Here is a 288358-nt window from a genome sequence, read left to right on the forward strand (position 1 = left end):
TTTACTTTAGGAAACATACTATTCATTGAAAAAGCACCAGTGATCTTTTTCAGCCACCCTCTTTCATTCTCTAGAAGTTCATTAAGTGAATATGAACTCAATAAGTTGCTCAATCATTTTATTAGAGTATTTCTGTTAGTAGATGGACCAGAACCACATCACTATATCCTCAAGGGAGATAATGTGATTTTGTCTTTGCCTATCTCTTTCATTAAAAGTTCACTTCTCACTTCTGTACAAATGATCTGGCTGACCTGAGAAATTGAGACATACTCTGAGCACATTCTCCTTCACTGAGCAATTTAAAGAGCTGAATTTTTATGTTTGAAAAGTCAAACAAGTGTCATTAGAGAGTATACAGATTCTATTACTTTCTATTTCCATTCACTACACTGGTACCTCTGGTTAACCCACACAAATTTTCCCTGTTTTCTGAGCAGCCACCTATGACAGCTATGCATAGAAGTGAGACCATCAGTTAGGCTATTGCTTCTAAATCAAAAGGTGCTCATCCACTAAGGGAGGAAGAAAGATCTTGACAAATCAAGACTCCACTGCCTGCAAATATCCAGTGGTTTCTAGCTGCAAATAGACATTGCTTCTCCTGCTTCTCCCTGTTCCCTGTTTAGCAACTCTGCAAAGTTCCAGGGAGGCTGGTTCAGAAGGTGGGGAGGGAATCTACATCCTAGAGGAAATGAGCTCTCCATTGGCAAGACCTGCTTGAAACCACCCTGCTTTTCTGGTGCAGATTAAAATGCCAGTTCACACAGAGAGAGGGAAGGGAACAGGGTATTGCTGTTAGTATTTGTTACATCATAAAAAGCAAAGAACTGATCAAAGTTCAATGACGCTGATGAAGCAGAAACAGGAAAAGTTTTCACTAAATAAATAGCACAATGTTATTTGTATAGTAAAAAAGGGTAACATATCCCATGTAACTCTAAATATATTTCTCTGAATTAATAAAATATTGGACTATGATTTCATGTAAAAGTCAAGATAAAACACATGTAGACCAAAAATCTAAACTAAAAGTCATGGTCCAGAAAGTCAGAAATGAAAATAAATATTCTGTTTCCAAGGGTCCTCAACACGAAAGTTGAGAAAACTTAAAGAGCCATGTGGAAAATTTTTGCCTGCTTGGAAACCCATGTTTTCAACTTTCTATGCATGGAAATGATCAGAAATACATGAAAGCTGTATATTTTTTTTACTGTAAACTGAGAAAAAAGCCTCTATTTTTTGAACTTTTTTTCACACCCTGTTTTTCAGACTTACTTATTAATGTTTTGCTTAATTCCAGGGTAGAATGTACCTACTTTGGCATGGTGTAAGATAAGAGCATGTTCAGGTTTATCACAAAAACCACATTTGCAATACATGCAGCTGCACACTACAGACTGTGTGAAAAGGACACAGCTTTGCCAAGCAGAGCTCTTGCTGCTTCCAACAGGCTCTGTGAAATCCTACTGCCTCCAACTCAGCCACTGGGTCTGGCAGGCTGTTCTTACAAAATAGCCCAGCACCAGGTGATTTGGAGAATTTAGGCCCCAACTGGTTTTTGTGCTCTTTATATTAAAGATCTTCTCCTGTGGCAGTTTCCTGTACAAAGAAATTTGTAAACATAATGTTAACTCAGGTACAGCTTTTTAAATTTTTAAATTATTTTTCATTTTCAAATGGTCTGTCCATGTATTTAGGAAATAGTGTGTTTCACTTATGCAGATGAAACAATAGATAGGGAAAATATTTTCTTTTTTTTATTTTTAGTTACAAATCAAGCATTTGAAACATGAAATTTCATATGTAGGTCTGTAAACTTTGATGGATTCTTGTTTAAAGGGTCTGTATTTTGTCTTCTTACTGTTTAAATGCTTTACAATTTCTTTGAATGTCTAGCTTAAGTTGAATAAATATTTAAAATAAATATAAGTAATTCTCACCCAGAGAGAGAGAGAGAGTCTCCAATTTTGGAGAGGGAATTCAGTAGCAAATCAAAAGCATTATAATAAATTAAAAAGTTTGATGAGTTTTACTCTGGCATTTATTTGCTTTTATTTTTTACTCTGTATTTGTCAGTTAGTGGTTTGGTTTTCTATGGAATTGAATTTAAAGGAAGAAACACAAGTCCTGTGCTGTATTAAATGGTCTCTTCCCCTTAGTTATTCTATCATTCTATGTGGTTTTATTGTAATTATTATTTTGAAATATCTACACAATTTTAAATCTTGTAACAATCCCATAATAAGGGTCAAAATTTAATATAAAAATGGGTCAAAGTCATGATTTGTAAAGAACTGCAAGTATGAAGGAGTGGGAAGCTGGCATACAGCATGTTGGTTTATAGAAGATGCTGGGAGAAAAAGGGCTGACACAATTTTATGTCAACACGTTTGATGTCTTGGGCATTCTGGATATAACTGAGTGCAAATAAAATAAGAATAAAACCCCTTCTATCTACTGATATTTCAGCAGTTGAGGTTGGTGTCTATGATATCAGTTCACGCTCAGGTGTGCCATAAAATATATTCTGTCAAACAGTTGAGAAAGGAGAGGAAGGAAGGAGAGAAAAATGACCTTTTCAGGTTGTTCAGACTAGCAGGGGAAGCCAGTGAAGCAGAACCATGTCACACTGACTTGTTGGACTCTGTCACAATTTGTCACTCTGTTCTAGTGCAAACTTCATCCATTTTGTAACACTGTAGAACCAGAAATCTTTGCAACAGAAAAAGTATTTTAGATAAAGAGAACTGAGAGGTGCAACTTACAGAGATTTCTCCTGTAACCATTTTTTTAAAGGAAAGGCAACATTCCTCCTTACTGAATGGGATGTTAGGTTTACACCTCTAGCAAAAACAACACATTGTAATTTTATGGTTCACTTACAGTGCTCCTGCACTTTTTTATGCTTTTACACGGTATGAGCATGGTCTCTACTTGATAATTAATAACATCTGTCTCCCTCACATGACAAATGATGTTTCCTAAATGGAAGTTTTTTCATTTCTACAAGTTTCGCATGAGTCTTTTAGGAAAAGTTTTCAAATCCTTCGTTTTGTGAAATTTTTAAAAGTTTCAAACATGTAGGAGAGCAGGTTATCTTAGCCTTTGAATCTGAAAGAACGTGGTTTATTTAAAATTCAACCTGCTTCTCTTGCTGCTTCTTAAGCAGGGAATATATGAATAAGAAGAATTAGTCTTACAGTATGATGTGTAAAGTATTTTGAAGTATAAAATGTATGCATTTTTATAAGATGATTGACTGTCCCAAAGGTGTTTGTATTCCAGACTCGATATGTTTTGACTCCATAAATATTCAAAGAAATATATTTGCTGAATACTTTTGACATGTAAAGTAACATCTCCTTCTTTATTACAGGGAATCTCAGACACAAAGAAATTAAATGACCTTAACAAACACCACAAAAGCAGAGACAGGAATTGAATCTGTATCTCCTGAATGTTAATTATTTGGTTTCATTTGCAGAATTAATCCTTTAATGTGTTGCTGTTCAGTATCATTCATTTGACATTGGTGCAGTTTTTTTGGCTCCAAGTAGAGCAGGTTTAGAAAGCAGCAAGAAGCTGTGTATTCATTTCAGCAATTGTGAAAGGAAGCAGCTGGCTTGCTATTATTCAAGTAAATTCCATTTTTCTGGACCTTGAAACTTACTTTTTTCACCAGACAATGAAATACCAAAATAGATGTCCATGAACCGTGATGCTGTGTCTGGCTGCTCTTGGGAAGAAATGGGCTTGCAAGTAGGAACCACATTTTCTGTTGAACAACACAACACATACAGTCAGTATTTTTGGGAGACTTAATACATTCTTCATAAAGATAAGCAGCCCAGGTAGATTTTATCTCAGCTAAATTTAGCTGCTCAAATAAGTTCAGCCAAGCAGAAGTTCTATAGAGTATCTTAGAGTTTGCTGCAGACTATGAAGTAGAAATAAGAAGCCACACAAAAAAGAGGTACCTGCATGGAGAAAAGAGGTAAAAAAATGAAAAGGACAAATAGATCTAAGACATACTTGGTTTTGTATGTGTCAGTTCGATTCAAGAGGTAGTTATTTTAAAAACTTGCTTCCCTAGAGAAAAAGACTGCTAAGCAATTTTATGTATCCTCTAAGAATTCTGTAACTGTTATTCTGTCTATCTCTGTTTACATGTGTTCTTTTCTTCCTTGGATGCAAATTTTGGCTGTTGTGTAAAACCTGTTAACCCTTTTTCTGTCAGGTTAGAAAATTAGATCATCCAACAGTATTAGTGTTTGTACAATTTTCCCAGGTTTCTGTATGGAGTAAGTGGGGTTTTGTAGTAGTGACCACAGTAAAATTTAAAAACAGCTTTTGTTGTTGCCAGTAAAATTTTAGCAAAAAGAAGTTTTTTATCTCACAATCTCAATCGCCAAACATTCAAAATCATAAGCTTGTTCTCCAATACAAAAATAAACTTTACAAATAAAATCCTTTTTCCAATTTTTGCTTTTAAATTTTATAATTATTTAACTGTAGAAATTACCTATACGAAGAACATTACAGAAAAGAAAGAAATTGATGGGTGAGGTCTGAGGGAGACTGAAATGTATGCCTAAAACAACTTGTGGATCACAAAAGGCAAATAATTATTAATTAGTTTGAACATTGTACATTTTATTTTTACCATATTTTTATGAAGCAGGAATTTAATCCAAAATGCCCAGAGAGATTTGGAATCCCATTTTGCTATCTGGTGATATTAAAAATATTACCTTTAATAGACAGAACTCAGACACCAAATGTTATGTGTTATTTATAAGGTGGAAAGAAGGGAGGAATTCCAACCCTCAAAAAGTTGCATTTTCAGGCAATTTGGTCAATGGTCAGCATTCCAAATGTTGCTATGAGCCTTTACAGTCAACTAAAGATGAGGAAATTTAAATGAGCTCTTGCTATCAAGGGGTCAACTAAATGGGTAAGGCTGTGAAAACCCCACAGGGATGAATGGCAGCCCAAGTTAAGGAGGAGATCCAAACTAAAACCAGTTTTCAAAACTGTTACTGATTTTTTTTTTTAATTTTTTCCAGATGTTTGCATTCTCTGTCTTCCAAGTACTGTGGAGTGAATTTACAAATTTATGGAGAATATAATTCTAAAATTAGTACTTTGTACAGAATATAATTTCTGATTCAAATTCACAACTTTCAGAGCACCAGCAGTTTTAGGGATTTGTTCCAGGCCAAATCCTGTCCAGAGCATTAGCAGCTACAGCAGGCTGATTTCTAGTTTTATTGACCAGTGGTTGGTGTGACATGTTTGGGCTGAGTCCCTTTTTCAGTGACATTTAATACCTTAAAATGAACATGTCATCTTGTCATAGCTTCAGTGAAAAAAGGACAAATATAGGTTTGATTGCAGAGAATTGTGGGGTTTGTGTGGAGAAGGTTGATGGTGTTTGGTTTTTTCTTTCATCAATACTGTTGTACACTTCAGCACCAAAATACATGCTGTCCCTTTCCCTCTCTCTCTGTGTGCTGTTGCTTCTAAAATTAAATGCAGGTACACAAAAGCCCAAGAGAACTGATCACTTCTTCCACTGCTGTGGCCATGGAGGCAAACTGAAGGGCTCCATAGACATGAACCACCTGTGTCCATCCTCTCATTGGGACCTTAACACCCCGACAGTCTCCGTTCTTCTTAGCTCCTTTGAAACCTCCTCTTGCAGTTTTACCTTTCATTCAGGATGTTTTCACATCCTGTCCTAAAAACACAGTACCTGAAATAACATTTCTCAATTTCCAGCTTCATTGCTCTGTGTTGGCTCCACTTTGACACATAGCTTGCAGATTGTTTTTGGCACCAAGGTGCTCTCTTTTTTTTTTTTTATTTATCCATAGGAATGTAGAACATTTTCTAGTGAATTCTATATTTATTTGTTTCTTTCAAACAGGGCACTCCCTTTCATAACTATTTATTTCCCACCAAAAAAACCAAAACAAAGACATGAAAAAAAAAAACAAACCAGAAAAGGTGATCATGGTGAATTATTTCTCAGTGAAAGATATTTTTTAGATCATGGGGTTTGGGAGTCCAGGTTGTGGGTCTTCTACAGAAATTAAAAGAAAATAATCATAAGATCCTAAGACATTAAAATCTGGGAGAAAATACTCATGGAAACATTTACCCTAGGAGAAATTCCTGAGAATATTTCTGGAAAGAACCAGTTCAATGACACAAGCTTAGAATTAAGACTTTCCAAAAATTAAGTGCCAGTGAAAGACATCTGTGAGTATGCAATTTTATTTTTAGGGAGATAATTTAAAGATATTTTAAAAACAGGATATTAGCTGTGGAAAATTACTGGCCCTTGAACTGAAATAAATAAAATATGACCTCCAGTACCAAATAATTCCTCCCATCTTACAGCTATTCAAACATAGAAGTCAATTGGTCATTTATTGGGTGTTCAGCCCACAGAGAAATAAGCTCCCAGCTATGGCTGATCAAGATTTATGTGTTTATAAATATATAATTTTGGTTGGCAGGCTTTCTTGATCAAGCACACCCCTTTTTTAGAAGAAAATGGCACATTTCCATAAAAGTGACAAGTAAGAGTAATCTTTCTCAGACCGGCTTCCATTTTGCTGAGTGTTTTAATCTGAGGGTCTGAACATGGGAACTGCGTGCCAGATCTGGGGAGGTCCTGTGAACAGTGCTGTGTGAATAATTGTACTTCAGTACTTGAAAAGTGAAAATGGGGTTTGCCTACTTTAAAAATGAAAATTAAGTTTCAAGTTGAAAAGAATGCTAAACTCTTTTTCTCCACAAAAAAAACCCCAAAAAAAAAAAAAAAAAAAAAAGTTTTTGTGGAATGAAATAATAGATCTATAGTGAACCTCAGAAGAAAGGTCCAAGCAGCTCTGTGTTAGATAATCCTCTTGTTTGATGTGGGAATGCAAAAATACTGGACCACAGATCAATATTATGCACTGGTATATTAAAGCAAATTAACAAAGGGGAGTTCATATGTATGCATTTAAGTATAACGTAGACATAGTTTACAGTTGGACCTCTCAAAATTGGATATTCAATCACTGATGGATTAGGATTGGTAAAATACACAGTCTTGCTTTAACAGTTTTATGAGCCTAATCACTTCCTAGCTTTTTTCAATGAAAAGAGTTGTATCTGAAATCATTCCATGAATTCAATATGAATTTGCCAGCAGTAGGGAGACAGCAGTCACTGGGATCAGTTTTTATAACATTAACAAGCCCTGACATCTAGGACATCTATATGAATTTCAGGAGCTTAATTTTGGAATAGCTGTAATTTGATACCATGGACAGGTGCCCAGCAACATCAGGAGCATGTTGGGTACAGTATTCAAATATATCTCCCAGTTTGGTTTCATCCCAAAGGGATCCACTTTGTATCTTCTCCCACTTCTGTGCAATTTAAACCAAGGTGTTCTGCATGAATCAGAAAATTCACTCCAAAGTCATAGTCTGGATCAGAGCAAAAGGGTTCATGGGGACTGAGTCTGCTATCCTGTTTCTCCTCAGGTAAAGTGTTAGTGCAGTCAAAACAGTATAAATTCCACAGGTTATACTGCTTAGTTCCTTTCCTTTGATAACAATTTTTTTTATTATTTGTAACCATCACTTTAAGACAGGTGAATCTTCCCAAACTTGAGCATGCTTTGACCTTGAGACCAGAGACTACCTGGAGTAAGTGTTGATTAGTCACTAACTCACCTGATGACATAAAATCACAGAAACCTTATTTTGTTTTATAAAATAGCCAAACTAGTGAACTGTAACACAGCCCTCAAGTTATCATTAGACAGTTTGCAACTAGTAAAACAGAGGATGATAATCACACCTCAGGACCTCAGGATTCTAGGGAAACCTTGGCCCACACTTTCTGTAAGTGGATGTGACCATTCTGCTCTATGGTATGTTATCCTTAAGCTGTATGGACACAGGTTCTTGTAGCCAAAAAACATCCCCCAGTTCCTTTAGCACTGGAGACATAATTCTCAATCCCACTTCCACCCCTGGCCTTCCTTTGCTTGCCCTCACACCTCTGGAACTGGTTCTGCCCAATCAACACCTTTGTTTTTCATCTTGGAACTTTTCTTTTACTGTACACTTGCGAAATTTGGATCTTTATCTGGAATCAGTTTCATAGAAATGATCATCTGTTTTGGGGAAATTTCCAAAGCAGGATAAACAGGTCTAAAACTAAGAAATATGTTGGTCTTTTCTAATGCCAGGAACAAATTTTTTGTGTTTCATTTCCCATTTTTCTGTTACTAAAAAATATCCAAGATTTTGAAGGCCTACCCAGCAAATCACTGAACATGAACTTAAGGCACATGAATGCCACTCTTAAAATCAGTGGAACTGTTTATTGTCAGAAGGGTAAATCTGTTGCCTTGGATTATTGGAACAGAAGAAATGTATTTTATTTATACTGTTTTCATTTTTTCACAATAATGCTGCAACTAACTTGATACAACCCCAAAAATTCTGTTTTGTGAATTTAAGGCATAAAATAGTGTTTTTTGAATGAATGTTAATAGCATATTCACACTTCTAATCAACAGTAATAATTTCAGGATATTTGGTGTTCTTTGCTGTCCCTATTAATAGAAATTGAATCAAGTCATTTTACACAACCAGAGAATGAGGCCATCCTGTTTCTGACCTTTCTGATGATGCAAACATTTGGCTCTGAATCCATAGGAAAATTTAACTGAAGGAATAAGAGCTACACAGAATGCAGTGATACACAGGAACCAAAATGAGAGGGTTTCACATTTTACAGAGCACTTCCATATTCCAGATGATTCAACAAATAATATTTTGATTATTGTTATTTTTAAGACTTTATCAGAGCAACTACTATGGTGGTTATGCTGAGCATCAAGTAGCACAGCAACACCAGACTGTACAACTTGCTGTATTGTAAATCAGGGATTCCCCCAGGCAGCCATAATTTCTCTGTCCTTCTAGTTTTGCCCACTTTAATTTTTCTATTTTAAGGACTAAACATGTGCTTTGTGTTAGAGTAGGGAAGTCACAGCAGACTAAACTACAGTCTATGGTGACTTTGAGTTTTAGGTCATGCCTTTCTTTGGTCTTGGAGGAAGATGGTCACATATAAAAACAAATTATGATTCAGAGAATCCCTACAGAGACATTAACCAGAGAAATGTGGTTTTCACTGTGCCTTCACCCAATGTACTATGTCCCTGTAAAAATAGTCTTGTACTGGTCTAATTAATTGGCTCTCTAATCCTTGCCTTGCCCACTACATACAAAGTGGTTTTGTACATTCAAAAGAGACATGGTCCTGAGCCACAACATTCATAAGATCACGGCATCCAGGGATGGAAAACAACTAATACATCATCCAGCACACCTCCCAGCAGGGCAGGGTAGCCTAGTTAAAAATGCCTCAAATAACATAGCTGTGACCACATCCCGAGGCAGCCAGTCCTCTGCCTCATTCATCCTGCTGCTGGGAAGCTGCCCTTGATTTCCTTGGTAGCTTGTTTCACAGCCTCTAAGTTGGAATTCAGCTCTGCTATGGAAAGGGAGCAAACCTCCCTTGCCTGAGGACAGCCTTTCACATCCACACAATTGCTCACCTCCTGTTTATGCTTCTATCTCATTAGTGTTCCTTTGAATTGGGGAAATTTGTTTAGATGAAATTTCTGTATCAGCCAACAGAGCCTCAGGATTAGATTTTTGATGTTTTCCTCATATCTTGCAATACTATTGCACTTTCACAGCTCAGCTATAGCACTGGATTTCTGAGTATTTGTTCCAATGACTGAAACCATAGGTTTTGCTTCTGTAAAATGTAATATGATTATGAAGAGGGCATGATCTCAGTAGATGAGGGCAATACTATTACAGCCTTAATAATGATATAAATGAACCTTAACAGGCAGACAACACATTTCCCTGAGATAAACAATTCACTTATCTAGTTGTAAAATAGACTGAAACTTCTTTTTCACTTCCTCAAGGCTGTAATTTAAAAGATTTACTTAATGCTGTTTGATACCCTGTCCAGAGACTTGAAAGCTGAAGTTGTTGGCTCTTCAATAAAGAAAATTTATTAAAGCCTTTGGTTTTGGTTTTTTATCCCCCCCTTTTTTTTCCCCCCTCTTTTTCTTTAAGTGAATGTGTGGTTGAAATAAATATCTGTCTAGACAGATGTCAAAAGCGAAATCCAATGATAAAGACTTTCATCATGGTAATAATAATAATAAAGCAGATGAAAAAAAAAGTTGTGGTGTAAAGAACACCCAAGTTCTGAATGTAGAGCCAGATCATTTTGTTTCAGCTGTCACAGCAAAGGGCAGTCAGTCAGTCAGTCAGTCAGTCAGTCAGTCAGTCAGTCAGAGCAGAAGTTCCCTTACCCAGAGCGTGGGTGCAGGGAGGGTGTGTGAATAAACTAGAGTGGTTAGAAACACAGCAATGGATTTTGTGGTTTTCTCCTTTGTAAAGCTCTTATCTGGTTAATTCTGGGATTTCTGAAGACCTCAAGGGAAACAGATTTTTCAGTTTCAGAACCACACTGGGAGTTCTTTTCTTGGAGAGGTTTTGTACAGTCTGAAAGGTTCGAGAACTCCTTCCCAAAGCTCCCCATGGGTGCAGTGGGATCAGACACTGCTCACCAGGCACTGCTGCAGAACACTGGGGATTTGTGTGCTTCAGTACCATCCCAGCACCTGGGGGTTAGCTGCCTGACAGCTGTACAGGGATTCAAAGCAGGATATATACCTGGGAACATCTTTAAGCCACGGGGAGAATTAATGCTTTAACCGCTGTGACACAGAAGCGTATCTGCCAAGCTTCTTTGTGTGCTGAAGCTGAATACAGACAGCTCACTTCCAAGCATACCCTCTGTTAAAAGCCAAAAGAATTTCTTTAGATTTAATTCTTCTTTCCCTCAGGTTTTGGACCCACGTTGCTGTCACAAGAAATCTAATACACTCCTGAAAGCAGATTATGTCCCACTGCTGCAAATGCCACAGCATATAGCAGCTCTCTGGGTTTGGGATCTGTCATGGCAGATGTCTCCCACTACTAGGAGTAAAAATGCAAATTAAGTGCAGCCCAGAACTTGTGTCCAGAACAGATGACATCATCACCTTGCTCAAATAGGAAAGTAGAATCTTTTAGTGGGCAATAAAACTGGTATTGATTTTTAAATATTCTGCATCAAAATGTATTTGTAGCACTAAAACCTGCAACTGATTTGTAGTAAAGATGGTTAATTTTTCAACAGATGCTTTTCATTTCACCTTAAGATGATAATTGCACTAAATGATGGTCACAGGCTTCAGACAGAAAATTTGTAGGTTATAATTTTGCACCTCCGATCATAAAAAGAAAGATATTGTCTCCAACTGTCTCCAGCAATGGCCAAATCACTTATTCCTTTGCACAGAAATTAATAGCTAGGAACTGAGGCCACTAAATGGCACCTTTAGGCCATTAAAAATCATCCTTTCTTTGCTGGTGATTTGTTTGTTGTTTTTTCTCCTTTTCAAATAATGAAGCACCAAGAAGAAATCAACTGAAAGCAAAATCATGTAAAGGGAGAACTAAATCCTATTTACATTGATAATTTGGGTTTAAAAAGGGCATCATTAATCTTTAATAAAATATATCCCTTACTTTGAGTTAATAGGAAATATCTGACAGATATAACTACTTTATATTAGACTTTTGGACATTACATATTTATTTCCTGCTCAGTGATCAGGATAGAAAATATTTCAGGCCATATTTCATCTTTAACAAACAGCTAACTGTTTAATTTATATTTTTTCTTTTGAGAGACTTCAGTAATTATTTGGTAGCAAAAATGTCATCAAAAATGCATTCCACTAGAGAAATCAGTAATTTGATTTTCATCCATAACTAACCATACAGATTGCTGTGACCCATGTACTAATTGTAAGTCAGGCACATGGAGTTGATTTCAGGAATAAGATACATTGATATGCCTGGCTTTTAGTCCAAGCTATGAAGAAATCTGTTAAGAGGCCTGAATTTGAAGAAAGAAAAATTTATTCCTGTTTTATATAAGTTAGCCAAAATACCCAATCTATGTCCCAAGGAGTATTGACATTCACCTGTGATTACACATAGAAACAATGTTACTGCAAACAATAGTGTTCCAAGGACAATCTGATTCTATATTTACCTGCCAAAACCCTGTCCTTCTGGAGTTGAGAAATGCAATTTAATTGAGACTCTTTTGCTTCTTCCAGAGCATTAATTTATCATGCAATTATGTGGCTGTTTTGAAGTACAGGTTCATGTTCAGTCAATCTCTTTTACCTAACTAATATTGTCTAAATTTTATCTTGGATCAAAGAGAATGCACTGTGTATAAAACAAGAGAAATAACACTTCCCTATCCTGGGGACATCTCATACAAACACTTCTAGTTTCACACAGGGTTACGTTCCAACTCCTGAGGACAAAAACAAAGACTCAAAATACTTCTAGTCTGAAAATTCCACAGAGGACCAAGTCTTATTATTATTTACTGTTATTTCCTTGTTACAAGGAAGATCTGGCAGCATTCTTCTGCTATCAGTTAGCAGATCCTCCTGAGGGTCAGTGGTCACTGGGGTCATTGAAGTGGTGGCTCTGCTCCTTTTACCTTGAGAGAGATTCCACAAGATGTTATTGAGTGATTGCTCACCTTTAGGATCAGCTTTTTTTGCATTTTTGTCGTGTCTTGCCAGCACTCTTAACAAATGTGTCCATGGAGTTTTTAGGGGTTTGCTGGGAGTCAGGATGCTGCAGTACCTGACACAGTTTGGTGCAACCCTCTCTCCCAGGACAGCTCACATGAGGGAGTCAGTGGCCAGTTTGTAACAGAGGCTGGAGTAGACATGAATTCCCCCCTCAAAGGCAGAGATAAGGAAGAGGTAACAGCTACATGATGTATTATAGATCTTTGCTTCAAATCCTACATCTGTGTAAGAATTTTGTATGACAGAATTTAAAAGTCAATGTGTCAATGTGAACTGCAATGCCCAGTGGACAAAGTGCCATAAAAAGATTTACAGATGAAGAACTGTAAAATGAGTTGTTATCTAAGCCTGTTAAAGCTTTTTGTATTAAATAAATGGAGATATCATTACCTGTGTGCTACATCTACTGCAGGTACTGTATTAATGCCAACACAGGTACCATTAGCTTTGGTGAAGGGCACACAGCTCCTTTTGGGGTTGCTCACCTTCCTTAGATCTGCAGTCACAGTCAGACAAAGATAGAAAAAGAGAGAATTCCTGCTTTGGTTCAGTGTACTGTCATCAGAAGAAAGAAGCAGTTTTGTAAATTTTAAACCTAGTTTCTAGTTATGGTTATGGCAAATGTTGGACCACCCCAGCTTTAAATTTTCTAAACATTTCATTTTGCTTTATGGTTATAATGCAATCTCTTACTAGTACTAGTAGCTGCAGATCTACTTATTTATGTCGTGCTCCTGTGTTTACATTTCACTCTATCAGTTAAACTTAAACCAGTTCACACAATATGTCAGAAATATTTTGTGTTAGAGTTCTTAGATTTACAGGCTCAACAGTTTCATTACAATTGCTCTGGATCTGCAGCAGCTGTAGCAAATCAAACTATGGTTCACAGACTTCACATAGCAACTCACAATTAATTTGTAGTTCTTTTAATGGACTCTTTTACTGTACAGAAAGACTGCATATGTACACAGCAACCTTTTTTTCCCCCTTTTAAAAAAACTCATCATCTTCCTCTTCAGGATAGTGTAATTATAGACATTCTACACTGGCAATCAAATATAGGGCTTGCATTTGAATTTTCAAATACTCTTTACTTACAGGCATGCTTGCAGGCATTTTTTTTAACTTATCTGCCAGCATTTACTTAAATGGTAATTATACTATGGAAACAAACTCAGGTTTGACAGAGATCTGTTGCATTTGTCTAATTAAACAGAAAATAAGGAGTAAACCCACCTTGTTTACTCTTCAGAGACCCTTGTACTGTACTACATGAGGGCTCCACAGCCTTGGGGCTTTGTGTTTGCACTGATCTAAGACTGAATCCTAATATTTGAACATCTGTGTTGCCATCCTTCTATCTATTTAAAACTGTAGAGGAAAAAGTCTAACCCCTTGGGGCAAGACTGTGTACCTATTAAATTGAAAAGATGCTGAGGTATAGAGCTTGACTGCCTTGCCTGAGGCCACACATTTCTCTTGGGTTGAAATTGTGTGTACCTTTCCACCACTTGCTTTGCCACAAATCTTGTTGTGTGAGGGCTTGCAATCCTCACACAGCAATTTGTGAATTATAAAGGGAGGATTCACCCTGTGAGAACACAAACTTGGGGGGAAAAAAAATCCATCTTCTGCATGTACCTGTATGTGAATTTTCCTTTTCTATTGTTAGGTTACTTGGAGTGCAGGCATCTTTCCCCATGCCCAGCAGCTATTTCCAGATTTCTTGCTGACAGCCAAAGCCTGAACACTGAGCAGCAGCTCCAGCTTCTGCCTCCCTGCCTTTGCCCCAGCCCTTCCCTTGCAGGCAGGGAGGGAGCCTGAGGCACCCACGCAGCCCACCCTGCTTGAGAATCAGATTTCAGACAAAAAAGCTTTGTCCTTGGGCACAAATATGAAAATCAGCTTGTTTGGGTATTTCTGACTCCTCTGGAGCTCCAGCCCTGGGTCACATTGTGTTTGTAGAGAGCCAAGGAGTTGTGTAATGGCTGGGATATGTGGGGTTAGAAATGCAAGTGAGTGCATGCAAGCTCAGGTTGGTGGGGGAATTGCCCTTATTTGTATGCACGTATTTGAATAGACCTGCTGCACCCTACACCTTATCTAAACACAAAACAAGGCCCAGAGCTTCTAGCAGCTCCCCTGTGCTCCCTCCCCCAGCTCCCTTTCCCCTGCTGGAAAATGAAAACAGAACTTTAATGTTGAGGAAATTATTTTGAATTTGCCACACTAATCTTTTTGGTGCCATCTCAGAATAACCAAAGTATCCCTATTCAGCCTGTTCAGCATCTCAGATGCCAGCTGAAGCCCAGGAAAAGTAATAAATATTACCACCTAGCAGCTTAGAGAGGAGTTCTAGAAAGAGACAAGATTTGAAATATTGCACTAATATTTGCTTTACTCACTGAATATGGTTTTAGCTTTCATAGTGTGAGCTCACCATTGGATTTTTGTGTACTTTTTGAAAGTACATATCATAAATAAAAAAAGGACTAAATTTTCCACAAGATCTTTCAAAGAAAAAAAAAATCCATTTGGACTATCTCAGAATCAGAAGTGACAGAGAATGAAGTCTTATGATGACAGAGAATGAATCATTGAGAAATGTCCTAATTGTATGTTTGTGGGGTGGTTTTGGTTTGTTTTTTTTCTTTAGGAAAAATGCAAGTATTTCAGTAAGAACTCACAGTATCCCAACCAAAGGGGAGTCTTCACTATCCTTAAGAGGCACCAGCTCATGCTGCTTTACAGCAGCCCTCAATGGCCAAAGGCAGAACACCTGAATGCCTCAGTGGCACAGAAAGGTGCCAGTAATGACAATCCCATCAGGTGGATCCAAACTCATCCCTGCTGAGCTCTGTGCTTGCAGGCAGAGCCTGCATTGCCTTCTCCACTGACAATATCTCAAGAACCATGCTGAGCTGCTCCCAGACAGCTGGCACATCAGCATAAAATCCACTGCAACCTGCAATTGTGTGCAAGAATTGGAGCAAATAGCTGTGTGATTTAGCTGGTGCTCCCGAGGTTCAACTGCTGCTGGCACAGCTTCCAGCTGATTCAAAGCAAGCCCAGGGATGTGTACATGACCTGCTCCTGAGAACTAACAGGTAGACATGACCTGCTCCCTGCTCCTGATTATACAGCAGCCTCCAGGAGTCCTTGGGCATTCTGAGGATTTACTTCTGTCCTTTCTCCACAGCTGCATTTTATTTTCTCTGTCCTAGTAGTTCATATATTTTATTCTTCTTGAACAGATCTGTCCTCTCCCATCCATGTATCCTGCTATTACATTTATTAGCATTTCATTATATTATTGTTCTGGGTTCTTTTCAGTTTGCTGGCATACAGACATGTCTTATTAAATCTTTCTCTCCAGATATTATTATCTCTGGTTGACTACCAATTTTTTCTTGAGTGCATTATTGTCAAATGCATATATTAGTTTTCATTTTCCTGTCTTTGTGATTCTTTTACTGTAAAAAACAATGAGAATTATAAAGACTTAACATGACTTTAATGCTTCCTCCTATTAAAATAGTGCAATTGTTAATGTCTAAAATGCACCTTGCATAATCCTAAATGATTATATGCATGAGATCTTAATTACAGAGAACTTTATTCCCTAATTAATGTATTCCAGACATCTGTAGTTTTGATGTATAAAAACCTAGTTATTGCCATGGATATATTTTAAGTCACACATGCAAAAAAGAGATGAAGTTTTCTGGTACTTGTTAGCAGTGTAAGAGGTAGCTGCTTGGCACTTTTAAATCTGATGCTGTTCATCATCACAGTGCTTTGATCAGGCTTTTATATGTTTTAAATACTGCCCAATCCTACAGGCATCTATTCAGAGAAATAATTTTATGACATATATAGATGCCCTCAGGTTCCAGACTCAGAGACATCTAAAATGTAAGAAGGAGAAGCTACTGTGCAAAGCACATAAAAGGGGGAAAAATGTAAAAAGCAGATCTTTTTCTTTAAAGTGAGGAAGTGTATACAGCTAGACTCTTTTTACCCTGATCCACTTAGGAGCATGCTGTTTAACGACACTAAGTGATAATGTACTTAAATGGTTAATGCAAGGGTTGATCCTCCTCTAAAACTGAGCTGGGAACAAAAGCTGAAATGACTTTTTGAAGGGGAGGGACAGGAGGAATTCTGACCCATCTCCTGGCGTTTTACAACGTGAAACCACAAAGCAATTGAGGAATCAGTGCACGGCACGTGGATTAAAAGGCTTCCTAGAAGCAGCCAGGACTGTGCATTGCCTAAACCCTCCCTGAACTTTCCCAGTGAATACAGCAGCCTGACAGCCCGGCTTCCCGCTGGGTGGATCCTGCAACTCCAGGAGGGAATGGCACTTCTTGTTTTTAATTAGCAAAGGTGAAAGGTGAATTAAAACTAGCTGTTTGGCAAGTCAGAGCAAGGGGCTGACTTCTGAGGAGCACCAAGGAGGAGGGTGCTTTCTCCTTTTTTCCGTGTTTTTTTTTTTTTTTTTTTTTCCCTCCCACCCTCCTTCTCTGAATGAATTGCCTTGCAGGAGGGACTGAAAATACAGCTTCTTCCTGAATCCACTGGCAGAGTTACTAAAGACAGCTCAAGACACAACACTGCAGAGTAACGCCTTGGAATGTCCTTGCACTTTATAAACAATTGTCCTAGGGAGGGAATATTTTTACATGACATTTGCACAGCTTGACAAATGGCTAGCTGAGGCTGTGTGCTGCTCTGATGAACGCTGAATTTCCCACAGAGGCACCCCCCAAACTGACCAAAGAGAGAGATCTAACTGCACTGGCAAAGTGGAAGTTGGAGCCTTAAAAACACCCCAGCAAAACAGCAAACAAACAGCAGCACTTCAGTGAAGAGAGCAAGAAATTTCTCTTGGGCAGGATGGCATCTGCTCAGGACCTTCTAATCCTGGCACTGTATGGCTTGTTACTCGAGCCACCGGCTGGATGTCACGCAGCAGATACGAGGCAGCCGAGGTTACGTCTGTCACATAAAGGTAGGTCAGTGTGTCAGGTTTTTAAAGACTTTCTACTCTGCAAGTTCATTGCCTGCACTGAATGTATTGCATCAGGATTAAATTATGGTCCTTTGATAGACTAAAATGGTCCTGGTCAAAAATCTTGTGAATTGTTTCCTTGTGCTAAACTGCACCCTGGATTAAGTTTGCTGAATTCTGGAAGACTTAAGGTACTTGCAGTGATGATTTTAGACTACTGAAATGTTCTTCTACCTGAAAGTGTGTTAGATTTGCACGTCATTCTCTCTTACTCTCCATGCTGTAAGAAGGCTGTCAGGTCTCTTATTAAGAGGGAAAGAAATGGAGAAGATAACCTGAAATTATTGCTGAATAAATGTGCATCATGTAACCCTTGAACAATTAAATGTCTGCTTTGCTTTTAGAATTCTATCTGTCTACAAATATAGCTAAGGCAAAAGGACTGAATTCCTGTGCAACCATATGATTCATTTTCTAAACTAGCAAGTGTCATCACACTATAATTAAAATGAGTACCTGCCAGTGTAAGTCTGCTTGCTGTTCAACTGAGTTACCCAAAGGAAAAATGTTATTTTTTCTGACATATTTATGTTGAATACTTGGAACTTTTATTTTTGCTTAAAATTATTTAAGTCCCAGCTACCTGAATGCTGAACCATTCTTCCTTATCTCCCTCAGTGTCTCTGTTCTGGATTGCATGTGATTTAAACTCTTCCCTGTGATTTGGGTTTAATCCTGTGTATATATAAAATACCTGTGCACAGCCATGGTATTTCAGTTCTCTGTAGATTTGTACATTGTATACTTAGACACGTATGAGAGATGGTCATTGTAATCAGAGAAAGAAATGTAATTGTGCAAGATAAAGTGATGATTGACCAATCAGTAGTGTTTGGACATTACCTCTCTGGTACAGATTAAAGCAAAATGCTTTTTTTGCTGACATGGGTGGGAATGAGCAAATTTCAATTACTCAAGAACATTTCAGTGGTTATGCAAGTAATAACTAAGCTGCATCAGTGTGAAGTGCATTAGAATACCTATTTTAAGAATGGTTAAGTTTTAAGAATTATCAACATCTAGAGATCCATGTGTATACAGCTTTACTCCTAACAAGGTTTAATTGTGTTTTATATAGCAAGCTGAATTACCAATTATAAGGAAGGGAGAAGCTGAATAGGATAATTGGTCTGAAAGTCTTGCTAGGAAGCTATAAGAAATGGGGCTTGCTTTTATAGGGCTATGAAATGTTTTAGAGAAAGAAGTATTTTTCATGGAAATCTGTCCTGTAAGTAAACAATTAATTGCTCTGAATCAAATAAATTATCTGACCCCTTTTAACATATAAACCACTTTTCTTTTAGCCAATGGTTCAGAGTACAGTAGGAATGAGTGCCAAATGCTGATTGTATAATCCTTTCACATCTCTTACTGTTGAAAATGTGCATTTGAATATTGATTTATTTCTAGATGTAACTGCTAGGGCTCTAATTGTTACTGACATTTGTTTGCTTCTGATGGGGTAAGTGGGATGAGAAAAGCACAGTAAATGAGACAAGTAGACCAAGTGTTATGTTGGTTCAGGACTTTGGCTTAGCTGAAAATTTTGGCAAGCTCCCCACTATGGTGCTGTGACTATTAACTGCTTCTCTGCTCACTTGTAGTAGTAATTGCTTTCCTATGGTTGGAACTAGTGTACATTTCACTGCATACTACTTCTCTTTTCAGCAGTGAGCCAGCAATTTGGCCATAACACATCATAACTCTGATATCTTCAAAGAGATCTTAAAGCATCCATTTCCCACAGAGGGCCAAACCTTACCTGCCTGATGGCAGATCCCTCAGATCCAACAACACAGAAAGATCTGTCCTCATAAATTCCCTACCATAGTCACACACATCACCATGTTCTATTTCACCTTGTACAATACCCTATCACATTTTTCTCCCTTAGGAAATGGGGCTGATTTTACAGGCAGCTTTGCAGTCAGGGAGTGCCTGGCCACATATGCCCAGCCAAGGGTTGGAAGTGGCATACCTGCCTGCCACCCTGGGAACAGCCACTGCACCTCCCAGCCAGAAGAATGTAGCGACCAAGCACGAAGACAATGAGCAAATGTCACTGCTGTCCTCACTAATCAAACAGGAGCAGCAGGAGGGACCCTGATCTGAATTGCATTTGCTCCAGAGAAAGGCTGCTGTGGGTACCAGAGAGCTTGGGGAAGTCACAAAGAGGTGGTTGTGCACCCTCTGTATGAAGGTGCCACAGCCTGTCCTGTGAGTTGCTGCTGTGGCACAGAGGATGAAGCCTGAATGTGTAAATTTTCAGTGTGGAGTAGCTGCAGCCTCAGATAAAAAATTCCCTGGAAAGACCCTGCAGCATGGAAGTCAGCAGGCCTGCTGACTGCCTCCCTTTGGAACTGCAGATGTTGGTGGCTGATTGGGATTCAGGCCCTTGCAAGATAGGTCAGTGCTGACTGGAATGTTAAGAGCTTCTATGACTAGTAAGATGAGGTTATGGACATCAGATTTTTTTTTGTTGTTGTTATGGAAGAATATTTAAAACCAGTCCATTTTAAAGTCTTGTTTCCATTCAGTCAAGAGAATGCTTGCACGAATTAGAGTGTCCTTTGATTGTTAACAATTCACAAATTATCTCTTTAAATCACTTCAAAGTGGTGCTCAGTGAAAGTGAGTTAGTGGCCTGACAGTGAAGGGGAACCTTTTGCTCTCACAGCAAACCAGACCTTCACCTGCAGTGCACACATGTCTCCAAACCCACAGCAACAAGATCAGGTCCTAACCCTTGCAGAGGGGTCTCCTGATGGATAGGAATACCACAATCCCCCTGCCAATTAAGGGATATGTTGTGCAACCCCTGTTTGACTCCATGGCCATTTACTCTGCTTCAGTGGGAGTTAATGAAAGTCTTGCATTCATGAACTCCTGCTAAACCTGTCAAGTCAATGCAAACTGTAATGGTGATTTTTGCTGAGGCAGGTGATGGTCTTAACTCACAGTAAGATCAAATGTGAATTTTGCTATTTCTTTATCAGATGTGACTTGATCCTATAACCACCTAGCAGTCACTTTATGGTTCTAACTTCATTTTTAGTAAGTTGAGATTGGTTTATATCCAGAACTTAAAGGTGTTTTCCTTAAACCATCATCTTGCATCCATTAGGAAATTTATACTGCAATCAGTACCCCTTGTAGCATTAGTGTAATGATTGCACTAAAGGTCAGTGTTTGAAGATAACCAGCCAAGACCTGTGTACTCCAATAGCTTCACGTTGATTTGTAGAGATAACATGTGTTATAGCTTGTTAATATTGCAGAGGAATAAATTTCTGCATTATTAACTTATAGGTTGACAACTTCATTTAAAAATCATTAGCTCATTTTACATACAGTACAGACTCTGGCTAATGAGGTGTTAATGGCAGCCAAGCTTCAGCCCCTATTCTTTATAGGCTGCTGGTTAAATTCTTTCCCAGTATCCCACAGTTTGAGTTCTCGCAATGGGAAATATACAATTAAGGTGAAATCAGCACACACTGTGTGTTAAAAAGAAACTATTTACATTACAGATTGAAATGGATTGGGTTTCCAGAGGACAGGAGGGATATATTTTTATAAGCCTAACAGAGCTACACTGGAAGCATGTGGGCCTGAAAGGCACATGAAGGACATAATTGTCTAATTCAAGCATTATGCATGGTTTTATTTGTATTTCTAATTGGTTTGGTGTGGATTTTTTTCCTAGTTCATAATCATGGTAAAGAACAAAGGTAATACAGTATGAAAATGAGATGTTGAGCCTTTAGAGTGGTCTGTACAGTTCTGTTGCAGTGATGGGGTCTGGTGCAGTTACGTGCAGGAATTTGCACATCTTGAGGCATCTGTGTTCTGTTTTACCCACTACTTTCTCTTGAGTGGCTTGAGGGGTCTTGGCATTACCTGACCTCAGGTTGTGTAGCTATGCACTGGACACTGCTCTTGTCTGGAAAAAGTGTGGTTAAGAAGCAGCTGTACCTGCCTTACCCTTTGAAATATGTCTTTTTTACCTGTTGTTGGAACAGCTTGCGACTTTCTACAGTAGAGTCAAGCTGCAGCAGGCAGAAGGAGCAGACTGAACTTAGAAGGAAATCATCTGGGTTAAAAAAATGTTTCCTCCAAGCACAAATATTTCAAATAGTAACATACTAATAAGGGAGAACGAAATGTTGCAGACAAAAACTGATACTCTCCATGTTCATAGTCAGATTATATTATGTAAAATGTGTAATATAAAACATTTAATGTAAAAGAACTTAGTTTTTTTAGGGATGACTAGTCATTCTGAAGGGCTGCTGAGGTCTGTTACAGCAGAAAAAATGTTTCATTGCCATTTGCAGGAACTGCAGTTTCAGCACACCTACTTTAGCTTTCCTGATATTTGCAATTTAGAATCTATTTTAATTAAGACTAAGAGTTTCACCATGTTTATCCATATCTTACTCTGCTTTCTAGCTAGAGGGCAGTAAAATTTACTCAGGGGCTAACAACTACATTGAGTAACAAAAATGTAGGGCATATTTAGACTGTCATTTCCAAATTCTAAAGTAAGCAAATATGTTTAATCAAAGTATAGTATTTTAAATTAGTAATCACCTGGCCACGTAAATCATGGCTAATTAATGACTAGCCACATAACCCAAAGCTGAATCATGACTGGTTCAATTTCATACATGAAAATGTTTTCTATTTCTCACAGCTTTCACTGGTTTTGAATGACTAGGAAAGAACAGTTTTCCTACCAAAGCAAATTCAAATTCAATAAAGATGTTAATTCATGCTTGATACAAATCACCTTGACCTTGTACCAAGATAAGGAACTGTCTTGTGGTCTTTGTTTATATATAGTCCAGAGAGGTCTATGTACAAAGAAAGTAGAGGATATTATATATGTATTCACACACACACATATATACACATAAATATATATATATATATATATATATCTGTAAAATATGTGTGTGTGTATATAACAGATTGAAGTTTTTGTATTTCTTACATTGAATTAAAGAGCAGTAAAATTCCAGGGGTTTAGAAACTAATGATTTATTTAATGGCTCCACACATAAATGTGCTTGGGTATAAGGGCTGATAACCAGAATTAGGAGTGTTTGGAAAAAACATGTGACAAGTAATATTTTATAATTCTTGAGGCCACAGAGAACTCAATGTCAGCTTAGAAATATCTTAGGCAAAGATGCACAAGCATCTCTAGGCTACTTAAGAGGCAGAGAGGAGAGCTTTTGCACCTCCCACTGGATAGGCAACTGATTGTCCACCAACATTTAGGACAAGATTTAGGTTTATTATCTATCTATATCACAAAGGGTGACTGCTAGGAAGTTCTGGAGTGCTTACAAGTAATCCTAGAGTGCCTTGCTCACTGAGACAGGAATTTTTTTGGCAGAGAATTTATGCTAGTTCCTTTCATAACTGCATTTTGTTGACAAAGGCTGCTGTAAGTAGTGCTGTAGCAGAGCTCTGAGGTGATAAGTGCCACGCCAGGGATGCAAGGAGCAGACGGTTTGCAGCCTAACATCAATCACTTTCCTCTTCCTGCTTTAAAGAACTAAGCACTATCTGAAGGTGCAAGACCAGAATATCCTGCATGTTGCTGCTTCTCTGCAGCTAACTCCCTGCTTTCAAAGCGATAACACCATCTGCTATTTTAAACTCTTCATCAGATATCGTACTCATCATTATTTCACTGAAAGCAGGCGTTACATTTTGCTTAAATGAAGAGAGGATTAATGTTATTTACATGATTTACAGGATGGTGTGCAAGGGTGAGCATCTGTGTCAGGCCTTTTGAAAAACTTTTGATCAATAAATATACTGAAAGTGTGCAATGAAAATTTATATATTATTAAAACTCTTGCCCGGGTTTTCTTCTTGTAGCCAGGCAAATGTGATGAAGTTATAGCATGCAGACAGTGTAATTACAAAAATCACCATTTCTTGTAGAAATTCATAGCCTGTAGGGATAACGATAACAATCTTTGTTTTACAGGGGAAAAAAAGCCCTCTTGAGTATACTATTTAAAATGTTTTGTGTTGGTTAGTTAATGTTTGGCATTTATTTAAATCAGTTAAGGATTCAGAATTAAACATGAAAGAGCATGTTGAAAAAGAATGAAAATATTGTATTATAAAAATATGTAGTACTTTAGCCATAATTTCTAACTCCTCTTAAGAAAGGACTTAAATAATTTTGAAGAAACAATATTTGAGAAGTTTTAAAAATAAACTCCATCTTTAAATTGGTGAAAAATTTAAAGTGTCATCACCAAGATTCAGTTTGAAGAACTGAATCTACTGAGCCTACTGTATATATTAAAACAAAGGAAACCATTATGATTCTCTCAGAACACAACTTTAAAACCAATATATTTATCTCACATTGACAAATTCCATTTTTCCCTTGATCTTTGTTCTTCTGATCACCCTCAAGGCTACAAATTCTTAGTTTGGAAGAGAGATTTCTTCTTGTTAAGGATTTTAATTGAAAGCTGACTTCAATGTGCTTTTCCTCTAAGCATTTTTTTCTTTGTTTAAGCTATAAATTGATATGCTTTCACTCATGCTGCATCCCCTTGGCAAACTGTTTTATAGCAGTCTAAAGACTATTTTTTTCCCTTTTCAAAACAATGTAAAGCAGGAATGTACCATCATAGATACCATCATATATTCAGTTTTTTCTTATCCTGTGATGATTTTCATGCTTAGAAAAATCACCCAAGCAAAAGTATTTCAAGATAAATTTTATTTGGTGTTTTTTGGTGGTTTTTTTTTTTTTTTCCATTTTTTAAGACACAATGTTACAAACAAAAGGAGTGGTTTCTCTGGTTTGTCTCAGGGGTTCTTTGTGCATTTTGATGCTAGACCTCTTCAAAGGATTTTTAAATTGCAGCACATTACAATCAAGCCTCCAAATGCACTGTTTAGCTGCCCTGCTCTTGGTGAATGTATAATCTTAGTGACAAATCTTTGTTCCTCTTCTAGTCTACTCATTCTTATTTTACCTGAAATTTAGGGAACCTTCAGAATGTAATGGCATGTCAAAGGTTCCTTTTACAGTTTTTGTGCAAGTATGTACAGGAGGTCTGCAACCACAGAGTTGTCTAAGGGATGCCTGCCAAACATCTTGGCCCTGGCATGACACCCAGCCTGTGTGTGCAGCCAATAGCTGCAAAACTTGATTCATTCATGTAGCTGCAAAATAATTTTTGATGAAATAAAAGTTGAATCTCATCTTTAAATTACTTTTTATTAGTCTCAGGTGAAAGCAGAGAATTGGCAGTTGTTTATGCCATGTCTTTCTACCTTGTCTCGTTCGAGTACCTGGTGTGCTTTATTGCCTCTTCTGTCCATCAGAGTCTGCTCAACTCCTATTAAAAGTCAACAAGAGTCCTCCAGTTACATGTAATGATCTGAGATTTGTTGCTGAATGCAGTGTTGTGTTTCAGACTGAAACTTCATTTGCCCTGTGGAAGTGCCAACCCTCTCCCTGTAAACTCCACCAGAGCAGCACCAATTCTGTGTACCAGGAAGCAGCAATACTCCATCGTGCTGTCTTTGCTTTCCCATGGGGAAGCACAGAGCCATAGCACTCTCTGTACCTCACCTGCCTGCTACTGATTGGCTCTTGGTACTCAGCCCTCCAGTATCAAGGAAGGGATTCTAAACTGGTTTTGTCAACTTCTGCACATTACAAAGTCAATGTGAAAGAAATCTTCTAATGGTCAAATGGCAAAGCTTGGTTTTGCATATACATGTAACATTCCAAAATTGTATTACCATTCTTGGTTGAATTTTCATATCAGAAGTTCCTAATTGTGAAAGAAACTTTCTAGTCAAGGAAGACTATATGAGAAACATGAGACTTGTCTGCTTTGTGGGATCTATTGCAATATAGTTCAAAGGATCTTTATGAATATTTAATGTGAAAATACAGAAAAAAATTAAAGGCCGAAAATTTCATTAATGAAAAATAAAAAAAAAACAACAGCCTAAACTCAACCAAAAAATGTCTAGTAGCCAAAAATGGGAGAAAGACAAAAATATCACTGACAGCTTCTCCTGTTTCTTTGGCCTGAGCAAAAGATGTTCATTATTTATAAGAATTTGATGACAGGCAATATACAGTTCTCTTCAGACTGTGATTTGGCAGGAATAGATAGGAAAAAAGTTTGTTTATGGTCCTTGTGAAATCATGTTGCTAGCATTTTTACTACATCAGTAATGAAGAATTTCAGGTTTTAGGAGATTTGCTTGTTCAGCATTTGCAGTTTATCTTCTCTACTTTTTTAAAAATCCCCAAAAATATATTTATATACAAACATAAATTCTCAACCCATGCTAGTCTCCTTTAACATGATTATGGGTCTTTTTTTTTTTTTTTCCCCCAAAAAATCATTCTCTAAACCAAGGGACTAGTGCTTGGAAGACAGGCATTCAGTGAAAGAAGATTTAACTCCTCTTCACATCCTTAATGTATCTGTTCTCTACTTCTGTGTTTATTTTCATCTAAAGGATTCCTGACTTCATACTGTGAAGCAATTGAAGCTTCTGTGGGGAGTCAAACAATGGGGTTTTTACTGTTGCTAAGTTTGCTTTATAAGCTCTTTCTTAAAACACATTTGTTTAATAGGCCTAGTAAAGTGGTGAATGCAGCTGTAAATACATCTTTTATTTGTTGATGTGCAATAAACATCACAAGGATTTTGGTCTTTTCTTATTCTGATCTTCCTCACACTGGTGAAAGGAAATGGTACAAAATAAATGAAAAGTGCCTTAAACTGATTGCAGAAAACAACAGACCCCACATACCTAAGGGTTACTACCTTGTTTCTCTTTTAACAGATGGTTTCTCCCAGCAGTGTTACTAAAACATAATAATAGCAAAATAATAGGTTTCTTGATGGGAGGGAACTATTCCAGATAGCACTATTCACTGGGGTCATCACTAAAGGTCATTTTTCATCCAGAAAGCTAAAGGTTAGCAAGTGTTGCCCAATTCCACGAGCTCCTGCAATTCTTTATTTATGATTAAGCTAAGTGCTCTCCTGTGGGTGTGTGGTAAAAGCCAAAAGTAAAGGAAAATAAGCCCATTCCATTATATATTAAATATTTCATCTTGGTTGATTGAGAATGGTATGATGCAAAGCTTGAAAGTATGTGCTGTCTGGGAGCCCAGAAAGACATAAGCTGTCTTTGAGAGATCTTGTTCTTATTAATGTTGTTGCTGAGAAAATGTCGTGTCTTTACGTGCCCGTGTTTACACGCAGTAAGTCATTATTCTCTCTTCTCTGCTTATCTTAGGCATGGCCATGTCCTCCTGCATATTTTCAGGTTACACAAGCATCTGGGATAGCAGTCATTTCTAAACACACTGCTGAGAAGGTGCTAAAGTATTCAGCAGGTTCAGCACTTATTATAGCTCATAACCAGGCTGTAAACAGTCTCAAGCACTTTACTGATTCCATAGTATTCCTTGTTGAGTGACTGCAGCTTCTGTGGTTTAACACTCAAGCTCTGCAGTGGGTTATTTCATTTCTAGAAGAATTGAGTTTTCGTAAATAAAATGCTTCACATTTAGAAGTCAAAGTTACAGTAAAGAGTGTTTCTCCAACAATGTCTCTGAATGCAGTATACTGTGCTTAAATTCTGCTGCTAAATATATGAAACCTTTATTACAAAAACAGAACACTTAATACAAAAATTGAGCAGAGAGCTTATTTCACTAATTACAATAGCAAACCTCCCATAAACTTTTGTGACTACAAAGCTGACAGGGTATTCCTGGTTCCTGATCTTACTCTCTGAAAGAAGTGATCCATTCTGTCATTGTGTTTCACCTGGAGGTGTATTTCTATCTCTATTGAATTTAGAGAAAGAATAGTGGTCAGCTTAAACCAGAGTCCTTTCATTTCAATAAAAGGAAGTAAGATGAATTTGGGAAGAATGTCTGATAGGTCTAGCATGTTACACCTGCAAGGGTAAAACCCTTTGTCTCAGAATGACTTAGTGCAGAGTTTACAAGCTGCACTACTATTGCCTTGATAAACTAGAAGTGAAGATATTATTCCTAAGTAGATCTGATTGATCTAATAATGGCCTGGAAGAAGAGGATGGAGGTGTAGTCATTTGAGGAGTGTAAGCTGCTCCCAGAGCTGCTGGACACAATTGCCTCTGGTCCACAGTAATGACTGATGTGCTCTGCACCTGCTTCCATGCACAATATGCTGATTTAGATTAAGCATGACATGCTTAGGTTAAGCAGCTTTCAGAACAGTTTAAACTAAGTTGTTGTACTTTTGTATGAAATAAGTGAGCCACTCACAGCTGTCTGCCAGAGCTCAGCTACTCCTTCCCAAAGAAGCAGTAAAAAACTGCTGGAGGTTAGATACAAACTAAATTATTTCCACTGCACACAAAGTGGCCTTTAAGACTGCATGCTAAAGCTTTGGTTCTATAAGTATTTGGCCTTATGTGTGCACTTTTAATTATACAAATTGCTTCTTTGATTGGAAGTTAAGTTGGGGTTTCTTTGCAAGATCAAAATCTATGGCATGGATTCTTTGAGGCCGTCCCTGTAGTGTGATCCATTAAGATCAATGACAAAAGTTGTTCAATTTTGCCCATACCCCAGGCATTACAAAGCAACTTTAAACTTTGAAAAATCTGATTTATGTGTAAAATTTCACTTTCTATTTTATTTTCCAGTTAAACACTTATGGAAAATCTTGAGAATTACAACTTACTGCCCTCCTCTGTCATAAGGAAAATGGTATTTCCAGAAGATGCTTCTTTGAGGCTTTTATGGAGCACTGTAATATGTGTGGGTACATGTCATTTAGAATTGTGGAAGAAATTTTATAAGTGCTGTATGTGGTCTCTGTAATTTTCTTGACATGGAACAAGCCCTTGCTTTCTTAGAAAATGTAACATATTACTTCATACTGTCAGGCTAATGGATTTTTTTGCTTTTCTGTGGTTTCACATTTACTACTTTAATGTGTAATAGTACTAAAATCCTTGAGCTGTAAAATTAGATGTCTTGGCTGTTGAAAACTCCTTGTACTTTTAATTTAAGAGTAAAACAAAGCAAAAAAAGTACAGCATGGAGATTTGAAAATAGTAATAACTAGTGTTTGTACATTCTTGTGAAACAGTTCCTGAAGTGTGCTGTGAATTTGATAGCAGCATAGAAATGCTTTACCTTGGGATTGTTGAAATATAACAGAGATATTGACATTTCCTGATATCTGACACCAGTGCCTGGGAGAGATGCAGGACCCATGGGGAAAATCTGAGAGTTAAACTTGTCGTGTCTTAGCATGTTTTAGATTTTAAATGTTCTATACTATAAATTAAAGTGCAGAAAGTAGGTTTCTAACCTATGATGAAAAGGTGCTCCAGAGATTTCTGAATTACTCATACATTATATGCAGGACTGTAGCCTGGCTTCAGCCTTGTTGGAGTGGTTTGGCCTCTGCATTCAGCTTTTCACAGCATGGTGATAAGTTTCTATAGGTGTTGATTTCTGTGAGAATTTTGTCTCCGTGGTTTTGCTTTGTAAGTGTTTGGTCCTTCAGTCTTCAAGGTCTGCTTTTGCCAGGCATTTCAATTTAATGGCAGAGGTTAGCTGTTACAGCATCCACCTGAGCACCATAATTATGGTTGCAAACACATCACAGTAGCACAGGGAGAGAACATGTTTCTGTTGGCATCTCGAGTCCTGCAGTTGGTTTCACAGGAATTGTAACAATGCTGATACTGCTTACTCACTACAGAATTGTTTACAGACATTTAAAAATGCATTTGAGAGCACTAGAATCTGGAGGTAGATCCTGAGAGCAGGTTCCATAATTGGATTTTAAAGCCTTGCTGATCTTAATGCTGTTGATTGGACAAGACTTGCTTTTAACCCATCAGGTCCTAACCTAAACATATACTGACTTTTAATCCTTAGAAAGACCTCACACCTGCTGAAAATGTAGAAGATTAACCCAAATAAAGACCTCACAACTGATGGTTGGTTTCTATCTTGGATGGTGAAATCCAGAGATCTGATATGGTGGTTATAGAAGTTATAGTATCTATGAAACTTGTCTTTAAACCAAATATTTTTATAATTAAACTATTTATTGTTTGGAAGCCAAAGCCTTTTATTTCACTGAGAGGTTTTTTTGTTGGGTTTATTTGATCACCAATAGTGTCTGATCACCAATTAGATTTGAGAAATCTGGATTCCTTTGAAATTTTATGGAAAACTTTCAGCAAGCTCCTGGGATGTAGTTAAGTCTTGCTAAACCTCATAATTTGCTTTCCAGTAGAAATATACAACCTACATGGAGACTAAAGCTTCTTTCCAAGTACCTATTGTTTTATCTCAAGAGAATGAAATACCTTTGAGTAGTGTGACACTGGCAATAAGGCAGATGAACATGCCTCAATAGCAGGCTATCATTAAAGAAGATAAACTTGGAAATGAAAGATGTATTCTATACTCCCATGTCCTTATATCACATGTTCCTTGGGGTTTTTTTTCCTGTTCTTTCCTCTACTGAAGTAGTCTGAGATGTTATTTTCTTTATCACTAGCTTTTTTAATATCTTCACTTTTTATTAAACCACTTAATTCTTCCAAAGTCAAACTCACTTTTCCTCATCTCTAATGTTTTCCTGCTGCAGATAGAAGGGCTATAGCAACTGTATCTCTCTCATGGAACCTTCCACAGTATTTCTTCAACTCTTTTGATTCATTAAACACTTATTTGGTTTTCTAGGTGGGCCAGAACCAACAGAGGTATGATTGTTTCTGCATGGACTTCTGGACCAGTTAGTTTGCATGTGCTAATTGACAGTTAATTGGCCTGCTAATTGTATTAGTTGTCTAATGATTTTGTTCTCCTTTTTTAAGGAACTAATGGAGTATTTCTATTTCTTAGCTGCTGACTTTGAGGAAACTTGGAAAAACTTGATGTTTTTTAGACTGCCCATACTGTTCACTCTTTTCCCACAGAATTTAAAATTGGTCAGTGGGATCTCATGTGTTATAGGGAACAAGGATTTTGTCACCAATTGGCAGAGTGCTCCAGAACACCTGATTTTCTAAAGAAACTAGATCACAAGGCAATCAAATAATTTTTACTGTGATAAATTGTTCCTATCTTTTGGTCCTTCCAAACTAATAATTCTGTAGAGAAGTCAGATAACTACTGACATTTCAATGGCAACATAATTATCTTTTCCAATAGTTCCTATGGAAATTTCAGTCTCCTGTGTTGCAGGTAGCTGTTCCTATGAAATCTACATGATAGCTAGTCATGATTTAGCCTAGTGGTATTTTCTTATTTAATGAATTAAAGGCACTAAATCTGTATTCTTAAGGATTAGGAGAATTAAAATTAATAAAAACATGGGGATTTTTTTTGAAGTTTTTTGGCAGTGACTTGAAGAGAGTGGAATAAATGAGTACTTGTAAGCTATTTTCTGTGCTGCTACTTGCTTTCAAATGGGTTAGAATTACTATCCTAGTCCTTTCCTCTAGGATTTTGACATGCTTTTATTCCCAGGAGAGTGTTGGTGATGTTCATACATGTGGAGATTTCTGGAGTAAGAATATTAAAGCCAAGGAATGATGAAAGTGTCCCAGATCAATATAATGCTAAAGGAAAAGAACATTTGGAAAAAAAGGCCACATAAATTCTAAATGACTGAAAGATGAGAGTCCTCACTAGATAAACATTTGCACTGGATGTTTAGAGAAAACCATATAACTGAGGTAGTGAGATGGGCCTTCATCTGCCCTAAATCAAACCCACTATATCAGTACTGGCAATCTTTTCCCAAATGATTTGCTAACATGAAAATTTCAAGAAAAGGAGGATCAGGCTGGCAGTTGAAAAGTGCATTAAATAAGCAAGCTAAAACCTACAATCTGTGGGTATCTGAGCACATTCTACTTTAGGAGTAATAACAAAAAAAGCATTCTGTATTTACTTTGTATTATCTTAGATGGTGTCATTCTCAGCTCAGACTGATAAACTAGTAATAAATTGTTATATGCTTTGCTAACAAGCAGGGTTTTTTTACCTGTAATCTCTAAAGTTTTTAAGTGAAGCATTTTATTTAAAGTGTTTTGAGGTACTAAGTTAGATAAATTAACCTTTTTCCTTGCATTGATTGTGCTGTAAATGCATTCCAAAAATTGTAGTGTGCTGATGAAACCAAATTTTTCCTTAAGCTGCTGCCATTTGTTCTTTTGTAATGTTTATCTAGATACTGTTAATTAATTTCAATTTTACAGATAGTTTAGGAATGCTAAAAGGAGCCTTGTCCCATCTCAGTTGTCAGAAACAGTAGCAATGTTTTGAAAAAGTAAATGGCTGTTGTCTTTCAGTTTTAGACTCCACAATGATGCTTAGTTTTGGTCACAGATAAGGATTTAATACAGAAATTTCATATGAACTGGTCTAGTGATGACTGCCATTTTTATAAATTGAGATACAACATTTTTCTTTGAAGTCCCAGGTTTTGAAATTAGAGGTTCTTAAGAATAAGTCATAGTTTTTGAAAATTATAGTGTTCAGCATTGCATAAAATTCTTGGAAACAATATTTTTTCAATGTTTCAAATATTGAAAAAAATGCAAAGTAAATTGAAAGAGTTTTGCATTTATTTCTAGAAATATTACATGCTTTTTTGGAAAATCTCATCTGCCATTATAAGAGATCCCAAGTTGGCAAAATTCTTTTTATTTTTTGGATGAATGTGAGTTAGTACTACAAAACTTAATACAATATCAATGACTTTAAATGATGCTCTTTCTCTAGGAAAGAGGTTTATCATCATTACTTGAAACAAGTATGTCTTGAAAAATTATTTTATTAAATTATTATGATGAAGAACAAAGCAAATGTTCAGTTGCTCATTTATTCTAAAGTTGCATTGGTGGCATGGATCCTTCTGTAGAGAACTTCCCTGGTTTGGGGTTTGTCTACAGATTCTTCAGATTTGATGTTAACTTTGCAATTCACACATGCAGGGCTCAAGAACAGTTTCCAGTGGTTTACCAAATCATATGGCATCTAAATGCACATTTCCAGCCTGCTGAAAATATAAATTAAACTAACTTCACAGCATTGTTGGTCATTTGAGGCTAAAATTTCTTGATTCAGAGGCATTCATGCTAAATTGTTACCTCATCATAACTTGGTCAAGTATCAAATACCCCTCAGTTCATGTTCATGACTGATTCTCTTCTATTGGCCTCAATGGAATATTTGTTTCTTTTGAAAAAGTTTTTGCTTAATGCAAAAAAAGAGTCCAAGACTCTTTTTACTCTGCTGGTGGAGTTTTTAAAATTCATTTTCCTGTTTCTTAAAGGTCCAGAAATAGTTATGATTAGTATCATGTGTTTATGTAGCTTCCAGCTAGTAATACAAGGATTTAAGTTAACTATATATTATATGGGTCCAGTTATTTTTTGGTATAACTTTCATTTCTGTTTTGGTTTCAACTCTCTTCTGAAATGTCATATCTTAGGTTATTTTTTTTAAATATGTTATTTTATATTATTGCTGCTCTAAGAGAACTAAATTTAATTCTGGTTTGATCACTTTTACTTAATATCTGAAGTATTATTTTTTTTCTATTTTTGATTAAAACTTCCTTTTTATATGTTCCAAAACAAGCCATTCCAAGAAGGAATCATTCAACATGCAAAATAGAATTTCCTTTGATGTTTTCTTTATTATGCCAGATAATTAACAAAAAAGATGTCCAAGATATGTTTTAATATCTCATTTTCTTTTCTGTATCATCACTAATCTTAGCCAAGACCATGCCTTTAGCATTCTCTCCAGTGGAAATAGTAGTAGAAGTATCTTTATAGCTCTGTTTGTGTACATTAATTTAAGATATAAATGTGCTTCTCATATTTTAGAATACACATAATTTATTTCAACAATTACATTAGATATAGGTTCTTTTTTGTATACCCTGGAAGTGTTTCCACCCATTCTTTGGGGTGTATTCCTCTTTCTCAATTTTGGGAGCTCTGGATGAAGAAATGCTTAAAGATTTTTACAAAAAGAGGAGTTTCTTTATTGTTTGGGTTTTTTGGGTTTTTTTTGAAGCTGAAAAAACTACTGAAAATGCAGAAAGCAACAGTTAAATTTTCATCTCAAGGTATAGGATTTAGTTGTGCCAGGGGAGGTTTATGTTGGATATTAGGAAAAGGTTCCACACGGAAAGGGTTGTCAAGCATTGAATCAGGCTGCCTAGAGAAGTGCATAGATGGAGTCTTTAGATTTAGTGGTGGGTTGGCAGTGCTGGGTTTGTGGTTGGACTCAAGGATCTCAGGGGCCTTTTCCAACATAAATGTTTCTATGATTCTATGTTTTGTGATGTTTGAAAAGACACGGGCCCACCATTTCTTTCAACTCTGTCAATCTGGTCCTAATCCCATTCAGAAAATAATGTATCTTCTGTAGGAGAGAATGGATTTTATTTGTCTCTTGATAGACAATTGGGATGCAGAATTTAAGGTTGCTTTTCTCCTTTTTTTTTTTCTTTTTTTTCTTTTTTCTAAGAAGTCCTGGAGAATAGCAGAAACTAGAGGCAGATTTCAAGTTCTTCTTGCTATAAAATGGTCAGATACCTGTTTATTATATTCTTTTTCTATCTTTCTATTAAATACAAAACCCAGAATTAAACTGACATCTAGGTTTGGTATAAAAATAAATATTCCTTTATTCCCAGTTTTCTCATTCTCCTTTCTGGTGCTTACACTATAACTTTTATTTAATAAGGTCCTGCTAAGGTAATGACTGGCAATGGGCTTTAACTGCCTTGCTTTGACACTTTTTCATTTATAACTTTTTCTGTGGTGCTCAGGTTGTTATAGGAAGTTGGAAACTGTATTCTGAACTGTGTTCTGTAGCCTGTACTGATGTCTGGAAAACGGTAACTCCTGGTAGTCCTTCTAAACCACACACATGTTTTAAGGTTACTTTTGGTTTTGTGGAGCAGGATTTTAATAAGAATTGACAATGGCAATGAGAACAGAGACATCAAATTGTCATTCAACTGCAGAAGACATCAAAAACTCTGACTGGTGTGCGTTTCAGAGCAGCAGCAGTTGTAATGCTCTTAACCTAAGGAGAAAACTCTACAAATTTTCTGGAAAATTGTCTATTATTTAAAACATTTAATCTGAGAGTACAACATGTTTGCTGGCAGTGGAACTGTGTGTGTAACTTTTGGCTTCCAAAGCTGTCAACCTTTTTCAGAGATGCGCTTTACTTTTTTATTTGCTCCTTTAGATTTCCACTGCAACTTGGAAAAAGTCTAAATAATTTTAGTAGCAATAAGTTCTGTGTTAACTCTGAGACATGGACAACCAATGACAGAATTCATAGTTGAAATGATTCAACTTTTGATCCAAGAAAAATGTCTCAATCTGCAATAAATTCTTGGGTAAAATGTATATGACTAAGTTACTAGACTATATTTCTGATGTACTGTTCCAGCTATCCAGAGTTTAATAACAGATGAAACTTTCTTCTATTCTTGGATAATCTGGAAAAAGAGGGACATAACTATACAGAACAACAGATCATTCATGACTTCTGAATAAGTGGTGTGTTTTTGTTTTTCTAAGCTGAGCATTTCTAAATTGAATATCCTTTTGTGTTTGTTGTCTGTGTTACAAACATAGATTCCCTTGGTTAAAGATTTTTAATGATGACTGATGATATAAGAATATGTGGAATTTGTTCTGAGTTGTTAAAATCAGTGCATAATGAATTCAGAAATATCTAATGAATAATTTATGGTATTCTATGTAATTTTAAGTTTAACTTGTCTCCCAGATGTTGATCAATAGTTCTAGAAAAATATTCTATAGAAAAAGGGGAACAGAAAGGGCAAGACCTTCCTATTTAAATATACATCCCAATTGTCCTAATTATTGTAGGCATTAAGGCCAATCTTGAACAAGATTTTAGCCATATATCACATGAGGAAGCTCAAGTTCAGCATATCCTCAGAATGTGCGTTTGGGACTTCTGTGAACATATCCTCTGACGTTTTTAGTGCTTCAGGTCGCTGAGTCTCTTGTGATTTTTTCCACATTTTGAGGCAGCTTTGGGTTTGGAAGCTGAATTAGTTTTGTTTTCACTGCATCCTAACTGCAAAATCAGGGCAGAACTAGTTCACATACCACAGCCCAAACTGGGCTTTCCACTTCATTTACAGTTCTCCTAAGCTTAGCCCAAGGTTTCTTGTGTGAATGAGAACCTGGGAAAAGCCCACATTAACACTAGTGAAGAAGCATAAAGTGTGATCCTTTCAAATGTTCCCTCTTTCTTTCTGTTCACAATTAATTATCTTGGAGGTGTTAGAAACATGCTGGTGAATTTGTATTGTTTGGGAACTTGAGCTGATTTTAGACCGTGGTGGTTACTAATAATATTTGTGTAAAATATTCCATTTTAATTCATTAAGTAATTTTCCAGATTTATATGCACCCACACCCTGTTTTTTGGTTGTTTATGATTCTTCAGTACATTTGAACTGCTGCTGCTGTAGTGATTTGCTCTTAGTACTATTGCTGGACTTAAAAGGGTTATTCTGTGAGCACCCTCTGAAAAATTTCAGGGGGGCAGGATGAAAGGAAAAGGAGAAAATTATTTCATCATGTTTCTTCTCCATCCCCCTAAAAAAAACCCCACAAACCAGGGCAAACACCTCTAAAAAAACCACAGGAGTTGGCTTCAGGATGGTACAGATTAATGTGCTGAAATTGGGTAAGTAAGGAAGTGACACACTTCCTCTGGCATGATTTTATAATATTGCCTCACCAGGCCTGCCCTTACTGCCATCACCCACATGCTACAGCCAGAATGATGGTGGGCATATTATTCACAGGTTGTTGTGAGAATCTGGAGTGTTCTTATTATTTACAGGTCAAGTCAACACAGTAGAAAGTCAGAGAGCAGAAACTAAAGGTTCAGTCAAAGTTGATAATCTGCCTACTCTGACCTGTTTATGGTGTATTTTTAAATGCTGTCCTATGTTGCAGTTACAGACATATATCCACTGAAGAAATGGGTGATCTTCCTGTTCCTTAAGATCTTCAATCAGTGGAACAGCTGGGGTATTTTCCTCATCAGGACACTCTTAATCTAACTGAAATACTAATTGTCATGCTGTGAGATCACAATCCTACATCTGAGGTGGAGATGTAACACCTGAGCTACCTGCAGAAAAGATCTTATGTCTGAAAACCTGTTGCTTTTTCCAAATGTTTTGGCATCTGTTTTCCTTACCTACATTTTGGAAAAATCACAACCAGACTACATGAATAAAATGTACGAAGTGACTGGCTTATTTTAAAACCAGTTGTTAGCAAAGATTCACATAAGCCATATTCCAAAATGATAACTTTGTTGAAATGAAAACCAAAACAAAGAACAGCAGTGTTCTAGGATATTAAATATTTAGATAGTTTATCTAAATATCTCTGCTATTTCCCTCATGCCTTGTTTTTATCCCTGTATTTATAACTAGGATCAGAAATGGAAATGTAACTATATTCTTAAGGAAGATACAGAATTACAAAAAATCCCTCGGATATGATTTTCTTTGTATGTTCATTCTATTCTTAATAAGGGCAGGAACTCCGAATTTCTAACATTTCTAGTTCTGTACTTAGTGCTAGTTGTGTGGCAATACAGTTTGGGTAAGCAGCTTTAGGAGAAATTCTCTATTTGGAGCTGCTGGAATGGAATCTAATGCAGCCTTTCCACATCTATAGTTGGTGATCTCAGGCTGACTTACATAAGCACATTGAAAACAGATTTGAACTGAGGAATTATGTTGCATTAATTTGTATTATGGTTTACACCCATAACAACTTTAAATGCCAAGTTCTCACTGGGCATGATTAATACAAGTTTTCAAAATTTATTTTGAATAAATAAATTTTTTTAAGCTGCCTCACATTTGTAAAGGAAATATGGGTTTCTCTTTACTTGAATATTCCATCCTGAGCTGGAAGGGCCCCATAAGGATCATTAAGTACAACTCCTGGCCCTGCACAGGACACCTCCAGAATCACACTCTGTGCCTGAGACCATTGTCCAAACACTTCTTGAACTCTTCCAGGCTTGGTGATGTGACCATTTCTCTGGGGACGCTCTTCCAATATCCAGCCACCCTCTGGGGGAAAAGCAGTTTTTTGGATATCTAACCTAAACCTCCCTTGACTCATTTCCATGTCATTTCCTTGGCTTCTGTCACTGGGCACCAGAGAAGAGATCAGTGTCTTCCCCTACACTTCCCCCGTGAGGAAGCTGCAGGTCAGTGTGAAATCTCCCTTCAGTTTCCTCCAGGATGAACAAGAGACTCCAACCACTCCTTGTGCAGCTTTCCCTCTTGGACCTATCACCACCCTTATAGCCCTCCCTTTAATAGCTTTATATCCTCACCTTGTGGGGCCCAAAACTGCACACAGGCTTGAGGAGAGGCTGCACCAATGCAGAGCAGAGCAGCACAATGCCCTCCCTCAGCTGAGCCTGATACCCCAGGAAAAGGCTGGGTCCTCCTGGCTGCCAGGGCACTGCTGATCCATGGCCAACTTGCCATGTTCTAATTATTATTAGTAGTAGTGTTTAAAACAATTTCAATAGCTGAAGGAATTTTTCAGTCTGATCCCAGATGGATGGAAGGTAGATGAAAAAGATTGTGTGTGTTTATGTATCTGTGTTTTCTCTCCTTGTGAATGCATAGAGCTCAGACTATGGAAAATAACAATGAACAGCGACAGCGTAGATTGCATGAACTTTTTACATACAGTCTTGAAAAAGCTATACACTTGCTCAAATGAAAATACCCATTTTGTTGTAAGTTAATACTTCTTTTTCAAAGGAATAATAAGGATAAATATAAGATACTGTTGTAGAAACCATTCTCACTTTTCACATTATGTGAATATCTTCATAGATACAGTCTACATATATATATTTCACAGATCCTGAGTTCCTTGTTATTTAGTATTTGACTCTTGCAATGTTTTGGATTTAAATAATTAAATATATTGAATTATGTTTTCTGTTGTATATTGTGTTGTGAAATTTGTTATTTTGCTACTTATAAAGCATGATAGCTGTTTTCCTGATCTTCTAAGTAGCTTTATAAATTGCTTACTGATTTTAGGACTATATTGAGAGATGTAAAACTCTCCTATAGGTAATACTTATATAGCTAAATACAGTATTTCAGTACCATATCCCAGTGTTCATAAAAGGTTTCTTTGTCATTTGAATACCTCTTGAAGTTCTAAAGACAGATCTCCTTATCCTGTGGGACTGTCTGAAAAACAGATGAACGTTTACAATATGGATGTTAGCATTTCTTGGCTGAGTAACTTTTCTACTGGCCATTAACTATTTTGCCCTGCCATCAGTAATTTCAGACTTTAAAAAGATGCTGGAGGCCACTCTGTAACTTTAGCAACAATTCTGTCTTCAAGACCTCAGTTTTGAATAGCCTGCAGTACACTAAAATCTTGTACTCACTACAAATAATTGAGAAGCAGCTATCCCTGGTGCTTCAGCTTGCTAGAGAGTAGATCCATGGAGTATAGGCAGTTTCCTGGACAATTAATTAAGGAAAAGATAGAGTTTTCTACTTCACTATGGATCAGTTAGACTGTTTATCATTCTTACAGATCCAAAAAGCCACATCTGTCCACATCTTGTATAACATTTTTTTTCACCCTATATATTTCAATAACATATGCCTTTCACCAGCAGGAATTCTTGTTATTCACCTTCAGTGGTCAGTAGCTGAACATATTCAGAGAGAACATAATGTTTACAGTTAAAAAAGGCTATTCAGTTCACTTTTCTCTTTCTCAGGCTACTCAGTTTGTTATAGATGAATTATTACAACAGTAATTTGAATTCCTGCAGTCTCCAGCACAGTCATCCAAAAGTAGGATCGTCAGAGCAGAAAACATCAATATTTAGAGTTTGTGTTGATGACTGCAAAACCTGGTTTGCAGAAGCAGTTGTTTCAATAAGAGTATGTCATGTCTCAACTTGCACACCTTGAAGTGATTGATTGTGAACAGATGTTTGAGCAAGTGAGAAATAATAATGCCTGAGCAAATTTTGTCCACACCTGGCCATTTCTGTACTGTTTCTGAAGAGAAATCTGAAGAGACTGAAGCAAATTTTATTAAATATTGGTACAAACAGAGTTTCACAACTTCTGTGTGATAAATCAATGTAAAGTTCACAGCAGAAGAGGAGGAATTAGGCCTGATGATGACAATGATGATAGTTTCATTCCTTAATGAATGCTATTATGTAAAATGGGTCTAGTCTACACCTGGCATTTCAATCATCATACTTCAAACATCTTTTTTTCCGGAGTGACTACACACATATTCATGAAGCAAATATTTCAACAGCAGCAAAATTTTCTCCTCTATGAAAGAGTAGCTTTTCATCTTGAGATACTGAATAATCCAGGAATTAAGTTTTCATTGTTTTATATGCGACACGTGCATAAGTTTCTACTTACACTTTCTCTGCTTATGCCAAATACTGGTTTCCCAGTATCCAGTTTAAATAGATTCAGACTCACTTTCTTTGTTACTCAGTGCAAACCAGATTGTATTCAAATTCTAAATCCATTGCAGTTTACATTGTAACTCAGTGTAAATTGATGTATGACCCAAAACTTCACTGCTCTTCACAAGTGCAGGTCCAGTTTATCTTCAGCTTTCTTAGGCTTGTGTAGAAGTGCTGGGTCAGCCCAGATGTGTAGTGGTGGATGAGAATTAAGTGGAAGTGGTAAGCATACAGGGCTGCTGCTCTGGATTAGCTAAATAAATTCAAATGAGATTTTGCAGGAGCCAGTAGAGCCTTTGCTCTGTCTGGGATGTGGTGTATCACCAGTAACAACCTCTCCTAATGTCTGGGATCTGCTTGAGGTATCCAAACTATCTTGTACCAAAGCAATTAGCACACCTGGCTTTTTAGTTTAGTGTTGTGCTTGTAATTTCCACTCAATCTTTGGCCCTTCTCATTAATCTAACAGGGAATGAGTATCACAAATCCAACTTGGTATGATTATTTTCTACATTTACTGTAAATCAGTGCATTGAACCTCCTGGCCTGTGTGTGCCTGGCTGTGTTGTCTTTTGAGCAGATATCAGGGTGGTTAGTTCAGGTGGCCTTTAGTAAAGACCCACAGCAGTGTCCCCCCATGTCATCCTGCCCCTTAATTCTTACCCATAAACTCCACTGGTTCTTCATCCCTCCCCATGGCAGAACTCAATACATTCCAGTTACTCTTCACATAAAGAGCCTAAAGAGATTATAGTTAGTTTCTGTTGGCTGATATGAGGACATCATCCTGTCTTTGGCCTCTCATTATGTATATTTGTTTAAATAATATTATAACATGTATTTTATATATTTATTTTTAAAATAAATATGAAGGTTTCTCAAAAGACAGATATGTATAAATACCAATATTTATCTAGCAACGCCTATAATATGGCATTTCCTGTGAGAATATCTCTGGTACAAGAAAGGGTCTTTTCATATGTCTGACTTTTGAAATAGTGCTGCCTGTACTCTGCACACAGGGCAGGATAGATCTTTATAATGTTCTCTTCTATCCTTCAAATTTCTGGGACGTTTCTTATTTGGCATAATTCAGTCCAGCCCTCTTGAATGCAAAGGCTTTTACAAGCTTAATACAATTTTACTGTCAATAGACTCCTAATTTATAAAGGCAGCTCTGATACTCTTTCATCATTTATGTTCAGTTTTGATCTGATGCACTTTTTTTTTTATTGGACTTTAGGCAAGCATATGAAATATATCATTTTATCTGCTACTGCATGCCTGAATTTAAAAAGAAAGAAAAAAAAATTAAGAAGTTTTATCCTGTTTAACCACAGCATATTTTTTCCATCCTCAGGGAAAAAAGAAAGTAATTCTGGTAAAAAGGATACCCTGTTATGTATAGAATAATGTTTTCTCTGACTTTAATGGATTTCACTGTTTTAGAAAGCATTGGAAATGGAAAAAATTACACACTGACAACAAAAATCACAGCACATTGGTTTTATTAAAAACAAAAAGCCTTTAGAAAAGAAACCAGAGAGAAGCATGGATTGAGCAGTATTCCTTTCTTTAAATGAAAGATATTTCCACAATATATTTTCTTTAGAAACCTATGTAAGTATGCCCAATTAAGATACTTAGAGATATTTAATAATGAACAATTAGTTTTAAATTCAGAAAAGTAACTATCATTTGAATAGTTTGATTAGATGTAGGAATAATGCAGACGTTCAGTTTTCCTGAAGCATCAGTGTGACTTGATATTTGATGTTACAACTGAAGAACTTTCTGTGATCCATCCCATTATGCTTTAATATTTTTAGCACCATTCCCAATTATGCCCTTAATTATAGTATCACATAAACAGAGGCATAATTGCAAATGCAGTGTTTAATTTGCCATGTCTGGAATATCACAGAATTTTAACTAGCAATTCCACTCAATCCATTTATATTACATTTATAATCCACTGATAGCTCTGTTAGAGGGGTCATCCCTACTGATCTAAAGCTTCATAAAAAGTAAATGATAATGTGAATTGATTTTACAATTATTTATGGAAAGCATTTTTTTTTTCTATGGAAGCACCTGAGAAGTGGAATTCTTTGTGGAAATTTTTTACTTAATGAAAAATAATATTTTTCACAAAACAACTAGAGGAACTTGTTTCTTTTAGGCAAATGTAACCTGAAAAAACCATAAACTTTTCTTTAGCTCTGCCATTTTAGTTTTGGTTCAACACTAACCTTGTCCTTCTGTTGGTGACTTGCACTTTTTAAGAAGTCTCTGAATGCTCAGATTAGTGTTGGGCTCAAGTAAATGATAACAAAATATAATATAACCATAAATGAGTGACTGTGTCTGTAAATGATAACTAAATACAATATAACTATAAATCACTTTTATATATGGACTATATAAAAATCTATGTGTGACTTTTTCACTGAAGGGTTCACATTAGCTGACATTTTCAATTAAGGTTATGGGATTTCAGTGACCAAGTCCTAATATAACCCACTTTAAACCCTTTGAAAATTCTATTATTAACTATTGAATTCTCCTAATGAGGTATTTCTGAAAGTACCCATGTACCTCTCAAATGACAGACAATGTCCACTTTGACAGACTCTTGTCTTTGAGGAGAACAACAGGTGATTTTTTGGTGATACTCCTTAACTCTTCAAATAAAGTTGTGTAATTTTTTATGAAGTATAATTCTAATTTCGTGCTACATGTGAGCTGTTTAACAACATTTTTAATTATCTCCTTTTGAGGAAAGTATAAAAAATATTATTGTAAAAAAGTATGAATTCCTAAAAGGCAGCTATAAACATTGCTGCACTTATATATGATGATATATTCCAGCACAGCTTCTATTTAGCATTCTTCCTAAAGTGCTTTGTTTATTAAATTATATATATGTTTTGTATCAAATATTCATAAACATACCAATTTCAAGCACAACACAATGCTTTTCCAATATTACTTTAACTAAAACATTCTGGAATATCAAGTTATTAATATTTTTGAAGATATTATTGCCTTTATCTAGTATGAGTGTGAGTGAGATTACAGTGACATTTGTGTAAATCTGTAGGAAGATTCGCTTGTTTCCAGGGAGCACAGTTTGCCTTTTGTCTGAAAATATCTGTAGTATTGAACTCAGTTTTGGTTGCATTTCCTTATACTGCCCCTTCTTACTGGAAAAATAAGCATTAGAGAAATTTACTACTATTCTGGCATCCTCCATAGGATTTAATGAGATATCTCTAGTTTTTCTGATCTTATAATCTAGGGAAACCTAGCTTTATAATGTTATTCTTATGAGAATTAAACTGAGTTTTTATATGCAAAGGTCAAATTCCTTACTCATATTGGTTTAATAATTCTGCAAAACAGTTGAGTTGTCCGCAGCACATACTACTGCAGAGACACGAGTGCTATGTAAGATGATTTTATAGAGGTAAAAGTGGGTTTAAAATCTAGTTTCTGAATTTGTAATTACACAGCACAGAAGGCCAAACACAATCACATGTATGGGTGTCTGAAATTTCTTGGAGACAGCCATTTGACATCACCCACATTGACTTTTGAGTCATTCATTTTTTGCATAATACCATGTTCTTTCTTTGCCTTCATAATCAGATCTGAAAGTTACTGTTTCTGTTTGACAGAAATAACAGTTAGGAACATGGAAATTGAAGAATGGAATAAGGCTTGGCTACTAATAAAAATGTCTCAAGTTCTATTGCTTGTATCTGAAAGAAACAACCTATTAAAATAGCAACATGAGAGAAAAAAAAGATTTTTTAAAAGACTATTTACTGTGGTTAAATGGAATGAATGCTTGAATGGAAATACATTTCATATGAAAAGTGAATATATAAAATGAAAGTGTAAAATTATACCTAAGTGGCCTTATTCAAGCAAGAGAAAGATTTGAAAATTTGATGTTGTCAAAATGACAGGAGTGCTTATGGTCAGAAGTAAAATCCAATATTTCATAGCACTATACTGTGGTCATTATTTGAGTGACACTGGAGATTAAATTGATTTAAATTTTACTTTGCTATTATAAGTGGTAATTCCTGCATCAATTATTTGTATTAAGACTTTGCTTTTCCCTTGGAGATCTTAGAGCCCTGCAGAAGATGTACAGTGCTCTTTAAAGATATGGTTCTCATTAAAAAAGCCATCTGCCTGATTTACTAGTTTGGAAATCCAACATGTGTCTGCTGAAATTATTTATATAATTTTTAGTGCCCTCTTCAAGGCAGAGGTCAAGCAACAGCATGGTTGTGCTTGTGAAAAGTCAGTCAGTTTAAGCTACCCATGCTGGTGCCACATCTCAGATATTGTGAGCCTCTGACTTCTGCAGACAAGTGACAAGAACTTGAAAATCTTCTATCTCAGTCCCTTTCCCTTCCTAGCTAAACAACTTTGAGGCCCATGAAATTTTTCCCCCATATTGCCTCAACTCCATGGATCTCCCCAAGCTCCATGACTTTCAGGCACAATGAGTTAAGCTTGTATGTTTCTTATTACAGAAATATTTTCTAGCAGAGCATTTACATTCATTGAGGCAGAGTTATGTCCAGTTTGAAAAATATACAGGCTTTGCCAAGGAAGGCATCTTTAAGAAATGTGTTGAAAACTTTGAAGAGAGACATTTCATGGTGTCTCAGCCCAGTTTCAAGAGCTATAACTCTCATTTCTTTGATGGCCTTCATATTTAATTTTATTTTTAAGACAAAAAAGTGTTAATAAAAAAAAAGTCCAAAATGCATCCTAGTTTCTTTGCAAATTATTCTGTCAACATCTCTACATAAAATTGAACATGGAAAATAATTGTTAGGGTTATATTCCATTTCTTGATTTTTTTTGTGTTTGTTTATTTACCTTCACCATCAACTTTGCATAATAATCAGGAACAATTTGCACTTGAGGAGAGATTAAATGTGATAAAATTTTATCATAGTGGGCATAATCTTGGCAAGTAACTTGCTATAAAGAAATAAATTGAAAATATAATACAGTAAGGAGCAGTATCATTAAATAACTCTTAGGGTGAACTTTTAGGCAAGTATGAGATAATATCAGAAAGGAAGTTAAACCTGTGTCTTGGTCACAGTCTATATTGAATAAAACTGGAATAAACCATGTCTGCTGCTATCTCCCCAAGGTGAGATATGAGACAGTGGACCAGAAAGAGGAAGAAGGCATCTCAAGATGTTGGCTGATTCAATAAAAATTCAGGTGTTCCACTACTTCATTGATACTCTTGTCCTCTGTAATGAGCGCTAAGGCTCTGTTATCTCCCTTCAGTGTCCCCTGGATGTGAAAGTTCTGTGTCTTAGCAGAGAGAGAAGTAACACATTGCAAAGTACAATCTTTAAAGTCAGAAACAAACTGAGGAGCTGCACTTTGCCAGTCAGTAGGGAAAGGGGGCAATGTTATAGTGTCAGTTCTCATGTAACAGAGAGTTTCAGATATCTACAAGACAGACTTATAAAACTTTTTACTTTTTAAAGATAATCATCTGCTTTTGAAACAGGAGATGGGGGATCAATTTTTGTCTCTTGATGTAACTTCATTCCTACCTAACTTAATATGTAGAACATTTTTTCTTTGAGATGTAAGAGGTCTGAACTCAACTTTCTTCTTTGGCTGGCGACAATACGAATTTTTGTCCTTCACCGTCAGTGGAGAATTTTGATATTGTGTTGGGATCCCTTGTCTTTCCTCCCACTGCAGCTATCACTTTTATAAAACATTTAAGTCATTAAGGAGAGGATACAGGTGAGAGTAAGGCTAGCATATGGCAACCTGAAAGCTACAGCAGTGTCCTGGCTAAAGAAATTCTGGACAACCTGAAATCTTCCATATGTTTAGGCAGTTGTCAGCATACCAATTTTGAGTGTTTCAAACAGAATTTCTGATTATTGCTGTAAATGTTATCTTCACTGCAGAATTTTATTACACAGCTAATAAAAACTGCATGTATCATCTGCATTGTAGCACTGAATTTAGCTTTCTTTGAGACTGCTGCAACCCTGCCTTGCTTCTCACATCAATTTCTATTTTTAACTCTGAACAGGAGCCAAGTAATTTAAAAGTATGTGAGAAAGTTAATGTATTATAAGTGGTTCTAATAGGTTATTCTCAGAGCCTTAAAAATCAGCATTTGCAGTGAAAATATGAGTCTGGGAGAGACAGATCCTACTTCCCTGTAACTGAAGTAGATTTGGTGATTTAGAATTTCAATTTTAATTGCTTTGAAGGCTTTCAGCTTTTGCAGGCTTGCTCTGTAAAAGAAAGTTTGCTTTTGCTGACAAATGAGAAAACACCACAGATAAATGTATTAAATCAGACAATGCCTGAACCCTAAATTTTTCTTCCATCTGGAAGCCTATTTAGCCAATTCCAGTCCCTAAGAGACTTTCTGCCAGTAGTTAGTTGTACTTGTTTATTTATATATCAGAAATGTTTTTACTTCTTGAATCACAGAAACCCATCTGAAGTTTAGGGTTTCATCTAGGCTCTGGTTCTCTGGTCTTAATGAGAATGGTGAGGTTCAGAATAAGAGTGAAATGCCCACATAAAAGGGTAAACACAGAACAACCCACAACTGCTTTGTAATCCTTCATGAGCCTCCCAGACTGGCAGGGCTGCCTGCCCAGCCTGGGTAACACCCTGGGACACAGGGAATTAACATTGCCTTGGGCTCAGTTCTTCCACTTGCTGGCCAATGCAGCTGAGCTGGCATGGAGGTGGCACAGGAATTTATTTCTGGAAAAGACCACAAGCAAATGGAAAGACTGAGGGTGAAAGGAGGAAGCAAGGGAGGAATTATGACTCAGAGGGATGGTTGTCTGTGACTCCCAGTGTTTCCCTGGGTTACCCAGGAGTTACATGCAGCCTCCTACTTGGAGTTAAAATAAAGGAATAATCTATTTCAACAGCAAAGTGAGTCCTGAGGCTTGGAGTTTACATGTCTGGGTTTGAAAAGAGAACTTCTTAATGATTGTATTTTCATGTGCTTTCAGCTTGAATTGAGAGCATGTAAAGTAATTCTGATGAGGTCATTAGAAAATCTGAGATCATGATTCTGCTTCATTCCTTCCATTGTGTTGGTCATGAATCCTATCTCACAGTGATAAATACAACAGAAACTGCACAATTACAGTAGAAATACAAAGATGTAGTTCCTTACTCTAGGAGGCTTGCAGATTTTACACCTTCACTCTTGGATACCTATTAGGTGAAACTGCCACCCACTTCGTGGCAGTGCAGCTGGGTGTTTCCAAGGAGCAGAAAACCTTCTTTCTACAGCTTTACTCTTCTCCAATGAAGAATTGGACATGTCCCTGTATGTCAGGGTCTATTGAAATGCATTCATGTTCTAATCTTCTAATAAAGCTGAAATGTTAACATTCCCACAAATGGATCTACACAGGAACTGCTTTTTAGTCCCACAGTTATCCATGATAAATCCCTTCAGCTCAATATTAATCCACTCTTCCTTAGGATGGCAATTATGTTTAATTTGTGTTCTGAATAAGAATGCACTTACAAATCAGAGTATACACCTACAAAAGACCAGTGGCAATCTTTTGATTTGCCTTACTCAATAATTTCCTTGGTGAAAGAATCAAAATGTGTGACAGTTTATGCCTCTCTGTTCAAGTGCTTTTTTTCATAATATGAAAACCAGCTTATTGTTTTTGTGCACCTGGTCTGCTGCTTTACATCAAGGGAAAAAGTGTTTTAGCTTTCCTCTCCCTCACTGTAGTCACACTCTGCACAGCCAGCACACTAAGAATTAATGGATGTAGAATTAAAACTTGAGTGGTTTGCAAGAAGATCCCTAAAGATTTAGTATGGTTTTAGTAAAGGAGTAGGAAAGTGTGTCCTTGAACTGATACAATCCAGCATCAGGTAATAAGTTTATGCTCTTGAAATTCAGTGAGAACTTTGCCAGCACTGGGCTCCAGGTGCACATTTTTAACAACAGCTTGGCATTCAAAAAAGGTGAACTAATTGGTAGCCTCATTTTCCAGTGATCATATATTCTTCTGGTACAGTAAGATGAAAACAAATATTAAGATGAGACGAGTTTACATGTTTATATATAAAATGATGTAGTGTGTGTATAGACACACATTTCTTTGATGTGTCTCTACACAGATATACATGTATATATGCATACACGCATCTCCACACTTTTGGTTTATAAAGTTTCGTTCTTCTTTAAATACATGTCTCATAAAACCCTTTCAGTAATTGTTCCTGTGCTGTAGGTTAGCACTGTACCATTTGCTCAGTTATAACCCTTTGCACAAGTTGTGCAGAGATTTTCATTCACTATAGGCATTCTGTATTTAGTTACCCTTTTTTATCATTCACGTTTGTACTTAACTAAAAACCAAGAAACTAATTGGTGAAAATATTATTCACACAAAGAACAGAAGTTCAATGTCAGTTATTTCTTTATGGACATTCTTTAAAGTATATATGTTTCCTATATATCAGATGTTCATAGCAAGAAATTGACATTTCTATAAGGAAGTTTTCCATTAAAACATGGTTCTGTTCCCTCAGCACTGAGGTTTCAGCCAGCTTCTCTTTGACTGCCCATACTCCTCCAAAGGAAAAAATCCCTCTCTTGGAGAAATGGAAAGGATAATACATGCATTCATAGACTAAATTCAGTGTAGTATGCTTCAAGTGTAACATTCAGCTTCCTTAAGAAAGTAGAAAGAAGCTTCTGTTTGTGGTATTAATACACATGAAAATGTTTCCAAAAGAGGAGGTTTTCCACCCTTCCTGAAATCAGATCAGATATAGTCCTCTTTATTTAGATACAGTTTCTAAAAGTCTTCTGTATTATGGTTTACTAGGACAGAATCACCAACTTTACATTTTTTATTTATATTTGTGTAAAGATTCATTTTCATTAGCCTTCATGAATAAAAGAAAGGAAACTGTAATTCCATTTTTTTTCCTTTCTTTAGATGTAGCAAAAAAGCCAACCCACACTGACACTAATGGGTGAAAAGCATCAGTTTTTCCATTAAAAAAATCATCTCATCCCACATTTATCTGTAGTGAGATTCCAGCTACAGTCAGCTCACCTAAGTCAGTGTCCCAGTAGCCTGGGCTACACATGCCGGGGCTGCAAACTATTAAAACTCTTGAAAAACCTTTGTTTCAAGGAATTTTAATTATGGCTCACAAGGTCATTCATGTTGAGACTTTATATCACAGGCCAAACTTCAGATCTTCATGAGTAAGGCAAGAGGTTAGCATGTGTAACTTTATCCTCACTATAGAGTTCATATGCTGCTGATTATGAGCTTGTAAACAAATCCTTCACATCTCTCCTGTCTGAAACAGCTTTATAAGGAGTTTATTTTTAGAAAAATAAGAACAGGTGACAAGGACAAATTGTCATGAAGACTGTGCAAGAAAGTTAAACCCCCAGTTTCTGATGAAAAAGAGATTATAACCAGAAATATCAGGTATCTCTAGACTATGAGGAGCATACCTAGGTCATGTCACAGTTTTGTTGTCAAGGAACACTTGTCCTTGGCAGCAAAACACAGGATGACTTCCCTTTTCATTCTTCTCAGCATCTGTTTTCTTCTCTTTCTCCTCTTTCTCCATGAAAACATGATTTCATATGCTAGCCTTGAGCTGAAGGTGATCAAGTCCTGTGCTCACCAATTTGTAAACTCCTTAATGTATTTGGCAACTTGAATGAGAAAAACATTTATGACTACTACCATCTCTTAAGGGACTTAAACAAAGTATATAAATATTTATTTCAGATTTCCCCTCAGGAAATTATTAATCTCTGTGAATCATAGTGAGGATTCTGCTGTTTTGTCTATCCTTATATTTTAAGACATACCTGTGTTGAGTTTATTTGGTCCATGCAGCACTACTGTTTTGAGGTGCTTTTTTACTTGAAAAGAATAGTTCTTTTTTCTTTCTTTTCCTGAAACAAGCAATTCTGGCTTGTCTGCCTCTCACTTTATTTGACATACACAACTTGCCTTAAGAATCAATTTGGCTCACTTGTGTAATTTGCTCTTTTAGCCTGCTTTTGTCATCTTTGCTTCAGAGAACATTTATGTCTTCAACTAAATTGTGTTAATTAAGAAAATATCTAATGGCAGCTTGCCCATCACCATGCCTGAATGGCCACGTAAAGTTAAAGCAAAAAAAAAAGCAGTACTGTTTCTCTGGAGTTCATATGAAATCCTTCCAAAACTGCCATCACAGAGTAATTTATCTTTTTAAAACACAGACAATGTAACAGACAAAGACATAGTAAGACAAATTTGGATAGGAAATTATGTAGACATTTTTTTTTAAATAATGAGAATAATTAATTGTTGGGAGAATTTTCTAACCTAAGTGATGGAGCAGCAATAGCTGAGTGCTTCTCTAAATCATGTACTTAAGCTCATCAGGAACTTATTAGGCTTGATGCAGAAATTACTTCATTAAATTTTATACCATTTGTAATGAAATAGGTCAAAATAAACAGTCATAGAAAACATTTTTGGCCCTCAGTGGCAGGTGAAATTGTGGTCAAAAGAATCCTAATAGGATCTAAGTCCTATTGATTTCAACAAGAAAATGTTTTCATCCAATGAACTTACAAACAAATCTTTTGCTTATGTTAGGTGAAGACAGAAGAAAAAGTATTTTAGGTAATTTATTTTTAATATGTAGTGCTATGTAATCAATTGATATGAAGAAGAGTGAAATATGGATACAATGGGACATGCCTATTTATGGTTTTGTTATGGTAATTGAAATGAATAGTTTTTATTCTTGTGTGCCTTTATTAAGGGACAGAAAAGATAAAAGTACCCTCTTAATCATGCTGAGAAAACAGCTGAATGTCCCTATGGAAATTTAGCATTTGTTCATCTGACTTTTCTTAGCTCATTATGACTAACACTACTGCCAATGAACCTGCTAAGATTTTACCTAATAAAGGGCTATAGTATTTATTGTATTGAATAATATGATAGTGTGTATATATAATATATATATTTATATATATAAAATATACACACATTGTATATCTTGTATATACACACATTGTATATCTTGTGTGATGAGTAGCAGATCCTAATCTTTTTCTAGTCAATTAGAGAGCCTTTTAACTTTCCTGAAACACAGGTTTAAGTCCCTGCTGGTTTTTTTTTCTTTTTCAAGTTAATGCCTATATTTTTAGCTTCTTTACATAATGTAGCAGAGAGACCCATGCAATCTAGAACAGAAAGCAGGTCAGCCTGCTGTTGTGCCCCATAATTGCTTCTGTCTTAAAACATTTCAATCTTTCTATGACATGTAATTTCTTTTTTCTTCCCAGTGCACATGAAAAGGGATAATGTTAGCATTTTGCAGTTAATTCAATTACTTCCCACTTGTGAAAATGCTGACAGGATTTCCGACCACTGGAAGAGGTGCCCTGACTGTTAAATGTGATTGGCAGCCCAGACAAAACTTGTAAATTGCAGCTGAAATTAAAGCATTTTATCTTCACTCATATATATCCTTCATGACAAATCATTCAGCAATACTTCCAAGCCATTATTCCAGTGAATTGATTTTCAACAGCAATTAGTGACCAATTTGTGAGATAATGTTCTCAGTCAAATCACAGACGTGTCAGGATCTGTTTCACTAATAGACAAGACTTGAATGCACTTGTGATCATAAATCTAAACTGTTGCTCTTTAAATACTGTAGATAATTTTTTTTCAGATTTGAACCATCTGCAATAATACTGTTATCAGAAAACTGTGTTCTGTGCATGTCATATAAACAGGAAAATGTGAAAAAAGAAAGATTATTCAAAAAGTGCCATTGTCTGCATGTTGGAGAAGATAACTTCCATAAACCTATTATTTTTATAATGTTATTTAATGATAATAGTAGAAATTTGCCAATAGCATAATAAGAAAATAATTTAGAAAATAAGGCTTGTCAAAAGCAATTATAAAACACCTAGAGGAAAAAAGGCCTACTTTAAAATACATTTAAGTAAGGCTCATAATCATCCCACCTAACTTTAAAGTGTCCATTTAGCTCAGATTTTCTCTATGGCCTTTGGAAAAAAAAAAAAAAGCTAAGTGTGAGAGGTGAGTTGAATTTCCACCTCCAAGTGGCTTCCTGTTGGTGTTAAATGTACAGAGGTGGAGGATCCCTCTGTACATGTTTAGAGTTCACATCTAATTTTTAGATCACTAACAGTAAGAGATGTAAGCCTCTATTAACTCACCATCTGATGACATTAGCAGGATTTTAACACTTAAAAATGCATAAGAGCAGAGGTGAAAGTAGGAAGGGTGCAAATTTTACTATGGTAAATCAATGACTTAATCCCATAATGGAATTTGCAGACAAGTGCTTGAACCCTGTATTAAAAATTAGTAAAAATAATAATAGCCACATATTGAAGTCATAATTTAAAATTCTTAAAAAGATATAACAATAAGGAAAAGTCAAGGATAAGAGGACATTTTGAAAAACATGAAGACAAGTAATGGTCTGAATTAGCAAAAGATATGCTTTAGTATTATGAACAGAATGTTTTTTTTTTTTTTCCTTTATTTCAATTTTTGATTTGGTGTATTTATCCTGATCAGCTGGAATAGCAATATTTAGTGTTCTGAATATCGACCAGTGGTGAGGCCCTCCTTAACCTGGGATATGTCTGGGCTGATTGCTGCAGCCAGCTGCAGGAGCAGAAGGTCAGACTCCTGAGCATTTCATGGTTTTCAGAAGCAGATTTCTTGTCCTGTTCATCCTTCAGCTCTCTGTGGGGGAGAAATGAACAGTTTCTTCTGGCAAACAAGGTCTCTGTGTTGACTTCTTGTCCCTCCTTGAGGAATAATGAGGGCTCATGAATGTTCCAAATCTTGAAAGGCAGGGATGCAGCTGAGTTGCTGTGCTCCTTGCCTTGACATAGTATGGAATACTGGTTTAAATACCTTAGATATGCAGCACTGAACATCCAAGACAGCCTATGGATTTGAAAAGAATGATTAAGTCACATTATATAGCTAATATTAGTCAACGCACATGCTTTTAATTTTTTTTTTCTATAATAGAACTTCATTTTTCTTCAAATTAAAGCTAACAAGAGATTTAAAAATGAAAAGCTATTAAGGAAAGTTCAGGGAAAGAACTATGCTTGTAGGAAATTTAAACCTCCTTTGGTATCATGAAAAGATATTTTTGTAGTTTTAATCACGTTTGCTTTACACTCTGCTTCATTTTAATTAATTTTTTTTTCAGTTTCTCAACTTTCAGAATGCTAATTAAACATAGAGAGTGGTTTCTCCCTTTAGAAAAGGAGTCAATATGTTTCGTTCCTTTGAGGAAACTCTCATTTATTAAAGACCCATTTGCAGTCCAATAGGCAGCTTGTTCTTTAGACATGAAGGCAAGCATTTGGTTCAGTTTGCAATATTCACTTTAACTAGCAGGCAGTTGCTAGGTATATGTTGTAATTGCTATTGCAATTTTAGTGCCTTGAGAAAAAAAAAAAAAAGTATTTTATAAATGTTTCTTTGTTATGTCTATACTTAATTAAGTTTAGGGATGTGATTTTCCCTATCATCATGTGCTTCTGATTACAGTGATACCTACATTTGCCTGTATGTTGAAGGATTTAAATCCTAAATATTCACCATCTGTTAATAAAAGAGATTATCTCACTGCATTTTGCAACAGGTATAGACTAATTAGAACCAATTGGTATTTTTTGCATTCCTTTTTTCTCATAAAAGAACTCCTCAGTGTAGGAGTTACATGGTTAAAATCTATCTTTTGGCTGAGTGCAGTTTTATTGGATCATTACTTAATCCATCAAAGATGTTGATTATATCTTTTAATAACTGGAATAGTTGAGACCAAAGAAGAGATTGATTGAATGATATGGCAGTTTTAGCACAAAGCAAGCGTTTCAAAACTAAGTGGCTGCCTGAAAGGGGAGAAATTGCCTGAAGGCTTTGGAGAAAGCATTCTGGTATTTCAGTGGCAGGTTTCCTCACTGCTACTTCAGCACAGCTCCCTCACAGCTGCTTGCTTCTGTTTGTGCTTGTAGAGCCTCCTAAGGATTATGAGATTATTGGCCCTGACTAAATAAAACGAAGTGAAACTTGAGATTTCTGCACAGGCTTTGCACTATTAAAATGATATAAGTTTATTTCCATGAGTATCTCTATACCAGTACTTAGTGGATTCCACTGCCTCATTGATTCTAGTTTTGAGATTTATGTGATATAAAAGAAAAAATTGTGAAGCAGCCATGAAAATCCTTCTCTCTGAAGTAAATGCTTTCTGACAAGAAGAACAAGAAAATATCAATTTAAATCTTAAAATTATTGATAAAATGATAAACTTATGATAAATGATAAACTTATTTAGACAATGTATAGTTATTAATCTCTTGGTCAGACCTAAAAAATTAAAAAGTAATTAAGTCCCCTTAATTCCACATTAAAAAAAATCCTTCTCAAAAAATAATATGATGGCTGGATATATTTTATGATCAGGAGAAACTCTTTGGAGTTTTAAACTAATGTGGTGTTTGGTTCAAAATGACTACTACATTGAAGTGGGTTCTTGCAGAGTAAAATGACCCTGGCCATAAATCCAACAAGAATTATCATGATACCATAAATATAGATTTACTTTGATGTGAAAAAGAAATAAAATCAATTTATTTCAGAGAGAGCTGGTTCATTGAAAGGAATTGTTGGAATTGATACTTCAGCTTTTCTTATGTAATAATTGTAAATATTCTACATAAGAGGCCACAACATTTTTGATGAGAATGTGTGTTGTTGGGCTTGATGCTTCCTTAAGATTCATTAGTTTATTGTTTCCCACATAGGTTTCATTATTTTAAAAACCCATATAGACTGCATCAGTATAGGAAATGCAGTTTGATCTGGAAATGTCTCATAGGTCAGTTTAGAGGGTTTTATCAGGCCAGGTGAAAGGGAAGCCTTGTGAAATCCTCCACCTGCTTCAGAAGCATTGGTTCTCATTCTGACTTTCCTAAGGACCCTTTCATAGGTTGCCTAATTTTTGAAGACTTGGAAAATTTTAATCCAAGATCTAAAGGGCTGCATGAATTTGTGTGATCAGTTCCTCACTGATATTAGATTATTCACAGACACTGAGGGAGACTGGGATTTAAGCAATTTTAGTAATCCAAACTTCTAACAGTTTCAATAACATCCCCTTTACTGTATGTGAACCAGCCATGGGCAGACCTCAGAACACTACAGGACTTCATCAGGAGCTGTGGCTGTCAGAGGAATTTCAGTATTCACTGGAACATGCTTACCATTGGCCTCAGTGATTTCTTTTTCCCCTAGTAACTGCTGAACCAAGAGAATGCTATTTTTTTTTACTCTGATGAGATCTGAGATGTTAAAGGTGATCTGAAGATTCATCATCTATTGATGATATAAAGTCACCCTGTATGCAAGTTATGTTCATTGTTAATCTGAATATTCTGTCAAGGGAATTTTGAAATACACTTTTTGGAAGATGGTCTGTAAGACCATTTCAAATGCTCCCTTGGAAGATTATCCTACAACCAGAATAAGAGCTAAGAAATATTAAACAAAAAAGTTTTGAGCCCAGTTTTAACCAAGAGTCTGCCCTTCATATTGTTTTCTTGGACTAAAAACTTCAAACAAACTGCAAACTGAAGCATGAATGGGAAAGTTGCCTCCTAAAACTCTGCTTCTAATTCAGGCAGATTGATATTTATTATTCAATTTCAATCTTCTTGTTTTCTGATCTTTTGATCTCCAGATAACCTATTAAGCTAACTACTAGGAAAACATGGAAGTAAAACATTATTCTTAGACATACTGTGCCAAATGTTTTAACAAAGTAGCTGAAAGGGATCTGGGAATTTTGCTTTAAGGAGATGGTAGTGAGGCTGAGCTATACATGGATAGGTGACAATGGGCATTTGGGTAAAACCTGAAATGTGATCTATATGTGGCAGACAGCATACTTTTTTTTACTTATTAGAGAATCATACTGGAAATTATTCAGATGCTTAATAGCTTCTCTAAGTGTTGATTTGATAAGGTAAGCAATCTGAGAGAACTGGAGAGGAAAGCCAAAGTCTTTAACAGAGAGTTCTAAGGGGAAAAAAATATCAAAAACATAGTCTGTGTACCAGAATGGCAATGATCCTATCAATATTGGATTTTGACTTTTAAAGACTCTTTAAAAGCAGATTCTGAAATCAAAAGATCTTAAATACAGATGGATCTTCATTATTAAAGAGTCGTTAAAAGTCAGTTTTTAACTTTGTAACTGCAAATGAACTAGGTGGATTTGGAGCAATGCAAACTATTTTATCAACAATATGCCTATAAACAGGATTAGAACATTCTTGTACCAACAGCTCTACTTGAATTTGCCTTGTGAGCATCCTTTAAAACCAATGATGAGAAATGACCACCTCTAGAGCACAATTCATGTCAGCAATGTTGGACTTGTACAATGGGGAGTTGAAAAGCTATCTTCCTAGAAAGACTCACTTCCCTGTTGTGGATCTAAATATCATATTTCTGAAGTTGGATATGCTACCTTTAATGTTTTATAAGGTGTTTGCCATATATCTGCATATTTATGAAAAATAAATTATCTTCCTAAGCTTAAATGTTTCCAGGCTATTATACAAGGACAATGCCATTAACCTGTCCTCTAAATGTGGTCCTGAGATCTTAATTTGAGAGTGTTAGAAATGATTTTATAGATGTGAAAGCAAAAGCAGAGCCCAGTCTTCTGACTTCATTGACTGTGCCAGGATTGTGACATGCCTGTTTCCTTGGAAGCCTTAACTGCAACCCTAGCAGTTTCTAATGCACTTGACTGAAAACAATTGAAATTGCAAGTGAATTGCAATTGCTACAAAGCCTTGCCAATGCAATTTCTGATGGCAATTTCCTTGGCATTTAGTGAGGTTTTGAAAAGTACTTAAATTGCAATTAATAGAAATAATGGTGTATCTGTAATTTTCTTTGGCCTGAGAACAAACCCTGATTGACATATATTCTAATAACATTGTCATGGATGTTAGCTGCAACTTTTTTTTCTCTTTCTTTTTAAATGAAGTAAATAGGATGAAATATCTTTATTATTACAAGCCATGAAGCATGCAATTACTTGGCTAGCAAGTAAATTGTAACTGGCAAACTGTGTAGACAATCTGGAGCTCAGATATCTGGACCTTCCTGGTGGTCCCTGATTCTGCAGTGAAGACTCAATTGCATAGGAACTGAACTATTCTTGCAGCTGAGTAGGTGGTTCTCTGCAGTTCAGAGCTAAGACAAATAACTAGCAAAGGCAGGAAAATATTTACTGCCACTACCCACTACACATACTGCCACCATACATCATGTACCAGCATTGTGACTGAAAATAACTTTCTTGGCTCAAAGACTATCAAACTATCACATACTATACCAATAATGCAAGATGTTTGTAAATGAAGCAGCATGGAAATGCCAGCATTTATAACATCCCAACCACATCTGTGTCACTACATTCATTGTAGGAGTCAAAGCATATGTTCATCTTATCTAAATTCAGGCACCTATAGTGCTTTTATTAATATTTTGATCTTACTAAGCAGCTCATGCAGTCAATGCAAAAAGATGGGCCTTTCCAGAAGGCAAGGCTGGTCTGCAGTAAGCTAAATTGCTCTTTGGAGGATCATACTTGTCTCCATTAACTATTAGAAATTTCAGGTACTGGATTTGTACCTTGTGTGCCCCGAAGCTTTTACTTGGGTGGAATGACTCCAAATCCATGTGAATAAAAATATTGTTTAGGAGAGTGTAAATGATACATACAATGTCTGTAGGGCTGAATTGTTTGTTTTTGCTGTTCTTGGGGTTTCTCTTATATTCAGTCCAATATTAGTGCTGGTTATGGCAAACTTGTTAACACTGTCATCTTTAACCTGAAGCATTTGATTTGTCCTGGAAACTGAACTTTCGAGTTTTACCATTGAACAACCAGTTTTCTCATATGGGAAGTCACATGTGAAATAATGCAGAAATTCTAATTTATAGAAACAACCAAGTTCAATAATAATTCAATAATTAACTTATCTTCATTGTCTTCTCACTTGATGCAAAGAAATCTCACTGCATGTAACAAGAGAGACAATAATGTTTATCCACTGCAGTTGTTTCACCTTTTAGAATGAGGTTCAGTGTATTCATATATTGGCCTTTAGAGACCTAAAAATCATCTAAATTCCAAACAGAAAATTTGAGAGGAGTGTATTCAATTAATCAAGAAATGTCATTGCATCCTATGTCTCATACCCTGAAAGGCATGTATAATCTTCCTGGGAAACAGGAATCACAACCTTTGAGTCTTTCCTGCAAGACAATGAACTAACTGCTAGGCAAGGGTGAAATGCCTGTTTGCTCATTTGTCTGAACAAGCCCTGTCCCTCTTCCCTTTTTAACTGACTTGCACCTGCCTCAAAACTGACTTCACTGAAGTCTTCTGATGGATTGCTAATGATAAATACAGATGTCTGAATCCAAATAAAGTAAGTTCAGAGCTATATTTTAGGTATGCGTGTCTCATTTTATGCATATATTAAAAACTAATAAAATTCTAAAATTATAGGGTAGTTTTGATGAAGACCACTGCCAAAGGTTCCAAATCCCATATGCTGCAGCATCTGACTTGCTGTTACAGTTACTGATATTTAAGGACTTTGTGGTCTTCATTTTAAAGCACAAGTACATATTTATGTATTTACACCCTTGAGCTAAACCATCAAAGGCATCTTTGTAAGCTACAATTTTTAGTAAAAATAAATTAAAATTGTTCTGAATGCTACTGAAATAACAAACTGGGGCAATCCATCTGGAATTCATTTTACTTCATATTACAGGCTTTGTGTCGCTGCTGTCCAATTTGACACCAAAAAGCACAAAAAATAACATTGACATAAGGATATAGTTATGTTTATAGCACAGAAGTAGATTTTTTTTTCCCTGTTATTTTCAGAGTAGTATCCTTAGAGTTGGCACCCTCAACTGGATCTCAGAAAAAACTGTCTGTGGTGGTCATGTTAAAATGCAGCAGCAAAAGCAAAAGAATGAAGAGCTGTCAGTCCAGCTACTGCTCTTAGTCGAGTACTTCTGTTGTACCCATTGGGGGAGGCTGTGGGGCTGGAGCTGGGAGCCAGGATTTTCCAGACATGCTTTGAGGAAATTGGTACAATACAAGTCTGCTGCCTACACCAGTGCTTTTTTCTTGGGGTCCATTAAGTCATGCCTAATAAAATCAGTAGGATTTTTTTTTTTTTAAAGCAGAATAAAATCTGATTCTTTTTTTCTTTAGTTTACCCTGACACCACATTCAATGTGCTTATGTAATGTATTTTTTAAAACATCTAGAAATCTTAGTCTCCAAAATGACTGCAGTTGTAAGAACTTTAGGTATCTGAAAGAGACAGTAGGAAGGTGAAGACAATTAGATCACTCTTCACTAAGAGATGATCCAAGTAGGAGCCAAAACTAAATAAAAATTCACTTTCAATGAGGGAAATAATACCAAAATTGAAAATAACAGATAGATTTATAAAAGGGAAATGTCTTTATTTGATTTAGAAAAAAGCTATAAGGGTTTCCACAACTTCAAGTCGGAAAATATAACCTTCTTCAGCCCCAGCTGTAGGCTGATTGTGCTATCTAAGAGTGTGGATCCTAATTCATTCAAGAGAGAAAGTAGGTATCTCGTTTAATTTCAGAGATGTCTGTGTACATGTATGGGTGATAATGTATGAAGTGATTTACTCTTCACATATGCTCACATCTTTCATTTGGAACATAAAAGGCTACTTTACACCAGATGCCTACATTATGTTTGGCTAAATTTAGGTGGAATATTCCTTCAATTTAAAGGAAGAAACCAGTCCTTAAAACAGAATAAAACTGAAAGTAAGATGGTGCTGAAGACAGTTTCATCAAAGATAAATGCAATTACTTGTACTAATTTATTTTTATTTAATATAGGATTAATTCCTTCAGACATGAAATGTAGTAGAGAAAATGTGTTTAGACTTCAATAAACACTTAATATAGTGCTATAAGATGCTATTAATCAGCTAAAGGGTTAGGGTTGGACAGGTATTAGCAAACACCTTATAAAACTAAGAAAAGAATAAAAGGATAGTAGCTGTATTTGAAGAGAGCTTTTTTTCCAGAATTCCGCAAGGGTTATTCATGGAATGCATCATCTTTAATAGACTCATTTATAGGCTTGGCAGAAAACCAAGCAATTTGCTAAAGAAATTAGCAGATAATGAACAAAATAGATGACCTTAAGGAAGAAGTGTTAGACTGAAATAAACTAAATGAAGTTTTAATAGTATTGAATGTTTGGATGTGAACACAAAGGTCCATAACAAATGACTCTGTTAAAAGCTGCAGCCAAGATTTTTGGGACCAAGAAGGATGAAAAAAACAGAAGTGTAAGAGCTGATTCCAGGGAGATTATTAGCTAAGTAGTGGGATTGGCCATGAAAAGGAAGAGGGGCTCCTAAAATCTGTTAAGCAAATGTTTCCAATGGAGTTGGGAAATACTGAATGGGGCATAGGTAAGACAGTCATAAAATCATAGATTCAGCAGTTCTGTGAACTGGGAACCACTATTGGAAAGGCATGGGGAAGATGCAAACATCTTCCAGCCCAGCAGCAGTGAGGATGCTGGGCACCACTTTCCCCATCAAGCCTCAAGAGAGTTTCATTATCACCCACCAGCACCAGGGACTGGGGCTCCCCAGTGAGAAGGCAGAAATTTAGTACAGCTCTGTAGAACTCCCCAGCTTCCTCCTTCTGATATCAGAACCCAGAGCAAAGCTCTGCAAACACATGGTGTCCCTGCTGCAGCTCAGGAGCCTGAGTTACTCACTTTTACTCTGGAAAAAAAAGCTGAAGCAGCCTGATCTGGAAGAAGTCTCAGGTTAGTGGTACAGATGGCTCATGGAAATCAGTATGAGTGTGTGGTGGGGTGTCCTTTCCTTTTCCTTCCACGCAGATATCTCCCACTCATCACATCTCACACCACAGGAATATCCTATTTTGAGTTGTGTAGTAGCAAGACAGTAGTAAGTAGCTGCAGAACTGTAAATTTAGAAAAATGACCTCATCTAATAATCAGAAGAGGTAAAAGAAAGTGAATTTTCGTGGAAAAACAAACTACTTTTGTATAAATGTATCCAGGGAGAAGGCAAATAGTGAAGCTATGCAGCAAATATATTCTGTTATGATTGTGTTGTCCCTAAATTGACTGTTTCAGACTTTTCCACGTGACACCAGCAGGTCTCATTAAAGATACAGAATGATCATGCCAATAAAGTGTGACCAGATTGGAATGCAGCCACATTTATGCTGATAGAACATACTTCCATCCAACAATGATGAGGTATAACAGCGGGGAGTCCTATCATATGCTTATCTAATCTGTGAGTAACTGTGCACTAATGAGCAGCAGATGAGATAGATTCTTTGTAGTCATTGTTTTCCTTTCTCCCCTCCCCATTTTTCTTTCTTTTCTCTCTTTTTTTCTTTTTTATGTTTTGTTCTTTTTGTTGTTGCCTTTGCTGTCTCTCTGGGTTTGTATTTAGTGTCTTTGGCTTCTAGAGAGAATTCTTCTCTATATTTTTGCTTGTAAATGTAATATAATTTCTCCTGTATATCTCCTGGTTGTAAGTGTAATAAGTTTTACCTATTTTAACATACTCTGTCCTAAATATCTACAGTTTCTCCTCTACTTCATGGAATTGCTTGAATGCATTCCCAATGGAACATATCAGTGTAAAATAAAGGAAAATATCTAGGAACCTTATATCTGTATTTTTGTTTCCTTTATGCTTCGAACAAGGCAACAATTTTTAAAATAATGAAGTGTAAGTGAAGATAAGAAAAAGTATACATCAGACAGATATATTCCCTGAATACTACCTCATTTAGATTCTTAATATTGTGGTTTTGTAATTAATTTCATTCATTTCTTCTCCTGGAAGAATGGTCTTCAAACATATTAAAGTAAATGAGTAAGAAACGTGATTTAAGGTTTATAGATTATGTATACTTCTCAAGAGGAATAACAATTTTTCAGCCTTCTAACAAATTTATGGACCATGAAACTATTGAAACACATGGAGATAATTTTATTTGTTTAGTTATGGTTTCTGTTTTTATACACTTCTAATCCAAAAATGTTCAACAATGAAAAAAAATTAATTCAGCATTTATAAATATCTTAAATGCCATATTAATATGCCTTGCCCATACAAAAAATGTATTTATAGACATAGAAAAAAAAGTGTTAGATATGGAAAAAATATGACAAAATTAAATGTTACAAAACAGAGCTGAGGAAGAATTTAAAGTCTGAAATACTATGAGCAACTGAATATGAAGATAAATATACAATATTACTCAAAATAATATTCATATCATAAAGTGGAAGCACATTAAAAAGATTATGTGCTTTCAGTAGTCTAAAGAATGGATCGTTTTACTTGTACAGTCGAATGTACTGATTGAATTAGCTGGGAACTTCTAATGCTATTGACATTCACCAATAATGATAGCAATGCATTTTCATTCTTCTACATGTGTATTATATATCAGAAGACTCTAGGTGGGGCAACACATGTACCATGTCACCTGGTCAGTGTTAGAATTAGTCCAATGGCATCAGATTTTTTCCAGGGTCTGCAGAAAATTGCCAGTCAATATTAGCAAATGAAGTAATTTAGAATTAATCTTGCATTCTCTTTTCAGAATCAGAAAAATATTTCTAAATAATTATCTAAGTGGACTTAAGGCAGTGAAAAACATATCTGTAATTTTATTGTGGGGCTAAATAACTCCTTCCTTTGTGTTACTTTGATGTGGTTTTTTAGTTTAGATTGTTTAATTTTGGATTATGCAATTCAGCATGTCTACATTATAGAGTGGAAAATGTAGCCCTGTGCCTACAGCAAAATGGGAGTGAGGAAATATTGGCACAGGAAGGTTGATCCTGTAGTGCACTCAAGCTTAGTATTCATCTCTTAAATGAGAAAAGCTGGCTTTTCATCACAAGATGGTGATTTATCACATAGTTGAAGTGAGAAGCCAAAGGTTAGTTGAGGCATATGAAAATGAAACTCTTTTATGCTTTAGTTGAGTAAGGAGCTGGCAGAGTTATACTGCTATGGTTTATAATATAGATTATATTCAGATATACACATTAAAAAGAGGAAAGAGTAAAATCTTAAATAATATGTTTAGAATCATAGCAATCATTTGTAGATTACTTCTTAAGGAGATGTGGCAGACAGCTCCCTGCCTATGCTGAGTAGTGTAGCTGAAGCTCTTCTCTAAGGAGGAATCCCCACATTAGGAATACATAATCCTCACAGTTCTGGATATGGAGACTCTGATGATAGAAAGAAAAAGAATTGAAGCAAAATTCTGACTACAAGCCTTAGATTCTGTTCTTGGCACTGGAACAAGTTGCAGTTGCTAAGTTACTCATAAAATATAGCATTGTTCATGCAACTTCGCTGTTTTCCCTAGAAAGCAGTTTGTCCCTATGCACAATATAATATGATTTATCAATACATATCTACTGAAAAACATGTGTTTATCTGATGAGAAGACCATGCTGGGGAAAAGTGACCTGTCACTGTCTTCAATGTGATTACAATTTCCATAATTTGAAGCAATTATTTCACATATCATCCCTGTGAAATAGATTGCTGTGTTAGGTCCTAGGATCTTTCCTGTGGTACAGGTTACCTGGGGGCTGGATACATCTCTGTAATGAAATTTGGATTATTTCAAATGAAATTTGAAATTATTGAATTAATTTCTTATGTCTTAATTTTGCATTCCATACTCAAATTCTTCTTACATTAAACAAGATTATTAATATTGAGCTATACTGTAAACCTAAGTATGTCAAAGCAGCTTCTTAACTAGATTTTAATTAACAGATTACAGATATGTTTTTCTTAAGCTGTTGTTGATGGCAACTGAAGTTACCACTGCTCATTAGCATTAATGTGGAGATGTGACTTATTTTCATTATTGCTCCTTGCCTATGAGGTAGCATTTGAATATTTCCTTACTGTTTTGTCTCACTCAAAGGCAAAGGACTGGGCCTTTATTGTACACATGTGAGATGTCTGGTACAACAGAAATTCTTAGTTCTCCCAACTCTGCTCTAATATATCATAAATAATAATTAATACATTTTTGAACAGAATAGACATGCCATAAAACAAAGAATTACCCAAATGGAAACAAACCCATCATAGTTGATTTAGAAAAGATTACATCTCATTTTAAAAGGTAAATCCAGAGCACAAGCACTACTGAAGCATTGACACGTGATAATTCCCAGTATTTAAATTTTTGATGTTCTTCTTGGCAACTTTGAAAAACAGTACTGTTCCAAATAATGTTTGGGCATGATTCATGAAACAATACAAAGGCTATTCTGCATTAGGAGGGTTGGATGACGTTGTGGCTCTTGGAAATGAAGACAGTGGAACATTTTAGCTTTATGGATATGTGCCATGTGGCCTCTGAGACATGAAATGGTTTTATTTAGTAATACTTCTGCAGCCAAGAAAACCATATTCTTTCACACTAGCAGGGCCTATTAAAGAATTGTTACTTTTCAAAAGAAGAGGTGGTTGCAGTTTCACACCTCTCCAGGTTGTGTTGTAGTCTCATCAGCTGCAGCTCTTTGGTGTTGATGTTATTTGCTATCTTATTTGAGGATAAAAGTGGCTGAATGTAATTTAGATAATGCTGACAGGTATGAACTAAAATTCATTAGTTTTATTCATAAATCTGCTAATACACTGTTGTTCACTTTTCAGTACAAATAAATTTTAATTCAGTCTCTGAATTCCGTCTCTTGGTTTAATTCATTTACATTTCATAATTGAATGGAATGAAGAATAGGGAAGACACTATTCAGAGTGACTTTCCCCCATAAATCTTTTGTTAAATATCATAAAATTTGTTGCCAAGACAATCAAAGCCATCCTTGAGACCAGACACTGAAATTTTTTATGCTATACTTTCCTGCAGTCTTCAGCACGCAAGAGAAATAACACTGCCTTGAGGTTTTTCATCACGTGAAAACATTTGTCAAGCTGACAGTTTGGCTACTTCACAAAAATACATAAAGTTCATCAACAGTGCATAAAAAAGTTGTAAAGTAAAGCTCTTTTTATTCCACTTCAAGATATGTGATTAATGGGATATAGCCTAGATTGATTAATGTGTGCATTCATAGTATCTCCCACTTGACTTTTGTAGATAGCTGCTTCTTTTGCAAGAATTTTTTCTTACATTTTTATAAAAAAGGGGATTAATCATCCTCCCAGTTAGTCACCTTTTTTGTCAATTACCCACCAAAAAGACTTGGCTTTCCAGAGAGTGTTTCCACTAAACACTCCGGCCATAATATTTGGTTTCTTCACCACACACTCAGTTTTCATCTCTCTTGGCCAAACTATTTTTCATTCTACAGCTTATATGGAGTGTAATGTTAGCAAAGGTATTTAAAAAAAAAAGGACCAATGCTGGTCTATTTCCCATTTCACATGTAATGAAAACAATTTGAATTTGAGTTTACATGCAAGCACTAATAGTGTTCATTCAAGGGAAACAATAAATAATGACAAACATCAGCAGTGGTGGAATCCTATACTTGTATTTGACAAACAACCTTGGTGTCCAGCAAGAGAGCATATGGCTTGAGTATAGGCCAGAAAAAAAAAAAAGTGAAAATAAATCAGTTAGAGTACAGTCAGCATTCACTTAAGCAGAAGAAAAAATGTCATCTTAAACCATTATTTCATTTCATCTCTCAAAGGAGAGATGCTCCAGTCCTCTGAGCATCTTCATGGATTCCTCTGGACTTGCTCCAATGCATCCATGTTCTTATGTTTGGGACCTCAAAGCTGGATGCAACACTGCAGGTGGGGCCTCATGAGAGTGCAGTAGAGTGGCAGCTTCACCCCCTCAACCTGCTGCCTTTGCTACTTTGGATGCAGCCCAAGATAGAGGTGGTTTTCTGATATGTGAGCACATATTGTCAGGCCATGCCAAGCTTTGCGTGCACCAAATTCCCCAAGTCCTTCTCCCCAGGGCTGCTCTCAATCCATTCTCCACCCAGCCTGTTCTTGTGCTCAGTATTGCCCTGACCCATGTGCAGCACCTTGCACTTGTCCTTGCTGAACTTGATGATATTTGTACAGTCCCTCCTCTCAGGCTTGTCAAGGTCCCTCTGGATGACATCTGCTCCCTCCAGCGTGTCGACCGCACCACTGAGGTTGGTGTTGTCAGCAAACCTGCTGAGGGTGCTCAATCCCACTGGGCTGGTAAATGTGTTAAACCCTGCCAGTCCCAGTGCCACCGCTCATCCATGGTCTCCTCATGGACACTGAGACACTGAATCTGCTCTGTGATGTACAGTGAAACAGGAAGGCCTAAGAGTTTTTCTAAATCTGTTATAGAACTTTATTCAAAATTAATACAGTTCACCAAGTAGCTCAGAGGAAAAGAAGAGATCTTTACAGAAGGAGTAAGAAAATTAACTTAGTTTTAAGTTTCATGAGAAAAGACATTAAACCCTTCTGTGTTGTGGGGGATCAGCAAAGTATTTGTAAGTATAAGGAGAGCTCATTAAAAATCTGCCCCCAAATCTGTCTCTTAAAAGATGTCACCATATCTCTAAGTGAGGGTGCTCATTAGTAATAGCAATTATTGCTCCCAGCACTAATAATTGATGCTTTCCCAGTAGTCGGTTCTTTTTAGACATAAAAAGTTTTGTTCAGTCTTCTTCTTGCCTTATTCCCCTTGCTTTTTCAAAGGCAAGTTGCTTCTCCCTGCCTTGAAGCTCAGAGGCTCGTATCTTTTGAACTTAAAGGTGAATAAAAATACCTGGCAAGTAACCTGCGAACTCTAGGATCAGTTTCCTTTTCAAGATACACTTCTAAAAAATCTGGAATAATTTTTAGAGTTAGCTCATGAAGTCTAAATGTCAGATTCTTCTGTGCTGAGCACAGTGTGGGCCTGTGTAATTATCGAGCACAGCAACCTTATTGTTGCTTTATAATTAATTGATTTTCAAGGCAATGCTTCTTCTGTTCATTTCAACATATTTCTGCTACTTAATTTGTCATAAATAAAGACTACCAAATATATCTCTTGCGGTTTTTTAATGTTCTTACTTCAAGTAAGCCAGCAAAGGACTGGAGATTCCAAGTAGTATGAAAGTAAAACCTGACACTCTCTCAAATGCAGACTGAAGTGCCATAATGTGAATAAAAATTTGAATTGCTGGGCTTTTTTCTTCTCTGAAATGCAGCTGAGTAGCCAGTGTCCACACCTTGAGCAACTTTACCATTCTCTGAGCACACAGAACCAAATAAAACCCAATAAGCTCCTATTCACAGTAACAGCAGAGACTGAGACTGTGGCAGTGCATATTTTAATGCCATTATTGCATTTTTAATTGAAATTGGTCTCCCCTTAACATGCCACACTTAACCTCCAGGTACAATGTGCTGTACAAGAGTTTTGAGATTGTCACACATTAAAGGTGTGTAGTTAGGCAGAAAGCCAAAGCAAAGTGCTCCTTACTCCTCTGGAGAAGGCTTTCCCTCAAGGAATGCAAATATTTATATTTGGAAGGTATACTTATCAGCAAGTGATTCAGCTTTCAACAATCTCCAATTCTTCAAAAGGAAGTAGATTATTTTATAATGCTAATAAATGATCAGTATACTATTCCTATGGATTTTAATGTGTGAGCAAATAATAAGCACTCTAGCAAAACCACCTTTTCTTCTTTATAATTTTATTGCATCATTAAACTGATACAAATCCTAGACCTTACATGGATTTCCTATTAACTGATTTGTGCTATAAGGCATGTGATGTATGTAGATGTGTTTGCTCACCTATTTACCATTTAAAAAGTGATAAACAGGACCAAAATGTAAGCCCCTCTTTTCACACGTTCTATCAGTGATGGAAAGAACCACTGAATGTATTTTCTTTCAGCCAGCTTCCAGATGTATGCAGCCTCATATGCAAGTTGCTTCTTTCAGAAGCAAACTTTGCATATAACTAATCATAATATTAGAAGGCCTGTTGCATATGTCAAAATTAATCCATGAGAACAAAATCCAATACCCATTGTAACTAAACACTAGCTAACCTAGATAGACAAGGTCTAGTTTTACAGAAAAATTAGGGTATCCTTTAGGTGTCTTAAGAAACTGTGACTAGGCTGTGGTTATTAAAAAAAAAAAGGATATATATATATATAACCAGTTGAAAATATGCTTAGAGGCACTTTTTGTTTATTTTAAAAACTTTTGCATTATAGCTATTCCACTAGCCCTTCTAAAAGTTAAAATGTAGATACTGTGTATCTGCCTGGTGTCTGAAGAACAGCTGTGAAACAACAGAAATATTGTGATTTGAAAAGAAACCAAAGTACTGATATGTCAATGTAAACTTTTTTTCTAATATATATATATATATGATATTAGAAAAGTGTTGAAATAATATGGAGTAAAACATTTTAATTCTATTATACCTGAGTCATAATGTAGTTCCATGCATTTAATACAAATATTTGTTACTTCTCTGACTAGAAATACTTCAAAGTGAAAAATACTTTTGAATATTTCTTCATTCCTTTAAATCTTTCTAGTATGGAATACTAAGTTGCATATTAAATTAGAGGTGTTTAACAAGAGTGGGGATAAAGATATGTAAAAACAATTGGAGAAAAACTTTTCACAAAAAGAATTTCACGGTACAGATGATGGTGCTAGTCAGCCAATCCTTCTATTGTACCACTATTTGAGATACTGTTCACAATTAACAGCACAAAGAAAAATCCCATTGTACTAGAACAGAAGAGCTTTCTAATTAATAAGAAATAAAGCAGGCATTGTCATGCTCTCAATTCTGTGTGTCATTTCTAATAAAGATTGGATAATAGAAATGCGTGCTAAAATGAACCTTTTCTTTATAACAAGAAGGCTCTATAGAGCAGGAAAATAATATAAAATTTTTTGGTATAGCTGTTTCTCAATCAAAGGGCATATCAGTTACTGTATATTGCTGCAACATTCCAAGCATTAAATTAAATTATAGACAATAGAATCAAATACAGTTTACATCTGTGGAGCATTAAAAAATGAGGCACGTTCAGCAGTTTATTTATTCCCAGTAGAATTACTCCTGTTGAAACAGTGCTCTGAAAACATTCTTTCCTACCAGGCTTGGCTGTCTCAAATGCATTCCTCAGGCAATACACATATTTAGTTTTTAAATGTGACATGTAGAAATCAACCTTGATTTTCTTGGATGGCTGGCCTTTCTTCAGTTGTGCTACAGTTTAGGTAACCTTATCACTCCCAAGCTCTAACCCTGCTACTGGACCTGTGCAAACAGCCTGAAGCACACTTATTCCACAGGGCTGCAAATAAGCACCAAAGGTCCACCTGTGTTAATGCATTTTGAAGGCTTCTGTCACTTATTACACAAGATTTCTGTGTAAGGAGAGGCCAAGTTCTGTGGAGACTGAACGTGCAATCTTTAGTCTAAGTACAAGGAACTGGACCATCTGATCTGAAAATTGCACTTGGTGGAATACCATTAAAGCTCACTGCAGTCTTAAAAGAAAGGGCTGCAAACATTACTAGTAGGCTTGGATGCACATTTTTAAATGCAGCTTAAAATTGTTCTATAAATCAAATATATTTTGGATTTAAGTAGTAGTCATCATATCTTCTTGTTCCTAACTCTGGACAATTCCTTCTGTAATTTAGATCAGCAGACTGTATAAATAATTCAGAACCAGCAACAGGGAGCATCAAGGAAAAGATCCTACACATGTGAAAATAAGTGAAATTTAATTGAGCAATTTACAGTGCTACCTTTTGCACAGTGGTCACCCCATCTTCTCTGACTGCTCTGGTCTTTTGCCTGGCGACACTGGAGCACTCTTGAAATTGAATCATTTCCTATGCTGAGTTCCATCCATTGCATGATTTGCTACACCATTCTCTAAATACATATATTTCTGTTTCTTTTCTTTCAATTTTCCCCCCAGAAAGACTCATTGGTCAAGAAAAAATACTTGCATCTTCATAGACTTTGTAGCTTGATGTGAAATTTAGTGTGTTGTGTTCTAAAAAAAAGCCCAAACTGGGTTGCATTGAAAAGAAAATGAAAGTGTTTAAGCAAAAATTAATCCAAATCTCTTAGAACTCTTGTGCAATAGAACTTCTGACTATTTACATGAATATTCTGTAGATTTGCCCTAGTTGGATTCTTCATTTAAAGCTCTCTGACAAAAGAATGTGAGAAGGAGGTAAATATTTAATGTGAAGGGATTCCTTAGATGTCTTTAGTACAACTTACTTGAAGCAGAGGATGGCATTTCAAGACATGCAATTTGTGTTAAGGTGCTGATGCTGATATTTTTGGTATGAATGCAAGAACAGGGGCAGCTGACTTGGTTGAGCTGGTGGAAGCAGAGCTGCCTTGACAAAGTCAAGACATATGTGTAAACACCACAGCTCCAGTTTTTGACAGAGACAGCATCCATACTGCTGCTTTACTAGAGCAGGACATGTAAATCCTCCCCAGTAAACCACCAACAGATACACAGTGACAATAAATCCTTCTAAAGGACCTGTCTTCTGATCTTTATGAACCTTCCAAACAGAACAAAGTAAGCAGTGCAAATTCCACTGACTCTCTGACCTATGAATTACCAAAATTCTATATTCTACAAGGAAGAAAAAGTAATTGTTTCCAATACTGTTTAGCATTTTTAAAGCTACACAGATCATGATGATGGGCATAGACAAAAAAACTGATAAAAACAGAAAAAAAAAAGTTACTGTCAAATGGAATTAATAGCAGTACCAGGTTAGACATGCATAGTGTAGGCATAATAAACACTTTACAAATTTTAGAGTATCGCTTTATTTTTGTACTGGTATCTCTGAGACAAAATTCAAAAGGAAAAAAAAAACAACAAAAAACTTTAAGTAGGTTGAAACAGGAAAAAGAAAAAGCCAAGGTTGTTTTTGGAAATATAGGTTCTCATTATAGCTATCATTTTTGGTACCTTTATTAGAATACTTTCAGATGCTGAGCAATGCTTTCTTAAAAAATGAGAGCTTTGTGTGAAGTAACATTTTGTATATGCATATAAACATACCTGCATGCATTCTATGGGTCACAGAATATTTTCCTTGGATGAATATTTTCTGAGGAGATGAATGTAAATATCCTTTTTTTTTTATTTTGCTGTTGCATAAAAATATTTTACTTGCATATGTGACACATCCAACTACTGATCTGGTATCAACATCCTGTGCTAGTAGAAAATTTTGTTCTTTAGTAAATTAAATTACGAAAAATGAAGATGGGGAAATAACCTGGAAGATTGCTAATCCTTTCCCTGCTAACTAGAACATATTGTCAGGTATTTCCCCCTATCTTTTTTTAATTGGCTCATCTACTAGCAGTTCTACCACTTGCCTTTGCAGATTATTCTGAAACTAATAGATCTGAATTTTATATTATTTGTATCCTTAATGCTAAATTACCCACCCCAATGCCTTGTCATGTCCTTGCAGTATTTGCTATTTCCTTTTCCCTTTCTTTTTTTTTCAAAAACAAATATATATTATTGTGCTGTGTTTTAACAACTTTATCTTTCATTTCTTCCAATTGTGGAAAATGGGTAGGGAAGGTTTGTTACTTATCATACACTCAATTTGGATGAATGAATGAGATTGCAAAAGATGCAATGAAAACCATTTTTTGGGGGCCTTTCTTGTGCTATGCATACAATGCACATCATGGCCTGTGTGGCCTCTCAGTGGCTGCCATATGAGATGCTGTCATTGAGAAATACATCCTCCTGCAGGAGACCCTGTTAAAATCAGAAACAGTGTAATAGATATTTATGTGAATAACACTGGCAGAAACAAACCAGATATGTTGCATTTTCATTTACATGTACGAATATTTTCTAATGCTTTACCTCCTTTTTTATCTTCTTTGTAATGTCCCACTGTCTTCAGATCAAACACTATTTTATAATATCCTACAAGTGTCAGAATATGACCCAATTCTTTAATTCTTAAACAGAGAAAATTCCCTTGTACTTTAGTTAAGCTTATATAATAAGTGGCAGAACAACTTAAGTGTAACATTTTCCTCTAAAGTATTTATGAAATATAATATAAACAGTTAAATAGCTCTCAGTTAAATTATATATTCAGTCCTATGTTCACTTACTTCTGACATTTTGATAAATGTATTATTCTGTGACAAGTCATTTCATAGAGTTCGTTATGGTTTTTTTACATGTTTTTCCTAGTGTCAGGCATAGAGAATTGTATCCTGATATATAAATACTAGTGCAATATGCAGCACTTATTAAAAATTAATTTGTCCTCAGATAGTCCCACACCAGTAAATAATATGCAGAATATAAATTTCTGTTTCTATTCTATTCTAAGAAAAAACATTGCTGTCAGATTAAGCATATAGCACTTGGAATCTATAGTTCTAATATAATGTTTTCACATTTTTCATATTTATATTGACAATTATTTTGGATGTAACCAGCATATCTCAAAAGTTGGTATTTGTAAATTATCTTGTAATTTTGTGAAAGGATTCTGAATTTTTTCTTCTATATTAATGTTTCTCTACATCTTTCAATCTCTACACTAGCTGAAAAATCCATTGCAGTTTTTTCATAAGTTCTATTGCTTTTGGAGATAGCTAAATTTTATTAAAGATACATCTTCCTAGGAAAGGCATAATAATAGGAACTTTAAAGGTATGCAGAAGTTCTTTGCTAGCAGCACAGATTCTAGTTTTAGTTTTTTGATTTTTTTCTCTATGAAGCATTATGAAATTATAAAAATTTAATTCTTTTTTCATTGATTAATATTTTGGCAGAAAAGGGGATATTTGCATATTTTAAATTAAGACTTCTATTTTGTTTTAAGAACATGTTGTTTTGAAATGTTAGTTGACTTACTATGAAAACAAAGGACTGCATTAATCAAAATAAAATATGTAAAATTATCAAAATAATTCCATCCATGAGAAAATAACTGGATTTTTTGATGTTTGAAAGTGCTCTGTATTTGAAGTTTTTATTCCAGTTTGGAATGGAAGCATTTTCCAAAGTCCTTACAAATCCTTTCAGAATCTGAAAAATGTTCTCTCCCAGTTCCAATATCTATTGTGTGTTCTGCTCCCTTTTTTTCTGAGAGCAAATTCTCAGGACTGCTGGTCACACACTGTACTTGCATTCAAAATTTGAACTGTCCAGCAGTTTTATGCAGAGTTGCTGAGTGATCAGTGCAAATCATGTAGATTTGCACTGTAAATTCAAACCCTGGAGAATTTTGTGAATATTGAAATTATAATTTTCTCATTTACCCTGTCTTCATGACAGATTTTTTTTTTTTTTAATTTTGGTTTAGTTTTTTAATTTTTTTTTTTTGGCTGTACCTTCCAGTTAGATTGGAAATTCCTGGAGAAAACAGTTGTCCAGGGCTGTGTGTTTTTTCAGCTCTGAGCAGTACAGAATCTATTAACCAGGACCTGTACTGGGACTGGTACTATTTATATTTTTAACAGCATTATAGAATGTGGGATTGAGATCACCTTCAGCAAGTTTCTGGATGTCACCAAGCTGGTGGAAGCAGTGACAGTCCCTGGCTCTGGCAGGGGGTCGTGGTGGATGATCTTTGAAGGTTCTTTCCAACCCAAAGCTCCCTCTGTATCTATGATTTAATCCCTAGATCTCTATGAACTTCTGCATAACTCTTTAGTACACAAAAATGAATCAGATGTATCAATCCTTCATTTTCATACTATGCCTATAATTCTAAATATCAATAGCCCTTCTGAGAAATAAAAGACATTAATGAAATTATCTCATGTTCTATCCTCTGTTAAGTCAGCTATAAGTAGAAAAGATGGATTGACCACAAAACATCTGAAATTAAGCCCCGGTGTTAAACCAAGAATCAAGATGAAGGTGAATTTTTAAATTACAGTGGAGAAAGAACTAATGAAGGAACACCCATAAGTGTGTAGTGTTTTTATGTCCTGTACAAAATGATTCAGGACAGAGTCATACTGACACAACATTCTATTTTGAAGTGGGAGAGGTTTATGGGAGATTTTTTATGATTACCATGGTGTCAGGTGAGGATATAGAGATGCTACTTGTAATTTCAGAAGACTGTTTCTCTGTTCTAGTGTAGAATTCTCTTCACTGTAAGAGGGGCTTTTTTCATCACTGGGAATTTTCCTAAAAGCGTCTGAAAGGCTTAGGAGCACAAACAGCTGAAATTCAGTACAGTCTATTGTATGACTCCATTGGATAATCAAATGTGACATGAGAAAAAATAAGGTTTATATCGAAGTACAATAAACTTCTAAAGAAGCACTATCACTTTTCTGTCTTGCAAAACCCTTCAGAAACAAATGAATAGTGTTGGGGGAAAAAGGAAAGGGAGGATGGGTGGACATGTCCATGAAGTTTGAGGATAATATGCAACAGTAATAATACAATTCATAATAGTTATATGACTATTAATGGCTGCCTATTATTGACTTTTATTCTCCAGTTACACTATTTAAGGTAAACTGTGTTGAGTTCTACCAGCTCAAAGTCAAATGGCTGAAGAATGTTTTGACTGTTAATATTTGCAAAGCATTACTGATTCTGAAAGGTTTCAAATATGTCCTAAGTTTTTGAAATAAAGCTGTTTTCTGTCTCTCTCTTCCAAGGCATTTACTTAACCAGAATTTTACAGATAATTAGGCATGCTAGGGGAGAAACAGAAGAGATGATAAAGATAGTTATTTCTACATGTTACCCATCACTGCAGGGATTAATGTTGCAAACGCTGGTAATATACAACCTTGTTTTATTTATAGAATGTATTTTGGAGTGGATAAGTTCATTATGTATCTAGAATTTAGAGTACATTCTTAAAATTTGAATTATAGAAATTACTGCTTTCAGATTATATTTGTTTGAATGCTCTTATAAAGGAATTTTTAATTGCCATTTGGGAATACCTCTTTGGTTTTTTCTGCTAAAAAAAGACAGCTGGATAAATATCTTAAACTAGACACCTGACTTTGAACCAAAGCTGAATATAAGAGCTTGAATTCTTTCATAAAGCTCTGTGTCATAATAATAATAAAAAAAAACATAATTAAAATAAAGGCAACAAAAAGACCTTTAATGTATTCAGTTGTCTTTAGTATTTAAAAGTATTTGAGGTGTATCAGGAAAAGCAGGGTCAAACCATGGATGTATTAGTGCCACTATTAGTGCCTGTTAACTCACATGCCATAGGCCTTCCAAGGACACTGATGTAGCAGCTGAATACATCTCCTTTCTTTGAGATAAATCTTTCCAGAGAAGACATTCTGGTCAATTAAAAGAACAAACTTTGGACTAACAAAGTCTTCATTTCTAGAGGAGTCTATTCACTGCTGTTTGTAGAGTTTCTGTGCTCAGGGAAAACTGAGTTTATTTCAGTGTGTGAGCTGTAGCAAGTCTTTTTTAAACTTACCTGTGAAATATTGTCTCCAACTCTGCATGTGCTGTGAGTAATTTATTTCACAGGGAAAAAAAAACCTTGGAAATTTTTTTTCATCTTTTTAGTTATTTCCATTTCAATTTTTCCTCTGCCTTTTGCTTTTCTTACAATGCCTCCTTTCTCCTCAGTTCTGTTTTTTTTCCTGTTGATCACTCCAGATAGCCTTTCATACACTGTCAATCACATGCCATCCTGCCCAAGAGCATATGCTGCTGAAAATCACATGAGATAGCTCCTTTTATTCCATCTTTTACAGGGGAAATTCAATTTAACAGTCATTTTGAATAGCATAAACCCCTGACTCTTGGCATCTTCATTTCGAATGAAAGCACCAGATTCTCTTTCTGTCAAAACACAGGATCTCTCCATAGGAAGAATTCTCCTCTTCCCATACTGGTGTGGTAATAACCATGTAGTAAGTGGTACACCTTAATAAATCAGCCCCTCAAGAGACTGGTCTGTCTGTGTTTCATCAGCAGAGGTCTGTGATTATTTGAACCATATGTACCTTCTAAAACTCGAGTTTTATAAATTGATTATTTCACTTGTTAACACTATTAAGATATTAAACATAATGTAAAACATCTTCTGTGAGCGTAATTTTAAAGGGACATTTCTTTTTGTGCTTGCTTCCTTAGAGGTATATTGGATGAAGTGCATAAAGTTTGGAGGTATATTGGATGAAGTGCACAAGCATCCATAAATGCACAAGCATTTCATGGATGCTTGTGTTTTCCATAGGTTGGAATAATTGCACTGTAAAAAATTCCAGTTTATATTTCTGCTGGAATGTTTTAATAGAAAAACACATTTTCTATTAAAAAAAACCACAGTCTACCATTCAAAATAAATTTATAATATTGATGAAGATATTATTATACACAACATTATCATGTATCATCACCTCCTAAAATGTTTTACTACAAAAGGATCATTAGGATTTGAAGTCACTATAGAATTTTAGGCGGCCACATTATGCAGGTCACTGAGACCTGGGAGTTCACAACAGCCACAGTGTTATGTCATTTTGCATAAGCAATTATTTGATATTTTCTATCACAACCACATTTCTGAACTGTGTTGTCAGATAGCATTTTGGGGATGCATGAACCTTTTCCAAGAAAAATCCTACTGGCAAGCTAAACAAATGTTTTCATAATAGAGTACAATGGTATAATGAGTATGTCAATTTACCATAGCAAATTTGTTGAATGAGTGCCAAAATTTGCTATCTAATACTGAAATGAATTAAAAAAAAATTCTTCACCATTTCTGCAAGCAATATTCTTCTAACTGGAAATAGATATAGAAAAAAAATATAGTAAGCTTAATTTAAAATATTTTAAGTTGTTACTATTGTTCAAAACTAAATACTAACATCTAAAGCATAATGAATGGTAAGCATCATTTATATAGTAGTTTGACCTCGAAATTATGAAAATTTCTTCTCATTCTGAGTGATTGTCTGCTGTTTCTCAGGTTCAGATAAAATACAGAAGGAAAACTATTTTCCCTATACTGTTCCACATCTGTTTAATCTATACTGGTGTGATTACCTAGGTCAAAATTAATGAACTTAACTAGGGAAAAACGGCAGATGAGCTCTGGATTAGGCTTACTTTGAGAAACCATTCTATCTTACTGCTGTAAAAAACAACTGTAAGATCCAGAAATTGGTAGGGTCAAATGTGTTAGTGTCAGAAAACAAATGTCACTTCAACACAGATGACTCTTTAGCAGGTTCTGTACCTGCTTTCATTTGACTTACAAAGAGGTTTTCTTCTAAAACAATCTGTAAATAATCCATCATTTCTAGGTAGGCGTGATTAAAACCCAAAATATCAAGTTTTTACTCCAATGAATTTAATTTCTTTTCAAGCGTTAGTAACATTAAATTGAGTATCAGATTTTTTTTTTTTTTGGATCAGTATGTAAATCTAGAAATGTATCTGAAAATGGCTGTAAACCCAGCTTGTATGAAGATGTTGTGTGATTTCCCTTAAACTGATGCACACTGTAGAAATTTCCAGCAAGCACTAAAAATATTATAAAATAGTGTAAGCATACATATTATGACAGTTATGTAATATACTAACACTGTAAAACCCTGGTCTTTTTGTAATGCTTATATTTCTGGTATTAAGTGACTAAAGCCAAACCAGCTACAGTGTTGCTAACTGAATTTGCTATTTTTCTACCAGGGAAGAAAAAAACAAAAAGTATTTGCTAGATGTGACATATCATATGTATATCACAGTATGTATGTGACATATAATAGTTTGAAATGGAAATATCAAGGATTGGGACTTGAGCTGTGTTAAGGACTTTCAAGCTACACAGAATATTTTCTGTCATTATCTGAGTAGAACTAGAAGAAACAAAAATATTTCCTAAAATTTATTATATATACCAGTTTTAGGTTTTTCCAATATTCTTAGGGGGAAAAATATCCAGAAGAGTGTTTTGGCTTCCATACAGATTGAAACTATTCTTGTCTCCCCAAACTGTACCTTTTAATTTCAGAAACTTTTGCCTCTGTAATTTTGACAGACTGACAGGGAAAGATTTTGTTTTGACTATAATTTAAACTTCATCACTAAATCCAGAACATTTAGAAGAAGAGCACCAAATAAACAAAATTATTCATGGGCTTTGCTGCACCAGCTCCCTTCATGAAGCCAATTACATTCTCCAAATACAGCTCGACAGCCAAACTCACCTGCTGTTAGGGGCAGAGGTTGAATCATATGAAAGTAGGTATGGGCTAATGGGTTTTTGCTTGTTACTAGAGTTTGTTTTCTGTCTCCTTCTCTGCCAAGTTTCTGAGGCATCTGCCTGGCAGCCACATAGATAAAACCTCAAGCAGTGAAAACTCATACTTCAGTCTCCCTCACAGACTTTTAAACCTATCTCCTGCTGATTCATCTCCCAATAAAACACTAAAGTATCTTAAGAACAGTGCTTTAAAGTTATAGTGGTGTCTTTCAGCATTACTACTACCCTGGGTTTTTTAGTTAGTTTCCTACTTGCAATTAATTCTGCTATTACAGTTCTTAGCTCAGATTTTGCTACCAAATCTCACGCAGGAGGATTTATCTCTGGCCAGTTTACACTGTTCCATTTTCTACTTCCCAAGCAGTTTAGTTCCTTGCTGTTTGACCTGAGTTAATGGAACTTTCTATTACCTGACAATCACTATCATGACTTTGTAATTATTGTTACAGGGTTATATTTAACTGAGGACTGTAAGCACAGAAAAGTTAAAATTGTCAATCTCTTATTCAACAGAATTGGGGGGTTTAGGTGAATTTTAGTCTCTATTTTTTTCCCATGGGAAGAAATCTTCTGCTTCCTACTAATTTTATATAGAATATTGCCAGTTAGAGGTCTTAACCTTGTCCAAAAAGATTCAACCACTTGTAGGTTTATATTTTTGTCCTTGTGATGGATGAGTCTTTAGAGTACCCTCAAATAAATATTTGCCTTAAAGTACCAGTGTTTTAAAACAGAAGATACATATATTGCCTGGTCTTACAATTGACCTGTAGTTCATAAACTATGTCACAGATATTTCAAGCTCTCCTCTATGTATCTTTTTATTTTTTCTCATTTTTGTTTTTGTCTCTTTCTTGTCACATGTAAGCAGATTTTGTTATCACTTGTCAGCAATATAGCAAAAAGCTAAATTAATTAAAATTACATAAGGTTCACAAAGTTCTTGTAAAACTTGTTCCACTGCAGTATCAGTATTCAGGCCTATGCCAATAATTTGAAGCATAAGATGTCATTCAGGTGCTCACATTACCTAGACTTTATATCAATGGCCTTTCACATTATTGATGGGGAGAGAAGGCAACACCAGCCATTAACTCTTCCTGTAAAGCAGCACTGAAACATCCACCTTTTGTGGGCTCATTTGTCAGTGCCCTGCATCTGGAAAACATCTTTGCTGGAAGAATGATCTGCAGCATGAAGTAGTGTGGGAGGTGAGACTATATTTCTGAAGAATTTGAAAGGGGAGCCAAAGATTTTTATGAGGGCAAAAAAGGGCAAAGGCAATAGACTTGTGCAGTTGTGATGATGTAATGCTATGAAGAACAGAGCAGAGCAACAGCAGCTTTGTCACTCCCTGAGAAAAAGAAAAAAGATTAGAAATTTGCAGTGGTATTTGTCTATATTCGAGGTCCAAAATTCGATATTACTCAAAACATGCCTTAATTCTGAGAATGTGTTAAAAATTAAATGGCAATATAGTCTGGAGCAGCACTGAGATTTTCACATTTGATTTTCTAAGCCTAATTATTGATAATTTATGTTTAAAAAACATTAAATAAAAATAGAGTGACAATTTTTTTTCTAATTGAAGAAATTACTATTCTAAAATAATCTTAGCAGTTAGAATTATTTACTGCTCATGAAAATATCCAAGAAATTGCCTTTTAGGAATATAATTAACATGGTTAGACCAATGTGTAATAGAATCCATTTTGTCAAACAGGATACAGTATGAATACATTCACCAAAGCAGATCTGCTGTAAGAGATGGTGTGGTAAGCAAGATCAGTCTGAACATTTGCCAGAAAGCTCTGTCAGACAGATAGCAAACCACCAAGTTGGTTCTCAGCTTTTAAAACAGAAAGAAATAAGATTTGTTCTCTTATGAAATGTAATTCAGCAACACAGACTTGCTTTAAAGCTTTCACAGGTAAAGTGAAGTGCCACATAGGAGTATGTAAATATTGAAGTAGTCTTTCCTTTGTTGAGCAAAATGCTGTTTGTACTGCAGTGGGGTGGGTTTAGTTATGACCTTGAGAGTTTAGATTAAAATGGCAAAGCACTATAGCACAAAAGATAAAGTTTTCTCAAAGTTATGGATCAGTACTCTAGAAGATTTGTTTTTACCAAAAGATAGGAAAGGTCTTTTCTCTTATTTTCTATGTACTGAGTGCTCCCCCTGAATAACTCATCCTCTGTTTCTCTGGCTTTTTGCTTCTTTATGCAAGATCTTTACAGAAAAAGTAACTTTTTTTGGCTTTTTTTTTTTTTTTTTTCACAGAAATCTATAGAAACTGAGTAAAAGAAGGGTTCTGCTCAACTGAAACCCTTAGTCGCTCCCAGGTGAGGGAGAAGCCAAGGGTTTATAACACATGTTCTGGAACAGTTTGTATAATTTCTTAAATATTAAATATTTATATATTTTGTTGCACAGCTTCAACCAGAAATGGATAAAGCATCCATCCTTCTCTTCCAATCTAGTAGCTAATAACTTGGTAAGAGACCTCTTTACAGGAGGAGAAAAATCTGAGTTTCAAGACCTTTAGAAAAGGAAATTGACCTCATGTCTGCTATTCCTCAGGTGACTGATTTAGCCCTTAAAATATTTTAAAAATTTTAGGTAGCACTGTATTTTCTCTGGCCAGGTTGTTGAAGAAAAATGCGCCTGCCCCTGATCTTGTTAGTGTGCTAGATGTGCCCAGCATAACTATGGACAATAAATCCTAATATTAGGTAAAGGAACAACGTCTTTCTGGGTTATGCTCAAGTTTAGACATTGTCTAGAAATTGATTTTTTAATTAAAGGGTATCAGCATGACCAGGAGTGCAACTTTTGACACCTCAGGGAATCTGTATTTACAAGGTGACCCCTGTGAGCATAAACTTCTTCAAGGTAACTGAAAGCAGATTTTGGGGAAATTTGCTTAAAACTTTGACTCCAAGTGCCTCACTCCCAGCTGTGTTGTGATTTCAATGACCAAGTGCAGCTCAGCACTGCAAAATGCAGTGATCTGCCTGTCCACATAAGGATCTCACCTGTTTGGAGCAAGTCCAGAAGAGGCCACAAAGATGATCACAAGACCAGAGTACCTCTAGTACCAAGACAGGCTGAGACAGCTGGGACTGTTTAGCCTGGAGAAGAGAAAATTTTAGGAAGATCTCATAGCAGCTTTCAGTATTTAAAGGGGCTGAAAGAGAGCTGGAGTGGAATTTTTCTCAAGGGCATGTGGTGATAGAACAAGGGGTAATGGCTCTAAACTGTAAGAGCATAGGTTGTGGTTAGATGTTAGATGCCTTTTACTGTGAGGGTGTTGAGACACTGGCACAGGTTGTCCAGAGAAGATGTGGGTGCCCCATCCCTGGAAGTGTTCAAGGCCAAGTGGGACAGGGCTTGGAGCAACCTGGTCTTGGAGAAACTATGGCAGGAGGGTTGGAGCCAGATGATCTTAAAGGTCCCTTCCAAACTATTCTGTGGTTCTTAGAATCACAATGCATTTGTGTGAGCATGAAAGCTGTGCTATGTGTGGAGGCAGCAGCTCATCCAGAAGCAGTACAACTTTACTCCTACATTGAAGCCAACCAGCTTTCCTGAAGGGCCATACCACAACAAAAGCAGAACCTGCTTAGAACTGCTGCAGAACCTGTTTCATTTACAACAAACCACAGCATGGCGAGATTCACTTGCCTAGAAAGGGCAAGCTCCTAGTTCTGGTTTAGACTCCCAGATACACCACTCATTCTCCAGGAATTCAGGATGTGCTGCATTATCCTAATATCTCATGTATTATATGACAGATTCAAATTCTACTACCTATCAAAGGATCTGCATAATATTACTACATTTGTGATTCAGTACAAAATCACTCTCCAAACCCAACCTGTTGGGTTCCAGTCCTTTCAGATGTCCTTTCTCTACCCCCACAGCAACTCCATCTCTGTGTAAATTGCTGGACCTAGTTTTAGAAACATCTCTTTTTGCAAGTTCTATCTTGAAAGATGTTTAGTATTCTCAGCTGCCATTTAAGACAATAAGATTTGCAGGTGTGCTTTGTAGGACTGAGTCTTATATAAGCAGTTATCAGTTTATGTGATCGGGTAGAGAATTGTTCATCATTATGAGAACACAGGAGTCATATCTCTGATCCATGTAAAGAAATATTGTCTCATTTATGAACAATTTGCCTTCAGGACAACATGAAAATAAATCAGGGGAAGCTACCACAGTAACCTTTTGTTGCTTATATATAACTAGAATTTAAAATGCAAATCTTTTCACTCTAAGACTGATTAAAAAATAAAATATACTGAATGATTTATATTCTTGCAAATTAAAACTGGGTTTATTTAGGATCAAAAGTGTATTTCTAGCTCTGCTTTCATTTCATTTCTAATCTGTTCAGAAACAAGCTATGTTCTTCCAAAACAGCAATCTGCTCATTTGCTTGGCAAGAGCAAGCTTTGCAAGTGCCATTTCCACATTGCTGTGCAGCTGTGTGCTGAGTGTGTCACTGTCAAAAAATGTGTATCTATGCACTGGTTAGTGTGCAATACTTAGGCAAAAAAGACTCTTGTTCTCTTCATCATGATGTTCCTCTCAGTGACTTAGTTTTCCAATTGTTAGGTTAGGCCAGTCACACTCAGGTACAACCATTTAATAGATTCTGCTTGAAGGTCAGTCAAGAAAGACATCATATGTGAGGCTGAACTTTTAGCACAACTCCTTTGATGTAAATTTTATCATCATCTAAGGAAACAACTTTCAGAAACTAGTTACTTTTAGTCTCTGTTGACCTGTACTTAGCCTACCTAGTAAATGGAGTAAAATATTTATCCTATTATTAAATCACTTATCATCACACACACAATATACTTAATAATTTAAAATTAATAGAAATGTTGTCAATTTGTTGATTTATATTAATACCCTTTTTGAGCATTAAATTTTTTGCTTACAGAACGTCAGCTGTAGTTTCTATGTTCATGCTGTTAAGATGCAGCATGGACAAATGAACATAACTGCTGGTGTGGCTTGTGAGCAAGAGCCTCCAAATTGGATGGGGACTCATTTGTCTTCTCTAGCTCAGGGACAATCCCACTTCTTCCAACATCAGCTTCAGGACCACAACCAAACAATTGAAAAAATTATGCTTATGGAAAGCTCTGAGGATAAGCATATTTGATTAATTTACCAAAAATGATTTCTTTAAAATAAAACAATTTGCCACAGTACCGACATAAGAACATAGTTGCTTTACCCCAGTTCAAGCTCTGTTGTTTTGGAGGGAGTCCAAGGGTACTCTCTCAAATGACTCCTTTTGGGGCTTCTCAACCACAAAATTATTTTCAGCCTTTCTGACCTGCTGCTAGCCAGGTTGTGCTCTGCACCACAGTGAAGAGAGATCCCCATGTTTTGTCTTTCTTGGTTCCTGAGGCCTGAATTCAAGTTTCTGCAACATTACCCAGGATGAATTTCCTTTTCTCAGTGGAAATGGCTTTAGCCTAAATCATGTACAGCTAAACCTCAGATTCCCATATCAGGTCATTGCATTTCTTGACAAAATCAGTGTTGGAAAATTATTCATATGCATTTCACAGATTTCATACTGTTTTCACTGAATTTAGAGGCAGTATACTCAGTGAACTAAGTGAAGACAGTGCTAAGCTTAAAACCCTCAATGCTATCCTCCTAAAAATACAAACCCAGGTAAAAATAGTGCATACACTGAAAACCTGGAGTTTGACATACCTGAAAGACAAGGACACAGTTTCCATTTTTTTTTTTTTTTTCAATTTCCATTAATTTATTAATTTTTTTCCTTATTTGCAGTTATTGTTCTAAGTACTATTGTATGTGCAGGGAATGCCTCAACGAAGGCAGGAATGAAAAATCTGACTCCATGTTCTCAGGAGGCTAATTTATTGCTTTATAATACTATATTTATTAAAGAATATTGTACTAATCTATACTAAAGAATACAGAAAAGATACTTACTCAAGGCTAAAAAGATAATAATAAAAACTTGTGACTCTTTCCAGAGTCCTGACACAGCTTAGCTCTGATTGGCCATTGAGTCAAAGACAACTCACAGCAGAATCCAGTGAAGCAATTACCTGGGTAAACAATCTCCGCATTCCACATGTGAGCACAACACAGAAGAAGCAAAGGAAATAAGAATTGTTTTCCTTTTTCCTGAGGCTTCTCAGCTTCCCAGGAGAAAAATCCTGGGCAAAGGGATTTTTTTCAGAGAATGTGAATGCCACAAAGTACTTTTTCCTTTTCAGAAAATGTCCAGGAGAAAACTAATTTTTATCTCTCCCTAGCTCATATTTTAGGTATAAAGATTATGATGGAAAGAATCAGAAACAAACCTCCTTGAGAACTGGTTTGAAAATTGTTCCCAGGTGTTTTGTGTCTCTTTCTTACTCAAAGATTATATGTTTAGCTTTTTAATGTCCCACAGCTTCTCTCCCAGTTCCCTAGGAGGATGTGAAAATGAAGCCATGAAAGCTAAGCTGTTTGGTATTTATCACAAGCACTCTGATTGCATTTCAGAGCTCTGGGATTTAAACAGGACGTCAGTCTTTCGGAGCCCGTTTGGATACCTTGGACTGCATGTCATGCTGCTGGATGAGTATCAAGAGCGGCTGTTCGTGGGAGGAAGAGACCTCTTGTATTCCCTCAGTTTGGATCGAATCAGCGACAACTACCGAGAGGTGGAGTAAAAAGCCATATATATATACATTTATAGTATATATTAATATATATTAGTCACTTCATGTCACAACACGTAGCACAGGATATTAGAACTTGCATGACTGGGGTAATGGAGTTTTTGTAGGCGTTTTGTGCATGAACTCTAAGGCCAGATTTATATTTAAGAAAAATACACTAATTACCTTTTTTTACCCACCCCTCTTCACCTGTAAGGCTTACTCTGTATGAGGAGACTGGGGGGTCATATAAGTATTTCTCACTGAATTTCAGCATGGTTACAGATGTTTAGAACACCTCACATTTGTAGACATCTGATTTATCTCCACTATCTCATTGAGGAATAATATGTCCTTTTTGGGGGGGGGGGATTTTCAGAAGATAAAAGGCCAAGGGAAAAAAAAGTAGCATAAATGAAAACTAGTGTAGTATTTTTACATTTTATATTTTTAGCATATAGTGTACTAAGTACTAAAAAACAGCATATAGTAAATTATAAGAAGTTTTCAATAGCAGCATAAACCTTGATTTTTTGTTTTTTTTTTAACCTTTAGAAATGGGATTTTGCATTGGTTTGAGCTAGAGGTGCTATTATGTAATGACTGAAAGTGGCATTTGAAGGCTGCTCAGTGGTCTGTGGGAGAAAGGTGGGTTAAGTCATGATCCTGTCAGAGAACTCAGAACATTGTGTAAACCACAAGTGATTGGCAAACTGACAACTGAAGTGGAGAGGCTGGAGTCTGAACTGATGTGAGCCGTGGGTTCCTTACTGCCTTCTGCCCTTGGAAGTTAGATTTGGAAATATACAGTGGCAAGGGAAGCTGGCAGGAGCATTGTTCCATTGTCCAACCATATTGAATGCAGATAAATGATCTCCTGAAATATTTCAGTATTTTCCTTATCTACTTCGTTAAATTTTCCCAATGTGTTTTGATATATTTTCATTTATTTGCAAATTAATAGGTGGAATAAAAAGTGAATAAAATAAAAAAAAGTCACTTGGGAGAAATATTTTTGTTGATTTCTATACTGCACTGACCACTGATGTTTCAATTTTTTTTTTCCCTCTTGCTTAAAGTGAATATCACTATTCTTAAGTCAACACCAACTTTACCATAAGCATCTTTGCTTATCTCCAAGCATAATTAGCATGTACAACTACTGTGAACAGGTATATATGTTTTATTATTTTTATAAACATTTGGGAATGTCAATCCTTGTTATGGGATATGAATCTATTCAAGGAGGCTATTTGAGAATTTATCTACATTTAAAAAGAGAAACAAAACCCACCCAGAATTAAACTCCTCAGGAGGCAGAGTTACATACTGAGCATTGTTCCTCAACAGTGAGATACAAGCTAATTTCTTTTCACTTTAATACAAATTATTAATATCCTGTGAGCTATAATAGAGTTCACAGATATGAAAAAATTTAAGCAGCATTTGTTTCTATAAAATGAGCTTTCTGTCTCCACTCTCTTCTTCCCCTTTTGGCAGTAAATCTGTGAGGAAAGATGACAGGATAGAGCACTTAATGCTCCTGTCCTACCACCATCATCCCGTCTGGACACACTCGAAGTTCATTGCCCCCCTTCTTGTTTTCAAGTGGAATATCAGTCATTTACTCTGGAACTATGTTCACTGTCAGGAGACCTGTGTAGAATATAGCAAAGAGATGAAAACTCTTCTTGCCTTTTTTATGCTAAAGTTGAGAAACTGAAATAAATGAAGCTCAGCCTGGCACCTTGAGAAACATGATCTCACTGGGACTTATCTGCCTTGAGTACAAATGGCATGAACTTTTTCTCTTTATCCTAGAGTTCACTCAGTGCAGATCTCATTCAGGGATAGTGAAGGAAAGTATGATTGTTTTACAGCTTTATCAGAAAAAGTATGGAATGAGACATTTCTGTTATAGGAATCCTTAACTGCTGAGATACATTAAAGAAAGTTCCTGGAGTTGAGAGAGTGGTTGATAAATTATTACCAAAGTTCTTAATTAATCTATGTTTAACTATGTCTTGGTTAGTTTTTGACCTTTTCTTTTTGACTGAAGAGTTTAATTAATCTAAACTGGAAGCTGTAATCCACTGAAAGGATATGAGTGCAGGCAAGTTCCTGAATTTTATGCTCTTTCTGGTAACCACGATGACTCACTATCTGCAAAAGAAAGGTTTCATGAAGTTTCGGGCAGATTTGTGTTGATCTTCAACTTCTGTGACCCAGAAAATAGTTTATGTCTTTTAATTTATAGTCATCCCTTTCTTAACAATTTAGAATATCGATATGCTTTCTAAACACCAAACTGAAATCCATTCCCAACTAGAGATTTATGCCTTTTGCTGTCAAATGACCAAAGAATTCAGTTCTAGCCAGCATATTAGAAGTTATCCCAAAGAAAAACAACTAAATGCTGGGTGAACATAACATGCTTTTGCATTGAGACCTGTTGACTGCCAAAGTAATCCAACATTTCCAAAAAACCTAACTTGTGATGCATATGAGGTATGCCTCCTATAAATCTGTATTTAACAGACCACATGTTTTCTTCAGTTTCAATTCTCCTCAGCTTTCAAACACACTGCAACACCATGAAGGGTAGATTATAGCTTTTTCATGTAACCTAATGGCCATTTATAAATCTCTACCAAATTATTTTAAATAAATTTTATCCTCACTAATTTTCATATACACTAATAAAATTCCTAAAAAAAATTGGGGGAAAAGACCTTTAGGAAAAAAATACTACTACCATCATTCTTGCATTTGTGGGGAAATCCAGACGTTTGGGTTGAGCCCTCAACTGTGGCAAAAACCTTCCAGGTCACCTGGGAAAGGGAAGGACTCTCGCTTCTCTATTTGTCAAATAATGTTTATTTTATCTATTTGTTCTCTGTATCTCTCATTTAATACATACAGAGTGTATTATATTATTTCTTAGAGTATTTAATACATAGTGCTTTGTGGTTTTGCACATTACTTAGATGTCTTGCTTCTATGTGAAAAGTGCCTTTACACTACGAGTAGCAAGAATGAGGAAAAATATGAAATGTGAGTATCAGTGTTTACAGAGAATTGGAGCCAAAAAAGCACTCAAAACCTTGTGAATAGACAAAGCTGTGTAGGCACATTTCACTTAACCTTTGTTTTCTCTAAGAGCTCATTCCCTTTGACCCCATCTTTGGAATGAAACCTTACTCGTATTTGAGATTTGGTCCAAAGCCTTAAAGGCTTGTAGTGATCTAAAAGATTGAGAACTTTCTTTGGTGTCTGGTGCCAAACTTGTTTTTAAAACATTGCAGTTTGTTGTAATTGGTGTCAGAGAGGATCTTTGTTAACAGCAAACTTGAGCCAGTGCCAGTAGCTCACCACCACTGGTCAAACAGCTCATAAAGAAGAGGGACCTTTGTTCCTCCTTTGGTCTCATGTTGGAGTGAAAATAAACTGCTCTTCCTATTTGCCCACAAATTCCTTACAGATAGCTTCTGCTTCAAGGGCCTTAGTAAGATCTCAGTCTGAATAGAAACCATCCCACTTCTCTAAATGGGCTTGTGCAGGCAGATTTAAATTGTGCTGTTTCTCACCTAGTGTGAGAGGCTCCAGATTCAGTTTTATATCTCTGCTGTAATAAATGATGGAGATCTCATCATATATCTTGCCTCTAGTGAAGCTCTACTTCACTCCAGAGCTGGCTGAAGACAAGTTTGCAAGAGCAGGGCTTGCTTGTCTTCTTTGAATGCTGTGTAGGAATGTGCACTAATGTAAACTGAAATAAGAAGCACACAATTTAGTGAGTTTGATTATGCATTGGAATAACCTTCCAAGAGGTTATTCGTTGATAAATAGATACAATATTCAGTCATCAGCAGATATTTTTAAAGAAATGATGTTTCAGCAAGCACAGGTTTGCTGTTAATTAAGCACTATTTATTGATTTAAACTGGGGACAGTGGTTGAATTGCTTAATTGCCCTGTCTCACATTAGAGTTCAGACTAGAACATACAGTAGTCTGTTTTGGCCTGAAGTGCTATAAAGCTCATTTAATTTCTTTAAATTAGGTTTCAGTATAAAGCTCATTTAATTTCTTTAAATTAGGTTTCAGTATAGATACCATCCTGGCTTTAAGGTTAGTGGCTGAATGGAGAGGATGTTTGCAGACACTAATTAGCATTCCAGCTCCAATTAAAGTTTCACCCATATCTGTACTTTCTTTACAACTCCATTTTTTTCCCATGATGAATATATTTAAAAATATCCTTTCCCTACAGTGTTTTACCCTTTACAGAGCTAAAATTACATCATTGTGGTCAAGGATGAGAATACCGTGCTACAATAGGAGAAAACATCACTAATCAAGCAGTTTTAAAATTTAATTCACAGTAATCCAAAGTGGCAAAAATTTTTGAAAAATTCTGTTCAAGCCAATAGTTATGTCAAGACTGCAGCCCAGTGAGATGTATGCCAGTGTGATGCTAGTACAGTCTATATACCCAGGCAGATTTCCCAAAATACTTATTGATAGCTTGCCAAATGATTTTAATCCCAGCAGAGAACCAATTAAAAATTAAGGCTGGTAATTGTCACACCTCTTAAACACAAACATCAGGAAAAGTAATACATGGCAGGTTAAAGACTATTATTGAAGCTGATTAATATCTGGATTTTCATGCAGTGCAAACACATCCTATGTTATACTAATTTATAATTTGGTATGATAGCAAAATCTGACATGCAGAGATTTTTTTAGTCTCAGTTCTAAAATACTCTTGAGGAAATTAAAATATTAATACTTATTTATGTTAAAACTCAACAGTCTTGCAAGAGTTATGAGTTTTAAAAATTATTTGTGGATAGAAACACTTCCTCAGGAGACATATATCTATTACAAGAGTTATAATTCAGATCCATGTACTTCAGGCAATGAACATGGACTTGCCTTAGAAGTCAGTAATTTTGTGAGGAGGACCACAAAATTGTTAGAGGGCTGAAACATCTCTCCTATAAAGAGAGGCTGAGAGAACTGGGGTTCAGCCTGAAGAAGAGAAAGCTCTAGGGAAACCCCATGCTGGAGTTTCAATTTAATAAATTAAATAAAGGGGCCTTACAGGAAAGCAGAGAATTTTCTAAAGGACTGTAGTGACAAGACAAGAGATAGAGGTTTTAAAATAAAAGACTGTAGCTTTAGATTAGATACTCAGTGGAACTTCTTAACTATGAACGTGGTGAAACCCTGGAATAGTTTGCACACAGAAGTTGTGAATGCACCATACCAGGAGCTGTTCAAGGTCAGGCTGGGTGGAGCCTTGAGCAACAGGGAAAGATGTCCCTGACTATAGTAGGTGGTTGCATTAGTTGGTCTTTAAGGATTCCTTCCAACCCAAACCATTCTGCAGCTCCATGGTTTATTCTTTTTTTCTGTGCCAAGGACCAAATTTATGTAGCTCCACTGCAGCTGCTTTTTGCCATTCCAGACAGAGCAGGAGCATTAGGTTACCTCTTTGGCTTTTTTCTTTTAATTCTGTATATGTATTTATTCAGTATATCTTAAGTGGAAAATGTACATACAAAGTATTTTCAACAGCACTGGGACTAAGGCTCCAAATGCAAAAATAATCACCTACACACAGTGTATTTAATATCAGGTTACAGAGTCAAGTGTTTTATTCCCTCTGTGGTTTCTCTGTTCCTAACAGCCACCTACACCTGGTGTAGGCAAAACCTCTCATTTTATCCTGCTAGTTAGAACATGTCTTTGGGAAGTGAAAGCTGTGTTTTCATACTTTTACCCCAGAGAGATCTTAGAGATCTCATAACATTTAGGGTTTTTGGGTTAAGGACAGGCTTAACCCAAACTTCATTCAATTCCTGACCAGTGACTAAAATAAATGCCTGTGGACCCTGAGTTTAGCAATAAATGAACCAGGAATGGTCTGACCAGGATGACTGGATGAGTGCCTTCATGGGAGGTCAGCAGAGTCCAGGTACCTTTCCAGACTATACAACAGCAATGCAGAGATTAGATGAGAGTAATTTTTGATCACTCATAGATAACTATGGTGCTGTAAGATAACTAAGATGCTGTAAGTATCACTGGTTACATGATCATCTGACTGGGAATGTGTGTTCTGATTAACTTGGATTTAGATGGTGTGAGACCTAAACACAGCCAGGGCACTGCTGACTCACTCAGTTTGCCATTGACCAGGACCCCCAGGTCCCTTTCTGCAGCTGCTCTTGTCTTTTATTCCCTGATCCATACACAGCACTGGGCTTGCACTGTCCCAGGTGCAGAATGAGCTGGCCCTTGATAAACTTGATACAGTTGGTGATTGCCCAATCCTCTGATTTGCCCTGGTCTCTGCAGTGCCTTGGCCCTGAAGAGAGTGAACAGCTCCTCCCATTTTAGTGTCATGCAAATTTATTTAGTATTTCTTTGATTTCCACATTCAGTTTGTTAAGGAAGATATTAAAGAGAACTGGGTCTTTTAATTTCAAGCCTCAGTAATCTAGGATAAATAATTTATCCCCACTTATTTGCAATTAAGATTTCTAATAATTTATCATTTTATCAGATTAGAATTATTTCAAGAAAACTACAAACAAAAAAGGAAGATAAAAAGCTTAGCAGAAGAATTTAATTTAAAAATGTTTTCCCGACAGAAAAAAAAAATTGGATTATTGACAAAAATGTCTTAATGATGACATCAGTTTTTGGATATTTACTTTGTTTCAGCCAAGCCTGATATCACTGATGTGAACATGTTTATGTTTTCACTTTCAAATGTTATAAGAAATTAAGTAATCATTCCAGTGTGATCAGTCATTGTTTAATATTGTTTTCATCCAAACTAATCATGCATCTGGGATGAAACCTAAATGTTATACAGTAGATAGCTGAAGAAAAACTCACTTGTGTAATCTGGCTTCACTTCTAGTAAATGACTGTGAAGAGCCAATCCTATTCCCATAAGGTTACATGCTGACCCTAATTATTTCACTGTAAGTCATTTTCTTTCCTAAGTGTCACTTCAAGCAAGAAATCAGTAGTTCAAGATTAATAACTGTGTTGAAAATCACTGACAGTTTAGCATAGATTTTTCTACTGAATTTATATAAAATGTTCCATACATTAACTTCCTTTAAATTCTCTTGACTGCTAATAAATTTGCTGTGCTGCCCTAATCAAGACAGTTGAGTTCCAACAAAGGAGAGACTGAAGGACTTTTTTCTCAGGGAAACAAGGCCCAGGGGTAACTCATCACCGTATTCCAGCAGTTAAGTGGTATCTCAAAGAGGAAAGAGGAACTCTCCCTTCACCAGGAGCCAGGGACATGGTGGAGTTTCTGTCAGTGGGGGGTTTAAAGATGTCTAGGACAGAGTGATAGATAATCTCACCTGGGCTCCCATTCCCACCAAAAGCTGGACCAGATGATCTTTTGAGGCACCTTCCAACCCGGGCTGGTCTAGGATTTTGTATTTCTGATCTGAGAATCTTTCACATGAGAAATAATGGAAAAGCTGGATTTCCATGATCAGACTGCCAATTATTATTTTTTTTTCCTTCAGATCCATTGGCCTAGTACACCTCTGCAGGCAGAAGAATGCATAATTAAAGGAAGAGATGCTGTAAGTATCACTAATTACAGATCAAATATACTTTAATTATACCAGTGGCTCATCCAAAACAAGGATTCAGGCATCCCTAACTTAACAGAGATTAAAGCACAGATATAAAGTGAAGTGCTGCAGGTTAAAAACATATAAATACTGTGAACACATAAAACTATTAGTTTAATTGCTCCTAAAACCAGCTCATAAACAAGCAATGAACACTTTTGATGGCCTGAACTTTCTTCTAATTCTTAATCTGGTGATATCAAAGGAGGTACCCTGATAATTTTCCTTTTCCATTTCTCTGTCCTTTTATTTTCATACACACAGATTATCTTCTCCATATTCACATTCCAGTTTATCTTTAAAATTCACGTTCTCCAGAATCCATTCAAAAAAACAGTTATTAATAATTATAAATTACACTGTAGTTTATATTTTCCTATAGGTTTCTTGTTCTAATAATAAAAATACTCTGTTTTAATGAACCTCAGAACTGTTCTGTTCCAGTAATTCAGTGCCCTGACTGTAATCATCTCCTAGAAAAAGACTTCAAAGCTCACTGACACACAGCAGCTGATATCATTGGTAGCACAGGATTAGAGTTCTGGAGAGGAGCTCTCTTTAATTTTGCAGTGCACCAAGCTCATTATCTGCACCTCATAAACACACAGAGAGTACACCTAATAAATCCCACAGCTGAGAGAGCTCACACTGAACCAAGGGATGTGAAAATTATGACAATTTTACAGCAACAGTGACAGGAATGTAGGACATGGAAAGAGACATCAAGCTTTGCCCAGAAACACAGCAAACAGCAGCCTCAACCACCATAAATTCCCAGTAAATTAGGAAGATATAAAGATTTCTTCTGAAGTAAAAGCTTGAGAGCTTTCTACATTAAGGCACTGGAACCAGATTGGAAAGTAGTAGTAGTAGTAATGATAATTCTAATAATGCTAATAATGCTAATGCTAATAATAATAATAATAATAATATGCTAACTCTTTCTATTCACCTGGTCTAAAACTGATCCTTTTTGAGGATTCTTAAGAGTTCATTGTAGTTTTTCAGGTGACTTTTATATCCTTGATAATTTCAGGTGACTTTGGTTGAAAATGGTGATTTTCTACAATGGCTGAACTTTATGGGCATATTAAATGAATCCCAAACCTAAATTATTTGGCTTTTATTTGATACTACCTCTAAGAATTGGCTGTTGTTAGTTAAAGCTCTACCATCCTTCTTTCACCTCTACATATTTTCTGATACTCTGACAATATTTTTTTTGTTAAAAAATGCAGAAATAGGTACTGTTGTTTCAAAACAAAGATAGCTCCCTCAGACTCTTGTTTCTCTAAACCTCAAAACATTTTTGCAATCTGTTTGTTGTTATAAATCTTCAAATTTGCATTTTATGAATGTGGTCATTAAAAGAGCATCATGTGTTTCCCACTTTTCTCTACACCATGAAGGTTTGGAGTAACTACTGCTTTTACAGAAGAAAACAGAACTTTGAAATAATCACAAGATTCTAGAAATTTAGTCTTTAAGAAAAATATGTTAAAATTTTAAAATTTTGTAATATTTTAATACCAAAAACTATTCTGATCCTCACATGAGACTTAATAAGTATGGACTATGTGAATGAGTTACACTAATTAATATAAAGGAAATCTTAGTAATTTTCATCAGCATGCTCAGCATTCAGTAAGAAAAATCACTCAACCTGAAAGGAATCTAAATTAGAATAAAAAAACCTTCCTATATTTTTTTGTCACCCTTAATTTTTGTAGCCATCAACCAATATTGACTTAATAGCATGATGTCTTAAAATCAACCTTTTGTTAATTTTATTTTCTTAATTTTTTTTTCACAGTACAAACTCTAGGAAAAATATTTCTCTCTTTCAAACTTTTTTTGCTTATTTCCATGTTGTTTCTATTTTTTATTTTCCTTTGCAAAAGGTCTGCTACCCAAGGCATAATTATTAAGTAGAACTGATACTATTGTAATAAGCTTCTCAGCACTGAAATACTTCACATGTACTTTGCTGCCTCTTTCTATATAATAGAACTGGCCACTTTTACAAGCTTGTATAACCTTATAAAGTTATCAGTTCATGCTGCAGCAGTAAATTGGCAAGTGCTGTAGTCATGAACATTTTCAGAGCTTGTAATAGACTTAATAGGACAATTAAAGGCTTTTCCTAACACATGTATACTCCTAAAATAAGGTCATGCCTCTCAGATTTGAGTGAAGGGAAAGAAAAAACGTTCTTCAGCTGTCATCCAGTGTTCCAGGAATCACACCTGTTAGCCTGTGGTGTGAGAGTTTTCAATTACTCTGGTTTACTTTATCAGAATTGGAAATCATTCAGATGTAAATCAGATTCTGTAGAGATGCCTCACTCCTCCACACTGAGAAGTTTCAGATTAATAAATTTCCACAGACCTATTAATATATCTGTGGAGCATCCTAAAGACAACCCTAGTATCTAATTAATTGGTATAGTATAAAGAAGTCTTATTTCAATGTCCCCTTGGATGATGCATCTCTTCCCTGCTCTGTGTGAAGTACATTATTAGTGGGGATGCCTTTTTGCCTGACACTTCCCAGAACAGCTCCTTTTGTCATCTGTTTTTAAGTGAGCAAGTCTAGTCATTTTGAATTAGTGTATTTCTATGTTTGGTATTTCTACATCTTAGGGGTTTTTTGCAGATTTTTTTCAGGCAATCCTACAAAGAAACACAGGGGAAAAAAAAAAGTATAGATTTTTCCTATTAAAAAAAAAAATCTTAAATCCCTAAAATTATTCTGGTATAAAGATCAAGAGCTGAAGGCATATATGAATAAAAAAGGAAAGCATGGAGTAAAGAACAGACCACCACTGAGGGCAAACAAAGGGAATAAGTCAGGAAGGAGAACAGGGAGAATGAGGAACAGCATCAGCACATAGTAAAGCATCGATTCAAAAACTTCATGGACTCATAAAATACCTGTGGAAGAGCATTTTGCTACCACAAGTCAGCAAACATTTGGGAAATGAACATAAAAAGTGGATACCTCTGTCTTTGAGTGCTGATCTGTACAAGAAGGATCACATGGTGTTAACCCCATACTTCTCTCAATTCATCTGACTTTATGTTTTTATTTCCTTAAAAAAAAAGAAAAGGAACAAATTAGTTACAAATCCAGACATTCCAAAAGTTAGATATTAAAAGGTTGATTTGCCCTTTGTATACGCGTTATATTTATTTGCACAACAGGTTATATCTTGTGTAGGTTACCTCTATGAATTAACATGATTTATCCTGAGGATGAACAGCTGAGGACAATAAGGTAGAGGGGGAGATTTCTTTCCTTTTATTTGCTGGAGCATTTGGAAGACTTGCAGGTAATGATTCAGGGATCTGAAGAAAAAAGAAAGATGGTTTCTTAGTTTTGAACCTAATGTGGATTTGCAAATGTTGTATTCTGCCCATGAATTCCCTGAAGACCCTTCCTTTTTGATATTAAGTTTTTGCATTTGTTTAGTAAGATCCAGGATTGTTCTCACACAAACACAGCAGTCCAAAATTGAGAGTGAAAAACTGGAAATTTTCAAAAAAAGAAATTCTTCCACTCTGTTTTACATATTCATTTCAGGATTGTGTTAGTTGCCTTTTGGAGATGTCTGTCCTGCTTCACTGACTGTTGGGAAAGCCAGAGAGAATTCTGTAAATTACATGTCTAAATGCCAGAACAGCTAAAGTTAGCTCAGATTAATTCCATTTTAAATGGAATTAAATGTCTTAAACTTGATGTGACTCTTAAAGCTCTGAGGGTTCTGAGTTGCAGAAATGTTGAGCAATGAATTGTAATGAACAGTAATTTTGCTCCACTCATAGAAAACATTGCAAAATGCCAAGAAGAAAAAAATCTAAACCCAAATCCCAGGAATCCCAGGAGTCCCAAAATCAATGGATACTTTTATCTCACTGTCTCCATTTCTAGTTTAGCACAGGAATAATGACTCTACATCTCAAAGGAATGTTTGACAATGTTTTAATTGTAATATTTATGAAGCTGCAAATACCCTAATGAGTCCCATAGTATTGCCCTGGGGGAAATGAATATTTATTCTTTAAAGGTGTTTAAGCAGTGGAAAAAGGCAAAGTATGTATCTATACAATATAAAATATATTGATCAACAATTAATTATACAATAATTAATGGTGCAATTAAAAAAAATATTGAGATAAAGTTTATCTAACTCTAGAGAGAAGCTGTTTGGACATTCACATCTTATGCTCTGAATCTTATGTTTGTGTCCTATGAATCCAATAATACATAGTAAAGATCTATTCAGATTTGGAGACTGTCTCCAAAACCAAAGAAGCACAAAAGTGTGTTTTTGTAATTTAGTAATTCTAACTGGTTCAGCATCTAAAATAAGGCATGATCAATCAGTGCTCTAAATTTGCTTTTTTAATGTAAAAATTCTCACCCATTGAACTAATGGCACAGAGTTAAACTAATGGCACAGGTGATGTTCTAATATTGAATCTTTCTATTCTATTTCACATGAAGTGAAATAGAATAGAAAGATTCAATATTAGAACATCACCTCTTGACACATAAGATAATAAAAAAAATTAATTTAAAAGCTAATATTTTCCCATGTTTATTTTTTTACATAAACTAGGATGAATGTGCAAATTACATCCGTGTCCTTCACCGATACAACAGGACCCATCTTCTGGCTTGTGGAACAGGAGCTTTTGATCCACTCTGTACTTTTATAAGAGCTGGACATCTTTCAGAGGTAAGAAGTTTGGTTAACAGTACTGATTCTTTTTGGTCTAGATTCCAGCAAAGCCTCTGTGGTTAAAAATAAATATTTAAGTTCAGTTTTTCACAGCTCTCATCTGATAGACATTTTCCCTGATGAAATGTAGTGGTGGACTATAATTTAGTTTATGAACAGAGGAACTCACTAATATTTGAAAGTTTATTCTGGAGAATTATGCAAAGAATCTAAAGACTTTTTCATCTTAGGTTTCTTGGTGTGTTTTTCACTAGGAAAGCTGATACAGTATTTCTTAAGAAAAAAAATTAAATTTTTGAGGGAGTTATAAATAAATCTGTTGGGGTTTGGTTATTCGTTGTTGTTTTTGGTTGATTTAAAAAAAACCCATATATCAAAATATGTGTTAGTTTGATGGGAGATTGAATTTCTTAACAAATCTTTGGTAAGATCTGCTGCTTTATATTGGTCTTGTTCAGCATGTGCATGTAAGCTCCTCAATGATGCTTACAGCTGAGTGAAGCAGTACTGCAGAGATCAATAAGAAGAACATATCATCAACATTTTGAATATATGTCTTATGCAAAATTGGAAATTGTCCTAACATCCCAGGAACTGGGATCCTTTGTGTCTCAGCTATATTAGAACAGGTTTAAAGACTCAGCAGAAGTACCAACCTCTCATTTTAAATTAGCATGTAGAACTCCTTGGGCATCAAATCTAGGCTGATGAAGGCACATGTGATGATACCTTTAGGAGCTGAACCAGGGATTCTTGGAAATGCACTCTGTGAGGTGGGACTTAATAGATGGAGATGATCTATAACCCAAAGGTGAGATTGCTTTTAGCTGGCAGGTGTCAGTAAGGGCTGCTGGTCTTGGTTTTGTTTGGGTGGTTCACATGATGTCTCCTGGAGCTGAGAACTTGTCATGGAGCTGATGCTACTGCACCATCCAAGGGAATTCTTGTTCTCCCGTATGGCCAGGACCTCTTGTCTTGAATAAATATTAATTTCACGTATAAAATTTTTAAAGTGTACTCGTAGAAATCAGCTAAGAGATTTAGTTCAGGCAAATGTTTTTGATTAATCTTTTCTGAATAATGATACATCCTTTTGACAAAACAAACGAGAACATCAGCAGAAACAAACTCCAAGGATCCAATCCATGCTGTGCACCTCCAACTGCTGTCAAAATGAGAAGCATCTCAGAAGTTAGGACTCCAGCACAGCACTTAGATTCAGAGTTGTATGAATTGCAGAAACACACTGTCTTCTAAAATTAAGGAAGGAGCTGGATAATAAGCAATGTTAAAATAAGGAGAATTTTTATATCTTCCTTGCTCCTCTCACAAACCTCCTGTCAGGCTTCCTGGTAGAGTTTGAAGGAAGAAATGGCTCTATATGTAGGAACACTATTTTAGAAAGTATAAACAGACTAATAAAAATAGAAGCCAACAAAAAAAAAAAAAAAAAAAAGAGAAACAAGATATATATAAGACTGGGTGACCCATGATCATCCTCTTATCTTATCCTTCCTTCCCTTATTTTTGTTTATTATTCTCCCTTGTCACACTGAGGTTCTAAAATTTTACCCACACTGAAATCATGGGAAAATTTCCTTTTTTTCTTTTTTTTTGTTGTTGTGGTGTAGACAGGAAATATATTTTCTACACTAACAAGTAGCTATACTTTTTCCTGTTATCTGAAAAGCTGACCATCAGGATTAAAAAAGACAGATGCCATTTATATGGTAGGTTAAAAATAACCCATGGTATGTGGTTGAATGGGCAAATTGTAATCTTGCTTTCTTTGAGTGATAAGGACATGGTGTAACTGCAGGAAGTGAAAGGACAAGATCCTTCTGCAGAAAGCTGCAGCTCAGCCTCTGCTGATTTATCTGGTCAGAGTATCCTCTTCCCAAAACATCTGATTACTGTCCTCTATTTCTTCCACCTTATCTCTCTGGCCATTTTCTCACTGTCATAAAAAGGACAGCAGCAAATGAAAAAGTATTTAAAATATGACTATATACCTCTTTACACCACCTCGTGCCTGGGTAGCACAATTTATGTCTGAGGCTCATATATTTGAACAATGTCACTTCTCAGACATGTTGAGATGTAAGGTGTGGGATGTAGGAACGGAGGGAGCCTTTTATGACAAACTTCTGTGTATCCAGATACATAACTAATGCAGCACATTAAGGTAGATGCACACTTTCATATGGAATTAACCAGCACTATCAGCATAGAAAAATATTTGCTCTGTGGTCAGGGACCTTAGCTAGAACTTTCAATAGTGCTCCCTGAGCTGATGGAGTGGGGAGGATGGGACACCCTCGGTAAAATCTGAAGGGTTCTTAAGTTATTAATGGTATATAAATGTATAGAGATGAATTTAGAGAGGCATTTCAGCACGTGACAGAATAGCAGGACTGTATCTTCTGCAACACTGCCTCTTCCCATTTACTGAGCCAGCCAAGGAGGAGCCTGTTGGAACCTTACATCCAGCTCTTGGGGACCTTACATCAGGATCTTGGTGATCACTAGTCCCATGTTGCAGGGACATTTTCTTTGTAATTGGCTTCCAACAAAAGTTTACATAGCCATCCATTTCTGAATAGCCATTTGGTAGAAAATGAAGCATTGCTGGTTTTCCTTTGAACATTGAAGATTTCTCAAAGCCATGCTCACAATCACACTGTATGGCATCCTGAGTTAGCATGGGTTTGTGAATTGCATTAGTTTGTGAAAAGGAGCATTCTGCCTCCTGTATAAAATCTTACATACTTTTTTCATATCAAAACCAGGTTTGAGCTGTGTCTTGCAGAACACTGAGCTCTTGTCAACAAATCATGAAGCCAAAAGGAGGTTTCCAAAAATAGGCAGAATTTGATTGCTTCATTGGCAGGTCATTATACCGTGGAACTGCCTTAAAAACAGAAGGTCTCATGTTCTTGAAAAACACAGCAATAATGTCCATTCCCCAGCCAGTCTCTGTAGGAGGCATTACTCTTATAATGTAGTGAATGAAATGTGGTTTGAAATCCTTCACATGCACATTGTGCTATGATACATTACAACTTCTTCTGTGCTTTCTGTGGTTATAGAAATTTCATTATGCCATGAATTTTGTCTTAATATGTTGATCATGGAAATCAACAAAAAATAAATATTGGTTTTATTTAATTCTACATAAAACTTGTGTTGTACCACCAGAGTATAACCAAATTTATTTTTCTAAATCAAATTACTTATAAGTTCTAATATACATTATATATCCATTTGAAAGATTAAATATAAAACTGTTTACTGCATTCTATTCCAATACTGGTTTAATTGATTTCACTTTGGAATTCCAGACTGTTGAGTTCCATAAAGCTGTTTCAGTTGCTATATGTTTAAAAATATATAAGTATGGTCACTGACTGCAGCTTTTTATCTTTTTCTCTGTTTCTAACTACTTTGATCAACGTTGATTTTCCAAATTTAAACATTTCAGCAAAGTACCCAATGTTTTTCTGCCATTTAGAAATGTTACAAATTAGGAAAAGTAGCATTGCTGGCTTTGCAGACAGAACAACTACTGATGTTTGCAACAGAGCATATTACAAAGTCTTGTCCAAGCAAACATAGCCAGCCAGTAAGTGAAGTCATTATCTCTGACTTCATGAAATGCTTCCAAATGTCAAAAATCAGTGCAGGTCAGAAAAAGATTGGTTCTTCCAGTTTTTTTTTTTTGTTTTTTTTTTATTTTATTTCATCCATAAATGGAGGTGAATTCATTAAAATAAACATTATATTTCCTGAAGAAAGCAAGAGTCAGAGACTCTGAGCCCCAAATTTCTCATGAGGAAATGCATATGCATCCTTCCCATGTACTCTGCAAGAGAAAATCTGAGATAAGTCTTCCAACAAGATATAGAAGATGAAGAAAAGTTCAGAAAAAAAATCTTATTTTGCTTTGATTCTCACCAAATTGACATTTGCCTCTCTTCTTGACTTTGATGCCAGACAGGAAGGGTGAGGCAGAGAAGGGGGGAAGCACCTGCATTTAGTGTCTTCCTTCTGCATTTATATAAACTTCTCAGTTTTGTCAGGTGACAAGGGCTGAAGGAAGTGCTTTCTGTCTCAGTCTATGTGTCACCACATCCAGCTGCTGCTAAAAGAGTACTCTGGCTCTGCTCTGCACAGCTAAAAATAGCCTGGGTGAGTTTCAATGAACCTTAGATAACTCAAAGAACCTATCTGCAGTCAGGTAAGGATTTATCTTTATGAGTTATCTATTCAGTAGAGCAACAGGTTGTAGGGGTGTCCTGGAGGCTTTCCAATGAACCCTGCTGCCTTATTCATGAACTCACCAAACACCTTTAACAAGTCCACATGAGAATTTCACCAAGCACTGCTAAAAAATTGCTCTGCCTCCATAGGATCTGCAAGATTAGCAGAAATTCCAAAAGAAAACAATGTGCAGAAACAATATCCCAAGTTTTTTCAAGCTATATGGGGGACAAGATAGAGCTGATTCCTGAAGAGGAAGGCATCTCTGCATGACAAAACCTGTGGAGGGAATTAAATTTATGAGAAAGAACTATGCATGAAGAATTTTTCCTCCATAACAAGCTGTAAATTTTTAATATGTACATGGAGCTGGCAGGGTGCCATTTCAGTGCCTCATTTAACTCAGTAAACTGCCTCCAGCTGTATTTCTCCACTTCAGAAGGCTGATGGATTAAGCCACCCTTTCCACAAAATGCACTGGTGGTTTTTGGGGTTGTCCTCTAGGTGTTCCTAATCTGATGTATTCCTTTGTATTCCCATGTATTATGTTATTTGCTCCTCAATTTGCCAATTGAGATTCTGCTTATCAGGGAAGACCAGATCGAAATTCTGAGTCTTTAGTCCTCTTAGAGAGGACTTGCTTTCAGTAAGCAGCAGCTGTATTTTTTTGCTTGGAATTGGAAGACAGTTCAGTAAAGTTGGAATTTTTCTTTCTAATCTACATTACCTTTAACATTTTGTGGAGTGTGGGGAAGGACACTTCTTTTTCTATACACTCTGTGATTCAATGCAAAACCAAGACAAAGTCCAACTGTGCAATAAGATTTCTGTTTACCCCTCTACACCAAACAAACATAGGCAACATGAGCTCCTCAGCTCTTGCTTTAACAAACTAGAGTGAATCCACATACAAGTTGCAAGATAATATGCCAGTCTTATCTCAGTTTATCTTTGACATGACATAAATATTCTGCTCTTGTCCAGCACATGGTAATGTCATCATTCTTCCAGCTTTGTTGAGAAGCAAAATTGCAAAAAAAGCAAAATTTTAGACATATTTCTGTCTATTATTTTACAATAATAAAGTTGTTTCTGACGTATTTTTATAATCAAAACAAGCAATGACCTGCCAAGTTGATCCCTCTCCATGCTTGTTCCTATTACCTCATCTCCACACTGTTTTCAGAGGATTAAGGAGGAGGAACATCTGGTTTCACTGACCAAATGGAAGTGGGTGTTGGTCAGTTCTTCATTAGATAGAATGTGTGACAAATTCTTGCCCTGAAAATATTTTCTCAGAGACACAGTGTCCTTCTGCATGGGTGAAAAGCCATTATTTGGAGCACCATCCACTAAACAGATATGAAGTTCTGCCAAGTGGGCAACACATGTCATAAAATCTTTTACCAGAGGGGTTCATTTCATGCTCTGGTCTGCATGCTCCCACCATAGGCTGCCAAATGGCACCAAAACACCTATGCACCCCACACATCATTTAGGTTAAAGCATTTCATGTTCTGGAAGTCGAATATGCATATATTTCAAGAGAGGTTAAAATGGTACCTAACGCAGACAGAAAATTAATTAAGTGAAGACAACATGTATGCTCACAGCAAACAACAAAGGTGCTGTGCTGCAAAAGGGGAAAAAGGGTAACACCACTATTTCTCTGACCTAAATATCAACTGTTCTAATATTTAATTAATTGTAGTGTTAGGAAATAGCCACTTATTCAATGTCATTTTTTTCTAACTTCAGCTTCCTGTCATAACTTTGATATTCCTTTGATAGCAAAGTTGAAAAGTCTCCCACTATCTTTTCCACATCTTTTCCTCGTGTAAGTACCTATGCACAAAGATCAAGCCACTTCTTCACTTTTTTTGATAAGCTGAATAAATATAGCTCCCTAAACCTCCTATCACCAGCACTCCTCAGTCTTATTTGTGTCCTTCCTGTGAACTCTCTGCAGTATTTTCACATCTTCTGGAAGTGCAGACACTAGAATCACACATGCTATTCCATGGTGGGTGTACAGGCAAGGTCACTGCCCCACCTCTGTTTGAGATTCCTCATTCATGGACTCAAGTGCTGAGTGCTTGGCACTTGATTTCTCAATGAGAAATCTCTTTTTAGCAGTTTGCACTTGACCCATAGTTCTTCATATGAGCACAAAGTTATCCCAGGTTACAGGCTTTGCTGAGGCACCTAATTATCAGTCTTGTATAACAAGGGAAGTGAAGAGATTTCTGGTGTTGCCCATCAGTGTCAGCTTTAATAAGGCATCTGGGATATCCAAGATCCTAAATGAGGCACCAGAGTCTAATGCATGAAAGCAGACTGAAGAAGGATCTGAACTTCCATCTTCTGGGGTGTTCTGATGTATTTCATACACAAACTCTGTTCCCTGTTCCAAGATGCAACTCTTTGGATATGGTTATATCAAAATCTACTTAGCAAGCTTCTGACCTTCAACTCAGTATTCCAACCATTCCACAACCTGAGCTCTCATTAACCTTTTCTCTTTCTTATTTTGGCCTCCTCAGAACTTTTGTGAACTTTACTAGGAACGAAATAATATGATTGTTCAAATAATGGCTAAATTTTTTAAACAAATATCTTTCTAGCTAGAATAAAGTTTGGGGAAACCTTCAGTAAAAGAGGATTCCTCAATGATACCTCATAAGAACTGTGCTTTGATATATGTCAACTGTTTCTTTTTCTTAACAATTCTACAATGCACATTGTTTATCAAATACCTATGTACATAGAGAAATGCTCTGGAGAAAGTCAAGTGTTCTGTAACAGCACAGTTGCTCTTGTCATTCTTACATTTATAACAGACAACAGGTTTTTCTAAAGTGCTCTCCATCCATAAAAAGAGGTAATAACACTCATTACTTTTGAATATTGTCTAAGTATGGCCATACATGAAGTGTAAGTTCAATTTGGGAGATTGGTAGAGTATGTGAATTGATCAGCCATATGAAATGGATTTTCCATCATATTAGACCTGCCCCTTTGCAAGATTAAACACAGATGGTCCAGGAAGAATGAATCCATACAGAGGAATAATAGTGTTATCCCACAGAGAAAGAAATCCTCCACCTGTGTGGTAATTTGATGGGGGTAACTGAAATATTCCAGCTCTCATTATAACGATTTTTAGATTCTGCCACATTTATTCATGAGAGAAAGTATTTTTCTAAGTGACAGCACCTGGTGAAGTCTTTATCACTGTTTAAAGAATAGACTTACTAATCAATAAGGCGTTATTGTAATTAAAACAAGGAAAAAATGTTTCATTAATATTTTTACATAATGAGATGAACCCTTAATATTGCATTATCTTTCTATGATATATGACTGATATTTTTTCTTATTAGACTGTTATCTTTATAGAAAGTAAATAGAAATGCTGCTAGCAGTTCATTTGTGTCATCAGAGCCAATGGATCCACTCCTCTGCCCTTTTTTCCAGAAAGGCCAATTGAGCCATGCCCAGCTGAAGCTCTGCTAAAGGGCTGTCAGCTGTCTAAGGCTCCACTCCATGGAGAACAGGGTATGTGAATCCTTCTGAAATCCATTCCCAGTTTAAGGTAGTTCTTTTCATGCCCAACACATCTCTTCCTCCTTTCACCACCAAAGCCTGGATAAAAGCTCAAGCCTTAGAGCTTCATCCTTCCTTTTTTATTTCTTCATGACCTTTATACCCAGTTGTTCTGATAGCAATCACTAGATTAGGTCATTAGAGAGGGTTTTATTTGGTATTTGCTCTGATCAGACCCTCACAATCTCAGCACAAGTTTAGCCTGTCAAAACCAGGGAAGAGGAAAAGCCTTGGTTAGTAGGGCTCTGTGTAAAGACTGCACTTCCCCACAGAAATCCCTTCACTTTTGTTCAGCATTTGTGGACTCTCTTTACCTTCTCTTTCACTTGGTTATGAGGCTATATCACCATACACAGCCACTCTTACATTTCAATTCTAGAGAGCCTTTATGTGGTCCATGGAATTTTCATACATATTAACTATCACATTAGTGCAATGTAATCAACATTTCTAATGGCTCTATTCTTTGCCACAAGACCCCTAATGAGTTCATGTGACCAGCTGAAGGTCGCACAAAGGTGTCCCTTCTAAAATTCTGATCTATACAATCACATCTGCTGAAACACTGTGAGCTGCTAAGGATTAATCCCTCTGATTTCTATGTGCAATGTGGTGGGATCTTTTTTGCTTTTGCCAGATTTTTTCACATTCATTAAGTCAGGAAAATATATTATTTCTGTCACTTTAGGCCAGATATTTTGACACAAGTCACAAATTGCTAATCCTTTTGCAAACTCAGACAGCAGTCTGACATAGCTCCAGATTTTAAACATATTTTCAGATTGGAGCCCAATGTGTCTTAATCATTTAACTGTGGAATAAAATGCACAGACCTGAAAAATGCATCTGAATTTTTAGGGAGGATTTAATGTCTATAATATTTTATGCACTCTCATCCCATAGGGTGATTGATCTTTTCTGTATGTCAGGGGATAGTAAAGAGGATTGGAAACAGATCCTCAGAAGAAATACTACCTCCCAAATAATCTTAATTATGTCAAATAGCAGAGACCTGACTATTGCAGACAGTTTTCGAGGACTCTATTCCTAATATTGTATCCCCGTTTGGCTTGGAAAATAAAGTTGAGTGAATGCTGAAGATATAATTTAAAAAGTTAGTAATCCTCTAAAAACGAGATTTTATGCCAGTGCTTGGATCCTTTTGAAAATTAATGTTTGGATTATTTAAAGAAGATATTACATGAAAAGTTCTTTCCCTGTTGGAGCATCCTTGTCTTGATCACCCATATACCTGTATGCCTGTTTTAGGATGACTTAAATAGGGCAGTGTGTTGCAATGGGAACTTGTCAGTATTATTGTAAGTATTTGGAGCACAGGTTCCTTTATATAAACTGAATTGTAATCCACTGGGTTTAGATTTTTAATTTTTCATTGAATTAGTTGGCTTTGTAGCAATTAGGCACCTAGCTAATCTTTGGGACTATATTTACCAGATAATGCTAATGCACATTTTTCTTAGCAACAGAATTTAGTCTGCTTAAATACAAAGGGCTGAATATTATGAGACACTTTTTCTGACCCAGTAAGTTATTTTCTGCTGTTATACAAGGACAACCTATTTTCCTGTAGATCTCTTTTACCACGTGCCTTCTTGATGAGGCAAGTGTACAGATTAAGGCAGGTCATGGCATTGAATGTTCATTTTGGAGACTTATATCTGAATTATATTTTCTGCTGATTTACATACATGTTCTGGGATCTTTCAGCTTTTTTTTTTTTTAATGGGGAAGTCAAGGTTCATCCTTCCTAAAAGAAGCCTCTGCACAGTGTATTCAGTGTGTCTGTCTGTGTTGAAATAAAAATGTAAGGATAAGTATAAAAGAAAGAGAAAAGGTGAAAAATACTATTTTGAGGATATACAAAACAAAAAAGTAAGATTTGTATGTGAATTGATACTAAAACCATTATAATGTGAAAGAGAATGGAAATCAATAGGAGGTTTGTAAAGACTTTCACTGGTGTAATAGGATTTTTTTTCTCACGTGAGTGAATGAATACTGAGTGAATGCATAGAAATTTTTTGATCACAACAAAATCTGAAGTGCATTGTACACTCCCATTTTTGATGGCTTAAGTATTACTTGAATATAAAAAAGAGTGCAACATATATGACACTAGCACCATGTGGCTGTATTAACAGTTTTGAAAGAATGTTCCTCATAGCTTTGCACAAGCAGAGAATCTCTGTTTTCCCTAATTTTATGCTTTCCCTTTCAATTCACTTTGCATACAAACCTCCTTTTTCTAGTTGTCTTCAAAAAAGTATCAATCACATGACCCCTAGAAATGGAGAGCAACAAACAGCTCTTACATGTAATATCATTCTTACTCTAAGTTGAAGAACTAGAGAGATCATTAGTTGAGATCATTAAAGCTGAGAAAGAATTTTCTCCAGTGCTTTAGGGCAGTAGTGAATAGTGTAGCCAGTGTTTAAAAATATAGCTAAAAAATCTGACAGACTTTCCCCACTGTACTCTGAATATGATTTAATATCCGACAAGGTAAACAATATGGACCTGTTAGAAAAAAAAAAGGCAAAACACAAATCAAAACATACCACATACCAGAAAAAAACCCCTCAAAATCACTACCAACCACAAAAATGCACAGGCCTCCTTGAGAGCAGACCATGTCAGTACTGTTGCAACAAATGCATACACAGTTAAGGGTATAATTAAAGATTATGAAATGGTTTCGATCTCCTTGAAAAAATGCCAGTATGATATGTTTTACTTTTTTGTTGTTGTGTGGAAAATAATAAAATTTAAAGTGAAATAACCAAAAAAACACAAATTTTTGCAGAAAATCAAATTATTTTTCTCTCATAAAAATAATATCCTAGGAAGGTAAACACAAGTAAAACCTCTGTATCTTTAAGTCCCTGGTTTAATGAAAAGATATAGCTATTATACTAATGTTCAGAATAGGCTTAGGTACTTTGCTGAACAGGAATGGAAGTAAGCATATGTTTTAAATTAATCACATGCATAAGTGTTGTCTTGACCCAGAGCAAAGCAGCACTTGGCATTAGTGAAAGCAATTTTCTGCAACAAAAGTTAAATTCAGTCTTTAAATTTTAATGCCTCTGATTGACCTTTTTCTTTCACTATTGTGTATAGCCTACATTATTCTTGCCTTCATTGTCCAAAATTTTCAATTCACATCAAGTTAATGGTAAAATGTTGGATGCTTTGAAAATATCTTCTATTTCTTTGAAAGAACATTATTATTTTAATAATAGTTGAAAGTGTATTATGTTTCCTGAGTCACTGGTATCATAAATCAAACCCAGAAGCCCATTTCTTTTCCCAAGCTACTTGCAGAAGCACGTAATTCCACTCCCAGCCCTCCATATGTGCTTTTGCATGGTTTTTACCCTAACCACTGAAAAATGCCCATAAAATTAATTGTGATGTTGAATTGATGGGCTGTATAATCTGTGAGGAAACTGTCAGTTTTACTCTGATGTTTCTCAAGGGATTTCAATGTCAAAAACTGCAAGGAGGGTTGGAATTATGGAATTAGCCTTCAAAGCTGATTATTAATGTGCAATGCTTATTTCATTTAAACCAGCATCCCATGGAAGCTGACACATCTTACACCTGAACTTCAGTTACTTGCCCCAGTGATAGGAATAACTTATTGCAACCATGGAATATTTGGCATGCTGTCCTAAAAGCTGAAGGTGGAAAATCTCTCTTGGAGGAGTCATTGCTTATATTTTCAGCAACTTTTCAGACAGTTACATGTGTCTGCAAGCATTTATGAACTACACATCCTGCTTTATATCAAAACTAGTGACTGCCTCTTAAAAATTCCACCAAATTGCACTGAAATCCAATTTTTTGGGTCTACTCTCAATGTTAACACTAGGTTATATATTTAGGCTACAATCCTTATTCATCAATTCCAGACAATGAAAGGATGCTATGCATATTGTTTAGCATTTACATTCCATAGTCATGTAATTATCTGCTCTAAACACATTCATGTATGAATGTTAAAAGAGATGGGTTTGTCTTTAATATTGATTTAATTCTGGTTTCCAGGGAAATGATTAACTCCCTTAGTAGCTTTTGTATTGTGCTGGTACAATTTTGTGTACAGTGATGAAAAGCTCTTCCACATCATCCAGGAAACTCACATCTCCCTGCTGTGAGTGGCATTTTATCAGGGGAAGACCAAAATATAAAGTGTGTTTTATGATGACCTGGTGGGATCATGTCTCCTCCAACAGCAGGAAAGCTTTCGGTTTCTATTCCCCTATGTAGGACAGGATGAGAACCACAAACTATAAACCAGGAAGAGCAGAATAATCTATCAATTTTTAACTCTTAGTTTGTCTCTCCACTTACTTCTAAGTCTTTATTGAACCAATTCACTGACAAATAGTTTAGTTGAGGTCCTGGAGGAGAAACTTTTCATGAGTAATTTTATTCTGAATACCCAACTAGAGAACACATAACTTCAGATGGTTTTTAGAAATATTTCCTTTAGAGCAAATATTATGCCATTTTGACTCCCAAGTACTTTTTCATTATTTCAGAAAGTTTTTCTTTTCCTTCCTTAGTTCACCTCACTCTTTTTTTTATATTGTTGACTCAAAATATTACAGTATTTAGTTATGAAAAATACATGGTATGTGATGTTTGAAAAGTATGGAATGGGACTGAGATTTCTGCACAGGGAAATATTTCTTCATTGTTTGACATTTACCCAAGAGCAGAGGGGGAATAGTTACTACTGATGTGAAATTGTTGCTGATGAAGCACAAAACAATATTCCTGCACCATGAGTTTCTACCCAAGACAGTTATTTTCTGCTACATCAGCTTTAACAACCAGGCACTAATATAGCAGGGTTAGGACAACAAAAAAGCTTTTGGGGAGGTGAGATTATAAATGCTTTTTTACCTCATGAGTTTTAGGACCATTATCTAAAATTTGTGTGGCTTTTATTTTATTTTATTTTATTTTATTTTATTTTATTTTATTTTATTTTAGACTTTTTCACTGCAAGTACACATGAAACAGATGTCCTCTTTTTGCAGAGCTGCATTCTGAGTTGCATCCCATTTTCTGTAGAAGTTCTCTAACTATTGGCAATATTTCTCTTTGACCAGAAGTTGCAGCAGAATTACATGTATAATTTAGACAGTTGAGAATGGAAGACAGGTACATCACTTTGTGTGTTCTGGGGATTAGGATGTGAATAATGCTTTGAAGCCAAGGGGCTTATGAGAAATTTAAGAGTGACTCTTTTAAATTAAATGCATATAAAAATTCAATTATTTGTCAATTAGGGGGAGCTAAGAGCTCTACAACTTTTCAATTTCCTTATATCTTTTTTCTTTCTGTCTTTTTAAAGTATTATTTATTACTAATATTATTATTATCTTTCATTTTCCCACCTTCTGCTTCTTTGTTCCTTGTCTTTTTAGGCTGAGGTTTTTTTGCAGGAGAACATAACTGTCATGAAGTCACCTGAAGAGAATATTCATTTAGTTTCTGGGGCAATTGAACTTGCTTGAGCATTTTTTTTTGTTTTAGGTTATCAAGATTTTTTTTCTGTGCAAATACTGAGTTAGTCTAATAAATATGTAAAAAAGTCCAGTCTAATAAAACTTGATTTTTATGACTAAAAAGTCCCATGGATGTTTTTGATAATGTCTTCTGTAAGGGAGAGACTGAGGCAAATATTTCTCAAAATTCTGGGGGATTTGGTTTCCTGTTGCATGTAACTTTATGCCTCACAAAATATTTGCCTCATATATTAGGAACATGAACCTGAGATTTAGTTTAATGAACAGGTAGGTTTAATTTATCCAATATATTGATATAATCTGCATTTCAGTCGACTTTTGAGTGAAACTTTATACAGAACTGGAACTACTAAATTATCAAAATATTTGCTTGTCACACATTTGATGGCTGTGTGGCATATTTTTTATCAAACTTTCATAGCTTTCTATCTATTTGCCCTTTTATTTTCCCCCTTCTCTATGTTTTTGGCATGCTGTTCTGTCAATATCTAAATCAAAAAATATTGTGCTCTCAGTTGATATTTTAATCAGACATTAAGGGGCTTTTCTGTGAAAGCTGAGACAAATGCACCATTGCAAATGAAAATTTAAATTGTAAATTCTTTCTCAGTCTTTACAGCCTTATACAGACAATTTAAACCAAGTTGCCAATATTTTTTTTTATATCGATATTCTGTTAAATCCACTGAAGAAATCACATCTGCTCTGAAAACCATAACTGGGGATTCATTCCTAACCATACTTCTATATAAACATCTCCAAGCTATGAAAAGAAGATAACACAGTCTGATACATTTAACAACTACTGGGAAAAAAAAATGTTTAAAGGGGGAAAACACATTCCATGATGAGATATCTATTAAATGTTTAGAGAATGTGGAGAAAAGATAGAGGAATCTTTCCTCCCTACTCCCACAGAAGTGAAAAAAGTGCAATTTTAGTGCATATCTTTCTGATTCTTTTTGGGCAGTGCACAACAAAGGTGATTTGTAGAAACCCAGAGAATTTTTACTAGTACATCAGTGAGCAACCCTAACTGTGTTTTTTTCCTAATGAAGTCAATCCTCTACAAAGGTACAATGAAGTTAAAGCTTGCCACTAAGGACTGTGTTTCTTTTCCTGTAGGGTTTATGGTGTTCTCTGTCTTTTTTTTTATTTAAGGATCATCTGTTTCAACTGGAATCGCACAAATTTGAGAGAGGACGAGGCAGGTGCCCTTTTGACCCCAGTTCTTCCTTCACCTCCATTTTAATTGGTAATGATCTTTATGTCACAAGCTTCACAGTCCTGTCAATCTGTCATCCTGAGTCTCTTTCTTCAGCACACCAAAGTGTTGTCAGCCTTCCACTGCAATCTTCCACATGTCAGACTCAATCCTCGTGGTGCTGCCCACGTTAATATTGCATTCCAGGCAGCATTACCCACAGCAAGGGTGTCTCCCTGCAGTGAAATGCTGAATGACATGTGCCATCCTGAAGGGAATTGATTGTTGTGTAATTATGGAAATAATCATTTCCTGCTTTCCTTAAAAGCAAAGAAGCATGACTGGCTTAGTCATTTACACCACTTTTGTTTTCATCTACGGAGATGAATCTCAGCAACAAGCACCCTGTAAAAATGTGAATGAACTGATTTTATATCAAGCTTTATTTATTATATAAATTACCATTTTTGAGATGATTTTTTTTTTCCGTTTAAAAACTGCCTTCTAACAAAACTACCACAAACTGGTGATTCTGTGTTAGAAGAGTTCATCTCATACTCAAAAGATATAAAAATAGAGTTCAGTCTAAGTCCTGCCTTGCCAGGAAGCTGTGCTGAGATAGTGCTCCTCTGGGCCTTGCTGGGAAGTGTAGCACCATAGGACTGGGATCTTGGGAGCTGTGATATAGCAAACCATATGGGCTTTCCTCAAGAAATGTTTTCTTTAAACATTTTGTGAGATGAAGCAAAGACAGCCTTGGCACTATTGACTAACTGTGCAATGACTAAAAATAACCTGGAACAGCAGGTAAGTGGTAAAAGCTAGATGGAGTCAGGGAGTAGCACAATGATTTCTGGGTTTAGAAAACATGAAAGAAACTGAGCATTCAAAAGGGATATAGATTAAAAGAAAGAGCTAGAAAAAGAAGGCAAAAATTAAATAAATGTTCTATTTTTCAGGGATAAAAAAAAGAGGATTTTAGGGCCTTTTTGATATATACATTTGTCTCTTTTGATATATACATTTGTCTCTTAAAGTCAGGCAACTAAATTCTCTGATGATTAATTACAATGGTATTTCTCATCCATGGTGTTGATGAAATATTGGTAATGAGTGACAGCTGCATTTTTACATGCTAGGTTTATTTTTTCCTTTACATTACCAAATTAATTAAAACAAAAATCTTAAGCAGTAATGACAAATCTTTCACACTGCAGCAATTTGTCAAAATATCCTTTAATTTCATTTTAAAAAAGTAAATTAGAGCTGTAATTCTTAAGAGTTAGTAGGTTAAGAAGTCATAGAAGAATCAGAAAAACATACTGTATTTTGCCTGACCCTTCAAAATACAAGAAGCACAGGTTGTCATGCTTTTATCCCACCCTTGTTTCTAAATTGTTTCTACAGTTTTTGACAGATTTCAGTCTCAGCTTAGCCTGGGAACAGACTCATGGAATTGCTGTAGGCCTGAAACCTCATGGTCTAATGTTGAAGTCCCTCTCAACCTTTCCTGAAATAGAACTAAGTAAATAAATTAATCTGATCATGTTCCTACTGTGAGATCAATGTAAATTTTATTTGCTTAAATGGAAGCCAGATTGTCCACTGAGCTTTAAGAGTTTGCCTGAATTATGGGAGGTCCTATGGATGCTCATATTTTTATCTGAAGGAGAAAAAAAATTCCTTTACCCTTCCCTGGTAAAGGCTGATTAGAGTCTTGGAGGTCCATTGACAAAGATATCTGACAGAGCTAAAAATTCTGTAATGTAGCAAGATTAACAGGAGAAAATAACATTTCTATCAGATCACTGATACACCAAAAAACAGACTTTCACCTCTTCATCAAAACTACCAAAGTATTTAGAGGCTGTTTTTCTAGCTATCTGTTAGGAAATTCTACAATTTCAAGTTGTCATGCAATGATATTCTAAAATCGCAAGAAAATTCTTCCATAATTTTATTATTTTATTTGTTTCATATTTTTAACTATTGGAGTTAAATACTTCCAACACTTAGGAAGAATATTTTAAGGATATTTGAATTTCCATTTATTCTATTTTATTCTACCAACTTCTACTACCCAGAGACACACAGTGCACAGAAGGAAATGCTGCACCTTAGACTCCAGGATGTATGTCCTCTGTCTCTGCAGGTAGCCAGTGGAAAAGGTTGGAAGACCTAGATGCAAACTTAGAGAATAATAATATTTTAATTGACATTTGAGAATGAGAAGACTTCTAATGCCAAATACACTGAGAAGGAAGGGATGTTCCTCCATTCAGACAAGCACTGAGTTCAGCTCATGATGGACATTACCCCATGACAGGAGATGCAAATTACACCATGTACCCTCCAGGACTGGCCTTCCAGTCTTTCTTCCAATGCTTGGAGGTTTAATTCTTCTTCATGCACTTGAATTTTCTTAGAAAGTGAAATCTGCTCCAGGTATGAAGTCAGCATGGTCTTGGAGGCTGCAGCCCAGAGCTGTCTGTACAATCTGATGCAGGGTCAGCCAATGTGCATGTCCTTGAAAAAGTTTTATGCAAACCTCTCGGCAAAGCCCACCCCAGCACCTTCTTCCTCCTAAGGAAAGTATTCAAAACTTGCTTCCACTTCTGCCCCTCACATTAACACAGCACCTCCACCAGCATGGCCCTTGACTAACAGTGAGGATTAGGCTAACAAGAAAAATTTACATACCCCTCATAAAGTTTTAAAAGCTTTCAAAATTGTGATCTTGGAAGATCATTTGCAACATAACCATTTAGGACCAGATTTAGTCGGATTAATTTAAGAAAAAAGATAATCCCTTGTTCCTCATCTCCTTATGTATTCCAACACAAGAGTTAAAATATCCACTCCAAGAAAACAACAGTTCATGACTTGGCTTTGAAATGAAATATCTGTGCTGTTGTAAGCATTATTGTAGGTTATCTGACCCACTAGTGAAGTAGCTTGTGATGAATTCCTCAATATATGAACAATTAATTTATTGCCAGCATCAGGAAACAGAATGGAAATTGGATGGCAGACAGGCTGAATAAAATGTTTATGTTTAGCTCAACAGTATATAAAACTTTTGGACTTTTATTCCTAATGAACTCCCCCATCTGCTTTCAATAGCCAAAACTATTTTTGATACCAGATCTTGCACACTGATTAACTTAGACCACACTAGCTGAGAAATTTATGTCCACCTATTCTTACCTGCAATATATCAGAAGCAAGTGCTGAAAAACATAAAGTACATCAGAATAGATTTATATCCAGGGAATCCATTCCAAAAGTATTTTCTGCTTTTACAGTTTTAAAAGTTAGGTATTTTGGTCTTTATTTCTAGTCTAGACAAAAATGCATTTTTCTCAAAAAAAAAGACAAAATACTTGAGTGAAAGAAAATACAAGTATACAGAGGTACTAGTTTATCAGTTAAAAAATAAGGGGTTTTTTTTTTTCTGTTTTCATACTGCCAAAAGTATAATTTTTCAAAAATGTGAATTAGTATTCTGATTTTATTCATCATGTGAGTAATAACTGACTGACAATCAAAGAAATGCATGAAAGGTGCAGTTTGTGTTCTACTCATTACATTCTAATGCTTTATTCATAAAATAAATTTTCCATTTTACACAAAAATGACTACTGATGAATAATAGCTTGTGTTTGCATTTGTACCTTCCAATTTCATACAGGTACAAAAAACATGCCACCTTTAAGGTGCTAGCAGCCTATTTATAGGAATCATTTGCATAAGTAATTTAATTTAAATTCTTCAATCTGTTTTTCTTTATGGTTGTCAGCTAGGAATTTTGAAGGATTTAGAAGAAAAAGTTTGTATTTTATTTTTTAATATTTTGCCTTGAATAAAAGGCAAAATGAAGGTATTTTAAAATGGTCACCATTGAATTTTGATGTATTTGTTAGCTTGGAAAGATGGTAGCTAAAAGATGAAAAAATGCTAGCTAAAAAGTATGCGTGTATCATTTGAGCTATCATTTGGTCTTTGAGGTCCATGGGAGTTTTATGTTTGCTTGAATAAGAAAAAAAGAAACTTTTAATTCTTTTTAGAACATGATTAACCAGGCTGTTAACCTGATTTACAAAACCTAAATTTCAGCATTTTAATGTGAAGCTGAGGTAAGACTGGAAGAGGGGAGGAGTAGTGAAGGTCTCTGAAGTTACTCAGCTGATTTTCACTGGAAGGTGGAGGTTAATCAGTGTGATGTGCAGCAGTATGAACCCCTGCAACCAAGACAGGATTGAATTGATATGTGATAGTAGTTTTTCAAGGGAGGAGAAAAAGTAGAAATCTTTCCAGAATTCTTCAAGCCTCAGTCTTAGGTTATCTCTAAATCTGGAATTGGTCAGCACCTGTAAAAACCTAGCAGGGTTCAAAATTTGTAACTTACATTTATACAAAATAATATTGAAAAGGACAAGAGAAGATCCTCTTCATGTCAAAAGTGCAAAATATCTTGGAATTATTAATATTATTCAACATTATGCTGAATGTTTTTGTGCTGAGATATTTGATAGTCACATTTGTCAGTACTGTCCCATTGTTATGAAGTGAAGTGACCTGTCTGCTCACACATGATACGTACATTTAGTTTAGTAACTGCTCAGTGTAAAAATCAGATTTAATTTCTGTATCTGTACCATATCTTCCATGGAACAATATCTCTTCAGGACTGGAAGTTCCATTTTCTCCCCTCAGGATTTCACAGCTACAATCAGTTATAACTTCTTCAGTATACACTAGAATGCCATACCAGCAGGTTAGTTATTTATAACAACAATTTATACCTATGTCAAACAGAAGGAATAGACTTCATATTCAACTTGGGAACATCTGGACTCACAGATGTCACCCCTGATCACTGGCAATATGTGATGAATCATTTACCCTACATTGATGCATTTTCCAAGATTCATTATACTTCTGAAAAGATGAAATGTCTTGTTTTGCCTTACACACCACCTAAACTAAAAAGAATACCAACCAGTCTGATATATTTTTCCAACGGAATTCCCAAAGGGGGATGTATGACTGATTAATTAGGGATTGTTTGAAACAAATAAAGTTATAAAGATACTGGCAAATTCTACAGTTTAGGCAGCTCTGTGTTGTTTGAAAAATTAAGTTCTCTATTAATTTTGGTCAACCTTCACTTCTACAGAAGCTATAATTTACACTTACTTTTTACTGCACTTGCCAGTATTTGACACTAAATCTCGACCATGTATTTCCCAGGGCAATAACCATTCTGTATATGATGAAGCTTAAGGCAAAACTATGCTCAGCTCCGGCTCAGCAGAGGGGTCAGAACCAGCCCCAGCTGCCAAAATATTAACTTTTCAGAATGATCATTCACAATTATGCCACCATTCAATTCATGTGTCTCTCTTAAAAGAAACAAAATTCACACTTGGTGGGAGACTTGCAAACAAAATTCTTGCTTTCTGCTGTCATCTTTTATAAGTGCCAGCAAACGTTGTTTGGATGTATCAGTCATGTTTATTTGGATTAGGGTGCAGGAAGCTGTGTCACTGAAGCCTCCACTCAGATTAGCCTTCAACTGGAAATAATTGATTTTCCTCTCCTTGTGCAGTTTAGTTCCTTTTGTGTTATTTTGTGGTATAAGGATGCCACCTAGTGACAACTGCTTGCTGAAGCTGCCTGCTTCTTAAATTGGGGCTAAAAAATTTGCAAGCCAAGTCCACAAGGATATGAAATAAGTTATTGTTAATGCTTGGTCAGTTACAAGGAATAGTGTCCATGCAAAACTGAAAAGTAGAAGTATGGATGGCATTTTTCCAAGGTAAAATATATCTAATATCACCTCTTAAAAGGGGTTGGAGATAGGCTTGATTTTTGAACATATTAAATTATACCTACATACTTATTTATTTTTCAAAAGTGTCTGTCGTTCAGTACATTATTTCTAAATTTTCTGATGATTTCCTAATTTGTGAATGCCATCTAAATCCTTTGAAAATGAGACACACTTTCTGTTTTCATAAATTTTTCAAGAGCTATTAATCACCAGTTGTGGAGGATGGATGAAATCTCAGGTTCTGTCCTTGTGCTGGTAAATATTTCAATAGTCCCTTTTTTTTGTGTCCACTGAACACAGATCCCCCCAGCCACCAAGTTATTCCCAAACTGTAATTATTCCAGATGAAGTGGAACAGCTCCAGTAGGATGCCTGGAAAACCTCTCAGCCTAGTAATTAGCCCATACCACATTTATAATGCAGTTCCTACAATGTGCAATGAAATTAACATGTAGAGCATTGCCAAATTGTTTAATTTTAGGTTTTTATTTGAATGTCTGGTCTGCAGGTGGGGAACTTTTCAGTGGTCTCTACAGCGACTACTGGGGAAGAGACGCGGCGGTGTTTCGCTCCACGAACCGCCTGGCCCACCTTCGCACCGAGCCGGACAATGAGCGCCTGCTGAAAGGTGTGGGGGAGAAGGAGTGAAACCAGAGGGGTCTCTGGACCATTTCTGGTTTGCATGGGATCACAGACTGATATGCAAATATTAGCATCAGGTTTTAGCCCTGTTCAAATTAAAGTGTGGAAAACACAGAGAATGGGAGCGGAAAACTGTCTTTGGCAAAAATACAAAGGAATATTAATTTTTCAATTGAAGGTAGAAATATACTTCAGCATTAATCTATGCTACATGGTCTATGGACAACTACTAAAAAAACCCTTTTTTTACTATTACTAGTGACTATTTTACTATTTACTATCACCCAATTGCTCTCTGACTGACAGAGCTCTTACCTCTAGTTTTATTTTTGGGTTGCTATCGGCTGAAAAAAATGTCAGTATTTTAATTACTGGAATCAACTCCTTTTTGTTTTTTTTTAAAGAACCAAAATTTGTTGGCTCATATATGATTCCTGACAATGAAGACCACGATGATAACAAAGTATATTTCTTCTTTACTGAGAAAGCTTTGGAAGCTGAGACAAGCACTCATGCCATATATACCAGAGTGGGACGTGTATGTGCGGTAAGAGCTTTTCTCTGATTGTGCAGACGAGAAACCAGAACAAAATGATGGATCGTCCAGCAAATTATTATCACAAACAGACTGAAGTTTTACCAGGGGCAGAAAGATCATGAAGGAAGATTATGCTTCCCTGAACTGCTCTGTTCAATACTCCATTTCCTACTCGGGCCATCCTCCTTGTGTGTTGATCTCATCGCTTTTTTGGCTCCCTGGCCCCACACACAGCAGTAAGGTCTCAGGCAGTTGCTGGAGAGGAGCACTGTTAACAAATGATCTCCCAGCTTCCCACAATGTTGCTCTCTAAAAACTGAGCAATTTTGGGTGTTTTCCTCTTCTAATAACCAGCTATTGTAAGGCTGATGAGAGGAGCTCTCCTATTTTCCCACTGGGACTACATCAGCTTGATTAAAGGAAAGAGGGAGAAGGTTATTCTTAACACCAGATTTTGATTTAAAAAAAAAGTTTGTATTCCCTCTCCCAACTGTAAGGCATACAGTTTAGGAAATAGTTCAGAGGATTCCTAAAACTATTGAGCAAAGAGTAAGATACAAGTTAACTATTTTCCGTCACCTAAATAAGGGGTATTTGTCATATATGCTCACCAGCATACCGCCCCTTAAACTTTCTTAGGTACTCCTGTATAACTTAAAAACATCTGATGTATGCAAAGTACCAAACTACAGCCTCAGACATTAATGTTTACAAAGCCACTTGGATTTCTGGATTCCAACCTGCATCAAGATCCAAGCTGGAATTCCTTGGCTTCTGTTCTGAATAAATGCCTGGATAGATTATTTTAATAGTTCCCCCTACTCTGCAATATATCCACCAGGAAGTCTTATCTCTAGCTATGGGTTAAACCAAAATCCCACTGACCTTTCTCTTCCACTCTCCAAAACTTAACTGGCCATTGACTTCACAGCTGTATGTCACAATTCAGATTTGATTTAGTGAATACAAAAAATACTGAGCTGATGATTGAAGAAATGGCTTTTTTCCCCCCAGTTTTATATTTTCATCTGAGAAGTAACAGGTTTTGTAACACAAAGGCATCTACTCTGCATAATACTACTTTTCTAAAGAAAATGAATCTGTTTTTAAGAGGAGTTTTGCAAGCCTATTGCAGAGCCTTCAATAACCAGTTACACAAGTCTTGAATTTAAGACCACAGATTGAGGATGCATCCTAAAGCAAGTAGTATTGAATGTTCCCTTTTCTTGAAAGTCCCAGCCATTGTAAGGGCAAGAAAAAGGTGAGACAGCCATAGCAAGGCAGGTGTTATTTAAAGTTGTTGAAATTGTTAGAAAACCATGTAAATAATTGCCTCAGACTTTCCAGAGTTGCACCAGGTCTATAGATATATTCAGGGCTTCAGTTTTGAGATACATTGAACTGAGCTCTTAAAGCAAAGCTAAACTTCAGCAATGTACTCAGTATATCTAGTTTGCAAAAATGAGCAATAAAAAAAAGCTTTATAACAGCTGTATAGCTAAAACTATCCAGAGATGTGGTTCAGAATTAAAAAATTCTTATGAAACCACAGATCTTAATGAGACCTGGACTTGATCAGTGCAATCCTACTTGAAAACTGACTCCAGAGAAATAATTCTAGTAATAGACATGTGGTTTGAAAATGGATGCTTTTGACATTAGAGGATATAATGAGCAGCTAATTCATCAGACTTGTTTTTGCTTCTAGACTTACTCATTCATATTACCACTGGCATTTGTTTCTCTCTACACAGAATGACATGGGAGGCCAGCGAGTGCTCGTCAATAAATGGACCACTTTCCTCAAAACCAGACTAGTTTGTTCTGTGCCTGGGAAAAATGGAATTGATACACATTTTGATGAATTAGGTAAATATCTTAGCCAGCAAACAACTTGAAACCATTGAAAAAACTTATACCTTCATGATAACTCATCTCACTGTTAAATATTGCATTTGTATTCATTATCAGGGAATGGTGGTTAGTGTTGTTTCCAACGTATATGAAGTTCTACACAAATGGAGTTCACTATCACCAATTACTCCTTTATGTACTGCTTTGTTTATAAAAGATTTAAATCTGCATAAAATAAATGGAATAAGTGAGTAAAATATAATTATGCTTTTAAGAATCAATGAATTTTCTTTTGGCAGGCTGAGAAAAGTAGGTTTTTAACAATAATGCTGCATTTAAATTTTACAGAGGATGTGTTTTTGCTGCAAACTCGTGATAACAAAAATCCAGTGATATTTGGCCTCTTCAACACGACAAGGTAAACAACTAGAAGAAATAATAACAGCCATAGAGGAATCTTTGAACAGTCTATTAATGAGCTAGAAGCTGGATGATGCATATCCCTTAGCAACTATATAGTAAACAGTTTAATCTCAGTTCTATTCACAGTGGGCTTCCTTGTTAATGCAAAAACTTCTCTATAACACTCAGGGGCTTGAAGTCTCAATCTGTGATTCAGTATATCTGGATCACAAATTAATTAAGTGTTTCTCAGCTTGACAATTTCCTATGTCAAAGTATATGCTCATCTGCATGCTTATAAGAACAGCATCCCAGAGCCACCTGTCTTCCTTTAAGAGCTCCACTGTAATTCAAGGTTAAGTAGATAGCAGCTTCAATTCCTACTAACTTCTTAGTGAAGCCTAAAGCAGCAGCTGCAACATCACTGGTGGCCTCCTTTTCCTTTTCCACTGCAGCCTAGCTCAGGTGCAAGCACACAGAACTCTCAGCTTGGAAATCTGACTGTTAGTTTATGGTGTAACTGGTAGAAAAGAGCATATATGCTTTTGCCACTTTCTCCTGACTTTTTTTTTTTTTTATTTAGTAACAAAAGGCAGATCTGCTCTTCTAGGGCTGCAAACACCAGGCATTTCCTCATGACTCTTGATGCCAGTAGAAAAAATTGGGCACCAAATTGAAATTTTCTGAATCCTCTTCTGCAGTCCTCAGAAATAATTTCTTTGTAGAGAGCATTCAAGCTTCTTAAAAAAAAAAAAAAAAAAAAAAAAAAAGAAAAAACCCTCAAAAACTAAAACAATTAGCAATTGTTCTTCTGGAACAAAATAAAATAGAATTTAAAAATAAAATAAAACCTTTGATCTGATCTAACTAATAATACCAACCAACATTCCCACTCAATACAAAAAGGACTCCTTTTAGGACTGTTTATTTTAGTCAGCATTGGTTGGTTCCCATCTTTCCAAGCAAAAAAACAGTAGGGAAAACATTAAAATCTTAAACTGTTTAAGTCACTAATCAAAAACATACAGGACCTGAGTTCACTCTGTTTTGCTCTCTCTGTTTCTAAACAAGTAATTTAGAGTTTGTGTACACTAGCATCAAATTTTGGCATAACAACACAGAGCTTCCTTGGAGAACTGTTATGAATACAAATAAATTAAAAACTTTTGAAGAACATTGAATGAAGTATTTAGAAGAAAAGAATATAGGAAAGAATAAGTGTTCTCTCCCTGAATGCTGTTGAAATGTGACTTGTTTTTAATTACATAATAATGCCACTATTATCTGGACAGAATGTGACATATTGCTTTAATAATGTCTTAAATTTTGCTTCATAGCAATATATTCAGAGGATATGCTATATGTGTTTACCACATGGCAAGTGTCCGAGCAGCTTTCAATGGACCATATGCTCATAAAGAAGGACCTGAATACCACTGGGCTCTCTATGAAAGAAAAGTACCTTACCCTAGACCTGGTTCAGTAAGTACAGTCTGTATTCCACTGCTTTGCTCTGTAAATGATTTTGGAAAGGAAAAGCAGACTGCTGCTAATGTACAAATCCAGGATATTCCTTGAATATCTACATACAACAGCTATTCCTGGAAAAGTGTGGAATGGCTCAGCAACAGGTTTAATCAAGTACTAGAACTATACGTTTTCCAAAGGAAAACAGTGGGATTAAATATATAAGATTTTTCAAAATCCTGCTGGGACATGATTTTATCAACATTGCCTAAGGTCCCAAAATTAGGACCCCAGGCAAAAGGGATAGAAGGAGCCAGATCAGATGCATTCAGTTTCATTCAGAAACATTAAGTGCATTACCTGTGAAGGAACCTCTCTTTCTTTCTTTAATGTATTAAAACCGGGACATTTAGCAAGTGTTAAGGAAGAGGAAAAAACTCCAAAAACAACAACAAAAACCCCACCAAGAGAATTCCACTATTTTAATAGTTTCAATATTTCAATAGTTTTCAGGAGGTTCTTGTTCCTTTTTTCGACCTCATTTTCCAAAATGATCAAATTTAAATACTTCTGTAATTTAGATCAATGAACAGGTAAGAAATCAGACATATTTTAATAAAACTGACTAATCAGAATAAATGCATTTGTAGATAAGGAGGAAATTCTCCATTATTCAAAGTCCTCTTCTCAAGATTGGTTCTTTCTGACACCCTCACAGTTCATTGACTTTCTTTCAGACATCACAGAGTGAGATTTTTCTACCCTTCAATTAGGTTCCTAAGCTTATCTACATTCTTGCTCTGTACCATTTACAAATATAAAAATATTAAAACAACACTGTAAAAAACAAACTCATAAAAATCACTCATAGTTTTTGAAAATTTTCACACAAGTTTCTTTATAAACATTTTTTTTTCAATGGCTATTAACTGAAAGAAAGAAGATGTATTTTGAAAATGCAATTAAATGGGAATTACTGCAGCAAGCAGCTATAGAAGTGCTGTCATGTATGGAGCTGTTCCTGTCTGGTACTTAGATTTCTGGAGGAAATCACAAACTCATGACTTAAGAGACAAATAATTAACTTCTACAAGGAATTGCTATGTTGTTTTCTCAAGGACATCACAAGTAACCTTCACCTCAAGCCCTTTTCCTGTTTCAGTGGTTTTTTAGGGGTTTCTGCATTTTCTGTGCTGGGTGCTCACATCCCCACTTGAGGGGTGAGGAGGGCACCCACTGGTGCAGGTTGAAGGTGCCCTTTGCATTGCAGGGCCTGTCACCATCTCACAGGGCTGGCACAGCCTCCAGGAGGAGGCAGGCAATGCCAGCCTTACTCAGGGAAGCACAGCATCCAGCATTTCTTTTTTAACCTTTTAATCCCTTTGGGATTACAGCTACCTCCCCACCCATGGCGATTGTCATGTGCTGCAAAGCTGCTTTTGTTTACACTCATGAAAGTCTGCCTCTTGTCATGTCAGCATTGGGCAGATTTCTAACTCTGAGCAAAGACATTTCTAGCAGCTGTTTGGCTAAATCCCCCCCCATTTTTCACACTTCACCTCCTAATCTCCTCTCAGGCTTGGGGCTCACTCTCTTGAACTTAAAGGTGCAATAAACAGTTGCTGGGCATTCCCTTCAGTGATGTATTCCCTCTGCTAACTGAATCAATTTTCCCTTTTATACTAAAAGCAGTCATTTCCATAAGTAAACATTGCATACAAATAATTCATCACTGAATCTCATGAATGAGAGGTGGAAAGGCCTATTAGGTTGTCTACTCCATTGCAGTGATGCCTTTCTCCCTGTTTATGATTTCATATGCATTCCCTTTCTCATTTTTAATTTCTTATTTAAAATTATTATTTTTCTGTACTTCTCTTGAAGTTACAGACATAAGTCAAAACTTAGAAGCGGATACTCCAAAAAAGAGATTATCTAGGATTTAAACATTATGAATATGATTTCACCATCTTCGCCAACGAGCTACCACTATAGCAGTGCTAGCATCAGTACCAATTTTTATTTGGTTGTTTGACCAAATCAATTGAAGTCATTAGTATTTAGTCAGGATAGAAAAACAGGTAAATAAATTATCAGGTTTTAGGAAAAATGGTTGAATTCACAGGAATTATTGGTTTACTATTTGATATTTTGTATAGCAAATTTATGGGCTTTGCAGTTTTACTAAATAATGAGACTATACTGTGCATGGATTGCACAATAGCTGCATAGTTTGCAAAGATGATACAATCCAAGTTCTTTAAGTGGTAGTAATTTTTTTCTGGGCAGTAGAACACCTCACTAATGTTATTTGGACTAGCATTAAACATAGGCATGAATTCAGTGTTAATGACTGGAGTTATTACCCTGATATCTCCTAGCACTGAAGATTAAATGGTGTCTTTTTGGCAAGAAGGAGAGAACACAGAGCCAGCACTTCAGCAAGGTTGACAATGATTTATAGGAAGACTGCCCTGTTCCACTTGCTTCCATTGCTTCTGTTCCTTGGCTGTGTTTGGGTCAGACTAGAGTGTCACCTCCCCAGAAAGGCAAGGCATAGGAACAGAAAAAGGAGCAGAAGAGTGCAAGTAATTTTCCTATATCAGGGAAAAAATTAGCTGAGGAAGCCAGTCTCTCTTGAGTGCTAAGATTTAATTGTAGATTTCTTTATATGTTGCAGAGCACATCAGAGGCTGAAGTAGATGGCTCTGCCAGGTAACAAAGAATTAATTGATTCATTTTTAGCTACTCATTTAGGGCACAGTTTAGAGGTCTTTTCAATGTTTATCCAGTAGCATGAAGAGAAATTGTGTAGCAGGCTGTAGCCAAGTGTTAGGCTTCACACTTCAATGTGCAGTATGTTGGTAAATTAAATCCCACTACCTTTCCTATTACAGGAGTGACTGTGACAAGAGGCAAAAAATAACCTACTGATGGGTGTCTCTGAGAGTCAGCACTCATTGATCTCAGGTTCTGAATGAGTAAAGAAAAAGTCTGTGGGGAATGAGAATAGAGCTTAAAGCTAAACAAACAGAGAGCCACTGTTAAGAGTCACACTGTTAAGGTTCAGACAGACTCCACAATCCTCTGCCACAGTCTGTCCTGGTTTTTTTGGTTCATTTAGGCTGTGGTGCTTCTGGAAATGACATCAGCTACATCAAGTGAGGTTGATAGACTTCAGAGACAGCTGCATCTACTGTTTCCTTTCTATACTACTTGATTTTATTTAATTAAAACGAAAAGCCTGTAAATGATTATTTTTGTTAAATCTCTCCAGGACTAGAACTTTGCAAAGGGAACCTGGCCATGCCTATTCACTTGATATGCTGTGCAGTGCAAGGGAAGCACAGGCTCAGTCTGTGCTTGTGCTCCAGCTCTGTCTGTTTATTGCAAACAGCCAGTACAATTCCATCACTAGGTTGATTAGACAATTACTTTTAAGTCAACAGTGAACAAATACATTCCTGTAGCTAAACCCAAAAAGTGGAAACAAACATTGCCATGCTTGACAAGTGCAGGAGTTTGTTATTGTCGATTACAGCTGACCACAAGTTTAAAATTACTGTTTCCAGTAAACTTAAGGGGTATTGTATTTCATTTTATTGATTGAAAAATCCAATTTAAATAAAGGCTGCTACTGTGGCTTTGCTTGAAATGCTTCCTAAAACCACATTGTCTTATGAATATTTAGAGAAAGTAAATGGTTACTGAGCTATTTCCAGCTTGATCATAAATGGTTTCAATTAGACATCATGAAGCAAATTGGAAATGTAGGATCTATGTTCAGTTGGGAAACACTATCTCGTTCACAAAGCATCCTAAAATTAACTTCTCTCTTTAATGCAGTAAATTATCTCTAATTGCACATTTAACTGAAGGAGTAAGCCTCTTTTAATCAGTCATTGACATAAAGTTTATTTGCTTTACAAACTGGTAGATTGATCAGTGCAAACATTGGTATTTGAAGCTAAACTGTGATATATAATACTGTCATCAGGAGTCAGGAATCAGAATCAAACATAATACTGTTAGAATGCCTGAAATCAAGAATTCTTGTTGGCATAATTTTTAAGTGTGTTTAGTTTCTTCTGGTAATACATTTTATAATCAAAAAATAATAAGACTAGAGATTGATTTCAAGCATCAGTGTTCTGCTGACTGCATGGCTGTTTCTCTACTGGGATAGAAAAGCCCTTTCTTCTTACTCTGTCCATGGCCATTTTGATTACATCTTCAATATGAGTTTGGGGAAGAAATAAGCACAATGGCTTTTGTCAAAATCTAAAAGTGTTACACTTTATTCTGTCTTAGTATGCCAAAGAGGGACAAACTCCTGCTTCTGAAACATGACAATGCCAAGGCACTGTTCAGCATTTCCCTTCTTCTCATGATTAACAATCCACACTTGCATAAAGTACAGGGTTCACTGTCCTAATTCCTGCTGTGGTCTTCTGGGCTTGGTTTTCTGTAGACTTATCTTTATTCCTGAAAACAAGACCCTTTTCTGACAATTTCTTGGGCAAACCTCCAAGATAATCTGTGTTCTGTGTTTTTGCAGTGTGCCAGCAAGGTGAATGGTGGGCTGTACACCACCACTAAAGACTATCCTGATGAAGCTGTGCATTTTGCCAGGAGTCACCCACTGATGTATCAGCCCATCAGGCCTGTTCATAAGAGACCAATACTAGTTAAAACAGATGGAAAGTACAATCTTAAACAAATAGCAGTGGACAGAGTGGAAGCTGAAGATGGGCAATATGATGTTTTGTTCATTGGCACAGGTAAATAAAGAAAGCAAGAAGGAATTTTCACATTTATGATTTTGCAAGTTTTTTTCTGTTTGTTTCTTTGTTTTGTTTCGCTTTGTTTTGTTTTCCAGGATGAAGCAAATCAATACAATATTTATTTTTATCAACTTTTACTTTCATGCCTTCACCTTACAGAGGATGTAGGTCATTCCAGACATGTGCTTCACTGTGATGCTAACATATAGGAAATTAATGGTAGAGAACTGTTTAAAAACTAGCAAGAGAATCAAGCACAGGATTCCATTTTAATTTATTTTCTTTTCAAAAAAAAATTTAAAAAATGACTGAACAACCAGCCTAACTTTTTAAACTTCAAAACACTGTCATGTATCTAAACTGAGATTTGGAGACCTGAGAGAAACAAAAGTGATATGATTTCCAAAAAATATCTGTTCAAGTTATTGGCTCAATTCAACAGTTTCTTTTCCCCAGTTTTGGAGACAAAAAGTCTAGCTGATACCATTCAAAAAAACCTCCCTGTTTCCAGAGTTGGGTTTCAACACAGATCAAGGAAGGAAGGAGTAAATGCCCAATTTCAAAAAACCCAAAACTTTTAGAAGTTTCCTGCCAAGTTTTCTTGTCTTTCTTCTGTGCCATTTTATTAAAATATAGAGAGCTTGTTTAGCAAGAATTTTTAAGCATCTTCCTAAAAAACACAGTAAAGGCAAAATATAGCATATAGCTGCACTGAGTCTAAGAAAGCAGAGGAAAAATAGATACCCAAATGTTATTTGAAAAATAGAAAAACTTAAGAAAATAAGAGGAAAGGCTAGAACTACACAAGACTTAAATTACATCGAATCTATCTGGAAAAAACCCAAGGATTCTTGCATTCACATTTAATCAATTTAACAACAGGAGTGTTATCACAATTCATTTTGACCATTTTGTCTAGGAAAGCAGTTCCAGTGAATTATTTTTTACTAATGAAATTCCTCTGATGAGTACATTTCAGTGCTGATAACATTCAAAAAAATCAGGTTAAGAGAATAGCAAAGGCCTATTTATATTAGTGCTGTTTTCTAAAGTTTTAAATAGCCTTGGAACAGTCTTGGTAATGGACTTAACCATGGTCTGTAGAACATCTTATCATGTGTCCCTTATTTCTGTACAGCAGATTTTATACTGGGTCCTATATCCTTCATATTTTCTCCTTGCATTTAAAATTGAGACTGTGACAGATATTCTTGTACACAAGTCTTTTGTTAAGCAAAGTTGAATCCAAAGTGGCTTAAGTTTGTGCTTTAGAGCTGTGCTGGATTGGCCCCCAACAGCTGCCTAGTGTTCTCAGGCTGTCTGATCTCAGGTGACATGAAATTCCAGCAAAAGAATTTGGGTTTTAGACACTCTGAAATGAAACCTGCAATCACTCCTCCATCAAAGCTCGCATCAGAAAACTCACTGCTTATTTGGGCAATATAATGTTAGAAAGGGTTGGTGTATTTTTTTTAATCCCAGTCCAACACCTGCTGTGTAACATAAGTAAGCAGCATCTCACAGCTGAGCAAGTTTCCTCAGGGTAGCAGTGCAGGTTAGAAAAGTTCATCAAAGGCAAAGTCTGAACCTCAGAGCTTTCACATGTCTGTCAGCAGGATTTGGAGGGGGACATACTTATGAAAATCACAGCTCAGAATACAAATTCTTTTCACTGTTCTACTACAAAATGGTTGCCTTTGATTACATAGTCTCTTTGAAAAATGGTGTATGACCCCAGTTTAATGGTTCCTTTTTTTGTTTCATCCTTTGATCTTTTGCTGAACATTTTCCCCAGTGCTTCCCTGATTAATATGTCCCCTGTAAATCAGAGGTGACTGAAAAAAACAGAAGAAAAAAGTGATATTTGGCATTGTTGATGACAGATTTTCAGATTAAGGAGAGCAAGGCTTGTCTATAAATAGCCAGCAAGGCAAAACCAAAGGGGTGGAAGATCAGATGCTATTTGTGTGTTTTACTTTCCTGCAAGAGTTGCAGAGACAGAGAGGTTGATAAATCTAAGTCCAATGTGTCTTTTTGAATGTGCATCTTATATTTTGATTCATCTCCCTTCTACTCCCCCTTCACCTCAACAGCAGCTCAGTGTTTCCTTAGAGAAAGGTTAGAATTGTGCACAATGAGCCCCTGAAGGTTTTTGTATTTTTGCCTGGGAGAATGGAGCTGCTGCCAGCAATTAAGGATATTAGTAGTTTGCTATCTAGTGTAAACACCCAGATCCTATAATTAAAGCTACTTTATACTTGCTTGCCTCAATGCTCTAGGCTTCCACCTACTCCCATTTCTTTTTCTGAAATATGGTTGTCCTCTGTGATCGTTTTACTATTCACAATGTGTTATGACCCAATGTTTGAAAAATACAATTAATTATGCATCTTACAAGTATCTAAATTGACTCTTATTTGCTAGGAACAAATTGTCATATATTTCATTGTCATTAATGACAGCACAATGCAACTGAATTTTCATGTTTATAAATTTCAATTCATTATAATTTGAGGAAGTCATTTGAGGTATTTGAAGGCCATATAAATGTTGCAACCAATCATAACCTTTACTTTTGTTTTGTTTTAAATTTGCGTCCAGATAATGGTATTGTGCTGAAAGTCATAACAATTTACAATCAAGAGACAGAATCAATGGAAGAAGTGATTCTTGAAGAGCTGCAAGTATTCAAGGTGAACTGTGCTGCATACGAAGTATATACACAAGTCTTGAATTTCCTGCAGAATTAAAATGTCAAAAAATCTGAGGATATTCAAATATATAATACCTGTGTGCGAGAAATTTTCTAATTATATATAAATTTTATGACAGAAAAATTTCTTTTTCAAATGAAGTTTTTCTAATGTACTAAATATCAAAGCATGCTGAAGCAAATCACAAGTATTGCCTTTCTATTTATGTGCTTGGACATTGGAGTACAGCTTTTAATTAGAAACTTACTGCATTTTGGTAAATTTCCCCTTGTATCCAATTAAATAATTAAAAAAGTATAACTGCACATATAAAAATGTGCATGCTACAATCTTGGAAACTTAAATGAGATACAGATAAAAAAAGTCCACTCAGAAAGAGTGAATCAGTTAACCTGTCTCTAGAGTGGGCAAACATGGGTCCTAGTGAGGCAGGACTCCATTCTCCTAAAGAATAACCTATGACTAAAGCTCAGTTTTTGGCATGTAACAAAGCTAACATAATGAAATTCTCTGAGTATTCTTATCACATCATGTTACCCAAATAAAGCAGGAGGCTAACCTGCTTCAAGCTAAAGGGAAAATCTAATATCCAAAGTTAGACATTTAAATCTGGCACCTGAATTTAGTGAGTGTAACTATAGACTTGTTGCCTGTAGGGAAAATAAGAGAATTTGCCCTTCGTCATAAAGCCAGTTGTCAATAGAACTATGAGGGGCTATGTATTGCTCCAAGAAATCTGAGCAGAGAGCAGAGAGGACAATGGTAAAAGAAGGAATTCCTGCTATTTTCGTCTTATCTTCAATGAATGCTTTGTTATAAAGAACACTCCACTTATCACTCTCAAGCAGGACAAAAGACATTCAGTTGTGACTAGAGCTAATGTCATGTTTGACAGGGAAATTGTAGTGTTCCTGTACCTCTGATAATCCTGAATTAAGTGTTGGCTGCTAGTTTCCAAATAAACTGTTTTAAAGCAGTATTTCTGAAAGTCACAATTTCCTCACATCTTTCTTAAAGAAAGTCAAAGTATCTAGCAAAGCTGAATGTGATAAGTAAACACCAACACTATTTTACCTGATTAAATTCCATAGCAAAAAATATATTCTTTTTTCTAAGCAAACAAATATTTCCTATTTTTTAGACGCCAGTTCCTATTATTTCTATGGAAATCTCTTCAAAAAGGGTAAGTGTTTTACAAGTTTGAAATATGACAATTGTGACTCAAATGTATTGAAGCTGTAAACTGCACAGAGCTAGGTGCATGGTTAGATAGACATATGCACATCATATATAATGAGATCTAGTTGGATATATGCAATTGTTTTGTAATATAAACTTATGCTTATATGCTCTCTTCCTTTATCCTGTGTTTCTGTTTTTCAGTGCTAGTGTAAATATCCTTTGTTCACAATACCATACATATCAAAGCAAGTAAAAACCAATCTGTTTCATAAGTTACTATCATACTAATCACAGTAGGGATCAGCTTGGTGGATATGGCATTGCACAGAAAATTTCTTTGTTGATAAATGCAGACAGACTTCAGGCCCATGGGGATATCAGCAAAGAGAGCTGGCTCTCCCACACACTCAGTTGCCCCATAGGGCTGCTTGGATCTGAGTTCTTTTTGAGTTTCTATAAATTTCTGCTGATATAAACACCTAATTTATTTCTCTTGTGGGCAGATTCTCTTCCATATCATATCATATAATCATATCATCTCAGCATGGAGCTATGATAAACATCTGAGGGTAGTTATATCTTAATGTTAAACATGTCCAACAGTGATGTCAGACATCCGGTGCAATGGAGGTGCACATAAACACAGAGAAACACGAGTAACAAAGAATGAAATCTGCATTATTAGGAGGAGTGACTGTGCCCCAAAGGGTTATTTGAGTCTTGGTGTCTGATCAACTTGCATTCTTCCTGTACATAATGCAGAAAGTCAAAGTCCTGTGATGGTAATTCAGAGAAGGATTTGGGTGGAAGTATTTTGAATTATTTCCTGCCTCAATCTTTTCCCACAGACTGTGAAAGCAGCTCTGGAGACTAGATTACCTAACACTTCACCCAAGTGATTATTTGGAGAAAGACTTGGTGTCTTTTCAGATGTTTGCCTTACCTTTAACTCTCAATGAATTGTCATGGTTAAATGGTTCTGTTGGAAGAATAAAACAGAGATATCATAAAATATGAAGTAACATTCATCCGTTATATTCATCTCCCAAGAGGTGTGCTAAATCTACTAATTCAAGGCATATCTGGAAAACCTGGACAGATCTGCAAAAATGCCACCAGAGCAACCCAGTAGTTGAAGAAGAAACTTCTTGTGAGAAGTAAAAGCAGCTTTACTTTTTCAAGAGATCAGAAAGAAGACTGAGAGAGAACAGGAGAGTCATATATGTATTTTACTGTGTGAAGTGACTTCCTACTGTGTGTATGAGGATTCTTAAACATTGATGGCAAAGGAATATCCGATTAAAAAAACCAAGATCAGCTTGTTGAATGTAAATAAACTTATTTTTGAAATAGGATACAGTTGTCTGACACTGAGGACAATTAAATGTCAGAATATGTGTTAGGGTTAGAGCTGTCTCCAAGTTATTTTGTCTTTAAAATCAGCAGGAATATAGCATAGTTGAGCGTACATGAAAAAAAAAGTTGTTCCTCAAGCATTTTCACTGATCTCTTTTGAACTTGGGGTTACTGAGCCTGTGGAGATCTCCTTGCTACCTACATCTCCATATCCTTATAACACTGACCAGTCTTCACCAAGTCATGGTACAGTAAAATATCACATTTCAGAGCTGAGCCTGTTATCTGCAGAGACTGGTAAAGAATGTTCTTTGATCTTCAGTTGGCTAGATATCAGATGCTTCTTTTCCCTCCTGTGATTTACCAAGACTTAAAGAAGTCTTTACCCCTGCTAAAAGATAAAAGAGAAAATCTCATCTCATATGTCTCATTGAAAGTGTTGTTCATGTCTTCTGAGACAATCCACTGCAGCACTTGCAGACAAAGAATTCCCCTCAAACATCCTAGGTTTTCTCTTCATTCCAGTTGGCAGATTGAGTTCATGCTGCTATCATCTGGTTTGTCTCACCACAAAAAGTCTTCAAGCATTGCTGCTACCAGCCTTTCCTAGTTTTTTTCCCTGGCATCTCTGAAAGTTAAATTTCTGTGATCTAAAGAGATATAAGAAGTATAATAAGGAACAAGAACAGACTCTCCAGATTAAAATTTGTATTCTGTGATAGAGTAAATAAGGTGTCAGTATTTCCCAGCTTTAAGTAACTTTAAAATACCAGATTTTGACAGCTTGATCGAGGAGTAGGAATTATGGACTAAGTTTGGCCACTAGGATGAGCACAACTTAGGAATCATTTTTCTGACTGGTAAAACTGTGGAAGTGAGCTGTGCATAAGCAGTTTCTACTGCAGTATACAATGCATATTTCTGTGTTCAGAAAATTTACATTCATCAGCAACAAGACTTTTTCTCAAATTCCTTTCAATTCAAGCTATTCTCTTCTGAATTTATTGTGCTAGCATCTGAAGAATTAAATTGATTATCTGTTATTTGATTTGAAAAGGACATCTATTTGAGCTCAAAAGATTCAAACAATGAATACTAATGCTGAAACACCCCCACCCAAACATTGAAAATAAATACCAAAGTAGATAGTGACCAAGTATTTGTAAGGAAAGACTGCACAGCAACAGGAAAACAATTAAATAACTTTTTAAATAACTTTTAAATAGCTATTTATTTGTCTGTCTATCTATCTATCTGTCTGTCTATCTATCTATCTATCTATCTATCTATCTATCTATCTAGTCATCCATCACCTGTGTACTGAGGTATTAGACAAATCATAGCACTGCTGTACATGTAAATATGTGACCATATTCTAAATAGCTACATGGAGTTAAATTTACTTGAAAACTCCCATTCTAAAATTGAGTTTGCTTGTAACCCTTGCATGTTTGAACTTCTTTGTTTAAGGTCTTTCATGTCAAGTTGGGGTTTTTTTGCAGATCAGTTGAATGACAGACAAGTGTAAAGAGGGAGGCATTGCAAAATATCTTGATAGAGAAAAAGAAATGTAAAGAAATGAAATGTAAACACAAAGCTGAAACTTCAGAAGCAGGGAAATGCCAAAATAAACTTGTTCATTTTGCCTTGCTGTTTCTCTGTCCTCAGTTGGAGAGTTTAATCTGAAATCAGATATTTTCCTACAGAGTAACTCTGCCTCCCTCAGGTCGCAGGCTGGAAGCACAACCAGCAACGATCAATTTCACAATTCCAGTAACTGCTTTGGGAAGAGAAGTTTTAGTGGACATTCTAGGAACCCTATGTGGTGCATTTTTTGCAGCAACAGCTCTACGTGGGATCCGAGGCGCTCATAGCCCAGGTGAAGTTCCACCAGTGTGACATGTACGGCACAGCCTGCGCCGACTGCTGCCTGGCTCGGGATCCCTACTGCGCCTGGGACGGCATCGCCTGCTCCCGCTACTACCCCACAGCAGTGCAGGCAAAGAGGTGAGAGCTCCTGCTTCTTCTGCTACTCTGTTTGTAAATACCTGCAACAACAGCTTCTACTGCAACACAGAGTGCTTCCTATTGCCCCCTCAGACATTGTCGGAACTCAGGACATCCCTTTGGGAGCCCGGAGTTGCCGGGACCCCAGCCAGGGGGCTCAGAGACCCTGGCACACAGCCCAGAACACCAGTGGGTTTGAATATGACCCCTGGAGCAAATTGCCAGCTTTGCATAAAGACCTAAAAGACACAGAAGTTTAAATAGTGTAATAATAAAATTATCACTGGGTGAAAATGTAGATTTTGGGATTTTTAGAATAGGGGTTTTGGGGACAAGATGGAGGGACTTGGGCATGTCTAGCCTTTCTTCTTCTTCTTTACTACCTCCATTTTCAGTAGTGATGTTGGCACTTTCAAATTGGTCTAGAGTAGAAACTCACTGTCTAACATAGGTGATAGGTATTGGAAAATAATTGTAAATATGTTACAAGTAGTTTTTAGTATAAAGAGATAACACTGCCCTGGGGGCAGGCAGAGTGCCTCTGACTGTCCTGCTGAGTGGATCTCAGCTGGGCAGGAGGAAAAATGTTTTAGATAAAATATAATAAATAATTCAGAGAGCAAAAACTGAAGAGCTTTGACTCATCCTTTGAACACAAGGGCTGAAGCAGAGACTTTTCACAAATCTTGGGCCCACAGAGCCCTGTGGGCAAACCAAGAAGACATAACCCACGAGATGTCATCTTCTAATTTCTCAGCATAACCTTAGGGGATTGCAAGGAACCAAACTCACAGGGTGGCATAAACTGCAGTAGCAGGAATATTCTCATGACTAGAGCTAAGTCACTTGGTAATTATTTGCACCACACTGTGAACCCTGATTTCCTCAAGCATCTTTTCATCTTTGAAACATCAGACACCTGGTTTGGTAGTATTATATATCAATTATATCACACTGCAGTAACATATATGACAGAATTTATAAAAAACAAAGATGCTTTGTTATTAGTAATATACCTTCACCAATCAAAATCCACCAAAACATTTTCTGCAAAAGCTGAATTTTGGTTTAGGTTTTCTGCAGTGGACTGAAACTCCACTGCAGAGAATTACTCTAGAGGCAAATTCAAAGCACAGACATGATTTGGGTGCTTTAATTCTTTCTTGTGGAGACTCTTTCTCTGTATCACCCTTCACTTATTCATGGTTCTTGACATTCACTCTTTCATTCAATGGTTTCCCTGGGACTTGTTGTCCTTCCTTCCCTTTCAAACCCAGGTTCTGCAATTCAGCTACATAGATCAAGTATCTAGAGCATGCATGTTTTAATCCAGACATTTTCATAAAAATAAGTCATCTCTGACACCTAGACAGAGAAATTTCTTACCTGAATCAGCAAAATTTTGGTATTGCCAAATTAAAATAATTTCTGTGGCTTTTTTTAGCAGTTACTGGTGTTAAAAATTTATCTTTATTTATGTTAGACCTACAAAGACTATAATAATAAATTGAGTAAATTCCAGAGAGAGTTTTAAAAACTTTTGGAGATGCTTTAGTCCAAACCAAGTCAGAGTATCCCAAATATATTATTGTTTCTTAAAGAAAATCAGGAATATGGGGTTTTGTATTTAGTTATTTTTCATCTGGCAGAGTTTATTCCATGAACTTGGATGCACTCAAATGCATGCTGACTATTGTCAGGCATAACAAACATTTCCATACATTTTTTTAAATGATAATTAAGTCAGTGATGTTACCTTTGGTAGCATCATTTTTTGGATAAGGCACATTGAAAAGTACAAATGAGAAACACAGTGTGTGACTCAGCATAACTGAGAATCTCTTGGATTTACTGCACTAAGACTTAGGTTAAACCAAGCAGGAAACCTACACAGCTTTTATAAGCAGGACTGCATAGTTTTCTTGTGCCTTTTGTGAATATGGAAAAGGGAAGAAGTGGGCTCTGGTTGACTGCTCAGGGTGAGATGAGTCTGGCTAAAATTTTCAGGCCCTGGAAGAAAGATGAGCAGATATACATTGAGCCAGGGAGATTAATGTCCTGCAGTATAAGTAGAAATTGGATTATCATAACGATAAAGCATATGGGTTACTCATCTGCTGATGTAAAAGTCATTTGGGAGGGAAGGGGGGTTAAAAATTTCCCAGCAGCATTTTAGCTTGCTAGCAGTATCACCATTTATGTTGTGCAGGCTACTTGTTGTCTAAGAAAAGATGAGAGGAACCCACTGAGGCCTGGACATTGTTGTACATGTTTGTCACCTAAGACAATTTCCAGAGTACCAACCTTTAAATTCTCTGAGAACTCATTTATCCAGGGTGGAGTGATATGGGCAGCACCCAGGCACCTTCCTGTGCCTTACCTCCTCAACATTCAGCAGGTCAGCCTCTAAAAGAAGAAAATACTGCTGCTATCTCCCTCCTTCTCTTAAGATAAGCACTGTAGCAGTAGAGAAGGGATTTGCACTCAATTGAATGTTCTTGAAGTCTGCAAAACTTGTTTTCCATATCAGAGTCTGGGAACAGCCAGCAAGACTAGCAGTGTTGAGAGGCATGAAAGGCATTTGCTTTGTTCACTTTAGGTCACAGCTGAAGCTCAGAGCATTTTAAATGTAAGGCCTTACACTAACTGTGTGGTACATGGAGAGGCAGGGAGAGGTACTAGGGACATGTGTATGGAAGCTGTTTTAGGTTGCTTCCTACCATGTGAAGAGTACTAGAGGACAAGGCAGGTCCTGGCAGGCAGCATGGAGTTCACTGATACCAAGTGGCACTGACTAGTTGATAACCTTCCCATGGCTTTTAATTTAATTAATGCCACATCCCAGAGCATTCATATCTTTTTCTGGCCTTGTCTCAAGGATCCAGATTTCTGCTCAAGCTGTACATGGTAATACAAGCAATGTGAGTTCAAGGGGCATTGGAGAGCACTTGTTTCTCCTGTTCCTGTTACCTGTCCCTTTACTGGAGTCATGGAGCTGTGCCTTACATTGCAACACACTTGAGCTGACCTTAGTACCACCTGTCTCTGCTCAAATGTGACCTCCATTCTGCACATTTTTGTGGATTTTTGATCTGTAAGAGCAGTGCTGCTAATGGGTAAGGGCTTGGCTCAAAGATCTCCTTTTAATTCCAGTCCTACTGGTGAAGAATTGAATTGGGGCAGGGATGTGTCCTCCCCACTTTGGTCCAACTGCTGTCTGCTTTAGATCCTGATGCCTCCAACCTACAACAAGTGTTTAGAGTAACATTAAATAGAAATCTGTAAACTAAGGTGTGTAACAGATTTAGAGAGAAGTAAAGCATAAATATAAAAACCTTATGCTTGGCATCTGGTATTAATTTTTTAAATTGTGAAAGTCTATAACTCCTTATACATTTATATCCTGGATAACTATTTAAATGTGGGATTTAATTAAGGAAAAATAAAAACTGAGTCCAAAATCCCATATCGATGCTGGGAGCACAACACACCACAATTCATGGTAATTACAGGTGTATGGCTCCTGAATACTGCAAATTCCTCAGATGGCAGAAGGAATTTCTATTACATTCAAATTTCATGAAGTGCACTTGAGAAAGCAGAAGTCCAGAACTTAAAAGCTGTAGTTCACTATTAGCTCTGCAATCTGATTTAGTCAGTTTCAATTTTTATCTAAACAAGCAAAAATTCTACATGCTAGAGTCTTTGCTGTATCAGCTCACCATCCAGGCTGAAAAATGTCCGAAGTAATTTAAAAATGTCTTTGAGCTTGGGTAGGCATAGTGTGATTCTTTAGCTAGTTTTTAGAAGCTGACAAGTCTCTCCCCTGCCTCCTCTCCCTCTCTGTCTTCTTTCTCCATCACCCACTCCACCAGCAGGCACACAGTCTACTGATTTACTTATGCAAACATAGTAGTGTCTTTTCTTCCCGAGACTTTTTGATTTTACCTCATACATTCCTGAGAAATAATAAAGAAAAATGAAAATCGTGGTGATGGTAATGATGATGATGATGACTGTGTTGCTTTCTTGAAGATCACTTTTACTAGGTTCCTGAAAGCACAGAGTTAAGGGCTGAAATCTAAATCAATGTAATTATAGATTGCAAAAGATACTTCCTGAAATTCAGTACCTTTGTTAATCACTGAAAATTGTTCCTCACTGTAATTTATTTCAGGGATTGTCTGATAATCTATTATTCTGAGAAAAATAATTTCTAAGAAAAAATAAAATAATACCAGGCTTATGTCAGTATTTGTGAAATGAGTTTATCTCCCAACATCTCCCTCTCTTTCAGCACCTCTCTCCATTTTTGCCTTCTATTTGAGAAAATAGTTAATGATGGCACTGAAAATAGTAAGTGAAGGCACTGTATCTTCTCCAGTATTCACAGTTGCAACAGTAAAATTCCATCAAACAAACTTTTCTTTTTCTTAAGTGATTCTGAAAACTGGAGAAATTACCCTGTCTTACAGAACTAGAGGTTTTTTTAGCTTTACAGTGATCTTAAGGAAGTCATGAGTAAATAGAATGTGCTTGCTACCTGTTCCTGCTAGAAATGGCTGTTGGACCTGACTGCAGCAGGATTGTCTTCTTTGTTTTTTTAAAGGCTAATGCATAGTATATAGGATAGTGTTTATGTATATTTGTGCAGGAGAATGTCTCTTCTGAGTAATCTACACACACAGATTTGCAAACCTGGTGACAATATTTATCAGCACTGACACTACACATTACAATGACAACACCCAGGGCAGAATAAGGAGCAGTTGCTACCTCTGTTTTTCTTTAATAGGATGCAAGTATTGTTATAATTTCTCCCTAAAACCCCAGTGCAGTCTTCATATCTTCACTGAATTTCCAGATTCCCCTGAAACAACAATGGAAAAACACTGGTTCTTCTCTGAATATCAGTGGAGGTTAATCTTGATCCACCAAGAGCACTGGATCATATGGGTGACAGAAATCAGAAAATAATCACTGTCTACAGCCAGATTATAACCTTATTTCACTAGGAAATACAAAGAATAACAGAACTCTTTGGCTTTGTTTGTTTCTAATGTAATTTATACTGTAGACATACCTACTGTAAGATTTGCTGCACTGCATATTTCTTCCATTAATCTGTTATGTATGGCATTGGCAATACTGTATGGAATTACTCCTTATGCAAATCAAGGAACAGAATCCTCTGAAAAACTACATTTGAAGTTGTTGGACATACTAATGTAGCATTCCAATAGGCTCTTTTATTTCCCAAGTAAACAATCTTAATTTTATTTATCAAAGCACTCAAAGGAAATGTTATATGGAGGCACAATTCTTCTGGGAATACACTATATAATAATAGGTTTAATATTTTATTTTTCTGTAAATGCAAAAAAAACCTCAAACCTCAAAAGAATAATTTTTTTTCAAAAGGACTTGTATTTTTTCCAGGTCAAAAACAGGGCTCACATGCTGTGACCCCAGTTCTTCTGCCACCAGTTCACTTTCTAGGCATGGGCATTCATGAATATGTATATTTCCCTGTTGAGAAAAATGAGCTCAGTAACTGTCTGATGCAAAGGTGAAATAAAATAAAGTATTTCTTCCACACGTTGAGATTCTCAAGTGAAGTAAAAAAAAAAAGTACCATTCACATGCATGGGAAACTGTGCTGAATTAAAAAAGGAAAATTTTCTTCCTTTCTGGAGAGAGAGAGAGAGAGAGAGAGGACCCAAAGACAGGCTAAATGTCACTATAACTGAGTGTGTTACCCAGTCAGTTCAAAGGATCATGTTTTTGTATTTGTGACATTAGGATAGTTACAAATAAAATGGACACATAATTATATCTCTTCTTCAGATAAGTATATTTCTTTTTTTCAGCCACATGACTCTCAGTAGGCTGAGTGGAGACAGAATACTGATTTATAAATAAACACTTCTCACAACAATGGTAAATTGTTACCAACCAAGGTTTAACTCCTGAAGTTCTTAATGAAGGCTGGTTTAGCATAAGCCAAACGAGATGTAAGCTAAACATGTGTTCTCAAATAATTCCCCTTTTTTCCCTGCAGACGTTTCCGCAGACAAGACGTTCGGCACGGGAACGCAGCGCAGCAGTGCTTTGGCCAGCAGTTCATTGGTAATCTGTTCACTCATGCACAAGTGCTTGTAAAGGCCTGGAACAGCCAGCACAGAGTTTGCCAGGAACATGAGCCAGACCATGATCTCACCTGCTGTTTTCACTGGCATGCTCCTGTAATGTTGTAAGAGCCATGGGGCTGAGCCCCTGCCATCCAGGTCTAAGGGCGATTGTCTCATGGCAGGTCAGGTGCATCCCAAAATGTTTGTGTGGTGCTGCAGCGCTGACATTCCCACTAAAGATGTGGAGAATGCATCCCTATGACTCTCAACAGAAAGGAAAAAAAAAAAAAAAGCAGCAGAAAGATGAGGCAGGGATAAGAAACAAGAGAGCTCCATCCTGAAATGTGCATGAAATAGTCACTTAGAATTTAAGAACAGGCATGAGCAGTGACATGACAGAATAAAAATGTGTATTTATGGTCACATTTTCTCTTAAAAAATAAGATAGAGTACTGTTATCCAAACCTTGAAAAGTGAGGATTTCAAACACGAGTATTGGGAAGAGAAAGCCAGAAAGAAAACAATTGCATGGAAATGCTCTATATTTTGCAGAATACATGTAATAGAAGAAAAAAATAAAACATAAAAGTTTCTTCTAGAATGATATCCAGAGAAACATTATTTTAAATATTTACATAAATATATTTTACCAGAGAAAGCTTCATTAAAATTGAAGTCCATTGGAGGATATTGATATAGATTGAGTCCATTGTACATTTTGGAAAAGTATATTCCAATATTAAGTGCTAATTCTTCCACAAGTTTGAAATACAATAGAGAATTCACAGTTATATAAAACAGAGTATTTTTTTAAGATATTAAGCTATTTGGGCTCAAGAATCTTTCTCACTATTATGGAATAAGATGATTTCATTAAAGAAGCAGTTGGTTTTGTCCAGTGTAAAACTAGTTTATTTTCCTGCAGATGTTTTTTTGGATTGAAAACCAGAATTAAATTTTGATTTAATTCATTCACCTTGTTTTTATTAGCATCCTTGGGCCCAAACTGCACATTCAGTTAATACATGAATAGCATGGACAAATATAATATTGGTTAGAGTATTTATAGTATCATTCTGCAAGCAGCTATGTGCTGTAATTATCCCTTAAAAAACTGATTTTTTTTATTATATTTTAAACATGTTTTGAATCCTCCTGTTTCACTGAGTGAAAATGAAATTAACTATTCATAAGAACCAGGCACAAGCAATTAGCAGTGTGAAAGGCTGAGATCTGTTTCTCTGTAATGTTAGGTGAGTCACAGCACAACTTGGTCAGATGCTGTGAAAGCTTAGGATGGTGGGAAAATTCATTTAGCAGGTCAAATCTTCCTTAGACATTACTTTCCAGTCACTGTCTGGTTGGATCTGAATTAAGCTTCACTTCTAAAAGTAAAAATACCCTGAACATGGAGTGTAACAAGTACTTTCAGTAAGACGTTTTTGAAACATTCATTTCCCTTCCAGGTGAAGCTCTGGAGAAGACTGAGGAAAGACTTGTTTATGGGATAGAGTACAACAGCACCCTTCTGGAGTGCACCCCTCGGACCTTGCAAGCAAAAGTCATCTGGTTTGTCCAGAGAGCACATGACACTAAGAAGGAAGAGGTAAATATTCTTATGGACTAACTATTTCAATAAAACAGCCCATTGTTAGGAACAATACCTTTTCACTGAATTTCTGCCACCAGTTGCTGGAATGCATATGGGTGTCAGAGAAAATCACTATGTTCATCAGGTCTCTTGAATTAATAGACCTGAGAATTTCACCTGGTGTTTGCATTCAACATCTTGAATGCAGATGTTAGAAATGTAGTGAGGCTTTTCCTCAAAGCAAAGGAAAACCCATCACTTCTCTTGGTATGTTTTTGCAGGGATGAAATATGTATGTATTATTTGCAGTGTTAGTCTAGCTTAACTTCTATTCATTCTTGCTGCCCATTTACTACAATTTTTAAACATTTTTTGCAAATGAGTGTTGGTGGATTCTCTGCCCTTTTTTAGGTGTATTTTACCATTATGAAAGTGCTTCATAAGTGCAATCATAAAAATTCCTCAATATCTCTCTGGTACACACCAATGCAGCTATCACTGCCGTGTCACTATAGGGCCTGGTAAAAAAGTCCCCATCTTTCTTGTAAACCCCCTCTAAGTGTTGAAAGGTCAAAATAAGGTCTGGGACCTCCTCTCCTCTAGGCTGAACAACCCCAGCTCTCTCTTTCTTCACAGGAGAAGTACCCCATTCCTCTCTTAATTTTTGTGGCCCTCCTCCAGTCCTACTCTAACAGGTCCAGGTCTGTCTTGTTCTGAGGATCCCAGAGCTGGATGCAGCCCTCCAGGTGGGGCATACCAGAGCAGAGTGAGGGAGAGTATCACCTCCCTTGACCTGTTATACAACTCAGGATACAGTTGGTTTTCTACAAGTGGACATGGTCAGCTCTCATCCAGTTCCTCATCCTTCAGTACTGCCAGGTCCTGAGTTCATTCTCTTCAGGGCTGCTTTTGATCCCTTCATCACTGGGTACTTCTGCTTAAATTCATCACCTTACTGTTAAATGAAAAGCTGAGCATACCATTTTCCTGGCCATTCCTGCTGTTGGATTAGACAGCTCAGTGCTCCCTCTTGCCAACATCTGTGAGTGTCTCAGGAACATTCCTGTAGCCCTCAGGAACTGTAGGAGGAACTCAAACAGCAGACTCAGAACTGGGGCTTTAAGATCACAATGGTCCTGCAGTTAAAGATGCAAATACTTTTATGAATGTCTCCTCAAAAACCTACCAGTCTTTAAGAGAATTCACAGGGATCCTTATCAATGGTCAGCTAGAAAATGCCCTTTTTTTCCCCATCCAGTAGATTATTTGCATGTTTCTAACTTATTTCCCTCTGCAGTTAAAACACAGATCTGTCTGCTGCACTATATGTTCTTCCATGCTTCCTAGATTCTTTAGATTGTTCTCCATTTACAACTCAATCCCTTCTTTACTTCAAGTAAATATTTTTGTAATTCCAAAACCACTCTGAATTAAAAATTTGTAGATTTCTAATCTTCCTCTCAAAATTTAGTATTACAGTCATGAAAGTGCAGTTCAGAAATAATTGAATTGGTTTAATGTAATAGCAAAGGCCTGTGCTCTCTAACTGCATTTTATGGGTTTTTTTTCAGGTGAAGACTGATGATAGAATAATAAAAATGGACCTTGGCCTCTTATTCCTGAAGTTGCATCGACTGGATGCAGGGACTTATTTTTGTCAGACAGTGGAACACAGCATTGTTCACACTGTCAGGAAAATCACCCTGGAAATAGTGGAGGAGGAACGTGTCGATGAAATGTTCAATAAAGACTATGAGGAGGAGATCCCTCACAAAATGCCATGCCCAATGCAGAGCAGTATACCTCAGGCTTCAAAGCCATGGTATAAGGAATTTCTTCAACTGATAGGTTACAGCAACTTCCAGAGGGTGGAAGAATACTGTGAAAAAGTGTGGTGTACAGATAAGAAGAGAAAAAAGCTGAAAATGTCTCCATCCAAGTGGAAATATGCCAGCCCTCAGGAGAAGAAGGCAAGGATCAGGCCAGAGCATTACCGGCTGCCCAGGAACATAGCTGACTCTTGATGGACAAAATCCATCCACTGTTCCTGAGCAAAATTTTATTTGGACTTAAGAGGGAGAAATCAGTCTTGGTTTGAGTAAATTTCACAGGTTTATATATGTAAAATATTGGGACTGAAAACAAAAATGCTATGGTAACTTATATTGTACACTCATGATGACTGTTTAGAAGCATTTTAAACTTAAAAAATCTTCCCAACTATCTGGTTCTAAGTAAGTAAATGCAATCAGAGTTTTGCATTAGGGAGGACGTGACAATCTTCAGGTTTTGAGTGCTTGAATCAGTTCCCTGTGTGGATCGTGCTTGCGCTGTATATTGTTGCACATGATGGCATATTTAACAAATTCAAATAGCTGAACATTCACAAGTGGATGAAAAGTTTAAGAGATATCTTTTCTTTGTTTCACAAGTTTCTCATGCTTCTGAAAGCAGCACGTCTTAAGATCTCATTCCTTTTGATTGTGACCTATCTGAGTTCATCACTGAGAGCAATGAGTTGTGTTAATACTGTGTATCTCCCAAAGATAATGAAGGGAAATCCTATTTACTTCCCACCTTTTTTTCAGTATCAGCCATTTATGAAGCACAGTGGGCTTCCACAGCTAAATAATATTGCCTAGTAACTTCATGTAAGCCACACGCATGCTGAGAACACAGACAGAATGAAATTCATCAGTTTATCTACATAAGAAGTGGAAATAATGATTTAGATAGAAAACGAGTCCACCTTGTGTGTGTGCATTGCCTGAGTGGACACGAATTAAGGGATCGCCCTCTTGTGGCTAAAGAAAGCAAAACACGGTATTTAAATTACTTTTTGGATGAAATATGTGTAGGCAAAGAAATATTAGTGAGATCCCCAGCTGGTTTGCTTTCAGCAGACACTTTTAGTCTCCATGTGCTAAAGCCACAGATTCAGAAGGCCGTTTTGGAAGTAATTTATATTGGGAAGGCAGCATTTTAAATAAGTGATGCTTTATGTTGATGATGTGCTTTTGAGGTAAACTGCAGTCATAAAAAGTTAGGATGGAGATTAAAAACAAAGCCATCATTATGCAGCTGTATTTCTATAGTTTCAGGATCTGGTCCCCATAAACCTTATTCTGATGTGTGATCTCTGTTTGAAAGGGCTGCTTTGCTCCTCTTGTGAGTGATACTAGGAAAGGATATCAAAAGAACTGAGTTACAATCTAGATCTTACAAGACTGACTTAAAAAAAAAAAAAAACCAAAACAAAATGACAAAATTATATATATATATATATATATATATATATATATTATATATATATATATATATATATATATATATAAGAAAACCTTGCTTTAAGAAATCAGATCCAAAAAATGCAGAAAACCTAGCATTTCAATACCTGAAAAATTTAATATTACAATTAATAAATTGGATTGGGTATTTTTTTAAATAAAATATTAAAATAGGAAAAGGCAGTTAAACACAAATTAAGCATAAATACAAGCTAAATGTAAATACGAATGAGTCAAAAACTAGTTTATTCCTAATATGAGAACATGATGCCAGTAGGGGAAATAGCCAAGCTGATCCAAATTTTTATGCCATGGAGAAAATATACAAGGGATTCATCACCTACAAAGAGTTTCATGTTAAACTTCAACTTCTAGCCCTGGAAGAGTGGGAAGTAGCAACCTGGGTAACAGAGCTTTGTGGTCTGCTGTGTTTCCAAAGGCAGCAATCAGTGCTAACCCAGTGTTTTCCAAGCAGGCTGTTTGTGAGAGCAGCTCCCAGCTGCTGACAGGACCAGAGAGCTTTGCTGTGCTCCTCTGGGAGCAGAGACCAGCCCTGTGTTTTGAAGGAGCACATGGCACACTGCCAGCAACCAGAGTGTGAGGAAAACAGGATTTCACCTGGTGTGGGTATAGCAGCAGGTGAATCTTCATCAGCCTGTTAGGGAATCAGTGTATCTGGGGGTTTGCACGTGGTTTAGCTACAATATCTCCCTAAGAGATGGGACTGGACGCTCTGCAGATCCTTGCATGAATTCATGCAGCTGCTAGATTTGATCTGAGAGAGGAGAGTGGATGAACTCACTCTTCTGGGACAGTTTAATGGACCTTAGTTGCATGTAGGATCTCCTATTTGTATACAGCTGTATGGAAAGCACCAGCACTGAGGGCTGTGGCAGAGAACACACACAGAGCAAGCATCCCTGATCTGAACTTACTGCCCTGTACAAACCTCATTGACACCCTTGGTGAAAAACTTCTAAAACACTACTTAATCAATTTCTGATGAATGATGGAGTCCCCTTCTTTTAAACAACAATGGGAGATTTTTGGGTTTTTTATTCATTTGCAAGTATCTAGTGCTAAATGTACCACTAATGAATGATTAGAAGGGAATTACAGCATCTCAGCCTCATGGAACAAATATAACTTTGTGTCTCATTCTCTGAGATTTCAGGTGGAAATCATCTTATATGAAAATCAGGATTCTTGATTTAATATGAGAGTGTATATTTTTAGCTACCCATCCCTTTAGTGTTTACATGTGGAGAATTGCATTACCTTTTAATTTGCCTTTTAAAACTTAAATTTTTAGCTTACACCTTGTTCCTTTCATGGTTGCAAAGCCTGTGAGAATTCAGAACTACCAGGTCTTGTTCAAAGAGTGCTCTGACATCTATGGAAGAAGAGAAAGCGTGACAGTGTATTTTGGAAGGATATGCACAAACGTGCATTCAGCACAACGTTATTTAAAATGCTTCTTTGTATATTTGGGGGCCATTGTCTGCTTCTTATCATTATGAGTTGATGTATTTTGTATGTGCATGAAGTGGTCAAATTATAAATATAATTAAGAACCATATTTGTCTGAAACAGTCTTTATTATTTATTATAATTTATTTTCCTCAGACAGCATGATTATCTGCAGCTCACTAGTCACACACTGTTAATTTCAGATGTCCTTCAGCATGCATTTTATGAGCAGAGACCACAGATAAGGACAGAAAGATGTATGTATAGAGTTGCCAAGTGGGAAATGTGGAACAGGGTAATGAGTAGATATAGTCTGCCTGATGCATGAATGTATTTTGAGTGGGGAATGTGGTCACTTAAGCCCAGAAGATGCTAACCAATGGAAATTCACTGAGAAGCCACAATTTGGATAAAGCTTTGGACTCTTCCCTGTTACATGATGAAGGAAAATCCAGAGTACTTGGATTAGCTTTGCTCTTGCTCTTTGTTGTCAGTGAGATTACTGTCACCTTGTACAAACTTCTGTGCTCTCAGATTTGCTTGGGACATCAGGGCAGGAGGGTGTTAGCCTGATGTGCCTCATGGCTATTATATCTCAAAAAAGGCATTTAGTGTATACACTGCTGTTCTGTAGCATGAGGCAGATCTCCTTCTGTAGGCAATCGAGAAAAATAATTGCCCTGTAAGGGAATTATTCAGGTACCTGAATAGCACAAATAACCATCATTTTTGAAAAAGTGCTTGAATCAATATAATTGACATACTTATGAAATTTCTCTTTCTTGTTCTTTTATTTTCTCTTCCATTTCAAGAGTGTGCTGGTTTTGGCTGGTGTAGAGTTAATTCTCTTCACAGTGGCTGCTGTGAGGAAATGTTTTGGATTTGTTCTGAACAAATTGATAATACAGAGAGGGGTTTTTGTTGTTTTTTGTTTTGGTTTGGTTTTTTGGTTTGGTTTTTTGTGGTTTTTTTTTTTTTTTTTTTTTTTTTTTTTTAATTGCTGAGCAAGGCTTACACAGAGCCAAGAGCCAAGGCCTTTCTTTGCTTTTCATACTGCCACACTGGTGAGGGACTGGAGGATGTGTGAGCAGTTGGGAAGAGGCCCAGCTGGGACAGGTGACCCAAACAAATATTCCAAACCATATGACATCATGGTCAGTTTATTGAGTGGAAGAAGGAGGTTGGGGGGGAAATTTTGAGTAAATATGTTTGTCTTCCCAAGTCACTGTTACATGAGATGAAGCTCTGCTCTCCTGGAGATGGCTGAACACCTACCTGCCATGGGCAGCAGTGAATTAATTCCTTGCTTTACTTTTCTTGTGTGCATGGCTTTTACTTTCCTTGTTAAACTTTCTTTATCTCAACTCACAACTTTTATCTCTTTTACTATTCCAGTTCTCTCCCTGATCCTGCTGGTTGGGGGAGCTTCTGAGTTTCTGCACTGGGGCTTGGTTGCTGGCTGGTTCTTAACTCTAACAGGGGAAAAAAAATTCAATTTTCTCCTAAATGTGTGTCAGTCAGTTTCCCTCTTTAAAAAAAATAACCCAAACAAACAGTAATCTCTTTATTCTACCTTGGAGCACTGAGACTGGAGTCATTTATGCAACTTTATATCTCTGAGTCCAGAAGGCACAAATGCCTCTGAAAGCTGCACTGTCCAGATAAGAGGCACTGAAAGTGAGCTTTTTCACAGCTGTAACCAAGCAGGATGCCTGCAATTCCTATCAACCCTGGAATCCCGTTCACTTAATCAAATTACTGTTTTTAATGGAGAACTCCTGTCCAGCTGACATGAGTATTTATTGTAAATGAAGACATGATTGGCAAGTTTTCCCTTTGGGCAATTTATTTTTTATACTCTCAATGAATGATTTTTTTATTATTGTTAATTTATTTTTTTGAGGAAATAAGTCATCTGACTAGCACTATAAAGATGGCAGAGCTAGCAAAGTCAAGTGAACCTCTTATCACTATGAGTTAATCAGCTTTCTACAGTGATGCTCATATTGAAGAACACATTTGCCAAACATCAACCTAATCCATTACTGTAATTGCATTTCATAAAAGAGCTTTGCTCCTTTGAGATATGGCTCTCATGTAGTGTTGAACCAGGAAATACTTTGTTAAGCATTTGTGCACATGTGCTCAGAATTTGCTGTAGTGAGAGCAGCAGAGGAGACACAATGGAACAGACTTATAGCACAGAAGCCTTATTTGCCTAATTCCAAGATTTCTTGAGGTTCTTAGAGACACCCATCTGGAAAGAGCACATGTGGTTGCAGGAGGAGGAGCCTGGATCAAGGAATGGTTTGGTGCAACACAAGCCCTGTGTCAGGGCACCTGTGGCCTAAGGATCATTTGTGAACTTGTTTCAGTAGATTTCCCCAATAGCAACACACAGAGAACTCCACTGAAACAAAACATCTCTTTACTTGCAATGTCAATTAATTCAAAAGCAGAATTTCATGTCTTTGAAAGTGTTTCTGCACATCTTTGGAAAGCCAAGTTTTAAGAAGAATAGGCCAGGGTTACATTTAATGTGGCTGCATTTGTTTCTTATAATTTATGAACTCTCAGAATATCTCTAGTCAATGTGGGTTTCAGCATTTCCAACATACATGCAGCTCATGATGATTTTTTTCTCACTCTGAAGGATCACATTTGCCAAGTCCCCTCAACATGGGACTCAAGTATGTCTGTGAAGGCACATAATAATGTCAATAACCATCATTATCATCCTAAACCACAACAGCTGGAATTCAATGTCTTCTCCCTTTCCCAATAATAAGAGCTGAAATTTGCAGAGCAGTGCAAATGATTAATGCACCATGAGCATAATCAGACCTTGAAGAATGCATTGTTGGACCTCATCATAATCAAGGTAATAGAAATATTCTACCTGTAGCTTTAACTGAAGCATACAGATCATTAGTATTTAATTTACTGCATTTTCTTCTGCTTAAATGTTTTACTTGATACAATATTACTCTTCAATCACTAAAAAAAAAAAAAAAATCAACATTTGATAGTGCTTTTTACATTTGAAGTTGGCTTAGCTTCACAATAGCCACCAGAGGGATGAAAATACTTTTTTGCATCCCTTGAGCTCTTCCTTACAGACCCTAATCCCTTATTTATCTCTTTGGCCTGTGGCCAAAGCTCCCCATGTCACAGTGCAGTGTCCTGCTGGAGCAATGAAGAGTAGTGCCAGGTGAGCAGGCAAGTGGAATCATCAGGGGGACCCCAGCTTGTGCTCCCAAAGCACAGAGGGAGGGAATTTGTACAAATCAATATTTTTTCCTAGGCAGTTTCTGGTACTATAGTCTAACACCACCTCCTCAGTCTCTCCTGTCATAAAGTGGAACCTTCTGGAAAAGGGTAAGAGTGAAAAATCAGAGGTTAGTAAGTCTGTCAAGGAATACAAATTCTTTTTACAGTGATGTCCACTCATGGTCTTGTCAGATGGAGTCTAGAATACAGCCCATATAAATATTCAAAGCACAAGAGCAGCAGTTGCTCAGATGTCTTCAATTTTTTAATTTTTTAATTTTTTTTTTTTTTTGGTGGGGTGAAGGGGGAAGGTATGAGATTTTGATTGTATATTTGGGAGTTAGTATTTTTTAAAGTTTTTCCATTCTAATTGTTGATGAAAAAGAAATATAAATTTTTAAACTGCAATCTGTCCTTTTAAGATTTTAAGATGTGCTCATTACAATGAGAGGATTCATCAGATTAACTCCACCATGATTACATTTCAGGTAATCAGAAAAAATATTTCAAGCTGATTTTTGACTCAAGATAAATATTCCAAAATATTAGAGCGATCAATATACATGAAAATATACTTCTCAGTAATTTTGCCTTAGAGAACTACTAAGCAAAGACACTGGGCAGGGTGACATTGGCATCATTCAACAAGACAATATATATTGCACAACAGTTTTGTTCAGAGGGATTTTTTTTAAATGTACTCTCATCTCTCGTAGGTCATATTTCATTAGAGACGAATTTTAAGAAACAAATATTATTTATACTTGCTTAGAATCTGGGGAATTAAATTTTAACATACTTTTACACAACTTTTCTGTAAAAAAGAGATACTAATGAACCTGAAATATAACTTTCAAATAATATCTGCTTTTCCATATTTTGCCATTTAATCATCTTGGAAAAGATCAGAGATAAGATTTTTTTTTTATTGCATGAAAACTATAGTATTCTTTTTTTTAATGTGCATTGACCTTTTCAGAGTGTGCACATGAAATAAAAAATTCATTTAACCTCCAATATATAAAATTATGGTTCCCCCAGCCTGAACCCTGTCTGTTCTGTGCTGTAGCTTTTTGACTGTTTTCCACACTTTCATGACATTGTTTCCTGAATTTCATTAAATGTTGCAGTTGTCACAGGGAATTATCAGCTGGCAGATGAATATTTGGCTGTGAGTTATTTATATTGGTGTGGTGTTAGTGTCTAAAATGATATAAGAACTGCTCACCCACAGAAGCTTTTATAAAAGATTTTGAGTTGTGATTTTTTATCATAGTTCTTGTGCCTGGATGGATTATGAAATGTGGAGATATTTAATTGCAAAGAGAATATGTTCCAGAAAAACAGAAACATATTTTTATTGCTTAAAAAAAAAAAAAGAAGAAAAGGAAATGTTTGCCATCCCATGCATCCTTTTCAAAGCACCTAAAATGCAAAAACTGTGAAACCACAGAGGAAAAGTAGTTGCAAGAGTGGCCTTTCCTGGCTTTGGTCTGTGGCTTTGGTGGTGAAAGGAGGGTCAGTATAAACCCCATCCTCTTCAAGAGCTGCTGGTGGAGCTAAAGCTGCCAAGAGGATTGCCACATCCACAGCTTGTGCCAGGGAGCACATCCCCCAAGAGAGGATTCTTGCCCCTGGCTGTTTTCAGTGTGTTCCTGTGCAGCTCTGGTCTGATCCAGTGTGCTGGTTTGCCCAAAACCACTGCATCCAACCATTAGACAGCACATGGACTGAGAAGTCTTGTGGGGGACATCACAAAAGCCATATGGCAGGAGCAAAGGATGCTGTGGGAGGACTGGGATGTGGGGAAGCCTTTCTCATTTACAGTTGACTGCATTTCATACTGTGCAATGCAGGAAAAGAGACAGAAAAAATAAATAATTGTTAGCAACTTCTGTAGTTTGAATTTTCCCTCTTGGAAAGCTGGATTCACAGAATTAAAATGAAGTGAATGGCACCTTTGGTCAGCAGATGCCATATGCCCCACAGAGCTTTCAGGTGCAAAGCAGCTGCAGAGAGGGCCATCAACTCTGTAATTTCACAAAGGCCACAGGAAAAGAGAATATATCAATCTTTTAACTTGGTGGGAGCTGAATATGAACATGAGCTAAACTTTCAAAGGTTGCAGAATAACCATATTAGTCCCCATTCTATTAGGCTATGGAGGAAGTGTGTTTGCTTCCCTTTCACTAGACATAAGGCTATAAAGGACTTAAAAGGAAGAAGAGATGAAAAAGATGAAAAAGAGACTGATCTCTTTCTTATCTCATATTCAGTCCATCTCCTACAGAAGAATTCATGGGTTTAAGCCACATAAAAGCAATGTATCAAATGAAGCAATTAGTTTATTTTTGTAGGCATAAACAAAAGCCACGCTGTGGGAAATCTCTTCTTACCTGAAGCTGAACCTTCTTGTCATCAGCATAACAAAGGCTGTTCCCTCACACAGGATTGAGGCAGGCAAAGAGACCAAGGCCTGAATAATTAAGGGCATAGCCAAGGCAGTGATTTATGCAGCACAGATGGTGTGTCTTCCTTTAATGCATACAGGACTTTTACCTGAAATAAGTAAAACCAACCTGATGAGTTTGAAATCAGTAGCTTCTTTGCAATAGAATTTAATAGGTTGCTTCTTAGTTTCTTTGGCGACAAACTATTTTGCTTCTTTCAGTGAGAGCTGGTTATTGTGAGAGACTGAAATGTTAATGACTCAAAAAAACCACAGGGTTCTTTTCTGAGGCTATGTTTGCACCCCCAGAGGGGGAGGAGGTGAGTTTTGGGGTGGATAATGACAAGGCTCTGGTCTGCATAAGACAGATGGGGTGAACAATCACTACCAGAGGTTACAAGCTTGGCTTTGAGGCCAATAAGAGACAGATCCTGAAAGGTGGGGTGATGCTTTCTATCATGCCAGTGATCCTCCCTTTTACAACTTGTAAACCCACAGGCACTCACCCTCTTCTCATGGAGAAGTTCCTGAAAGAACCTGATGGTTGTATCCAAAGAGTTGCCGTCGATGGCTTGGTGTCCAAATGGAGATCAGTAAAAAATGGCCTCCCTCAGGGGGCTGAGACATCTTCAACATCTTCATTAGTGACAGACTGAATGCAACCTCAGCATGTGAGGGACACCAAACTGAGTGGTGCAGTTATTTGTTAGAGCACAGGGAGGCCATCCAGAGGCACCTGGAGTGGGCCCATGAGAAACTCATGTGGTTCTACAAGGCCAAGCCCAAGGCCCTGCACCGGGCTCAGGGCAAACCCCAGTACCAGGACAGTCTGGGGCATGACTGGGTTAAGAGAAATACTTGGGGATATCAGGAGAAGAAAAACTCAATGACACATTGCCGTGTTGACCTGGAGCTCAGAATGTCAACCCTGTCCTGGGCTACCTCCCAAGAAGAAAGGCCAGAAGGTGGAGGAAGGTGATTTTCCCTTTCTACTCTGCCTTGTGTGACTCCGCCAGGAGTATTGCATCCAGCCCTGGTGTCCCCAGCACAGGAAAGACCTGTTGGAGCAGTTGGAGAAGAGGGGCACAAAGATGATCAGAGTGATAGAGCACCTCTATATGCAGAGAGACAGAGAGTTGGATTTTGGCCTGGAGAAAAAAAGGCTCTGGGGAAACAGTAATCTGTCAATATGCAAAGGAGGCTTATAACAACAATGGGAAAGGATTTTTTACTAGGGTGTGTAGCAACATGACAAGAGCTAATGATTTTAAACTGAAAGGGGGTACAGTTAGATTGAATAAAGGAAGGTTTTTGGGTTTTTTTTGTTTTTTGGTTTTTTTGGGGTTTTTTGTGAGACACTGGGATGGGCTGCCCAGAGAAGTTGTGGTTTCCCCATCAATGGAAGTACTTAAGCTCAGTTTAGACAGGGCCTTGAGCAACTCGATCTAGTGAAAGCTGTCCCTGCTCCTGGTACGGGGGTTGGACTACATGGTCTTCGCAGGGGCCTTCCAAATCAGGCATTCTGTGATTCCATAATTCTATGATTCATTGTCCTACTGTAGCTGTAAGCCACAGGTATGGCTCATGGTCATAACAAAGATGATGGGAATCTGCTTCACATGGTATGAGCTGAACCTTTTAGAGTCCGAGATTGCCCAGTTCTAATGAAAGTACAGACAAGAGTGGTAATTATAGGTTAGCTGCCAGGGACTACTGAATTAACAGATAATTACTACACATGGTAGTGTGCCTGTAGAAAACTGCAATTTCTGTTAGTATCTTGACATTTTCCTAGTCCTTCCATTTTTGTTTATGTCATCATTTTAAAATAATTTTCAAGTTACCTGCAAAACTATTATACCATTTGTGTTTTCTAAATGAAAACCTGCATTCTATTCCCAGAAAATGAGGATTTTATGCTAGAAGTTTTCTGCTATGACTGTGTTCTAAAATCTCTTACTATATCAGTGTAAATTTTCTTGCATCAGCAGTCTTTTGAGTTCCCCTTATTTCTGCAGTGAAGATTTTTTAAGATATTATTGTATTTAAAAATACAATTGCTTAGAAGCAAATTCCATGCTAGGCACTTCACAGATACCAGCTAAAGACTTTCTTCTTAGCAGGGAGAGATTCTTCTTCAGATCAGGGATTTAGCTTGAGGAACTTGAAAATGATCTTTTTGCACATTTGCCATGCTTAATATTATTAAAATATTATTATTATCCATCAGCAGTGGATTAGATTTACGCAGCAATGTGTCTGGTCATGGACAAACACAAACTGTGAACCAGTTTGGGAAAAAGTCATTGGCCATTCTGAATGCTACCTCATATATCCTAATAAATCTTTATTAAGATATTTAGCCTAATTTAACTTAGTCTATTATATCTTTAGCCTAATATATCTTTATTAAATTTTTCTATATACTAATAGGTTGCATGCATACATCATTTGCTATTTAGATAGATTTCAGGGTTCAAATTAAAAACCCAAACATTTAAATATCTGTAGAAATATACAAAAAAGAGATCTGGAAAAACACATTCAGATAATTTGTTTACTGTATATTTTCCCAAATTCTCATTCCTGCAGCACAACTCAATTCCTCTGCACATAGCTGACATAATGGCAAAGATGCAGTTTTGCTGCTCAGCAAATAAGTAACATATGTCCTACTTTTGAAAGGAACAAATAATGACACTTTTGTTACCTGACATTGCAGACCAGGACAGCTGTAAGACATAACACTCTTACACCAACTACACACATCAGAAAGAGGAGGCAAACAAAGGCACAGTTTATCAACTCTGCCACTTATATGAGAATTGAATTTCGACCCCATTTCTTTCCATAATCATATTCTCAATTCTTGAGTAATTTTTGCCTACCAACTACACTAGCATTGGCCCCTCATTACTTTCCCTGAGTACCATTCTCAGCTGTGTCTGAACAGGGCTTTGTGGGGCTCCCTACAGGCACCAAAGCCAAGGATTCACAAACTGATACAATTATGCAAGAGGCACAGGAGGGTCAAAGGACAGTAGGAACAGAAAAAAAAAACAAAAAAACCCAACAAACCAGAATGAATTTATTTTTAATCTGAATTTCCTATTGCAAAAAGGATCTATGACCATTTTACATATTCATTTGCATCACAAACATTTTTATTTTAGATAAAACTCACACATTTGTTTGACAGCTATTTGATTTCCAGAACTATTTCAATTATTTCCTTGTGTTGCCCTCTGTGTATCCTCCATATCTGAGATTTGTAGTCACATAAACCTGTGCAATGTACATACAAAATAAACCTCTTAGCAAACAGTGCTGTAGAATATGTGTTTGCAAGCTAAGCCTAAGAAGTTAAAACTTCTGTAAATTAAAAGTATCTGACACTTGCATGAACTGGCCTGGCTGCTATCACTGCTGCATTGAGGGAGCACCATAAATATCTTCATTAACAGATGGAAAACTCCAATACCTGGCTCAAGCAAGCCTGGAAAACTGAGAATTCAAAAAAACTTTTGACATATGGCCCCTTTAGATTCTGTTGGTACAGCTAAAATATAACAAACCTGAATAAGAATCAGAGTGAACAGCTTTCAAATAACTTTTTTCTTAAAAATACTGAAAATCTATATTTGTATCTGTCAGGAAGATTTATGAGCAATTCAGCACAAAGCAATGTGTCTCCAGCTTGGACTGTAAGTGGAGGAAGACACAGAACTGAAATGTTCAGGAATAGAACTTTATATATTTAAAATGCAAATTAACACAATTCTAGGCTCAACAACAGAGTAAAAGTCTGCCTTTACCCCAACAGAATGTCCCCAAAATGGGAGACTTTATCTGCCTGTTTTCATCTCCTCTTACCAAAATGCAAGGTCCTCTGCTCTGGCTCTTACACAACCTGCTCCAAAACCTTCTAGCTCTGACAAGTGGCCTGCAGACATCTCACCTCTGCAGTGCAATAATTTATTGTCTTACAGTTATTTACAATCTGTTCCTAGGGCACAAATAATTGTACTTGCAGCTGCACAACTCCAGGAACAGCTGGAATCCACAGGTGATTTCACAGGTTGAGTGCTGTTTACTCTCTACTCTCACAACCAACCCAAATGTGTATATGAAGATGTGTTTTGCAGTGCTTAAAAATGGGAATTATGAATTGTGGGGAGGAACACAAGGCCCCAGCTGGCATTCACATGAAGATGGAGAACTGTGAAATAATGATGTCAAAGAATGAGCTACATCTGTTTTCCTGCTGCCTCTGTCAGATCTGTGCTTGAGAGGCTCAAGATTAACATAACACAGGATGGAGAGCTGGCGTATAAGTTAAAAAACCTGTATAGAGGGGGATTCTGATTGTAGAGTCCTTTGAATGCAAAGCAAGCACGAGATAGTGAAGCAGCCTTTTAAATGGTGCAGGATGGGGAGCTGGTGATTGGCAGCTCTTACATACCAGAGAGGTTCTTGATGGCAAATCTAGACTTTTGTCTGGAGGCTTTGGATCAGAATTTCTTGGGCGGTGTTCTTTGAAATATTTCTAATTCTAGGCACAGGAATATACAGACAGGCAAGCAGAAAGACAGTCCCCTCACATAAAGAGAAATTGTTTAAATTTGACAAAAACCAAATGAAAACTCTTCAAGAAATATGGAATCTGAAGAAAAACATGTTCAGCTGTCTGGTACTTTTATTTTAAGAAGTTTTAGAACTAAGCATCAATAAAGATAAAAATAAATAAACAAGAAACAAATAAAGAAAAAAGAGTTTGAGGTAATTCCTTGTGAGGTTTGTTATAAAGAAAAGGCTGTAAAAACAGTAAAAAAAGGAGGCAAGCAGGGAAATAAATGCTAAAAGCATAAAATTCAGTTAAATGGGGAAATAAAAATAAGCACCTAGATTTAGACTATCTGTACTGGTAGTTTACATTAAATTACTTTTCATATAATGCTACTGTGTAATTATATTTTTTGCAAAATCCTGGATGTTGAAAATACCCAGTTTTGAATAACATATATTTATGATGAATAATATACTTTTAATGGACAAATCTATATTTAATATTCCAGTTGGAAACTTGATAGAAAGAAAATAATCATTATTCTGTCTGTCATTGTAGTTCAATAATATCAGAATGAGAGGCTACTGCATTGGTGAACAGGAGAGGGGTTCTATCAGAAAATAATAGTCAAATAAGCCTTTGCTGTCACAGTGTGTCACATAGTCTTCATAGATTGAAAGTCCTGCTTGAATTAGGAAAAATGTAAAAGCAGAGTTATTGACCAAATTGTAAAAGGAAAAATATGCTCTGAAAATGATGAAAAATACTATAATAATTGTGAATTAAAACAAGAATTGTGTAAATCTTCAGTGAACCCTCCTTAATCAAAGTGAGCATGAGAAACATGGTGTATAAACTGCACTTTAAAACTGCTATTGTGTGTTGGAGTAGTTAGAGAATTCACAAGAGAGCAAATGACTTTTACATCAGAGTCATCCTGGTTCAGGACAGAAGACTGAAGTGGCAATAATATATCAGCAGTTTCATTTTTGAGTAACTGGGGCCATACAGCAGTGAAATCTGATAACCCTTTGGAGGATACTTCTTCTATGAAGCTGGAATCCATACATACAGAATGAAGAAAGTTTGAATGAGATAAAACAAACTGCTGACAGGATAAAATACTTCCAAGAAAACTTGGTTAAAAATGTCTTAATAGTTGCTTAAATTAAAAATATAACACTAATCAGAAGGTGAGAAACAAAATGTATGAGGAACACACACACACACACACACACACACACACACACACACAAAGAAACAAACAAAAAAACTACAACCAAACAAAATCCAGATAACATAGTTAAATAGTAAAGAAAATAGGCATTAAGAAAAAAAAATTGACTTTCCAAAATGAGAGGTTTTGCAACACAAAGACACAGAATATGATAAAATATCAAATTCGATATAAAACTGCAATGAGGGAAGCTAGAAAAGAATAAAAAAAGAAAAGAGAAGAAAAATATTTTTAGGGAGAAATTTTCTAGAGGCATTGAAACTAATAATGAAAATTTTCAAATACATCAGAAAAAAAGAAACCTGCTAGAGAATTTGCAAGGCTGATAGATGATTCCATAAAAAAACCCAAAACATTTAAGCAGTATAGGAAAAACAGCTAAACTAAATTAATTTTATGTACTCTTCAATAGACACAGGCTAGAAAGCTTCCTAAACAAGGTTCACATACATTCCTCAGAGAATGAGATGAACAAGTCTCCTGAACAGAATAGAATAGAATAGAATAGAATAGAATAGAATAGAATAGAATAGAATAGAATAGAATAGAATAGAATAGAATAGAATAGAATAGAATATTTTGGTTGGAAGGGATCTACAACAATCATCTTGTCCAGCAGCCTGACCAGCTCAGGACTGACAGAAAGTTCAAGTGTGTTATTAAGGGTGTTGTCCACTTGACTCTTGAACACTGGCAAGCCTGGGTCATTGACCACCCATTGACCATTTCTCCAGGAAATCAGTCCAGTCTTTGATCACCCACTCTGTAAAGAAATGCTTCCAAATGTCAAGTCTGAATTTCTCTTGATGCAGCTTAGAACCATTCCCCTGTGTACTATCCCTGGATACCAGGGAGCAGACATCAATATCTCTTTTTCCACTTTTTTTTTTTTTTTTTTTTTTTTGTGATTTTGGAAGAAAAGGATACAAGGAAAAGCAGCAGTTTTCCAGGATTGGTTGGTGTCCACCCAAAAATCCTTAAGAATTCATCAGTTTCATGAAAGTGCAACTGATTAATTGCCATTTTTTGTGCATTTTATGAAAGAAATGAGGTAACCAATGGTAATGAATAACCAATGGTAACCAGCCTGGTTTACCAGAGGGGATGTAGAATTCTGCATAGTCTTTTTGAAACCAATTTTTGTTTGGTGAACAGCATGACAAGACATGCCAAACATTATTATCTATCACTTAGGAAAAAAAAATGAGAAAGAATCTGATTTAATCTCTGAACTTCACAATTTGTGTTTCCAGAATTGTTAAATTTAACACTGTTGTAAATGGAATGCTGGGCTAGGATTTGTCATGGGAAATAACAATGGCCATGCAAGCTAAAAGCACCTATCTACCAATCATATAATTGATAAGTTCACTGGCAGTAGATATTGCTTCTTCTATAAGTTAAAAAAATATATTAATGCTCTGAAACATTGAAATTTATCCTTTTTTTAAGACTCCAAAGTTATCAGAAGACCCAATTTCATGTACTAGACAAAAGAGAATCTTTTGCCTTTCAGTACAGTACTCCAAGCAAACAGATGTTGGGAAAATGAAGTGAACAAAATGAAGTCTGTGCTATTATATTTTTCTATTTAATTTGGGGGCTTTAAAACTAAGTATTTGTCTTAATATAAAAGACAATGCTCTTGACCACTGAAGCAGCCAGGATCATGAAAGAGGAAAGGGGAGGGACTTACATTCTGTTGTGAGTTTGGCTTGGATAGAGTTTATTTTCCACCTGCTGACTGGTACAGTGTTGTGTTTTGAATTCAGATTGAGGATGTTGTTGCTCACTGATGTTGCTAACAGTGATGTTTTAGCTGTTGCTCAAAAGTATTTACTCTAAATCCAGGACTTTTCAGTTTCCAGGCTCTGGCAGTGGGCAGGTGCACAAGAATCTGAGGAGGAAGCATGGCCAGGACGGCTGACCTGAGCTGACCAAAGGGACACCTCATACCATGGAGTGTCATGTCCAGTGCAGAAATTGGGGGGAGTTGGTCAGGCACTGCCAGGGGACAGGCTGGACACTGGTCAGTGCATGGTGAGCAATTGCATTGTGCAGCACTTGTTTTTATTAGGCTTTATTCCTTTCTCCCATTATTAGTACTGCAACACAGACATTATGTGTAAGTAACCATTTGAGGAAGATTATTCAAGGAAAATATTACATCTACAGAGACATATTATAATATGTATAAATATATAAATAAATGTATAAATACAGTTTTATATAGAGTTATATAGAATGCTTGAATATATATATATATATATATATTTGTGGACAGGGGTCCTAATAAATTTCTACCATGTGTCTGAAAAAAGACATTCATTCTTATGGATAACTCCAAAATATGTATTACTCTTATCTACCATTATACAAAAAGCAAACCAATGAACAGAACTGTCAGTAGTTTTAATTAATCTCTGGAAAACATACATTAGGTTGTATCTTCTGTGTGGAGGAGTCTTTGATTAACGTCATTTAATTTTCTTTTTAATTAAAAAACCCCAACACCCTGTACATTGAAAGTTATAAATTGGATGTAAAATATTGGGTTAGTCTATAGGTCATTCAATTTTTTTCAAAATATCTTAGAAGCCACTGAAGGAGGCTCCACCATGATCAATGTCCTGGCAGTCTTTTAAAAATTTATTTTACATCTGCTGTCGAACACCAAAAGCTAGCAAGCATCCTAGAAGCTTGGAAATGAACTAGTGAAAAGCAGCAGAGTAGTGTTGCTGCCTTTGCTCAGAATTAAGGTGGAAGGCAGGATATCCATTCCAAACCTGGCTGGGTGTGCAGTGATCCACAGCACGCAGCTGCTGAGGCTCAGCTGCATGGAGTCATTATTCATGAGTGGGAATGCTGAGATCCATTTGCAAGGATGTCACTTGATATGAAGACCACAGATTTCCTGAATGAAGAAAAGCTCTTCCACTCCATGTGTATGTCCATGAGGAGGAGGAACTGTGGCATGCATCTGCAGAACATCTGACCACCCTCTGATCATCTCTCAAAGAGCCTGTGGATCATAAAAAGATGCTGCTTTTACCATGCTTTCCTCCTTTGTCTCTTTACCATTCAAAGGGATGAGTATCCGAATCTCAGGCCTGGAAGTTGTCCAAATTCAAGTATCCAAATGAAGGCACTCTTGTGGGAAGGTAAAAAGTTAAATCCATCTGTTACAGAGAGAAAAAAATAAAAATAGAATAAAATGGTAGCTTGTCTGAGGCATAGAAGTAGACCTTTTTGGTTGATAATGCTCTGTTCAGGGCTCTTGTCCTAGCAGATCTTTGGGTGAGAGAAAAGAGACTTTCTTTTCAAATCCTCCAGTAATGCTGCAATAAAGCATAAATATTCATTGTCATCTCTCCCAGCAATTAGAAGGGAATCCATCTAAGTTCCTGAAAACGCCAAGCTCCTGGTCAGACAGACAGAGTCCATTACCTCCATACAGACTGCAGAGAGGCATACTTAATCCTGGAATTGGAAATCACTGCACCACTGATCATTGTGACAAACTTATTTCTCAGTTCACTTATTTCTGTGCCTGGATGAGCTTAACTGGGCCAGATGATTTTTGCCAAACAAGTTTCTGAAGCTTCTCAATCCAGGTCAAGGTAGACAAAAATAAAAAATAATGATGAAAAAAGACAAGTTAAGAAGCTGTGCTGACAGTCCTTATTATACTAATGAGCAGATTGGCCCCTTTTGTTATGAGATAGTCATTTCCCTGGCTGATGATGGAGAAGAAGAGCAGGCTGACATCTAATAAAATAGGGAAAGCTATTCTGTGCTTGACAGATGCCTTATCTGACCCTTGAACTAGGTGTACTTGCCAGCTCATCAACTCCCCAGTGTTTGGGACATTTTCTTAGAACCATAAAAATGGAAACAATGGGGATTTCTTGACCAGTGCAACAATCCATCTACTTTTGGGTACAGGTCTTTGTGAAATGAATCATCTAGCATTAATTATGCACTCAGATACCAGACTACCAAAGAAATAAATAAAGAGATAAATTTTGCTATTGGACATGTGTTCAAATAATACAATAGTACTGTAGTAAGGCATAAACAGTACAAGCAAAGTATTGAATAACTTATCGTTCATTTGGTGCCCTGAATAAGGGAAGGATCCTATTGGAAGAGCTGTGATTTCTTTGTGTTTCACAATTTAAAGAATGGTTATGCATGAAAGGATCAAATGAAAGCTACAAATACAACATGGTGTTTATTTTCTTTGAAATTATTTGGTGGATTTATTATTTTTAAATAATATTTTAATTTTTTTGTGTACAATACAGGATCTAGTGCAACTTTCTATCTCTGCTGCGGTGCCTTTCAAAACCACTGATTTTTCAGATTGCTGTGACTCCATTTTTTTCCACTGTGAGTTGCATTCAATTGCTAATAATGATAGTAGAGAAATAATAACAGCAAAAATAAAATACAAATGTTAACACAAAAGCTATGACAATAATTCAATAAGTTTATGGAGAATCTAGATGAACCTGAATTAACCATCTGACATCCAGAGATTTATTTTTCATCATTTTCTTCTATAGTTGGATGAGAGGAAAAGTCCTCTCTTTGATCTTGGCAAACAGATTCTCATCCTCAGAATCAAGTTCAGGATGGGACAAACAGCTATAACGAAATCAGTTATACAAGTCACAACTTTTATCTACAAATACTAAATTTTACATTAAAAATAGCAAAAATTAATAAAAAAAAATGAGTGCTTGTTATTGAGGAAAATTTAATATTTGCGTATGTGCACTGCTCATCTTAATCTTCCTTCTGATTTTTTGTGGGGAGAAATGATGGATCAGGTTTGGAAGAGAAATTCAGTGTTCACCCTCTAAGTCAATGTTGATTTGGAAAAGCTTCAAAGTATTCATTTTTTCACTTCATTGCAAAACTTCTGATATGTCATTAATACTTTGAAGATACAGAGGAAAATTCAAAGTCACTCTTACTGAAAAAAAGCTTTAATGAAAAGCTTTAATATATAGAAATAATATTTTTAACTGTTCCTGATAATTTGGAGACATTTTCCAGAAAGCATATCAATCTATCTCAAACATGCTCCATGACCTCTGAGCATTAGCTAAGAAGTCAGCATGGGACAGTATTTTAAATTTTGATGCAGTTATTTTCCACTTTAATTAAATAGTATTGAGCTGTGATATCTCAGTCCTTTTTTTCAGGTCTCTTTTATCTCCAACACAGATAGTTCAGGATTAAATTTTAAAAGATTTTCCTTTTCCTTTTTTTTTCTTTTTCCTATGTTTTTTCTAGCAGCTTTGAGCAGCATGTGGACAGGAACAGACTGAGGGGCAGCAGCAAGGGATGGGGACATGCCACCTTTGTCCACAGGACAGTGGCCTTGCCAAGCAAGACCAGTCCCACTGCACCTCAGTAGGGTGGGGGGCAAAGGCTGGGCATGGCAGCTGTGCCAGCCCAGAGTCCAGGTGACCAGAGAAGTCCATGGCAACGAGGCAAGTCCAAGATTTGTGTGGGAAGTCAGCTCTGAGGACCAGGGTCAAGCTCAGCAAAGCCAAGGCATGTTTGAAGGGTAACTCAGGTGTGGTATTTTCGGGGTCCCCCGTGGCAGGAAGGGAAGATGAATCTGACTCTATGCTCTTAAAGGCTAATTTATTATTTTATGGTATTATATTAAAGAATACTATAGTATACTAAAGAATAGAGAAAGGATACAGACAGAAGGTTTAACAAGATACTAATGACAATTCGTGACCTCTTCCAGAGTCCTGACACAGCCAGACAGTGATTGGTCATTAGGTCAAAACAATACACATGTTGGATAAACCATCTCCAAACCATATTCCAAAGCAGCAAAACAGGGAGAAGCAAATGAGATAATATTCTTTCCTTTTTCTCTGAGGCTTCTCAGCTTCCCAGAAGAAGAAATCCTGGCGAAGGTATTTTTCAGAAAATATGACAGTAACACTCAGGCAAGGACCAGGACAGGTTCTGAGCTTAAATGCAGTTCCTAAGGAATGGGCCAATAGACCTCTTTTCAAACAAACCAGCAAGTTTACACAGCTGCTCCATATCAAAGCTGACCTCCAACATCACTGACCAAACTTCTGAAGAGGCAGAGTCTGCACTCAGGTTCCTGCCACAGACCTTGTTACACAGCTCAGCGGCTTTAATGTGACAGCGTGTCACCATCTGTTATGTCCACCACTGCCACACGCCACATTACAAGCCCTGTCAAGGAGCTGTGCATACCATGTGAGCACAGAACAGCCCTGCAGCTGGGCAGGGTGAAAAGCTGATTCTTAATTCTTTTTTTTGTCCCCTGGCTGTAACCAGTTTTCTCACTCCAGCTGTGTTCGGGTGGTGAGTCATCCTCAGTGCTAAAGGTGTAAGAAGCACTCACAGAAACATAAGGAGCAGACATTACATGGCTGAATTGTCAAAAGTTCCCTGAATGTCTCAGATTTTTGTGAAGCAAGAATCACAAGTCTCATATTTAATGCATGAAGGGAAATGACTTAAAATTCCTTCTATGCAAAAACCTTAGAATAAAAGTGTCACATCCTGAAAAATCGTGCTCTACAGTGAGGACCTATATAAAAAAAGAGTTCCTCTGTCCATAGAATACGTGGAGTTGGTAGGACTGTGAGGTAGGACTAAGAGGAAAATAGAGCTCCTCTCTGTGTTGGCAAAAAGCCCTTGGAAAGCCAAAATCTGTATCTGCAGCACTTGGCAGTGGGCAGCGTTATCCTGACTGCACACACTTCAGAGACTCTGTGAAAGTGAACAGATCTAGACTATGTCATTTTGTTGCTTCTGAGATAGGAAGAGATAATAAAAATTCATGTTTTGGAAAAGAACACAAGCCACCACATCATTCTTGATAGTTATTTGATATGTTTGACTACCTTTTCTTGTTCTGTGTCATCTGAAAAGTTTAAAGGCAGTATGTTAGACTAGTTATGTGTTGCTGATTTTATGACACAAATGGGGATTACACCAAAACAGATACCCAAAATGGCTAACACAGTCTGATATTGCTGGAATATTTATGGGCAATCTTCTGTTTCATCACTGTAGAGGCCCTTATGTAATGCTAAGTTTAACAGGAAAAGAAAAATCATTACTTTGTCTAAGTTTTAAAAGATCAAAGCAATTAAACAATACTGTTTCCTTCTCCTCAAAAGAGGCCTTTCTCAATCCAATCTTGAAAATCAAGGAGTGCAATTTTCTGTAATAGGAATCTACTTCTATTACTGGAGCATCCATCTTTACAGCCCTGTATTTTAAGCAGTAGTGACAACCTCTAAGAGGTAGTCTTGACAAATCTGAAGGTCTGTGATCTTTCTTGCTTTATTAATAGTCACAAAGTTGATAAAAAGTAGCTTGAAACCTGTGATGCAAAATTTGTCACAGGTGAGACCAAGCCCTATGGGAAGGGCTTGGTCATGCATATTGATTTTGTTGAAAACTTTTACCCTTCTCTGATGGCTTTCTTCTACCATGAAAATCTGATATGCTTTTCAAAAATAACCTCTTTTCATGCACTCTGACACTGCTAACACTTGAGCATCTTAAAGATTTTTAAATAGTTCTAATTTGAGTATGAGAGCATATTTTTGTGGTTTAGGACAGTGAGTTGTATGTAAGTGTGAATTGCTGTATTTTTGGGTATAGAACAGGAGGACATTTTTAATTGATGATATATTCCAGTCTACTTTTTTCCTACATACATCTAGTTTGTGAATTCTTCTAATACTGGGAAAATATGAATATAATTCAACTTTCCTGTAGCCTGCTGGTAAGGGTACCAAATGCAGTCCTTTATTCTGGTACTGGGGAGTAAAACAAAGAGAAGTGATTTTTCTTGTGCTAACCTGGATTATTTGTGCTTTCAGTTTCTGGAGTGTGAGATCAAGTATAGCATCAACATAATCACAACAGCCTGGATGTACTCTAGGAGCTGGTCTGGTCTGAGGACACACACACAGGGCAGGAATTCATTTTCCTTTTATGAGGTTAGAGGAGGTTAGAGGAGCTGGTGGTTTTCAGCTCAGTATCAATTGCTAAGCATTTTTTTTCAGACTAGCACTGAGAACACCATCCTCTGCAGCAGCAGTGTGCTCCAGTTTCAGGAGGAAAAGCCACAGCATCCTAACACTGCAAGCTGGAGTGTGGGGCAAGGAGCTATAAGCCATGCCTTCTTTCTGTGCTATTAAACTGCATTAATCCCCATGTCATCTGAGTGTTTGCTTTCCTTTGCAGGTTTTGTGAGCTACTCAGGTTATTTTACTCCTCTGATTTAATATTGATTTCCTTCATTCTGTTCTCTGTAATAGCCAGCTAATCATTATCTCTGTGTGAGAAGTATGAACAATTAAAAATACAATAAAAATAATGAGAATTCTATCATGCAACTACTGTGAAAAATAAACAGATGATAGTTTCAATAGTCTTCAGAAAACAATGTACCAAGAAAACCAGAGTAAAGGAGTAGTGCTGTTAAAAAGTAAGAATCCTTCAAAAAAAGGATTCAAAAATTTATTGAAAGCACAGTAATAAGAACAAAAATCACTTTTCTATACTAAAAATAGCAAATTTTAAAAATAAAGTTATATGGCAGTTTGTAGAAACCCCAGCCTATTTCACTGAGTTGCAGGGACTGTAGATCAAATAAAACACCAGACTTCCATGTTCTGCATTAAGATATGAGACAGTGTGTCCTAATTCCCTGGTTTGAAAGAGGCCTCAGGCATGTCAGGTAACTTCTGCTTCTATACCTTTTTATTCCTGCTCTGCACTCAAGCTGCATGACTGGAAACCTGCAAAAACTGACTGCAGACTGGAGCTACAAAGCCAAGCTGTGAAAACCTAGATTTAAATACTGGGTAACCAGAATATCAGCAAGCCCCTTTGTAGATATAGCTCTGCTGCTTTTTCAATGATGGCAAAAGATAAAACAAATCTAATTGTTGATAGTAGCTGTGATTTTGCTGATAGCCAAGAAAAGAAAATTTCAGTGGTTGAAGCTGCTGCCCATTATCAGCTGAAATTGCAGGTCTGACTCAGTTCTTTCTCCTGATTCCTTATTCCAGCAAAATAGGCTGGTTTGTGCAGCTGCCAGCCTAAACACATCCTGTTTCATAAATGAGAGAGTGAAAATCATGTCAAAAAGGCCGGAAAGGTAGCACTGCTGTGAAGAGATGAGTTGCCAAGCTGCTGTAAGTCACACTCAGTCACATAACCACAGCCTAGGAGGCAATGGTCAGTGTGTCACCTCTCACAGCACTGCCACTGCTGGCTTTAAGGGCAGTGTGAAGTGCAATGCATGATTTCTCGTTGCTCATTCTGCTCAGCACATTGTCATGGGACATTTCAAACTATTTTTGGCCTCCTTCTACCCATCACATTTTCAAGACAATGGGAAGACAATGTGTCTGTGTCTCATTCCCACTGTTACAATGATTTAATATTGTACCATTCTCTGTTCTCATTAATAACCTTCTTAGAGAAACAGTTTAACAGGAAATATACCAGTCAGGAAAGCCCTCAGTGACAACTCAGCATTGTGATAAAACATGCTGCAGTACAAGGAGAAACTTGTATATGCTCATTGTGAGGAAGTGGAAGATGGAAAGAAGAGAATGGAGAGCAAATTAACCTCATTCTGATAACTGAAGCTCATAAACCTCTGGAAGCTTCTCTACCTCTGTTAGTCATAAGATGTGACAGTAGAGGACACAATCTCTATTGCTCCCCAGGGGATATTTTTCCCCTTTGTAGCAAAACAACCCATTAGATAAACAGAGCTTTGTTGCCTGTAGCAACAGAAAATTGCATTCCAGCAGGATAACAATGTATTTTAGCTTTGCTTATTCTTTCAAAATTAAAAGTAAAGATTAGCAGGAAAACAGAAGTACAATTAAAATTAGGCCATGCTTAATAAAGACCAGAAAATTAAAAGAAGGAAGAACAAGATTCATTAGCCAAATGAAAACCACAGTAAAATTGTCCTGTATTTACCTGCTGCTTACTTTATTTACAGCAGTTATAGTCTGGCATTCAGTTTTATCCACACTGCCAGACAGCTTGGCCAAAAGAACCTGACATTGTTCATGTTGTAGAATTAGTGCATGTCCTGAGTTGTAAGGGACCCACGGGGGTCAGTAAGTCCAGCTTCTGGCCATGCACAGGACACCCCAAGATTCACACCTTGTGCCTGAGAGAATTGTCCAAACACTTGAACTCTGTCAGGCTTGGTGCTGTGAGCACTTCTCTGAGAAGCCTGTCTGGTGCCCAGCCACACTCTGGGTGAAGAATCTTTTCCTAAACCTCCCCTGAGACACCTTCAGGCCATCCCCTTGGGTCCTGTCACTGTTCACCAGAGAGAAGAGGTCAGTGCCTGCCCCTCTGCTTCACCTCTCAAGGAACCTGCAGGCTGCAATGAGTTCTCCTTTCAGTCTCTTCTGCAGGCTGAACAAACCAAGTCACCCCAACCACTCTTCATATGGCTTCACCTTTACATCCTTCACCATCCTCATGACCTTCCTTGCACAGCCTCTAACAGCTTAATGTCTTTTATTGTGCCCAAAACTGCCCCCAGGACTTGAGATGGGGCCACCCCAGTGCAGAGCAGAGCAGAGCAGGAAAATCCCCTCCTTTGCCTGGCTGGCAGTTCTGCCCTTGATGGACCCAGGCTTGGCCCTCCTGGCTGCCAGGGCACTGCTGACTCCTGTTCAACTTGCCATCAACCAGGACCCACAGGGCCCTTGGCATGGCATAGCTTTCCTTGACTTGCTTGCCCTGCAAAGATATAAAAGCCCCGGGATGCCTTTGTTTGGGGTCCCTCCTTGGAGGCACAGCTTGAGTTGCTTCTGTGTTACAGCGCTGTAAATAGATTTCTTTATTGAGCAAATCATCTGAGACTCTGTTCTGGGAACCCTGGGGTTGAGCCAGTAAGGAAACTGGTCTGTCTCTGTGAGTGGGGTGTGTGAGGAGCCAAGCAAGGCCCAGCCAGGTCACTGGAGCCACTGCTCTGAAGTGACTTCAGTCCCAAGAGTGGCAGTCTCTGTCCTCAGGAGTGTGATTGCCTGAGAGTCTCATGCTAAGTCAAACTGGAAAGTTTCCTTAATGAAACCTTTTGCATTAGATAGGTTTAGTATTTGAAACCCATTTTCCAAGTTGGTTCTGTTTAGGAAGGGTGGATGTAGGATTTGGGTATCCTGCAGATTTAATGAGGTGCAAGAATAAAAAGGGATGATGCTATAAGTTTTCTAACTTTGCTTTTACTTCCTTTAGAAATGCTTTGGAAAACTTTCCTTTTGTCCTTATAATGGCTCCTTTTTTTTTTCTAACAGTCCTTGGCTTTAAATTTTTTTTCAAGGAAGGCTATGGCTAGCATTAGTTAAAATATTACTACAAAGAAAACACAATGTTGAAGCAGAATAATGGTAGATTTTATCTGAAGTACTGGATTGGGGATACTTTGTAATCATCTAGTTTTCTCCAGTTTTCATTACAACTGAGTTACAAAGGTGGGGAATAATCTTTGTAATTTTAAAAAAAGCTACAGACCTGGCTTCATGGATGGTAGGTAGTGACACAAATTGAGATGTATTAATGTTGCTATGGGGAGAGAGTTTCCAATAATTCATAAGTCATGAGGGAATTAAAGTCCATTTCTCATACTCAGTTTAGCAGTAAGAACAGTCTTGAGAACCTTTTCATCTGTTTCTAAAAAGAAATGAAAATAAATTCCAGCAAATTACTTACAGAATATCCCTTGATTTTTTTTTTGTTTGTGAGAAACTCAGAGGCCCTCTGATAAGTGTTCCAAGGACCACCATCTGCCATTTTACAATGGAAGATCATGGAATCAAGTCATTTTAGACTGTAACTTTTTAATGTGCTTTTGAAAATGAAGATTTGGATCATAAAACTGGAAAATTTTATTCTTTCAAATGTCTTTGAATTCCACAATGTGAAAATGTGGAATTCAAAGACATTTTTCAGAATGCATAAAACAAACATAGGTAACAAATATTTAAATGCTTCTGTATTTTAAACAATTATTTTAAAGATAAATTCATGATTTGTTAGTACTTTATAATACTCAAACACCTGATTTAATTTTCCCTGATTGCATATTATAATGTAACTTCAAGAATCAAATTTCTAAAATAAATGCTATTGCCTGTTAATTCAAAATTTCTGTGAATATTCTGAAATACTAGTGAAAAAATTCACATTTCATTGCAGTATTTGTCAATGTGGAACCATGTCAATATGATTGGTGCAGAAGAAATGGAGAGTGAAATTACCTGGGAACTGATGAGACTCTTTTGGCCACAAAATGGAAGAAAATCACACTTAATGGAAAAATAACCCCTCAACCAACTGTTGCCTCTAAACTGACTCCAGGATGACCTTGGTCATGACCTTGGTCATGACCCCACATGCACTGTTGTGCTGGTTTGACCCTGGCTTGATGCCAAGTGCCCATCAAAGCCATTCTCTCACTGCTTTTCTCAGCAGGACAAAAAGTATGACAAAAGGCTTGTGGGTTGAGGTAATGGCAGGGAGAGATCACTCAGCAGTTATGGTCAAAGGAAAACATATTTGACTTGGGGAGACTAAGAGAATTTATTATTTATCAAATTGCAACAGGAGAATAAGAAAAAATAACAAAAAATCTTAACAACTTCTCACCTGACCTTTCTCTCCAAGGCTTAACTTCACTGCAATTGCTCCACTTTGTCCTCCCCAGCAGTGCAGGGGGAATGGGATTTGTGGTCACTTCATCATGTGCTGTCTCTGCCTCTCCTTCCTCCACAGGGAAGGTCTGCCCACACTCTTCCCCTGTTCCAGTGTGGGGTCCCTCCCACAGGGGACAGTCCTCCACAAACTTCTCCAACACTGCCCCTTCCCTTGGGCTGCAGTTCTTCACAAACTGCTCCAGGCTGTGGGGTCACATGCCCTGCCAGCAAGCCTGCTCCAGTGTGGGCTTCTCTCTGTGTAGGTTCTCAGGTCCAGCTGGAGCCTGAGCCAGTCTGACTTTTCCACAGGGTCACTGCTTGCTTTGAGCATCCTGCTCCAACACGAGGTTCTCCACAGCCTGCTCCTCCACCACCACATCAGGTGTGGACTGATCCTCTGGTCAGTTGGGCTCAGCTGTCCTGGCTGTGTCCCCTCCCAAGATCTTGCCCACCCCAAGGGCACTGCTGAGGGGGGAATGCTGAGGGATGGCACTGAAGCTGTGCCCACCCTGCTCAGCAGTAGCTCAACACTGGTCTGTTACCAACACTTTTTTGGCTACCAATGCAAAGCACAGCAGTAGGAGAGATGCTGTAGGAAAAATTAACTCCATCCCAGCCTGACCCAATAACATCAAAAACTGTGACCCAACTATCAAAAGCATTTGATAGCTGAAAAGGTTTTATATCAAATTTTTATATTAAATTTTAAACAAATCTGTTCTGAAATATAATGGATCTGCAATCCTCTGTTTCTGATAACTTCCTGTGTTTTTGAAGACAAGTAATTAATGCAGTCTCTTTCATACAATTTTTTTTCTCTCCCAACTTTTTCCTGACTCATCACCGCTTTTTTTCCTCTCAGTACTCCATTTATAGATCTTGCCAAACTACAAAAATGCCTTTTTTCATATATTCAAATGTTTTTATTTCTCAGACACCAAATGTTTGGTTATACATAGGATCTTATTTCTTCAAATCTGCTTGTGAGTTCTTTCATATTAAGCATCACCTACAGAATATTTTTATAGTCAAACCACTCCTCACATAAAATGCAGTTGATTTCTCTTCTTAATACATAACAGACTTACCACAGGGTGAGGAAACAGCTCTTTTGAATTAGTGGCCATTATCTCAGTCACAGGCAATTTACCTGCCAAGAGTTAGAATCAGGACTGGCACACAGACATTTCTGATTGCCTGCCTTGCATCTACTGATCCAGACTGTTAAATAAAGTTTAGCTAAATAGAAACTGATAGACTGATTTTGTCCCAACATTCCCCATGTCTACAATATTCCATATATTCAGGGATACTTTTATTTCCAAGATATGCAGTGCAGTCCAGCTATATTCTTTCTGGATTTTTTTAAGTAGAGTATTTCACTTGGTTGTGACTTATTTGCGAAAGGCTGTATTCAAGTATGATTAGAATTCAGAACATTATCTCTAAATTACTTTATACATTGTTTTGTTCACAGGCAAGAACTTTTCTCCATTCAAGCAGTAGTGCCAGATCAAAATCAATACAGATAAACACTCATGATTTTTCTGAACTTGGCAGAGGTAGGAACTGGTTTGGAGCCACTATGAGCAAATTATAAACGAATTTTTTAACCAGGGATCAGGAAATAGCTGTAGTGATTTCAATGTTCTTCCTTAAAACCAGTAATCCTTCCACTCCACTAAAGTCAGATAGTATGGGTCAGAAAAAAAAAAGTAATAAAGGAATTAGGGGTGATTTTGCACATGAAGGTTGAAGTGTGTGGGAGTAGCAGAAGGAGATTGTGCAAGGGAACCCGGATCTGTTCCTAAATCATTCAATGGTGACAACTGTATACAACAACCACTAATATTTAGCTTACAATCTTTCTGAAATAGATTTTTCTCTCCTGGTTCTCTGTAATAATCTTAATTTTTTTTTTGCCACAGTTGTCAATGTTATTTTTAACTAAGGAGTTCATAGCTGGTGTGATTAATAAAGACACAGCACAGCTAAGAGAGAATGACCAGGCTTACGAAACAAAGGTGAGCTGCAGAGCTGGAAATGATTGATTGGAATGTCTGGGAAATGCAAAGGACCTATCATTTAGTATGTAGAGGCAGTCACATCAGAAATCTGGTAGAAATCAGGCAAGGCATGACTGTACACATTAACCTTGGTGATGGGATAGAACACTGTATTTCAAACACAATTTTGTGTCACTTGGATGACTGAGAGCAAACACAAGCCTTGCTGGAAGTATTTAGATGCATTTTTACCCAACTTTGAGGTTTCATATTTTACAGGGCTGCAAGGTGCTCCTGGATTTTTTGGTATAAAGTACACATGGTCTTGAATTTGAAAATTAAAAACAGCACTGGGCAAATGGACATGGGTTAGCCTTGATCACCATAGGATTGACAATTAAATAATCATACAATGATTAAATATCATACTGTGAAAATTTATAATTTTAGCTATTGAGTCCAATATGTTCTTTGAACCCAGTCACTTGGAATCAAATCTCATGAAGCTGGTTGTTCTTCTTTCAATATTTTCAGCTAACCTTGAAGCACCCCCAAGGATATTACTGTGACTATTTCCTTTTACATTGGCAAAGTTATGGCTGAGACTTCCAAACACAGGTGAGGTATTAGGATCCAGAATATGCTGTTTAGTCTAACTCCATGGTCAGAGGTTTATGGCAGATTTTCCTTCAAGCAGCAACACAAGTAGTGACATGCCCAGATAAATCCATGGCAAGCACATACTATATAATTTTGTAAATTATCTGCCTTTCTTCTGATAGTAGGAGGTCAGTCCTACGTTTCTAACTGCTAAATAATTCATATTAATTTCACTGTCTGCTCATTTAAATTTGAAGAAAAGCCCTTACTTAATCCTTCAGGTATTGACACTGCACAAAGCTATTCAGTATTTCTTGATTAGGTAAGATGTGAAAAAGCAATGCCAAACACACAGTCAAAAAATGAACCACAGAGAAAACATTATGAACTATTGTCTGTTTAAAATAGCTGCTTTTCCAGGTTGTCCTGTGAATTATTATTTAACTTTGATTTCTTTCACTAGAGCTAGATGTGAGATTTTCTCTTCTTTTAATGACTTTTTAATCTGGCTTTTGTATATTTACATACAAATGTGATTAAGAAGAAACATGCTTTTATGTCTTCAACAGATTCAAAAAATGACATTGTTTAGTCTGAAGAAAAGGAGGGCCAGAGGGTCCTCATTGCTCTCTACAAGTACCTGAAAGGAGATTGTAGCCAGGTGGGGGTCAGCCTTGCTCCCAAGCAATAGAATAAGAGGAAATTACCTCAAGTTGCAACAGGTTGGGGTTTAGACCAAACATCAGACAAAAATTTCTTTACCTAATAGGTTGTCAAGTATTGGATCAGGCTGCCCAAGGCTGCCATCTGTGGAAGTATTTAACAGATGTGTAGCAGATGTGGCACTTGGGGATGTGGTTTAGTGGTGGGCTTGGCAGTGCTGCATTATTGGTTGGACTCAGTGATCTTAGAGGTCTGTTCCAACCCAAACAATTCCGTGACTCAATGACTGGCAGAAAGGCAAGGCACATAAAATCAGTTGGATGTGACAATCCTATTTTGTATAACTACCTGATCAGTGGATGCCAAACTCAGTGGAAGCGTTGGATCTTGTAACCAGACAGATCCTTGGCTGTCCTAACTCCAAAAGTAAACATTAAGTGTGTAATGCCTATGGGTAGGCTCAGGACACTTATGCTTGTCACCTCTGGTTGGAACTGCTGTTGATGTTAATTTATAACTCTCTGTGGTGCACCTATTAGGTGTTGTCCTGTTGTCAGTCCCTGTCTGGCTACAGAGGCAGCCTACAGGGATATGAGCTCTGCAACATCTGGTGTCTGAAAAGAGAGGGAGCCTGATGTCCTGAGCAGAGGATAGATCTGAAATACCTGCTTTGTATACAGGTTTGGGCAAAACTTCTTCTGTTGCCTTATAAATTCAAGACAAATGATTAATAAATTATCTTGAAAACAAAGAATTAAGTATGGGAAAATAAGTCAAAAATCCAAAATGTGCTACAAAAATATAGCAAAATGCAGAAACAGAATTATTATCAAGCTGTGAATTTAGAATTATTAGAGGTGATAGCCAGGATTTTTTTCAGTTATTTCAATGGAACAAAGCACTGTCCTCCATTGCTAATAAGCTGTTCATATAGTAGTAGGAAACAATACCTGGGATTGAATATAATTTAAGAGATATAATGTAAAGGAAAATTTTCTAAGTTCCCCCATCTCATTATTACTAATTCCAAGCAAGTTCCTTTAATCCTGGTTAATTCTCTTAATAAATTAACCCTCTCCTACATTCTACCTGGCTCTTTATTTCCTATCCAGTGTACCTCTGACAGGTACAGCATCCAGGTTTCATCTTGTGTGCTATTTTGTTTTGTTAAAAGAAGTTGTACTGCAAAAAACCAAGTCCATGAATTTTATGTCCAACAGTTAAAATGCCCTGGTTGTGAATGTCATTCATCTAATTCAAGACTGTCAGAAGAAAACATATGGGCTATTTTAACATTCTCAGGCTTTACACCTACAACAATAAAGAGTTTGCTTACAAAAAAATAAAAAAAAAGACACATTCACATCTCTCCATATTTCATTTCCTATGGCTAAGTATTTCCCAATTACATATTAATGCAGCTTAGCAAAAAAAGTTTACAAGACCATCTGGGAAAAATTCCACTAGATGAATGGTCACTTCAACATTGGAAACAGAGTTCAGCTGAGTATTTTCCTCATTGCTCTAAATTTAAAAATGACAGTGTTAATGTCAAATACAGGACAGAGTTGTGAATGCAGTCCAGAATCCAGGATCACCTTAGTGAGCTCCCAGAAGAACATAGTTATACTTGACTTTTTTTGAGTTTTGGGCCAAATGTATATTGCAAAGTGGTCCTGTTTGACCACTGGGATATTGTCACATCCAATTATCTGAAAACAATGACGTTAGGGAAATTTTAAAATGAATAAGTTTTTCACTTTGAGATTTTCAAGTTATTCTCGTTAACTTGAACTCAAGCAACTCTTTCAAGAAATGTCTGTTTTTCCACTCTTGATTTTAGGAAATAAAGAAAGATATTGAAAATCCTTCATTTTGTGGGGAGCTTATAAACCTGTCCAGCTGATTATCAAAACACAATAATATTCTCAGTGAGAGTAGCAAAAGCAGGATATACAGATACTTTTTCTATTTACATCTTGTTTAATAATTCCTTCTGCATTTCCAAACGCTAATACAGCTTAAAAGTAAAAAGAATCTTTTTTGAAGAGCAAAAAAACCAAGTGCATGATGCTGACAGGAACTTCTTGCTCAAGAAGCTAAAGCAAGGCCTTTGTACCACCTGACAGAAACAGCCAGCTCACTGCAATATGCCAAAATGAAAACCAGTCATCCAAGCCTGCCCTTTTCCTGTTTTTGTTAAAGGTGTCACAAACTTCTGGATAATATATTTCTGGCAAAAATGAAAGACTTCAGAGACTAGCCAAGTCACTGGGCCTCACTCAGAATAATGGCACTGTCTCCTGGGGCATATTCTCCAGCAATGCCTAATTTAGAAGGATGGGTTTGCTGGTTTTGCTCTCAGTCCTTCCCTTTTCCACACTGTGAAGGACAGGTGTGTCCCATGGTTTGGATCAGACTGATTTAGCTCTAATTTGCTGCTTCATTTCTGTCCATGGAACCCAAACAGAGGAATGACTTTTCATTGGTCTGGTGAGCTCCCCTTTTCTAGGTATGTCAGAGTTGAAATATTCCCCTCAGGAAGATGCCCAGCAGCATTATTTCCACACACATCTCCAGTTATCCCCAGCATGTTTTTCTCCCCTGTAGAGCTGCCCTCCTGTCCCATTATTGAGATCCATTACACACAAATGCAAGTGAGAGTGAGTCAGCAGCAATAGGGACATTATTCACTTTTTCACATCTCCACAAGATGGGTGTCTGTGGAATAACAGCAGAGAGAAAGATACATTATTGTGTCACTAGAGTGATGGCAGCTGGAGCTCCAATTTATAGTAAAGTGTTTCTGCACACATTTGCATCCATTTTTTATATTTTGATCTGACAAAGCTGCTCTATGTTGGGACTGTCAGTGTGTGTCTGTGTGAGGTGTAAATGCTTTGCCCAGACCATGGGGTTATTTCAAGGGGTTTCTGTTTCCATCATGGAAACCACAGATCCTGCAAGTGCCAAAGTCAGAACCCTGATATCATCTTTGTGACTGTACCATCTTCTGTCCATGAGACTAGAGAAAATGTGGCAGGGAGAGCAAGAAAAATTTGTTAGTCTGCTACAATTTTCCATGTGGCTTTGGACATTTCAGTCTTCTTTCATAATTTGTTTCATTAGCTCTTCAGGACAGCACTCTCCCTTTCTATGCAGTGGATAGTCTAAATGGGATCCTGCCCTCAGCTTCAGCCTCCAAGTCCTGCCATAGAACAAAGACCTGTAATAAATATATTTACTGGCCTTCTCATTAAGGTGCCTTTTGGGAAATCTATTTGACGGAATTGTTTCATAATTACCTCAGAGTGAAACCCCAGGGCTTTTAGAGATGGAAACCAGGTGACATACAAGGGCCTTCATCTGAATTTATTTTAAAAATAAAGGCACTTTTTGACTGCCATTAAACATTTCCCTATACTATTCTCACTAATTAATGCTTTCAGTGCAGGTAACAGCTACAATTAAATGTTGTTTTAGTATCTAAAATCAAACCAGCAATCTAGGATTGAAATGAGAACTCCTGAAAGAAATAAAAACCACCCAGACTCAGATATAAAATCATCTTATTTTTTTGGCTTTGTGGAGTTTTGTGAAGGAGGGAAAAGCAGGGGTTTTGTTCCTGGAGTAACAAAAAAATACAGAAAACTAGAATAAGAATCACACTGTAATGTTAGCTGTAGTTTAGGCACCGGTACAAAATCCATCACTCCACTAATGCATTCTGGCAGAGGATTATTTCACATGCATGGCAGGATGTGTCAGACCCTTTGATTTAGGGTCTTCTCTAACAGACTCCATTTTCAAAAAGTACAAGAGGGCTCTGCTTCCTCCTCCATAAACACTATCATATTCAATAGCAATATTCTAACTGATTGACTACACCCAAGGAATATTGGGTGCAGATCAAGCAAATCATATCCACAACATATAAATTAACTAAGCTTTCTGAAGCCCAAAGGTACATTTCAGAAAAACTGGCAAACGTGCTTGTTAATATTCTTGGTGAGAAAATATAGTGTGGATCTGTACATATTTTAGCATTCTTCCTCCTATTCTCATATTGGAAGATTAGTTAGGTAGCATTTTTTTGTAAAAGAAATAAAATTCCCTGTAAGTCTATCTTACAAAAAAACCAAAAAAATTCGGATTGACAATGAATGTCATTTACTGCCTGTCCTGAATTGCAGTATTCATATCAAGGAAAAGGATTTTCATTATTTTCAGGATCTTTATGGCTTGAGCTGTGCATGCAACTGGTCTACTCCCCACATATCCATCACCTGACCAAAACTCAAACTTCATGTGCCAAAGTTGTCGAAATACACAAAAAATAGTCATTCTAGGCGTTCTGATATTTCAGTTTTCATAATTAATCCACAATAGGGAAATTGAAAAAGAGAAAATAGACATAGCAAAGTGAGTCCATTTTCAGTTTATCTAATTCTTGTTAAACTGTTAGTGATTAGATTAATTTAAAACATGCTGTCCCTTAGAAGATCCTCAGTCCCCCCTTGACTAAAGGCAGCTGAATTAGCTTATTTCCTCCAGCACAGTTGGTGGTGAACACTTTTCTCTCCAGCAGTAACATGGAAGATGGAAGTTGACAAAGTTCCTAATCTTAAAACCTAATCTTAAAGCTGTTTTTTTAAATAAAAGGGTGAGAATAATTTTCCTCTCTTTTCCTTGATGCAGGAAATATACTTGTTTGCTTCAATTATAAAAGACTTTAGGATTGCTCTTAAAGCATACTGTTTTAAAGCCTGGCTTTATTTTTGTACTTGAAAGTTTATGATGTAGTCTGTGAAGCTGTGTAAGGCAGCATGATTTAATAATCTTCTCTATTCTGGAAATCTTTCTGTATGAAAGATGACTCAAGTAAAGAGAAGCTATTCCTTGCATTTTGATTGGATTTTCAGACCTGAGTCAAATTAGTCCTCAGAGGTTCTGGAAACTCTTATTTATAGAATTTATGTCTCTCATGTTCTGTTCAGGAACTTTGGACATGATGGCTCAAACTTTCAGGCATACAGAGTTTGAATCGTTTTAATCTTCAAATTTCAGTCTTTTCACATCTTTAAGATCTCCCAGATTTCCTGTTTCCTGTTTACACTTTTCTTTGACAAGCATCTGGAAATTTTTGCAAGCCAAGTGCACATTCTCTATCTATAACATTAGGAGATGAGATTCTCCATCTTGCTCTAGTTTTTAATTCCCTCTCCCACTTTCCTCTTTTCATATTTTGTAACAAATTATAACAAATTACAATAACACAATTGCCACAGTCTATCCTACGTAGCATCCATTTACATTTTTTCTAAGAGCAACCATACAAAAGATGTAAATGTCCTGAAAGCAGAACAAAGCTCATTCTTCCATTGAAAAACATTTAAAATTTATCAGGAAACATGATTTACAATTTGTACTGTGGGGCTGAATCAGAAAATAAATTTTGGGCTGAGGTTGGTCATCTGTTCTTAAATCATTAAAAAAAAAGTCCTACATGACTTAAGGACATTTTCAGCCTGAATTGACTTCCTTGGGCTCTTGCCTCTCCAAGACTGTAAGTTGAGGTACCCAGATTTATAGGGTATTTTTTGCACCATTTGTCTCCTACTTATTTCATTGTCCCAAAATAGTGAATATGTTTGTTGGTATTCAGTAGCTAAAATTATTAACCCCAGTTATATTCAGTTTGATAAACACAGACTGGAAGATAATCACAGAAATGCTTGAATGATTTTTTGGGAATAATTTTTAGCTATGAACTGAGGCAGCACCCTTTGAGCACCTTAATCTGCCATTTTTACTTTAATTGCTGCTTGAAACTGTTTTCCACAACTTTTGACTAATCCTGTTACAATGTCCTATTATTCTTACCATGTTCTTAATTTTCTCCTAGAAAATTAGAGCGTTTTACCTTCACACATTTGAGATCCAATTTCAAAACTTTATATTTGAGGCTGTCTTAGAGTCTTGTAGTGGGGCTTAGGTATGATATATTTGAGTTAATTCCTTCAAGGCGTTTTATTTTTGGGTTTTCTTGAATTCCTTTACAATAAATGCAGTCTGAGTTTATGCTGAAAAAATTCCAAGGTGTGACTATTTAGTAGACTACTCTAAATGGATAAGCCTTTGAGTTACCTTTATTTACCAAATAATTGCCTCATTAAATTTATTAGATACTGAGGGTACAGGACATGGTCATGAACAAGAAAAAAAAAAGAGCTAACTAATACATTCTTAGAAAATGGGGAGGAAAAGTATGTTGGCTAATACAAATAATCTTTCAATGCTACTTTGCATGACTCAAACTAATTGTCCTCCTCAGTGTTTACATTCTGATTCTGCTAGCAGGTAAGTTGTGCAATTATCCTACTTTAGTGTGTGTTAGTGGGTGTGTGAAATGTGTACTCTATATCTACAAATAGCCACAGCCCATTTGGCAGCAAAATGGGCAAAAGAAAGATAACCCTCGTGGTCTGTGCCCAATTGGAACATTATTTATGAACAGCTACTTGTAACAACTCCAGTTTCAGGATGAGAATTATTGCCATGGTCTGGCTGGAGTTCTGGAAGTGCTAATTTGGATATATATGGACAGATTAGCTGTTTTAAGTTCGTTTGAGCAGCGTTCTGATGTCAGTAAAAGGGGCTGTTCAGAGCTCAGCAGCCTTGGAGCACATTTACGTGAGCTGCAAACATCAGTGACCAAATGGCACCTCTGTAGAGCTTTGCTTTGCTCGGGGGGCTCACCTCAGCAGTGGAGCTCTGCCAGAGAGGCTTCAACAGATGTTTCAAACAGCTGGGAGCTTTACTGGCTTCTCTCTCCTCTCTCACTATCTCCCCTACAGCTTGTGAGGAAAATACTAGTGTGGAGACCATAAAGAGGGATGGCTCATGAGAGGGACACTGGGTGTTTCTCAGCCCAGCACCGCCGCTTCTCTGCCTCCCACTGAGTTTCAGGTCCTTCAGTGCCACAGCCCTGGGAGTGCTTGGCCCTGTGTCTCAGAGCCTGCATCTTGACTCCCACCCACCAGCTGATGTCCCAAAAAATCTTCATCCCCAGGGAGGAGCCTGGTGCCAGAGGCTGTGGCTGAGCCCACATGCCCTGCCCTACCCAGGCTGAGGCATCAGGCTCTGTCTGCTGGGTTCTGCTGACCTGGGAGCCCCTGAGATCCCTGGCCCCCAGCCCAGGGAGCTGCCATCTCCCCAGCATCCCATCAGATTCACTGAAATCTTGACTTTGTCTTTGAAGCTTCAAGAGTAGTGATCTTAACACTCAGATTGAATTAAAATGCACTATTTTATTCAAGAAGGTAAGAGACAACTCAGTGAAAAGTACACATGTTCACTTCCTAATAACTTCCTTACTATAAATACAGTGGAAGTAGAAATTTGAAGAAATAAGATTCATGCAGCTCATTTCTTCCAGTTTTCATATCTTATCCATTATTCATTGAATAATCAATATGAGCATGTCCATCTTTCAGCACAATGAATAGGGCCTAAGACAATACATAACGCTCTCTGGGCTAATCTACCAGATTATCTGAGTCAGCCACAGAAAGTCTAAGTTATCTTTAGGCTCTGACATATGGTAGGAGAATTTGATTTCGTCCCAAGGTGAATGAATCTTACGTTCTTGTTCACTTATAAGCAAACACATCTTCTCCGTTGCTGATGTTTAGAAAGTCCTCTCAAAGAGCTTAAAAAATGAAAAGCATTTTCAGTTTGAAGACAGCAATTTTGTGTATTTATATCAGATTGATTTTCAGTCTTGGATATTCATTTTTGACAATAAACATCCACACTCGCTCGTTTTTATACATCCACATTATTACACCCAGTGACCTGCAGCTGAGAGCCAGAGATAAAATAATGGAAATGTGCCTCTTGAGCAAGAGAGAAAATTCTCTCAACTTGAAGACTGCATTTCATATTAAATTCTGAATCAGATAATTTATCTTGATGAGAAAATAAAATGCTGATCATGAAAATTTTCAGGAAAGTCAGCTGTCAGGAATTGTCAAAAATGCTGTGTAACCCAGGAAATATGATTTTTGCTATAACCAGCAAAAGAGTTGAAATAATGTGGTGTTGCAGGGTGCCAGAACATGCCTGTCTTTGTCTTCCTTTCAGCTGAGTTTTATATTCACCTGGTGGCAAAGTAACTATTGCTTCATATTTGTATGAGCTAAAGCTGTATGAACACCGAGAATGGTAAAAGTTTGGCAAAGCTGGAGAGGCACTGCCTTGCAAAAAACAGGCCTTGATGTCAGCTGGGGCTTGGGGGAGAAAACTTTCAGACTTCAAGGGAATAAGTGATGAAGAGGAAAACTACAATACAAAAATAATTTAAATATAACTAAGTGAACCCCAAGAGGAATGAGGAAGAAACTCTCATCCACTGTGAACATCACACAGAGAGAAGATGTGAGTTTCAGAATTAAAATTAGGAAGTATTTCTTATGGAAAGGTGGTCAAACACCGGGACAAGGTTCCTGGAGAGGTGGGCAATGCCTCAAGTCTGTCTGTGTTCAAGAGAAAATGCCTTAATAATATTCTTTAGCTTTTGGTCAGCCCTGAAATAGTTGGGCAGCTTGACTGGATGAACATCCTTTCCAGTGCAAATATTCTATTCCATTTGACTCAGTTTGATTCCTACTTCTATTCATCATAAATGACAAAGGCTGAAAATTCAGCAAAGCTATCACCCCAATTCCTGCTTGAAGAAAACTACAACTGTCAAGCTTAAGACAGGAGGGGCGTTGGATCATAGTGTGAGAGGAAAACAAAGACTTTATGATATAAGAATGTGTATTCTGAGTAATGATTTTAAGTGTATTGCTGTTTCAATTAGATAACTTGGAGGATTAGACTATTAAAAATAGTTAAAATTATATCAGTTATTAGTTAAGTTGTATTCTTGTAATTCTTGTTCAATATTAGTCTTCATGTTTTAATTCTATGTAAGCTGTGTATCTCTCTTGCCAGTAACATTTTTTTAACACAATCCATGCCTTGAAACCCAGTCTCAGAACCAAGCTGGGATATGGCTGTAGAACATAGCTGTATTTGTTTATATGATGTTGAATTTCAGCTCCCATGAGTATATTTTGAAATGGTGATATTACTAACTAGCATATTGCTGCTCGGTTGGCCTATTACTCATTCATTTTTCTTGTCCCTAACATATGCAGAAAACACCCACAGCTACATATAAAGTGCACTTGATAAATACAATATCATCAGGAATGAGAAAGTGATATGGTAGCACTTGTCCTTTTATTTATTCTCAGGACAGCACATAGGGTGTGATGACTGAGTGGGTTGGGCCATTCACCCATCTGTCTTTATTTGGCAGATCTTATATTGTAAAAGAGGAATTATACTTCTCTGCCATATTTACTTTAGCTAGATGTTCTCTTGTCCTTTTGTAAGTCCAGCTCTTGGAAGCTCTAGGCACTCATTTTATTGGTCAAGATAAAGATTTTTTTTTAGAATTCATTATTGTCATGGAGGCACTCATACAACATTTTAAGCGGTATTACTCAGACAACAGGGGGTGTAACATCTTGCAAGGTCAAGTCTTTAGAAATCATGCCAGGTCTTTAAGGTCCTTTCCAACACAATACATTCTATAATTCTATTTTTAAAAATGTTGGTCCTTCAAAGAACCTAACATGCTAAACTCTCCAGCCACCCTACAGGGAAATTTTCAATATTTACAAGTAAAATATTGTGAATTTGGCCTGCTTTTCTCTGCTAAATTTCTAAAGGTATCCACAGTTTTTCTTATGTATGTGGTTAAAAATTATGCCTTTTTGGTAAACACGACCAGCTCAGCAATTTTTTTCTCTTGTTCAGGTTCTCTAAACTGGATGCTTCTCTGTCTGCTAAGCAGATCAATTAATGAATTGTCCTCAAAGTTCCCTTTATGTGATGATTCTATTAAGCTTTAACAAAACAACTTTTATTCAAATAATTATATAGATGATGTTTGCTATCAATTTTTAATTCAAAAGCTCCAGTTTAAAGGGAGGAAAACAGATTTCCTCTACTCTCAGCAACTCCTGCCCTACCAGCAGCCAGTTCTAAGGAAAAGCTTTCCATCTGCATGGTGAAGTCTTAGAATCATACAATTTGCTGAGTAGGAAGGGACCTATCAGAATCATGGAGTCCAATGCTTGGCTCTGTGCAGGACACACCAATCACACCAAATATTTCTTGAACTTTGTCAGGCTTTGTGCTGTGACCCCTGCCCTGGAGATCCTGTTTCAGTGCTCAACCATCTTTTGAGTGTAAAACAATACCCTGATACCCAACATAAACCTCTACTGACTCAGCTTTAGGCCATTTCCTCAAGTCCTGTCACTGGGCACCAGAGTGAAGGGATCAGTGTCTTCCCCTCCTCTTCCCTTCATGAGGAAGGTGAATTAAGTCTGACCTCAGTTTCCTCCAGGCTGAGAAAACCAAACGACCTCAGCAAATCCTCATAAGGATTCCCCTCCAGACCCCTCACCATCCTCATGGCCTCCTTTGGACACTCTCTAATAGCTCAACCTCTTTTTAATATTGTGGCTCAAAATTGTCTCTTGCTCTCTAGGTGAGGCCATCCCAGTACAGAGCAGAGTGGGAAAATGCCCTCCCTTGCCCAGGTGCCAGTGCTGTGCCTGCTGCCCCCAGGACAGGGATGCCCCTCCTGGCTACTAGGGCACTGCTGGCTCAAATTAAACTTGCCACTTGTTGTTATCTTAATGTAAAACTTCCACACCTCCTTGGTAATTTCTCATGGACTGCTCCTCGCATGTCTGACTCCATCTTCCTCACAGCACAGCCAACAAATTCCAACTCTCTTCCCAACCACCTAACCCACTCTTTTATAGCACTCATCTCCGGCAGGCCTGTTCCTAATCTTTGGTAATTAGTACAGCTGCAACTCTTCAGGGGTGAGATTACCTTCTGCACTGTCTTGATTTTCTTACATTCCATCCCTCCCAGCCACTGACCAGGATTCCCAGGTCCCTTTCTGCAGCTCCTCTCCAGTCTCTTGCTCCCTGGTCTGTACACACATCCCCACCTCAGCTGCAGAACCTGGTTCTTGCCCTTGTTAAACCTCACGTGCTTGGTGATTGTCCATCTCTCTAATTTGGCAGAGTGTCTCTGCAGGGCTGCCCTGCTCTGACAAATTCTCACAATTTAGTGTTGTCAGCAAACTGAGTATTCCTTGGAGGCTGGGTTTATGTACCCAAAATCTAGTACCTTTGCTTCAGGGAAAGAACACGTCTGCTTTTTCATGTAGACTCTTAGGTCAGGAGCAGGTAACAGAAAATCCTAGTCTCTTCTCCAAGAGTTAATTAAAATATATGCAAACAGTTATGAAAAAATATTTATTTTAGTACTAAAGTTCTGTGCAAGTTGTTATAAGTTCTAAGTTTTATATTTTAAACTTTAAATAAAAATTCTTACTCCACATTTTGAAAAGTGGTGATATTGACTCCTGAGAGTCAGAGCAGCTATAGCTGATTTTGATCCAATGCACAATTCCCCTCTAATCTTTACTTAGTTGCCACACCACCACAAAGGGACTGTCTTTGCTTCACTATTCCCAGATTTCCCTGGTTTAGGCTTCATTACTTACTAAGGAAATGATCATGAATTCTATTTTGCAGTATTTAATTCCCTCCAGGCACTGATTAAGGAACATTAGGTATTTAACTCAGAGATATAAATCAAAGCCAACTTCAAAGTTTGGGTTTAGATTTGTTCAATGCCTCTTGAAATTGCCTTTCTTATTGGCAAGATTCATGAAGGTGACTGATTCTCAGCAGCTCTATTCTCTTGAAGGAACACTGGAAGCTGTAAAAATTAAGTATACTTTTAGAAATATAGAATGAAGTTTTTGAAATTCCTTTGTCTCTGGGGCAGGGGGTGGACAGGTCCTTTTGAACTGAAACTATATTTAAAGGAAAGCAAAAAAAAAAAAAAAAAAACAACCACCCACCAAAGCATATGGAAATTCTGCTTTTCATCCAGTCAAATAGATTTTACTCAAGGTTTGTTGACTAAATTCTGGTGTCTAGTACCTGATTAATAATCCTCTGAATGATTTAACCTTCTTTAATGTATGGGCTACAATTCCAGTTAAACAAAAAAATAAAAAAAAAATAAAACCAACAAAACCCTGAAGTGTCCACAAACAGAAGACAATAGAAAAACACTGATAAATATTGTAATTTATGGTTCAGTACCAAAAGTCATTACAATTCCAGATGGCCTCGAGGTTCTTAGGAGGTGATTTGTTCATAACTGGAGCAAATTACGTATTCCTCTTAGAAAGAGTTGAATTATCTTTTCTGTTGTTGTTTTTGGGGTGTTTTTTTTGTTTTTTGTGGAGAAAACTACATGACAGACAGGCCTCATGGAAGGCATTAATATTTTCCTTCAGGGAAAACATAGGAATTCACAAAGGAAAAATGGAAGAATGGTGCCTGCATGAAATGAAAGGTAAAATTACATCTATGTCTATATCATCTATATCTATATCTCTCTGTGTGTGTATCTATAAATATATATTGGATAAAACTATGTCTGGTAGCTTTAAATTAGACCCTGCCTTCCCTCAAGCCCATTGCACACTTCATTTGATCTCCTTGGGGACAAGTTTTCTATTTAAATTTTCTTCACCTAAAATTTTGGAGTCAGACTATGTTAAACAACTAATGAGTAGGTGGGAGAATTTTTGAGAGAGAAATATCTCTCAAAATCTCAAAATTAGCTTTATTTTCTCTAAGCAAACAGTAAATTCTTCATTAACATCATGTAGTTTATACTTATCATTTAAACATTTGTAAACCTGAATTTGCTCCTTGACTTTTTTTCTTTTATTCATTTTTTGTTGCCCCACTGCTTCCCTGAATGATGGCATTGAAGACAGACTGGTAGTGTGAGCATAGTTTATAAACCCAGCTAGAAGGACAACTAATTTTCAAAGACAGTGCAAAACTCTGGATGCCCCTAAGGTCTCCACACTTTTTACTGAATGTGCAGCGTTTCAAAGAGGGCAGGAGGGAATGGAAAAAGGGATGGAAATGTATCAAGTTTATTGTCAGAAAGCAACATAGAAAAGTAGAGCCTCAATAACACCAATACTCCTCCTCTGATTGTCCTTCAGTTCATGGATCACTTGAAAGAATCACTGCATTCTGTCTCCAGGTGCCTGCTGAACTTCACCTTTCCTCTTCTTGACTCTACCCTTTATTATTCAAAAGGGCATTAGATGTCCAGAGCAAATAGTTGAAAGACCTGAAAGTTGTTTTCTCATTTGTAGTTGACTAATAATGAAGTGTTCTCTAAGTTCACTTTGTATCCAAGTGAAATGTGGCTCAAATTCACCCAATTTCATAAAGTACTGAAGATTGAACTGCATGGTAACTGTACTAATTATTATTATAATAATATAGAATTTTTTTTATTCTGCTCTTGCAGCAACTTTTTAAGGAACAAAACAATTTGTGTTTCCCAGGAAAGTGTCTGTAAGTATTTTTTAAATTACTTTTCATCTTGGTTGGAAAGAAGAATATAGATTTATATTTAAAAAGTAAAAAAATCATAATAAGAGCAGACTAAATATTACTTTGACCACCATTCCAATTAAACAATAATATTGATAAAAGGAGAGGTACTCAAGCTAGCTTATTAGAGCCAAGACAGAGTTTTTAACATCTAAGGAACATCTTGATAACCACCCTGCTGTTATAACACACACAGCTGCCCAGCTCCTTATCCCAGGTAAGGTGTTTGTTTGAAAGAAGGGAAGACCTGCATCCTCAAAAGTCAGCATCCAAATTCAAGTGTCAGAGTAATCTGCCTTGTTCCCCAAATGTTTCTGCGGGCTGAAAGTTCGGGAGTGTCGCTTTTAATGCTCTCATTCTCGGCCGAGGCTCACTAGATGGTGCTAGGCACAGCCGGGTGGCACAGCCGGGGGGCACAGCCGGGGGGCACAGCCGGGGGGCACAGCCCGCCACGTCCTGCGGGAGGCACCGGAGCATCCCTGCACCGCCGCAGGTGCAGGGATGGAATGGTATTGGAATGGGGGGAAAAGAGCTTTGGTGAGTTACTCATGAGAAAAGGAACCGGTGGTGTGTATTTGGCAGATCATCCCTGCATTTTAAAGCAGTTTTTCTGTCTGATAATAACTTGTTGCAGTTGCATCAGTATTCCCCTTTTTATCTTACTTTAACACAGTCTCTTGCTGTCCCATTTTTCTTCACTTACATATTAATTACCTCATTATTGTTTATTTTCAGTTCCTCTTTGAGTGACAAATGTATCATCTTGTCAACAGGTTGTTTTCCTCAGTTTTGGTTCCTGTGGGTAGTTTTGAGGCTGCCAATTTTCCTCTTCAGCCTGCCAGCTTTCCTTGGAGCCACATCTCCTGTTTCTCTCTTCCAGCCCATCAATGCCTGCAGCTGAGCCTGCTGCAAGCCTGATTTATGCTGAGCTGCATCCTGCCCCAGGCCAGAGACAGTGAAGTGTTTCTCACCCATGCTGCCAGGGCCCATCAGAGGGTCCCTGCCCTGTCTGGGCCACCCATGGTCCCTCAGGTGTTTGTCCCTGCAGCTGCCACTTTTCTGATTGTCCCTGAGCCTGTTTCACTGGTTTGGGAGACTCCTGGAACCACCTGGTCGCCAAACCAGCCCTATCTTGTGGCTGCTGGCTGGTGCAAGAGCAGCACCAGAGTCCCATCCACCCCCCAGTGCTCCCACAGCACATCAATCCCACCCCATCAACTCTTTCCTGGCTGAACTTTTGGATGCAGACAACATACCTTTGAAAAGCAAGTGACTCCTTAAAGGAATGCTGTGGTGTCGGTCAGCCCAGCACCTCCTATTAATCTGAGGAGACTGGGTAAATCACAGAGAAAATGTTGGGTTTTGCTTTGCAGAGAAAACAATGCCACGTGTGTTTTTCAGTAGAAGTGTATTTCTTCCCATTAACTGGTTGAAACAGTACTACAGATACTTGCTGCTGGATAACAGGTAATTATTGTAATGTCAGTAGTAATTACTCTGTACTTCAACAGGTTTTTAACTTGATGGTTTGTGGGACAAGACAGACAGCAGCTGCATGTTGAGGGTCACCTGGTGGGGACAGGCAGGTGAGCACAGACTGGAACACAGAATCAGATTTTGACTTTTATCTTCAAGGTTCTTTCCAAGCATGACTCCCATGATGACTTTCTCCTAAGTTGGAATTAAAAAAAAAAAAAAAGAATGGGAAGCCTGATTTAAAAACAGGGCCCTGATCTGCATAGAATTTTGCTTTAATGGCAGACTGACAAGGCCCCAGGAAATATTATCCAGATGCATGACTTCTAGCAGATGACAAAGCCTTTGATATCACTTATTACTTGGAACTAATTCTGAGATTGTGAGTATGTGTTTAGGTATGCAACATGCATTCTACCCCACACAGATAAAAAAAAAAAAAATGCCACCACATTCCTAGGGTTTTTTAAGATCTTGTATCCAAGCCTTCCTTCTAATTTGCATATTTATTTCTTGGTAGTTGCACTGGTATAATGCATCTATTTCTCAACAGGGTGTGTGGGTTAATTCCTACCAAAGTGGCACTAAAGCTACAAACTCCCTATTCCTGTACTCTCACTGTCTGAAATTTTTCTATTTTATAAAACATATCACAGGGGTAAAAATAAAATAAAATAACAACAACAAAAAGACATAGACAATACAGTTCACTTTTTTATTAATTTGAAACAGAAGGTAGATTTAAGTAGGTACAATATGTGAACTATATAGAAAAATTTGCTAATTTCAGCACTTTAGTCTTCTTAATGACTTCCAGTTAAAAATGAAGCTAACAAAAATTAAAATTTTTGACTTTATACAAAAAGTCTTGGCACACACACACACGCAAAAAGAAAGAACAATTACATTTTGAAATGCTTTTACTCAGCTGACTGAGTAGACCTGACTGTCATGGAAAATGTCCCATTTTTGGGGCTGGTAGACTGTCCTATCAGCATTAAACAAATTGGCTCTGAGTAAAATTACTTTAAGAAAGGATGCTTAAAAGCAATTGTTCTGAGTTTGTGCTCAGAAATCCACTGTAGACCTCCCATGGTCAGACTGAGATTTGATTAGTCAAATGATTTCTTCATTGGTGGTAGTAAAACAAATCATATCAGAAATTCTCTCATAATGAGGATGTAAAATCTGAGATACTGATTGGAATGAAAGGCTGCTAAAGCTGTAGGGCACAGCAATCTCTGGTGTAATTGCTCTCATTTCCTACTAAATAGTTGTTAACCAACCTGAGGCAGCATCGGGTTCTGGTAAAAAATGAAGTTCCCTTACAAAGTCTGTTTGTTAGAATTAGTCAGAAATAGAATTTTATCAGATTTTTCCAATTATGCAATATGAGTTTAGGTAAAAAAAAAATACGTAAATTGGGATTTAACATATAAATCTCTAAGTTAGCTGAATAAAATCATTGAATCAGAGCAAGGACACTTTTGATATGTGACACTGTTGCTGGTATTAGCTAATAGAAATAAATTCTCAGCAGTACAGATTAGGATACTGGTTTAAATAAATTTTTAGTTTTTTAAAAATAATCATTAGCTACAAAAAATGCATAATATGACCATACCATTATTGATTATCATGATAACTGGTATTTTGTGTTTGACTTGTGTATCAATGAAGCCAGTTTGGATTTTTAGTTGCTACATGGCAACTCCATGTGGGTATTTTTGCCCACTGATGTACCAGAGTATTTTATTTCTTGCACTGGGTAAATAAAGAAGCAACAGTCTGATATCAAGATGAGTTTTTAGCCTCCAGCTTGTGGTAGAAGGAAGTGGATTATTGGTTAACACAACCTAGAAGAGGAGATATTTATGTTCCACAGTTTGAAAAGTCTAAATTCTGATGATGTATGTGGGTTTTTAAATTAAATTTCCCCAATTTAGGAGCTGTAGGTTTCAGTTTAGAGAAACCTTTGAAGTTAAATTAAAGCAGCTAACTCTACATGAATCTTTTATTTTAAGTAAGAGAGGAGAAAATAGCCACTCCCAAATAAGTGGAGTAAAGCTTATTGGGAGTAAAGCTTATTATCTAGCTTCATCTAGAGAGATATCAAGAATTATTAAATAATATCTGTAGAATGTAGGAATGCTCAATAAAAAAGTCCTGTCAACCCTATAGAGATGAAGTAAACTTCTTAAAAACACATTAATATTGAATTTTCAGGGGAAGATGGAAAAAAAAAATGCCTGGGTGCATAAATAAAAATATAAAAAGAACTTTTATATAGGAAGACATTAAAAAGAATATAAAACACTTGGGTCAGCTGTCCCCAGAATTAATTAATGTTCAAAGATATATATGATAGGATAACAAGAATAACAATAAAACAGCAGTTCTTTGAGGTACATATGGAAAGGACAAGAGGCAGCACACATGCTACAGCAGGCATGTGTACCAGAAAATTGTGAAGCTGAATTTTTTTAATGAGTGGTCAGAAATTGGAACAGTTGCTCTATAAAGATTTCATAATTTTCATCCACGTAGGTCTACTAAAGTCTACTGGACAAAGCCCTCAGCAATCTATGATTTTGAACTTAGCTGTGCTTTGAGTTGCACCTGGTACAGATGACCTCCAAAGGTTTATTCCAATTTAATTTAATCTCTAATTCTGTGATCTTTCTTAAATAAGGTAATTGGTTTTCTATACTTATGAAATGTGATTGATTTAATGTCCCTAGACATATCAGACTCAAAGTGACAGCAGAAGTTCTTTTAATGTAGTATTTGAACTATAATTTGGTTTATCCATGCTTAATTCCAGGGCAAAGTGGAAAAGAAGTGTCTGTACAGCTTTCCAAGGCTCATTGAAACAAGTGGCCTCATTGAACTGTGAATTGTTTAGGGAATATTATTTCAAACTAAACTTATCATCTTTCCATATCAGTACTTTTTCCCTTTCTAGGAAATACATAATATGCATCAAGATCTCCTGCAGTTTCTGGATAGATCTTTATTTTGTAGATTTTAAAGGCATCGCATACATTTTAGCATTTTTCTTGAATGGTTTTGCTTGTTGTGCCGTCAGATTTATTGGCTCCTTCACAAATTGTATTAAGTTTTAATGATGAAGCAGATTCCAGATTTTGCTGTATGCTTATTTGTTTGCTTTTTCACTTGTTTGTTTATAAAGCTGGAACCTCCTTATATTTCGTCTGGCTCAATCCAGTATCACCTCCACAGCATCAGGAATAAATCTACAAGTGCAGTTTTTTAGCCACTGATCTCTTCTATGCTTGATCAGTGTAAACAGTTTAGCTGTGATGAGTCCTTGCCATAGTACCCTTAATTAGATGTTTTTATGCTTTTCTAATATGATTTTATAACAAGCCACTTTTACCATTTACTTTTATGTAATCAAGTAAGTTGCTTCTAAGTTTTTAATCAAGCATTATTTCAGCAATTTCTGTGTCAGTTTTCAGAGTGCTGATGCATTATGTAGTAGTTACAAGTAGAGATCTGACTTTGCAGGTTTTTTGAAATGTCCTTTCAATGCTTTTAATGACATTTCACACAAAACCATAGAGTGAATGCCAGAAATCAAAAGCAACATGGTTACAATCATATTGTATTTGTGTTCCCCCCAGATGAAGGAAGGAATGATGAATCTGAATCCAGGTTCTCAGACGGCTAATTTATTACTTTATAATACTATATTATATTAAAGAATAATATACTAAAGAATACAGAAAGGATTCTTACAGAAGGCTGAAAAGATAAGAATGAAAACTCATTACTCTCTCCAGAGCCTCAACACAGCTTGGCACTGGTTGGCCATTGAGTCAAAACAACTTCCAGAAGAAACCAATGAAACAATCTCAGTAAACAATGTGAGTAAACAATCTCCAAACACATTCCAAAGGAGCAAAACACAGGAGTAGCAAATCAGATATAAATATTGTTTTCCTTTTTCTCTGAGGCTTCTGTTTCCCAGGAGAAAAACCCTGGGCAAAAGGGTTTTATCAGAGAACGTGAATGCCACAACAATCATAGTCTTTTTCAAAAGGACTTAAACTCATACTGGCCAACCTGTAAGTCCCACCTCTGCTGCAGTAGGTGGGTCACATCTCAGAGCTGTAGGTGCATATCAGGGTCACACATTTAGCAATTACATTCTTTAATAATGTTATTTTTGGAGAGCATTTCAACAGGGGTGAAAAATAGATACATATTATGCCATTATTTCCAGTATTATTACCTGTGGCATTCTCATTCTCTGAACACATTCCTTCTCCCAGGGTTTTTCTCCTGGGAAGCTGAAAGGCAGCAAGAGGCCTCAGAGAAAAGAAAAGCAATTCTTATCTCATTTGCTTCTCCTGTGTTGTGCCCACATGTGGAATGTGTTTGGAGATTGTTTACCCAAGGTTATTGCTTGATTGGACTCTGCTGTGAGTTGTTTTGACTCATTGGCTAATCATGGCCAAGCTGTGTTGGGACTCTTTCCAGAGTCAGGAGTTTTTATTATTTTCTTTTTAGCATTGAGTAAGTATCTTTTCTGTATTCTTTAGTATAGTATAGTATTCCTTAGTATAATATAGTATAATAAAGTAATAAATTATCCTTCTGATAAGGCGGAGTCAGATGCATCATTCTTCCCTGCCATGGGGCTCACTGTGCATTTACAATATTTACCAGTATTATTTTCAAACATACCTCAACAGCAAAGTAGTGAGCTACTATTTTCTGCCTCTTCAACTACTTCATGGGCAGTGTCTCTCTCTTTAACACTGTTATATGCTGATAATTTGCTTTAACACTTGTGCACCAGAAAGATGATTCCTTTTTGCAGGGCACACTTGTTGAAGAGACTCAGCTCACAGTTTGATGTCATCTGGCTACCTTTGAGCCAGTAACCCAGAGCCCTTTAGAAGTGGCTAAGAAAAACAAACATCTAGGGCATGATTCATCCAACCTATTTTAGACAGCAGCTTCAGGAGATGAGATGACTTCCTGAGAACATTTGTGCTCTCCACCGAATACAGAGAGGGATAAAACAAGTAATCCATGGGAACATCATTATCCTCTTGGTTACTGGGTTTGCTCTGATGATTTCTGATATTAGCCCCCTGCTTTTAGACCTGAAAAGAACTCCCAGTTTTATTATTATTATTTCTATTGTTGTTGTTATTTTTTGTTATTTGTATTATCATCATCATTACTATTATTATTTTTACTGAATTTGTATTTAAGGCAAAGGATTACTTAAAATACTGATGCTGAGAATTGTCATCTCAATGATATATTCACATACTTACTTGCTTACAAAAATTGAAATGAGGAATCATTCTAAAACTGTTTTGTTGCCTAGCAAAATCAAATATCTTATGGCATGCTGAAGTCACAATGTTCTAGCTTCTACAATTTTTTTATATGTTCTGGGTTTTTTGATGCAACTTGGAAGGAGAATTTGAGGGGACACAGCTTTTGTAAATTTTCAGTGTAAATTCTAAGCTGACTGCATGAATTTCAGTAAGTTTCTTTTTGTTGCAATATATGTTTGAAATATCTAGGTAAAATCAACAGTAGGATACTTCTGAAGACAGTTTGTAGACTGAGAATTTCCTATTAAATATGCCATAATAAATGTTAATTTTATCTTTTACAATATTTTATGATTAAGCCCTCTTTGACAGAACAATTTACAAATAATGCTATTCCATAATTTTAAATTATATTGAAATAGAAATTTATTAATTTTCTGCATTCAACACAGCCTTAAGTAGCTTCTCTCCTCTCAGAAATTATTCTTTTCAGGGAATGAAGGATTCTCATAAGAGCATTTTTAGTTCTGATTATTACCTCAAGGCATATTTGCATGGATGTAAAGTCTTATACAAAAAATACAGGACTCAAGATCTATGAAAGTTAATGTTTGTAGCTAATAGTTAATATAGTTAATAAATATATAATACAGTTCATAAATCTTTGGACACTTCTTTCAGGTCATATAAAAATTGTTTTCCAGTTCAAATTAAGCACTAAAAGAATATGGAAGTACATTTTATTAATTTCAAAATGAAGCTATGTGGAGAGAATAAATATTGCCTGGTAATGATACTGCAACTCTAAGTAGCTAAGCATTGCTTTAGGTTGAGAAAAGCAGCGTGGAGCTACAGGATCTTATTCTCTGAGATTGCCCTACTTAAATCTCCTTTTTTGCTGTTTGCTTCAGAAAAGGGTACTTGTCATAGTAACATAAAAATTAAGCAAAATTAAGACTCCTTTCTGTGAAGAAACAGGTAAATTCTTTGATTAATTTCAGAGAAGCCTTTCTTTAGCCACTAGAGTAGGAAACATTTCGGATTCAGCTCAGGTTGATAGTGACTTGAGTGGCAGATTAACATAAAGGTCAAAGCTATTTCATAAGGCATGTGAGAATTTCTAGCTTTCATTTAAGTATCATTTAAACATTTATCCTTCAAATATAAGAACAATTAAGAAATTTGAGATCACTATCATAGGTTATTTTTATCATTAGGTAAAACATTTGTCCTCTAAAACATTTGTTGCACATTAAGTAGATTCTTCTGTGTTCAATTTGCAAATCAAAAAGTTTCATTGGTTTGGGAGGCACAAAAGAAACCAAACTTTAGTAGATGATCATACTGATCCTTCTGTATTTAAAATATATTTTTCTGCTTCTAATGAATGGAATATTATGAGACTATTTCAACAAAAATAAATTGAATCATTTAAAAAAATAGTTATTCATAAAAGTGCTGAAAGGTACTTTCTGTAAGTGTAAAATGAGACTTGAAGTGGAGTGTAATGAGGCACTTCTGTAAATGCCCTCTGTAATTAAAAATACTTTGGCTAATTTATGCTTTGACAATAAAAATATTGAATAAAACACTAAAAGACCACCTATCATTTCCTCCTGCCTGTAAGGTGATATATATATATATATATTTTATATATATATATATATATATATATATATTATATATAATATATATATATTTTGTATTCTTTTACTTTTTATCTTTTTTTGTTTTAATGGATTTAGGTGCCAGCAGTATTAATATTTGAGCTGTTTATGCCTCAAACCCACTTGGAAGCATGATTGAGATCTAACAGACTGCAATTCTTTTATCTATTAAGCTGAAAAGTTTTTTCAATATAAGAAAAACTATTTGACAAATATTTGAACAAAAATATGAGTGTATAGAATCTTCAGTGGAATATGCAGATACCCTAAGCCCATGTACAGTGCTCCATTTCTTAGATTTGCCTGTTTATTTGGGGGAAAATCTAGGCTTTCTCACATAGTGCTCCTATGAACTATGTGACTTCACTCTCAAAGGAGGAAAAAATAAAGTCTGAAATTTTGCAGGAGCCAGAGCTACAGAAACTGTGGTGCTGCTTCATGAAAATGTTATAAAATGGCTTCTGGTAAAGGCAATCCTGACACTAAGTTTGGTATTAGACATTTCACTTAGTACTCTTTTGCAGTCTTCAAGCAAGAGATAAGTGAGAGTGGAGGAAAAATGTGCTGCATGAAAGAAGTGTGTTGAGAGAGCAAACATTCTCCTCTAGTGTTCTGGATCTGTGAACACAGACTTTGTGGTTTGGTTTTTCTTAGAGGGAATTTCACTGTTTTCTGATTTAGGTGCATGTTTTCTAGGGCAGGAAAACAGGCAGAAGCATTTGGGCTGTGTGTTAGGGGCTGACTGCAAATGGGAGCACTGTAAATTAATCTGAGGTGAATTCTCTACTACTCTTCAGCCATCTCTCTGAACCTAAGGCAAACAGATGGCTGAGCATTTCTCTGAAAGATTAACTGCTTCAATAAGAACATCTCTCAGGATGTAATTCACATGCTACTTGAAGCCTTTTTTTTAATGTGATTGTATTTTTTTCTCCCCAAAAATATTAAAGCATAAAGGAACAAAATCCATAAGACATACCAATAACATTTACATCCCAAGCCACATGTTCTTACTGTGATATTGTTTATTTACTTGTTATTCAAGCACTCATTTTAGTTCCTCTTAGTATATCTTTTTACATCAATTCAAAGAAACATCATAATATTATAATTCCTTAATTTTTAATGCACCTAAGTATGTTTATATGAGTCATAAAAGCCTCAGGGATATCAGTAGGCTTTTGATAGATTGTGTTCTTCAAGGCTACTTTCCAGCTGATCAGAGCTGCTGATTCCAGCAATAATGTAAGTTCTTGACTACCATGATCCTGTATTTTTCTCAGAGCAGTTACAGATACAAGGGGCCACAGAAGCTGCATAGTCTCTCCTGCAGCAGTACCAGAGAGCAGCCTTATCTCCTCAACTCAAAGCCAGAGAGACTGGAGGCTGGTTTTCTTTCTGTGAAAAAGGAATGCTGAGATGTTCCCATTCCTTTTCTAGAGGGTAGATTTGATTAATAAGGGGCTGTTTTTCTTTGATAGTGTAAAAGCCTTTCTAAAGATTGATTTACTCATCCAAATTTAATTCTTTGAATCTGCCTAATATAAATATTGGCTTACTATGTTGATTTTGTTCACATAGATCAGTATTTAAGTGACTAAAATATATATGATTTAACACTTTTAAAGCTATTCCTGAGATGGGATGTCTAATTAGAACTCAGAATCACAGAAGTGCTCTGTACTTTACTCAGTAATGCTGTTCACTCAGTAACAAGTTTACCTGCCATATTGAATTATCTTTTGTCTTTCCTTCACTAAAACATTTATTCTCTTATGGAGAAATTACTGCTAAACACAAATATTTACTTAAGATCTTCCTGGGTGGCTGTACTTAGCACAGAAAAACCAATATGAGATGACATTTCACAGTTAGATTATTAACTTTCAAAGTCATTCTCTTCTTTTATTTTTAAACAGTCCATGTTTCTTCCACTTTGGAATAAAAAAAAAAGATATCAGGGATAATCCATTTCCACTGAAAAATGGAAAATACTCTATATGTTGTTCTGATTTAGATGGTAGTAAAATGTTTGATCAAAATTGTGTTCTTGACATGTGCAACCTCTGAGCCACTGTAACCTCAAATCTTGGTCTGCTGCCTGCCTGGCCTTTCTTCACCCTGTGTTTCATAAACTGGATGGGCTTGCTTAAATAAGTAAATTGTATTATTTACCTACAGAATCCCATAACTATCAAGATATTTTTTAACTTTTCTCTGTAATAGAGTTAAATATTTTCCTGCAGCATATTCATAGTTTTCCTCAGGCCAAAGTAATCTAAATTATAATAAGAAAAAAGATAGCAAGTTTTGTTTTTCCATAATCTCAAGACAGGTTTCTATGCAGAATAGCTTGATTTGTTTTTCATTATTTGCCAATGCATTACATGTAACTGTTCTGCAACCATGGCCATATAACTAGTCTTACATTCAAATGTAGCACTTTTATTTATGCTGTTTTCCTTCCAACTTCATGAGCTTTAATGCACTCAAAATAGAACATCTACTGCTTCCCCCAAACTGCAAGGCCTGCTACTGTTATAGAAGACAATTACACTGATCTGATATGTGCCAGATTCTACTCATTCTTCTTAGTTCATTTTTTCCCAGGTCATTAAAATACTTTGATTATGACTCCAGTGTTTTTCTGATTTACAAAAAGAAAATCCAAGGACTAGAATAATAGGAAATCAGGTAAAAATTGGTGTGACTTGCAGAGGTGCTCAAGAACTCCAGTTGTTCAGCCATCTAACTTTTCTAAGTAGACAGTTTGAAGCTGAGTCATTTGCATGTGGAAAATATTTACCTCAGAGAGTTGTGAGTGCCAAAAAATAGTTTTGATTCTGGTTTCATTTACACCAGTACTTCACTGAGGTAAACAGAGAAAAGCATATAAAAATGGTGTCTATGCTGTCATTATCAAGCACCACCAAATTCCCTTTTGTCTTGTACTTCTGCAAGTATGCTCCTATTGAAAATAACTGTAAAATGACATAGGAAGGTCTTTGTTTTCTAAAAATTATTTATTGGTGATCTCATGGATTTATATTTTGAATGGATTTTTTTATTTCTTATAAATAATTTATATTTTCAGTAGGTATATATTCTTCTTCACAGCTACAGATGATGGTACTTAAATTGTTTTGGAGAAGGGGTGAGAGATCTTGTGGGGGTGGAGTGGCTGTAGACAAAATGTTGCTTTGTCATTAGTTGTGATAATCATGTCTTCCCAAATGCTTGTGATGCTTTTAGCTTGTGAAAATTCAGCTGAGAATTTAACTTCCATGTGGAAGCAGGGTACCTTTTAGTAATAAGATTATTCTCCCAGTTCTTTGGCTATGCCCAAACAATGCATTCAACTTTGATTCAGAGCCATTATTTTCAAAACAATGTCATTTGGAAATTAACAATTAGGTGAAAATATTTTGCTACAGCAATTCCTTCAGGCTTCTCTTGGCTGCCTCAAATTCATCCCATCTGAAAAGTGATGTATCATCACCTTGGCAAAGATTTCAGATGTTGTTCCCAAAAATGAATGTAGCACTTGCATTCATATTGCCTGTTGCTCTTGGTTTGCTTTTTTAAATTTTAAATCTTTTTATTTACTTCTGATAGCTCCACTCCTTCTTCTCCATCATAAGCAGTAATGAATGTATTCATATCTTCTTTTCCATAAACAAAGAAGTGTGTATCAACATTAGCAGTGCATAAATGGTTCAAAGGTGCTGAAATTCTTGCCAGATGCTTCAGTGACTCAGTACCAAATGGTGAAATATGTGAAAGCTTCACAAGAGATTCATTTTTCTGTTGAAAATGTCTTCTTACAAAGGCCTTTTTATGTTAAGAGACATCATTGCTCACAGTTCCTCAGTATGCAGAATCAACAAGCTGAGCAGTCAGCTTACCAAACAGAGCAATTCCCTTCTGCTGCTTGTATTAAGCCATGATTTTATAACAGCCAATTTTTGAGAGAAAACTAAGTAAGATGCCTTACAGAAAAAGATTCTTAAGAAAATAATGTTAATATGATGTTTGAGGTTTTTTTCAGTTTTAAAAGCAAGTGTTTGGACTCTGTGATCTTTTTTTTATTCCTTACAGATTGATTACAACAAAATCAGTTGTTGTTTGGAAAGAAAAAAGGATGTGAAAGTTGTTAAATAATAAGTGAAAAGAAATTTAGGCATCATTCAGTCTGATTGGAGGTTTGCTCAGTGCCTTAGCCTCATACCTGTGCCTCTTCTGACTCATTTTATTTCACTTTGTACAAGATAGTGACTTGTTTCAACCAATTTAATTCAGAAAATAGAGAAGAATTGTGAATTGTAAAATTAATAACCATTCTTTGCCTGTCTCATCTGGTTTGCTCTCTGATATATCAAACACACTCATATTTCAAATGGACTCATGTCCTGAGACACAACATAGAATATCACATTGAAGATTATTTTTATTATCCAGCATACCAATTGCCTAAGGTGTTTTAGTGGCCCTTAGGACACTTAGATAGTTGAACCTGACTTCTACTTGATCACTAGTGGTGAGCTGCATGTCTTGATTTCAATTTTTATTTTTAATATTTTTTTTATTTTTAGTATTTTTTTCAATTTTTATTTTTTAGTATTTTTTTACAGGTGAAACTGATCACTAAAGCAAAACATTTAGTGAGTTGAGAACACAGAGATTTTCTTTTTAATAATTGATGAAATTAAATGCCATGAGAACAATGCAAACACATTTTCTCTTTAACAGGTGGATACCCACAGAAGTTACTGTACTTTCAACATTAAAAACTACCTATAATTTATAACTTTTAATCCTTTTATTCTGTAGATCCATTTATTTATTTAATCCATTTATTCTGTAGATAGTATTTTTAGTTTTCATGCTAAAAGGAGGAAGCAATGTGGGTAGAGTCCCATTTCTAAGCAGTATCACTTAGCTGTGAGGCAGTACCACATGGATACATTGTTTAGAATGTAAATGTTATGAGGAACAGTGGATCAAGCAAAAATTTTTCATGTATTGACATTTTTTTCTTGTAAAATTTAATGAAAATGTAATCCTCTGAATAAACAGCTTGATATAAATGTCATTAAAATAGATGGAAATGTATCTAATAATTTAACAAGTCTTTAGAGCAAGCATTTAAGTAGTTTTTAATGGTTTTTGCTCCAGCCTGATGAGTATTATCTTCGTTATGCAGATGATGTTGTGAAGTCATGGAAAAGATAAATGTTGATTCCAAGGCCACAAAAATGAGACACTTGGGAACTCAAAAATTTAAATATTAGTAGTTTTCTGTCTGTACTTCATATTTAGGTTAGTTTTTATCTAAATAACTGAATTGTTAAGGCTAATTTTGTAAAAAAGGCAAAATATATTAAAATATTTCTTGAGCTTTATACCATAAAAATCACAATCTGAACACTTTTTGTTTACAACAAAGAGTCTATGGGGTTCTAGAGAGGCTGTAGTCAAGAATTGCTAGATGATATTATGCATCAAAGAAGCCTGTGTAGGATATATTCAAATGTTGATAAAAAATAATGTTTACAGTGGTCCTTGATAATAACTGAAATAATATTTTCTTAGTTTTTTTCTTTGTTCTCTCTGAGATACTGGTGGATGTAATAGGAACATTTTCAGTGGTATTTTGACTGGATTTCTTAGGTTAATTGTTAAATCAGAGAGGAATGCAAATAACATTATATCTGCAGAAAAATTAACATCCAAAGTTGACCATAAAAAGTGCTGTGAGAAGAGAGGAGAAAGGCATTATGGAAGCCAAGCACCATAACACAGTGACAAAAAAGAATTGTGCAGAACTGATGGAAAACAACACAAGAATATTAGAAATCATGCACCAGTGACTATTTAGCAGAGAGCCATCTAGGAAACCAGTTGTAATGGATTTAGATAAAAATTACAAATGAATTTACACAGAAATTAAATGCACAAGTTATTTCTGTGCTTCTTAAAATGTTCCAATTTTGCCCATGTAAGTTATCAGTGAAGTATTAGCTATTATTGCAATGCTAATAAATCTTGGACATGGTGATACTGGAGTTTTGGAAGAAAAAATCCCTTCTCCCATGTGCTGCAGAGCAGCTTCCATTGTGGGGCTTTCATTTAATTTAATGTGAACATGGAGGTGCCTGGGGCACTTCCTTAAAGCAAGGGAGGAAGGAGAGGCCTCTTCCCACTCCTCCTCATTCCTCAGGCAAAGCCCCATTGGGCAGAGGCGTTGTGGGTGTCAAGGGAAGGAAGAGGGTCTGGCCTCACCATATGGAGTTGACCTCAGGGGACCAGAACAGCAACCCTGGCAATCACAAAATTAAAGAATCATTAAATGGTTTGGGTTGGGAGTGACTTTAAGATCATCTAGTTCCAACTCCCTTTCCAGGGGCAGGGACATTTTCCACTAAACTCAATTGCTCCAAGCACCATCCAGCCTCACTTTGAACACTTCCAGGGATGGGGCATTCATAACTCTGGCCAGAAAAGTTCTTTTGTTCTCTTTTCCAGAAGAAAATATCATGCAGTTTAAACTGACTGTTAAATATGCCTAAAGTCTTGACCTATCAAACATTTGGAAAGACACACTCACTCTCAAGGCTGAAGGTATGTCCCATGTGAACATGGAATATGGAAGGACTTAATAATCATCTTGAGAGCAGACCATGAAGATGAACCAAAAATCAAAATACAAATGTTTAAGAGAAACTCTAGAAACATTCAAAAGGAAGGGAGGAGGTCAAAAAAAGTGGTATAAATAAATCACTCTCAAGTAAAAAAGAAGTAATTTTAGACTTATGGTTGGTTTTATTTTGCCCCAATCAAAGCTTTATTCTCAACCTAACCATGGAATACGTTGAGGTAAATTGCCACAGCTTAGTGGCAGCTAAGTTTATAGTGACAGCTTTAGTTTATAGGTATGCTTATAAGTCAAGAGAAATTGATTTTAAAATGAGTGGTACTCACACTGCATATCTATCTAGCCATACATTAGGTCATTTCTCACATTGCCCTCCTGAATTCCAGCATCTGTAGGGAAAATCCAGCTTCTCTGTAAATTGTATGGGCTTTAAGAGACCAAAATATAATCTGTTTAATTTTTCACTCCCTTTAGGTGCCCAAGACAATATAATTGACATTTCCAAAAAACACATACTGTAAAGCTGAGGTTTGAAAAGGAGGTCTAGAAGGTCCAGAGAATCACAGATAGAAGCATAAATCAATATATTTAGTATAATTTAACTAAACTACTGCTGCCAGTTTATGTTCAGAATTGCTCTGTCAGTGCCTTGACAAGAAACAGCCAAAAACTCATTGCCAAAGAACTGCCTGAAGAGGAATGAGATGGCAAAAAATTCTCCACTCAGTTTACTCATGTCCTCCACTATCTTCACACAGTACAATGTGTTCATATTACAAAAATGTAAAATGACATATATTCCTGGATTAAATGATGCAGAAAAAAAAATTCACAATTGCTTTACACTGAACTTTAAATCTAAATGTCAGGTTATATTTTGAAGTCTTTCCATCCTAAGGAAAAACTTCTTCAAAGTCCAGAAGATATTGTAGAGCAGAAAAACTGAGTTTAAAATCTCAGGTCTTGTCCAAAAGCTGAACAGAAGTTCTTAAACATATCTGAGTAAATCCTGGTTCACTTTTGCTGCTAGTAATTGTTCACATTTTCTCTTCAATTTGTATAATAGGAGGAAGGGAGAGTCCAGAGAGTAGAAAAGGATTTGGATTTTAAATGGCATTATTATAAGGGAGCAAAAGGAACTGGAGTGGTTGTAGATCTTTACCACTCATCCCAAGTCAGTATTTGAAAGCAAGCTGTGTTTTTATTATTATATTATTATGAATTTTTGTTGTGATTTTTGGAGAGGATTTTTTTTGGTGTGTGTATGTTTTGGGTGTTTCTGTGGGGTTTTTGTGTTTTGGTGGTGGTGGTGGGGCAGGGGGTTTGTGGGTTTTTTGTTTGCTTGGGGTTTTTTTTGGTTTTATTTAAATTTTTTCCCCTTGAAATCTTTTTAAATTCTACCCTTTCTACCCATCTCTGCTTTTTTAAACCTTATTTCCATTCTCTGTCATAATTTATATTTATTGCTACTGTGACCCTAAAGGTAGTTTACATTTCTGCACTAAGAATTATTAGCAGAATATTAACAGCTGATACTTTTTTAAGAGGGATAAGACATGTCCCTTTGGGCCAAGGCATCTTTTGATTTGTTCAGCATCATCTTAGCTCTAGAAGTAGTTGTTTGGTTAAGATTGCTCAATGGAGCATGCTCACCATGAGCCAAGCTTAGACTGTGGCCCCAGAGCTTTCCCTGTTACAGTCACCTATTAGAGCAGTTCCCAAGCCCTGCTTTGCAGAGATGAGGTGCTGGATGGCTGGGAGAAGGACTGACCCATGGCATTGCTTCCTGAGCTCCCTACCATCCAAACAGCAAAGGAAGGAAAGGGTTATTAAAGTGATTTGCTGCATTTTCTTATTTTCTGTTTAAGCCACCATGTAGAAGACTGGCTGGCTGTCATTTAAAACTGACATTTGATTTGCTGTGGAAGTGAATCCACACACTCTCTGATAAATGTCCAGATAATTAATATAATAAAAAATTTTCATATCAGTTTTGCAAAGACATTCCTGGGCTACTAAAGGTCCTGATCATTTTTGGCATGCTGAATACTCAGCTGTTCTGCTTTCCCTTGTGCTGCATACATAGTTCTTCACTATATATAGTAACTCACCCATTGTGTTTTTTGTAGTTACATGAATTATTCTACCATGAATGTCATATTAGTCTTAGACCTGTTTTGAAAGTGTTGGCCATCACCATCCTCACAAGGTCTGTGTACAGAGATTTTTTTGCAGTGGATGTATTCAGCATGGAAGAAGGCAGTCTCCTTGCCTCACTATTGCATCTGTTGTTCTCTTTAGCAATTTAATTCTGGATATCATGAGTGATGAGACTTCTGTGCAGTGACCCCACTACACTGTGTTGGCCAGGTTATCTGTGAATTTACAAAATGGGCTTCAGTTAACATTTCCCGCAAACCAAGAGAAGTAAAGCACTACGGTTTTATTTGATCAGAGATATAAAAAAGAGCAACATAAATCATTTAATATAAAAAGCCAGACAGTGCCAGCAAAAAGCACAGATGTGAAGAGGAAAAGAATTTTCCCCTTAAAAAGTCCCCAACAAAACACGCACACATACACAAGACTCTACCTGATAATCTTTATGATATAAATACATGGGTATTCTTTGACTACAATCCATTAGCAGGACTGGATATGGTAGTTTTCCTACATGAGACCTGAAATTCAAAAGATATTAAAAAACATGAAAAATTTTTTTGAAGTTCAGATCTTCTAAACCTTGAGCTATATTTTTTTTTCTCATTTTGTGTAAGAAAAATCACTGAAGTTGAGAATAGAGATCAAAAGATGTGTTCCCTTCCTCTTCTGTCTTGCCAGGATTTCTCTCTGTGTTTGTGAATAAAATAAAAAAGTTACAGTCTTTATCACCTTGTTTTCCTATTTTTATTTCTGGTGCCTTATGGTAAAAATCCCCTGAAGGTATAGTGTGATGGCCAGTGCATTCTGCCTTGAAACCACTCTAAACAGCCTGGAAAGAATGAGGGAGCCTGGGGAGTGGAATATCATGCATGACAAGTCCAGCAGCTGGTCAGAGCTGTACTGGGCATAAGCAGGGCTGCTCAGGGAGATCTGTCTCATGCCATCCATTCTAAAAAAGAAAATCATCTGTCTCAGGTATCAAAATAAGTTTGGGAAATATTGTCTGTACTACCTGAATTAATTAATAAGTTCTCCTAACATGCATTAAAACATACAGCCATGATTTTTTTTTTCTTTTTGTGCAGTCAGGGATCTCTTCTCTTTTAAAAGAAAGTTCAGTATGTTACATTTTTTGTTACTCTTGTGGGAATGTCTGAGCATGCAAATCTTTAAGATACTGTGTAGAGACCTTGATGTCTTCTTGGAAAGTCTTCCTGACCTCTTCTTATCCAGAATTGGAAGATTTAGGTCAACAAATCTTTACATCTTCATTCAGGTTCTAGTCCTTAGAGACCTGAAGGCTTTTGAATAATTGAGTTCCCACTCTTTGTCTCCTGGTAGTGGGAAACTACCAGGAAGAAAACAGTTCTGATTAAATATGAATTGGAAAGAAAAGACAATGCTTGAACCATAGAATATCAGTTAAAAAAAAATACCCAGCCAGGCCTTTGTCACCCCACAACAAGCTTGAGTTCTGTAGTTCCAAATTATCTTAGCTTATTTAGAAAACTGAACTAAGGATTCACTGGTACGAACACATACATCTTCCTGTGAATACTCACACCATTGCAGAAAAGCAGGAGTATCTGGTGCAACTAAAGGGATATTTTTTCCAAATAATATAATTTAAAATATTTTAAACTAAATTTCAAGCTATATCATTCTCAAAAAGTGCTGAGTAAGTGCAAAATGTTGATTATGTATGACTATATGAATAAGGCCAAGCAAGATTTTTAAAACTTCTACTAAAATACATTAGAATGCCCAAAAGCTGTAATACCTCAATCTAAAACACAGAAATTTTGCAAAAAACTTCTTAATCCTAATTAGAATGGGTCATAACTTACATAAAATAATATTTGGTTTGCATCTAGCTTTTATTATTTTTTTTTCCTGATTCCTGAATCAGTTGCCAAACAATCACTATTTTTTCATGGAACTGCTCTGGTTCCAGTAGTTCCAAAGTTCAGTAAATTTTAAGAACACCGGTTTACACATTAAACCTAAAACTAAGACATTAAATATACCATATCATAAAAATAATTCACCATCTTTCAGAGTATTTATAATGGGAACAGCTATCACAATTGCCCAATTATTGGGAGGACAAATCAGATGAAGATTGGTAGCAATTCCAGGATTTGTTCTTTGTGCTCCTATGCTTTTGTGTCTGTTTTTTCATGTAGATTAAAATTACTAAAAAGCAAAATCTGAAATCAAGACACTTATGAGCATACTAGGAGAAAAAGAGCTGAAAACTGTAAAGCTCATTTATTTTTTTAGTTATGCAAGTCCCATTTTCTGTGAAGCTCTTATATTCTACTGATAGGCAATTTGGAAATTTAGATAATTTGTCGTCACTAATTGAGAGCATTTAATATATTTGGGCAGATAAGAAATGTGAATGTGGGAACTGCATACTTTTAAGAGAGTCAAGAGTCAAGACAAAGAAGAGGGAGAAAAAAGAGACCTAAATTTCCCCATGCCAGCTTGAGACTTTGGTCTGGCAATTAATCTCTTTGTTTTAATTTGTTTTTAATCAGGAATAATTATATTTCTGTAATCTGGAAGGATTCTGAGATTCTAAATTTAATGGTGCTCATAAGGCCTTTGAGAGGCTTCACTGGTAGATGTTCTAAATTAGCACTATGTACTTACAAATATCCTTTAATTTTCTTAAAGGTTGATAATTCCTGGCAGCATTAACTCAATATTTTCAAGGGAGAAATTACTAATTAATTTTCTAATGTTGTAGAAGCACACTAAAATTAATAAGTCCTACTTAGCACAAATTATTTAATGCTGAAGAACTGCAGTGCTGTGTTTCAATACATTTGTCATATTATGAATATCTAATTTAAGTTTAAAAAGGATTATGTATGAAAGAACCTGGGCATAATATGGAAAATAGGGAAAATTGACAGAATTATAAGAATCAGGTATTTTCTCTATTCCAGCTGCTGCTTCCAGGAAAAAAATAAAAAGACAAAAAAACCCACAAAACAACAAAAAAGAAATATATAACACCCCCCCCAAAAAAATACAATCAACCAACCAAACAAACAAAAGACCAAACAAACCAAACTTCAAGAAAAAGAAATCAAACAAAAAAATCCGACAAAAACAATGAAAAAGCACTATAGTTATAGCCCAAACCTGAACAATAAAGCAACTTCACTGTTCTGAAAACCTCCTGCAGCAATGATTGAACAGTTCCTGCCACATGTGGTTTACTGCAAACTCACTTTTCCTCCTTCTTTAGACTCTACAAATCAGTTTTATTTTGTAGCCTTTTCATCTTCTCAGAGTGTCTCATTCCTTTTGCTTTTTTTTAGCTGACTGGTAGCTTCTCCTAAATAAAATCCCTCACAGCTATCCAGTAATGGATAATTGGTACATAAAGGAACTACAGATGGGTTTTTTTATGCCATTCTTAGCTTTCCGTGTCTTCTGACTTTTTCACTCCTTTGTACCTTCAAAATTAACATAATTAGTTGTGTTTTCTGCAGTGAGTTCACCAGAGATTGCAAGTTTGAAAATGAAAAGCAGAGTGATTGCTTTTCAATAGTACATATTTAAAATGTAGCAAATGCTCCTAAAAAGACCAGGACTAGCTGGAAAACCATTTAATTTAGGAGGATATTCTGAGCAAAGAACAAATTGAGATTGTAAATGGAGAGACTTAGGAAAGATGAACAGAAGTGTCTGCATTTGTGTGGTATGGCACCTCCTCAGATGGGGTGTAAAAACATGGGAGAGGAAGGGAAAACACAGGTTTGGAACAAAAAGAGGCAGCCCAGACTCCTCATTGGCAGTCTCATCAAAGGAGGTGGATGGTATTCTAACCTTGAAACCTGAAATTTGTTTCTGAAAGGCACTGGCTGGGGGTAAGGTGAACTTAGGTAATTATCATGACTTCTACAGCTGATAGTAAACTTCAAGAAATCATAAATACTATCTAAACCAAGAAGCTGGATACTTGGATTAAATCACAGGGCATGTTTTCTTCTGTTATACTTTTTTTCTGTAACACCCTGTCCAGCTGGGCAAGGACAATAAGGAAGCTGACAGAACTTTGTTAAACTAAAAGCTCTTATTTTCATTTTAGGCTTGACTAGTATATAAACTCAATTTAGAGTAATGTACTTTTTTATTGTTCTTGCTTCTCCTAAAGAAAAATATCAAAATATTTGCATGTTAGCAAATAAGTCCCTGCAATATCTAAATTCAAGCAGTTCTAAAATCTCAGGCCTTGTGTATTTGTAATTCATCTGCAGAGGTCAGGCTGGTGCCTGACCCCCATAGTTTGTGAAGCTTACTCCTTTATTTATGAGTGGTTCTGCCAAGAAACAGAGAGTGAACGGACAACCCATGACTCCAGGAGAGCACATTTGCTGTTCAGGGTAATAAATTACTGGCAAAGATTTCAGAAGAGAGCAGCAGTGTCCACTGAGTCTTCTCCAAGACAGTTGAAAAATACCTCCTGAGTTTATAGCAATTTCCTTCACTTGTCAATGATCTGCATGTAAACCAGTTTCTTGGGCACCTGTGTACATAGATGTTATTCTGAGCAATCATGTAGCAAAAAAAATGAAATTACCATCACAATTAGCAATTTGAGTTCCATATAGTAGAATTCTGCTTATTTATTTTTTTAAATGTCAACTGTATCTTGTTGCCAAAAAAATTGTGTTATTCAATAAATAAATTATCTCCATCGTGGTCTCATTTAATTAATAAAATGCAATCCTCACAGAGAAAGAACAGAAAAATATCCACCTGAGAATGGGCTTTTTTCTTCCCCGAGAAGACAAAAAAAGTCATATTTGGCTCCAGATTTTTTATTTCCAGAAAGGAGTTCAGAACCTTTAATAACTAGGTTATTAAGAAAAAATGAAGACAGAATGTTCAGAGCATAGTAAAAGAAATTGTTCTTTCTTTTTTTCTGGTTTATTTTTGTTTGTTTCTTTGGTTGATTGGTTGGTCAGTTGGTCAGGGTTTTTTTAGCATGGTTTTCACAGACCCTTTGAATATTGGAGCTTTACAAGAGGAAGCCTTGCACCTTTTGTCTGAAGCCTACTGAAGGATAATAAAAACTGCCTATTAGCTTTTTTCAGATTGCATGAAAACAGTCTCATTTTTCCAAAAAAAACCACTTTATTCAGTTGACATAAATAGCAAAACAAAAAAAAATTTCTGCAAATTTTTCACAATATTTTCGTAGAACATTGAAATACTCTAATACTGATGTGGCACAAAAAGAAGTCAAGTGTTTGAGGTTTTTTTTAATTAGTATTTTCTCTTACTATTTGATCTTTATTCCCATGCTTTTTGATATTTCATTTTAAGTTCCATACCTTGGGAGAAATTAGCTGGATCAAATTCTTAGCTTGTTCATTGGAGCAAAGATTTTAAACAAAATATTGCATGTAAAGAGATTCATAATGCTAATAGTTCTCAGTATTTTATCTAGTCCTTTGCCCTTCAGGTTGTGGAGAAAACCCAAGGTCATCATTCTTACACATTCGTGTCAGATGGGAAATAAAAATAATTCAATCTATAAGATGCCTTAGAATTAATGAGTTCATGAGTTCTCTTTTTTTTCCTCCCAAAAATCTCATGATTTATTGTGCCTGAATTTTTTGAGTGTCTAGCTTAGACAGCAGAGTTAAGTATAGAATGTTCATTCATTTTCTTCCATTTTCTTTCTAAAACTTAGCTGTCAAAATCTTTCCAGTCATTCATTCAGGTTCTCATTTAACGATCTCATTGCTTTTCAGAAGAAACAGTCAACATTTTACTTATCTATAACCTCATTGCTCTAAATATTTTGTTTTGCTACAATAATGTAATAGTGTTCAATACTCTAAAAACAGTTCTTTTTTATTTTTTTATGTCGCTTTCATAAAGTTTTGTGCTCTTCTTAAAATCTTATTTAAACATCTACTAAGGCATTTTGTATTTCAAAATCCTCTTACTACTGAAACTATTGAGTGAAGAAGACGGAAACACCTAGAAAGTGTTTAAGAGTGAAAAATATATAGATCTGCTGGTCTGGTAAGCAACAAGACAGGCTGCTTATGAGCACTGATAAATATTTGTAAAGAAAAAAATGTGTAGCATTAACATCATTTAGAGGATAGAGCAGTTTAGACAGACAAAACAGAATTACTTTTTTTATTCACATTTTATTATCTGATCCAGTAAGTATTCATCTTAATTGTAAAATGCTAAAAAATGCCCCAGGGGAAATAAACAGTCTTACCACTGAATTGACATTACAAATTCAGCCAAGCATTTTGGGGAGTGAGATTCATCTACCTCTTCCTCTGCATGTGAAAGGACTTTCTAATATCTACAATCTTTCTCTGTTTATTAATATAATATCTGATTTTGAAACTCTTCATTTCAGTGCTGGCAGTATAAGTACTCTATTCTTTATTCTAGCAGAGGAAATGGAGTTTGTCCCTTCCCCTGATCAGAGAGACACACTCATACCTTTACCCTAAATTGATCTCACACATAATCTGCCCAACACACAGCCCAGGTGCATTTATAGAATCAATCATGCAGTTCAACAAGGGGAAGGGCAAAGTTCTGCACCTGGGGAGAAACAACCACTTTAGGCACTGGTGCTTGCTGGGGCCTGTCAGAGGTGACACAGCTTTGAAGAAAATGGATCTGGGAGTCCTGTTGGACATCTTGTTGGAAATAAACCAGGACATGCCCTGGAAGAAAAAGTGTCTAACGAAGCATTGCCCCCAGGGTATTTTGATATATCAATATATCAAGATAAACACCTCTTTATTCGTTGCTAATGAGGTCACAGCTGGAGTCCTATGTCCAGATCTGGGCTCCCCACTACTAGAGACACTGGGACATACTGGACAGAGTTCAGAGAAGGGTCACAAATATGGTTAAGAGCATTCCTTCTATGAAAAAAGCTGAGCTGGAATTGTTCATAACAAAAGGCTTAGGGGGATCCTACTGATGTATAGAAATGCCTGAAAGGAGAGTAAAAGGAAGATGGAGACTTTTTTCAGATCACTGGTGCCCAGGGACAGGACAAGAGGCAGTGGGCACAAAAAGATGCTGAAGGCTCCATAGGAACATCAGGAACCATTTTTACTGTAAAGGTGGCCAAAGACTGGAATAAGTTGGCTTGAGTTGTGAAGTTTACTACCCTGGAGATATTAATGACCTGAGATGGTCCTGGTCAGCTCTAGCTGACCTTGCAGCAGCAGAGATTGGACTAAATGATGCCAGAGGTCGCTTCCAACCTTATCAGACTGTGCTTCTGTGAATTACTGTCTGTTGTTACAACATTTCCAAAATTCGTTTTTCAACTGGGTCTTGATTTGGGAATTATGTCCCACTGAATTTGAACAGAACTTATAAAAATGGTGATGAAAATCAATCTTCTATGCCTCGTTATCTAAGCTAAGTAAGATTGAAATAACAAAATGTTTTTACAGTTGGCTTTGATTACAGTTAGGTCCCATTCTATTTGAGTAAAATAAATACCTGGCAGAATATTTTTTTTCTGTGAAATGCTGATTTTCCTTGATAGTTGTCTGCAGTCCCTCCATTCATGTACCTTTTGAAAACAGATCTCTTATGCTGAAACACATGATCAAAGGTAACTTTTTTCTGTAGCTTTTTCTTAAAATAAATACCAGTGCCCATTATCTCTAATGTTCTGTTGATTTATGGTCCTCAGAACAATTTTGCTGTCCTGCCAATAATTCATTCCTATTATATGTTTTAGGGGAAAGTGTTTTAAAACATAACCTTTTAGATTAAAAGCATCAATTAAATGAAGTAAATGTGCTATAATTACAACAGAGATACATGGATAGGTCTCAGAGAAGATTAACTTAAAAGCTAACTGTGAACACTTAAATGTCAGTTTAATTATTAATGCAAAATGTACTGTTTGTCACAGATGATTAAATACACTCCTAGATAGTTGTTATTCCTGTGCAAATAGAAAGGTGGTGCATATTTTACTGTTTGATATCCTACTGATTATGTATGCAGTCTACTCCAGTAAAAGCTTTCTCTAAAGCTGGCTGGAAAGTCTTTGTGCTATTTAATGTGTGGCATACCTACTTTGAGTGTCATGACATAAACTGTTGCTCCTCTTCAAGCAGAAATGCTATGGATATTCCCATGAAAATGTATCAACCTTTAATTGTTATATTTACAGGTCAAAAAAAAATTTTTATGCTTCATAAGCATTAGATCTCAGCATTTGAACATAAAAGTATTAATATTAGGTCTGTGTTTGTTGTCCACGGCAAGGTTTTGGTAGACAGGAGTTACAGGGGTAACTTCTTTTGTGAGAAGCTGCCAGAAGCTTCCCCCATGTTCAAGAGAGCCAGAGACACCCAGTTCCAAGTCAGACCCACTGCTGGCCAGGGCTGAGCCCTCTGTGGTGGTGGTAGTGGGGGAAAGTTACTGTGCAGGGAAAACTGCAGCTGGAGAGGGTAGTGAGAGTATGTGGACAGCAGCCCTGCAGACACAAGAGCCAGCAGAAGGAAGGGCAGGGGGTGCTCCAGCACCAGGGAGATGCCCCTGTAGCCTGTGGGGAAGGTGTGGTGGGACAGCTGTGCCTCCTTCCTGGAGCCCAGGGAGGACCCCACATGCAGGTGTGGGGCCAAGGAGGCTGGGTCCTTGTGGGAAGACCCCACTGGAGGCAATCTCCTGGCAGAACCTGTGGCCCCCTGAAGTAGTTCATGCTGGAGAGTTTTTTGCCCATGCTGGTAAGGCTTGTGATTTGAAGGACTGTTTGTACCTGTGTCAACACTGTCCTGTAGATTCTTGCCTTCAATTGCCTTCAATTCTTGCCTTGCTTGTTTTTCTGATGCAAGGGCATACAATCATAACCCTTTTTCAGCCTCAATTTTACCAGGATTTAAAGAACTGCACTCATTTAATACCAACTCCAAAAACAGACTTTGTGATACTTCTGATTGAATTTTTTATCTGTTTTAGTTCAAGTTATTTTCTCTTGAACCAGAGTTACCATAATTGATATAACCAGTACTGGAGATGGGAGTAAGACCTTAAGGTCTTTCATAGTGACATAAAAAATTTTCCTTCTTTACTGCAAATACAAAGCCTGCAACAGTTCTAAATTGTCTTTGCTGTTTTTCAGAACTTTCTCGCATCAATGATTTCTAGTCATCCTGTAACTGATATATTTACCCATGTTCTTTTCCTCTCCTGTTTCAGACTCACCCTCTCTGCATTGTGGCATCAATTCCTGTTGTTTAGCCTTAAGTTCACAAGCTATTGAATTTCACTTCATTTCTATTATTACCATCCTCAAGGTCATCCAATTTTTCCTATATGGGAGAGAATTTTCAATTCTTTTCTGCACAGATGATGACTCCAATTCTTTTTAATCAGAAAATCTCATTAACCCACTCTTCCACTTTGTGCCAAGGACATCAGATAGCATATTAAAAAGATTAACCTCATGACCAGTTCTCAAAAAGATCTACTTGTAAGCCTTCCCCAAGCTTGTTCTCCTCTTTATTGTGCTTTTCTATATTTCTTGCTTTTCAGTTCTCCACAAACACAAATATCTCAATGTTATCCAATTTTCACCAGTGTGGCACTATCTCAGGTATTTCACTGATGCTCAGATAGATAAGATGCACCAACTTCTAAAGAAAATGAAAATTCAGTCTCTTATCAGTAGTAAATTTAGGTTAATCTAGACCAGAAAACTCATTCTTTCTCACATATTTTTACATCAATATATCAAGATAAACACCTCTATTTTTTTCAGTATGAACATTTATAGGAGCAAAAAGGTTCTGGAATGGTAAAGTAATTTGATAGATGAAAGGAAAACTTGGAATGTTACCTTGCTTTCTCTCTTCTTGTGAGCGAAATGTGCGGGAGACATGTAAAAGGAAATGCACATGTGGTTTTGTGTACAGAGAGGTAAAAACTAATGATCTGCAAGAAAGTTCTTCTGTTAGTATCCTAAAATATGAGAACTACTATTTCTTTCTGTGTCCTTTACACTGGCAGTCATCTTCTCTTTTTAATCCCTGGTTTAATGAAAAATCTTTGATACATTCCCACCCTTTCCCCTTTCCACACCCCTAGTTTTTTCCCTGCTCTCTAGGAACTAGCCTGAGAAGCAAGCTGAAATCACTAGTAGATTGGCATCTAACTTGCTACATCTTAGAAAATGTGATTCTTGCCTACTGACATGTACAGGTGCTCATACAGTGTAAAAGCTGTGGTCCCTGGTACTTTATGGGTAAAATAAATACCTAGCCATAGCCAGCTAAACACATGCAAAGGGTCATTCCTTTGATTCTCTTGTTCAGTCTCTTCCCTGTGCTTGACTGGAAAAGAAAAAGGAAAGGAAAAAGCAAACAAGAGACAAAACCTCAAACCTTTCTCAGAAAACATGTCTTGTCCTGCCAAAGTGTTAGCATTAAGTTTAGCTTAGCTCTGGCCTTTTATAAACCTTTGACTGCTTCTTACTAGAAGCAATAAATCATTACCACCGCAAACTTTTATTCTGCAGTAATATATACATGGAAACTAGACTTAAAAGGCACATTGCAGACCAAAAAACAAAGGCAATGTTTTCAACCCAAAGGCAAGTAATTTCATCCAGAGTCATGCAATTTGCTGGTTTTGACTTCTGCTCTTTGCATACCACATCATTTTCTCTGTGCAAAGTCTCAGAATTCTTTGCACCACTTTCTAAAGACCCGGCCTTTTCCTCCCTCCCTCCACACTTTACATTATTAAAATTGTTAAAAATATTTTTTAACTAACCTCTCAATAATTAGAGCAGTGTTGGATTTCATTCTTGTTCTGTGAATTACCATAAAGAATAGGAATACATGTAGGAAGAGGTCAAGATATTTTAAAGATTATTTCAATTGTTGCTTGGGCTGTGAGTGATGTAAAATTTCCTTTATCTTCCTTTTAATACTAAAATTGGTTTTTCTCATTGATGCTGACATCTGTGTGCTTTTATGGACTTTACTCAAGACATTTTTCTGCCTGTGCATAAGCAACAGTAACATTTCGAGAATTTTCTCAAGAAACTTTGCAGAACTGTCCATTTATCATATGCAATGCCTTAATTCCATAAAACTAAATAAAGAAATAGTTATGTGAATAGTTGTGCTGCAGTGAAAACTGCATGAGCTCTCTGTCCAATGCAGCCGTGGTGAGCTCTGTCACAGTTAGCATTTCTGTGCCCTGCAATGGAGCACAGCTCCAGGGAACATCATGGCAATATCAGGGAAGGAGAAGCCCTGGCACAAGGTGACTGTAATCTCAGTAATTTCTTTAGATAATGAAAATTGCAAGAGGCTGTTTGTCCTGCACTGTAAAGGACAAGGTAAATAATTAATTACAGCTGTAAAGTACCTGCAAGAAAACTTTATTACGGGAAAAAAAAAAGTCTTCTAATAATTTTTTTCCTTCTGTCTGCATTTTACACTTGTATCATTAGATTATTGAAGTTAAATACTTCTGACCTTTGAGTGGAGTTTGGAACAGGAAACTTAAATGTGCTTTTAAAATACTGTTTTCTCCTCCTGATGCTCCCTGAAGACTTCATTTTCCCTCTTCCACAGAGTGTTAATTATATAGCAGATTGATGTTCTTATGAAAACAGTAGTACATTTGGTGTCCTTTTTAGAAATCTGTATAACTATAAGCAATATTTCCAGTAATTACAGTTCAGTTGGAGAAAAGGTTGAAAAACATGGCAAAGTGTATAGAGAAAGGGTCATAACAACAATAAGGCAGACAAAAATATCTTCTGAACACAGTGAACTTTTGAGACCCAGTCAAATCTCTGCTCTCTTCTAAAGGATAGAGGTCTCAGGGACTCTTTTTTAACATTTATCATTATTTCTCTCATCAGCGTTATGGAACTGAACCTGCTGTTCTCACAGATGACCACACAGCCCTAGAAATAGCATTACTTTTCTTGTCACATGACAATTACCAGTAATGAGTTTGGGAAAATTCTATCTCCACAGCTGAATATCTTTCACCAGAACTTGACAGAAAAATCTCTGAATCCTGTGTAGGAATATTCAGAGTATTTTACAACAGTTTAGGACAAACAAAACCCTTAATTTCTTGCTTTTAACAGTAAAGCAAAATTAGAACTGTGCAAGAGCCAATCCTGACTGAGATTCACTCAGGGTATACTTTTACAGAAGGCATATTGAATTTGACAGTCACAGGTAAAAGAACTTGCCTAAAGTATTAGGAACTAGGTAATAAACTACATTTACAGAATTTTTTTTCCACTAAAGAGAAACTTCCATCAAAGCTATATCACAATAAGTCATAAATATGTTTTTACTTTTGAGAAGAGAGAATGGAATCTTTTAAAAGAGTTTGTTAATTAGGAGTTAAAATGTTTGAAGTAAGGAAAAGCACTTGTACTAACAGCATAAGCAGTTGTTTTGGCTTGCTTCTGTTTATGCCTGTGGAAATGTCTAGCAAGCTTGCAGGCAATGGAAGGAAACATGATTTATAATAGATATAAAAGGCAAAGTTCCACCTTCAAGCTTGAGGGCAGGAAATAGGATTGTGGCAGAGCATTAATGTGCTTCACAATTCGAGCTTCATTTCTTCTGGTGCAGATCCATGACACCAATGTGTTGAAATCTATGGTAGAAGCTACCCCATAACTAATTCCTGCAAATTGTGTTATTTTGTTTAGGGCTGAGGTTATAAGGTTGCTGAACAGATCCCTGTGTGTTTCAGAGGAAAAAATAATAGTTTCTTTTGTACCAGAATTATCTGCTGTTTAATCACTCTATAAATCATAACTCTTTCCACAGAGTGAGTGCAGGGGATAGTCCGTGGTGGCTGGGCTCTGCAGCAGGGCTCACAAATCATGGTGGTGTTCAGACAGTGTAAGCCTTGATGCAGGACTAAAGGGAGTCTGTGGGATCTTTCACTGATCAATGATTTGCAGTTGTAGACTTCTATGGAATTCAAAAGCCACCTGCTGGTGTGTCTCTTTGGGGAAGATGCCAATCCAATTAACTGTTAAAAGGTTCAGCACACAAGAAATGAATGTGTTTAATCAGCCTTGTTTTGCTAGCACATACAGCGTCTGTGTTTCCTATTTTTGCCATTAATTAGGAATCATTTGAATGGTGATACAGGGTATGCACCATTCAAATTTGCAGCAATGTCTGTTGGCATTTTTTCTGATTTTTAAGTTCAAGTATTGAGACATATTATAAGAATAAAACTACAGATGGATGTTTAAAAATAATGCTGATGTCTTTATAATTCTGAATTATTTGCAAAATAGGCTGAATGGGTGCTTGAAATATAAAAATAACCAGTTAGAAAGGTATAAACTACAATACTTTTTTTCCAAAAGTTCTTCAAAATTTAGATTAATCACATATATATTATGCTTATATAATTACATGCTTCCTACACTAAAGAAGCAGAAGGAAGACTAAATGACGAGGCAATAGAAAAAATACTACATGCTCAGAAGTTAATGATGAACAAACCCCTAATTTCTACAGGATAATAATTTTATTCTCTATGTTTTATAGCTTCAATGGATATATGTTGGTCAGTCTTGCTGAATTAAGAAAAAAAAAGGGGAAATGGGTATTTACATTAAAAATATATGACTCTTAAAGACATTAAGGTGGTTGAAGTGTGAAATTTTATTTCAGGTGTTCTGATAATCAAAATTCTGAAATGTTTCAGCCAGCTTTATTACTTCATATGTTGGCAAGGAGATACCACACTTTAAATGCTAACTATATTCTTAAATGAGATATCTTTGGAAGAGATTATCAATGAATACTATTTTTTTTAACATGCTATTTGCAATATCACGAAGAAGTAGCATTGGTTAGGAGAGATACTCATTAGTGGAAAGAGGCCTTTGCTTTTATGCATATAACTAAGAGAAACAATAGCTCTTGTTCTTCAGAGGTCTGCAAAAGAGACCTTATATCTGTTTTCTGCAGTTTTCTGCAGAAGTAATAAAACAATTTAATCACAGTTAACATTAAAACACTAAAAGCTATTCTAGAAGGCTGTTTCTGCCAAATGACCCCCTACATTTCAGGAAAAATAAAAACATCTCCTTGCAAAATCACTCTAGCACAGAAGAGTGGGAAAATGTCATCTGAGAGAACATACACGAGATGGAAATGAAGGTGGTTACTGCAATTTTCTTTGGTTCAAGTCCAAGGATAATCACTGTTTCTTGTGAAGAAGAAGCAATAATTACCTTGGATTGGAAAGGATTTTTTTAAATGTCGAGGAAAAAAAGTAGCAGTTGCATCTCACCTTGTATTCTCCCTTTCTCTGCATCCAGAGACATAACTTTGCAGAAAGTTAAAGATGAACATGGAGATAATGTAGAACAGCATTTGCATACAGAGAATTTCTGCTCATATTTCTATCAGTAACAGAAAACTTGTAATCAGACACCAGATACCTGACAGATCTTCCTGTTTGCTTTCATCATTGGTATTAGAGCTGAAATGTATAATTTTACATATATAAAGGTGTAGAAATTGTAATTTATATAATTGTAAAATTAACAGCCTGGTAACCCCATAGGTCATTCAGTAAAAAGTATTCAGTAGGGGAGCAATAATGACAACACCAGCCAAATTCTTCTCAGGAGCCTATGTAGGTCCTTCCATCAGGGAATATTCACTGGTTTCATTGTTGGGTCCTCCCTGGGCTGCAGTGTGGATATCTGCTCTGGCATTATTCCCTCCCTGGGCTACCAAGAAGCCCTGCTCTGGTGGCTGGAGTACCCCCTTCCTTGACTCCTGATCTCTTTGCACTTCTGCTGTTCATCCCACAAAGGTGTCTATGGCATTGAAAATAAATCAACAATTACTTTTTAAAATATTGTTTATAGTTATAGTCATAGTTACAGTTATTTATAGTTGTAGTTGTAGTTATAGTTTATAGTAATAGTTGTTATATTTTTAAAAGAAAATAAAGGTCTATAAGGTGTATTTGGTGTAAGGGGGAAGAAAGTGGCATTTTAGAACTGATGGAAACAGTCTAACAAGTGAGGATACAGCTCTACATATGATGTATTCAATGTCACAATAAGCTTCATAGAAACAGAATTCAGCATTTTTTGTTTAATCCTGCTTTTTGCCATATCTTAATGAGTAGATATGTTAATTTTGAAGTTAAAGTTCGCAGACAAAATTACCCAGACTATATGGTGTTTCTGAAATATTGTGCTTACACAAAATCTTCAGAAGTTTGAAGATACTGGATATTTTGTGTTTGCACAATTAGCAATTCCTTAATGGCACCTTTCTACCAACCATGTACAGGAGAAGCACATGGAAATTGAAAACTTTAAACAAAAGTTCTGAGCTGAAGACAGAAACTTAATTTTTCACTTCTTGATTTCTTAATTTGCAAGTTTCTGTTCCTACTTGCCTTAGGGATCTCTTGCAGCTGTTACAGTGAAAGAGAGATTTGGAGAAAAAGGCAGTGTGACAGAGTCGATCACTACCACAGTGAATCAGGAAGTGCCAAGGTGGCAGCTCCTTCACACTGAACCCTGCTATTGATCCAGAGTCAAGGAAAATGCATAAACCCCCTTACACAAACTCCAGTGACAGGCAATCAGCAGATCCTGAAAGCAAATTCAAAGCTACTAGTTTCCACATAAACCTTAGAAACTGGCCAGCAGAGTGTTGAAGGGAAAACATGACACCTGAAGTTTCAGCTTTTCAATCCACAGTTGATAGCTTCGGTCATTGGGGACAACTAATCAATTACCTTGCATGAATAATGATGGGCTATCAGAAACTTTCTTTGAACTATTACTCAGCTGCCGAACTGACATTGATAATGAATGCAGCATCATGATTTGGAAGAACTGTTGCTCACAGACAGCAAGGACATTTCCCTTGCCCAATATACATACATTTTAGCATCATTCATTTTGCATCTGACAGTGGAATACACAGGAGTTAAAGCCAACCAAAAGCAGAAGTCCAACATCATAATATGAACTCCAACATTGTAGTGGTCTAAGATAAGTTTCAACCATGTGATTATGAGATCAGGGAAAAAACAGCAGAGTTTTATAGGAATTTTCAAAATATTTAAATAAGATTTTTAACATATAAATGGATAGTTTAGTTGCACATGTTTGCAGTGCAAGTTTTTATTTTCTACAGGTGTACTGAAGCATAGTATAAAGCAGAGTGAGACTTTAAAGGTATTTCAACAATAGGATAGCTGTGTTTAAAGGATTAAGGACTGGTCACGTGGACAGTTTTGTGCCACAGTGGAAACAGAAGTTACCTCATTTGAATTTTTTCTTGGGGACTTTCATTCCAGTTTTTCTTGTAAAGGAGCTTCTTAAGACCCATCTAGGACAGGTCATGTCTGCTATGGTTGTGCACAAGGGCAGCTGGTAGAAGTAAACAAACAGCCGTCACACTAATTTTCATTCAACCTAAAGCATGACATAGCAAATGCATAGATGAAACTGCACATGTGAAGATACCCTGAATGAGCTCACCCAAAGGTTAAAGTTACAGTTCTGAAAAGAAATTTGAGCTCTTCATAGACATTCATAGAATCAGCAGAGTAATCTTAATCTATAATCCTCGTGTGATGTAATGTGCTTTGGTCTACCAACAGAAATCATGCTGGGTCAGCTCATTCCAGTAATGCTTTGAGTTTGGTCTTTTCAATTCTACTAACTCAGAATTAAGGGGGAAAATGAAGTGGGTAAGAAATATTAAACTGTGACCATTAAAAACCTTTACCCCTTTAATACATTTAAGAATTTGCAGAAATCATCAAGTAATTTGGAGAAGATATTGTGAAGGAAACAGATTTTACTAATTGCATTGCCATTAAATTAAAAAAAAAAATATGACACTGATAAAAAACAGTGAGCCCAAATACGTTGCTAACTAAATGAGAAATCCCACCTTGCCCATTAGTTTGCTAGAGGAATAGTGGTTATCAGTGATAAGACCACAGCTCAGACAGGAAAAGTAAATGTGAGCTGGCAGCTGTCCAGAGTTGGGTTTGTGTGTGTGAGAGTAGGGCACGTGGCAAATGGGTTTTGGATCAGGATTGGCTATGCTTTGTATCTTTTTTGTTCACTGCTGCCTATAATTTAATTAATTATATTACTGACAGTTTTATAAATGAAAAAGGACTATTTGAAAAAGTGCATAATGAAGTAAGGTATGCCACTGATATATGATATGTTCCTGCCCTGAAAGTAATGGGTTTCTAAACAAAAATATCTTGAATACGCTAAGCCTTATATAAGATGGGTATGTTATAAAACAGTATGTGAAATTGAATTACTCTCCTGCTATGATGAGTTGGAATCACTGATTTTGCAGTCTGTGTTCAGTATTAAGGGCTACACAAAATACTCAGCTGAGCCAGGGAGGATATGAAGAGATTAGAGGGACTAATATATCACAGACTAACCTCTTTGCTCTGGGCATTCGCAGGGACACAGGCAATTCTCATTCTGCGGCTTTCTGGAGCCACTAGATATCAAAACAAACAAAAAGAAATCAAGATTAAAAGGAAAGCTGAAGTTCAAGGTAAGCAACTCTTTTATTAGTCATAATTTTCCATTTTGAGCTGATTTTCCATACTGAATTGTGAATTTAAGTACCAGCTGTAATTTTTTTTAGAACATCGCTGGTTGAATAGTTACTAGCAGCAACTAGTTCACCCTTTGTTTTATATCTCCTTAGTGGAATTCCAAAATGATAGTACTATTGATCTCAACATTTTGGAATTGTGATAATAAAAGTACTTCCAGCTCAGTGGTAAAAATTAGAGTATTATAAGGAGATGCTTATTCCTTGAAAAATATCAAAAGTCTCTATCGATACATAAAAATCACATGCTAGAAAACAGATAAGCCACACAAATATTTTTTTATTTTTATAAAATCATATATTATATTAAAGGGAAATGTAGTCTTATATAACAAAATCTTTTATCATAATTAATTTTTTATAAAATAGGTTAATATAGATAAGAAGTTCTGATTAAACAACACTCGTATAGCTTTCTCCCTTGTCCCAACAGGAGAGATAATCTAGTTTATTTTCTTAGTATTTTAGAAACACATACCAAACTGCAAGACTTGGGCTAAAATTTCTGATTCTTGTGTGGTTTACCCTTTTCTGGCTGTGTTCTCCATCAGTGGTATCAGGAGTCTTGTGAGGAGCTTTAGAAAATCATCAATATAGCCACTAAACAGTAAAACATCAAGTCCACACTATGGAGAGAGTGGTGTTTCCTAGAGATGTTCACAGTGAAATAATTGTATTTCAAATGTCTACTTGAGGAAGGGAAAGGAGAAAGAAAGAACCATTATCAAAACTGGGAGTAAAAACTGAAGAAAAATAACAACTCCAATCCAACTGTTGCAGTCTTTACTGTTGTGTAAAATACTCTGTGTAATCATGCAGAAAAGGAAACAATCAAATTAGTCATATTGCTAAATGCTACTGTTTTGCATTGCTTTGCATAAACTTTCATGTATGTAGGAAAAATGGTCCTAAAAAGAGTTTCAAGTAAGTTATTTAGATCTTTTTGGAAATTAATGTGATCCTATTGCTGAAGATATTTACTAATTCTAGAAATTTTTAGGTCTTAAAAATATCTGGTGAAGAGGTACTCCACTTGCCATTTATAATTTTTTAAGCAGTAAAGATGGATTAAAAATGCAATTTTGACAAAAATTTATTAAAGGCATAAAGCTTTATGCTATTTATATTTAATGTCTAGAAAAAAATTCTTAAATGTTAATATAAAATAAGAATTTTTAAATAGAGATCAATAGAAGCCCAGTGACAACAGCAGGAGTTTAAAATTGAGCAGGACTTTAAAATTCTTATTTTAATATTGTATATAAGCCTGTACATACCATAAAGGAAATTTTGTGCTTATGCCTATAGGGTTTTGTCCAAAAAATACTGATTTTTAGCATCTGGGCTTTTGTGCTTTATTTTTTTTTTCTTTTTATGAGAATAAATAACTTCTCAAGTTATGTTCTAGGCAATTTAGGCCCAGAATGCAACAAATAAGGCAAGGTGGTATCCTCTGGTGTTTGTGTGATCCTCATGGTAGCTGAAAAAAAATGTTTCTGCCAGCTGAATAATTCAGCACTTCATAGATTTACCAAAGGCAAGTAAATGAGCCAGGAACTTCTGGTGAGGAGTTACAAAGGGACTTAACTGGAAAGGGATTTGAAAAAAACAAAATAAAATTTTAAAATGGAGCTATTCTTTAGAGAGGAACTGAGTCAAGATTATGGAAAGATAATAAAGAAACAGCTCAAATTCCAAGCTGACACTGTTGGGAGTTAATAAATTTTGGCCTTTTAAGAGCTTTGATTTGTTGCTCTTGAGTTGTTTCTGGAAGGAGATATCTTCAATAAATGGGAATTTTGCTGTGTTGTAGATTTCCTTAATTTAAGTTATTTTCTGGATTTTTAGGTCCAGGGAGCATAGTCAGTAATGAACATTTCTGTACTTGAATTTGTCTATGAAATTTTGGGTCGTAAATGATATTGGGAGAGAGTTACTTCTTTATCACAGAGGAAAACATTTGAATTTATAGAACTCTTCTTCCATATTTTTCTGCAGGCAAACTCAGAAAGTAAACCAGTAAAAGGCCTAAAAAGTGTTGAGATCACACTTTAAAAAGATGAATCTTAGATTTCAAAGTCACTTTTCTAGGTCAACAGAAAGAATATAAAGGAGAAAAGAGAATATCCATTTTTCACATAGCACTGTAAATGCACATTTCCTCTTAATCTTTGCATAAATCCATTCTTTTAATAATAAAATGGCTTTTTTCTTCTCTACAGTCATAAGACTCTCAAAGACACTGTGGTAATGGGCAAAGTTGGGAACTCAGTTAGGTCATACCCACCACTCCCATCAGGACCCGTGGGGAGTGCTCAGCTGCTCTTTGATTCTCTTTGTGTGCCTTCAAAGTTAGAGCTGATTATTTTTACTTTTATTTTTGTAAATGTAGTACAGGTGTTAAGGGAATTATAGATAGACAAAACGATGACTTAAAGATACTTCAAGGCAGGGGAAGAGGAAAGATGAGATGAAAGAAGAAAGAGGATCCATGTGGGAGGGAATATTTGCTTGTTTTAGCTGAAATTGTAGATTCATCTGTCATATCCTCAGAATTTCTTTGTGTGAATTAGTCCAAAAGACTTCAGGAAGTGTTAAGAAACTTAATTAAATTTGCTACAACTCTGAGTATCTCTGTGCCATATAAATGAACTCTGTTAAAGTGGAAATTCTCTTTCAGCTGGTGAGAGTTAATCTGGGATGTTAAAATCAATGGATAAAATTGAAAAAAATAACCAGGCCCAAATGGGTGAGGTTTATTTTAAGCTTAATGAGTTTATAATAGTAATTTAAAATTCTTTATAAGTTATTTTTTCAGCTAGTTACTACATTTTATTTAACAGTAAAGCTGGTAAAAGAAATGGACTGGGTATCTACATTCATAGTGTACTTGCTGCTGTTCTACAATCTCTAAAAGTGACTGTATTTTGTTTGTTGTGCTGCTTTGGGAAACCCTGTGGCCGAATTAAATCACAGGCGTGTTTGTAACTTTGATGCTATATTATTGCAAAACAGCAAGTTGTTTAACAGTATTTTATTGAATTAGAGAAAAGCAGTGGAGTCTCCACCCTCAGATGTATTCAAAAGCTGTCTGTACACCCTCCTGGGAAATCAGCTGTACATGAGTAGAGGACTTGAATGGGATTGTGCAGAAGTTCCATCCAACCTCAGCCAGTGTGTCATTCTGTGAATGTGCAAACATTCCACCAAATCTGTAAAAATATACTTCAGGCCTACGGAAGGCTTGATCATTTTTCAGAAACAGCACTTGAAAGAGTTCTCATAGACCTCTTCCTCCATGCCTCCAGCTGTTACAAAGATTTTTCCCTGAGGCTTAGAAACTGTTCTTGATCTGAACTGCAGGTGTTATTTGCACTGTTTTTGTCAGCCAGGGGCTTCTACTGTGGAGGAAGAGAGCACTTAGGAAAGGCTTATAAACTTTACCTTTTCAGTATACACTAAAACTGAGATTCAGCTGAAGACATGAGGATATCTAAATTTCAAGAGAGCTGGCTCTGTGGCTTCCCACAAAGCTGTCTAACTTTATTAGGTATGCACTGCTCCCTTAACTTATGTGCCCACAGGCAGGTATGTAACGCCGTTTAATGTGCTTTATGGTAGGGCTGGCAGATATGACTGAGAATTTATAAAATAAATTATAGATCTTATAAAAGATCTCTTTCTCTCTGCACTGGCAGCCGGAGTCTTAAGTAGCATATAACATGTTTATGCAATTGCATCCCATCTGTTATTCACCTGATTCCCCCTTAATGGTTTATGGACTGGCTCTCATCCAGCTGCAATGGGGGTCTGAACACTCATCTCACATGTGGAGTTTGTTTATGAGTATTTAAATGTAGGTATCCTCTTAACTTATTTAAATCCCCTTCTAGAATCCAGTTGCTTAGTGTGAAAATGATGGTAAGGTCCCTGAAAACCTGAATGCTTATTTAGACAGCGCAAAAGTTGTTAAGAGTAATGGACCTTGGGACTCAGGGGAGTTTTCCTGCCATGCCTCTTGAGATAAAGCTGCTGTGGTTCCCTGTTTGAAGTTCACCCAGTAGCAAGGCCAACCTTGTGTAATCAGTACACACATAAATGCACACTCAATTGTTCCCTGAGTAAAGACACAGCAAGCAGATGAAGTTGTGAATTGCAAATCACAAGAAATCATGAGATACTTTTTTGCACGTCATGACTAGAGCATATGAGTTTTTAAATTCTTAAACCATAAATTACCACTGTTAGAATAAGATGTGTCACTGTTCCCATATAAGAGACAAGCCTCCTACACAGTGGTATACAGTTAATCACTAGAAGTGATTATCTTCTAGTGGCTACCTACAGGTATAAAAAAAAATCTCTTTTACAACAGGAAGTCTTGGTTTCTTAAACTGTGGATCATCTTTTAGATTTAGCATACTTGTTGAGGAAAAAGAGACTGCTACATTTCCAGATGATACAAGCCACTACAACATGCCTAATTATCTAAAGAAAGTGGTATTAAGAAAGTGGTATTGTAAGAGTTAGAAAAGTTTACTGAATATAGTAAATTTGGGGGTTTTGGACTATACTGAGTTTCACTGTTGCTTATTTCATTATAGTAAAACTTTGGCATACAAGAAACAAATTATAATATTTTTTTTGTTTGCAAAGGCACTAGATGTTTAATATGAGAAGATCTGATTCTAAAGTTGAGATTGCACCATGTGAAATTCTACTGCAGCAGAACTTGTAAGAGGCTAATGAAAGTTGCACATGGCAGTGATAATTATCACACAACCAATGGCAATTTACATTATCAGGTACTGGATACTGTGAAGGATGTCCTGTGTGGTGTGAAACCTATGATAAATGAGAGCAAGACTGTCACCCTGTTTTATTAGGTTTTTCTAAGCTTTCTGATTTTTACATACTTGTAACGAACTTTCTCACGCACTTTATATAAATAACTTCTTGTTTTCCATTCTTTTATGGAGGAAGAGAAATTTGGTGGGCTGTTGGTTTGTCCAGTGTCATTGGAGAAGTGACACTGTCATCCTCCAATCCACTGTCACTTTTGGAAATCCATAAATGTTGGAATCAGAAATTAACTTTCGCGCTTTTTTACCTTGGAGAGCTGCGTGTTCGTGCCGTTTTATTTCGTGTCCTATAGCGACAAAAGATATTGTGCATTCCTGGGTGCTCATCCACATGGGCACCAATGACACTGCCAGGGAAGACCCTGAGGCTAGCACAAGTGACTAGAAGGCTCTGGAGGCAATGGTGAACAGCATGGGATTCCAGGTCTTATTCTCAACCCTCCTGGTGAAAAGGACAAACTTGGGCAGGACTAGATGTGCATTTCATGAGATCTCAGGTATGTCTGAGGTTTAGTGGGGTCCCTCGTGTGCCTGGTATGCTGAGATGGACCAAAAAAAATGTCTTTATGAAAGATAAGGTAAAGAGAAAGAGAATTGCTGCTAATGTAAAGGAGCAGCTCTTCTGTGGCATGGGCAACAGTGTAGTTGAGAGCTTGCCTGTCAGGGTCAGAGGAGAGGCCAGTAAACATGACATTGTGGTAAGAGCATGTTACAGACACTCTGAATGTGAGTGAAGAAGTAGACAGCTATCCTTAAACAGTTGGCTAAAATCTTTGTATTACAGACTTTGTTTCTCAGAGGATATTTAAGCCTCCCTGACACCTGCCAAAAGGGCAGTACAGCAGGACACATCCCCAGAAAATTCTGGAGGTTGTTGTGTACAGCTTCATAATACAAATATTGTGTGTGACAAGCAAAGGTGATGTTTTCTTGGACATTTATGGCCTCTGAAGAGCTTCTTGGGGATTTGACAGTCAGTGACAGGCAGGCTTGGTCAGTGACAATGAAATTGCAGAGCTGAAGAAACTGAGGGGATTCCCAAGGAAGGCAAGAAACAGAACCCAGACCCTGAATTTCAGGAATGTAGATTTCAGCTTAGTCAGAGAACTGGAGAGTAAAATCAGTTGGGAAGCAGTATTGAAGGGCAAAGGAGTTCATGAAAGTTAGATCTTTAAGATCAGTCTCCTTGAAACAAAGCAATGATCCATCCTAGTACTCACAAAAATTAGTATATATATCAGGAGTCTGTCTTGGTTAAACAAGAACCTGGCTGGGTTCCAGTGCAAAAAGAACATTTATAAGAGTAAAGCAGGCTAAGGAGGAATTTAGAAACATTGCTTGGGTAGGTACAGATGGTGTTAGGTAGGTCAAACAGTGGAAGATGACGGAGTCAGTGATCTGAGTAATCTCAATATATACAGATCCACAGGAATATAAGAGATGCATCTGTGAGTACTCAGAGATTTGGCCAATGTCATATGAGGTAAGTCTTAGGTGTCCTTGAAAGGTTGTGGAGACTGGGGAAGTTCCCTGATGACTGGGGAAAGGAAAACACTACAACCATCTTCAGAAAAAACTGAAAATGATACCAGTGAACAACGAGCAGGTCAACATCACCTTTGTTCCTGCAAAAATCATGGAGTGAGTCATGTTGTAAGCCATTTCCAGACAAATTAAGAGGAAGGTGGGGAATGGAAATATCCAATATAGATGTACAACATGTAGCTCATGCTTTGGCCAATTGGATTGCCCTCAACTAGTTTAAAAAGTTTATCAGTGATCTGGAGGAGAAGGAATCTCAAGTTTGCTCTTGATCCCAAACTGGCTGATGAGGTCACTGTGCTCTGTGGTGGGGCTGACATCCAAGGAGATGTAGACAGTCTGGAAGATTGGGCAGACATGAACCCATTGAAATTCAGGAGGGATTTGTGCAAAGACCTTCACTTTAGGTGGTCAACAGTATATTGGGCTGTATAGTAGCCAAGAAATTGAGGGAACTGATTATTCCTTTGTACTCAGCATTTGCAATATTGCATCTGGAGTGCAGCAGCCAGGTTTGGGTTCCTCTGCATAAGAAAGAGATTGACAAACTGGAATAAGTCCAATGAAGGGTTGCCCAGACTGTTAGGAAATTGGAGTAACTGTCCTCTGAGGAGAAGCTGAGAGATCTGACTGAATTTGACTGAAAGTTGCTCTGAGCAACCTAATATATGTTGGCCTTGTTGGGAGAAAGTGGTTGGTCAGGGTGACCTCCAAAGGTTCCTTCTTACCCATTCTAAAATTGGTTTTGGACTAAAATGAAAATCAAGGCCTTTGGGATATATGACTGGATTGGTGCCATTATGAACAAGGAGCTATTTCTAATGTCAAGAGTATAAAACCTCTAGGTACATATCTGAAGAGAAGGGTAAACTTTCTTAGTCCTGAAGAGTTATACTTTTTGGGATAAAGACTGTTGTTTATTTTTCCTGAAATGAGTAGTATTTAGAGCCCATTCTAAGGTCTATAGAACAAAGATAATTTTGTTACATTTTTCTTTCAAATTCTGTCTCAGAGACAGTTGGTAGCTCATGCCAGAAAACTTAGTGTATTTAATGTTGTCTACAGCATGTCACTCAATATGTGGTAAGCAACGGGGTAATGGGCAGAACCCACTGGAAATGTGTGCTCTGCATTCTTGTTATCATTCTACTTGTGAGTTCCTACAGAAGGAGGTGCTTAACTTTAATCTCTTATCCTTGGAAGTGGTAACCTTGGCCAATATTTAGGGGTTTTCGTTAAAATTCACGTAATACAGAAGAGTTGCATTTGATATAATATCCACTCCCCTCTACCCTCTACCACCTACCCCCCTTCCAACCCCCAACCACCTCGATTCATTTAGAAGGAAAAAATATGTAACATTATGTTTAAAATGAACCTGATCTCTGTGGCATAGGCAGGACCTGAACATATAATCTAAATATGTACTTCACTAGCAAGACTTTCCTCTGTTTAGGCTGTGAAGTTTTTCCTACTGTGTTCTTGGCATGAAAGAGATACTGCTAGGGGAATTAGAACTTTCAACACTCTTATGTTACCAATTAAAACCCTAAGAGAAAGATCCTGAGGGTCTCACTGTTATGCTCGCTGGTGAAAACCCAATTCTTTATTTTAATGTGATTTATCAGAACTGGCTGCCAATGACAGCTCCGATCTTCCCCTAGGTTCTTCCTTGGGTTTGCTTTTGAATTGTAATAATTACACATATGACTCTTTCACCATATAAGCAAATAAAAATTGAACTGTTTGTGGTGGCATCTGTACCACATTCATTTGGACTCAACTGCTGCAGGTGAATTTGCTCATATTAAAGCAACAGGAGAACAACAGGACAGAACAACAATGTTGCTGTTGCGTGTTGTTTAGGACACAGCCTTTGAGATTAGTGGCTTTTTTTCCCATTCTTCACTTTAAGATGCAAATCACTATTTGTGTAGTAAAAAAGCTGATTGCAAATTTTGTTTAACATTGTGACTGATCTGTACTATGCTCATATTGTGAGTATATCAGGATTCCTGTACTGTACTCAGGTGCCAGACCTTGTTTTGTTGAAGTAAGGAAATGGTTGTGAGATAGCTGTGAAAACTTAGCCAGGTGCATGCACTGGCTATTCAGCAGGGTGAAGTGCATGTCCTAATCCTGTTTCACTTAGGCTGATGATAATGAGACTAAATATCTGCAGAGGCTTCTCAGAAGTGATTTGTTTAATCTTAAAAAGGATGCTATAACAGTAATGCTAGTATATCAGAGTGCATGGTATCCCAAAAGCCCAGACACTCAGGTATTCTGGAGTACCACAAATAATTCTGCCCAGGATGTTTTATAATATCTGGGAGTTTTTATGCTGTATTCAGTTTTGGGTTAGATGGGTTGCTTTCCCTTAAAAAGGTGAGTTTTGAAAGGGTTTTGAAACACGGTAGATCACTATTCCACTAGTTTCTCAACCTGCATTTACAAAGTAATAGAATAGAGAATTCTATGCAGAAAGAGTCATATATGTTTGATTAGAAGAGCAAAAACACAATGTTTTGCAAGGTACCTTGTTATCATCATTTACTGGTTGTTTAGGTGAGTAGTAATTCAGGTGAGACTGGAGAGTAGTCATGATCTTCAAGAACATCCACTGTGTAGTATTTAGCCAAACTTTGGTTGGTGTGTGGATGAGTGCAGTTTTGACACAGAATTAGAACTTGTAAGGCAAGCCTTGCTGGTGGGAGCTATCATTACAAGGCACTGCTCATTCTGTATAGCAGATGGACTTAACTGCTGGATGCATCTTAGCCATCTCTTTTAAACTCCACAGTCTCTGTATCTCTGAAATGAAGTAGATAAATGTGATAGGGGCACTGCAACATTTACCTAAATATTTGTACACATCAGAATAAAAAAATATTAATACATAAAGTTTTATAAATATGTTTATGCAAATTCTAGCTTCTCTTCTAGTTTCCTCTATCTCATTTTGTGGTACTGATCAGTACAGCCTCTGGTAATCACTAACAATTAACACAACTCTACCCTTTTCACTTTTGTCTGGGCAGAGTGCCAGGCATATTATTAAGATATAAAAGTTTCTCTCATTTTGCTAGTTCATGCCAAGGTGTTACTGACCTCTTCCTTTCTTCTGATGATCTTAGCATTACTCCTCCAACTTCTATGTACTAAATGTCTTTTTCTAAACTGTAAAATATAAAGAGCACATCTATACTAAGTAGCCTGGTGATGAAAAAAGTGGATGTCTTCAATGTTGTTAATCAGTAAATTAACTTCTAGTACTCATTTTAGTGCTGCAGTTACACTTTTAACTGAGATTCTCTTACCCCAGATTGGATTCAGCACTGGCAAAGGATGAACTAGTGTCCTTGTGCTGCTTCTGCATACTCAGCTCTAACATGGACTGGCTCCTTTGGAGATTTATGTATCTAGTTTACATACCAAATTGGTCAGGCCCTGTTGAAAGTACTGCATTACTGATAAAGCACAGTGTTTAGTCTGAATGAAGGTACATCACTTCAGATACATGGTGCCTTTTTTTGAAGGGATAAATATGCCATGTATGGTCTCAATGTAAAATATAAAAATGTTTGTGATTGTGCTGGTCTGTTTTGGATTCAAACAGATACAATTAAGATTCTACAAAAATTGAGAACGGGTCCTCAAAGGGTAGTTTGATTTGCTGCTATTCATGATTATCCTTTTATATTACCTGTTATCAAAGAAAGGGTAACTTGCTTCTGTATCTCTGTCTCTAAATTTGCAGAAAGAACTCTAATTTGCATGCACTTTAAAAAAGACTGTTTTATCTCTGAAAAGATTTTATTCATATTTTTCTGTGCTAGAGATTAAGCAATTTTTTATAAGGGTTTTTCTACTGCCACCAGTGAGCTGATTCTTGCAAGTTTGATATTACAATTTTTGAGAAATGGGCTGATTAATTTGATAACTTTTCTTTCCTTGCTACATCAGAATCTTAAGACTCATTAGTTTGTGAGTTCCATTGGTAACACCAAAATGAGAGAGTTCTTGTTACTTTTTAACAGACCATAAAGTACGTAGGGAGAAAGATGTGGAAGTTATGGGATGTAGGGAAAACAGGCCTAAAGCAGGACTTCTGGAACAGATAACTATTGATTTCATGCTCTTTCATAAGAAAAGGTAAATGTCACAGAACTGTGAAAAGAGACTGTTTCCACAAAAATCCCTAAGATATTTGAAATCATAATTTTTAAGGTGAAATCCTCAGCTCCAGTGAAGCCAATAATGAACTTCTCACTGAAGGTCATTTCTCATCCTTTGCCTCTTTTTGAGCTCATCTTACTTTCTTAGGCCTTAATGTCTCTTCCTCCTATTTTCTATCCTGGGACAGTTTACAGTGAAATGAAAGAGCGTATATAGTTTTAAACAAAAAGCATCAGCCGAACTCTTGTTTCCCCACATTTAATTGTTTTATTGAGTGAATTTGTTTATTCAAAGCCACTGGTTCTTCTGACTCAGAATGAAAAGTTGTCTTATGTTTAAAATACATACATTTTAAACATAAGACAACTTCTGGGTCTGATTCAGAAAAACTAGTCATTCATTTGCCTTTGAATAAATAAATTCACATGATAAAACACTTAAAAGCAGGGAAACAAGAGTTCTGCTGATGATTATTGTTTAAAACTTTCATTTGGGAACATTATAAATTTTCAGACTACCCCCAGCTGAAGGACAGAAATACAGCCTGCACAAAATATTCAATATTTAGGAGTATTATGAATGCTCATGCGAGTAAGTATCAGAAAACCAAATGTTTTCACTCTTAAAACCCTTAAATCCCTCTTTCCCCATTTTTTTTTTTTTTGTACTTGTCTTCTTCCAGGCAGCAGCACTTTGCACACCTATTCATAATTATATATGTGATGTTCATTTATACAAAATGATGTTGGTATGTGTTTCTTTCTAACCCCGTTAACTGAACTTTGTCTTTCCTTCCCATGTCAAGGGAATCCACCTTTTTTCAGGTGTGACTGCATTGTGTGTGGGCTCTCCCACAGGCCTTTCTAATACCTTTACCTTGAACACCACGTAAAGAGGCAGCCACTTACACTCATGTCATGCTTCTCCACTAAGACTGTTTTCCCTCTGTGCTTTAGCATGTTCTCTGCTGAGCTGTTCTCTTGATGTGTTACTTGTAGCCACTCAGGAGAAGAGTGGTAAGCCCCCAGCTGCTACTAGTTTCATCACTTACTGTGAACCAGTACTGGAAAAATGATCGCTGATTGCTACACTACAAGAGTACTATAAATATTTGTACAGCATCTCTATGTAGGTCATTTTGGGAACTCATCTGCATACAGCTGTGTCTGAAGCAAAGCACTAATGAAGCTAAAGGAGACAAGCAAGAGTACCAAATGCTAGCACATCTTCCTCACTAAAACAAATTATATTTGTGAAGATCTAGTTGCTTAACAAACACATTTGAATACGCAAAATACGGCCACAACTTAGTAAGGTCTCTAGAAAGGGATCTGGTAAAAACCTGGCTTTGATCAATGAGGCAGGAAAACTAGTGGCAAAGACATAGAAAGGCCAAAGCACTTAGTGGCTTTTATGGATTGGGTTTGTCCTGTAGTCTCCCAGGTCTCTGAGGGAAGGTATGAGCTGTAGTAGATATGCAGTTGGATATGCAGAAGCTTATGGCACTAGATGGGATGGATCAAAAAGTGATGAGGGAGTTGGTGCTACTGCAAAGTCAGTCATCTTCAGGAAGTCACTGGGAAAGTTTCCTAATGATCAGAAAAAAGCAAGCACTGTACCCATCTTCAAAAAGGAGATCCACAAGAGAACTACCGGGAAGTTTGACAAATGTGGCCAGTACCCTTCCTGGGAAAGTTACAGAGCAAGTTCTCTTAGAAGCCATGTCCAAACAGGCAAAAGACAGGAAGGTTTTTAAAAACAGACAGCATGCGTTTAAACCCAGGCAAATCACTCCATCAGGCTTTCAGCATGATCAAGCATAGCATCTTTATATCCAAATAAGGGAGACCTGTACAGTGGATGAAAAATAGACTGAACTGTTGGGTTCAAACCAGCTGTGGTTATTTGCATCACATCCAACTGCTGGCATGTTACTATTTGTATCTTTCTGACTAATGATGTGATGTTTCTGCTACTGATATGAGCAAGGCATGGAATACATTCTCTGCAAGTCTCAGCTGGGAGAACAGTAGATACACTAAAGAGCAGGGCCACTCTGCTTCATCCAGGTGGGAGGATGAGCTGCCAGGAAAGTCTTGAAGTTAAAGAATAGCAAGCAGAGAGTTCTGTATCTGGGAAGGAGTGCACCAGGATAGATTGTCCCAAAAGCAGCTTTGCAGCAAACATCCAGGTGAAATGCATTTCAGCAGTATGTGGTTGTGATGAAGAATGCCAGAGGCAGACTGACCTCTGCTACCTCAGTGATGTTGGAAGGTTGGAGAAGGTTATTCTACTCAATATATCCAGTAGTTGTGAAACTGCATTAGGAGTACAGTGTCCAGTTTGTGGCTAATTGGTCCTGGAATGACACTGGTATGGTGGAGACAGTCATCACGATGGTAGTCCAGTATTGAACCACAGACCGAGAGAAGCTGTAAAATCTCTATCCACAGGGACATTCAAAACTCTGCTATTCTGGGCACGGAGCAATCCGACCTCATTGACTCTACCCTGAAAAGGTTGCTTGGAGGGGCGTCCTCCAGACGCGTCTTCCAGTCCCTCTTACTTTGCTTCGGGCGAGCGAGGCTTCTGAAAGCTTTAGCTGCTCTCGAGCACATCCTTGGACGCAGAGGGAAGGAGAGCGGGAGGCAGCACCCGCAGGGATGGCCGCGGGTCCCCGCTCGGTCCCTTCCGATGCGGCGGGTGCGCGGGGCGGGGGCGGCGGTGCCTTTAACGGCCGGGGCGCGGGGCGGGCCCGGAGCGCGGGGGGAGCCGCCCGCCCGGAGCATGCGCTGCGCGGGGCGGCGGAGCGCGGCGGGCGGCACCGCCGCACTCCCCCGGCAGCCGCGGCGGCAGCCAGCGAGCCCCAGCCCGGCCCCGGCGCTGCCGCCGCTCGGGGCCGTGGTGGCGGCCGCGGAGCCCTGATTGCCCGCGGGGGAGCGGGGCTGCGAGCCGCCCCCCAGCCCGCTCTGCGCCCGACGGGAGAGGCGGCGAGCCGCGGCGGCCATGGGCAACGAGGCGAGCCTGGAAGGAGGCGAAGGGCTGGGCGCCTTCCCCGAAGGGGCGGCGGCAGCCGGGGATGGCGGCGGCTCCGCGGCCCCCTTGCAGAGCCTGGTCCCGGCCGGGGTGGAGGCAGACCTGAGCCAGCTGAGCGAGGAGGAGAGGAGGCAGATCGCCGCTGTCATGTCAAGGGCGCAGGGGCTGCCCAGAGGGAACCTCGCCGGCGCGGAGCCGCCTCCCATGCAAAGGCACGCACGGAAAATCTCCCTTCTCCCGCTCCTCCCTTCCCCCTTCTCCGTCTCTTCGCGGTGGGGCGGGGGGCGAGTCGCAGTACGAGCTGGGCCCGCTGCACCCGGAGCCGGCGTTCCATTTTGCTGGCAGAGGGAGGGAAGGGGTGGCCGCACGGGCGCGGGCACCAGGACGGATCCTGCACCCTCTGGCTCTCCCCACTACAGCGGTCTCTGATAATAGCGGCGGTCCCCGGTTCCGTGGGCTGCGCCCTCCTTTCCTGCCTTGCACTGATCTGGAGCACGGGCAGTTTGTGTGTCGGGGCGGGGAGAGATGTGCAGACACCGTTGTGGTTTTCTGTGTGCGGGTGTGTGCTTTACGGGGCTGCATGCCCCACATCTCTGCTAGGAGCCAGGGAAGCAGATGGGTTCTGCAAGCGTCTGGAGAGAGAATCTTGTTGAATCTTCCAAGGCTTTTGGGCATAATACATTTTCTGGCCGTTACTCTACGAATTCTGAACCTCTACAACTATCATTTGCCTTCATTAAATAGTCATGGATCGAGGAGGTCTGTTTCAGCCTATTTTTTCACCCTTATTTTGCTTTTTCTTTTTTTTTTTTTTTCCCTTTAATAATTGGAAGGAGAGAGGCTAAATAGATTAAATTGCTCGCCGAGGTATTCAGTGTTCTGGAGAGTCATGACTTTACCTCATTGTGCTCTTGCGAAGGCGGGGGTAATTTCCTTCCCCGTTCTTTGCCTGCCCCTAAGCGAATTCACAGTCCGACGTGCAACAAGCCCGCTCCCCGCCCGGCTCCTCGGGGCTGCCGCTGTCCGCGGTGCTGAACCTCCGGCCCTGCCCGGCCCCATGTCGCCGTCCTCGGTCCTGAACCCACCCCTGTCCCGGCCCCGTGTCGCTGTCCTCGGTCCTGAACCCACTCCTTGCCCGGCCCCGTGTCGCTGTCCTCGGTTCTGAACCCCTCCTGGCCCGGTCCGTCACCCGAGGTCGCCGCCTCTGTTGCTCTCCGACTCCGGGGCTGGGTGTGTTGTTTGTCTTGAAGGAGGAAGCTGGAAGGAGCCTCCTCGAGTGTTTCACGGTGCATTGACCTCACCCCACCATATATGCATATTCAGTTTATATAATATCAGGTTTATATAAGTGAATTCTAGAAGAGAGGCAAGGAACGTGGGACTGAATTAATTCTCGGGCAATTATTGGAGTCACTGAGATTCTACCTGAGATTATGGTCTCCATTTTTTGAAACTGAAAGTCAAATCTTCCTATTTCATGTCTTGCTTAATTATTGATCATGCATTAGCACCGTGTGTAAAATAAAATATTCCATTCAATTCAGGTCTCTGCACAGCTTCTGTTGTTAATGAGGAACATTAGTAAGAAAAAGAAATGTTCTTTAGTTCCATGAAACTAAGCTCAAAATTCCCTTTTGTATAATCATCTATGAACAAAGACACAAGTACTTTAAAACTTACTTTTTACTGGAACAATACCATGAAAAAATAAAGATAAATGTTCTTGGAAGTCATTGGAGTAGGTTGAACTCATTGCAATGTGAATATATCTGCATTTATAAACGGCTGCTTTCCTACAAACATATTTATATCAGAAGCTACTTTGATCTTGTTAGCATACCATACTTCCACCCTCTATTTAAAGTAAGGGGACTCTAAATTTGTGAATTCCAGCCTTTTGCCTTACGTCAGAATGTCAGCTTTGACTCTTTTAGCAGTTCCCACCTCAGTATCTTCATGCCTCTCCACTGTAATGAAGTTACTACTTGTCTCTTGGTTTGTAGCTTTATTTGCTCCTCTTGCTGTTTGCTTTCTTTGCTGTTGAGAGCTACCAAGAATGTTTGCAGTAATTATCAAGAACCTGATACAAACAAAACCCTTGGAGTAAGACTCTCCTGAGGATTACAGATCACCCTCTTCCAGGCTAAAACTGGAACTAGTTTTTTGTTTTTCCTTTTTTCTTTCCAGTCCAAATATTAAGTGACAGAGTGTGATCAAAAGAGGAATTCTGGCTTTCAGTCCATATAGCTTTGCATTTTGGCAGTGTCCTTATTTTAGCATCTGTCAATTTTTAACATATTAAATGGATTCTTCCTTTGTAATTTCCATTATACCATTAGAGTCTGATAATTATTTTCCATTCTAAATGCTCTCATTTCTGCTCCCAAAATAACCCTAAAGTGTAAAATTTCCTTATGATTGCTGGTATCTTAAGGTAATATTTTTTGCAAACACAAGCTTTTTAATAGTTAGTAATTTATGTGCTAGGTAACATAGTTGCACCTTTACCACCTTAAAATGAATTCTGTACATTCTAGAACTTCTGTAGGCTTTGAGCTTTTCAGTCTTGTGAATTTTAATATAAGCATTTAGATCTAGAGCACCTAAAGTGGACTGTCTAATTAATATTTCCTTTTTTTTTTTTTTTTTTTAATTTTAATGAAAGTTTCATTCTCAAGTGATATGTTTAGGATCTGTGGAAATGTTTCTATCTTCTTTTAATTACCTGTCTTTAGAAAATTCATGGTTGGGAAATTTATCTGAAACAAACAGTCAATTTGGAAGCAAGTTCCATTTGTTCTAGCTTCATCAAATGGGTCTGTAACTGTGCCAGTGTTCACTTCCTGAGGAATTATACTATATCTGAAAGGATTAGATGTCCAGATGAATATATGGCCATCTAATACAGCTGCTTGGGTTTTTTGGTCATTATTTTCCCCCAGTTCAATAAGTTGGTCACAATAGATATAAATAAAATAAATTTTACTGCAGTTTGATAAGAAATGCTAAGAAGTCTTGCTGAGTGTGGCACTTCTGAAGTATATTTATGGTATATTTTCTAGAAGAAATATATATTTTTTAAAAAGTTAGCCACTGGAGTATGCATAAGTCCATATATATATTTTCTGCAGATATGAAAAAATTTAACTACCTTTGAGTTGCATTGTTACTGCATTTGTCTTTGAAACCATTAATACTGATGAATGGGGAAAAGACATGCCTTCTTAACAGGTGCTTGTAGTTATGGAATTAAAGAACTGGACCAATAGTCCTTTTTGTTAAATCTCTGCTTACTCCAAAGTAAGCTTTGATTGGGCTCTAATGTGTAAATTAGTAGCGATGATTTCCATGAGTCAAGACCAAAGCGAGAGGAAACATGGCAGCACAAAGAAAAGCATGATGTGAGGAAGAACTAACTTATTTTGTGTGTTGGGTCTGGTTTGAAGGCTTTTTCATGATTCAAAAGATTTGAAAGCTAGAAAATTCTTGTCAAGATTTAGTTTGAGGTTTCTGATTCTCCAGTACAATTAAGATTTTTCAATATCAATCTAGTTGGTTGTAAATTGGTTGTAGAAAAGACGACTTCAACTCAGGTACTTCAAACTAAGTGAAACAAGTCCTGGCTTCTGACAGAAGTAACATTTCTCAAGAAGCTTGTCTTTTCAAGGCTTTTTCTTCCACTAGTTAATCACACACTGTCTCCATTGCTTAGAAACATTGGTATGAACAAAGACAAGACAAGTCAGCTCTTCAGAATGTAGCACTAGCCTTGAAGAGAATCACCTGAGTTTGTTTCCTAGATTCATGGGTTTTAATCTCATTTCAAAGCCTGATATCTGGTCAGGTGGAAATTTATGGAACACATTATTTGATAAAAATGCAAGCTGGAGCAGAATTCCATTCCAATTCAGTTATTTTCCCTGCTAATTTGCAAGTTGATTTTTAAAAAATAGTTGGGTTTTTTGCTTTGTTTTTTGTTTGAGATTCTCCCTTTTCCCCCTTCTGATCTACCTTCTCATTGAAAGGTTTGGGCATGGGCATGGTACCTGTTTCTGGACCTGAATTTTGAAAGCACTGTTGTTTTTTTCTTCCCCACTCCCTTTTCAGTCTTATCATTGTTGAATGAAGCCTTCCAAGAGTTTGAACATTTACAAACATGAATGCTGGAGGTGTCCCAGGCTAATAGACTAGTTGCTAATAGAATTCTTCAAATGTTTTCATATGGTAAGCAGTGCCTCTTCAGATAAGCCTAGAGTGCTTATTTAAATAACGAGGAACAGAACTGTAGGTAGACCTACCTAGCTGCTAATCAGAGTATAATGTTGGAACCCTAGTTACTGGGATTTTTTGACTTTCTTTGCTGATAGGCACTGACCCTTAAGAAAACACTACATTTGATCTGAGGCCATAGAGAAAACTTCCAAAATTAGGTAATAGAACTAGGATTATGAGTGTGCAGTTTGAATAGAAGTGTATAATATCACATAGCAGAAAACTTTAAATTTAACATTTTAGGATATAGTAATATATATAAAACAAAAAAAAGGTTTCAGAGCAGAAGCTTGTCCTTCTTCACCTTCTTCATAAGTTTGAGTAATATATAATTATATATATATAATATATCTAATTATATAATTAGATAAAGAATCTGCATTGCAGGCCACAAATAGTTATTGAGTTAAAAATAAAAATAATTTAAGTGTCATTTCTTAATTAAGCAGTTTATCCTTAGGAAACCTTATAGAGAGATACAGTTCAATTTTTTTTTATATGTTTGAGTAAAATACTGCAAAACTAACAGTTTGTAAAACTGTAATATAAATAAAAACTAATAAACGTCTAAGTTTAAACAAAAAAAAAAAAAAAAAACCAAAAAAACTCACACATTTAATCCCAACCCTAACAAAAAAATTTTAACCCAAGAGTATAAAACTACTCTTTTAATAAGCAAAAATGCCAGATATTAGAAAGAATTAGATTATCATTGGGCTTTTCTGAACTATCCTCTTTATGAATTAATCAATGTTCACTGATGCAAATGGAAAAACACCTGCTCACTTCAGTGGGTTGTGCATTAGGGTCATAAGCTTCCAAATATTGTGGTCAATAAGTATAGAAGAATGGAAAAGGATAAATGGAATTGTGGAAACTGGGAATAGTTTGTCCTTAACAAGTATTGCTTGAGGAAATTTTTAATTAACAGAAAAATTCAGATACAAGATTATGAGAAATCCCATGTTGTGAGAATTATACAGAAAAGTCTAGCACTTAGACTTTTGCATTGCCATTGCTAGCCATGTAATGGAAGATAAATGCTTATCAGAAATGCTGCTAAACTCATGGTGACATAAACAATGTAAAAGACATTTTTTAATGTGGCTACTCTAGATGGTTCTGCAGACTTCTGAAAAAAAACTCTTTAAATTGTGCATTTATTTATCTGTTTATTGGTCAAGGAATGTAGTTAAATCTAATTAGTGATTGTTTATTTTGCTCATGAATACCCAAGAAGAAATATCATGTCTGGCAAACTAGGATCACAGGTGACTGGTTGTCTCTAAGTGAAAATTTTATATTTTCAACCTTTCTGTGACACTGAAGATAACCCTCTATCTTCCAGCAGAAGCTTGGTGGTAGCACTGAATAGAATATTTTATTACATCCCTGAGCATTAGCAGCAATGCTTCAATATTATTATATTGTTGAGAAACAATATTATTTCCTGTGCTACAGCCAAGTATAGCAACAAGTGAAATACTATGCCATATATGAAGCCATGATCTTGATTTGGGTTCATCCATTCTTAGTTTCATTTTCTCCTTTATGAACATATGGCAAAATATTGTTGCATGGATTTTTCCCAATTCTCTAATGTAATGTGGTGAAGTTCTTTTTAATACTGGTCAGTGTGAATTATTCAGATGATGTTGAGGAGTATGGTAGCTATTTGCAAAGAAGAAAAAAAGAAGGCTTAGGGCTAACTGTGAACTGAAATCTGTTTTATTTGAAGAATTCTTCTGATTTGTGAGCAGATGGGTGCCAAAATAAATACTTTCCAAAGAAGAAGAATACTTTTATGGAGAATACTCTTTAACATACATGAAGTATAGGAGTTTAAATCACTTCTGCATATTGAATTCTAATATCTATCCAAATTTTGTACAAGTATCCAGAAAAATAGTACATAAGCATATTGCATTGTGCATTTTTTTTTGTATGGCTCCACTTTGATCTGCTAATTTTGACACCTTCTTTTAGTCTTCTGTGTCCCTGTTTTTTATGTTGTGATGAGGAGGGTGGAGAGTTAATAATTTGTATATAGGTATAATAGGAAGTGCTAGCTTTGATCTCTTCAGAATTCTGAAAAAAAGGATATCTTGTTAAATATTGTTGTATTAGATTATTTTCTAAAGAATAAAACTGTCTAGGACTGAATACTTGTATAAGCCTTTAAAGAATAATTATTATTTAAATACTTTTTACATGCACCTTGTTATATGCCTTGGTCTTGAAAATGCTTAAGCACTGAGAGACTTCACAGCTCTACCAGTGCATTTCTCAGGGTTACTGATACATGTCATTTTGTGTAATCTTTATTATATCATGCATTATTTTAATCTTATTACATTTTCTCTTTGCAGACATCCTGAACTTGATACAAGCCGCCATCCCAGACAAGCAGGTAAGCCTCCAGATCCAGGACCACCAGGTTTAAGTAAAAGCAGAACAGTAGATGTGCTGAAGACAGAACAACGGGCACCAGGACGGAGCCCTTCTACTCTCAGTCTACGGGAATCAAAGTCCAGGACTGATTTTAAAGAAGATCAGAAGCCAAGTATGATGCCCAGTTTTCTCTCAGAAGCCAATCCATTGAGCGCAGTCACTTCAGTTGTGAACAAGTTCAATCCTTTTGATTTGATATCAGATTCAGATTCTCATGAAGAAGCCGGTAGGAAACAAAAAGCTGCCCCAAAAGAGCAAGGGAAACCTGAGGAGCAGAGGAGTCCTGCGAAACATCCAACTCAACCACAGCCTCCAAAGCCAGCTGTTCAACAACAAGGACCTGCCAGACCTACTGTCCAACAAGCTGAGTCTTCCAAGCCAGTGCCACAGCAGCAGCAGCCTGGGGGACCAAAGCAAGTTCAGAAACCAGGCCATGGCCAGCCACCAGATGCTAAGCAAGAGCAAGCGAAACAACCACCCCAGCCACGAGGACCACAGAAATCTCAGCCACAACCATCAGAACCAACAAAACCCATTCAACAACAACCTTCTGCAAAACCTTCATCAGGCCCAACAAAACCATCCCAGCAGCAACAAGACAGCACTAAAGGGACGTCCCAAACAGCACCTCCCACCAAACCATCATCGCAGCAGCCAGGACCTGCCAAACAACCATCGCAGCAGCCTGCACGGCAAGGAGGTCCTGTAAAGCCATCTCCCCAGCAGACAGGGCCTCCAAAACAGCCTTCTCAGCAACCTGGACCTGAAAAGCCATCTGCTCAGCAAACAGGACCTGCAAAACAACCACCTCAGCCTGGATCTGGGAAGCCACCTCCGCAGCAAACCGGGCTTGTAAAACAAGTGCCACCCCAGGCAGGGCCTACAAAACCACCTTCTCAGGGTGCAGGGCCCACAAAAGCCCCGGCACAACAAGCAGGACCTACAAAACCCCCTGGCCAGCAGCCAGGGCCTGAAAAACCCCCACAGCAAATGCAAGCTGGTGCAAGTCAACCCACAGAGTCTGCCCCAAAGAAAACCTTCTGTCCTCTTTGTACAACCACCGAGCTGCTGCTGCACACTCCTGAAAAGGCCAACTACAACACATGCACCCAGTGTCACACTGTAGTCTGCAGCCTCTGTGGATTCAATCCTAACCCTCATATCACAGAGGTGAGTAATTTTCAAACTGATGTTCACTAAGAATTCGGTTTGCCTTTGTTCTGTTGAAACACCAGTTGTACTACATGTACCATTGTGATAATTTAACAAGTTCAGTAAAAAAAATAATGCTGTTTCAGAAAACTGCTTATGAGTAAAACAGGGTGAAACTGGAGGAAAAAAAAAGAAGGTAATGGCTCTCTGTTCATATAGATTTAGAAATGTGTTTTCATCTCTTCATATAAAAAAGAGGAGAAACCCCAGTGTGACTTTTGTCTCATTTTGATTGTTTTTACTCACCTGCTGTCTAATATCTGACCACAATACTTATGTGCAAATACATTTATAGATAAATAATTTTTTCTGCTATAAGAACTAATAAAAAAAAAAGTAGACTTCATAGCTCCAGTGTGTGGCTAAGAAAAGGATGTGGAGTGAAGTTGCTTTACAACTGTGTCAGTGTTCAGTTGTGTTAGTTGAAAGCCTGAGTCATGAGTTTGACTTGGTGCTACGTGGGTTATTTCATTCTTGTGGGATGTTAAGATCTCTGTGGACTATTTCTAACATTAATTACCATTTTTGCTGTAATTCTATAATATAAAAATGGAATAGAAAACAATATTAGGACTTCAAATGAATTTTTTTTAACCTGGTGTTTGTGGTAGCTTGATTTATTGCTTATTCATATCCTTTATTGCTCTGCATGGGAATAAAGCTTTATGTGTCTGTTTGCTCAGCTTTTTGTACATCCTGATATGCTACTTTTAAATTTGTAGAGTAATTGGAGTTTGTTTTCAATCCCAACATTTTTATCAATTTATGGAAATTCAAAGAGTGGAACTGGCACCAAAGGCTAATTAGTGATGATCAGAAGGGATATTTGGAAAACTTTTTTTTTTTTTTTTTTTTTTTTTTTTTTTTTTTTTTTTTTTTTTTGTCTTGCTGTGCTATTAGTTTAGCTGATCTGAGGTGAACCCAGGAAGAAGTACAGTCTTTTGAACCTGATAAATAATACCTGTATATTTAAAATGAAATCAAAATCTTTCTGGAGCTGGAAAGGTGCTCTGGATATGGTGTAGTCTAAACTTCTGCTCAAAGTAGTGTCACCTAAAGCAAGTTTAGCCATTATTGAATATTTTTAAGGATGGAACCTGACAGTCTTTCTGGGCAACCTGTGTACTCAGTATCACAATGATTTAAGGCCATTGTTAGCAGCTGATTTTCTTTCCAGCACATGTTCATTTGTGGCTACCTGGTAACAAACAGCAGACTTTTTGCATTCAGCAATATTATATTTTTTGGGTTTTTTTGGTTAAAATTGCAAATTTAAGACTGAAAGAGTAATAGTAGTAACCACTGGTAGCACTTTGCTTGGTTTAGGAATGTTAATGCCTTCTTTGAGTTTAGGGAAATTGAGGATTTAGGTAGCTGGCACTGGAGGCTGGACTGGAAAAGGAGTGACCTGAGCATCTGTGTGCAGAAACTTCAGAGCATCTGCAACTAACCAAGTGTCAATATTTCAGGGTCTACAGGAGGAGAGGTCATTGTGGACTGTTAGTGTGGAAAAAAAAGGTATATAACACACAAGAAGTGTGACACATTAATAGTAAAGTCAACAAGGAAGTTTTATTGCAAACCTTTGCCTTCAAATTTTGCCAGTGTTTTTTAGGCCAGAACTTCTTATATTTATTTGTGAGTGCTGAGTTGTTCATGTCTGTACTGTGCTCTTAGAGTCTCTTGAAGCCCCAAGTTTGTCTTCCTTTAAAAGCTCCAAATTTCCTATGGAATTGGTCAACAACTTTGGTGTGTTCAAATGAAACAGGTTTTGAGAGAGAGTTTATGTAAGAAGATTTCCCAGTATTTGGAAATTCTGTGAATAACTACTAGTTTTTGAAGTGGGTACTCAGTAAGTGTGAAATTCAGGACTTTTAGACAATAAATACAGCTGCATTTAAGACTAACTGATTGCATACATATGTAAAAGCAAATTTGAATTTCATATTAGACATTGAAATAAATACAGGATATGCATTTATTTCATGATAAAATCATTTCAGAAAATGAAGGTATTGGACATCTAATTTATTCAGCTATTAGTTCCAATCTCCTGACTCCCACTCAGGCTTTTCTCATTTGCTCAGCTTTGCACCACCAGCTGTCTTGCTGAAACTTCATTGTGGGTGTCCTGCTCCAGTCTGCCATTGAAGCGTGACAAAAATCACACCTGAATTTATTATTGAACATTGGGATCAAAGTTAATAGAACCTGCTCTGGCAAGGACAAAAAATTCACTTATTTCAGCCGCCAAGATTCTCACTTGAGTTATTATCAAATTTTCCTTCTACTTTCTGTTTCATTTAAGAATTTACCTTATTAACAAAAGTTCCTGATTCCTTTTTCACAGTACTTTACCCACTTCTTCCCAACTATCAGGAAGATTATGGTTTGTGACTTGGCTGTCAGTTTTCTGGCTTATGGTGCAATTTTTTTTCTTTTCACTTGTATTTTAACTTCTCCTGAAGTGTTATTGACCAAAATTCTGTGTCTTACCCATACACCTACTGACTTTACTATTTTACTTTAGCATTCCCTGCATAATTTTTGATCATATTTCATGATTCTGAAATCCTACATTGTGTTTTTCCCATGTCCTGTATAACTACTGAGTCTATTGCTTCTGTTAAACACATTACGTTTGGGGAAGCAATAATTTCAAACTGGATGTAGGTAGTGGAAGGCATTTATTTAGAAAAACATTTGACTTTTGTTCTCTAAAATTTTCCCTTTGTGCAGCTACTGCAATTCCTTTCCTAAGACAGTCTCCTTACAAGTTTCTTACAAGTTAGCTCAATCTCCAAAACTAATCAAGTGAATAATTTTTCCAATGTAGATCTTTCTAAATTTCTGTGTTCTATATTTCTAGCTGATCCTGAAAAGAATTTTACAAGCTTTAAAAACTGGCTTAGGAAGTAGATTGCGTACATTGTAAAATCATTATAAAATGCAGATAAAAAAATTTAAGTAATTTTATTAATTTAAACCTCTATTTAAAATTCAGTAGTACATGCACTCTGTCTGTTTTAACTCACTAGAGAGAACTCTGTAACTAAGAGCAGAAAGTGATACCTGTATTGCCACAAGGTCAGAGCCCTTGGACTGTTTCTCTGAACCATCTGACATTGCAGTCCTCTTGGGGAAGAAGGATGGTTGGTGTCAGCAGTCTGGAGAGAAAATGCATCATACATAAGTGTTCAGTAACATATGTCTCTCTAATCTGTCTAGGTATTCATACTCCACTCATCACCATGGCACATGACTGCCTAGCAACAGTTGCATAAAGTAATGGAAAGCATTATATAAGCAGGTTTGAGGACTGGTACTCTATTCCATTTGCCTTTCATGCACATCAGAACCTTGCAGGAAGTGTATCTTTTACTACGTGGTGACTTATTTTTCTAAATTTTTTACCATTTTATTTTCCCAAACCCACTCCCATGAGCCATTAGCAACAGAAAGCAGCATTTCCCAAAAAAAGATTCAGCCCATTAGAGCATTCAAATAGGAGTAGGCTTTCTGAAAATGAACAAAGGTGTCTTGAGGAAAAAAGGCCAAAAGCACGAACTGCTATAAGTTAAATCTAAATGCTTAGCACATATGCCCAACAGCTGGAGTTAATTTTCATTCCCTGTGAACTGGTTATTGGAAGATGCATGCAAGACAGGCTGAGCAAGGGTTTATAGAGTAATAATAAAGTCATTATATTTTTTATGATGGTCATCTGTAGAGCTGGTGATTAAGTGGAGCATTAGAGCTCTAACGTTGGACCCTTGGCGGTGTGGGGGCTCTGCTCCTGGAGCCCACCTGGCATCTGCATCTGTGCCCATGTGGATGCCTGTCTTCTAGGGGCTTTTTGAGGAGGGATCATTCTGCGTGAATTTTATGCACATTACATCATATTTCATCCATTGTTTTGGTGTTCTCTAAAGAGAACATTTGAAGTAAATCTTGAGGCCAGGTATAATTTTATACAGAGATACTTAATGAAAATGGTACATTCAAATAATGGGAAGCTGTGTATTGATACAGGATTTGTTTTCTTGCCAAAAGTTCTTCTGGGTGGAGATAAAGTGAATTCCTAAAAATATTGCATTGCTTCTGATTTTTTTCAAACAATGTGTTTGTACCAAAGCTGATTTATTCCTAATGGGAAAAAGAGGAAGGATAAAAATTCCAAGAGGAGGAATCAGAAACCCCAAACAGTTGACTCTCTCAAAGCAGAGTGTATGGTTTCTGATCAAGCAGAAATTTTTACTGGATTGCACACTTATTTTCAATTCAATATGAAAAATTTTTAACTCTGTCTGAAATATTTTCTTTTTTGTTATTGTAAATTTTTGTGGTGGAGGACATGTCTATTTTTTAAACTTTTTATGATAGGATAAAAATTTTGCATATCAATTGTACCACATATTATTGCCTTGATTTATTTTTTTCTTTCTTTCTGCATCTCTTTATATTTACAATAATATCACAAGATTTTATTTTGAAATATAATATTTTAGTTCAAATATTTGTAATTATTTTTTGTATTTGTTTTTATTAAAATCCTGCAGCTCTAAATCTCCTAAACATACTTGGGCATGAAGTAGGATCAATAAACAAACAGAATTTAAACTGTCAGAAAGGCATTAATTTTTGTGTGTTATTTTCATTATTATTAGGTTGTATAGGGAGAACAATATATAATAATTTAAAATAAGGAAGATGACTGTAATTCCTGTGAGTCCATGTAAGTTTTGCTTATACTTACAATAAAATTAATAAAACTTTCTCTATTAAATCTTTGTTGATTGCATGACAGCAAAGGAAGCTGTTGATTGAAGTATTCCCTGTGGCTTACAGTCGAGACCTGCTGTGTTGTAATAGTACATGGGAACCAAAATGCAGCTTGGACTGGAAATGATATATAAACAAGAATAAAATTGCCATCACTGTGGATAGTGACACGCAATAAAGTCTTAAATGTTTTGATATCAGGGAAAATAGCTTTGAGTTTGTACACCCTATTTGAACTTGGTGGGGGGAATATAAGGGTTGTATAAGTAAAGCAGAAATGAAAAGAAAAAAAAAGTCAAAGGCCTAAATCTAATTATCAGCTGCTATAATCATCATAAGTTGTATAGAAATGAGTTTTAAAAAAACTCCAGCAAATCCCAAGACTTTTAAACATTTTTCAAAGTAGTTATTTAAGTACCAGCTCTTAACTGTGCTGAAGTAAAGTGAGAAGAGTTGTGTAAAGCTGATGGACTTTAGTCTGGGTTCAAACTGATCAGAGAGCAGATGCAAACAAGACTTGTTTAGTTGCTATTTAGAAGCCATAAAAGTGTGAAATATTTGCTCTAGTACAAAGAGTACTTGTGGCGTTCCAGTGTTACTAACACTGCAATTTCTATGCAAATGGGGATTATTCACAATTTTTGGGATAAAATGAAGTTAGTATAGTTCCTGTAGTTCTGCCCCCAGCCACAAATTCTGCACAGACATTTGGGAAAATTGTAAAGATCTTCGAGTAGAAGGGTTATGGAAATACGGATACTGTTTCTCCCCATGGAATATTCTTAAACACACTCCCTCATTGTTTCTGTCTTAGAGGAAGGCTGTGTGCCTACAGTTCTGCTTTACTTTAAGGATTAGATGTGGAAATAGCAGTGATGCCCTGTGGTTTTTCCTTTTTTTTTTCTCTTTACTTAAGGGGCAGAACATAGAGGCAGAACCCCTCTGTATGGGGAATAGTGTCCCAATAATTTAATTGAGCAATATTCTACAATATGTTGGAGTGTTTTCTCATTAGTCCAGAAAGCTGGCCTGTATGGTTTTTAACACAAGTAAATAATAAATTAATCTGCATAGCTAAAGATGTCAACTGCAGTCAGCCATCTGTGCCAGTATTGCTGTTGCTCAGCAACTGTAATTTACTACTATGTGAGACCATGTGATGTGGGATGGTGTTTGCTGGGCAGCCACTGGGCAGGCAGCACAGCCCAGCCCTGCTCTCACCAGACAGCTTAATCCCTTTCATGATTCGCTCAGTGCAGCACAGATGAACTTTGTTAACCTTTTCTTTGCCGCTCTCTTGATTCGCAGGTAGATTTTTTTTGTCAATCATTCATGTTTCTGGCATATTAAATCTCAGTGCAGTTGATGAAAGCAATGAGCATTTGTTGCATTACTGCATGATGCAGTGCACTGAGCTGTGTTTAAAAGTCTTTTTCCTTACTATGTTCATGACACAGCTTAATCATATCCTTGGCTATAAAAAACTAGTTTTTAGATATTCTAAGATACTGACATTCAAAAAAAAATTCCAAAATCAAGAGGTAGTGTTCACTATTTTGCTTTATGATTCCAGTTATGTAAGCTATAAAATAATAGTTCCCCAAACATTCATAATTCATTTGCAAAATATAGATTTTCGTATTGTTAATTTAGGTAGAGTAATAGGGTCTGTTTTAAGATTGTAATAACTCAATAATATAATTAATTCAGTAATGTTCAGTAGCTTTAGGACAGCTTAGTAACATTTAAAAATGGTTTTTCAATATGTCTGTTTAAGAAGTTTGTACCAGCATTGGTTTAGCACCCAGCTACAGAGCTTGTAACCATTGCTGTGGAAGGATAGCCATAGACCATGCTGCTGACTAGAATCTAGTGTCATGTTTGTGAGCATCTTGAGTCAGTGTTCTCTGGCAAACTCATCATATACCTGAAAGGAAGGTAAATATGTATTTTGTAGTGATGATGTATTTGCCTGAAAAGAGGATCAGTTGCATACTGTGTACAATTTTAAATGTTTGGTTTGGTGTAATTACTTTGAACAGCTGAGAACTTATTCATAAAAGAATGGTGTAGAAGAAAAAAACTTTGTTTCCAGGATTGCACAAGCTTCTTTAGATGACATTATAACTTGTATGTTGATATATCAATTCAATTTGATTTGTGATAGTTGTTTTTTTTTTTCATAACTGGATTTTCTGATTTAGCTTCTTGTCTTAGAGTATTCTGCCACTCTGCTTGAAGCTGCATAAAATCATGTGCTTGAGCACTTTATTTTTCATGTTTCTCTCATCATCTTGGCAAAAATGTCTGCTAAGAGCCAAATCTGGATTTGTCACTGCTCTTTAAAATTTTCAGGGGCAAAATAAGTTCATATGGTTTCAAACTAGAAGCTGATTTTGTCAATAAGGCTTTGGAGCTGAGCAGTGTCAGCAAAGTCCATTTTACATACCTGTGGTAATGTAAAGGGATGTTAATATTTTATGTATATTTCAAGTTCCTTTTAATAGCAGCAAATGGCTGTTCTAAATGAGAATGAGACCCATCCACTTGGAGTGTAGCTCTGTTCTGCACAAGGACTGTTAACATGGCTTCTGAGAGCCACATTCATATTGTGTGCCAGTAATTTTTGTATGAAATATGTGCAACCTGCACATCAAAATTTATTTCTCATGTACTTCTGGAATCATAGAATCAAGATAGGTTCTCTTCCTCCCCTTCATCATCTGCAGGGATAGAAATTAAGCATGCCAGGCAATGCACTTGCTAACAGCTTTCCTGTTGCTTTTGATGGGTCTGTGTTGTTAGAAAAAATCTGAACCATTTTTGATGAAAGAAATAGACACTGGATTGCCTTCAAATGTATTGGCTTTGTTTGGGATGGGGGGAAGGACTGAACTATAGTTGCTCTTTGTTACCAGTGCCAACTGTTGGTTTGCCTTTCTTTATGCACTCATAATCTATGATTATGAGTTAAAATTTTCTTCAAAGTAATTCTCCATGGATGTTGTTAGTAAAATACTGAATAAATTCATTTGGTGCTTCAAACTAGAAGAGTTGATGCTATGGTTGATGAATATATAAAATACATTTTATTTACTTTTTTGTTGTTCTGAGGGCATATAGTTTCTACAACAGTTAGAAAACAAGGCAGCAATTTTCTTTGAGTTGAAATCTGAACAAAAATGCTGCATGGAATTTGTCAAGTTTACTGTCCTAGTTATGGCACTTATTGGCATGGGTCTCAGAATGAAGAAAATCACTTACAGGTTTCTTCTAGAAGTAAGACCCAGCTCCCACCCCTATATATTGGTGTAAAAACCAGACAACTTGGGTTTCTCAGCATCAAAGAGGAATCTCCATCACAGACAGGAACAGTGAAAGCTCAAAAGTTCTTCTGGAAACTTTTGCTTTTAAATCCCACGTAATGATACCAGAAATGTGGAGAAAGAAACTAGGAGGTCACAGAACTTCTGCCCAGGAACACCTTTAAGGATAGAGAAACATTAAGGTTTAAGTAATTTTTAACTTAAAATAAGTTATTTTATTTAAGTTATCTACAGCAACACTAAGTTTTACTTCATCTGTAATAGTGTGTAAGAGCATCTGTATTTAACAGAAGCCCATTCCTGTCAAAATTTATGGAAAATCTCTGTAATTCTTGTAGAAAAAAGAGGCAGGTGTTTGATAGAAAACTATATCACATAGCACATTTCATTTTGAACTCCTGCTGTTCCAATCACAGGACTATAGTTTGTGCAGTTCTGCATTTGTTTGAAGATGTGTGTAACCTATAATGACTCGAGCGTTTTGGCACTTAATTCCTCCCACTAAAGTGCATGGGAGGAATTTTATGTTTAAACCAGAAAGATGTAAAAAATAATATAGTGAAGAGAAACTTTGTACATTTTTCATTATTAAGTTCAGCTGTAGGAGTTGCAAGCTCGGTTTTGGTTTTGGAGGCTTCAGTTTCACACCAAGAATGCACATATGTGTATATATGTATAGAATTTTTTTAACAACAACAAGGAAAAAAAATAATGGTTGAGGGTTAAGGTTTTGTCTTCTGCACAAGGTTGTTTTGAAATCTGTAGCATGGTTGTTTGGACTCCAAGTAGATAACAGAATCAGACTGGACAAGCTGCAGGTTGAACACAAAACCTAAATGATTATAAGTGCAATTTGAATCTGGACACCTTAAATGTAAGAATTATTAAAATTAGTCATTTTATAGCTCCACCAACTCTACAGCTACTTCATATGAGGCCTTGAAGGTGTCATAGTGACTTAAATGTAGATTTCCTGGAAGCTGAATGAGAACAGGTAGGCACTTGTTATTGCCACAGTGTAAAAAGAAACAGAAGCAGTGAATCCCTATGGAAAGCAAGTTTTCCAAACATCTGTAGGAATCGTTTGGATAGGGGAAAAAGCTATTCTATGCTTAGGTCCATTAAAAAACTCCTCACAGACTCTTGTCTTTCTCCACTGTAGAGCAGAGCCAACCTTCCTAATGTAAGAAATCTTAGTTACTTTGCCAAAGCCAGACAACTGTGACAGCCTGGTCTTTGATTACACTTAAGCCCTAGAAAACCCTTAAGGATTAATCCAGAAATGGTATTAGTATGTATCTAATTAAATTATGTTACTAATATCTAAAATCAGGTAAGGGGAAGTGATCATTAGGCAAACAAAATGGGAGTTAAGCTAAATGTAATCCTTGCTCAAGACCTCTGTACAGGTCTGAACTTAATTCCTTTCATAATTCAAAGCAGAGTTTAAACATGTGTTACAGGTTTTTTTCAGTTGTTTTCAATTTTTAACAATCATTTGTTATATGGTTTGCTAGTAGAACAGAGAATTGTTTAAACAATCTAAAAGAATTGCACTGAAAATGGAAGATAAGTGCAGCCTTATTATGAATGGAACTTTACAGCTGAGGCCAAAATTTGTCATCGCTTTGTCAAGCTGTTAGTAATAGTGGACTTATATTCCAGAGTGTGTGTTTATACCATGTTTATCAGAATTATTTAAATAACTGTGTTTTAGGGAGCTGCATCCAACTCTTAATTTTTGCTGCTACAAAAACACAAGGCTGGCAAGGCACACCAAAGTAATGAATTCATTGCCTCAGTCCATGATATCAGAGCTCCTTTCTTTCAGTGAGCTCTGATACACACAGACAAAATCTTTCTTTGCATGTAGTGCCTCTAGATTTGTTCCATGGTGTATAGTAGAGATTTCATAGCATCACAGTATCATTTATGTTGTAAAAGATCTCTAAGACCATCAAGTCCTGAGTGAGAAACAGCATCCAGGAATCTTCACCCTTAAGGGAAAAGCGATTTATGTTGTGTGTTCTCTTATGTTCCCTCTGTTGCAGTGGTGCATGCAAGGTGCATGTATCTGGCAGCCTGAGTTTCACACAAAGAGTAAAGAATAGGAGAAGAGCTAAAGGTGACCTGCTTAAATATCTGCTTGCAGGTGGAGGCCCATGAGACTCTGTACTATATTGAATGGCATTTTTGCTGCCTATAATGTTTCTGCTAGTGATGGAAAGTGTGGAAAGTAGCACGTGACCACGTTTTAGGCAATTTGATCCTTTCTCAGATAGTGAAGCTGGGCTTTTCTGTCTTATCAGAAATATGGTTTCCCTCTTATGTATTACTGCTTGGGAATGATAACAAAATGTTTTAAAGTTGTGAGGTACTATAATTGGTAAGAAACATGAGTAAATATATTATTTGCATTATTCCTTCTCCGCTGTGTGACAAGAGGGGCCTGTTGTATACAGTGATTACCCTAGAAACTTCTACCATCCAAGGAGTTGGGAAATCTAATTATGGCTCTTGAAATACTATCAGGACTCAGGCAAAGTTCACCACTGATTTTATATGAACACTTGCCCCTGAAATTGGTGGCAGTTCATAAGTCTGTGTTATACCATTTACACACTTCTGTGGCTAATGCATTGGATACATATGTACTGCCAATACCTGTGCTCTGTAATTTAAACCATTACCAAAAGCATAAGCTGCATTAAGAGCTTGATAGATGTATGCTTAAAGATAATTATGCATTTACTGTGTTTTAATAATTCTGATTATTGTTTTCTGTCAGCAGACTTGATGTGTTAAACTATTTTAGCAGTATTTGTCATTATTCTGGCAAATCATTGCTGTAAATGAATCACTGGGCCCCATGAAATTCCAATACATTTTTTTCATTCTGATGGGTTTTTATCCTCCAGTATTCAGCTGTGTGTAAACTGAATGTGAAGCCATTAGAATCATGGGCTCAGTGATAGCTTGACTCACAGCGATGTGGAGAAGAATGAAAATAATCAGCTGTGCATGTTAATTGCAAAACATTATTAGTGGTATTTCGCCCTTTTTACACAGAAGTTTAAAATATTGGAGCAAGTCCTATATTAGAATAACTTTTTATTATGTTTATTTTATTAACTTTGTCTTATCCTAGTTATAATTGCCTTTTATTTTTTCTTCTCAGATCAGTGAATGGCTCTGTTTAAACTGCCAGATGCAAAGAACATTGGGAGGTGACCTAGGGCCAGGTCATGGTCCTGGGCCACAGCCACTTGCACCCAAACAGAAGACACCCATTCCACCTTCAGCAGCTAAACCACCTCCCCAGCCACAGCCGGTTCAAAAGAAAGATGTAACTCCAAAGCCTGATCCTTCACAGTCAGCAGATTCGAAAAAACCTCCTCCACAAAAAAAGCAAACACCCTTGCCTGGGTCTCCTCCTGTAAAATCAAAACAACCCCGTGCAGAACCCACTGAGATTTCCCAGCAAATAGATGCCACTCCAAAATCTGATCAAGTCAAGCCAACACAGGCTGAAGATAAGCAAAAACAGCCCAGCGTACAGAAGCCCACAGCAGACACTGTATCTACCTCGGTAGCACCAGAGCAGAAGCAGGATTTGGCAGGCCCCAGACCACCAACTCAGCAAAAAGTGACAGACTCCTCAAAACCTGAGCTTGCAAAGCCATCCCAGGACACACATCCAGCTGGGGATAAACCAGATTCCAAACCTGTTCCACAAGTATCCCGGCAGAAGTCAGATCCCAAGCTTGGGTCTCAGCCTGGAGCTAGACCAGATGCTAAAACTCAAAAGCCTGTTGAGCCAACTCAAACAAAAGATGACCCTAAAAAGTTACCAACAAAAGCAGCCCCAAAGGCTGAAACAAAACCAGCTCCCAAGGGCCCACAGGCAGGGGCAGGACCCAAGGCAATGCCAGCCCAGCCGGCACCTCAGCCCCAGCCACCACAGAAAACTCCAGAGCAATCAAGGCGCTTCAGCCTTAACCTGGGAGGCATCACTGATGCCCCTAAGCCTCAGCCTACAACACCACAAGAAACAGTTACCGGGAAACTCTTTGGATTTGGAGCTTCATTCTTCAGCCAGGCCTCAAATTTAATTTCCACAGCGGGTCAGACAGGGTCTCAGCCATCGGGCCCCCCTCCGCCCGGTCCTGCAGCGAAGCAGCCCCAGCCTCCACCACAGCCTCCAGCCCCTCAAGCAGCCCCCAAAGAGGCTGCTCAGGCTCAGCCTCTTCCAAAAGCTGTTCCTGTGAAGAAAGAAGCCAAGCCTCCTGAAAAATCAGAGCCATCAAAAGTGGATAGTGTTTTAACTAAAGGATCTGATTCAGAAAAGAAACCTGGTTTGGCTAAAGATAGCAAGCCTCAAGCTGCTGAAGCTAAGAAACCTGATGGGCTGGCAGAACCAGAGAAAGCTAGCCAACCTGAAACATCTTGTCCACTTTGTAAAACTGCACTAAATATTGGTTCTAAGGATCCCCCCAACTTTAATACCTGTACCGAGTGCAAGAAAGTTGTGTGCAATCTCTGTGGATTTAACCCAATGCCGCACATCGCTGAGGTAAGGTGAAGGAGTCTAGATTTACCCTGTATTCCTACTTACAGGTTCCCTGAGCTGTGGAAACATAAATAGCTGGTTTTTAGCTATTCAATTTTTAAGAAATTTTATTGAGCATTTCATCATCTGAAGTCTTTATAAGTTAAGTGTTTATGTTGTGTGAAACTTTGTCACTTGTCAGATAGTACAGATGAATTTTTGGTGTATTAAGGAGGCCTGGTAGAGGTGGTTGCTAGGGCTTTGAGACATAACCAGATGTGGTTATGAACTCCTTTGAAACTGGTGCTGCCATGACACAGCAAACTACTGTATTTTGTCTGCTATAAGCTTTTTCTTATACTTCAGCATTGTCTCCTAATGTGTTCTTCTTTAACCAGTGCCTCTGATCCAAAAAACTATTGAATGAAGAAATGTGCTAGTGCTTAGTTATTGCACTTCCCTCCTGTTAATACATGATCAATTTATTCTAATAATCTCACTCTGCCTCTGGAGTCTTTGCATATGCTGATGCATTCATTAGGAAAGTTGAAGTTTGAGTGATACCTGTGTGGTGAAAGATGTAATTTTTTGGCAAGAACAATACAAGGCTCACAAAGTTACTTCATTCATTAAAGACTGTCACTTTGAAAGTGCTTTTTTTGTGATTGCCTGAGACAGCTACTCATGTTTAAAATAATTACACAACTTATTTTCAACAGTTTCCTTGCATTGCATGCTTTTATCTTTCCTTTCTCCATGCAGTTTTCTTTTGACAAGGAGATTGGTAACTTTATACTAGCTAATTAGAAAGATGGAGGCCCATCTTATTTGCCCTATGAATTTAGCAAGTTTAATTCAACAGAAGCAGACCAACTAAGAATACTTGTGAGCAGTTGAAATGTTAAATTGGTCTGTGCAGCACATGAGGACTGTGGCAGTTGGTGTTCTGTCTTTGAAATCTGAATAATAAATGACAAATGACTGCCAGGGTTAAAGGATATCATATCTCTGTCTTAAGGTGAGAATAAATGTGGGAAGAAATAGCATATTTCAGGGGAAATACTGCTTATGATGTTTGCATATGCCTTTCTTTGTGTATTATTTTCTGGAATATACCATCATTAGAGTGGTCTTTTTCCTAATATAATTAGCACATTTTATCCAGCACGTGAATATGTCTTCTAATGTTTTTGTGGTCATTTAGGTCAAAAACAAATGTCTGAAAATGCAGGAAGAAGATTGATTAGGAAATGAAAATTGGGATTCAGTTGATTTTTAACATGGTTTATGCACTGAATACCATCAAACACACACACACTCCATAATTTCCCAACTCTGGGAATACACACACACACACACGTGGATTTAATTGTGAAAAATGCTTATGACTTTCTCCAGGGGCTCTCTAGTATGCATATGCAGAGTACCATGGAAACAAGATGTGTCAGTTCTGGTGAAGCATTGCTCAAATGACAGCTACTCAAGTCCTGGTGCATGACTTGTCTCCTTCAGTGTTGGCTTAGTTGTGATGGTGTGGGACTGCCTTGTGGTGTGCAGATGTGTTACCTTGGTTTCTTCTGGTTAAGATGAGAAGGCTGATACTCTGTTTCTGTTTTTCCATCACTGTTTTTTTAGAAGATTCCCTCTGTTTCTGCTCTTTAGAATATCCATAGCTTGAAGTATAAATGATTTTCCTTAGTCTGACTTCCTCTTGCCTTTCTTTGTTTCTCTTTTGGCTCCTGCTTTTACATTCTTCTTCCTTGTACTACACATTCCCACCTCTGTCCACATTTTCTATCTTGCCTTCTTTTTTCCACTTAGTTTTGCTAGAAAGTGGCAATGTACTTTTCCTTCACAATAGGGGGTGGTTTACTTGGCTGAGAGCATCCTGACTTTCTTTTTCATAAAGACTGGACAGACAGAACAGGGAGCTCATATTTTCATCTCCCAATGTGCTGTGTAAATAATGTATTCATGGTCAGATAACAATTCTGTCCCTGGATGCACAGTATATATCTTTTACATGACAGAGCCATGATGATGAGCAAATAGTTTATGCTCACTAGCATACTCTTTTCATCCACCAAATTCTTCTAATGTGTTCAGTACTGTCTTGGAGGTTTTATTGTCACTTTCTTTGGGTGTTAGGAAGGAGAAATAGTAATGCTTTTTAAAATTGATCTTTCTGGTGGTTTTCTACCTAATTCTTTTATTCCTATACTATGCATTCAGATAAAAAATGTAATTCCAGAAGCTATATGCAATCTTGGCCCCAGAAGTGATTTTGAATGAACAAGAATACTGCATCTTAAAAATAATCTTAGTTTTTCTTTGGTCCTGCAGCTGTATCACAGTTATTCTGACAGTTGCTTATGTATTGTCTACATTTTGTTCCCTCAGTAATGGCTGAAAATGAGTGGAGTTTTATTGACTGAGTGATGGCTGAACTCTTGTTGCCAACAAAGCTTGTTATTAGGCTACATGATAAGGATCAGTCCAATGGAAGAGGGAAACCAGTGTTTCATTGTCAAATGCAGAGCATCTAAACCCCATGGGCTCTTCTACCTTAAGATCCCTCAGCAGGGATTTTTTTCCAGCCAAAGTGGTGCTGTAGTGCAGACTGGGCTGAGAGTACTTTTAAGGGAAGAAAGTGCTTTCTTACACTGGCAGTTGTTTGTTCTTGCTTGTATGTGACAGCAATAACTATCAAAAAAGTCTTTAAGCTTCTGCAGTCAGTCCTCTAATAACTCCTCTACTGCAGAAAATATAACTGGACTCTTACCTAGTCAAATCAACAATCTGCTATTTACTTCAGTGAAATTATTTTGATTTGTGCAAGCCGAGAATTAGGCCAGAATACATTTTCTTAAAAAGAGCTGATTGTTCTTTTTCTCCCTGATTTGTTGCTACAACAGTCAAACAGTTATTTACTTAAATGGTAATTTATCCATGATGCAAACAGCCACAAATGATTAAATAAATGACACTTGATAGATTTCAGAGACCCACAGGACCATGGGAGCCTTAGTGCATTAGCAGACTCCTTATTCTGCTATTTGCTCAATGGGGAGGAGAACTGTTTACCAGCTCTGTAATTAGCTTTCCAGCTCAGGTAGTTGGAAGCAGCTCTATTTTTAGTAACAAAGCACAAGATCACAACTGCTGAAGCCAGAAATGAAATGTGTGGCAACAACCATTTTGTGCATTTAAAACTTGGTGAACTGTTCAGAATATTGAGCAAGAGCAGAGATGGTTGGCTATAATGTAATTAAATATGTTGAAGTCAGGAATGTAGAACCTGTGATAAATTAATGCAGAAATGAAATGTAAAAAAAAAGATGGTTTAAAAGCTAAAGTAAGGAATAATAAGATAACCCAGATTTTGAGATTCTATGTGGGCAATATGAAGGATAACATCTTAATAGAATCACGTTATGAACAGAAAGAGTTGAAAATGTGAAGTGTGTATGTGGGACTGTGCTAATGGATTTAATCTAATAGAACCACCAGGAGAACAACAGAGTCACTTTTTAGTCTACTGATAGCTATAAAATTACCTGTACAGGCTCTGGGAAGTAAAGAAAGCTCCATGTGTGAAATAAATTACTGGAGCTACAGAAAGGAGAAAAAAGTTTTGAATGTTGCTGAAGGACAGGGAGAGCTGGGGAAGGGTGGAAGAGACATCATATCTCTGACTTGGTAAGGATTTGTTGTTTGAAAAGGAGGGAATCTGTTAGAGATACATCAGAATGCATGATATAAACAATTTTAGAGTGATATTTCTTAATATGTTTATTACAGCACATGCAGTCTGTATGAAATTGTTTTGCATTGGTAGATATGATGACAGGAATCTATAAAGCTTGATGTCTTCTGTCCAGTCTATATTCTTATATATCTCTATTTTAGAAATAGTTGTATAACTTGCCAAAAGAGTTTAAGTGTTTTTCTGATAACTCATTTTACCACTCCTACTTATTAGATTTAATGAAATAATTTTTTCTTGTTCCCACAGATTATGGAGAGAAGGAAAATAAAAAATATAAATGATTTTTTTTTTAAAAGCAAGCACTGTGCAATCAATCATTAAACTCCATCTCATAACCAGGTGAAAAATCTGTACCTTGCTCTTCCAGTATGAACTTTTAGAAGTAGCAATAAATAGCATGTTGGAACTGATATAAGCCTCTCTGGAGTGGAAGGGAGTGATTTTGTGGTGGCATGGTTTCATGTACCTGGATGCATCTTGGGTTTTCCTACCTCCTCCAAAATCCTGCAGAAAGGCAACTGGCATGGGTGGATGAGCAACCAGTGTAAATAATTCTGCTAGATTCTGTTTTTCCAAGACTTCACTGATATTTTATATGGACTGAGGCCTGAGCCTTGCCTGAGCAAGTGTGCCCTTATACTCAAGCTTCAAAAGTAGGCTTTCAAAAATATCTTTTAAAAACCCCCCAAACCTTAACTAAGTGAATCAAACCCTGCTGTTAAATGCCTAAATGGCTTTGGGCTTTTTAAAACATTGTGCAGCAACATTAAAAAGTAATAATCCATGTATTATTCTGAAAATCCCTAAAATAGTGTACTGCACCATCTGAGGTGACACCCATTGCCTATCTTTAATTAATTAACAGCTCTGTACTGCCATGTATTTCCTGCTGAAGAAGCTCAGACTGCTCTGCAAACTGGCAGGTTTATCTCCTATAAGGAACTCCTATCTTCTCTCTTATGTTTGATGATGAGTTGTTTTGGAAACAGATGGTGTCTGGGAAACACAGTGAAGAAGAATTTGCACTAAAGAGACAAAGAGAAAAACAATCACTTCTTTCAGTTGCATAATTTATCTTCTTTGCTTCTTCCCTCTCCCCTTAAAGAACCTTTTAAAATTTTGATTGTAAGAAAGTGAAAGCTATTACTGTTTAATAAAGTAACTAAATAATACAGAACATAATAGGCTAACACAATGTACTCCCTGACATTTATGGAAATTTTATCCAATAAATGATAATTCTTTATAATTGAGAAAATATTAAAACTACTGCTAATTGTTACTTTAAAAGATAAAATCTGGCATTGAAAAACAGTGCATATTAGATGATTAAAACACCACAGTATTTCTTGACTATCAGAACAAAATTAATTTTACTCGTAATTAGGTGTCTTACTTTTCTTTTTAACTTATTCAATATGCATGATAGACAAAAAATATTGAAATGGAAATATTTTTCATAGCAGAGTAACTCACCTCTTCCATTTTTCCTATAAAGCATGTATATTGTGTGTATACAGAATAGAAGGGCTAATATGGAATGACTCTTTGATGGATGATTTAGTCAAAATTGAACACAGATGAATATTTTTTTCTTAATTTACTGCCTGAATTCTTTTTTTAAATAAGGTTGAAGAGTTTAAGCTTCTTTACCAAAATTAGATTTTGGTGCTTCACATTTGCAGAGGTATTTAAATGCTTAAAGACAGACAGATACTTGCAAGGATGTTAGGAGCTCATGTCCTTCTCTGATGCCTCAGCTAAACCTGCTCCAAAAAACTCTGCTTTGACCTGATGATTTTACAGAGGCCTGAACTTCTGTGTTCTGCACATGGCTTGAGCTGTTCCTTTTGAGCAGTGTCTAGCTTCTGTTTAAACCCCTTTGAAGTCCAGACATGGAAACCTCTTGTGGGGTCTGATTTTGGTGTGTCTTTGAGAATAGTTCATCCAAAGGCAGTACTGCTTGGCATTAAGCATACCAGCTACAGATCCTTTAGTAATTCATTACAAGAATAAAGCCTAATCATGGTCAAGTGTGATGGGGTGGTGGTTTGCCAAGTTTATTTCTACTTCAATGGTATTATATGCAAAATACAGACCTGCAAATAGGCATGTGACTTCAGGACTCTCACTGTCTTCTCAAGCCTGTCGCTGCCATGGTACAGCCAAGCTTCTTGTCTCCCAGTTTTCTCCAAGACTTCATGATTCTGCACTCAAGTTTCAACAAAGTAAAACACTGCATCCAGATAACCTATTCAGTAGATGTCCTGTGATGGTTTTTTTTTGAGTTCCCCATCACTGTAGAGGGAAATGAAAACATCCTTACTTTCTCACAACTTTCTCTCAGAACAGGAGTCTTGCAGTTCAGTAGGGCTCCTTGGTCCAGAGCAAATTAGACACTAATGCAGTTTCATTTTTTGGCAGTCAGGTCTTTATGGTTATTTCTGAATATGATCTTGGGACGATGTTTGAAAGCAAAGCACCTGAGATCTCTGTTATTAGTGAAGGCATGAGTTACAAGATTGCATTCTTGTTGATTTTCCTTTTCAGTATTTATGACCATAAAATCAGGTTTTGTTTTTTCCCCATGAAATTAAATTCAAGGAGTGAAGATTGGTCTCATTGCTCAAAGTAATAGTGTGACCTTTGGAAGGACTATTACCATGATTAATTGCCTGTTATTTGTTTCCTTTATTCTAGTCTCAAAAAGTTTCCAAATTACTGCTCTGAACAAATAAGTCCATTGAAATCAAAAGTGAGATATAGAGAAAAAGCCATGTAAGGCCAGATGGCTTTTATTAATGTTGGTAATGGCCACTGATGGTGTGAAATCCAAAGGGATGTCTACAGCAGCACTGCTGCTGGCATACACAGCTCCTGTCTCTCTGGCAATTTTTCATCCACTTGGAATTCATTTGCAATGAGTTCTTTACTTATATACCTTTATTCCATCTTAGAGGTCGTTGCAGTTTTGAAAGATAAAGTGCTTAGGTGAGTGATTAATGCAGAGCTTTCAGTGCTGATTTTTGTGTGTGGTTTATTTTTTCTCCTGTGCAGATAGTTTATAGACTAGTGTATTAGAAACAGTCAAGCTGGAGTCACAAATGTAAAACAGATTATCAGGAAAATTACTGACCTGGCCTTGAGCCAGGTGATTTTCTTCTCTGTTACTTCATTAGAAATTTGGTTGGTGTCCCATTACTGAATGAGGAAGAAGTCCTTTGAAAGCTAAGCTGATATCAACTTTTTGAATTTTTCTACTCAACTTTATAATAGTAATTTAAAGAGAATTTATTTCTTGAGATAAAGGTATTTCATGTTTTCCTTTTCCATTACAGCATAATCCATTTTTGCTCATGCTTTATTGAGAAACAAAAGCGCTTAGAGACTTTAAATATTGCTGAGAGCTTTAGTTAATGTCAGTATAAAACCCAGTGATCCACTTCCAGATTTTCTTTAGTAAACAAACAAAATCTACTGTATGTTAAGTGTCTTAATTATTTGGGTTTTTTGGTGCCCACATAAGGCATTATATGCTACCTGATCACATTGAAACTGTCATAAGTTGTGTGACCATAAAAACATAAAGCATTTAGCTTTTTGTAAGAACCCTCAAGTAGTTTTGGTGTTCTGATAGTTTCCCTAATAGAAGGGAGCTTCAAATGAATTTTTTTTACTATTTCTTTTACATGTTGACAGATATGATGCTTCTCTCAAAGGAACAAATGCTATAATAACATTTTGAAAAATATCAGAGGATTTTGTATATGTGAAACCAGGATATTTTTCCCTGAATATTTGTGATTTACTGTAGCGGGACCGATAGATGTTATAGTATTTAATATATTCTGAGAAGACAATATACTGTCAATTTAAATATTTGCATACATTTTTTGGTCTCATTTATTGAAGAACAAGGCTATTTATATTAAAGAAATTAAGTTCCAATTCCTGCATATGTTAAAAATTTCATGTCATGTTTCTGCTGACCAGAAGCCAAATGTTGTCACACGACAACAGCATATTAGTAAAGAAAGGTCAACATTTCACACAAAGAAATTCTATAAAATCCCTTGTTTGCCACTACTGTGAGGTAATTTTAAACTTAATGGATAGCATGAGCATAATCAAAGTAATTTTGCAACTAATTTTAACTGTTTGCAGGAAATATGGCCAGCTGTAAAAATAAAAATTCAGATGTAAAGGAAAAGATGAAATGAGGAAGAGGGGGCATTTACCTGATTTCTGTTTGTAGTCTACACATTATTATTTCTCCCTGAGTAATGAAAAGATTGTGTCATTTAAAGACACAGTGGTCAGTAATTATTTTTATTTTGCTGAAAAACATATAGTTCAGTGGAGCAGAATGAGAACAAATGTGACTTTAGATTGAATGTTATGTATCCATTAAATGGATTTCTGCAGTATTACTAAGAGTAAGGATGGAGGCTGAGGGGAACCTGAGCCATTATGTAGTAGTGGAAAGGCGATTAGATTCATGCCCGTAAGCTGCTGGAGATGCTGTCTGGCAGCATTTGAAACAGGAGGTCACAGACTGATGTTGAGGAGGAGGATTAGCTGCTGCTGAACTGTTCTGGCTGAATTTTGCACAAAATGCTGTTGAACTGGGGGTAAAGGGAGAAAAATATATATTTTTGCATCACTAGAAAAAAAAAATTGTAAGAGTAGGTTGTATTAGACCAGAACACTCACTGAGAAGAATGATGTATTAGTTTTCCATCTGTGTTTTTGAGGGTAGTGAAATTACTCAGTGAGGTAACTTAGGCTTCTAAGGACAAGACTGAAAGACCATCTGGTGGTCTTCTGTTTTTAGTATTTCTAGGTTAGTAACTTCTTTGTTGTTGTTGTTGTTGTGTTTTATTTTTTTCCCCCTCTTTTTTTCCTTAACAAACAGCCTTCACATTGGAAATGGTCCAGCTGTCAAGTACAGAGATTAGAAATTGAACAGATGAAATCTTGTCCTTATGCATACTATTTAATGCATATATTTACTTTTTCAGTTACTTTTTGTAGTTACCTTAATAATTGTGCTAAAGACTGCAGATAGTATAATATTTAAATTTTATGGAGGGATTTCTGACCACTTTCCAGTAATCCAAAAGGAATATACTGTTGTTAATTTTTTTTTTTGGTTGGTTTTGCAAGGGCATTCTCATAATTGCTGAAGATGTTGACATAACTCTGATTCTCATCATTATTTGTCAATACAAATATCTGGTTTTTTTGAAATTCCACTTGGTTAATTGATCCTAAATTTTTTATCTTTCCTTTTATATAAGAAGAAAAAGATCTATTTCTTTCTGATTGCTGACAAACTCTTAGCTATTGTGTTCAGGTTACTAGTTTGTAACTATATTTTTGTACATTTACAGCAGGATTTAAGGTCCTTTACTGTCTAGGTAAGCTGTCAGATATGCTAGTTCCTCACCCTCCCCCAAACCAACACACCAATTCTTAAATGTCTGCATAAATATTATTCTCCCACAGCTATTCAATGGCAATTTTCACTGAAACATTGAACTTTGACCTTGTGCAAGAGAACCAGCCTGGACACATATCCAACTTCAGATGCTCTCTTCTTGCTTTTGAATTACAGTAGGAAATGACTGGAATGTTTGAAATACCTGTTCTTTCTTAAATAGCTTTGTTTTGAAATGTGCACTATTTTTTTTTTTTTTGCTCGAAGGTCAATCTGACACTGAAAATAGGCTAAACCAGAAAAGTTTAAACATCTTCTTCCTTCTGGCTCTTGATTTTGGTGTTTCATAGGTGAATTTTCTATTTTTCTTTAAAAGTCAGAAGTGGACATTGGATCAAAGTTTCAGCTCTATCTCTAAAAGTATTTGGATTTTTGTAAAGTTTAACTTTACCTTTTGGAAAGAGAAAAACTCAGAATAAAGCCAAACTCTGCTTAGATTTTTTTTAAAAGCACTATGTATTTTCTGCTTAATGTGGCTCATGGTTGATGTCGTGGTATGGCATTTGTAAGACTGAGAAAGTCTCATTACAGAACAAGTTAAACAGGACTAAACCTCTTTCATGGGCTTCTCTCTGTGCACCTTTGGGCTGACCCACAATGCATTTCTGTTTTTTCCTGACAGTTGTAGCCAAGAACACTTGTATATGTGCTGTGCAGTGAATTTTTAAAGTCATGTGCCCAGTATATCTGGGACTCAATTACACTGTCATGCCAGACCTCTAAAGAGGAAGAGCACTACTGTTTTTCTTCTTTATCACCTATCAGCAGAAGCATCTCCTGATCAAAATGGGATGCCAAATCTCATTTGATTTGGCATCCCTTTAAATACTTTAGCTGTGCTGCTTGTTCTCCAGACCTCTAAGAATTGTGTTGCTACTCTGTCACCCTTCAAATGACAAGTCTGGTCAATGTATTTTTCATGAGGTGCAATGAATGCAAATTTTAGCTAAAGGAACTTATGTTTGAATATATAATGTTTTACAATTAGTTACAGACATAATTAGAGATGTCAGTGAAAGTCATACTTGTCCCTTCCTTGCTTTCTTCTCTATGCTATTGGTAACTGGAACCAAGAAAGGTTCAGTTTTAATGTGGTAAATTGGCATCTTCCAGGTGTTGGTCTAAGGTGTGATGTGCTTTCCCTGATGAGTTCCTTAAGCTCTCTTGAGTTTGGTTCTTGTTGTCTTTCCAAGATAAAATGAAGATATATTTGATGCTGTAAGGATTGATAGGTTTTTAGTACCTTGAAAGGGCAAGGTGAAACTCCCTCTAAACTTGCTCTACAAATCAGAGTAGATCATCCTGTCCAAAGCAGGGTCAGTTGAAAGAGGTTCTTGGAACCAGTTAGGGTTTGATTGGTTCCAGACTCGGAGACTCCACAACCCATTTAGACAACTACTGGACACCTTCCTTTTTTTCAAGTATTTTCTAAAATAATATTTATTTGAAGGATTTGAATTCAAATGAACTTAAATGAGTAAATTAAATGCTTAGTATTTGAATTTATGTTAATGTAATTTTCTTCTGTTCATTGGATACCATTAAGGAGACTGTCTTTATCTTTTTTTCACTCTCCCCTCTGCTGTTTGTACACATTGAGGCAATCTTCCTGAGCCTTCTCTTAGGCTCCTTTTTTTTTTTTCCATTTCCAGCTCTCTCAGCTTCTCCTTATATGATTGATGCTTCAGAACCTTAATCATCTTCCTTACCCTTTACTGGCCTTGCTCCAGTATTTTCATGTTTCTATTTTACTGGGAAGCCAAGAACTAGACAGAGAACTCTCGCAGCAGTACAGGGGAATAATTACCTCCTAGATGTGCTAGCTATGCTCCTAAGACAGCCCAGGATGTTGCAAGTATTTAAGTCTGGCTTTTGCTCAACACTCCCCTTATTTTCATACCATGCTCAAGGGCTCAGAATACATGTGTGGTGCCTTCCAGCACCATGGCAGCAGGGTGAAGTGAAGCACTTTGCTGTAAACACAACTTATACATATTGACAAAAGTTATGGGGTTCAGAAGAAGGAATCAATCCATGATCAGTCCATGCTAAGGAATACTAGCTTTAAACTGGCCATTAGTCACTGTACATCTGTGAACTTCACACAGACAGAGGTTCTATAAAGTGCAAATTTTGGATTAATGTGATATATCTACAAAATATGTCCTAGCAGATCTTCTCCATGGCAGGTGTGTATTGACTTCTCCAAGTTACATTAACAGGTTCAACAGCAAAAGGTAGAGATACTGTTTTGGAGGAAAGGAATGGTTAGGACAGAATCCAAGCTAAAATTTCATAGGATGTTCCAAGAGTTGAACCTTGAACCTGATCTGTATGTCTGGAATATTTATATTTAAATCAGTTTAGATAAATGTCACTTTCCACTGTCTCCTCTTCCTAAATCAACTTCCTTTCTATACATGCTAAAAGAGTTGTTATTTGTTTTTAAAATTGTTATTTTCTTCTATTAACTATGGGTCTCCTTTGTCTTGTCATCTTTTACATTAATGATTTTTTAAGCGTCTCTTTTTGCTCCAAGCAGTGGAGGAGGAAAAAAATTCAGGGTTAATGGGGTAACTTCAATATTTAGTAGCTGGTTTTCCAGGTGCAGAACTTCTGTTGTTGTGTCTTGAATCAGTGGATGCATTTTGTAATGTGTAAGGCTTTAAAATCACCCTGTAATTTACAGAGCTTTGAAGCATGCTGGAATGAAAATTTGTTTAGTAATGATCTATTTTCTGAACCTCTATGCATGTGAAAACAGTTAATCCCTATGTTCCAATAGGATTTATTAGGTGTTTCATGCTCTCTAAATTTTGTTTGGATGACTTGTCCATATAGAACGAATAATTCTATAAAAGCACATAATCTATATTTCTTGGTCTTAACTTGCTATTCAAAAATAAGTAGTCATTTTTCTTTTAAGTCTGGGAATATGAAATCAGAAATGATGTGTTATCATTAGAATGAAATTATACTAGAGCCAATAATATAAAGTCATTATTAGTAGCAAGCAATTATTGATATATTATAATTATAACAGGAATCAGGGTGAAATGTCTGGGTCTTCATCAGCATGCAGGATATAATTTTCTGAACATGTCAAGGAAAATTTACTCTAATTTTGTTTCTGAATCTGAAGCTATGATAGTGATTGGATTTCTTGGATGGCTTTTTCCCCTTTGTTTGCTTTATTCCAGTTCACATGCTCTGTCCTTATGACTTGGATTAATTCTGTGTGCATTGCAGGGTATTAATATCCCTTTTAATTAGTTTCCCATTGCCTACACAGACAAAAAGTGACTTCATAGTCTGTGAGAAGTCACTGAACAATGGACTGAAAACCATTTAGCTCCTTTCAGTACTTAAGTTTTTATATCTGTAGTAGGAAACAGGAGAAATCAAGGTGTCCTTGCAATGGCAATTCAGTTTTCTCTGCACAGGTTCCTCTCTTTGTGCATTGGAATCTTATTTACATAAGTCAGTAGACTGACAGTTTTAAGAAGGTGATACTTTGAATTTTTAAGTAAAAATATGTACTTGCTGATAAAATAGGTGCTGGTTAGAAATAGTCATTCCCTGGCAAACCTTCTAAGGCCTTTCACATTTTTGAATGTACCTTATGTGTACATAAAAATATTTATTTCTGCTGTCAAGTCTCATCTGCTGTTTGCTTGGCATCACTTATTTCTCTGCACTTGACTTCAAGTCTGCTGTACTAAATCTGTCTGAGACACATCTTGAATTTTGTGTGTGTAAAACTAGCACTGCTATAGTATCATCCTCCTCTCTCCACCTTTTATTTTCAGACTTTTAAAGCAGTCATTCTTATTGCCTGTTTTTCACTTGATTGTCAAGTTAAATGTGTGACTGTCATATTTAACTACCAAAAAGTAAGATCTGTTTTTAAAAATATTAAGAGAAATTAAACAAAGCAAGTGGAAAGAAGGTTCTGACAAAAAGTCAATGATTTGCAAGTTAGTGCAATAAAAACTAATAAGTCCAGTTAACAAAAGTGAATTTCCTTGCAGATATATTCCTTACATCTCCTAAATGTACCCAACCAGAAGCCAGTTCTTCAGCATGGCAGAATATGGCAGATGGAATTATTTCTATGCAAGTATTTAAAAAAAAGGCTCTACATTATCTCCATCATGATTTAGATTTGGGCTTCAGTCCCTATGCTGTCTATTATTAGCATCATAAAACATAATGGAAGTATTTAGAGATTCAAATGCATAGATTCATGCTGGATTTCACTTCCTTATGTATCTGCAGATGGTGTGTATATTTTTGCATATTGGATTTTATGGCGGTTAGAATACATTTGATGGGGTAAATGTAGGGGAGTGCAAAGATTCATTGCAAATGATTCATTCAAAGACTTGTATGTATCTTTTGTGAGCTGTTTGGTTTCCAATGAAGACTGAATCATTATCTTAGTTTATCACTACTTCTTTTTAACTTTGATGAAACTTTTTTCCTTGTTCAGTCAAAAAGGCAGGGAGTCTGATCTATTAAATACTTGGATGGTTGATGTTGAAGGGTTTATCTTTACATGAGCAGAATAAAATCAAGTAAGACCTTGTAGTGCAGAGAAAGAGAATACAGGAGGTCCATTTTTCTAAAGATTTTGATTTGGACCACATATGAGCACTCCAATGTAATTCTAAATGAGGCAAGTGAAAGCAGTGCATGTTTGAATTATTCACAACCTGCAAATATAAAGGCAGAAAATCATGGAGGTTCAGTCACAGGAATGGATTTCAGTGACCAGTGACAAGTTGATCAATTCAATTAATCAGGATTTTTTCCCCCTGGTCTCAGTGGAGTTTAAAAGTTAGGAAGTTCCCAAATTAATTTTTGAAGACAGGCTTTCCTCACACTATCCAGTTTTTAAAATTTCTTCACACAGGAAGATACTAAAAGGGAAAGATGAGTCTGTAAGTACTGTATGGAGCGTGCTCACCAGGAGAATTGCCTTAAGTTTTGCATTGGCTTTCACTCTTCATCACAGGTGGAAAGTTTATGGAACCAACAGCTTGCAAACTAGACAGAAGTGTTTAGATATGGAGTGTGTATGAATGGAAAGCAAAGGCACAGCACAAGTAATTTATTCTCCATTTGTTGTTTCATGAGAAGGATATGTCCTTTGCCTGTGCTGGAATTCCACAGCACCTACTCTTGTGACAAGCTGTCTGTCACAGTAGTCCCGTCGAGCTGGCTGAAGTAATGTGGAGGTGGAGACAACAGAAGGAGTTACAAGAGATTGATGTCTTTTAGATGAAAGGAGTTTCAAAATTAATCAAATAGGTAATATGAATGTCATTTTCCTTGATTTATTTCTCCAGAGTTGATGGAAATGACTCTGATTTCAGATAGCCTGGCATTGCTCAACAGGCGTCATGTAGCAACTGTTCAAATCAATAGATGTTTCTTGGTTTTAGCAAATAGTGTTGTCTGACAGGATGTGACTGAAATAAGTCAGCCTTAGGAAGCAGAACTAAATACCAGATTCCATGCTTGCTTTCTGTCTATGGGGATATATTTTCATAGTGGCATTTAGGATTTTAGAACTTCATCTTCCTAACTGATTAGCTAAGTGAGAAACCTCGGCTCTCATTATTAGTTATTTCCAGATATGTTCAAAAATATGGCACTAGAACCCTAAACATTACTTCACCAGGCTTAGAAGGATTTTCAGGAAATATCAGAAACTTACAGTTCAAGCCTTAGTCTTGCAAGTAAAGAGCTTTCACATGAGTAATCTGGTCTACTTCAGCCTTCTGGTTGCAGGTAGGGTGCTGCTGTATCCCACTCCTTTGAAGGAGTGCCTTATTCTATGAGGAGCTCCATTCATTTGATTGAACTTTTCAAAAAGAAAGAGAAAGCTTATTAAGAAAATAGGTGACGAATTTTGTTCTTCCTGAGTAAAATCATGATGATGTATGAAATCTTATAAGAAGGTGACTAATGTGGTACAATCACTTGAAGTGATGCATGCTGGTTTTTCATGGTGCTGCTCTGTTTCTTTGTGCGTAGATGTAGAAGTTTTGAAAATATGTAATTGGTTTGTGATTAGAAACTTTAGTCACATCCCCATAATTGCTATGGTGAAATTCAGAAAAGGTGTCCTAGGCAGTTAAATGATTCCTCAGTGCTTTTAAAGTTTTGTCTCAAGCTTCTCTAAATGGGCAATTATTTGAGAAGAGGGGGAGTTGTTTTTTATGACAACAGAGCAGGTTTCATATAAGCAAATATACTAAAGGTGGTTTTAGTCTATGCATATCATTTAAGAAGGAGAGAAATATTAGAGTTTGGAGGTGAAATTTGGAAGAATGGCATCTTGAAGCAATACTACATTTAAAGAGCATACTGAAGGCATAAATTTTAAAGTTGCACTTTGAAGACCGCTTGTATCTCTGTAGATTGCTGAACCTGAATAAATCAACAAGATGACCAAGAGTCTGAGTCAGTGCTAATATGCATTGATCATTTGTGCTTCCATTTGCATTAGTGGTGATGCTACTGAATCCTTTGCTGTCAATTCTGCCAGCAGCCAGCATGACCAGGCTCTGGAAATAAGGGTGTTGGGGCAACAGCAAAGCCTCATGGCTGAGGTGTGCACTGCAACAGCATCTGAACAGGGCAAGCAGAACAGGCTGGACATGGGATGGTAGACAACTAACACAAACATGTAAATTGCAGATACAGAATGACTGAGTTTAGAAAGTACATCAATAGGTTATCTGCTCCAACCTTTTCCCAAACTAAGCTCCACAAACCACACCAGGTTTCTCAGAACTTTGACATCTAGTTTTGAAAGCCTCCACGAACAATGGCTGTGCGAAATCTGTGAACAACTTGTTCCAATCCTTCAAAGTCCTCGGCGTGAAAAAAGTTCTCCATATATTCAGTTTAAACCTCAGTCTGCAGTTTCTTGTCCTCTCAGTGGGCAGCACTTTGAAGTGCTGGCTCTGTCTTCTCAATGGTCTCCTCCTTTGGTTTTTGTTAGTTTCCTGAAAAGCAGACTTCTGCATGCTGAACAAGCCTCTTTCCCTTACCTTCTCCTTACAAGGGAGTTTTTCTAGCTTCTAACCATCTTTATTTCCTTTTACTGAGCTTTCTGCAGTTTGTCACTCTATTTTATGGTACTGGGAGAATGACACAGGATGCAGTGTGTTAGATATAGTCTAATAACTTATGAGCTCACATCTCCTGGCTATTGGCCTTTTAAACAGCCCAGGGTGCTCAGATGTTCTTTATAGCAAGTGTGCCATATCCACCCTGTTTAGTCGTGAGCCCATGTTTTTGTTGTCCAGACCATTCCTTGCATATTTAGCATAGAAACTATTCTTGTTGCCCTTGATGTCCCTTGCCAGTTTCAATCCTAGCTAAGCTTTGCTTTTCCTAGACAGATGGTTGTGCAGTGTTTCTAAATTCCTTCTTTGTAGCCTAATTAGAATGCTAGTTCTGGAGCAGAGGCAGGGTTCAGAGGTTCAGACATCCTGTCTCATGTGTATAGCTGGTTGCTTGAATGATATAATCCTGTTGTAAACACTATATGCAGGAATATTTTGGAAGACAGTTAGCAAGTGCAAAGAATTACAGAAATATGCCCTTTACAGTGCTGTTTGTGGTTTAATGTTTACATATATTAATGCAAATCTTTTTTGACATCCTCCTGGTCCAGGCATAGACTGTGCCTGTTATGGCAGTTTATATTTCTGATAGCCATAAGAAAACATCCCTCTCAGAGATGATAAAGCTATTGCCACTGTGAGTCAAATTTACTTTAAAGTTAATGCAGTTTCCCATCTAAACTTTATGATAATGTCTTGTTCTTCTGTGCTGAGCTACTTGGCACCATTGTATCTGTCACATTTAATAAAGATATATTCATCTCCAACTTTATTTCATATAGGAATTCCAAACTTAGCATATCAACACATCACATTGGATCTTTGCTATGAGATTGGGTTGGTTTACCACAGCAAAGAGTTTGGCCTTCAGTGTTAAAAGTAGCGTGAGTTGTGTTTATCACTACTCATAACAGTACCTAATTTCCTATTATAATGTATGATTAAAATTCTGACAGATATTCCAAGGTTGCCTGACAGAGGTGTTACTGCCTGTTACTATTTTAAATGACTGCTTATTTGCATTTGTTCTTTCATTATCTCTAATAGATGATGACATAGCATAGTGGGGGAAAAAATTATGTTAAACCAATGTTGTGAAAGAGACAGTTTTAATGTGGTAAACACAAAATTATCTTGACAAGCCAAAGCAATTTTCTAGCTCAGTTTTAGGAATGGAAAAAAAAAACCAAAAAACAAAAAACAAAACAAACCGCAATTCTTTAAACCCAAATACCTTGATGTTTATTGAAGATTTAATAGTTGTGTAAGGCAAAGAAGGAAGCATTGATATATTACTTGTCAGTAGGAATAGTTTGAATAGAAGTTGCTATTTCTGTGTGGATTGGGTGTATATTTTTATTTCGAGATTTAAATCACAGATTAGATCAGTCTTGGGGGTTGGGCTGTGTGTAACAACCAGAAGCAGTGACATCCATGATCCTTTCCCTAAAAGTCTGTGACCAGTCCAGCTCCCTTTGGCTGAAGATACTGACTCAGAGTAGGAATGAGATGTTTGGTTAGGCTCAAAAGTTGGGTATCTTCCCCTGCACCAGGGTATAGCCAAGCACCACAATGCGAATTTGCTACAGCTCACCTGGAGGAAGGGCAGGAGCTAAAGGCATGTTTCCCACCAAGTATGGTCCCAGGATTAGATTTGCAAATTGCCTTGGCAACTGTTGACCATCCTTCACTTCAGAAAGGTAAGAGCACCCTGAATACTTATGAGTACCAGACACTGAGAAGTTAGTCAGCAGGTATGAAAACCTGTGTCCACCCAGTAAGTTTCCCTGTTATGTCATCAGATAATTTTTTCTTTATGCAAGAAGAGGGGCATGAGAATTATCCTAGAAAAGATATGTAACATTTCTGTGTGAACCTCTAAGCTTTTAAAGTCAGACAGCAGACTACAGCCCATCATTTGCTCTCATTGAATCAGTAGAAATCTAAAGTAACTGCACTGACACGGTAGAATTTTCCTCACATGCACCAGTGTATCTGAGAATGGAATTCAAATTTAAATCATTGAATTAAGGCAAGCCATCTTTTTCATCCAAATAGATGTCTGCAGCCTTAGGAACTCATAACATTAGCTGTACGTAGAACTTGAATTGTGTTTTTTGAAGTCTTGATTTTAAAACTGACCATCCTTGGGCAATGTTTTTCATTTTCTCTTTCCAATCATTGACTGGTCTGCCAGCTCTGTTTGCTTTCCATTTTGCTCAGCACAATCCTAGATGTGGTTTTTAAATGATGCTGAAGTATAAATGATGACAACGTCTTTTAAAATAGGAATTATTAAACTCCAGTAAGTCTCCATCTGCTTGTATATCAGCATACAGAATATTTGCTGCCCAATGCCTCATGCTCAGTAGAGAGAACATTTTTGATTGTTTCCATACATCCTGCTCTGACCCAACTAGGAATGTAAATCATCAGAAATTATTAGGCATCTGTCTTTGGGAGATTACTACCTCTATTTTGTAGAGCCAAGATGTCTGTAGATTTTCTGAAAGGTTTATTTTAGAATTTCATCATGTGTGTTTATCTGAAACGAATATGCAGATCTGTTTTGTTCGTTTATTCCCATTGTTGGATACTATAATGCTTTTGCATAAAGAGGTGCTGTACAATAAATAGCTTGCTGGCAAAGGAAAAGCAAAAAGCATGATCTTATGGTCAAAAAGAGGAGATTAGATTAGTTAAAATTACTGTGCTGTAAACATGAATTCTAGCACAGTCTCCGGGATAGGAAGTAGTGGGCATATGAATCCTAGATTAGCCAGAATTCTGGTGTGCTGTAATGCCATAGTGATGAACTGAAAGGCCAAGAAGTCTTTGGCAATTTATTCTTGTTTTACACAAAACATATGTTTTTGTGACTGTGCTTCAAATGTAGGCTGATGTGTTGGAAGGGTTCCCAAGGAGCTTTGACAATTACTTTATATGTAAACAAAGAGAAGACTTCCAGAAATAGAGAAAAAGGTATTTTCTGTCCGTTTTCATGAGCAAGAGTTCAAGATCAGCTTTTGTAAGATTCTGGGAGTATTCATTGAACATAAATAGCACAGAGCTCTTGAGATAAACAGTTCTCATTGCAAAGTGAACATAGTCAATTTTAGACAATCAGAAGAGGTGCAGGTTTGAGCAGAGCTGGTTATTGCAACAAAGTACTGAGCATTGGTGATAATATGCTGTTTATCAGTTGTATGACATGAGGAACTACTATCAGCAATGCCATGGATATAAAGATAAAAATAGATGCAGTTTATGTTATATTAGTTGTCTTGGGTTGAGTAAGGCTATGGTTTGTGTTAAATGCTGCATTAGACTAATTGAAAAAAGTGATTTCTCCTGCTGGTAAACAGTGTAATTGAAGATGATCTCAGTTTAAATCCTCTCTGGCACATGGCTGAGCAAAGTGCAGAAAAGTGCTATCACCTGTAAAGACACCATGAGCAAACCACTTTCTCTTTTACTGTTCTGATGATTTGTGTGCCACCAAATTTTGATTGGTGACACTGTTTGTTGAGTTTGTTGAGTTTCTTTTGGTTTTTTTTCTCCATTAATACTAGGCAAAGTCTTCATCTATTTCCATTCTTTTACCTACTGGTCATCACATAGTCAAAGAAAGAGATTCTTATTTAAATCTCTTTTGTTTAAGATTTAGTCTAGCTTCAAGATGAAAAACAGAATTCAAGGTTTCTGCAGCTGACCACTGACCATTTTCAACACCATGTATAGCACTCATCCTAGTACCATATTAATTAAAACAACTTGGAAAACAGAAGGGGTTTTCATTGAATCAGCAATTGCTTGGAAAAAAACCCATTTCTTAATATTACCTCTTCTATAGGTTGCAAAGTCTTGTCGTTGCCTTTTTTTCTGACAAAATATGACAAGACTAGGCTGTAGAAAAAGGAAATTTGCACTCCAGATGTTAAAGTCAAATAAAATTAATCACTTTCAGAATGGGTCTGTAGTCAGATCACTAGATCTGAACCCTTCTGTCTTTTATTTTTTTTTAAAGTTCACCTGTAGAGTGAGATGTAAGCTTTGTGCTTGGCACTGCTTCTTTTTATGCCGCTGTGGAGACAAAGGTTTCTCTCTCTGGTCTTCTGCTTTCACTTTGTATGTTTTGTTTCTAATGTGGAGAAGGAAAAGGTATCTTCAGGTTTATTACTTTCTCCTTTAATTTAGCTGATGTTGAGATTTCAGCAGGATGAAAGCATTTCTATGCTAATAGCTACATTCATTGCACTTTTATGCTTTAGCAATGGTAAATAATTGCCCCAAGACAACATCTGTTCTCATTTGTCTAGTTTCATTTATGTTAATGTATCAACTAAGTTTTGATAATCACTTACCCACTTTCAAACTTCTGAGTGTTGTACCACTGGTTTTGGTTGCCAAATTATGTATCTAGGTAAGGATCTTTAACTTCTAGATCAGCAGCAAACCCAAGGCTCAGAAGGAAGTTCTCAAAATAACTCTTCCTCTGCTCTGTCTGGGCTATGTCTGTCACTGCACTGTATTCCAGCATGGGATATATTCAGTCTGTTTTATCACATTTCTTGTAGCTACTGTTACATACTGTCAGGTCTTGGTTTCATGCTAGCAATTTTCTGAGTTTTTATGGATCTATTAATTTTTTGCTTCTTTTAATTAAAACCACTGGCTCTTCACAGAAATATTCTTTCATAAAAGAGCTTGTTTTTGCTTGCATGTGTGAATGGGGCTAAATCAAGTATCTCAGGGACTGGGCTCTGCCTGCTGTTCTGCCAGTGTCTAAACTCCAGGAAAGTTCAGTGTGGGAGTGGATATTGTTCTCATTTCTTTTGTTTGCTGAGGAGATTCCTAAACCATATCAACTCCCCATGCCTTTGACCGTGTTCCTGGCTCCAGGACTGCAGTTTTACCTCAGATTACCAAACAGCCTTTGCAAAACATCTCTTCTTTTGTGATACTTCTGATGTGTGGTGGGACCATAACAATTCATACATTGTTTTACCAGTGTATTTATAGAAATAATCTCTTTTATTGCAAGTGAATTGCAAGGAAATATGATCTTTAAATTCAGCCATCTTGTTAGCCAATGTGGCAAGTGTGGCTTTGGTCCAAGAAAAACACTATGAAATTATATCCTTGACAGATGCTTCAGTCAGAGTGACTAATCTTCCTTTAAACTTAGCCTTATGCCAATACAGCTCCACTAATGATTATATAATTGTGAATATGAAGCAAGACTTACATTTAGAGAGAACCAAAACCACCTAAATGCATTTTGTAAATTTTCCATGCAGCTGGAGTTCTGACAAGTGGACTATTTGTCATTGTACTCAGGGGAACAGTATGGTTCATGGAAATTTCAGAGATCCTGAGGGTCTTGTCTGTGTTTGCTTCCCTGTATTCCTTCCCCTTGCTTTAATATCTGAACTTTGACCACAGCCTATCTTCTGTGTAGATGAACCAACTAGAAAAATATGAGGCTAGCATATCTCTCAGAAAAGTAGTCTTCACATGAATTTTTTCAATGTAAGTGTATTTTGGGATGTTTCATTTTTTCCTTCATTCTCACTTCAAATGTGGCAAGTGTTAATAACACCTTAAAAATAGTGTTCTATAATTTGTCCCAGTTTCTTTAAACCTGTTTTTTCTCTTCATGAACGTTTTCATGTTCTTTACCCTTTGACTGGACTTGTTTTTAAATCTAATAACATCTCACTTCTTACTCTACCTGAATTTTTCTGTGCTCAGTGTCTGTGAATCAAATTGTCTTGCTCTTCTAGGTTACATATAGGGAGGACTGGTTATTGCTGCTGCTGCCAGCTTTTACACAGCATTTTGTACTGTTTTAGCTAAGTAATATGAACTTAAACGCAATTGATTTTGCACTATCCTATTTATGGTTATTAATATGGTTGGATAAATTCCCCACCTGTTCTTACTGCTTTATCCAGGTGTTTCAGTGATTATAATTTATCAATATGGGAGTAAGTCACAGGCAAACAGAAGTATAAAAGCCATTTTGGTTTGGGTTAAGTAAGGAGTAAAGGAAATCAAAGATGCCCTGAAGTTCCACATCAGGGCCTTTTCCACTGGCAGTATCTCTTCATATGGTCTGTGATATTGAAATCAAGACAGGGATTTGGCTTCTATTACCAGTTTCTGCACATTTCTACTGTGACAGTAGGCAGCTGAGCTAAGACAGCATTGCTGAGAGCTTTGAGTGTCTGAACAAGGTCAGTACTTCTTCCCTCTTTTTCCCAGTTCCTGTATTATTGTGGCTTCTTGCAGCTTGTAGAAGTGATGATGTGATACCTGGTTCATTTCCATATCCCATCTCTATTTTCTCCATCTACATTTCACACCAGTCTTGAGTTTTGACATTGGAAGCATCAAAGAGCTCACTTGGGAAAATTTTTCTATGTACTATTCAAATGTATGGGTCTTATGTGTGGAAGTAAAGCTTTTTTGAGCCTGCCTAGGGCTCTGGGATAGTGCCTATCCTTCTGCCTGTTATCCTTTGTTTCCAACTCAGAACACAGTAAGTACTGTGTGTCTTTCTTCTTGCTTAGAATTGACAACAGTATCTCACCATTTCTGGATTAAATCCATTCTTCTATAAATCATTGAGTTTAGAAAGACCAAATAGCTGAAATATTGTGTGCTGCTTTGGAAGATGTGTGAAGAACATGGGCTTGCAATTGGAGCTTCAATTTATTGTTTTACCTGGAACTGTAGTTGCTAATGTCCATAAAATCCATCCAGAGGTATTCAGTAATTCTAAGCTGCTTTCCTGAGTTGTTGTAGATAACTTTAATACATAAATTTATTAGAATTGTGAAAAAAGTAATGCATGCTTTACTATAGGCTTGAAGGACATAAGTGTCAAAGTTCTTTGCATTATGAAATTGTAGATAGGAACCCTGTGCTGTTGAAGAAAGTTTCAGTGTTATTTTACTTCTGTTTGTCTGTTTCCCTAAGGTCAGGTTATAAATTTCTTCATCAGATTTGTCCTTTCATAGTTGAAAATAATGTCTTATTTTCATGGAGGCAAAGTGTTGCAGGAGAAGCTCCCTATGTGACATAGTAATCCCTGATTAAAAAGGTATGTCAAATAGCAACTATCTCAAAATTCAGACAGTATCTGACTCACACTGAGCCTCCCTTCACTTTGAGCACAATTGTGAATTTCTCATGGAGCTGTCAATGGCATTTAAATAACTAATGCCACCTGGATTGATTTTTGGGGTTGACTTAGAAAAAGCTGGGCAGATAGAGATTGGTTATTGTATGCTTATGTACACACGTGCATAATGGAGGGGACAGTATTCTTCCTAAAATATTTTTAATTTTTATTCATTTATAATGACTCAAACCCTGTGAAAGGAGCTCTGTTGCATACAGATACAATGTACAGTGTTTCAATTTAAAAAATTGGAGGACACTTGAGGCCAAATAAGCAATATAACTCAATTCTTTGGTATTTAAAGTGACAAAATCCTATTTCTAGCCTATTTTGATGACAGAAATTTTGTTTTGAACTTGTGCATCTGCCATCTGTATCTGAGACTCTATCATTGTTGGGGAGATGCAGCAAAGGAACCTCAGTTTCTAGCAAAAGCAGTGTAGTTTGAACCAAATCTGTCTTATTTTCAGCAGCCAATTGGAGTAGGCTAATGAGAAAAAACCCCAAATATTAAAAATGCCCTTTATCCCATGCCTCCCTTCTTGCTAGGCTCAGCTTCACTCCAGAATTCTCTACCTCTTCTGCCTAATGACACAGAGGGATGCAGAATGGGAGGTTTGCTTGGTTCATCTCATCTCATCTCATCTCATCTCATCTCATCTCATCTCATCTCATCTCATCTCATCTCATCTCATCTCATCTCATCTCATCTCATCTCATCTCATCTCATCTCATCTCATCTCATTCCCTGCATTCTCCTCATGGGGAGAACTTCTCTCACCCTTCTCCTGCACCAGCATGGGGAACTTCCACAGGAGAAGTCCTCCCCAAACTGCTCCCACATAGGTCAAACATATTGTCACTTCTTTCTCTGGCTGCACAGGCTCTGGCACAGTAGTTTTTTCTGTTCTTAAATATGGTATCCCAGAGGTTCTACCACTGTTGCTGACAGGCTCAAGCCTTGGCCATCTTGAAACTGGCTTGAATTGGTTCTGTCACACATGGTGGAAGCTTCTGGTATCTTCTTAGAGAAGCCACTCCTATAGCCCCCACCTTGCACCAAGATCTTGCCAAGAAAACCCAATACAACCTGTTAGTGCTGCTGTTAGAGAACCTCCTGTATTTCATTTAATATCTCAACAATTCCTGACTCTATCTAGAGTTTGAGAAACCCAACTATCTCCTAGAGACACTTATCAGGTTTGGTAGGGATGATATGCAGGTGGATATGCCACATACAACTTGGACTGAAAATTAATTTGTGCACCCCAGGCTTTTGGTCTCTAACTCCTTCAGTGTGCAACCAAGCCTTTCCAATAGATGAAGAGTGTGAAAGAGCCTGGAGTGTGCTGAGGCATGATTGAGGCAGTGTAAATGGTGGTTAACAGAAGGAGTAAAGTGGGACAGAATCTGGAATAAGAAGCAGCATAAAGGAAACAGCTGATGTGATTTCTTTGTAAAATCAGGGAGTAAAAAATCAAACAGAACAGCCCTGCTTGTGACTAACCTCTCATCTTGGCTACTATCAGGTATTTCAGAATAGGGTCGGAGAAACTGAGAGGATGGTTGCAGAATTCCCTGGGCATCGGGGACAGATGAATTTTCTAGATCACATGTGCTAGTGAAGAGCTTGAGGCTGTGCTAGCAGAGTTTGTATCACACAAAAATGATGTGGACATCATATTTGTAATGAACAGGAAAAAAATTAATATTTTGTGCATGTAAGTATCTTCTTTAAAGCTTGATACTGTCCTCTGCTAGTGTATTTGCTAGCTTATCTTTTTGAAATTTATTGAGTACCAGGGCAAAGCTGTGTTCTGCATTTCATGAGGTGACCCCTCATTTCTGTTATTTTGATAAAGTGTAAATTAGTCTGCATAGCACTTCTTTTTATTTTCTTTTTTTTTTTTTTTCCTTCTCCAGAATAAGCTGCAGGCAGCTTTGTAGTATGGATACAAATGATTTTTGCCACACTAAGAAAGTGAGGCCAGAAGAAGAGGAGGGGAGAGTGAGAACACCTTGTGCTGCACCCCAGGGCAGCTGCTGCCTGTGTTGGAGAAGGGGAATGTTGAGGGGGAGAGGGGCACCAGCAGGAGCCCTGACTTCTCTCAGTTGTCGCCTGATGTCACTGGCAGGGGCTCCATGTCCACGTTGCAGCCTCTTGCCCAGGACAACCATTTGTTTTGCCTGTGGAGTGGGGTCTGACTGTTCTGTGGATCTTTTTGTATCAGTTGTGTACATGGGATTACTCAGCTCCTTTTTAACCAATCCGAACCCTATCACAGCCTCTGTCTTTTGGAGGATTGACAACCACTGAAAATTGTTTATTATTAATTACCTGTTTCTGAGCTATTGTCTAATAGCTTCTTTTTTGGAGCCCAGAATGCTGTCAGGAGTTTTCAGGGGCTGGGCTGCCTTGCCTTTAATATCTCAAACTGTGTTATCTGCAGCTTTATAACAGCTTTGGCATCAAGGCTTTGGTTTTGCTTCTTTAAGATACACACTGATAGGGAGAGGTTAATCACCCAGATGCCCTTACTAATTTTCAGCTTTATTTTCTGAAAGTTTAAAATTAATTTGAAGCCTGGTAATATTAATCTATTTTATTCTGCAGCATCTTCAGGGATATTCTGGAACAGATTTAGAAATTTGCTTATCTGGACTTGCACCTTGCAAGCCCTGCCCTTCCCCTTTTGAATAGTTTTGATATTTAAGCTCCCAATTTTGGGTGATGCAGTTTTCATTTGATATGAAAAGAACAGATTTGTCCTTGCATGTGCTGTGAATTTCCTTTTACTTTGAATTCTCTCTTTTACTAAGCCCTTCTGCAATGCCTGGCAGCCTTTCCAAGATGTGATTAGAAGGGAAGTAAAGTAGTGTTTGATTGGGATGTATTGCAATCTCGAATTTCATTTGACTATAAATTTTGTATTTGCAAACGTGAAAAAAACAGTACAAGTGAGCACAAAAATGCACAGTTTTATTTTCCTTAAAAACTACTAGATGTTTCCCCCCCCTCTTTTTTTTTTCCCTTTAATTACATGTAGGTAATTAGATGGTGGATTACCAAAAAAACATTTCTCACTGGGTTATAATTATTTTCAGAAGATAAATTTTGACTATGTGGAGGTGTAATATATCTGACTTGACATTTAATAGCATGATATGGACATGTATAAATAGGTGGATTTAAATGATCAGCCATGGAGTGATGATTATTATTGAGTGACATTACCTGCTATTGGCTATAACAACTGAGTAAAGTGATTTGTACTGCACAGTGATTTATACTGCACAGAGATATTTTTCTTGTCAAGAAAATAACCAAGGTGCCATGCTGCCATATTTTCCTTTCCTTGATTTCTCTCAAACCAAACCATACAACTGGAGATAGAGGTTTTTCTATTAAAATAATAAAATAGATGTTATGATTTTAAATTTGAAGCATTTATCAAGTAAATAATTATTAACACTTGCATAATAGATCAGGAAAGAGAGATGCTTGACATCAAAGTAGAGTTGTATCTGAATGACTAAAATTTTTTATACTTGGGTTAAAACAGTTCTCAAGGTACTGAAATAATGAATGTTTAATGACTTGAAATCCCAGTAATACATTATATTCAATTTTTACTTAAATATATTTTATCAAAGCTATTTTGTGTCATAACCTGCTGTTTTAATAATGAACATACTTCTGTATTTTTTTGTTACAATTAATAGATATTGCACAATCTATTCCCAGAAAAAAGTTATATATTTGACAGGATTTGTATTTGTATTTGTTGAGATGTTTTAGGTTGAAGAGGAACTACTTCTTGCCTAATCCCAAAGAGAAGTAAATCATCTCAGAATGGTAATGACATGACTTTTCTCCATAAACTTGTGGCAAATGAGGTCATGGATCTGTTAGATAATATTCTATGATTCCATGATTTTCACATTTCTGTACTGGTTATCAGATTTAGTCTAAGCCTAACAAATTATTGAAGGAAATGTGTGATATGGGCCAGTCCAGTATCCTAGATAGGATGAGGAGATATTTTACAGTTGTTGTAGATTTCTTTGGGAATGAGGCAGTTGTGAGCAATTCCAGCAATGTTGCTATTTTCTATCATAAATATCTTTATTCCAATTTTTTTGGAATTCAGATAAGTTGTCATTTTCTTTGTATATCCATACATTGCTCTAAAAATTAATGGCAAACAACAAAATTATTACCAGCAATAATGGTAATACAAGTTGAGTTAAGGAAATAGTTATGTGCTTTTTGCTGAGTTTTCACACTGTGCCTAACAGGCTACTGGGGTAGTTTAGAGGCTTCCTCAAAATCATGCATGGCTTGTTGAATGCATTTCTGTCAGCATTTGAAAAGCTGAATAAAAAGAGAATGCCTTAATCTGTGAATTTTTTATTGAGCAACAGAAACAAAAAGAAAAGAGCCCCATCCCTACCACCAAAAAAGACAGAAAAAAAGAAAAATCCCTCAACCAAGCCAATAAAAACCTGCCTTTAAAGTATTAGCAGGAAGCTTGGTCTGAGTGCAGTGGCTTGGGGTCAGCTGTCTGATAGGTGTTGCCTCTAACCTGGAGGTACAGACCCTGTTAGATAGTGTGGGGTGGGAGGGAGATGTTTCCTACAGACTGTGCAAGCTTGTGCACACATAAACATGCAGAACTCACATCTGAAGGGTTTTAGCTGACTGGTGCTAGGCTTGACTACTTCTCCCTTTGATCACAAAATGAAAAAAAAAAGAAAGATGATTAAATACAGTGTCATTGGTTTCCCTAAAAATCACTTGGTCAAGCATGCAACAATTCATTATAAGAGCTAGGGAAGGAGAAAGGTTTCCTACTTTTTGATTATTTAATTTGTGAACATTTGGTAAACTCATTACACTAAAAACATGTTAATCAATCTATTTTTTTGGTTGAGGCTCCATAGATTTTTCCAATTGCTTTTCACAGTCTCAAAAAAAAAAAAAAAAACAACAAAACCAACCTCACAAACAGAAAGAATGCATCCCAAACCAGAAGATTAAGTGGAAGAACAATGTGAAATAATGTTAATTTCTTTTTAATTTTCTGCTTTTTGAAGGAATACAACTCAAAAACAGAGAAAAAAATGTTGACTGAATAGTTCTGTGGACACTTACCTCTTGCAGAGAAGTAACAGTTCCAGTCATAAAAACTGGATCTATTAATATTTTCCTTGGATGTTATAAGAGCTACCTTATTTACAGAATGACTTTGTAGATGACAGTTGTTGAAATATTGGTTTCAAGTAATCAAATAATTTGATAAATAAATCAGCCTTGATTGAAAGAGAAAAAGAAACTTGAACATCAGGCAAATATCAAACCCTTAAACTGTTATCATTAGCATAAAGTTGTTATAAATAGGTGAAATTAAATTAACAGTTCTTTAAAAAGATATAAGAAGGTTGTGTGAAACTTTCTTGTGTCAAGTAAAGTGTTTGCTGAACTTCAGCATGATGACTAAAGCTGGTGCAATTGCGTTTAGGTAGTCCCCTCTTCATCTCTTTTCCTGACCACTCCCAGCTCTAAGAATATTTGTTCTTGCTCAGAAAAGCTTGTTTTGTCTCTCAGGACAGTAACTGCTATGGCTGTGAATTAGGATCTTCAAGTCTGAGGAAAGGGGAAAATACTAGACAGAAGCTGATCAGTATCTTTTCCACTATTCAATGTTTGCAGTACTAATGAGGTTATTTAATTCTGTAGCTGAGAATGATAACACTGAAAAGAGATTAGGACCCCATTCTAAGAGGAGATTCCTCAGCAATTTAGAAAGAAAGATCAAATCAATATCTTCATTACAATTATGTATGAACACAGTTTAGGGAGAGTGTCACCCCACCCAGAAAGAGCTATAGTAATACCAACCTGCAGAGCTACTGCATTGCCTGGCATCCAGCAGGTATTCTAGATACACTTCTGAAAGGATTAGTTAATTTTATTTTTAGTGATCAGCAGGCATAGCTATTCATTTTGACCTCATAATTCTGAGGTAAATTTGTTTTAAAGTCAAAAAAGAAAATATTCTGAAATTAAAATGTTTGAAGTTGAAATTACTATGTAAAGAAATACATGTTACTCATAAATACAGGATACTGAATATAGACTGAGGTTCTAATGTGGTATCAGAGTTTTGGCTTCTATTTGTTTAGTATTTGGGTTTTTCTTCATGTATAGCATGCTAGAGAGAAATGTTTGCCTTCCTCAACTCAGTATAGGTACTGAGTTAAGGAAGGCAAACATTTCACTCTAGCAGCAGATGTGTTCCCTCTTCAAAAATAATCTCTTTTATATAG

At 36.7% G+C, this 288358-nt stretch overlaps 2 protein-coding genes across 2 annotated transcripts in view; both read left to right on the forward strand.

Annotated features, from left to right (window-relative positions):
• The first annotated feature begins 16987 nt into the window (after positions 1-16987).
• On the forward strand, positions 16988-146616 carry SEMA3E (semaphorin 3E). Its single transcript, XM_009086867.4, has 17 exons — positions 16988-17795; positions 85641-85801; positions 93369-93428; positions 98101-98220; positions 112815-112908; positions 119202-119321; positions 119740-119882; positions 121628-121742; positions 122076-122145; positions 123467-123611; positions 128155-128377; positions 130982-131073; positions 132236-132277; positions 135473-135639; positions 141701-141768; positions 143237-143376; positions 144933-146616. The coding sequence occupies exons 1-17, from the start codon at positions 17681-17683 to the stop codon at positions 145383-145385; spliced, it is 2328 nt and encodes a 775-aa protein (XP_009085115.1). The 5' UTR covers positions 16988-17680; the 3' UTR covers positions 145386-146616.
• Positions 146617-237806: 91190 nt separating this feature from the next.
• PCLO (piccolo presynaptic cytomatrix protein) overlaps positions 237807-288358 on the forward strand; it is a 318033-nt gene continuing 267481 nt past the window's right edge. The window contains exons 1-3 of the mRNA XM_018910330.3: positions 237807-238048; positions 244478-245729; positions 257058-258452. Coding sequence (XP_018765875.2) covers positions 237807-238048; positions 244478-245729; positions 257058-258452 — 2889 coding nt within the window. The remainder of the gene's footprint in view (positions 238049-244477; positions 245730-257057; positions 258453-288358) is intronic.

This window comes from Serinus canaria, chromosome 1A (genome assembly GCF_022539315.1).
Source record: "Serinus canaria isolate serCan28SL12 chromosome 1A, serCan2020, whole genome shotgun sequence".
Classification (NCBI taxonomy): Eukaryota; Metazoa; Chordata; class Aves; order Passeriformes; family Fringillidae; genus Serinus; species Serinus canaria.

Excerpts from the sequence above, each read along its gene's own strand:
- SEMA3E (XM_009086867.4), top strand. The coding sequence starts at position 17,681 with ATGGCATCTGCTCAGGACCTTCTAATCCTGGCACTGTATGGCTTGTTA. Across the intron at positions 123,612-128,154 it reads CTTACCCTAGACCTGGTTCA|TGTGCCAGCAAGGTGAATGG; the intron begins GTAAGTACAGTC and ends GTGTTTTTGCAG. Across the intron at positions 143,377-144,932 it reads ATGACACTAAGAAGGAAGAG|GTGAAGACTGATGATAGAAT; the intron begins GTAAATATTCTT and ends GTTTTTTTTCAG.